This window comes from Sus scrofa, chromosome 14 (assembly GCF_000003025.6).
Source record: "Sus scrofa isolate TJ Tabasco breed Duroc chromosome 14, Sscrofa11.1, whole genome shotgun sequence".
NCBI lineage: Eukaryota > Metazoa > Chordata > Mammalia > Artiodactyla > Suidae > Sus > Sus scrofa.
In genome coordinates, this window is record NC_010456.5 from 122,071,794 (window position 1) to 122,360,151 (window position 288,358).

A 288,358-nucleotide genomic window follows, 5' to 3' on the forward strand; every position below is an offset into this window, starting at 1 on the left:
TTAAAATGTTAATTTCTAAATTATGAAATCTATAGTTATCATGGACATCCATAAACCCACATATGTTTTGTAAGCTGAAGAGGAGGCAAAATAACTACAGTTGTCCTGCTTTTACCACATGATATGTCACAGGGTTATGCAGAAAACCTTTCAGGCATCTCATGCAAAGAACAGAAAAGGACAGCAATAATTATATTTAGCGAAATGTGGGTGATACACATCTCCTTTTCTAGGGGCTTTGAACGTGCTAAACTATAAACTACACAAATTAGCCAATTTATAGGTAGAAAATACAAAACATGTTAATAGAATAGTTTTCCTTTGCATCAAAGGCCTACAGAAACACCTTGGAAACGTTCCCCTGAACATTAATAATAATCTAATAACTTAAAATTACACCGTATGCTTCCAAAACTAAAATCTGCTTTTTTCCCTTTCAAGTCAAGAAAACATCCTTGTCCAAGGAGAAGCTGGCCATTGGCCAATGGAAAAAAAGACTCCAGGAGTGCTGAGGATTAACTTGTCTCCTGATGTCTCAAGAACATAAATTGCTCAAGTACCACAAACCCTTATTTGAATGCCTGTACAGGCACAAACTGGATTAAAATGTCCATTCTCTCAGGAGGACATGAACCCCCTTCATGGCTTGTTACATCCCATCATGCAATAAATCCCACTAGGCCAGTTTTTACCCCAGGACCCATTATGATTTTTGCCTGACTTCTCCACCCAACTACAGGCTCCCAAAGACCAAAGTCTGAGACTTGGTTGCTTTGGAATCCCCAGCAGCAAATCTCATGTTTGGTACATAGTCACTTTTGACAAGACCCATTGGATGCAAAACTGCATCCTGGTTAAGAGGTCAGGTTCAAATCATGGCTTCACAACTTGTTGCCTATATATGACTTTGGCAAAGCTGCTTCACTGCACTGTGCCTCAGTTTTCTTATTTGTATGAGAGCATATAATAGTAACTACTTCACAAACTCATAATAAAAATTAAGTCATGTGATTCAAGGTGAGAACTCAATGGCTGTCAGTTATTTTTATTATTATTAAATTGTGTTTGAATGAATGTTCTTAGAGATTTCCTAGGCCCATGGTTTCTTGCCTCCAGGGCTGCTGGAACCCAAGAGGAGAAATTTTCAGCACCACAAATGGGAAATATGGAGGCTCTTGGTAGGCTTAGGGGATGCATGGAAAAATGAAAAGGGAAAATGCTGTCCATTAATCCTGGGTAAGCACTTGCCTTTGTTCTCCATCCTATAGGACACAAGAATTGTTCTGAGCACTGGTGTCACCAAGGGAGATGGGAACAGATAGATGGAAGGAGAAGAATATGGATGGACCTGGAATTTACCTTTTCCCACCAATGAGCCAATCTGTAACACTTGAGCACCACCTATGTGTTGGTCCTCTGACAGATGAATGAGACATCAGAGCTCCCTCCATTCTCATGGAGCTTATAATCTAGCAGGGAAAATGAATATTAAATATGGAACAAGTGGATACAATGAAATGAGAGCAAGTGCTCAGTGCTGTGGCAGAATTTAGCAGTGGGACCTGGCCTAGTTCAGGGCATCAGGAAGGTTTCTAGAAGAAAGTGATGTTTTAATCGATACCTAAAGAATAGAAAATTTAGTTAAAGACAAATGAGGAGACTGTTTCAGGCATGGGGAGAAGCAAATGCCAAGCCCCAGAGTGGGGAAAGATGATGTGTTAGAAGAACTGAAAGAAGGCCAGAATGGTGGCTGGAGAGCGGAGACGGAGGAGCAGCTTGGCTGGCCATCAAGTCATGACAATGATGGTTCTGTTCTTTCTGCGCCCACACTTTTCCCCTTTTTTCATTCCCTCTCCTGCATTCGGGGTCTTCCATGGAAATCTTCAACTTTCTCAACACCAAGAATCCCCCTTTTTTCTCTTTTTTGTTTCTGTCACTTTTTGGTTTTGAATATTGAGCTTTGACAATCTCATCAAATACACAGCATTTATCAAGACAAGAGCTAACTACCCCATTTAAATTAAAGTCATCTTTAATTGTTAGTCACAACTGATCAGAAAGAGATAAGCAGTGTTATCACACAAAGCCGATGGAATTAAAGTGAACAACACACAAATGTGAAGTCTGCTTAAACAGTACTAGTCATCACTGACTTGTGTTGAATACTTGCTATAAATTAGACACTAAACACCTTCTATGCATTTCACTTTTATTTAATCCTCCTGCACTCTAGGAAATATCCCACTTTTGGAAAGAGGCACTTGAGATTTAGAAAGGCTAAGTAGCTTGTCCAAGTTCCCAAATTCCTAGCAAATGTGGGATGCAAATTGGGTAGAGTGACTTCTGATTCTGCACTTTTAGTCACTCCATATGTAGTTTCTGGTCTTGCAGATGTTTTACAAGTAAGTCCATTTGATTTTTTTTTTTTTTTTTTGTCTTTTTGCCATTTCTTGGGCCACTCCCACGCATATGGAGATTCCCATGCTAGGGGTCGAATCGGAGCTGTAGCCGCCAGCCCACACACCAGAGCCACAGCAATGCGGGATCCGAGCTGCATCTGCAACCTACACCACAGCTGACGGCCACGCTGGATCCTTAACCCACTGAGAAAGGCCAGGGGATTGAACCTACAACCTCATGCTTCCTAGTCGGATTTGTTAAACATTGAGCCATGATGGCAACTCCATTTTATTTGTAAATAATATTAAAAAATAGCTCTGTCTTGATGTTTTTGAAGATGGGTCAAGACTTCATGAGGGTTTTCATACCCTTAGGTGACTGTTGTTGCTTCTAATCCTGGACTACTCAATACGGTCACGAGAGTCACAAAACAAGAACTAGATTGTGAAATTCTCCTCAATCCCAAGGGCATGTGTAGAAATGGTCCTTTTGAGTCCTTTGGCAAGAATTTTAACTTGAACTCTGGAGTGGTATTTATTCGTGTTACTCAGTTAATCTGAAAAGCTTTACCAGTATGTTGGGGATTCCCTGAGATTTTGTCAAGAACGAGCCCCTACTTTTTTGTTTGCACACATAATACTTAAAAATCGACCTTACATAGGGCAGTCATCTGATTACCATGAGATTCATGAGAAAGGAAATAAAACATAAATGCTCTATACAGAGCACTGGCTGCTTGCTAATGAATCAAGGCTAAAATTGCCACATATCTCTACAAATATTGATGGATGGATTATGTAGTGTCAAAATTATAATATTTAAAGTTGGTGGGAGAATTCTAGTCCTTTCATTTGACAAGCTTTCCATTCTCAAATGAAAAACAATACATCAAAAAGATTATTTGCACCATGCCCAGACAATTGTATTAATCTATTTGCTCCTATGGCAACAAGAGATGAAACAAGCTGAGCCTATGTGATTAAGTATAAAATAAACTTGCTAAAAGCAATTATTTTGAATTAAAACTGAATATTAGATTTACTTCCAAAACAGTGATTAATAATAATAATGGTGCGATAATGGCTTACGTGTTCCACAGCATTACGTTAGGTCTGTACCAAACTGGGAGGGATGTCACTACTTCTTTGATCTCAGATTCCTGTCCATACCTGGATCTGAAAGTTGCTGCCTAATGCATGTGTTGTCCACACAAACTCCAAATAATTAATTTGAATGGGAGTCGACTAAACTGAGTGAATCGACTACTTGTTTAGATAGATAGAATCAGCAAGGAGGTAAATTAGCCCAAAGGGAAAACAAAAACAAACAAACAAAAAACAGGCTTTCTCTGAAAAAACGTACCAGAACTGAACATTGAGCCAATCAAGTGATGTGGCAATACTGTCCAAGGGAAGAAAATACTAAAAGGGGATGAAAGAATTCCAAAAGGTAAACTCTACCAATCAATCACCAAGTGCTTCCAGGATTATGAAGATAAATCATGCCTTGTCCTTAACTTCAAGTGACTTTTAGTTTGTTTTCTCTTTTAAATTTTTTTATTATAGTGATTTACAATGTTCTGTCAATTTCTGCTGTACAGCAAAGTGACCCAGTTTTACATATATATATATATTTTTTTCTTTTTTTCACATTATCCTCCATCATGTTCCATCACAAGTGATCAGATATCATACCTTCTCACAAGGTGAGACACTCTGGGAGAAGACGGTCATGTGCAGCCGCTGCAGGGCCTGAAATACTTCCATCTGTGGAGAGGCACTAGATGAAGGCTGTCTGGGGCTTCATGAGCTAGGAAGCCATGAAAGGACATGGAGGAAGGTTGAGTGTGTATTACCAAGTGACAGCAGCCAATCTGAAAAAGCTACATATTGTATTCTTCCAACTATATGGCACTCTGGAAAAGGCAAACTATATACACAGTAAAAAGAACAGTGGTTGCCAGGGGCTTGCAGGGTGAGAGGAATGAATGTGTAGAATACGCGGTTTTTAGGGCTATGAAATTATTTCATAATAATGAGAATCTACAACACCAAGGGTGAACCCAAAGTAGACTCTGGGTGATTATGATATGTCAAGGTATGTTTATCAGTTGTAATAAATGCGCCACTCGGGTCTGGAGTGTTGATGGTGGGGGAAGCTTTGAGTGTGTTGGGGCAGAGGGTGTATGTAAACATCCTGTACCTTACATTCAATTTCTCTGTGAACCTAAACCTCTGAGAACTAACGATATAATTTAAAAAATCATTTTGGAACTGGTTTTCAGAGCAAGGATTTGCTATAAAACAATGAGACAAAATGAAAATTACTGTGAAAATGAGTCATAAGGAAGAAAAATATGGACTCATTTTAGAATTGTATAAGAGAACCTTTGACCCCAAATCCTAACTTGATTGAGCTTGGCTCACTTAAAAGTAGCTTTGCACATTCAGTGCAGTGTAACTGTGGGAATGCTGGGCTCAAGGTAGCAGGAAATAGAACATGTGGAAAAGATAAAGAAGGAGGCAGAGGAGAATGGCAATGACCATGAAAGTTTTATCCATGAGCTGAAGAAATGACTAAACTTAGATTCCCCATTGTTCTTTACTCATTCATTCAACAAAAGTTTTATGGGCCAGATGCAGGGATACAGAAACAAAAAGTCAATTCTTGTCCCCAAGGAATTCACATACCCTTTGACAATCATGATTATTATTTTCTTTCAGGACATTAGGAGGTTCTCCACCTGTCTTGTCCTGGTGATTCACCCCTACCTCTCTTCCCTAACCTCCACCCCTTCCCTAGCATGATGGTTTCCTGCTTTTAGGAAACATTGATCAAATTTCTTTTTACCTCTGGGCCTAGTCTGGCATCTCTCCCCTGATACTCCTTGTCTCCCTAATGGCATTTCAAAGTTCATCTATCAAATCCCCAGCTCACATTTCTCTTACTCTTAAAAGTCTTTCAGACTTGTGGCTGCCAAAAGGCAGGGGGAGGGAGTGGGATGTACTGGGAGTCTGAGGTTTATAGATGCAAACTACTGCATTTGGAGTGGATAAGCAATGCGATCATGCTGTATAGCACAGGGAACTATTATCTAGTCACTTGCAATGGAATATGATGGAGGATAATGCGAGAAAAAGAATATATACATATGTATGACTAAGTCACTTAGCTGTACAGTAGAAATTGACAGGACACTGTAAATCAACCATAATGGAAAAATAAAAATCATTAAAAAATCTTTCTTGAATATTCCAGACAACACTTGCATGACATTTCTTTCCTTGACTGAAATCAGTGTCCTGGATTCTCAGTTAATCATTTCACATATGTATTCTTTATCTCCGAACTTGGGCTGTGAGTGTTGGAATGGACCATACCTGATGTGTATTTCCCAAAGACCGTCAGAATGCAGGGCATATAAGGGGCCTTCACATGTTTGTTAATTGATTTGAATAAAATTTTATTTATGCTAATCAAGTTTACCACTTGAAAGTAGCATGTTGCTTTTCCAACTGAAACCTATGTACTATCTTAGAAACTCGTAAGTGATTTTAGCAATAACCTTGGAAATTCTTTTCTCCCTGATCAGATTCCAAACCATGACAGAGGAGGCAATCTTATGGTGTTAAAATTAAACACAAGAGCCATGTGTGTTGGTGGCTGTCAGGTGAGATATTTTAAACCTAATTAGTGCCTAAGAAGTGATTTAAACACATTTTTCACATTGATGATTGTCAGGAAGAATCTGTTGATAATTCCATTTGGTTTAGAAAAATCTAAACTAACAAGAAATTGCCTTATCACCTTGGCTAATCAAGAAAAATTTCAACATTTTAATAAAATGATTAATGTATTTCATGCCCTGGGAAGAGAAAGACATAAGAGTTTACACTTCTACTAGTGAAGCAGCAGATATATTTGACTAGAACCATTAAGAGATGGAGAAAACAAAACTGCCCAAAAGAAGATATAACATTACCTCTTTAATTCCTGGGATATCCGTATTTCCTTTTGGTTTACAAACTTCCTCCATTATTTATGTATTTTCACACTTTTACTTCTCAATAGTTCACAATTAGATGCTCAGAGAGGCCCCTCCTTACACCCTACACCAACAACTATTCATTGAAACATCATGCAAACATGGAAACATTTCTTCTCAAGCAAGTACAGTGTGGAAAAAAATGCACTAGAAAAAAAAAAATCTCAAGACTTAGTCTCCAACTTAGGAAATGGTGTATAAGACAGAATATTGAATATATACATATATTTTGATATATATATATATTGGCCAGGGAAGAGACTTTCTCTGCAGAGGGAACTAGCAGGGATTAGTGGGAGGCCCCAGTGACTCTAGACAAACCAAGCAAATAAGAACAGCACTACAAAATCTCTCTAAACTGTCATTGAAACTATAGCTCACAATTAGAAGGCTAGGACTTACATGTGCAATCTAAATAGGATGACAACTTGATAAAATAGATTTAAATAGAAGCCAGAATCTTCTAACATAACATCCAGAATGGAATAAACATAATGATGATGTTAGATTTCTCACTGGGAATAATTCAAAGGACAGTGGAATACCATCTTTGAAGTACTAGGGGAAAGAAAATCCATCAATCTAGAATTCTATATCAATCTTCCAAAAACAAAGTTAAAATAAAGGATTTTTTGGTGGATGCTAACTAACATTTGGAATGGATGGGCAATGGGCTCCTGCTGTACAGCACAGGGAACTGTGTGTGATTGGTTCACGTTGCTGTACAACAGAAATTGAAGGAACATTGTAAATCAACTATACTTTAATAAAAAAATCTTAAACGATTGAAAAATTTAACACCAGCAGATGTATAGTATAAGAATTATTAAAAGAATTTCTTTAGGCAGAAGGAAAATGATACCGTATGAAAATCTGGATAAAAACTAAGGACTGAAGAGCATTAGACACAGTAACTAGATAGGTAAATATAAGAGTTTTTCTTATTAAATTTTAAAAATAAAATCTATCTAAAAATATTAATACAGCATGGAATTTATAACATGTTAGAAATAAAATGTGTGGCAACAGTAACATAAAAGCAAGGAAAGCAGAAATGGAAGGAGACTACTTTAAAGGTCTTACAGGTAAAGTACAATATTACTTGAAAGTATGTGATAAATCGAAGACATACAGTACATGCTAAAGCAGCCACGAACATAAGAGGCTAGACTTACAGGAATAAGCCAATAAAGGAGGTAGGAGATGGTAGATTTAAAACTAAGTAAATCAATAATCATGTTAGGTTATTATAGGTAGGAGATGATTCAAGGCTGAATTTCTGTTCTTGTCATGAGCAAGTTAATGAATGGCAATATCTTTTAGTGAGTTGGTAAGACTTATAAGCCATGGCAAAGTAGCAGCATTGATGGGGAGACAACCAGAATTCTATTTGTAAATGTTAAATAGAGAAATTGAGTGGGCTTGCTGATGTGTCAAAAAACTAAACTCACAGAGGTCTGGATTGGAGAACAAGATTTTGAGAGTCAGTAGCGGATGGTATTTAAAGCTCTGGGAGACGCTGAGATCATCTAGGGAGTGGGTGTAAGTGGAGAAGACAACCACAGCAAGCCCCTGGGTATGACTATTTGGAAGCCTGGAAACTAGCAATGGCTTAGTGTAGCCAATAAACTAGACTGAGGGATGACAGGGAAAATATGAGAAAACACAGGTAAGAATGGTATCTAGAAAAGAACATACTTCAAGTAGGTAGGAGGGATTAGGCACGTGAAATACTGCTGAGGGGTTAAGTAAGATGAAATCAAAGATGACTATTAATTGTGGAAATATTACAGAAAACAGTTGGCCTTGATCTTGAGACATTTTCAGTGTTGTGTTAGGGATAAAAAGCACTTGGGAGTGGTTGCGAAGATAAAGGGAAGAGAAGAATGAAAGATTAAGGAATAAGTGGTTGTTCATTTTCTCTGGAATTTAAACTTTACCATGACATTTTTAAAAGTGGCCAGTTAAACCAATTGCAAGTGAAAATGTACATGATAGAAAAGACAGTTTTGACAATGAATCTCCAAACTCAAACAGAAAATACTTCAAGTACCCAGTTCAATTAGTTCCTGAATATATTAGAGGTTAATAAGAATACAGTTAGCTTAATAAATAAAGCATCATACATTTTCCATCTGGGACGTTTTTCTGAATCACAGGTACAAAGTCACATAAGCATATATCATACACAGAAATAAACCGTTTCTTTCATTTGAAAATCTTTGCTTTCCCCAACCACACAGTGTAACTATAATTCATTGTTCCTGTAAGTTCATTTTACCAACATTATCTGTTTACACAATTATTCATTGGAACTCTGTAAAACAAAGTATATCATTGCCCAAAACAGAGCAGAAAGCCTGAAATGCCACAGAATACCCCAATACAATATTGCTTTTATGACTCATGTCTAGTTCACACTTATATAACACAACAAAGGGTCTAGAAGGCATAGACAAGGCAGAATAATAGAGTACAGGGAACAATAAAATCTTGTTAGGATCTCAAATAAATAGCTAAAACGGTGGTCAGGAACAGAGCACTACACATCAAAGGCAGCAGCTCCCCACTATAAATCAACTATACTTCAGTAACTTAAAATAAATAAATAAATAAATAAAAGCCAAAGCTCCGCCTGAAGAGATATCTGCTCTCTAATAAATTAGAATATCAATGGGGCAAAAGAAAGACAAGTATTACTGATGCAAAATTTGCATGCTCTGGACATAGAAACCATAACTACAAAAATCCCCAATGTATATCCTACATCCTCAAGTTGCCCTGAAATAAGGAATGAAAGATAGTTAATTGTTATGCAGGTTAACTTCCTAGTCAGATGCAAAGAGTCTGGACCTTGGGTATATCACGAATACTTACCAGATGTTGTTATATGACTATGGATTTTTGTCAGGAAGAAATTAGAGGTTTAGAGAGGGACAGAACGTTTATGGGACTGGATCAAGATCATATGGTTAGAGATTATTGTAGTCCCTCTCTAAACCTCTAATTTCTTACTGACAAAAATCCATAGTTATTAGAATTTCTACATACGGCTAACCTGGCATAGTGGTCCAAAAATTAAAAGACTTAAATTCCATCTGCAAACTGCCACTAGCTCTTTGGAAAGCTATTTAATCTCACTGAGCCTCAGTTTCCTGAATAATAAAATGGGTATAATACTAACAGGCCATATTTTATGCAAACAAATAAGAAAATAACCTAAAGTATTATTTCAGCTACTATTTCACCTGTCTTCACCATCCCTAAAAGTTTTCATTAGATTTACACCCATAAAATACAGAGCCCAAAATGTTGAGAATACTCATCTCATCCCATTCCATTCTGGCAGAATATACAAAAAAAAAAAAAAACAACCAGTTTATTATTTCCTATTACTCTTTTGCAGGAAAATTTGGATACCTCTAAGAAAATCACAACAATATTTCTAATTTGTAGCCTAGAATTCCCTTCCTTCCTAAAATTCAATCTTAAGAAAATCATTTAAAGGAAGAAAAAAGGAATTATAACTTAAAAAGAAAAACCATAATACCAAAAACCTCCATGTGCAGCAAAGGGTTGAGGGTTAAGAAAATTATAGGTTCAAAATTCTAAAAGCAGAGTTCCCGTCGTGGCATTGCAGAAATGAATCTCACTAGGAGCCATGAGGTTGTGGGTTTGATCCCTGGCCTCGCTCAGTGGGTTAAGGATCTGGCATTGCCATGATCTGTGGTGTAAGTCACAGATGCAGCTCAGATCCTGTGTTGGTGTGGCTGTGGTGTAGGCTGGCAATTGCATCTCCAATTAGACCTCTAGCCTGGGAACTTCCATATGCTGCAGATGTGGCCGTAAAATAAATAAATAAATAAATAAATAAATAAATATAAACAGAAAAAGCTAAAATCCTGTGAAATTTATTAAATGAAAATTGGATTTTAAGATATTAAAGAACAAAATAACATTAAATAGGAAAAGTAGAATAGAAAATACCATGTACAGATAATGACTATTCATGTGAAAAAATTGGAAGACACAAAAAATAAAATCTATTGTAGTTTCAGGTACTTTTCCCTTTGTTTAAATACATTCCCTTAAAATGTTGTACTTTTATTTAAGATTATTCTAATTTTTTAAAAACATGAGCAACCAAAACAACACCCCTTTCATATCCTCCTCCCAAGAGAAAGAAACAAACCTCACTTCTAACTCTTTATTTCTAGTCTTTATGCCTCCCTTTCCTCATAAATCTGCCTGGGGTGGATAAAGTCAAACAGCTCAGTTAATCCTGAAGACACTCAAGTTTAATCAGTTTGCATTACCTGTCTCTGATTTGGTTCTGAAGCCCAATTCTGGCTTGACCTTGTGTTAGCATACAATTCTTCCAGAACACCTCAGAACAATGTCCATCTTTCAGTCATTTGAGAAATATTTATTCAGCCTTTACTATGTGCCAGGCACTGCAGATTCAATAATGAGCAAAACCTCAATCCCTGTGCTCACAAAAGTTACTGATATTGTCTTTTTGTTTTAACATAAAAAAATTAAATGAGAAGACATTAAACAACAGTTTAATAGGCTACCATCTCCTAACACAATGTTCTTTTTGGTATATTTCCCTCCTATCTTTGTCTTCAGGCATACATATTTTATAAACTCGTAATTATAGTTTGAGTGGAAAAGTATGATTTTGTGTTCTGATTTTTTTTCCCAGAATCATAAAGATATTTCCAGTTTCCTATAAAGTCTTCAGAATGATCATTTTTTAATACTTGCCTATGGTCAACCATATTTCCCATTTTTTACTTGTCCATCTACAATTTCTGGATATTTAGATTATTTTCAGATTTGTTTTTTTACTTTATAATGTGGATAATGAATCTGCTTTCTTGCAAACTGGCCCTTGCTTACCTCTCCAGCTTCTTCTCTTGCCTGGTCTGACCTGAAATTCTATGTTCAGGGGAAGTCAGTATATGCTTGGAGGATCCCAATTCCCTGTGTGTTGTCTATTCTCTTGCCCTTTATAGATGGTTTTAACCCAGCCCACTAGCATCTGATTTCCCAGTCTCCCACCTTTTTTTGCCAGGCAAACTCTTCTTCATCTTCTAAACCTCAAGTTCCTACAGGGAACTCATTTGGACCCTCAGATTGGAGGTTAGTGTCGGGATTGTCTGTTGTTACCCACCCACCAACTCGACAATCACAGTACTTAGTATGCAATATTCCAAATGCCTAGATGACTCACCTACATCTCTTGATAGACTATAAGAAGTTCTATGAGAGATAACATCTTTCCTTCCCTTCACTTTTCCTCCCTTTCTGCTCTTTTATCAAGTACTTGCATTTATTTTTATTATTAAATACAGTATACAAAGTGGTATATATAACAGATGTAAATGATAAAACATAATAATAAAGTGAATAACCCACTAAATAGTTGTCTCACATTTCTGCATTGATAAGGATCTACATAAATATTATATATTTTATATAGTTATAAATATTTTATGTACATATATATATATATACACATATTTTTTTTTTCTGCATCTATGGAATGCAGAACTTCCCAGGATAAGGATTGAACCTGTGCCACAGCAGCTACCAGAGTCCCTGCAGTGACAATGTCTGATCCTTAACCCACTGCACCACAGGAGAATTCCTATGGAAATATTTTAAATAGAAACAGTGAAAGCACATGTCCTTTTCTTGTTCCTAATTTTCTTTTTTTTTTTTTTTTTTTTTTGTCTTTTTGCTATTTCTTTGGGCCGCTCCCGCGGCACATGGAGGTTCCCAGGCTAGGGGTCAAATCGGAGCTGTAGCCACTGGCCTACACCAGAGCCACAGCAACGCGGGATCCGAGCTGCGTCTGCAACCTACACCACAGCTCATGGCAATGCCGGATCGTTAACCCACTGAGCAAGGGCAGGGATTGACCCGCAACCTCATGGTTCCTAGTCAGATTCGTTAACCACTGCACCAGGACAGGAACTCCTTGTTCCTAATTTTCAAAGGACAGCTTTTAAGGTTCCACCATTAAGTATGACGCTTCCAGCAGGCTTTGGGCAGTAATGGTTTAGATTAAGGAATTTTCCTTTTTACTTAGTTTTCCCTGAGAACTTTTATCACAAATTGATATTGAATTTATCAAATATTTTTGCTACATGTACTCAGATGAGTATATGGCTTTTTTTCCTTTAATCTGTTGATTTGATGATTTACATTTTAATAGACTACAGTATTAAAATAATCTTGCATTTCACAGGATTTGATCAATGTGTTTAACATTTGTTACTTTTTTAATACACCACTGGATTCTGGATGCTACTACTTTGTTTAAAATATTTCATGCATTTCATAAGTGAAATGAGACTATAATTTTCCTTTCCTCTCCTATCATCCATTTCTGGTTTGGGTATTGAGGTCATAGTCACCTCATAGGAAAAGAATGAATCCTCCCTTAATGCATTCTATTCTTTGAAAGAATTTATGCAAGATTGATATAACATTCCTTCAAATGTTTTGTAGAATTCATTTGCAAAAGCATTTGGGACTACTATTTTCTTTGAGAGAAGACTCAATTACCATTTCAAATGGTAAAGTATCTTTCTAGGATTTTGTTCATTCCATTTAAGTTTTCAAATTTATCAGCATAAAATTGTTCACAGTACTTTCATCATCTTTTCAAATCACAGCCTTATCTATAGTTATGTATTCATTTTCATTCCTAACAGTGTTTGTGTCTTTTTTCTTTTTACCTTGATTAGTCTTAGGAGATATCTGTTGATTTCATTAGTCTTTTTAACTAATCATTAGAAAAATGACTTTGGTTTATTAATTCTATTTATTTTCTGTTTTATAATTGTTTTTTTTTAATTTTGTAGTTTTATTTTATTGCTCTGATATTGTAAACTGGATCCTTTGCATGTTAATCATTAGCCGTTTATTTTCTAACATAAGCACTTCCTCCAGGAAGTCTTCCTTGTCTTAAATTGGGTTTTATATCATTCAAGTTCCTATTTTCGTGATTGTTGCTTTTACTCAAAAGCCTTTTTAGAGCTTTTTTTTTTTTTAACATTTCCAAGTGATGCTACTTTCTGGTTTTTTTGGTACTATTAATTTATAAATGAATTTTATTTTATTGAAAATACAAGGTCTATATGATATCGAATTTTTGGAGTTTGCTGTTCATTTCATGACCCTCTCCTGTGTACTATAAACAGTACTGCCTTCTTTGATTGTTGGAGATATATTTCAAATGCCCATCAAATCAAATTTAGTAAATGCATAGTACAAATTTCTCAAATGTTTCCTAGATTTTTTTTTTAACTTGATATGCCAATTATTGAGAGAGAGAGAAAGAGAGAGAGAGAGAAAGCTCATTATATACTTTGGAGCCATGTTGTTAGTTTGGATTACTACCTGGTAAATTGATATCTTCATTATTATATAGTGACTGTCTTTATTTGTAGGAATCATTTTTGCCTTGAGGTCTAATTTGTCTGTTAGAAACAGAGACCAGTCACTTTTCAATAGTATTTGCCTATTATCTCTCTTTACAATCTCTGGTGTTCGACCTTTGTGAGTCCTTATGTTTAACGTGTGTCTCTTGTGAACAACATGAAACTGATTTTTTTTTTATCCTCTCTGATAATTTCTGTGTTCTTACTGAAGAGTTCAATTTATATTCCCTTATTATAATCAGTCTTGCAGTTAGATGTTTTCTGCCATCTTATTTTGTGTTATTTGCCCTGCCCTTTTGCTGTCCTTTCTTCTTATTCTCTGCTGTGCTTGTGAAGTTGTAAGTTTGCTTACTCGATGAGAAATTTCGGTTTGTCCTGTGAATTTTTACAAGGTTAATGTCTTCATTTTACTGTTGAATGTTGAACAATAAAAGGATCTTCAAATACATAAATCCAAGCATGTGTCACACAAACCCTACTGCCATGCTCACGTTGCTTATATTTTGCTTTACTTAGCTCTCAATATCGAATGTTAGAATGATTTAATCATTAATGTTTTCTTTGGTTTTCCAAATGTTTATTCTCTAATGGAGTCAACATTCCTTATATCTTAGATTTTATATCTGGGATCATTTCCTTCTTTCTGAAGCACATATACTAGGTTCCTTTTGGCAAAGTTCTGTTGGTATTAAGCTCAGTTTTATTTTTTTCCATAAATTTTTAAATGTAATTCTTAACATTGAAAGTATAGGATTATGAATTTTTACTAATCTCCTCCTTAGTACTTTGAAGCTAGATGTCAACCTAATAGTCTTTTTCTTGAGCTACTTTTATATTTTTTAATAATGATAATGTAAAACTCTCAAAGACAAGGTGCTTACATGTAGACATGGTTTTAATTATTCTGCTTGGGATCCACTGGGATTCCTGAATCTGAGTATTTGTCTTTAAATAATTCTGGAGAATGCTTAGCCATGATCTCTTCACATTTTGACTTTTTATTCTTTCTAGAATCTCTTTCTAAAATCCTTGCTGAATGTGTTTAACCTAATCCCTTTATTCTCTTTATTTTTAAATCTTTTTAGTTTTTCTCTTTGTCTCTGTTCTAGTCTATATAATTTTTTCATAGTTAATTTTCCTTTCAGCTTTGTATAATCTGATGTTCAACCATTCCACTTTAGTTGTCATATATTTATTTTTAGAAGTTCTAACCAGATCTTATTTCCCAGTTTTCCTGGTCATTTAAAAATAATTTCCAGTTTCTAGTCATGTTTTTTAATGTGCACTTTTATTTTTACATAGGTTAAAAACAATAATGTGCCAAATAAATAAATTTCATGGGTCTACTTCTACTTCTTTTCTCTTCTGTTGCATTTCATTCATAGTGCTTTGTTTCCTTTTGTGCAGAACTTATTATTGTTGTTGTTGTTAATATTACTATTAGTTCATATTTTTGGACTTCTACCTATAGGAATTCTTTAAAAATCTCATGGATTCTTAGTTCCTCTTTGGAATATTTGCATTTATTTCCACCAGATGGCTGGGAACAGCACTATCTTTGCCTATTTTAATTCTCAGGTTATGGCTTTTCAGGCTCCAAATGCATGAAGTCATTCTCCATCTCCTTAAAAGGGCTCACCATGGATCATAGATACTCATAGGAATCTTTTTTTTTCATCTTAAGTCAAAACCAGTGCTGAAACTGAAGCTGTTATATCTTTCCTTTCTGTCTTGGGAGCGTGTTTTTTAAACTAGGCTTTTCCATGCATTCTTTGTGGTTTGATACTTTATCTGTGGAGGAGGGTATCCAATCTGACACCATTTCTTTTAATGAACCAATTTTTTCTCACCTGTTTCTTGCTAAGGAGCATGTTAAAACCAAAAATAAGAGCTAATCACAGGAAAGGGTACCATACCCCCAGGCAGCCTGCAGATTCACTGTTTTCTCTCTTCTAATGCGTGACAGTTTCATTCCTTCCTTCCTTCCCTTACCTTTCTGCCAAGATCACTCATTTATTTAAGTGGTTATTTTAAAATTTCATTTTTAGTTTCTTTACAAGAGGAGAGTTTCTGGCTCTCTATAACTGTCATCTTTCCAGAATGGAAGTCCCTAGCATTAGCTTTCTTATTCACTATGGAACCCAAACACCTAATACAGTGCCTGATATGAAGCAGACGGTACATAGATAAAAATTTGTAGAATCAATGAGTTAATAACAATGTATGACATTGTGTACGCAAGTTTTTGTCTCTGGATCATTTATTCAGGATAAACTGGATTGTCGGTTCAAGGTCTGAACAGTTTAATGTCTCATTATATGAACTGCTATATTACTTTCCAGAAAAGATGCACATAGTAGGTTAGTACACATATTAGGTATGCTGTAAGTTTTTGCTAAATGGATAATAATTGTTTCTTTTCCTCTATGAGGCACATATACATCAGCATTCAGTTTTGTCTGTAGAACGTGTGCTCCCTAATGACCTCTAAAGCACTGAACAGAATGCTCTGGAAACCAAAATTGCTTGCTTTGCTGCCAATCCTGAATATTACAGGATGCACGTCATTCATTTGGTTTTTACGTTGTGATCCAAGAGTTCCAAAGAGAGGTTAATTAGTATGAAAAAAGCATATTTTCTCCTAATGAGACATGACTTCATTGCCTAGCTAAAGTCGCCTCCTCTTCTCCATTTCTCTTCTCCCCAAGTCTACGCTTACAGAATTTAGATAGAGAAAAACATAATCCTCTAATGTTCCTTGTAACAACTTTGACCACAAAAGGTTAAGTACTTCCATGAGACTAGAATTTACACACAAAAAATCACTATTCTTATCTGCGTTAATGAGCTGATATTTTAAAGAAGAAATGCTCTCCAGTGTATTAATTAGCTTTGGTACTGGCTGATAGAGACAAGAATGTCTCCAGGGCTTGATGTGTCCTTTATTACACAACGCGAGTCAGATAATCAGTTTCAGGATAACCATACTCTGGGAATATCTTCCCTGGGGTTTCAGAAAGATTTAGCTGGAGCTCTGAGAATGAAAATGATTCTGGTGTGAGTGTGCATGTGAGTGCCCATGCCCACACACACACAGAGAGCGTAACACAAGAAGAGGTGCTCCGTGTATACTTGCCTAATGGAATGAAAATATATTAATATACAGAGAAAGGGTTCTTTTTTTCTGCTTGGCTTAGAGGAGTCTGATGGTTCTGAGACGATGACCTCTCCCTCAAAGTTTCAGATTTCATGGGAGAAGGAACTACGACAATAAAAATCATTCTCCTTTTCTCACTACCATGATGATCCACCAGACCAGACAGCTCAGAATGTCCTGTTTTTAGATGTCATCATGTTTAGTTTTCATCCAAGAGTCTGAACCCAAACTCAATATTCAGTTTGTGGCTCTTCCTCAGGTTTGGGTCATTAATCATGGACAGAACCTGAATCCCTTCATTTAGATGTTGATAAATTGCTTGTCAAAGGCTAGCATATTAGGACAATTATCACCAACTGCTGAAACAATCCCCAAACCTCAGTGTCTTAACAAGAAAAACTGTTATAATCCCACTTAGATCAGGCAATGCTCCTTGATGGCCCTCCTTTGAAAAATAAACAGAAATTAAGCTCCTACCCCTTGTGGTTCTGCCATCCTCTTAGGACTTTCTCAAAGTCCTTGGATAGATTTTCTGTATGCAGCCAACAAGCAAGAAAAAAAGAAAGTGAGGAGGTCTTGAAGGTGATTTCATAGCCAGGCCTGGAAATGGCCTGCATTAATAACATATGCTCACTTTCTATTGGCCAGAAGGAGTCACATGGCCTCAATCAAATTATAATATAGGTTAAGATATGTACATAGGAGGAGGAAATGATATTGGTAACTATCTAGTTCCTCTCTGGCATGGTTGATTTTTATGTCCAATGTACTCCACAAAATAGAGACGGGACTGATATGGAAAACTCCAAAGCATAAAGAAGGTAGAGATGGAGTTCCCGTCGTGGCACAGTGGTTAACGAATCCGACTAGGAACCATGAGGTTGTGGGTTCAATCCCTGCCCTTGCTCAGTGGGTTAACGATCTGGCGTTGCTGTGAGCTGTGGTGTAGGTTGCAGACGTGGCTCGGATCCCGCGTTGCTGTGGCTCTGGTGTAGGCCAGTGGCTACATCTCCGATTAGACCCCTAGCCTGGGAACCTCCATGTACCGCAGGAGCAGCCCAAAGAAATAGCAAAAACACACACACACACACACACAAAAAAAAAAAAAAGAAGGTAGAGAGTTTTTGTTTACTTATATTATTATGATTTGATATTATATTTCAATATTTAAGACAATGGAATTAATTGAAGTTATTAACATCCCACTAGACCAGGAATAACCAAATTTAATAATATGTAAGAGAAGAAAAGGTATATCATTCAAAACTACAAAATTACAAGAAATAAATCTAACGAAAATTAGAAATTTTATGGGAAAATTTACTCAACTTTATTGAAAGAGAGAAAAAGAAAACATTAATAAAATGAGAAATATATTCTGTTATTAAAGATGAAAACTACATGCTAAAGACGTCCTTTAATTTCAAATTAATACTTGAAGTCAGTGCAATGCAAAATATTTCAGGCACATTTTAAATTTCATACGAATAGAGGAATAAATTAGTTAAAACAATTTCATAAAAGAATAACAAGGAGAAAGATTTTGCCCTACCAGATTTCAAGTCTTGCTATAATGTCATAATTATTAAAAGTGTGTGAGGATGATGGAAAGTAGACAATAGATGAATAGAATAGGACAGAATTCAGGAACAAACATACATATGAGATCTAGGGTATAATAGAGGTGCTATCACAAATTAATGAGGACAATTAGGAGTGGAAAGACTACTCAATGGCTTTCTAGTAGGAAAAAAAAATAGTTCCACATTAGAGCAATCACAAAGAATAATTTACAGATATATTTAAAAATAACATGAAAAATAATTCTTTAAAACTTTTGTAAAGGACATGATAGACTTATAATTTCTGGTAGTTATAAACTTCTTGAAGCACACTAAGCATTTACCAGAGAATAAAACAGATAAAAGTGACAACAAAATGAAAATGCTCCATTTGAAAAAGTACACCTTTAACCAGGTTAAGTGCCAAGCAACAGAGTAGTAGAAAAATCTGCAAAATTTTATAAGAATACCTAGAACATGGAGAAGGATCAAGATGGTGGAGGAGTAAGACGTGCTCACCATCTCCCACAAACACATCAGAAAAACACATCTACATGTAGAACGATTCACACAACATCTACTGAATACTGGCAGAACAACTTAAACCTCCAAAAAGGGCAAGAAACCCTCCATATAACTGGGTAGAGCAAAAGAAAAAAAGAGGAAGATAGAGAGAAAAGGAATTAGGACAAGACTAGCACTCCTGAGAGGGAGAGGTGAAACAGAAAAGGAACCCACATCCTGGGAAGCCACCTAACCGATGGGGATATCAGCAGAGATGGAGGGACCTCAAAGTCACCAAGAAAACTGCAGCAGCTGGACTGAGGAAGGCAAAGCAGACTGAGAGCTGCACAGATCATCTGCACCACCACCCTGGACACCAAAGCCTGAGATGCTCGGGCGAGGACTGGGCCCTGAGACTAAGGCTCTGGAGGTCAGTTCTGGGGAGAAGACTAGGGTTGGCTGTGAGGAGATAGCCTCTTGGCCTAGGAGCAGTGTGCCACTGGCTTGGGAGCAGAATCCCACAGCTGAGGGATCCTGGGAGGAGGTCTGGGCTTGCAGGAGAAGCAAAGTGCCATTGCTGGGGAGGGCAAGAGGAAGAGGGGCAGACCGCCATAGGAATCTCTTTTCCTGCACACATGTGGGTTCTCAGAGGGCAGAACACCTCTGGAGCAGGATACAGGTGACGAGAGGCCACTTGCTCAGGCTATGGGAGACTGGGCACCTCTTGTGCAGAATATGAGCACCTCCTATATGTGAGCTAAGGAAAATGGGGGGCTAAGCACAACATGCTACTTCTTGCATGATCTAGAGGTGGCAGAAACAAACCACAGCAGTCATCTCAGGAATCAGAGGGGGTTGTGGCCACTACCACTAGAGGTCTATGAACAGGCTCCACCTGCAGCCCCAGTCACCTCAGAGGCTTGCAAAAAAAGAGAGCATGGCAACCGAGCACCACCCACTGATGCTTTCACTCCCCTGGGAACACACCCATCCTGCTGCTGCCACTGCCAAACTTTCTGGTCAGTGCCCACACATGCTTGATCACTGTCATTTCTCAGGACCCTGCAACTAGGAGCAGCCTCTGCAGCAACTCCTGCATGGGCTAAGTGGGATGGGATGCTTCCTGCATGGTCTATAGGTGGCAGGGGCAAACCACTGCAGTTATCTGACTCCTGATGTGGTCATGACCCACCACCACTAGGGGTTCATGAACAGGCACCATTTGTAGCCCCAATAACCTCAGAGGGCACCACAGAGGAGGTCATTGAAACTGAACCACCTGTTGTTGCTCTTACTCACCTGGGAACTCACACACCCTGCCAACGCCACTGTGAAATGCTCTGGTCATGGCATAAATCTGCCTGAGGCTTATTACCACTTCCCAGGGCCCTGCAACTAGGAATATCCTGCACCACCTTCCTTCAGGTCCTTGCTACAGTCAAGAGCCCAGGAATCAGGAACTGACTACTAGCCCTGCCCATTTCCTCCTTCTCCTTGGAAACACACATAGTTTCAAATGATGCAATTGACAAGGGCTTAATCTCTAAAATATACAAAACTGACAGAACACTGTAAATCAAGTATAATAGAAAAAATAAAAATCTTAAAATAGGAATACCTAGAATAGCTAAGGAAATTTTAGAAATTAATAAGAATATAATGAAATAATCAACATAAATATGAGCAAGGAATTGAATAACCAATTCAAAGTAAAGAGTATCAATAAGCATATGAAAAGTTGCTAAATTTCACCAATAACCAGGGAATTGCAAATTAAAAAATAATGATGTATTATATTTCAATCATCAGAATATCAATATCAAGTCTAACAATAGCGAATATTGATGTGGATATGAGTAATGGTCCTCTAATATCCTGCTAATCCAAAGTCAAATTGGGAAAGAGCTGCACTGAAGATCAGTTTGGTACTATGAAATTGAAAGTGCAGGACCCTATGGTCCAATCATCACTTTCAGATATATATCCTTAAAAAAATAAATATGACTGATTATGAGGAAAATAAAAATGGGCATGCATTGCAATGATGTTCATAATTATAAATAAATAGAAAACACCTTAAATATTTACATAAATGTGTATTTACATAAAAGGAAATAATAAATAAGACAATGTATTATCCATAAAATAGAAAAGTATATAGCTGTCAAGATTATCTAGATCTGGAAGTTCCCATTATGGTGCAAACCTGAGTAATATCCATGAAGATGCAGGTTTGATCCCTGGCCTTGCTCAGTGGGTCAGGGATCTGGCATTGCTGTGAGCTGTATGTAGGGTGCAGATTTGACTCAGATCCTGCATTGTTGTGGTGTAGGCTGGTGGCTGCAGCTCCAGTTCGACACCTAGCCTGGGAACTTCTATATGCCTTGGATGAGGTCCTAAAAATAAAACACCATTATCTAGATCTATATAAATTTCTATGGATAGACTTAAAAAATATGATAATGAATAACCCAAGAACTAGGATAAGCTTTACAGAGTGACACTATGTATGCAAATTTAACAAGTACTAAAAAAAAAAAAAAAAACATATAGTTTATAGATTTATATATAAATGTATGCCTTATTTTACTTTTTTTATTTTTAGGGCCACACCTGCAGCATATGGAAGTTCTTGGGTTAGGGGTCAATTTGGGGCTGTAGATGCCAACCTATGCCATGCCACAACAGCACCAGATCCAGCTGCATCTGTGACCTACACTGCAGCTTGTGGCAATGTGGGATCCTTAACCCACTGAGCCAGGCCAGAGATCAAACACACATCCTCATGGATACTGTGTAGGTTTTGTAACCTGCTGAGCCTCTCTGTGGAAAGGTTCATTTGTGCTGGATATTAGATACCAGATATGAGTGATTTTTTGGAGCTACAGAGCATGTGCTCACTCATGTCAAGTCAGACTTTCACCATGACAGACCATGCATGTCCTGGGCCAAGAAATAAACTTCAATAATTTCAAAGTATTAGTATATTCTCTGACCAAAACAGAAATAAATTATAAACCAGTAAGTAACAGTGAGCTATCTGTAAAATCCTCAAATGTTTAAAAATTAAGTAACATACTTCTATGTAACACATACAACAAAAAAGAAATAATGAGAAATTATAAAATATTTCAAACAAAATTATAATAAAAATCATGGATGAACAATACTGTACAATGCTTAGAGGAAATTTATAGCTTTAAATGTCTATATGAGAAGAGAAGGAAGGCTTAAAAATCGATTATCTAAATTTCTACTTCAGGAAGCTATAAAAACTAGAGCAAACCCACAGTAAGTAGAAGGAAAGAAAAAATAACAAGAGCAAAAATCAATACAATATAAAATAGACAAAAATAAAGAAAATTAGCAAAGTCAATTTTTTATAAAAATACTTTAAAAATTGGAAATTTCTAGCAAAACATTTTAATAAGTGGAGAACAAAAACTGCCAATGTCAGAAATTAAAACGGGGACAGCACTACAGATCCTACAGATATCAAAAGATAGTAATGGAAAATTAGGAAAACTATATGCTAAGAACTTAAATGAAATGGAAAAATTTTTTAAAACAAACAACTTACAAAACCTGACTCAATAAAAAAAAAAATCTGAATAGCCCTTGTCTGTTAAAGAATGTGGATCTGTCTTCAAATGACTTCCCACAATAAAGAAGCCTTCCAAACACTTGGAAGTACTGGATAAAATAGGATGAAATAAGTTGGATATGTAGCTAAGCTTGAAATCAATAGGAAGAGATTCTTAAGGTGCTCAAAATGAAGAGGAATTTCAGAGTATCAGTGGGCAATGAAGCCAGAGGTTATGGGAGCCAGATCTAGGTCTTAATATTGCTGATTAAGTACTGAACTTGGAAGAGGAATATGAGAGACAGATTTCATGTTCTGTTTGACATGGAATAACTGACAATAAATTTCTTCCCTACGGCTTAGAGTCTTGAAGAGCTATCCTATTCCTATTCCTGAAATAAGGATGAGAAATTGTTTACTCACTGGCCCAGGAAGGAATAAAAAGCATTGCAGAGACCCAGGAGCCACAATATTAGTATGTTTTTTCAATATATAAAAAATGGTTGACCTTGATCTTGAGAGATTTCAGTAGAGTGGGCCAAACAGCAGTTTCCCAATGGAATGTGAATGTGGAATGCCTTTGGAGGATGGACTTTAAATACTAAGTCTTGCAAGCAATACCAAGAGACAGATTCTCTGTGTTAAGCACTTTACAACAGGCATATAGAGATGATGGGGTCACCTGACCATATGCCATTGATGTCCACTGTAAAGTAAGGCCCAGGCCCATCATCCCTTTTCTGGGCACTATGAAGGCCCCTCAGAATAGCCATGGCCCAAGAAAATGAACTTTCCAAAACACAAACACAACTTGGCCAAACACAGCAGAAACCCAAAACACAGCAGACAGAAACTCTTGAATGTGCTAGTGGATGGGCCCTCAGGCTAGGTTTTATTAAGAAAAATAAGGTAATGATATGGTACTTTAATTAACTACATGTACAAATGATGCATCTAACCCACGTGGAAAGGCAGAAGTCACCAATATCCTCCCCTCTCTTTGTGTTATTTCTCCTTTATTAAAGGAAACACAGAAACATCAATGATCTTGAGCATACAAATCCCTACAGAGTGATTGACATCTTCTGAAAAGACAGCACTCACATTAGCAAGGCACTTTCCCTCGCTGTGATTCATTGGGTTCCTGTTGACTTTTGCTTCCTACCTACCAAAGGAAATAATTCCCAAATTCTCCAAAGGTGGAAGAAAAAAAAATGAGGCTGAATCTCAATCTGAACAGATATCTGGCCTTATGTTCCTCTCCTGAGAATGATGTGTAGTCAGGGAAACTGAAATGGGTCCATCTTGGGAAAGAAGCTCCTAACAAATTCTCGGAGGGGGGCTTCCTAAGGCCCGAGAACTTATACAGGAGGGTTGTGACTACAGAAACCAGGAAAGGTGGAAAAATGAAGCAATTATCTCAATGACTCAAGTGAACAACCTCAAATCAAACCACACTAAGGGGTGGAAAACCACACACACACATCATTTTTCATTAACATTTGGGATTTATCAAGTGAATGTGAGCCTTAGTCAAGATTTTTTGGATAACTGCCACAATTCTTCCCTCTGCATGCATATGCACAACCTGAGGAGCCTCAGCTATGCAACACCTTCCCACACATGGTTTCTCTAAAGGTGGTGAAGTCATTTACATGGCTGCCCCCGCATCAACAAACATCAAGAAAGTACAGGAAATTGGGACTTTATTCCTCCTAAGAGCAGTGTTTGGGGAACGTGGGTGTAAGCAGACTGATCCTCAGAAAATGCAGTTTTGATCACCCATTCCTTTGCCCAGAAACCTTCTACCATGCCATGTTCTATTAAATCCTGTCTCTGCTCTTTCACCAGCCATTCATGTCTCACCTTTGGTACCTATTTTGCAAACTGCTTTCCAAAATGTTCTCTGGCCTCCAACAAAGCAGCCCACACCAATCACCATGCTCTGCTTACCCACGCCTTCGCTTCTGCTCTTCTGGCTCCTAAATCCCATTTCCCACTGTAGCTTTTACCCTGTTCATGTCTAGTGAAAATAATTTTCCCCCCTTTTGAACCCGTAAAGTGTTTTGCTTTTATCCTTTTGATATTTGTCAATTTTTACTTGCATTAGTTGATAAAAAGTATTTGAGCAAGCTTTTAACTCCTCTATTAGATGTTTAAACCCTCTTGAGGCTCTCCTAATCATCTTAAATAAAATGACCTAAAAGGATAGCTAAATTGCTTGCTATTCTTTCTGGGTTGTACATCTTCAGGGGAGATGCCTGTTCATAAAAATCCCCATTTCTCTATGATGGGTCTCCATCAGCCATGCAAAGTGATTCATGATATCTGGCCATAACTGGTTATTTAATTGTTTTTTTTTGGTTGACCTATAAACCATGTATTTGATCTTGTGTACTTAGAATTTTTCACCAAGAAACACAAGAATTGGAGGCTGATGGTGACAACTAAGTCATATTAACTGTGGTTTCTCTAAAGAAAAAGTTCATAAACTTTTGCACCCAAATTGCCAAGTACATTCTGGTTTTTGTCCGTTCTGATAACCCATTATTTGACTCTCCTCTGAATGCTATAAGAAATTCTCATATCCTTCTACCGGTTTTCCATGTTGCATAAGCTAGCTCAAATTAATTAATTTTACTTTTTTCAACAGTAAATCACTAGTCTATTTAGCTATTAGATGGTCAAAATCCATTAAATAATTAAAGGATTTAGTACAGCAGTGGTTGGTGGTAGTGATGAAATAATGTGTCAAGAGTTTTGAAAATATTTAAATTATGGAGTCCAGGGAGGTAAAGGCATTTTGGTCTCTGAACATGTTATTGGGGTCTCCCAATAGTCCAAAGGTGGACCACAATACATTTGAATTCATTATAGCACTTTGGTCTTTTAAAATCTGATTCTTCACATATTTCTTCAATATCAATGATCACTTCGGTATAGTAAGAGATTAAATTGCCTTTAGCAGAAAGCCATTCTCTAGAGAAGATATAGCTGAAAATATTAAGGAACACTACAGGTGGGTGCAGTGACAGTTAAAGGGAATAAAGAGAACCTGTGCTGGGGAGCAGCAGTATCTATCACCACTCACTTAGCATTCACTCAGCACTTTCCGAATAAGGTTCAAAATCTCCTACAAAGCATCTACAGCACAAAAGCTTGTAAGCATGAGCAAAGCATTTTGGATCATAACACCTTTTTTTTTTTTTTTCTCCCTGACTGTGGATTGTATCAGTATGGGAAACTCCTGTAAACTCTTGAAATCCATGAGTACTTGGCATGAAACTTGATAAGGCATGTCCTGCTGAAAACACAAAGAGGCTGAAAGTTGAGTTCGCTAAGCATTGTGGTCACTTGGTGGTAGTGGCAAAGAGTTTTTCTTGGACCCCACTAGCTGGATTGTCTCATGCCTTATAGCCTAAAAACACACATTTTCTACTTTGATCAAAAGCCTTCCATGTCTTACCTTACATTTTATTTAATTTTATCTATTTTATTTATTTTTTGGCTGCCCCTTAGCATATGGAGTTCCCAAGCCAGGAATCAGATCTGAGCCACAGTTGTGCCCTACAAACACCAAATCCTTTAACCCACTGTGTTAGGTCAGGATTGAACCTGCACCCTAGAGCTCTAGAGATGGCAGGAACTCCCTACCTTATCTATCTTAATCTATACCTCCCTTATCTTTTCAGAAGCAGGCTGGATACAATTTTCAAATCAAATAAAATCAACAGGGTTTAAATGTGCCTCCTTTATCACTTTGCTTCCTGATATTTTTTCCTATTCTGTTCCCTTTCCACTCTTTAATCTAGATCTTTATTGTAGATCTTCCCCTCCAGTGATTACCCTTAAAAAGAGCCCTGATATACACAAACGTTTCTTAGTTTTCTTTTTCAAAGTAATATTCAGCTTTCCCAGCTCCCACAGCCTCTCAAGGTTGACGTTACCTGCCCCTTATCCCCACAGTGGTCTCCATCTCCCCATCCAATGTAAACCAGAGGTCAAAACATTTTGCTGGTTTTTCCATTTGGCAATTGCTATACATTCCCCACTGCTTTATTAAGCACTTCCATGGCCTCAAGAAACTCTCCTTATTCATCTGCAATAAGCCGGTTACTGAACGACACCAAAGAAAGAATGCTTTATAGACAATACCAATCATAATAACATCTGCTTTATAAATTATGAGGTCCATCACTTAATGCCTTTGGCTTGACTTGGCTATTTCTTGGTGAACTTTGCTTGCCCCTGACCCAGCATGAGTAGCTGGATAGCAAAATAAAGACAGCTTTTGGAAAATTCCACCTGTTTAAAATAAACTAGATTTGAAATTAACAAGTATTTTCAGAGATGAGGCAGGTGGACTGGTGATGGCAGAGAGGTGGACATCTGCATTTAACTTCCCCAAGCTAGTTGCTAATGATCTTTTTCTTAAGAATTATTTTTCTAGAACTCTGTTTGCCAATCTAAAAACATATAACTCATTATACTTAGATATTTATTTTATAGAAGTTGCTTCCTTTGGTAGGGGAAAAGTGTACAAAACTAAGCATTCTCATACATGGTGGTGGGATTGTAAATTAATACAATTTGGAAAGAAATTTGGCCAACCCTAAAATTTCTCATGCTCTTTGACCCAAAGCTTGAGCACATCCAAGAGTTTAACTTGAAAAAGTAATCAGAAATATAGTTAAAAATTTATTTTGAAAGCTATTCACAGCAGACTTAGTGGAAAAACAAACAACAAAAAGAAAATGTCCAACAATAAAAGACTGGTTTAAAAAAATATGACCCATAGGTAGAATAATCTATAGCCATTAAATCAAAAGATTATCAAGAAATTTTAGTGGGATGAGGAAATGCTTATGGTATAATGCTAAGAAAAATAAAAGGACCCAAAATTTTGAAGCTAAAACATTTTCAAATACCTGTGTCAAAAGAAGCAATGAAATCTTTAAACATGTTAAATGTTGACTCCAATCACAGTTACTAACTGGGGTATGGATTATGGATGATTTTTTTTTTCTCCTTTACCCTTTTCAGTGATTTTGATATGTATACTTTCGTTAAAAAAAAATCCCTGTAAGAATAGAAGAAATTTATAAAGACCAAAGAGATATCAAAATTGTATCTCTTCAGAGCTCATAGAAATTTCCAAAGTTTCCTTAAAGGAACAGAAGGAGGAGGCATGACCCTATGGGATAGACACAGAAGATAGAACAAATAGAAATAAGGGCAAAACCCTTAACTGGACCTGACCCAGGGTAAGGTACCAACCCAGTTATTTATGCATCCTCTAGAACTGCTGTCTAAACCACTTGCCTTCAACTAGAAAAGATACATTCTTCCTTAAGGTATGGTGTTGTTAGGTTCATAATTTAACTTTTAGGAGTAAAACTATCTCAAATGTTTCCTAGAAAGTTTCCTCCTAAAAATGTGTCCTGGCAGCCTGCAGGTACATGGTTATTAATACACTGCATTTACTTTATTTTATTTTTTATTTTGTTTTATTTTTTTGCTTTTTTAGGGCTGTACCCACAGCATATGGACGTTCTCAGGTTAGGGGTCAAATCGGAGCTATAGCTGCCAGCCTAGGCCACAGCCACAGCAACATACCATCTGAGCAATGCGGATCCTTAACCCACTGAGTAAGGCCAGGGATCAAACCTGCATCCTCAAGGATACTAGCCCAGTTTGTTCACCACTGCGCCATGACGGGCACTCCCTCTGCATTTTTTTAAATGATAGTAAGAGGAACCGGTGACATAGAGGCAAGTTTAATTTAATGACACATAACTAAGATTATTTTTGATTCATTTTATGATAGTAATATCAGAGCAGCATTAGAAATGATCTGATTTGACTCCTACAATTTATAGGTATGAAACTGAGGTCCACAAATGTGAGACAACATTAGATTCAACTTGGCAATTAAAATCCCAGCTAATGTCTACAAGTTCAAAATCTTTTTCCATAAAACCATGGCAATGCTACCATTCTCCCATCTGTTGAAACGATCTAGAGGACTGATTCACAAGTCACCTAGGAAGGTTAAGCTTATCCACCACTTTATATTGTAAAGTATCTGTTTCCTTCTTTTATACCCTCCCCCCCATATACTTCATTCAATCAAGTTGTCACTGTTAAGGACTGAATTGTGTCCCCCACCTCACTTCATCTTCTGAAGTCTTAACTCACAATGTGAGAGCATTAGGGATAGGGCCTTGGAGAGGTGATTAGATTTAGATGAGATCATGAGGATAGGGTCTCATGACTGGATTGGAGCCCTTAGAAGGAGAAACTGTTCTTTCTCTCATCTCCATAGGATGACAGAGCAAGAATAAAGCCATCTGCAAACCAGGAAGAGGACTCTCATCAGGTGCTGACCATGCCAACCCCTGATCTCAGACTTCCCAGCCTCCAGAACTGAAACCGAGCAATGTTGATTAAGCCACCCAGTTCATGGTGTTTTGTTATAGCAGCCCACATTGACTGGTATACTGATGTAGCCAGATTTTGACATGTAGGAGGCTCTTGCTTGGTAACCTACATTCCTTCTGGTCTTTACTTACACAACAAATCTATTACTAGGAAGTAAGTTTTGAGTTCCAGCTGTGGCACAGTGGGTTAAGAATCTGACTGCAGTGGCTCAGGTTGCTGCAGAGGTACGGGTTCCATCCCTGGCCAGTGCAGTGGGTTAAAGGGTCTGATGTGGCAGCTGTGGCTAAGATTTAATCCCTGGCCCAGGGAACTTCCATATGCCTTGCGCGTGTTCATTAAAATGAAAAAAAAAAACAAAAAAACAAAAAAAACAAACAACAACAACTTTCCTCTTTGCCAAACACAGTTCAGTATCAGTTATCCAAAGATAAGTTTGTATCTATACATTAAAGCCATTCACTTGTTTGAATGGAACACATCTTAAAATACAGTGCCCACTGATGGCCACTAATAATTACAAAAAGAAATATAAAGTAGAAAATAATTCCTAGAGTCTATTATAAATGCTTTCTATGGATTATCTCATTTAGTTATGTTGACAGCCCTACTGGATAGATACTGCTTCACATGCTCATGGTATTTGTGACGACTATTGCACTAGAAAGTTCTAGTTGCCTTCCTAGAATCCATTTTCCAGTTTCAGAAAGCACCAGCTCCTTCCTAACCTCTGCCCTATCTCTGAATTTTTTCAGTTATTTGAGCTAGTATAGCCACTTTAGTGTTTAAGCATGTCTGGGTTGAGTTTTCTGTTGCTGCAGGCCAAAGCTTTCTATCTACTATAATTCTGACTCAGATCTCACCCCCAGCACCAAGTTTTATATCTGTTCCATAGTCGGTGCCCAATATATACTTCATAAATGACCAGATTCATAGTTAACTATATATCAATATTAAGTTGTTTATATCTCAGTTGGTCTTAGCTTTTTGATTACTGTATTAGGCTCCTGTTATTGCTGCCACAAATTACCACAAACCTGGTGACTAAAAGTAGCACACATTTATTCTCCTATAGTCTGGAGGCCAGATGCCTGAAATCAGTTTCGCTGGGTTAAAGTTAAGGTGTCAACAGAACTGGTTCCTTCTAGAGGCGCTTGGGGAGCATCTGTTTCCTTGCCTTTTCTAGCTTCTGGAAGCTGCCTGCATTCTTTCATTTATGACTCCTGTAACCTCTTGCTTCTTTTGTCACATTTCCTACTTCTTCTTTTTTAAAATTATTTTTATTTTTATTTTTTTCCCAGGCTAGGGGTCAAATTGGAGCTGTAGATGCTGGCCTACACCACAACCACAGCAACATTGGATCTGAGCCACATCTGTGACCTCTGATGCAGCTTAAGGCAATGCTAGATCCTTAACTCATTGAGCAAGGCCAGGGATCAAATCTGCATCCTCACAGAGAAATATAGGGTCCTTAGCCCCCTGAACCACAGCAGGAACTCCACATTTCCTACTTCTTCTCTCATCAAATATCCTCTTACAAGGATGCCTATGATTCCATTTAGGTCCCACCTAGATAATCCAAAATAATCATCCTTTCTCGAGACCCTAACTTTGTCACATCCTGGAAACCCTTATGTCCAAATAAGGTAACATCCGTTGTTTCAAAGAATTAGGACCTGGATATCTTAGGAGGCCACTGTTTGGCCTATCATAATTGCCTGACTTTAAATTTAAAAATTAGTGAAAATAATGCATTTAAAAAATGTTTCAAACACTTTTGTTTTACTTTATTTTTATTCTGCATATGAGTGAAATAGCATCTTCTTTCTCCATCTGACTTACTTCACTTAGCATAATATCTTCAAAGTCCATCCATGTTGTCAGAAATAGCAGCATTTCATTACTTTTTATGTCCAAGTAGTATTCCATTGCATGTATGTGTGTGTATCTCTCACATCTTCTTTATCCATTCATTTATCAATGGATAGTTAGGTTGTTTCCATTTCTTGGCTATTGTAAATAATGCTGCAATGAACATGGAGGTGAATATATTCTTTTAAACTAGTCTCTTCATGGTCTCTGGATAAATACTCAGAAGTGCAATAGCTGGGTTATGTGTTAGTTCTACCCTTAATTTTTTGAGGAATCTCAAAATACTGTTTTCCATAGTGGCTGTGTCAATGTCCCACCCAACACCAGGGTTCCCTTTCCTCTACATTCTCTCCAGAATTTATTTTCTTGTCTTTTCAAAAATAGCCAGTGTGAGGTGATATCTCATTGTGGTTTTGATTTGCATTTCCCTAATAATTAGTGAAGTTGAACGTTTTTTCATGTGCCTGTTGGCCATCTGTGTGTCTTTGGAAAAACGTCTATTCTAATCCTTCGCCTATTTTTTTCTTTGCCTATTTTTTAATTGGATGGTTTGGGTTTTTGTTGTTGAGATATATGAATTCTACATGTATTTTGGATAAAATAACTTATTGGATAAATGAAAAATCAGTCATTTTTCAATTCTTAAAAATATCTGATAGATAACCACCAATACTCTCATTTTGAAGAGGCAGAGATAGAGACCTGATGAGGTGCCTTATTCAAGGTCACAGCACCATAAATAGAAATAAGGCCTTCTGGACCCAGGCATGTACCTTTGTTAATCCACCATGTTCCTGTTGGAAATTAAAGTGGAATCTAAAATGTAAGTTACCATAAATTTTTAGTTTTGTAACATAAGAAAGTTATAAAAATTTGCCGAACTTAGACAAATAAATCCTAAATCAATTTTAAAAAAAGTTTAAATCATTTCTAACCTCTCTGGAATTCTTCCCCTCCCCCCCGCCCAGTTAACTTCTGGATTGCTTTGTATTTTTATACTGATAATCTCCTCCAGTCATGCTGTACACATTTTCTGGCTTTCACCAACTCAGTCAACAATAGCTTGAGAATCCCATTATACAATGTATTGAGAAGGGCCAAAGTAATTTCATTGTTCTATATTCTTCCTGTTTCATTTATCTCATCTTGAATGTACATTGGGCATAATGATGTCTTCTACTCAGCAAATCTGGTTTCAGTGAACTGAACCACTCTGGATCCTTCGGCTACTTCAAAGTACATCATAGTTTCAAATATACTGATCTACCACAGCACTTCTTTAGAAAATTTTTGCTTAGAATGACCAGTAAACAGGGAAGTGATTTTTTCCATAATTACACCATTAGACTTCATTTTCTACAAATATATATTTGTAGCAAATCATTTGTGCCATATTTTGGCTTGAGTCAGTTTAAGGTATGTTAGAGGTGATGCTTTTTGTCTCAAAAATGAATAATCTCTTTCTCCCAATTATGTTCTGAGTTTATTATATGCCTTTTTAAACTAGTATCATTATAGACTCTCTCCCCTGTAGTTACTGTCTAGTCAAAATGCATACTCCATTGAATTATTTGAAAACGAACAAACATTAGCCAGGCAAATATTATTGTTCTGACAAAAGTCGGTTTTTTTTTTTTATCATATTAGACAAGTTCTAAAAGTATCCTATGAGAAGGAAAGCTTTTCACAGCTTCATTAGTCATCCCTGAGGTACCTATAAAACAATTTTCATGGAAAATTCATTTTCATGACAAAAACCAAATTCACTTTCCCCCCTCTACAGATGTGGGGCTAGGAAAAATAGTACTAAAACTATGTAACTTATAAAAGCTTAGTGTCTACTATGGGCCAGGCTCAGGATCAGGAATAATCAAATTCATCATTATATTCAATTTTCATAATATCCTTATAGTGTGAATGCCATTATTCCTATTTTACAGAAGAGGAAGCTCAGGCTTCTAGGACTTATCGAATTAGCCCAAAGTCAAGGTACCATCTACCATGCAAACAACAATTTCAAAAAGTAGTGGTTTAAAACAACAATTTACATATTCTCATAGTTCTGTGGCTTGGCTAGCTGGTTTTTCTATTGGTGTCCCTGGGTTCATAATGTGACTGAATGAACTGGAGAGTTAGCTGGGAGCAGGACTCAGCTAGGATAGTGAGGTTGGCTGCAAGTCTCTCTATGTTTTCTGTTTTATTTTAACTGAACTATAGTTGATTTACAATATTTGTATTAGTTTCAAGTGTACAGCTTCAGATTCTTCTCCCATTTATCTGATTTCCTTTTATCTGATACCTCATGTTCATATTTCCATAAAAAAATTAAAAGACACACTAAAACACAGGAAAGTACAGTCTGAAGATACAGAGCAAGCATGAGGACCAGATTCAGATAAAACACTAATTTTGGAATATTCAGAAAGGAAATTTTAAATAACTATGATTAATATACTAAATACTTTGCAAAAAAAAGTAGAGACCACACAAGGATAGATGAGTAATGTAAATTAAAAGATGGAAACTTTAAGAAACAATCAAAAGAAACATTAGAAATCAAATATGCTGTAATGGAAATAAAGAATGCTCAACAATTAAATTGGACATGGCCAAGGAAAGAAGCAGTGACCACGAAAATATGTCAGTAGAAAGATTTCATACTGGAATACAAAGAGAAAAATTAACGGGAGAGGAATAAAACAGAATCTATGAGAACAGGGAAGCAATTTCAAAAGTTGTAACATATGCATAATTAAAATACTAAAAGCAAAAGAAAGTAAATATTGAAAAATAATAGCCAAAAATTTTCCAAAATTAAAGACTGGAAGCTACAGATCCAGGAAGCTCAGATGACACCAAGTAGGATAAAGACCAAAATATCTACATTTAGGCATATTACATCTGAACTGCCAAAAACAAAAACAAAAGATATAGAGAAAATCATGAAATAAACTAGAGAAAAAAGATACCTTATCTATAGAAGAACAAGAGTAAGAATTACACCAAACCTCTCATCAGAAAACACAAAAGCAGGAAAAGAATGGAATAAAGTACTTAAAATATTAAAAGAAAAAAATCCACCAACATAGAAGTATGAATCAAGTGAAATTAACCTTCAAAAGTGAAAAATAAAGACTTTCTCAGAACAAAAATTGAGAGTGTTCATCACCAGCAGTCTTCCCCTATAAGAAACCTTAAAAGAAGTTTTTTGGGGAGAGTAGGAGAGTGGTATAGGTTAGATACTTGAATCTACAGAAAAAAGGGAAAACTTTGGAGAAAGAATAAATGAATAATAAGTTATTTTATTTTTTTTATTCTTAATCTATATAAAACATAATCATTATTTAAAGTAATAATGGTAATCATGTATTGGATGATCAATAGCATATGGATAAGTAAAATGAATGACAGCAATTTCATAGCAAATGGGAAGGAGATAATGGGAATATTTTGTGATGTATTAACTGCACTGAAAATGAAATGATACAGTGTTATTCAAAAGTGGACTTAGACTGGTTAAAAATGTATATTGCAAACTCTAAGACAGTCCCTAAAAATATAATTTTAAAGGAAGATAATAATTATGCAAAGCAAGGAGATGTATTGGAAGTATTCAACATTCTCAATTAAACCCTGAAAGGCAGAAAAAAGGGAGAAAAAAGAAAAAGAACAAATGCAGCAAATAAAAAACAGTTACACACAGTAAATATTAATCTAACTATAACTAATCACTTTAACTTGTGAATGGTCTAACTATAGCAACTAAAAGACAAATTTTCAAAGTGTGTTAAAAAAGACAACTATATGTTACACATAAGAAAATCACTTTTGAAATGAAGATAGGTTAGGGAGTTCTTGCTGTGGCACAATGAGTTAAAGATCCAACTGCAGTGGCTTGGGTCAATGCAGAGGCTCAGGTTCAATCCCCAGCCCTGTGCAGTGGATTAAGGAGCTAGTGTAAATCACAGCTGTAGCTCAGATTCAGTCTCTCACCTGGGAACTTCCATAGGCTGCAGGTGTGGCCTAAATAAGTAAGTAAATAGAAGATAGATCAAAGGTAAAGAGGAGGATGATATACCATGCTTACATTACAATCAAAAGAAAACTGGAATACCTATATTAATTTCAGACAAAGCCAGGCTTTAGAACAAGCAAACTTACCAGGAATAGAGACAAGTATTACATAATGATAAGAATCAGTTCTCCCAGAAGACAGAACAATCTTACACATGTATGCACTTAACAACAGACCATCAAAATAAACAAGGCAAAAACTGATAAAGCTGCAAGGACAAAAAGATAAATGCACCAGTATATTGGTTAATGGGTACAAACTTCCAGCTATAAGATGATTAAATGCTGGCCACCTAATGTACAGCATATTGACTATAATTAATGGTACTATATTGAATACTTGAAAGTTGTTAAAAGAGCAAATCTTAACTGTTATTACCACACACTCACACAAATGATCATCATATAAGGAGATGGAGGTTTCATCTAATCTTATGGTAATCATTTTGCAATATATACCTGAAATTAAATCATTTCATTGTTCACTACAAACTTACATATAACCTATGTCAAGATTATCTCAGTTAAACTAGGAAAAAAGCAGAGGGCTCAGACTCATCACACCACTCAGGCTCCCTTGTGCCCATAGTATTTTACAATCTTATGTGTTTTCTTAATGTCTGCATCCATATAACCAAAGTCCCTAGTCATATAAATTTTATATACTAGAATGAAAGAACCATAGCCCCCATCAAGAGGGATATTAAAAAGGGAAAATGGTAATCTAAGGCACTCTAAGACAACAATTTGGTGCCATAAAGGGAACAAAAGGAAAGCTATTATGTAAATACAAAGAGATTTAAGTTTGAAATAAAGGCTGTTAGATACACAATTTGGACATTAAAAAAAGGAGAGGGAACTGATTTTTAAGTATTCTGCTCCTTAAGATAGTCCCTTAATTCTGTCTGAATATTAGTCTTCCCCAGAGCTAGGGGCTTATGGTGTGATAACTGATCTCATTCCTATCTTTAACCTGAGTTTGGTTGAGTTTAATATCAACATTGAAAAACCCAGAGGTCAGACAGATGGAGATCCTTGTACTACCCTTATTAGCAACAAAGCTGATTGCCAGATGTGGGTCGGCTGTGTGAACACTGTTGGGCTTCCTAATATTTGTCTTTCCAGTCAAGACTCCAGAAAGGTCTCACTTGAGTGAGAGTGTGACTATAAAAGATGACATAGTTCATTTGATGCTCCTCATTTCCACAGTAGAGAAGGAGGGACTGAATATACAAATGAGGAATGGCCAGAGTGTATATTACAAATAGAATTCTGACCCAGAACCTGCAGCAGCAACCAGCCCAGGAAACTAGCCCATTATGAACAGTACTAGCCCAGGAAGCTAGCTTGCTATCTATAGGTCATACTTCAGGGAGTCAGACTGCTCTGAGTCACTGGTCCAGGAAGCCAAACAATAATCTCTCTAATGATCAGCCCAAAGTGGCCAGAACTTGATTAGCAGTTGACAACTTCCCTGATTTCTGTTCCCACTTGAAACATAGGACCAATCAGAGAAAGGCAAACATGAGTGTTTATCAATCCCATAGGGTGCCCCACTCCTTGCTGGCCTGCACACAGCTTCCCCAAGCCAACAGCCTCCAGTCAGGGCACATCTGAAGCCTTCTCTTTTTCTACTATAAAGCTTTCCCACTCCTTTGTCTTCAAGTCTCTGCCAAAATACAAACTGATAGGAGTGGACTTCTTTACCATGGCAAGTTCTGAATAAATAGCCTATGTTCACATTTGGCTGGTCTTCATTTATTGCCACAGGAAGGAGGGAAAGAGAAAGGTCAAGGATCTTTCTCTCAAAGGCTAGCCCAGGTATGGACTTGGTCTTGGTGTGCAGAGAAGTCAGGAGCAAACACAGATGCAAAGGTCCTCCAGTAGCTCGCTCTGAAAGAAGAGGATGGTTTCTGCTGGGCTTCTTAATTCTTGCCTCTCAATTTTACTAATTGGATACATCCCTCCCAATACTTTGGAAAGGAGTTAGGCATGGAGAGGAGGGAATGGAAGTGGCATCTCTTCCCCTGCAGAAAATGTGAAGAGTGGGGAATAAGGATAATCCCGATATATAGAATTTGGTCCCTGTAACTTTAATTCTTTCACATATTTCAACACTATTTGTGGTGTTATCATCATCATTGGCATCACTATAATCAAAGAGAATACACTGAAATGGAATAAAACCCAAGAAACTAATGGCCTTTCTGCCGGGCTGTTCTTTGTTATCCTGGAATTATTCTGCCCAGAACCCTTCACCTGCCTAAAATCTGCATAATCAGGAAATGATTATTGAATTCAATAGGACTTCAGACTCCTCTAGCAATCAGTACTGGGGCCCACACTAAGGGTTTCTTTGTCCTAATGCTCCCTGATTTGTGGAGAGAGGAAACAACAGGCCAAGTACCCATCCCCCATGGGTTAACTAACTGGGATTCACAGCCCAGGAGTAAGACGGGGGAGGGAAGGATCTCCCTAGTATCTCTCCATCTCTTTTGCAATAATATAGGTGAGAAAAGGATGATTCATTACATAACAAGAGTACTATCTGCCAATGGCTCCCCTGGGTGGCCAATAGAGGGACAGCTGTGTGCTCCCTTTTCCATCTGGGATTAGCTCAAAATACAGGCAAGGAATTCACATGCAATCCTGGCTGTCCAAAACTAGGAATCTTTTCAAAGGCTCGAGAAAGCCATCATGAGACCAAGGAGGACTCCTTTTGACACCCTCAGTTCAGAATTTTGAACAAATTTGTACTTGTAGTCATGCCCTGACTGGATAAATAATAGCATCTCCTGGTTGTCAAAATTATTTGTATTAAAACTCAGTATGGGCAATGCAATAAAGCACCCTTCTTAGCACATTGTGTCCTGATCATAATGAATAGTGTGATTAAACCTTGTCTGTCTTCTCCTAACATGATTAAAAAGGATCAGTTATTAGGTAAAGGTACAGAGCAAAGATAAATGCTTCTTTGTCAGCAGCAGAAAATCATGGCCTAAAGAGATACACCCAAGTTGTAGGTACCAGTGACACCACAGCACATTCCTGGGGTAACCACAGAGCTCAAAGCACAGTTTGGGTCTTTGTATAAACAAGAGAGCTACACTGGTCTGAGAGAAAGTAAATGAGTGGGGAAGTGTTAGAATGAACTTGTGCAGAATAAGAGGCGGCTGTCACTGAGAATCAACCCCAAAATGTAAAAGCATTTTTACATGGGATCCAAAGCTTTTCATCTCTAGTCATCTCATAATAGGGAGTTCCACTGTGTGTGGAGTTCGTATTGGGAGATCAAGTTTTCCCTAAGGAATTCAATTGTGCTCTTTTATGAATGGATCAACCGAAAATATCAGTCTCCATAAATAATAAAGGCCTGTGCTAATATAATGAGCAATGTGTATAGTTATATGTCTCAGCCTCTGGCTTTAAAAGGCTCTTACTTTAAGTGGGAGAAAATCCTCACATCTTGGTTTTCCCACTTATTAAATAAGATAGAAAGAAACTTCCACTTACTGAATGTCAAGCATTGTGAGAAGCAAATTCTGCATATGCCATCTCATTTCATCCTTACTCCAGACCTCCACAGAACCCAGTTTTATTCTCATTTTTCAGATTAGGGAATTGAGGAGAATGGATCTGGTGCCCAGTCTTGCAGCATGGCAGAGTCACCCAGCAGTAAGACTGTAGGCTTGGATTGAGATCAACTCAACTGAAACATGTCCTGGCCAGGGCTTCTTTAAACAAGCCGCTCAGAACCCCTCAATCTCAAGGTTCTCATTTATAAAATGGGGATAACAGCACATACCCTCTGGGCTTGTCAGTACTAAAGTAAAATACTGTCCGTTAAGTTTCCAGATTAGTTCCTGACACTTAGTTGATGTGCATTAAAGGGTACCTATGAGGACACAGACCACAATCTGATGTTAAATGGGTCAGATGACAAGGGTGCACTGCAAACATATGGATCTAGACACAGTTTTAGGGAAATAATATTGGCTTTGATGAGCTTCTTTGAAAGTTCTGACATCATCTCTTGCTCCTCTGCCTCTAACTCTTAGAGCAGATAAATTGCATGGTTGCTTCTGAGAGAAGACGAGAGCCTTGAACTCAGTTCTCCTGCCTTCCTGTTTAATGACTGGTGTTGATGGAACTCACATCAACCTCTTCTTGCAGGTGTATATAGAAAAAAATGTATCTACATAATACAAGGCCTCTAAGTTTGCCTCAGGGCCGGAATATTCATTACAAAGCATTTTGTGGGAACACCTAGTTACTATGTGCCAGGTACGCTTCTAATTGTGAGGTCACATCAGTAAATAAGACAAAGATCCCTGCACTCATTGAGCTTACTAACCAGCAGAGAGAAAGATGAGAAATAAATAAGTAAATTATACAATATATGAGAAAAAGATCAAAGTGCCTCAGAAAAGAAGAAAAGAGATGAGAATAAGAGATTGGGCACATGGGGATGGGACAGATTGGGACAGCTCTTCAGTTGGGTTTCAGAGAGTCTCACCCAACTGGCGTCATAATTAATATCCCCTCAGAGATAATAGCTCTGAGCTTAATCTGCAGGTGTTTAATGCTGCTTTGTGTGAAAAGTGGATTGAGATGATAACGTATGAATAATTATTTTAATTGATGTTTGAGTATCAGAGAGTCATTGAGCACACTGGTGGGATTATGGCAAGGCGTGTTTGTGCCCAGGGATCCTTCATCTCTTTAAATGGATTTTTCCATTCACGCCTCTTTTCTGAATGCACAGTAACTCTTCCAGGTGATCAGAAGCTGTTATCTTAACCTAGAAATATCCTCTCATTTATTCTCCCCTCGTTAGCAGAATGGGTTGAAAGCAGCTGTGAGAAACCTCAAAATTAGCAGCCAGAGATTAGAGAAGGAGAGTGTTTAGTCAGGTGGCTAAAATAGCACCACAGTGCCTGTTACTCTACCTGTCCATATCCAGGTGGCAGAAACTCATGGGAAATTTTCTGCCATTTGGTACTTAATAGAGACACATCTTTCCAGTGAAAAAGATGACACTATGCATAATGCTTGTAATCAATGCTTGCCCTATTGTTGCCAAACAACCACTAGAAGGAGTGTTACAGAGGAATACATAATCTCCTAGAAGAAAATGATCCAAACGTGTGGTCTGATACTAGTGTTGATATTCTCATTTGCATGTAAAGAAAAGAAAGCAAAATATTGACAGAGGTTGTCTTTGGGTATTGGTGGACTTATGGGTCATTCTTATTTTTCTTCTTTTTATACTTACGGTCATTTTTTGCAACAAAAAAAAGACATAAATAAAATTTGTATTTAATATACAATAAAAAATAAATCCAATCTTGTTCTCACCAAAAAATCTGAACTCCTTGACTATTGGGCTGAACCCATATGGTGTGTATGCAGTGTTAGTAGAAGGTTACACAGGTGATGTGCTAATAAATATTTTAAAAATGGCTCTCTTGGAGTTCCAATCGTGGCGCAGTGGTTAACGAATCTGACTAGGAACCATGAGGTTGCAGGTTTGATCCCTGGCCTTGCTTAGTGGGTTAAGGATCTGGCATTGCCATGAGCTGTGGTGTAGGTTGCAGACGTGGCTCCGATCCTGTGTTGCTGTGGCTCTGGCATGGGCTGGTGGCTACAGCTCCGATTCGACCCCTAGCCTGGGAAACTCCATATGCCGTGGGAGCAGCCCTAGAAAAGGCAAATAGACCAAAAAAAAAAAAAAAAAAAAAAAAAAAAGGCTCTCTAGCCTGCTTCTTTATCCCTCAAAAAGCCCTAATTTTTAGTTTGCCAATTTTGATGTAAGTACTCCCTCCATGTCAATTTCAAGCTACTGATGTCATGTCACTGAATGTGTTACCTCATGCACTGAAAAAATCCAGAATTTGGAATCTCTCATTTTATTTCACGAGGAAATAAACCTTACAAGAACAATTACTTAAGACATGGAAGAGCAAATGACATTCTACCAAAAGACCCTCCATTGTGTCACTGAACAAGAATTTGGGAAGATATGCTCACATTTGGTACTGTGGAGCCTTCATGTGTACTCTCATATCAACTGGAGTTGTGTTCATATCTGCCTGAACAGGGTTATGCATGGAGCAAATCTGATCTTGCACACTGTTGGCTCACTGAGGCTTTTTTTTTTTCTCTGGGAGAGGAAGAGGCAGATACAACTACTTCTTGTCTTCTTCCATGTTAAGCTCTCCGGAGAGCCACAGAATCTTTTGCTAGCAGAAATCTGCTGCTCTATTTCCTTAACTGCCTTTACAAGGTTTTGTGTTTTCATTTAAGTATGGAGATTCAGATTCATAATTTTTCAACATAGGAACTTTCTGATCCAGCATTTCAGGAATATTGCAAAGATGCCCTCTGCAAAACCAAGGCCAGGGATTGAACCCACAATCTCATGGTTCCGAGTCAGATTCGTTAACCACTGAGCCATGATGGGAACTCCTAGAGTTATAGTTTTTGAGAAAGGCAGTAGACATTCACCCTGAAGCCTGATTATTACATAAAAATCACAGGGTAATGGTATTTGATGCAGATGGGGATAGGTTATGGCAAGGAATACATACTGTGAAATAATGTTTACTACTTATTAAACACACACTACATGACAGGAACAATCTTCAATTAAATCTTTGTGGCCACCTTATGACCTAGGCACTGTTATTAATCCCTACATTATGGATGAGAAAACTACTTGGATTTATAAAGATGGTAAACAGTGATTCAAAACTAAATCAGCTTTATCTGAATCTACTTAAGGGGATTCTCAAAAGCACAACACCATGTTGCCTCCCCAGCATGTGACTCAATCCCTGGAAAACCTGAGAGTGAGAACATACTCTGTCAGAGACACTACTGTATGGTTGCAAAACCCATGTCATGTCCACTTGGTTACATGGCTAAACTTTATTTTTTAGGCTCCTTAAGATGTGTTGGAGCCATGTGACTGAGTTTAGATCAAATGGAATGAGGTCAGAAGTAACGTTAGTCACTCTTGGCCAATAATAACCTCCCATGCCCAATGCTTCACTCTCTTTTCTCCTTCCGTGATGACCATGGAAGACGCATTTTGAATATGGAGGTGACACAAAGTGTAAGGAAGCTGTTTCTGAAGGGTTGTTGTTAAGCCACAGAGACTTGGGTATATTTGCTAATGTAGTGTGACAGAGACTACCCTAACTTATTCATAAACTCACTGAAACTTTTTGGTTAAAAGAAAAAACAAACAACCTAATCAGAAACTGGTCAGAAGATCTAAACAGACATTTATCCAAAGAAGACAGACAGATGGCCCAAAAGCACATGAAAAGACTCTCAATATCACTAATTATTAGAGATAATAGGTACAAACTACAATGAGGTATCACCTCACACCAGTCAGAAAGAATGGCCATCATCAAAAAGTCTACAAACAATAAATGCTGGAGAGGCTCTGGAAAAAAGGGAACCCTCTTACACTGCTGGTGGGAATGAAATTGGTGCAACTACAATGGAGAAAAGTATGAAGGTTCCTTAAAAAATGAAGTATAGAAATACCATATGATCCAGCTATTCCACTCCTGGGCATTTATGCAGATAAACTCTAATTTAAAAAGATACATGCACCCTAATGTTCAACGCAGCATTATTTACAATAGACAAGACATGGAAGCAACCTAAATGTCCATCAACAGAGAAATGGATTAAAAAGATGTGGTACATACATACAATGGAATATTATTTGACCATAAAAAGAACAAAATACCATTCACAGCAGCATGGATGAACACAGAGATTATCAGAGAAAGTCAGAGAAACGCAAATATCATACGAGATCACTAATATGTAGAATCTAATAAAAAGTGATACAAAAGTATTTATTCACAAAAACAGAAACAGACTCAAAGATTTCCAAACCAAATGTATGGTTACACTGGGGGAGGGATAAATTGGGAGGTGGGGTTTGGCATATACACACAACTATATATAAAATAGATAAGTAACAAGGACCTACTGTAAAGCACAGGGAAATCTACTCAATACTCTGTGATAGGCTATATGGAAAAACAATCTGAAAAAGAATGGATATATGTACATGTATAACTGACTCCTTTGTTGTGCACATGAATTTAACACATCATTTAACACATCTATTACTCTAATAAGATAAAGGCAATGTTAACCCTCCAGAAAATGTGCATAGAGAGAACATATTTCAAGATAATAAAGGCCATACATATATCACAAACACATAGTGAACATCATATTCAGTGATGAAAAGCTGAAAGCTTTTCCTCTTAAGATCAGGAACAACACAAGGATTCCCACTGTCACCACTTTTATTCAACATAGTTTTGGAAGTCCTAGCCATAGCAATCTGAGAAGAAAAATAAAAGAAATCAGAATTGCAAAGGAAGAAGTAAAAATGTCACTGTTTGCAGATGATATGATGCTACACATAGAAAATCCTAAAAAGGCTACCATAAAACTACTAGAGTTCATCAATGAATTCAGTAAAGTCACAGGATATAAAAATATACAGAAATATTTTGCATTTATAACACAGTAAGATATCAGAAAGAGGAATTAAAGAAACAATCCCACTTATCACTGCATCAAAAAGAATAAAACATCTAGGAATAAACCTACCTAAAGAGGCAAAAAAACCTGTACTCCAAAAACTATCAGACACTGATGAAAGAAACTAAAGATAACACAGATGTGAGATATATTGTGCTTTTGGATCGGAAGAATCAATATTTTTAAAATCACCATACCACTCAAGGCAATCTACAGATTTAATGTAATCCCTATCAAATTACCAATGATATTTTTCATAGAAATGGAACAAAAAATTTTAATTTGTATGAAACCACAAAAGACCCTCAATAGCCAAACCAATCCTGAAAAAGAAGAATGAAATTGGAGGAATCAGGCTTCCTGACTTCAAAATATACCACAAAACTACAGTAATCAAAGCAGTATGGTACTGGCACAAAAAATAGGCACATAAATCAGTCAGACAGGAGAGATAGCCCAGAGATAACCTCATGCAGTTATGGTCAATTAATCTACAACAAAGGAGGTGAGAATATACAATGTAGAAAAGACAGTCTTTTCAATAAGTGGTGCTGGGAAGATTGGAAACTACTTGTAAAAGAATGAAATTAGACATTCTGTAATACCATTTAAAAAATAAACTCAAAATGGATTAAACACCTAAATATCAGACCAGATACTATACAACTCCTAGAGGAAAACACAGACAGAACACTCTTTGACGTAAACGACAGCAATATTTTTTGGATCTATCTCCTAGAGTAACAGAAATGAAAGCTAAAATAAACAAATTAGACCTAATTAAAAGCTTTTGAATGGCAAAGAAAACCATAAACAAAGCAAAAAGACAAGCTACAGAATGGGAGAAAATATTTGTAAGTGATGTGGCTGACAAAGGATTAATATACAAAATATACAAACAACTTATACAGCTCAATATCAAAAACAAAAGCAAAAATAAAAAAAACAATAACCCCAAACACAACAATCCAATCAAAAAAATGGGCAGAAGACCTAAACAGACATTTCTCCAAAGAAGATATACAGATTGCCAAGAGGCACATGAAAAAATAATCAACATTACTAATTATTAGAGAAATGTAAGTCAAAACTACAATGAGGTACCACCCTACACTGGTCAGAATGACCATCACCAAAAGTCTACAAATAATAAATGTTGGAGAGGGTGGGGGAAAAGAGAACCCTCCCATACCACTGGTGGCAAAGTAAATTGGTGCAGCCACTGTGGGAAACAGTATGGAAGTTTCTTAAAAAAAATCTAAAAATAGAGTTACCATATGATCCAGCAATCCCAGTCCTGGGCATATATCTGAAGAAAACTCTAATTTGAAAAGATACATGTACCCCAGTGTTCATCACAGCACTACTTACAATAGCCAAGACATGAAAGCAACCTAAATGCCCATTGACAAATTAATGGATAAAGATGATGTGGTATTTACATACAAGAGAAAATTACTCAGTCATAAAACAGAATAAAATAATGCTATTTATAGCAACATGGATGGACATAGCGATTATCATAGTAAGTAAAGTGAGGCGGACAGAAAAATAATTATCATACAATATCACTTTAGAATCCACAGAATTTTAAAAAGGATACAAATGAACTCATTTACAAAACAGAAATAGACTCACAGACATAGAAAACAAACTTTTAGTTACCAATGGGAAAGGTGGGGATTGAGAAATTAGAGATCTGGAATTAACATATATATATTAATATATATAAAATGCATAACCAACAAGGACCTACTGTATACACAGGGAACTATATTCATATCTTGGAACTATAATGGAAATAATCTGAAAAAGAATATACATATATACTCACACATAATTAAATCACTTTCCTGTAAACTTGAAACATTGTAAATGAACTATACTTCAATAAAAAAAATTTTTTAAAAAAGAAGACAATGTGGCCAGAACCTTGCTGTGTTCAAATGTCTGTCTCAGAGCTGTCTTCCAGACTTGTAAAACATAGTCCTTATACCTCTATTTTAACTCTAACTCTAACAAATTGCAATTTACTGCTTGCATGTTTTTCTGTAAGTTCTGTCAAGGCAGGACTGGCCTTTATCATATGTTACACCCATGTATTTCCATGATTATGTGATATGCGTTTATCTCCTGACAGACTGTATGCTAAGGACAGGGATTATATGTTTTTCTCACACTACAAGCCCAGTGTCGGGCTTTGTGTTATGTTACGGGGGCTGAATGTCTAAGACTGTCCTGATGCCCAGACTTGGGCTATGGGGGATGAAGAGGCGACTGGATTAATACCTGTGGGCACTGTGCTGGAGAGCTGGTCTCTGAGATACTTGGTGTTTCCTAATTTCACAGAATAGAAAACTGTTCTCTGCCAGCATGTGATGAAACTGGGATGTGGCCAGAGTCAGACAGAACCTGGGCTTCAACTCTTGCCACCTAACTCCTCTCCTTCTACTGCTGAGTATCTCTTCCCATACCTCCTCCAAATTGTTCTCAGTCAGGCATGGTCAGAATAGAGTCAGGAATAAGGGGTTCAGCATCTTTCTGAGATATTGGCCCATGAGCCTTCAGGAGGCCCCTGATCCCTACATCTACAGATACCCTGGATGGATCTCCATATGGCACTGGAAAAATTCATGCATTCTCAATAGCACCTTTTCAGTTCTGGTTGTTGAAAGCAAGCACTAAGTGAGTGAAAAGGCAAGGTGAAAACAGAAACTCTTCTGAGTGGACCAAGTGAATGAGGTACCATGAGACCGATGAGAAATTTATCATGGCATTTTATGTATCATAAAGATCTTTTTGGCCTTGCCTCTTTCTCTCTTTTCATGTCTTTTGTATATTACTAACCTTCTGCTATGTGTGTTAGGAAAGACCTACCCTATTTGAATGGACCAAGGCTTTGTACACGGGGCACTTCTGGAGACCACTGAGCCTAGCGCACCACAGACTACACATCTCCTTAGTTTGAACTGCAAATAGCTACTTTGCAAAATGCAGAGCTGTCTTATTTCTCAGCTGGTGAGGACCTATTCCTTTGAGGTGTAGAGAATTGGCATCAGGCTCATCTGCTTTTTTGCAACTTAGCCTGGCTATCAGAATAACAGGGGATACCTTAAAAATCTTTAGGGCAAATTCGGAAGTCTACGCTTTGTAGATTCAAAATATAATCAGGAGTTCCTGTTGTGGCTCAGCAGGTTAAGAACCCAACATAGTGTCCATGAGGATGTGTGTTCGATCCTTGAACTTGCTCACTGGGTTAAGGATCAGACATTGCTGCAAGGTGCGGCATAGATTTCAGATGTGACTCAGATCTGGTGTTCCTGTGGCTGTGGTGTAGGCTGGCAGCTGCAGCTCTGATTTGATCCCTAGCCTGGGACCTTCCATATGCCACAGGTATGGCCATAAAAAAGAGAAACAAAAACAAAAAAAACCCAAAATATAACTTTAAAAATCTTGGAGTTGTATAAATAAATCACTCTTTAGTATCCCTCCTCTCAAAATATACCAGAAACAATGGAATCATGCTCACTTTGAAGACAAATTTTTTGCCTTTGATCACATTTAATGCTACTACTTTTATTTATTTGATTTGGTTTCCTGAGGGAATTGGGAAGGTGACATTTTATTTTCTGTGGTCCCATTGCTTTGAGTTGTTGGCTTCGAGGGTCCCTATGCTTCTATGTTGAATTAAATGGTGTACAATTAAGGGTCTGCAAGCAAATCTTCACTCAAGATAAGAGTCCCATTTCATCCTGTATCATTCAGAAGAAATCAAAGACTCTGTGAGTTAATAACATACAAATGTCATGGACTTAACTTGCATTCTCTCAGGGGAATCTAAAAAACAAACTTGGCCCTCTTCCCAGCTCATTTAAAAGTGAGAAGTCAAAGGAATGAAGCTGTTTGCACCAAGCAGAAATAGTGATAAATAATGCATGGGCATTTATTATTTCCGCAGTTCCTCACTTTCCTCTTGATCAAGGTCCTGAGAAAACTTTCTCTACCTTATGCTCGTTCTCAGCCAGCAGAGGAGCCCAATAAGAAACACCAGGTAGTTCACGCCTCACCTCATTTGTGACAGAACCTGGGAGTCATGAGTACTCTGCAGGCCACACAGAAGAATGATGCCCCCTGCCAGGCTCTGCCCCATATCTCCACTTCACCAAGAAAATTCTCTTAATAGCATCTTACAGCAGGCTTATGTTTCAGGGAATTGGCCTGATGGGGGTGGGGGTGGATCAAGTTTACACAAAATTATGTAGCCATTGGAAAAGAGGGGAAAGGAATGTTCTGTGCAGAAGAAAGGGCAGCCAGACTATGAACTGTCACCTAACTTGTAGCTCATGGGTCCACTGTGGGCCTCATGGGCAGTTGGACACTGTGCAGCTCATGGGGCCTTTTTGGAAGAGCAAACTCCAGGTTCTTTCTTTATGGCACTGGGAGGAACTGGTTGACTTGAAAAATATGATCCAGATGTTCCCAGCCAGAGATCCAAGGAACTAGTCCCCTCACATGCCAGAAGACAAGACAAAGTTTTCCACGGGGAAAATATGTCTAGGGGAGAAATAGCAAATGATGGCTCTCAAACATAATTGATCATCATGTTAACTTTTTTTTATGAGAGTCATTCATGCTAATAGTGTAACGTTAGGCAAGTTACCTAACTGTATCCTTTGTTTTCAATCTGGGAAAATTAAACTGACTACATGAGTTAATATCCATAAAGAAATAAGAATAATGCCACAATATAGTGAGTATCATATAAGTAATAAGTGATTATTTATTATTACATAATAAAGTGATCTTTGTTGCAGAAACCGGCATTGCCATGGACTAAGAGTTTAAGAGTTTATGACACATAGTTTAAGCATAGTGGGGGAAAAAAAAAAAAACATGAACTTGAAGGTCAGACATCCATGGTTTCTAGTACTAGCCCTCACTAGTATTTCTAGCTCTGTGCTCTTGAGAAAGTTTACTTCTGTACCTCAGTTTCACCTCTGCAAAATTTGGATTCTCTTAGTACCTTGCTGAAATATTTTGAGAACTGAATGAGGTGAGGTTACATATGTAAGGTTCTTAGCCCTGTGTCTGCCTGCATATTTTAAGCCCCATCAAGTTATCACTTGCTATCATAATCACCTTTATCACCACAACCCTCATCTCAATTAATATTCACAACAAACCTACAAATTGAGAATTAGTATAGAGGGAAAGTTAAGGCTCAGAGGAGTTAGTCAGTTTGTCTGAGACCACACAGCTAGTAAGAGACAAAATGCAGATTTGAACTCAATTCTGTCTGGCTTGAAGATCTCCATGTGGCTGAGACATTAAGTGCTTAAAAAAAAAAAAAAAATCGATGTGGTCCCTATAGTCCCCAAACTTGCGTGCTATCAGGTTGGGCCAAATGAAGGAATCTAGCAAATGGAAAATGATGAGTCATTTCTGGACTGAAACACTTTCACTTTGCTGACACTCTTTCATCCCCCTCTTCCCTGCTGTGGCAGAACTGGAAAGTATCTATGCTGATATGATGTGTCATAGACTGAGGGAGGCTGAATCCCAGGCTTCTAATACTTCTGTCACAGCTGCCAGTGCCGGAACCATGGCTGATACTGTCATTGCCACCAACACACCTCCTGCAACCACTGGGGTTCCCGATGCTGCTTTAAGACACTTCCAAATGCCACCTGTCAACATCCCACTAGGGGCCCCACTGGCAGAATTTAGTTGTTTTCAAGGGAGTCTGGAATACGTTGCCTACTTTTCGCAGAAGTGCAGCATAGAGGGTTGGAGGAAAGCTGAGGGCACATGATTGGCATGGATTCAAATAGAGCAGTAAAGACAACACTTGCCAAGGGAGCTTAGAGCAGCAGTTAGGATAGGCTATCTGGTCAAGGAGAGATGTATTAGTTTCCTGTTACTGCTATAACAAATTATTATAAACTTAGTGGCTTAAAACAAGACAAAGTTATTCTCATAGTTCTGGAGATCAGTAGTATAAAATGAATCCATTTTACTATGTAAGCTAACATAGTCACAGATTTCAGGAATCAGGGTACATACATATTAGGGGTCCATTATTCTGCCTACCATAAGAGATTTGGGCCAGCCTCTCTGAGGCTGCATAGAATTGAGATGAGTAGAGAAGGGTAAGGAAAACAGTGAATTCTAGGCAGGGGAATTTACAAGTGCAAAGGCAGAGGGGCAGCAAAGCACACAGTCTGGTGGAAGGCAGTGTTTAGATAGTTATGAGTAACAAATGGCTCATGTGGGGCCATGATGAAATATCAATCTAGAAAGGAAGGTATGGGCCAGATGCTAGAAAGCACTGATTTCAGAGTTTATGTTGCAGTTAGTAAGGAAGGTTTATGAATAAGGGAATTATGTTTAAAAAATAATAATAAAAAAAACTCAAAAGAAAGTTAAAAAAAAAAAAAAAAGCTCCTATCTAATAATGTAAAGAATGACAATAGCTAAGATTTACCAAGACTTTTAACTCCCAGGCACTGGGTTTTTCATATTTAATAGCTCATTAACCTACATGATAATCCTGTGAAATGGATACCCTTAAGATCTCCATTTTGCAGATGAGGAAACTGAGCCCAAGAGAGGCTTAGAAACTTTCCCAAGGCCATTTGTTTGGTAAGGCAGGGAGTCACAATGGAAACCAATTAATCTGAACGTGGGGTCTAAATTCTTAATCCTGTCTTAGTCTTCTTGGGCTCTCATAACCATATGACACAGATATGAGAAAGATACAAGAGACTGGGTGACTTAAACAACTGAAATGTATTTTCTCACAATTCTAGGGGCTGGAAAGTCCAGGATCAACATTCTGGCTGACTTGGAGTCTCTGGTATCTCTTCCTATAAGGGCACTAATCCTATCATGAGGGTCCCATCCTCAGAGGCTCATCTAAACCTAATTGTCTTCCAGAGTCCTTATCTCCAAATACTGTTAGATGAGAGATTAGGGCCTCAACACATGAATCTGTGGGACAACACTCTTCAGTCCATAGCGCCCCCCTGAGTGAGTGCCCAACACAGAGAAGACCTAGATTAGATCAGAAGTGGACTTCTCAAATGCTTTCATTTACTAAAATCCCCATAGGCCAACTCTGGAAAAGTTCATTTGAATTTTCATCAACAGAAAAAGAAAGGAAATTAATACAACAAAGTATCACTGCAATCCCATCACACGACTTTACATTTAAAACTAACACCAAGTGTAGGGCACAGATATGGTATATGGGAACTCCTGTCTGGTGACAGGAAAGGCATTGCTCCATTTGGGGAGAGCAAATGCAACACTTCACAAAATTGGAGATGCTTATACCCCATAAGCTGGCAGTTCCACTCCTTAATATATTAATAGAGGAACTCAGTTACAATTATAGGGGAAGACACTTACCAATATGTTTACTGTATGTATAATTTTCTGTGTGTGACAGCAAAATAGAGAAAACAAGCAAGCTGCCTATTAGTAGGGAGAAAGATAAATAATTGATGGTTTAGTCCAATATTAGAATAGCATTCAGCAGCTAAAATGAATCAACTGGGACTCTTCTGTCAACATGGATACATTTCAAAACTGAAATGTTGAAAAAAAAAAAGTAGAACAAGGCATACGATATTGGCTAAAATGCATGTAAATTTTTAAAACAAAATCTAGCATGTATTTTTTATGGATATATACACACATAGTAAAATGATAAACACATCCACAGGAGGAATGAACATGAAGCGCAGGGACGTGAAAAAGGTGAGGAGAAGTGAGCGTAGGGCTTTGGCTTTACCTATAACATTTCTTGGGGAAAAAAAGAGATATCTGGAGGATATTTGCAAAATGTTAACATTCGAAAATTTCAGTGTGAAAGATGCTTTTGTTGTATTGTTTTCTGAATTAGTGTGTTTTCATGCTCTAAAATATTCAGATTATTTCATAATTTAAAATAATGGGGGGAAAAACCTAGGAGGATCTAATAATAGCAATGCTCAGCTCCCCCTGACCTGATGTGGGGATTAAATGAGATATACCTAAACCCTTTTTCATGGTGTCTAGCTCCAGGGGCTAGATTCAGGTCTCAAAGGAGCTCCAGCTTTCAGATTTGCTGTCTCATCTTGATATTTGTGGAATGATTATGGTTGAAAAAATACTTTTATATTCATTATTTACTTTCATCATCATAATAAGCCAGTAGATCTTTTTTCCCCAATTTAAGACACGAAGGTCTAAGAGATGAATATAGATTGTTTGGGGCAGGCTCTCAGGGAAACCAGGTCTCCTGCTATCTAGCCCTTGATGTTTCCTGCTCTCTCTCTCCAAAATGGAGCAGTGGTGGCTTATCAAGGGACCAAGAAAGCTCTTCCTACAGTGGTAAAGCCTTACTGGAGGCTGCAAGGGAGAGAGCACGGGATTGGAGGGAACAGCCCCACCTCCTCAGCAATTCCTTCTCTCATGGCCAGCAACCCCCACACCCTCCCAGACTTTCTGCCTGAAGACTTCAATTCATAAAATGGATATAAAAATGCCAGTTTCTCCCTATCTAACAGTCTTGTTCCCTATAAATGCTTTAGAATGTTTTGCAGTTCTAATGAAGTCACACACATAGTCATGCTTTAGAAATAATGATGTGATAATAAATATAAAATGCTAGTGTTTTTGCATAAGTGGGCTGCTGGACTGAAAATTTTGATATTTTAGCAATTCCATATGGTTCAGCTCCTTCTTAAAAGCCTAAGAAAAATAGAAGGGTGGGAGGAAAGCTTCATCCTTTTAGAGACTAATCTAATGAAAAGAGGATTTCTAATTGCAAAGAGCCAATTCAACTGAGTTTAGAAAACACAAAGCTGGGTTTAAATGTGTGTGACATGTAGGCACCACAATATCTTCTTCAATAAGTGGCTTCAATTTATGCACATCATCCCCATGCTGTAAAAGTAGTTTCTAATTTACAATATCTGATATGATTCATTAATCTAGAAAATTAGATTTCTGACAGAACATGGTCTGTGTGTCCAAAAGTTGAAACCAAACTCTTTGTGCTCTTCTGTTTTCCTTCAAAGAAACTTTTAGGTTTGCAAAAGCAAAACAAATTACCTTAGCAAAACAACTGCTCCCGTATTGATAGAATTCCATGTTTAACTTGGTTGTCATAGAACTATAGGGAGTGCTGGACACTAAGGACAAGGGGGCAGATTAAAATGGAAGAGATTTTCGTGGCAATCAGAGGCATCTTAACAACGGAGATGGCATTCTAGATACAGGTAAAACAACCTGCTGAAGGGCTTAAAAGCTAACATCTGGGATGAGTAACTTCTGGTAGCACTACAGGGCTTGTCACTGAGATTTTTCAAACTAATACTTTATTGGGGAATCAAGAAGAAGCAGGAGGGAGATATCCAGCCAATTAGGAGCATGAGGTAGTTGGTTATAGTACCACTAGTTAGAGTAGAACTATTAACAAGGGGACAGGAGCATGGGTGCTGACCAAGTTTCCTGGTCTAAACTTTCTCATATGTACAAAGGGAAAGATACCTATCTTCCGAGGACAATGATGAGGTTTCAAAAGATGACACACTGTGAGTGCTTTGTAATGCCTAACATATACATTCATCTAGAGTGGCATTTTCCCTGAGAACTATTCGGGGAAAGAATGTGACTCAACATCTACCATGGGTTAGGTAGGCACTGTTCTTTCAACTGAAGTTCTCATTTTTCTCAGTCTACCTGAAGCACTTAATCAAGTCTTGTTGAAGTGATCCTTTGGGAACAAGACAAAGGGTTGGCCGGAGAATCAAATTATTTCTCATTGATGACAGTAATAGAAAACAAACCTCAGGAGAAATTCATAATAATAATTCCTGTTTTTCTAGGCAACAAATTTTATTTGGATTGATCTTTACTGACCATAATTCCCCAGCTCCTTACTATTTTTCTCATTTCTAAAGTAATTCTTTCCAAGCTATACATCATGTGCACTAGTTCAAACTAATTGGGTATTGCTTGGATTTTTTACAAAAATGATTCAGTTCTCTGAGTCTGTTTTTGTATCTAGTGTACCATGTGTCTTTAGAACTACTTTAATTTAATATTAGAGAAATTAGATATGCTTATAATCAAACTGCATTATTCATACTATTTAAGCAGCCACACTTTTCAATGCTTTCAATTCATACTTCAGTTTGTTTTCTTTTAAGGGTTGAATCAACTTGATTAGGTATTCTTATTGTTCCATGTAAGCTTTGCCTTTCTTTTCAAGCCCCTTTCCTGGTATACCACATCTCTATTCATATGCATTTCTATACATTTACGGCTGATTATAAAATTCACATAAGCTTCCTGCTCTGAAGAATGGATGTTCAAAAGATTCTAAAGTTTTATGACATTTTGGTCTCATAGTTTTTTAGTCATGTAGCAGTTTAAGGTGTATAATAAACCATTGCAAAGTTTATCACTTTAAGTAACAGCCATTTTACCAGCTCAAAATGTAATGGGTAGGCATTTTAGACGGGGCCCATCTGGATGGTTCTGATGATCTCAGCTGGGCTCACTCAGGCATCTTCCATCAGCTAGTGGTTGATGATCTCATTCAGGTGTGGGCAGTTAGCTGGCTGGCTGTTAGGATAACTGGGCCAAATGTCACTCATCATCCAGTAGGCTAGACCAAGCTTGTTCACATTGTATCACATTGTGATAGTCTCGAAGTTCCCAAGGGCAGCAAGAGAAAGCAAGCTCAAATGTGCAAGCATTTTTCAAGTCTCTCCTTGCTTGACCAAAGCAAGCCACATGACCAAGCCCAGAGCCAGTGTGGGAGGGGACCGCCCAAGGGAGATGCAAATAAATTGCAGGCCATAACCGCAACCACTTGGCACAAGCAGCAAGGTCAATTATTATTCTAACATTCCTCCATTGTTCTCTCCTCCTGAATGAAACCCTCTGCCCCACCTTCCTAGGGTAGTTTTCAGAAGGAAGTTCTTACATACATTCTTCCATTCTGCTCTAAACCTAAAAAGGTCTTTTTCTTTCATCATTTCAGCCTAAACCCAGAGGTCTAAATACCCCGAGATCAAACCAAACATGGATGTTCTTGCTAAGTTATCCTCACCTGAGCACCGAGTCCCAGAGACATTTCAGGTTTGACATTTCAAAGTCAAACCAGGGTAGCACTGACAAGCTGCAGGTCTTTCTCAATGATGAAAGGAAACTCGCCACAGAAATAGATGTTATTATTTTTGATTCTTCAAGAATATTATAGATTGCCAAGTTCACTTTGTTTTCCTGATGGATTGAACTACTTATAGTGAGATGTGGTTTGCTTGTTTCTTTGTGATTGCTGGGTCAAATGGTGTGTATTTTTAAATAGATTGTTCCAGATTGCTTTCTCCAAAATATATAACAATTCAGGTTTCTACTAGCAATGTATGAATGCATACTTAAATTCTCCATCAGAAATAAGTAATAGAGGCTTTTATAATTTTTGTCAGTTTGATAAGTATGTGATATTTCACTGTTACTTTAATTTGTATTTCCCGGACCACTAGGTGAGTTGGAGAAGTTTTAAATATATGTATGCTAGCCATTTGGATTTCTTTTAATTGCTTATTCATGTTTTTTGGCTCATGTTTCTGTTTGGATATTTGTTTTTCTCATCAGTTTGTAAGACCTCTTTGCATATAATTAAAGTTCTTGATTTTTTTGTTGGTGGCACTGTAATTTCTACCCAATACGGTTTATTGATTTGGTTTTACTATGCAGAAAGCATTTAACAAATTAGCTTTAAATAAGTACGCTTATTTCTTTTTTAAAATGGTCTCTGGTATCCCTGTCTTGGAAAATAAGATTGTATATGTAATCTCCTTGATTTTTACCAAGTTTTTTTTTTTTTTTTTACATTTTTGTTATTTACATTTAAGTGTTTCATCCATCTGGAATTTATTTTTGTAGGTGATACAATATAAAAGTCCAATGTTATTTTCTTCATTAGATAAGCATTACAGTACCATCACCATTTGTTTAATAATTCATCCTTTTCTCACTGACTTGAAATAGCATTTCTAACATCTTTTAAAATTTAATATATACTGGGATATTTTTGGATGCTCTATTTTTCTGATATTTTCATTTTAATTTGACTGTAGTATATTCTAATATCCAGTAGGGCAATCCCCTCATGTTGTGTTTTTGCAGACTAATATTGGGCAGTTTTTTATTTAATATCAATGCCTAACTAATTTTAAAAAATGAACTCTTGGGGGTTACTAGTTCTGGGAGAATCAACACTTTTATGCTAGTAAGTTTTTTCTAAGAATGTACATATTCATATGAATACACACACACATATATGCATATATGTATGTTAGTTTTGTGTGTATATTAGTTATTATAAATATAATTATCTTATATCCAGGTTCTACCAAATACTCTAAGTTTAATTTGAATTTTTTCCTACAGTCGCTGAAATTTTCTGGATATGCAATCACATTATCAGCAAAAAAATAGATTGCCGTATCTCCTCCAATATTTATACCAATTATCTTACTTTCTTAACTTACTACATTAGTGTAAATTGCCAAGACAATGTTGATTAATAATCTTGATAGCAGGTGTTCTATTCATTTTCTGTTTTTATTATAAATGGTCTATTATTTTACCCTTTAGACTTTATGCTAAATAAAAACTGAATTGGATTTGGGGAAATATTATATTTAAGTAACATTATTGAGTAATTTTTTGTATAATGATTTTTTTTTTCCATTATAGCTGGTTTACAGTGTTCTGTCAATTTTCTACTCTACAGTATGGTGACCCAGTTACACTTACATGTATACATTCTTTTTTCTCACATTATCATGCTCCATCATAAGTGACCAGACATAGTTCCCAGTACTACACAACAGGATCCCATTGCTAATCCATTCCAAAGGCAATAGTCTACATCTATTAACCCCCAAGCACCTATCCATCCCACTCCCTCCCCCTCCCCCTTGACAACCACATGTATATTCTCCAAGTCCATGATTTTCTTTTCCATGGAAAGGTTCATTTGTGCCATATATTAGATTCCAGATATAAGTGATATCATACGGTATTTTTCTTTCTCTTTCTGACTTACTTCATTCAGTCTGAGAGTCTAGTTCCATCCATGTTGCTGCAAATGACATTATTTCATCCTTTTTATGGCTGAGCAGTATTCCATTGTGTATATATACTACATTTTCCTAATTCAATCATCTATTGATGGACATTTGGGTTGTTTCCACATCTTGGTTATTGTGAATAGGGCTGCAATGAGCCTGGACAGCTGCATGCAAGTCAATGAAACTAGAACATACCCTCACACCATGGGCAAAAATAAACTCAAAATGGCTGAAAGACTTAAATATAAGATGAGACACTATCAAATCCTAGAAAAGAACATAGGCAAAACATTCTCTGACATCAGCCTTACAAATGTTTTCTCAGGTCAGTCTCCCAAAGCAACAGAAATAAAGGCAAAAATAAACCAATTGGACCTAATCAAACTGAAAAGTTTTTGCACAGCAAAAAGAAAACAAAAAGGCAACTTATAGAATGGGATAAAACAGTTTCAAATGATCCAACTGACAAGGGCTTAATCTCTAAAACATACAAACAACTTACACAACTCAACAGCAAAAAGCCAACAGCCAATTGCAAAATGGGCAAAGACCTCCAAGGAAGATATTGAGTAATTTCTATTATACTTGATAATTTTTCAAAATGACTATATATTTTATCAAATACCTTGTCCTCACATGATACTGGTAAATTCATATGTAGTTTCTCCTTTATTTATTTATGTACTAGAATATATTGAGGGACTTTCCTGGCTTGAACTATCCAAGCACTCCTCCAAATAAACCATTTTAGACATAGCATAGTATTCTTTTGATATGTTATTTAATTATATTTGTAAATAGCTTATTTGGAATTATATTTTAAATCATGATTGAGATTGTTCTGTAGCTTCCTTTTATACTACATCTATCAGGTATAACATTGGTTTTACGAAATAAAGTGGGAAAATTTACACATTTTAATAAAAAGATAGTTTTTAAACACATCTGGTCTTGATTGCTTTTCAATGGTAGATCTTTGTATACCTTATAAATCTAAGCAAATTTATCTATTTATCTATCTATCTGGCACTTTATCTAAGCAAATTTTCTGCTTCTTTGGTCACACTTGGTAATTTAGTTCATATTTTGGAATTTTTAGTTTAATAATCAAGAATCTTGCGCCCGAAGTTCCTTGAACACTTTAATTTTGTTTTTATTCTTCTCCTTTCCCAGTAGTTGTATTCCTGGATATCTCTTCTATTTGATCTTCCTTTCTCTGGCTCCTGAGTTCCCATAGGCGAGTTATTGTTTTATTGTTAGCTTACAAGGTCAAAGGTTGTGGTAGTAATCTAGAAATAGATGGGAATTAAAACATTTTGTGCTCTGTGGGCTCTTGTGTCCTCAGTTTCCTTGAACTCTCCCAGCCTTGGGAGTAGAGATGCCTCACTTCCCTTTAGCTTCTTGATGACTAAGGACACTGAAGATACTTATGTGTTTCCCCCAGATTCATATTTTGTTGGGCCAAAGTTTGCCCAGAATCCACAGCATTTTGATTCTCTGGGGATCTCTGAAGCTGCTATGCAGACTCTCAGGTGGATTCATCTTGCTGAGACTAGAACCCAGAGTCCAGAACTTCATAACAGCTTGGGCCAGAGGAGAACTGTACATTAAAGACAGGAATGGAGGGAAGATGTGGTACATATATACAATGGAATACTATTCAGCCATAAAAAAGAACAAAATAAGGCCATTTGCACCAACATGGATGCAACTAGAGATTTGCATACTAAGCGAAGTAAGTCAGAAAGAGAATGACAAATACCATATGATATCACTTATATGTGGAATCTAAAAGAGAACAGATTTGTAGTTGCCAAGAGGAAGGACTGGGATGGATGGGGAGTTTGGGGTTGGTAGATGCAAAGTATTACATTTAGAATGGATAAGCAGTGAGGTCCTAGTGTACAGCACAGGAAACTACATCCAGTCTTTTGGGGTAGAATATGGTGGGAAATAGTGTGAGAAGAGAATGTGAATATATATATATATATATATATATATATATATATATATATATATATATGAGAATGGGTCACTATGCTGTAGGCAAAAACTGAACAACACAGTACAGCAACCATACTCTAATAAAAATATTTTTTTTTTTAAAAATGAGTGTTTCTCTTAAACAAAAGTAGACTTTAGAGGTCTGAAATCCAACCTAATGATGTTTACTTTTGCAAAGGTTCCTTTTCCCCTTCTTGTTTCATGATTTCTTTCCAGGTTGGCTTCTATGATCCATCATCTTAATAACTCATGTACACTGAAAAGCAGTTTGAGATTCATTAGCAACAGAGTTCTGATTTCTCTCACAATTCCAGTAAGAACATCCAGCAAATCTTATGTGGAGACCCACAGTTGTCTTTCCCAATTTGTGGAGATTTCACATATGATATTATTTTCATAAAGTACTCCATAAGTTCAAAAAAGAGCCCTGCAAACCATTTTCTAAATATAGAGAATTCATATAATTTTTGCATCTGTCTGATTTTTTGATAATGGATATTGGAGAGATCTAAACAACACCTTGATACCATGAAGGAAGTTTTATCAAGTCACACCTTCTTTGCTGGCTTTTGGAGGCTTTGATAGACTGTTTAGGGCTATATGACCACAGCATGAAAACTAGAGACCCAAGAAAAAGGTGAAGGCAAAAGAATTGAACCTGTTTAATAGATGAGAAAACTGGGAACTGAAATCATTAAAAGGGGAATATTATTCAAACCCATCTGGTTTCAGACTACTGTACTTAAGCAAGGTAGTTGGGGATCAGCCTGATTCAGATTCAACTTCTCTCTTTACCTTAAGTATCTGTTGTACTCAAGACACTAGGGAACATGAAATCAGATTTAGCTTTGCCTTCAAGGAGCCAGGAGATTTGGGAAAAAAAAAAAAGAAGTGGGATAGTATGAAAATACAGAGGAGAAGGATGAATCCCAGGAGCACTTTAGGGAGGAGAAGGACTTTCTCAAGGAGAAAACATAAACAAAATTATGAGCAAGTGATTGAATACTACTCAGCCATAAAAAATAACAAAATAAAGCCTTTTCAGCAACATGGATGCAACAAGAGATTTTTATACTAAGTGAAGTAAATAAGAGAAAGACAAATACCATATGATATCACTTATATGTAGAATCTAAAATATAGCACAAAGGAGCCTATCTCCAAAACAGAAACAGACTCATAGACATAAAGAACAGACTTGTAATTGCAAAGGAGGAAAGGGAAGGGAGTGGGATGGATGGGGCGTTTGGGCTTGGTAGATGCAAATTATTACAGTTAGAATGGATAAGCAATGAGGTCCTACTGTATAGCACAGGGAACTATATCCAATCTCTTGGGATAGACCATTATGGAAGATGATATAAAAAGAAGAATGTGTGTGTGTATATATATATATGCATGCATGCCTGGGTCAATTTGCTATACAGAAGAAATTGGCACAACATTGTAAATCAACTACACTTTAATACATTTTTTTTTACATATGGGCAAGTATATGTGGCCTGCATGCATGACTTCACTATAACATGCTTAGGTGGTGAATGTGAAGAAATCAGTCATAAAACAAGAAAGGTAGCTTGGAATTAGATCGTAAAGGATCTGAATGCCATGAAAAATTTGGTACAATAGGAGGATAAGAAGAAGATAAGGTCAAGAGGTCTACTCAGAACTGGTTGATTCCCGTTGGTCCTTAGGAAATGCCTGTGTGCTTTCTGAGGGCACTCCTTCATCATGGTCCCACCTTTCAACAAAGGTGATTCTAATAAAGAAGGCTACGTTATTCATAGCCTTAATCATAAGACCCTTCTGACTGTAACCAGTCTAAGCCAAAACTTGCATCTTTTTCTGTGTTTATCACTATCTCATTCCCACTCAGGTCTGGGGCTGTACATCTGGTCTGTACCCTCCTACCTCTGACTCTGCCCATTGAGAATGACTTAAAGTGATAACCTTCGCCCCCTGCTCTACCTTGATCTCAGAATTCAGTAGCAAAAGCTCAACCTAAATAAACAAACACAAAAACCACTGCAAGGGGAGGGAAGGCCTTGAACAATCCTATCCAGAAACTACACTGGACTTTTGATTCCAATCTTTTTCTAGCCAAAGTATATTTTGAAGAAGGAAATTTTTTAAATGTTTCAAAAGATAGAAAAACAAATTTTAGTTTATGTATGTTGCAAGGAAAGAAAGAAGAACAGATTGCAGACAAGTGGCAAGATTCCTTTACTAGGTTTGTCTTGTTTTTTCTTTTTTTTTTTTTTCTTTTTTCTTTTTTTCTGGTTATATCACTCCTCAGGGCAGTGCCATTCAAAGCTTTTTTTCTGTTCTACACATCCCTGTGGGCAGCTGGTCTACAAAAATACCCACAATTGCTCCCTATAGGTGGCTACAGTTGGAAAGTGCTCCTTTTATATGGCAACATCTGGATATACTAAAGTTACATTTTCATTTTCTAACAAGATGACTTATTTTGAAAGATTGGGAACGTGTGCTTTGAAAACACGTTTTTGCTCAACAGAAAAGATAGTGTGAGTAATAACACCCCACAGAAACTGATTATTTCAGCTGTAAAATACAAGCTCCATGGAGAGTGATGTTTTTGAGAATAAGATGGTGTTTTCAAAAATAAAAAGTCTATATTTTCAACCCAACTTTTTCCACTGTTCAGCAAAGGACCCCATTACCTGAATCACATTCTTAGCAACTTGCATTTCCTGGTGGCAGACAGGACAGTTCATTTGGAAGTCTCTTAAATCAACTAACACTATAACTACCAAATAAAATAACAACCACAGGCATACCTTGGAGATATTGTGGGTTTGGTTAAAGACCACCATGATAAAGCAAATATTTCAAGAAAGTAAGTCACACAAGTTTTTTGATTTCTCAGTACATAGAAAAGTTACGTTTACAAAACATACTATAGTCTATTAAGTGTGCAATAGCATTATATCTAAAAAAAGGCCAATGCACATACCTTAATTTAAAAATACTTCATTGCTAAAAAATGTTAGCCTTTACCTGATAACACAGGGTTACCATAAACCTTCAATATGTAAAAAAATGCAGTATCTGTGAAGTGCCGTAAAGCAAAGTGTGATAAAATAAGCTATGTTTATACTGTTTTTCATTAATCAACTCATTAAATGTATTTATTGATTTGATGGATGTACAAAAATTTGATGCTATGGCAAAAGCAAAATAATAATGAGATGTAATTTCTGCTTTCTAGAAGCTTATAGTGCAATTATAGACAGAAGATTTGTAGACTAATAACTGACAAAAAAGAGTATATGATAAGGGCCTTGTGAGTGACTTAGTATGGCATAGATCAGGCGATACAAACACAAATGGCTAGAGGATCCAGCAGGAAATTAAGGATAGTAAAGCTGGCCTGTGAAAGAGGTAATAGGGATTGGTGGGGATTATGACAAACTGGAGAATTTACACTACTTAAAGAGAGTAGCTTCTACTCAATTGAGCTGTAATGTTGTAAGGCAAGAATATGGGCCAACTTCTGCCAATCATCTTATTTTTCAAAAGAATTCAATGATCTGGATTATCAAAATATCTGCAAAAAATCTTTAAAAAAAATCTGAACTCTAAAATCCTAAATACCAAAAAAAAAACAAACACCAAAATCCCAAAGCAAAAACAAAAACCCCAAATGAACAAAAAAACAACCCTAACTAAGTCCACAGTGTGGAGGCCAAATGGAACATGTCTACATGTCATATTGATCTCAGAGGCCACCAGTTTTTAAACTCCTTTTATAGTTATTCAGAGAAGGAGGCAATTACACTGTACCAGATAAGAGCACAGGCTTTGGAATTGAGCAGTTGGGATGTAAAGCAAGTCACTTAACTTTCAAAGCACCATCTATAAAATAATTCACAGATCTTGTTTTTGTATCCATTCACCCAGTGTATGTCTTTTGGTTGGGGCATTTAGTCCATTAACATTTAAGGTACTTATTGATATGTATGTTTTATTGCCATTATATTAATTGCTTTGGATTTGCTTTTGTTGTTCTTTTTTCTTCCCTTCTCTTGTTCTCTCCTCTTCTGGTTTGATGACTATATTTAGTGTTGAATTTGAGTTATTTTTCTTATTTGTTTGTGTATCAGTTGTACATTTTTGGTCTGCAGTCATTCTGAAGTTTTGATATGTGTCTCTCTCTATATATATGAGATTGTTTTAAGTTGCTGGTCTCTTAATTGCAAGTGCATCTCCAGTGTCCTGCATTTGTACCCTCCTCTTATGATTTGTGATTTTGGTGGCATAATTATGTGTGGATGATTTCGTATCTTTACTGAATGTATACCTTTACTGGTGAGCCTTGTCATTTGCGGTATTTTTGTTTCTGGTTGCAGCCTTTTCTTTTCTGCCTAGAGAAGTTCCTTTAGTATTTGCTCTAAGGCTGGTTTAGTGGTGCTGAATTCGCTTAGCTTTTCTTATCTGTGAAGCTTTTGATTTCTCCTTCAAATCTGAATGAGAGCCTTGCTGGGTAAATTAATCTTGGTTGGAAGTTTTTTCCCTTTCATCACACCACTACAATTCAACATCGTTTTGGAAGTCCTAGCCACAGCAATCAGAGAAGTAAAAGAGATAGAAAGAGATAAAAGGAATCCAAATTGGAAAGGAAGAACTATCACTATTTTCAGATGACATGATACTATACCTAGAAAATCCTAAAGACTCTACCAGGAAACTGTTAGAGCTCATCATGAATTTGGCAAAGTTGCAGGATACAAAATTAATACACAGAAATTGATGGCATTTCTATATACTAACAAAGATCAGAAAGAGAAATTATGGAAGCAATCCCATTTACCATCGCATCCAAAAGAATAAAATACCTAGGAGTAAACCTACCTACAGAGACGAAAGACCTGTACTCTGAAAACTGTAAGATACTGATAAAAGAAATAAAAGATGACACAAATAGATGGAAAGACATACCATGCTCTTGGATTGGAAGAGTTAATATTATCAAAATGGCTATACTACCCAAGGCAATCTACAGATTCAATGAAATCCCTATCAAATTACCAAGGACATTTTTCACAGAACTTGAAAAAAATATTTTAAAGTTTTTTTTGGAAGCACAAAAGACCCAGAATAGCCAAAGACATCTTGAAAAAGAAAAATGGAGCTGGAGGAATCAGGCTCCCTGACTTAAGACTATACTACAAAGCTATCATCATCAAAACTTTATGCTACTGGCACAGACGGAAATATAGATCAGTGGAACAGGATAGAAAGCCCAGAATTAAGTCCACACACCTACAGAAAACAAATCTATGACAAAGGAGGCAAAACATACAATGGAGAAAACTGGACAGCCACATGTAAAAGAATGAAATTAGAACACTCCCTAACACCATACACAAAAATAAACTTAAAGTGGTTAAAGACCTAGATATAAGACCAGACACTATAAAACTCTTAGAGGAAAACATAGGCCAAACACTCTCTGACACAAATAACAGCAACATCTTCTCAAATCCACCTCTTAGATCCATGACAGTAAAAAAAAAAATAAATAAACAAATGGTTCCTAATTAAACTTAAAAGTTTCTGCACAGCAAAGGAAACCCTAAAAAAAATGAAAAGACAACCCACAGAATGGGAGACAATCTTTGCAAACGAATCTACTGTCAAGGGATTAATCTCCCAAACTTATAAACACCTTCTGCAGCTCCATACCAAAGAAACACACAACCCCATCAAAAAATGGGCAGAAGATCTAAACAGACAATTCTCCAAAGAAGACATCCAGATGGCCAAAAAACACATGAAAAGATGTTCAACATCACTTGTTATTAGAGAAATGCAAATAAAAACCACAATGAGGTACCACCTTACACCAGCCAGAATGGCCATCATCAAAAAATCTACAAACAATAAGTACTGGAGAAGGTGTGAAGAAAAAGGAACCCTAGTACACTGTTGGTGGGATTGTAAATTGGTGCAACCACTGTGGAAAACAGTATGGAGTTTCCTCAGAAAACTAAAAATAGAACTACTATTGATCCAGCAATCCCACTCCTGGGCATCTATCCAGAGAAAACCATGACTCACAAAGACGCATGTACTCCAATGTTCATTGCAGCACTATTTACAATAGCCAAGACATGGAAATGACCTAAATGTCAATCGACAGAGGAGTGGATCAAGAAGAGTTGTACATATACACAATGAAATATTACTCAGCCATTAAAAGGAACAAAATACTGGCATTTTTAGCAACATGGATGGACCGAGAAATTATCATGCTAAATGATGTCGGCCATACAATGAGACACCAACATCCAATGCTTTCACTGACATGTACAATCTAAAAAAAGGACAGACTGAACTTTGCGGAACAGATACTGACTCACAGACTTTGAAAAACTTATGGTTTTCAAAGGAGACAGTTTGGGGGGTGGGGGGATGTGCTGTGGTTGTGGGATGGAAATCCTATAAAATTGGATTATATTGATCATTGTACAACTATAAATGTAATAAATTCATTGAGTAATTAAAAAAATAAAATAATTCACAGAGTTGTTACAGTGATTAAATAATAGAAAATACACAAAGTATTTATTAGAGTACCTGGAAAATTACAAATACTTATCCAAAGATAGTATTCTCTGGCATGAGCACACGCATGCTCTCTCTTTCTCTCTCTCTCTCACACACACACACACACACACACACATAAATACACACACGTTTTGGAGATCTTTAAGGCAAGAAGATCTATGGCTTCTATATTTATCTTCAATTACATGGTAATGCCGCATTCAGACTAGGGTTTGAATTAAACTGACCACTAAACTTAGTGAAATAGTTCTATTATAGTTTTATCCCTCTATTAATTGGTAGTTTAGATCTAGAAATTTGATCAGATACAGGTTTGATTTTGTCATTTTTGAGGCTGTCAGTCTACTTTATAAGTGAACTTCCACCAGTTAATATATAATGTAAGTTATCTCTCTTTTTATGATAGCAGCGGTGATTGATGATCCATGCCTGAAACCATTAATTCATTAGCGGTTGCAAAATGGTGAGATTATAATTCTGTTATTCCCTTTTCATTTGTTAGTTGAAAACTTCAAAGAAGGAAAATTTTCTCATTAACCATTTTTTATCCTAAGGTATAACTCTTATGGGAAAATATTCTTTAATTACCCGTTTTCAAAGTAAAGGATAGTTCTCTACCATCCTGAAATGGTCAATAACTAGTTTATCAGTTTTATCATTGTCATTATCATAAATATCACCATTATAAACTCATGGATTCAAAGATATTTAATATAATTTAGCCTACTGCAGTTATTATTCTTGGGAAGGACAAATTTTCCTTCTTTGGTCAGTAGAAGGTTATTCAGCTTGGCCTTGAAGTCCTTTTGCCACGACTCTACTCGACTTCAAAGCCTTCTCTACTTTCTTAATGACAAAATAGTCCAAGACCATCTTGAACACTTTCTGGTGTGAACCTCAAAAGAGCTAATTCTTCAAGAACTCTTGGTCCTTTTAATGGGAAATGAAAAAATCACAATCTGGAAGTTTGAGGTGCTTATTCCAACTGACCTGGTCATGATTCATAGTAATTCCATTTGACAGAACCAAAAATAAATAAATAAATAAATAAAGTGCATGATTTTTAAGATACCAATTCTTGAAATTCAAATTCAAAACTACTTAACTTAATGTTTTTACTTAATAGCAAAATCACATCTGTATTCTCTTTTAGCCATACTGAAAGTCTTGGTCCTCAAAGATATCGACATACTTTTTTTTCTTTTCTTTTTTTGTTGGCCACTCTCAGCATATGGAGTTCCCATGCCAGGGATCATATCTGAGCAGTAGCTGGGACCTAGATCTTAGCAGCAGCAACACCAGATCCCTAACCCACTAGGCCCCAGGCAGGGATTGATCCTGTGTCCCAGTGGTCCAGAGACACCACTGATCCCATTGTGCTACAGCAAAATCTCCTCAAGATAAATAGTCTTCATTTATTCTCTCAGACACAAACCACCTATCTTAGAAGAGCATCACCCATGCTATTGCTGACATTATATTAAATTGTTGTTGTTTTTGATCATTCATTTTGTCCTTATACCCTCCAGGGATATACAGTCAAATAACCATGTTTTCAAATCACTTTGAATACTTTCCAAGTGATTATGGCACCAGCTTTAAACAGAGTCATGTTAAAATTTTGTTTTAAAGTTAAGTAAAACATACATAAAAAAAATATTTCAAAGTCTAGCTTCTACCCATGCCAATTATGTTCTCTCTAGGTCAAAATATTTTAAGTTTGTATGAGTTATCTTTCCATTTCTTCCTTTTTTTTTTTTTTTTTTTTTTTTTTTTGTCTTTTTGCCATTTCTTGGGCTGCTTCCACGGCATATGGAGATTCTCAGGCTAGGGGTCAAATCGGAACTATAACCACCGGCCTACACCAGAGCCACAACAATGCAGGATTCGAGACACATCTGCAACCTACACCACAGCTCACGGCAATGCCGGATCCTTAACCCACTGAGCAAGGCTAGGGATCGAACCCGCAAACTCATGGTTCCTAGTCGGATTCCTTAACCACTGAGCCACGACGGGAACTCCTCCACTTCATTTATATAAGTGTGTGTTTATCTCCCCATCTTAGATAATCCATAGCATACTATTTTTTTGTTATTGTACCCTTGGTACAACAAAAATGGGAATGGTTACAGTGGTCAGGCTTGATTTTTTTATAATGTTAGGGGGAAAGTATTCAGTCTTTCACCATTAACTACAGGTTTCTGATGATGACCTTCATCATTTTTAAAAAGTACCCTTCTATTCCCATGTTGAGAGTATTGCTTCTGAGTTTCCTTTTTTTAAAACGCCTCTTCTGCATCTATTGAGATGATGATGTTTTTTAAAAATTTAATTTGCTGGTATATAAATTATATTGATTGACTTTTGAATGCTAAACTAACACTGCATTCTCAGGTAAACCATACTTGGCATGATGTGTTATTTTACAGAGTATTATATTTTATTTGAGAATATTTTATTGAGTGTTTCTGCATCAATATTCATGAAATATATTGCCCTGCAGCTTTTTCTTCTAATTTCTCTGTTTTGGTATAAGGGTAATTGTGATCTCATAAAATGAATTTGGAGGTGCTCCCTCCTCTTTTATCTTCTTTTCTCTGTGAGAGTTTGTGTAGAATTTGAATTATTTCTTCCCTTAAATATCTTCCTTTATTTGGTAGAATTTCCAGTGAAGCCATCTGGGCCTAAAGTTTTCTTTTTAGAGAAGATTTTATCTACAAATTAATTTCTTTATTGGATATAAACCAACTCAGGTTATCTAATTCTTTCTGAATTATTTTTTTTGTTCATTTGTACCTGTCAAGAAATCTGTTTGTTTCATTTAAATTGTTGAACTTATGGACATACAGTGGCTCTAGTATCCCACACTTAGTCCATAGAAACTGCAGCGCTGTCTTTTTTCATTCCTGTTATTAGTAAGTTGGGTCTTCTTTTATGAATGTTGTTGACCCTTTCAAAGATTCAAAATTCGAATTCATTGATTTTTTTATTGTTTTTCTGTTCTCTATTTATCTCTGAACTAATTTTTATTATTTCTTACTCTCTGTTAGATTTGGGTTTAGCATGCTCTTAACTTTTCTAGCTTCTTAAGGACAAATTTAGGTTATTGATTTGGAATCTTTCTTGCTTTTGATGTGGGTGCTTATAGTTATGAATTTTTGTTAATTCTCCATTTGTATTTAGGGCTCATAGAGATAACCAAATCACCCAATTTTGCTGTATAGACCCATAGGTCTTCAGTTCATTTCTTCTAGCTATTCTGCTAATTTAATGCAGAGGTTCTGGGAAAGCTGAAAAATTACACAACTACTGCTATTTTTACAGGAACTAGAGCTACTTCTTATTACTACTTAGTCCCAATAAAATGGCTACTATTTTCCAAATGCCCAGTCTAGATCAAATACTTTACCTAGGTTATTCCTAATACTTTTTTTAAAATCAAACCTAAAAGCAATATTAACCTTGTTTTAGAGATGAAGTAACTAAGTAGACTTACCTACCTAAGATCCCATATCTAGTTAGTGGTAGAGTTTGAATTAGGTCTGTCAGACACCAATACCTGGTTTTTTTGACGATATCATATTGTTACTTCACCTAAGAATATCAGCACAAGCCAAGGCAATGTCAAAGAATCCCAAAGTTAACTTCTCAACTATGACTTGCCCATACAAGCTTTCACTGACCCTAATAGGTTTATAGTCACTCATTCAATCAACATTTACTGAGTTATTTCATGTGCCAAGAACTGATATAATGACAAGTATCACGAGTATTATCAATCAGAATCTCTGCCTTCATGTTATGTAACTTAGCACATATGATCTAAGAGTAATATATCCTAAAAATAGCAATGACATAGTAAGGATGCTGACTTCAAAGGCAAGAGAGGGGAGCTTAGGCTCAGGTTAGTAAGAGAGATATCCTAAAGAGGGTAAAAATTAGCTGATGCAAAGGGCATAAGAATGTCCAAGTATTGGACTTGAGCATTCAATGGGGACTGGAGGTAGGGAAAAATTAATAATGTTATCTGTTAAGATACTATGGGAATCTGATTAATAAACACTAAATTTAAATTTGAAATATTAAAATATCATGTATATAAAGAGTTATATAAAAAGGATAGTGGTAAGTCTGATTCATAAACACTAAATTTAAAATTATTTGAAATGTTAAAATATCATACTTATAAATAGATTATATAAATAAAATGGAAAGTGGTAAGCATTCTGGTCATAAAGAATAATTGCAAAAGCGTAGATGTGGGAATGCTGTGGCCAATTCAGGGGACAATGAGGAAGTGAGCCTGCCCTAGAAGAGTGTATGGGATGGAAAGGTTGAGGCTAGTACCATATGAACTTTGAGTTCCAGTCTAATTACTAACTTCATGACCTTGGACAAGCGACAATCTCCCTAAGCCTGTTTTGTCACCTCTAATATAAGGATAATAATAACTCTTTCTCATAGAGTTGTAGTAGAGCTAAAACAAGATGAGGCACATAAAGTGTGCTTGCATGTTTCTCACAATGGTGCTAATGTTAGAGATAATGAGTGTAAAGAGACTCTTTCCCAGGCATCAATGCCCAGCTAGAGACCAAGATGTTGGAATCCTTTACCACAGCAGATGGGAACTGCTGAAGAGGAAACTGTAAATGACTGAATTGACTCTTTTTTTTTTTAGTCTTTTTAGGGCTGTACTTGCAGCACATGGAAGTTCCCAGGCTAGGGGTTGAATCAGAACTGTAGCCGCTGGCCTATGCCACAGCCCCGCCAGATCCGAGCTGCATCTGTGACCTACACCACAGCTCACGGCAACGCAGATCCTTAACCCACTGAGCAAGGCCAGGGATCGAACCTGTGTCCTCATGGGTACCAGTGAGATTCATTTCCACTGAGCCACAATGGGAACTCCTGAATTGACTCTTTATGAAGATTAATTTGGCTACAGCATCAGAATGAATTAGTAAGTATAAATCAGAAAGGCAGGGAATCAAGCTAAAAGTTTCTGTCTGGCAAAAGTTCGGATATAAAAAGTAAAGAGCATGGAGGAAATACAATCATGTACATTTTTCTCTCCAGGGAGGATGCTTTGGTTTTTACCTGGGGTTTTGTTCTGACTGAGCATATACACTGCTATCTCAAAGATATTTTCCCACTCGCTCAGAATCAATATCAAATTACTTTTTTTCTGCCAGTTTTGGAGTTCTTATCCTATAAAGGATTCAACTCCAGGCAGTAAAACTGAAATCAAATAGAGATTTAGAACTGATTATCAGATGCTTAGTGTTCTTTTTCAAACCAGTACTCCTGGGACTGAAGAGAGGAGTGTAAAACAGAAGTGCACTTTGCCTAAAGAAAACATTTCCCATGGCTTCCTAGAACAGTGTCTGTGTAGGAAATATAGCCTTGTTAACCACCCTGAAAAGGAGGTAAAAAAGAGGTCACTGTCTGGTGAGATGAAATAATGAGGACGAACTGGCAAAGGCTCTGGAGAGTTCATGACTTTAGGTGAACAGGAAGCATTAAACATATTCACCTTAAGAAGAGTGAGTCAACAACTTCCTTTTTGCTACATAGTTCAATAACACAGAGGTGGCTGTTTTAAGGAATTTTACTATCACCACGATATTTCTTTGATATGTTCTCCAGTAGTAAGCATGCATTTTCACTAAACCACCAACAAATCATCTCCTTGGTAGCACAAATTGTTTACCTTTTGACCAAAAGCATAGATTTTTTCAGCTGTAAAATTGAAAAAAAGAATCATCTGTGTATAGAGCTGGTCTCAGAAACTGAACAGAAAACAAATGGCTCATGTCACTACTCTACTGTGACACTGCCCTCAAAAATGGGATCTGATCGGGTTTTCTTGGGACTTGGACTGGATCCATGAGATTTTTTTTAAACATGATTTTTATTTTTTCCATTATAGTTGATTTACAGTGTTCTGTCAATTTATACTGTACAGCACAGTCAAGCCTGGGAGTTTGGGGAGACTGTGAGAGATTGTTCACGCTTCAGTGTCTGTGCTGATACAAACCTTGACCATGGTCAAAATAAAAAATCACAGAAGACAGTTTTCCATCCTGAACCTGAGTCAGCTTTTATCCCACCCTCTCTTCTAGTGCCAAACTAAACCTTATTCATTTAATCTACATGTATTTCTCAAGTGTTGAATCTGAGCCAAGGATCCTGCTTAGAGCCGGAGAAATCTAGTTAGCAAGAGATGGATTCCACTTTCTCAGGACTGGTGTGTAGTTCCGCACATACATATGCCACAGCCTGTTCTTCATTCATTTATGTTTCCAGTCTCAAGAAGGGAATCCTATATTTTCCTCTCCTGTGATAGTAGGAACTTATCTTATTTTCCTAATATTCTCATATCTAATCCCCTAAAGCAGCCACTATTATTACCCTGAATTTCTTATTCTTATTTATGAGTACAAACACTCTTGTAGCTCAACAAAATGTAAGGATATCTTATTTACTTAGCAACAAATAGTACTTTAATTTGGAGAGTATCCTGTTAGAATAGTTATTCTTTTAGCTATTTTTCTATTGTCAGGCGGAAAAACTCTAAGAACACTAGTTATTATTGCTCAGTAAAAAGGACTTATTTGAGACACTTTTGAATCATCAGTTATACAAACCTATTCCCTGAGTTCATTCTGTTTTATTATGAATAAAACAATAACAACATTTTAAAATTAATATTATTGTCAATAAATGGAATAATAATAAACTATGGTGCAATACTTTAAATAGGCAGGCAGAATAGCCCACTCCGGGAAGGAAAGGACCTTGCCCTTGTGTCTGAGAGTCAGGAACAGTAATGCTGGGAAAGAATACAATATATACCTCTACCCTAGCAGAGTCCAGCCTTGCAGGAGACCTGGTACAACCTGGAATAAAGACAGCCTGTGTTCACATTACACGCTCTTGCTTGTCCCTGCTTCTGTAGGAGCTGATCTGTATCCCAGAAACTTCTGCTAGAAGACCAAAGCCTAAGACATAGCAAGCAGACAGGATTAGTAAAGACAGTGAGCAAAGTATGGTATCATAAAAGGAAGCTCTCCATCCTGCACATCTTTGGGTTGCTGCACTCAAGGGGACTACCCAAGAATTCCCATCCAGTAATTCCTGCTGCAAAACCTTTGCTGCAAAAACAGCATTTCATAACAGAGAAAAACAAACATGATTCCACCATACTGGATCTCTAACCTTTGCGTTTTCTATTGTCTGTGCTTAGTCATGATGGTTCTGTGCCCTTCCAAAAGAATGTTGCCTGTACCCTGAAATATACATGATAGCCCATTTTCAAGATTCTGCCTACCAGGCCTGACCTTTATAGATATAATACTTTTCCTCTACATAGAGATGTAAAGCTTTAGAACAGAGGATAACATTTGTCTTGTCCCAGGCTTATAGAAACATTGTGACCAGACCTACATGTATAGCAGCAAGAACAAAGAATTCCTGCATCAAGATATTGGCAACAACTAGCTACATTCCTTTTCCTTTTAGTATAAAAAGAAGCCTGAATTCCAACTTGGGTAAGATGGTTCTTTGGGAAATGAGTCCACCATCTCCTTGGTCTGCTGGCTTTCCAAATAAAGTAGTCACTCCCTGCCCCAACACTTCATTCTAGATTTATTGGCCTATTATGTGGTGAGCAGTATGAGCTTGGACTTGGTGACAATTCTACCATACTTTGTACACTCAGAAAGGATCTCTCCCTTCCTTGCTGTCTTTTACATCAGTAGTCTATAGCAGTCTCTATAATTTTTCTGGATAAGATTTGGTCAGCTTTGAGGCTAAGAGAAGAATAGTGCTATGAGGGATGGTTATGTGGAAAAGGCAAAAGGGTTTGTGTTTCCTCTGAAGACAGGGAGCTCCTGTTCTTCAGATCAAGGAGAATATCCATGATGACTCAGCCAACATTCCTAGCGATGGATGCCCTGGTTCTAGAATCCAGAGCCTCTTTTCAAGTATCCCTTCACTATTTCCTTACCAAATGAAAACATTTACTGTGATATAATCTACTAGGGGAAGAGTACTTCCCTTTGTATCTGGTGTACACACTAGCAGTGGTCACCTACCATCCAGTCCATCAGTGAAGGCTGTCAGCTCCAACTTTGAAATGCATCTGGTATCTGAATACTTCTCACCCTCACCACCTCCTCTGCTGGGACCTGGACTGAGCCACCACATCTCTTGCCTCAATTATTCCTTTATTTCCTTACTGATCTGTCTTCACACTTGCCCCATAGAGTAAATTGTCCCTTTCAAAGCCAGAATGATGTCATCACAGTGTAATTTTGATTGTTTCCTTCCTTCTGCTCAGCACACTCCAATGGCACCCTCCCTTCTCAGAATTAAACTAGCAGATTATTTCATGACCTCAGATGTCTTATATGACCCAGCCGTCTTTTCCCTCTGATCTCATCTCTTACTAGTTATACCTTTGTGGATCCACCCCAGCCACACTTGTCTTCTTGTTCCTCCTCAAACATGGTAGCACATTCCCACCCAGACCCTTCACACCCACTGTTTCCTCTGCCCAGAGGTGTCTTTCTTAGATAGCCAGTGCTAACTGACTGACTAGGCAAGAACAACTCCTCTCTCTCTTGCTTCCTTTTTCACTCCAGCCACTCCTTGTTGGAACTGCTGCAGCCACTGGCCTTCTTGCTGATTCTTAAACATGCTAAGCCTTTCCCTACCTCGGGGCTTTCACCTTTGCGGTTTATTTTTCCATGCCCTTCCCCAGACATTTGGTTGGGTCACTGCCTTACTTCATTCATGTCTCTGCCCAAATCTCACATTCTGAGAGGCTTACCTGACTATACCTTCTAAAAATGACCATTCCTTTTCCTTGTAACTTTCTCTTTTTTAAAAAATTTTTCACTTAGCTTTTTTTCTCCTTAGCATTTATTACCACCTAATACATATTTGTTTCTTTGTCTCTATCATCCCACTAGACTATAGCTTCCATGGAAACATGGACTCTCTTTTTTTCCTCTATCATGTCATTTATGAAATGAAAGATTAATAAATATTGTTAATGAGAGAGTTGACAGGTGAATGAAGAGCCCTACAAATCAGGTATAATCCACATGTTACAAATGAGAAACTAAGAATGGATAGCCAACCTAACTCAGCTGGTAATCAGTGCAGAGGAGATTCAAATCTAGATGGAAAAGCGACAGAACGGGAGGGAAGCCTGTTGAATTTCTTAGATTCTACCGAATGGAACAATAAAGCTATTCAGCTGTGAATGTGCACTATTCTTCAAAGGAAGAATGATTTGAAGGTGATTCCGAATCACCCCCTAATTCCCATTTCAAAGGGTGGGACCACCTTCCTGGTTTTAAAAGGCCAGCCTATTCCTGAAAACTGAAAGGCATGGCCTGTAGGGCCTCCAGCGCAGTAATTATGCCAAAGAGGATTATTGAGCCAAAAAGGGTTATTTTCAAGGTGTAATGTATAACAGAATTAGCCGTGCTAAGTTTGAGACTTACTTGGAATCTGCTGCCCATTTTATGTTTCTCCCTTTTGAAGTGGGAATGTCCTCCTTTTGGATTGGGAATGTCTCTTATGCTTGTTCCACCAGTTTGTGTTTTAAGCACAGAACTTCTCAGGTTTCACAGGCTCACAACTGGAGAGGAATTTTGCCTCAGGTTAAATCATACCTCAGGTCTCAGTCAAACCTGATTGAGATGTTATTTAAATGAGACTCTGGACTTTAGAGTTGAAGATGGAATGAATTAAGACTTTTAGGTCTGTTGAGAATGACAGGAATGCATTTTTCATATGAGAAGGATCAGGGGTGGTATGTTATAGACTGAATATTTGCATCCCTTGAATCCCCAATGTGGCTGTATTTGGAGATGAGGCCTCAATGAAATAATTAAGGTCAGGTGAGGTCATAAGGGTAGGACCCTGATCCAACAGGATTAATGTTCTCTCAAGAAGGGACATCAGAGAAATCGCTTCACTTCCCCCACCCACCTGTCTCTCAGCACACACACCAAGGAAAGGCCATGTGGGCACATAGTGAGGAGGTAGCAATCTCTAATCCAGGTGGAGAGATTTTACCACAAACCAAACTTATTGGCACCTTGATAAAGGAATTCTAACTTTCAGAACTGCGAGAAATTAAATTTCTCTTTAATACACCCAGTCTTGTATTCTGTTTTGGCAGCCCAAGCACACTCAGACAACATGTCAACCATAACTATTACTGGGAGTATCACACAGAATTACATCTCTGAGAAGAGACCTTTGCTTTCAGTACCATCCATAATACTGGCTTCAACCGTTCTCATACTGTGGTGGCTTTTCATGTACATTCATGTGTTTGCGCAAGAATGAATAAAGGTATCGACTTAGACAAAGAAAGCCCTGTTGAAAGAGCATTTCTTTTGTCATACAAAATATAAAAGTGGCTAAAACATTCAACAAATACTAAGCTTTGCACCTGGCTGCAATACCTTCTCAGAAATCTCTCTTTCCATTTGGACTCTGCCCTATCAATCCTTCTTCTTAAAGCACCTTCCAACTCATCCCCACCCTTCATTTCCAAGGTCCACACTACCTGAGATGAATTTCTCATTAGCTCTCACCTGGAGACTTGCTATGGTTTACTAATTAGCCTCCTGGACTCTCCTTGCCTCCAACCTCAGTCCAACTAATCCATCGACCATCCTCACTGAATAGTCTTCCTGACTATTTCTCTCCTTTGCACAAAATCCTCCAATGGCTTCACATTACCAAACAGTGGGTGCCACACTTAGTATACTAGTTATTTAGAGTGTTTGTAAAAATACCTGGTATGAGGTCCTACCTCTGGAAATTTTGGATTCTGTCAAGCAAGACTATCAAGGAAATCCTGAGGTCCATACTTTGAGAAAATAATCCTAGAAGATAAAGTTTAAATTCCTTAGCATGGATATTTATGATCTTACTCCTTCTGTCCCAAAAATCATTTCTAGCCCTTTTCTCTCCTCTACCCCATTATCATGTCTTCCAGTTATGCTGAACTACTTCAGTTCCCAGAATGTGTCTTGTATTTCAGAATTTATGGCTTTGCTCCATTAGCCTAGAAAGCTACCCTTCTCCAACTTGTCTGCCCAATGAACACCTTTACATCTTTCACTATGTGAAAATATTTATGGCGACTGCCATGCTCCCCAGGGAGAATTGATTGCTCTCTCCTGGCTTCGTGTTATCCCTGTGACCTCTTTCATAGCTCCTCGAACACCTAATGGCACATGTGTGTTTTCTTAAGAGATTAGAAGTTCCTCGAATTCAGAGACCATGTCTTATTTTTCTCCACAGCCAGACAGCCAGTATTGTTGCTGGCACACAGAAAGTGCTCAATAAATGTATGTGTTAAAGAATGAATGAAAAAAAAGTGATACAATTTAAGAAACTGGTGAATTCTTCCAAATCAGATTACAACTGGGAGTCCATTTCCTCCAGCCAATGACTAATGAAGAAAAAAAAAAAAGCTTTAGTTCATGACACAGAAGGTCATGAGCACTGAGTCTTCAGTAACTTGGGGTCCTTCAGTGACCCTCAAACTTTAGATTTTGGGGGGTTGTCAAATGCAGGTTCTTAGGCCAGCCCCTGAGAGAGTCTAATTCTGAATGTTTATCCTGGGGGACCAGAAAGCCACATTTTATATAAGTGCTTCATGTGGTTTTCATACAGATGATTCTAAGAGCCTAACACCATGACTGTCCTAAATGTTTGTTCCTACATAGAAAAAAAGCATCCAAAGCCTGATGCAAACCTTAAATCCTACAACCCAACACCCTGGGGTCCACTAGCATTAATATAAATATGCTCATCTATAACTTTGAAACTGAACAGGGCCCTGTGGCTCCTGGGCACAAGCCTTCTGTGTCCCCCATTTCTTGTTTTTAGGGAATAAGCTTTAGCCTCTTTGACCTTCCCTGAGTTCCAAATGTTCAAACAATTGCTAATCAGGGAAGGGAAGGTTGCAGAGACCAGAGAGGAGAGTCAAAAAGCAAGAGTGCTATCTTGGGGCAGTGTCCTGGCTCCTCCTCAAGGAATATATGCATAACAATATCTTTGAGTTTTTCTGCAGAATTAAAACTCCAACAAGTGAAAACCAGAGAGGAGAACCACCAGAACCAGTCCTGGGGACACTAAACCCTAATTAAAGGAGAATGAAAACTTGCATCTACCCTGATCCTTATCTGTGGCCCTATTTTCTACTCCTAAACTATAAAACCACTTTCTATTCTCTCCCAAAGGAGGGCACAGTCTTTAGGAAATTAGTCTGCCATGACCCCTTTGCCTGGCAAAGCAATAAAGCTATTTTTTTCTCCTTCGCCCAAAACTCTGTCCTCACATTTCTATTCGGAACCTGTGGACAGAGGCTGAGTTGGGGCAACAACTTGAACATGTTCTCTTTAATCACTGATGAGAGGTTGTAAGTACAGTTCAGAATTGTCAAGCTCTGGTTGGTAAGAAAGCACTGTTGTTAAGATACGACTGTCAACCTGTTAACCATGGCAGGGGAAGTTGTAAACTTCTTGAATAGTTAATTGCCTGAGCCAGTGCTCTGCTCAAGCAGCCTCTAGTCTGCACACACTCAGGTGTGTGGGGTCTCCCAGTTTCCCTCTGTCCTGCAGGAGAGAGGGACTCCAGGAAGCTTGGGGTCAAGCCTGAGACACTGTGTCTTCTGCAAAGGTTGGAACTTTGTCATCACCTCTTCCCTACTCCTGGAACTATTCCTCATTGACTTTGGGACTGAGAAATCTCAGCAAACAGAATTGCTGGGAAGATTTCTCTGTTCTACTGCTAGTCATAATAGGAAACTGCATGAGGGTTGGCCCCTCCTAACATTACCCCAGCCCTTCCGCTACTAGGCTTAGCATAAAAACTAATCTTATCAAAACAGGCAGACCTTCTGGAGGTAACCCTTGTAGGAAGGGAGGTGAGGTGAAGTGAGGTGAATGTCTGTGAGTTCCCCAACTCTGCTGCAATACCTGGTTAGCTTCCTACGCACATTGGTCCTTGCCTGGGTGAATAGTACAGAATAAGAAGGCAGCACCAGGGAAAGGGTAAAAAATGTATATTAATGAAGGATTCATGATATTTTTTGGGTCCTTCACATCAAAATGAATAATACTAGGAGTTTCCATTGTGGCTCAGTGGTTAAGAACGCGACTAGTATCCATGAGGATGTGGGTTCCATCTCTGGTCTCGCTCAGTGGGTTAAAGGATCCGGCATTGCCATGACTGTGGTGTAGGTGGCATATGCAGCTCAATTTGATCCCTAGCCTGGGATCTTTCCTTTTGCTGTAGGTGTGGCCCTAAAGAGAAAAAACAAAGAAAACACACAACACATACCCTGAGTAGTACTAATTTAGAAAAACATGATAGGTAAGCAACTAGGTTCCACCAGAGACAAGAAGGAGAATTCAGGGCTGGTTTTATAAAAGGAAAAACACCAACCATCATTACTTGGTATTTTTAGAACATGCTCTGTCCATCTTCATACAGATTTAGCCAACAAATAATATCTAACAACAGTAGCTACTCCATTTTATGTGCAAAGTATTCAATGGAGCAAACACATTACATTTATTGTTGCAATTTTCACAGAAATCCAGAAATGCAGATGCCTCTATTTCCATTTTATAGTTGAGGAAATGGACATTCGCAGAGGAATAGCTTGCTTAATCATTCTACTAGAGCTAAAGCTAGCACGTGCCTATCCAAGAGAGAGTAAGTGATATTTGTTTGAAAATCAATAATACAAGCAGCTTGGGGAATTTGTTCATAGGAATGTTCTCAAATAAAGAAAAAGCCATAGGAGTGTCATAGGTCAAAATGTCAAATCCAAAAGAAGAAAAAGAACAGCAGTCAGGATGGTCAGAGAATGTTTCATTGGGCTGAGACTTGCAGAGTGGGCAGAAAATAGTCTGAGAAAAAGAGTAAGATCCTTGAAATGGATGATGAGGGCAAAGCAGAGGCAGGATTTTGGGGTACATGGAGTTGTTCAGTCTGGTAGATAGAGTTTGTATTAGGCATCGTGGAGAGTTAGCCAACAGAATCTGTGTTTTTCCTTCCAGACAACTGCAAGTCTTTAAAGGTGGTGGTCGACTTCATACAACTGGATACAGAATGAATTAAGCGAAGGCATCTATTTAAAGATAATTTTAGTGGTGGAGGATGAATTTCATGGGCAGCAGAAGGAGAGAAAATGATGGCGGGGCAGGAGCAAAACTAAGAAAGAACTGCCTGGATTTGCTCTCGGAATTAACAAAGACCTGTTTTTGAATCCTGTTTCTACTATCCACATGGACAGGAATAAAAAGAATAGCCAACATTTAGTGAATATCTATAATATGTCAGGCACTATGCTAGTCATTCATTTTATTACACAGGTATGTTAGTGAATACCTATTATATGCCAGGCACTGTGCTAGTCATTTATTCATTACACAGGTATGTTCTGAGTATTTTCTACATGTCATGCATCATTTTAGGGTCTGTGGATATTACTACACAAGACAGAAAACAGCCTGTGCTGTCTCTAATTCTATGAGACAAAAACTACCACTGTCATTGTTTTGCAATGAAAAGATCAAAGTTTTGAGAGGCTAAGTAACTACCAATGGTCGCATAAAAGATAAATGGCAGATCCATGAGCCTCTGGATTCTAAAATCTATGCATGACACCACCAGACTGCTAGAGCTGGGTGCACTTAACCTTTCCTGAGCTGCAGTGGTTTCTTCTGTAAAATGGGGATATAGAAACTTCTCTTAACATACGGTACTTTTATTAGTTGATTTATTTATTCATTCATTATTGGTGTCTAGTTAGTTTAGAGAACCTCAAAGAGATTCCCAACCCTCCCTTAAATAAGGCTGGCACAACTCTAGGGATATTAGAGAGTGACAGGGCCCTCCTCACATTAAGGATGAGCCCACTCCCTGTATTTTGGCAAAGGCCACTTTTGTAAGAAGCAAAAACGAACAAAGCAGGTATATGCTTTCTCTTCAACCCAAGTTCTGAAGCCTTCCTGATTTTCCCAGGAGTCCAAGGTGAAGAATTATCAGTGCCTACATTTGTTTTATCCTGCAATTCTAAAAATAAGGCCATGGACACAGGGACATCATTATTATAATTATAGTTTTGGAGAGTTTGGCAAGAAGCCACTTTTCTTAGCCTAGACTCAAAGAAGACAGGCAAGGGCTCCACAATTTGGTTAAGTATGTTGAAGTCAGCATCCTGTGGGGGTAATACCACTTCCTTACTTTATATTTGTGAGAAGGTGGCCTTCTCACAGGGAGGGGCCAGGAAGTGGCACACAATCCCTGCAGTTGAGTCTTGCCACTAGGCTACTTCCCAGAAGAAGAGAAATGCATAGAAAAGAAAGTCAAGTTAATTGTGTCACCTTGCAGGGAATACTATTCATAGGTTAGGTATGGAGAGAGCTGTTCACATTGAAGCCATTTCCCTTATTTTCACACACAAGAGACGGAGGAGGTCTCGGATGTGAAAGTGGCCTCTGTCTGAGCAACGTCCATCACTCAACAAGATGGCTGAAGATACCTGTCCCAAGTAAGGTCAAGTGTAGAGCACAAGGACATGGGGATTAGACATCACTTCATGTAATTTAAACAATTATTTAATTCACATTGATTAAGCAATTTTTTAAATTGTATTGGCTAAGTTCTTGAGATTCAAGGACAGATTCACATATGGCAAAAGTGAATGTGTTGCCTATTTCCTGATACTAGTAGAGAGGAGGCCTTGGCTTCTTACTTAATAACTGTGACCCCTACTGTATCATCTATAAAATGTGGGCAATAATACTTCACAGCATTAAGGTTAAGGGATTAAATTAGATAATCTATATATGTCAACAAACCTAGTGACTTGCAGACAGTAAATATTTGGTAAATGTTACCTGCTATTAGCAGTCATTGCGAGATGCTACGATAGAAGGATGGGTAATAGTGACATGCATGCCACCCTCTAGGGGTTTAAAGTCTGTCTCATGTGCTAATTTTCCAGAGAAACTGTGACAGAGGAAACCATGGGTTATAGTCATCACCCAAGGGAACAGTGCTCAACCTATGCGGGAAAGCCCAAAAAACTTTCATTAAGTAGACAGATTTGGCAGTGACAGTGCTATGCAAAAAAGGGGACTTTGGGAGGCAGGTCATTGTGCTAAATGGTAGTATGCAACAGCCAGGACTGTCTAGACATGTACTGAGAGGTAGGCATGCCCAGGATGAAAAGAAAGCTGGAGGTCAAATTTCATGCCATGTGTACTTCAATAAATATTAAGTGACTGCCACGTGCCAGGCACTGTGTAAAGTACTGTAAGAGAACAAAGAAGAAAAGGTCTTTGCTTCAAAAGCTGCCTACAAATAACCCCTGCCCATGGCAGTGGGGCATTAGTACCGTGGTGAGGAATAAACAGTGCAGTGGCCATGTTCCTGCCCCAGACTGAACCCCAGCAAGTTAATCTTCTTTGGGGCTCAGCTTCCTTATCTGTGAGCCAAGGATGTTCATTCTTCCTGCCTAGCTCACCTGAGAATGGAATGAGAGCTGAGGATATTGGGAGGAGGCAAGGCTAGGAAGACAACCCGGGGAACTGGTGAAGCACCAGTGAAATAAAAGATTCAGAGAAAACGATGATGGTAGTGACATCAACGGTGCTAAAGATGACGTTTGTGTTGACCATAATGCTGCAGGAGATGGTGGTAAAGATGATGAAAACAGTAAGGATCACCACGACGGTTCATCATGATTCATTCGATCATTCAACAAATATATGCTAAAAGCCAACTCTATTAGGCACTGTTCTACCACTATGTGTATATTAATAGACAAAACAAAGTACTTGCCTTATTTTTTTTATTGGGAGGAATACTAGAAGCATATGAGTAGTCATTTAATTATTAGAGTTTAGGATAGTAAGAAAAAAAATAGTGATGGAATAGAAAATGAGAAAATGATGAGAGGACATGATGTTCATGGTGAGGATGGGACTGGTAATGCTTGAAATCTAGCAAAACTAAAAAAAAAAACCTGTGGAAGATTTTCAATTAGTCAGGCAGGCTCCCATGGACCCTTCTTCATTTTTATGCTCGTGTTCAATCATTGTCACTCTAGAAGGTACACGGTGGCATACATGTGGTGCCCTGTCATTTGTGTGGGCTCTGAGTTGGGTGTCCAGAGGCTGACATGCAGAAGAAAAGACCTTATGGAGGAGATTTCCCTAAGCCTATCCTGAGCCCAAATGGCTAAACAGTCTAGGCAAACAAAGACCTTGTTTCTTTCACATAAAACATGTTTCTGAAGCTGGACTTCCCTGCCTCCAAGAGTGGTTTCTGTGTAAGTTTCAGGAGTCTGGCACTTACTGCAGGTTGGCAACATCAATCTTCCCCTTAAGAAATAATAACATTGTCATAATTATCTTTGGCTTTAAGCTTAAGTTATTGTCCTGAGGGAAATAAGTTGAAGGTGGGTGGAGAAAGGCTATTAAAACCCTGGGTTCTTTCTGCACAAAGAGCATACAATGACTCTACTCGCCCTGACTTTGGCACCAAGGATCTGAATAAGCTTGGGCAAACCCTGAAGTAAATACCTGAACATCATGAAAGAGAACAGAGAAGCAGAGGGTCTACAGGGATGCCTGGATGCAATGAGCACATTCTGTAACATTGTAACAGTTGGTACATTTCCAAGAAAAGGCCCCATTGAACTCTGGAACTTCCCCAAAAGCAGGAGCCATATTTTATTCACAGTTATATTCCTTGCCGCTTTGTCCTATACCTGGCAAAATAAATCTCCAAACACTCAGTTCTTTGAATGTGGGACAAAATGAAAGACAGAATGGATAAGCAAGTGAAAGAATAACAGAAACTGGTATGGAGCAGAAGGGCAAGTGACAGACAAATGTGGAATCCAATCCAGGAATCCTCTTTACCAACTGGAAGACCTTGAGCTACATTTTCCTCATCAGGAAAATGAGGATAATTATCATATCTACCTAAGAGCACTATTGTGAGGATTATGAAATAACAAATGGCATATAAGTTTCCTAAAGCAGTGACTGGAATGTGCTCAACTAATTGTCAGTATTAGTTATGCTTACGGATCATTGTTAGGAAAGCAGTATTTTTCAGAACTAGAAGAAGAATGAATGATGTAGACATGTTTTAGTAAAATGACTAATCATGTCATCAACACATAAAGGCTTTTATCTATTCATACTGTGTATCAGTCTCACCCTCTCTGAAATATAAGGTACATAAAGTTATTGATCACTTAATATATTTAAGGTGTTAGGCGATATGGGAGGACAGAAAGAATTACAAAATGTGGGCTCTTTCCTTAAGTAGTTTATTATTTAGAGAGGTAGAGACATATAAAAAAACAAAACAGAACTATGACACTAAGCAGTCTAAATTAAATATAATTAGGGGATCCAAAAATGTAAGGACTACCAGGGGTAAAGTAGTTGGAGACACTAGAGAAAGTACAGCTAGGAAATCCCACCTTCAAAGAGGCTGAGGTTCTTAAACTGGATGATGGGTACACAAAGCAATGAAAATGAATAAGAAACATTTCAACCTAAAAAAAAAAAAAACCTTATATATTCTAAACTATCATTCTAAATAAGATTTAGATCACAGAGGAAATGAACACTGCAGTTATAGACTTCCAAAACAGTTACCATAAAAACATTACATATCAAATTTATGAAATGTGGTCAAAGCTGCATTCAAAGGAAATTACACTGTCATAAATGCTTTCATTTTTTAGATGCCAAAAAATAAATATAAAGGAAATAATCATTAAAATCAAGAAGTTAGGAAATTAAAATATACTTAAGTAGGAGAAGAATGAAAAAATAAAAGCAGAAATGAATGAATTATAAAGCAAAGAAACATTATTAATAAACCAGAAGTGTTTCTATAAAACACTCACATGTCTGGAAATGTGTATGTCTTGAGGAAAAAAGAATAAGAGATCATGTGTGTGTGTTGGGAGGGGGCTGTTTGGGGGTGTGTGTGAGGAGGCTATCTTCTGTTAGAAATGAATGAGTTCGTAACATGAGAAAAGGGAAAATTTTAGATTATTTTTATTTTTAATTTTTTTTCCTTTTTATAGCGGTACCTGCAGCATATGGAAGTTCCTGGGGTAGGTGTTGAATTAGAGCTATAGCTGCAGACCGATATCAAAACATGGGACCTGAGCCAAATCTGTGACCTATGCCACAGCCTATGGCAATGCTGGATCCTTAACCCACAGAGTGAGGCCAAGGATCAAAGTCACATCCTCCTAGAGACTATGTTGGGTTCTTAACCTGCTAAGCCATAATGAAAACTCCTTAAATTATTTTTAAATGGCCTTAAAATATTTGAATAAAATTGATAAGATTTGTAGAAGATACAAATGATCAAAATTTACTTAAGAATTACAAAAACTTGGATGCCTAATAAAGGATGCCTTCTTCTCCCTCTTCTCAATGTCAAAAAAACAATTTTTATCTTGTGTAATGGACCTACGTGAATTTTATATGAATCCTTCAAGGAATAGTTTATACCCATGTTGTTTTAACTCTTCCACAAAAAGAGAAAGATTCCCATTTTTTTAAAGCTAGTATAACCCTGATAACCAGTCTGATAAATATAACACAAAAAAGGAAACAAACTATTTCTGTTGCAGTTTTATCCAGTAACAGAGGTGTTCTTATCCACTGTCCTGGATTCTGATCAATCAGATTAGCCCACAGTAGCTTCTGGGAAGAGTAAGGTAATGGATGGATATAAAAGCAAAAAGAAAGAAGATTTTTGTTGTGGGAAGGAGGGTTTAGACTCACTTCCTTTTACCCATCTTTATCTAATTGGAAAACTCTGAAAATCTATTGGAATTAGCAAAAAGAATTTAATAAACTGACTAGTAACAAACAAAACAATTATCTTTCTATATAACAAGTGAAACAACGCCATTCGTAGCAACATGCATGAAACTAGAGTTTATCATACTAAGTGAAGTAAGTCAGACAGAGAAAAAAAGTATCTGACACCTATGAGTAGAATCTTAAAAAAATGACACAAATGAACTTATTTACAAAATAAAATCAGACTCACGGACATAGAAAAAAACCTATGGTTACCAAAGGGAAAAGTGGGGGGGAGGTATAAATTAGGAGCTTGGGATTAAGTGATACACAGTATTATACATAAAATAGATAAACAACAAGGTCCTACTGTATAGCATATAGCACAGGGTATGCAATGTAACAACCTAGAATGGAAAAGAACTAGAAAAATATGTGTGTGTATATAATGTATATATGTATACATTGTATATATATTAACGTGTTTTATACATATCACTTTGCTGTATACCAGAAACTAACACAACACTATAAGTCAACTGTACATCAATTTAAAAAATACATGTGTATATATGTGTGTGTTTAATATAATGAAAAATTTGCCCAATAAAAATACAAAACATCTTAGAATAAATTTAATAAGAATACTTGGAACCTATATGAAGCAGACTATAAATCTTTTCTTAGGGTCATAAAAGGAGGTTTTAATACATTGAAAATTATACCCTGGTTCCTTGGTAAGAAGACTGAATATTACTATGTCAAATACACCTAAATTAATTTATAGATTTTAATGCATATCAAATAAAATCCCAACATAGTTATTCTGAACTATAAAAATGATTATGAAGTTCATTTAAAAAAAGACAAATAGATTAAAATAGCCAAGAAAAATTTGGTAAAGAAAGATGACAAGTTGGTACTTACATATTTATTTATTTTAATATACCAGTGTTAAATTTTACAATGTTAGTATTTAAATATATTTTAATGCTAGAATGAGTTTTTAATGCTTAAAAAGATATTAATTAAGGTGATAATTATGGTTGCCTCTAGGTAGGGGTCACTGTTTGCTTTTTTTTTTTTTTAGGGCAATACCTGTAGCATATGAAGGTTCCCAGGCTATGGGTTGAATCAGGGCTGCAGCTGCAGGCCTACACCACAGCAAGGCAGGATCCAAGCTACATCTGGGAACTACACCCCAGCTAACCACAACAGTGGATCTTTAATCCACTGAGCAAAGCCAGGGATGGAACCTGCATCCTCTTGGGTACTAGTCAGATTCGTTCCTGCTGAGCCACGATGGGAACTCTTCCTTTTATTTTCTTCTCTGTAATTTCTCCATATTTTCTAAATTTTCACTTGTGGGTGTGTATTACTCTTATTACGAGAATAAAAAGTGTTTTATTTTTAAAGGATCTATAGAATTCAGATAGAGAAAGGAAACACATCTGGCTTGTGGCAACTCTATGAAGAAACAGGATATATCAGCTCCATGAGATTACATGACATTTACACTCTTAATTTGAAAGTGTTTTATGTTTTTCCTTTTTTAATGTTTCTTGTATTTTTAAAATTCCTCCTTTCAAAGCTACATGAGGGATGGGGATTTTTTTTTTTTCCTGTTTCAATTCACTGCTCTATTTCTAGCATCTATAACAGTGTTGGGCCCATATTATATACTCAATAAATGTTTGATGAATATTAAATGAATATACATTAGGTGTGGTTTGTTTCTTAGTTTGGATTCCCCCCACCCCCAAACCAGAGTCTGAGACAAGGATTTGGATAAGGCAGTTTAAATGGGAGCTAAGCTCCAAAAGTAAGAGTGAGGAAGTAGGTAAAGTAAAAGAGAAAAGCAAGGTCAATCTAAGTACACCTGCATTATCTGAAGTACACCTGGCAGTAACAAAAGCCCAATTCCTCTGGTATCCACTAGGAAACATACAGAAATTGACACGTGAAGGATGAGAGGCCAAGGCATTTGTTTACTGGCTTCCATCCCCATTGACTGAGGTTTGCCCTGAGGGTATTGATTTCTCTTCACTATAAACAGGTAAGGTTGAAATATCTCAGGGAAAAAAAAGAAAAAAAAAAAAGGACACAGTCACCAAGAAGACAGACTTTATTCCTAGGAACTGTTCATCACAGCAGAGGCTAGCATCAGAGGTGATCAAGGCAGGGGTGTGCTTGAGGTACCAGAGGTATCTGCCATATCTGATGAAGGATATAATGATGCCATATTGAAAAGACCTTGAGTCTCAGGTGAGGCAAGTTGGCCTTTACTCTGAAACATACTCATGCTAGTACCACTCAGAGAACCACAAGGAGAGAAAAGCCAGAGTAGCCAGGAGCAGTAATGCTTTCCTTTACCACCAAATGGTTAAGTACCACTGTGGGTGGAGAGATGATAAGCTCTAATCTTTTTTTTTTTTTTTTTTGTCTTTTTGTCTTTTAAGGGCTACACCCGAGGCACATAGAGGTTCTCAGGCTAGGAGTCCAATTGGAGCTGTAGCCGCTGACTTACACCAGAGCCACAGCAACGCTAGGCCTGAGCTGCATCTGCGACCTACACCACAGCTCACTACAAAGCCAGATCCTTAACCCACTGAGTAAGGCCAGGGATCGAACCCCTGTCCTAATGGATGCTAGTCGGGTTTGTTTATTGTTGAGCCATGATGGGAACTCCTATGCTCTAATCTTGAATTGTGGGGTTAAACAGCCACATTACAAGATTCATATCCTGAATTAGAAGGTGGCTGCATTTGCCGTGGTTAGACTCTGAAGGACAGAGAATTGCCCCTGAGTTCCTTGTTCCTTATGGCTGTTTCCTCCACTCCTTCTACTCATTGACCTTAGACCCTAACACTGACATCCCATTCTCTTGATAAACCTGAAGTGCCCAACCAAAGGCTACAAATCTGTATTTCTTTCTCTTCTTTTAAACATTTTTTGTCCAACTATCCCCAAAGCAGACTAAACTTATTGATTCCTCTTGTTAAAGCTCTTAAAACTCTTATGTACCTTTCTCTGTTTAAATGATAATGTTCTCCTAGAGCCTTTTTGTGCCATTTTTTTTTTTTTTTTTGTCTTTTGTCTTTTTTGTTGTTGTTGTTGTTGTTGTTGCTATTTCTTGGGCCGCTCCCGCGGCATATGGAGGTTCCCAGGCTAGGGGTTGAATCGGAGCTGTAGCCACTGGCCTACGCCAGAGCCACAGCAACGCAGGATCCGAGCCGCGTCTGCAACCTACACCACAGCTCACGGCAACGCCAGATCCTTAACCCACTGAGCAAGGGCAGGGACCGAACCCGCAACCTCATGGTTCCTAGTCGGATTCGTTAACCACTGTGCCACGACGGGAACTCCATTCTTGTGCCATTCTGAATAAAAGCTTAAGCTAACCATGCTCAGGTTGATTTTGCTGCAAAATTTTTAATACAATCAATTGGATCAGGATTGAATTTCTGCTGAGCAGCCTTGGGTACTTGGATGAGAATAAAGACTTTCAAAGACCCTTTGATGGTTCACATTGCTGAAGGCCCATGGCTGGTCCGCTGAGTGAGTCTTGCTGTCTCTTGCCTGCTCTCATCAAAGAAACCCTTTATAATCTGGCTTCTCCATTCTATCCTGATCTTACTAAAGACAATTATCTTCAGTGATGCCTCTGGAGAATTTATAACATGCATGAGAAAATCCATTCTTGGAACCTGAAAATCAGGAAGAATTCAAAGGTTCCAAATAATCAATGATGAGTAATTTTTTATTGGTATAAAGAGGCATCTGAAAGACAGGGAAATTCTAAAATTACTCCTCTTAAGAACTCCTTAGATAAGGCTAAAACATGTATTATGTAAAATTCTAGGAGTTACCATCATGGATCAGTGGAAATGAATCTGACTAGTATCTATGAGGATGCAGGTTCAATCCCTGACCTTGCTCAGTGGGTTAAGGATCTGGCATTGCTGTGAGCTGTAGTGTAGTTTTCAGACACAGCTTGGATCTGGTGTTGCTGTGGTTGTGGCATAGGCCAGTAGCTACAACGCAGATTTGACCCCTAGACTGGGAACCTTCATATGCCACTGGTGTGGCTCTAAAAAAAAACAAAAAATAATCTAAGCATAAATTCCCCTCTTCCCTGTGCCCAACTCTAAACTGGCCTCCTTCCTGTTGCCATGAACATCAACCACCTCCACCCTCTTGATCTGTTAACAATTCTTCCTCCTGAACCTTCACCAGACCCTTTCCACTTTCTTTCATACCCTTCTCACTGGATGATATGTGTTCATAATGTCTTACAGTGTAGGTGGAGATGGAGATTAGCATTTTTGCTCTTATAGCTTTTAACTTGATCTAATCAAGATCAGATTTGAATAGTCTAGTAAAGAGTTGCCCAAACTCTAGACAGAAAACTTTGCAATGGAGAATTTGGAATTGTCCTATGATCTTAAAATCCTGGACTCCCTGATAACTATCAATTGGCTATCTTGTGAGACCTAAAAATATTGAAACCTGGTTAGAAATTGCAAAATGTATTCATCATAGAATAATTAGCTATTCCTGAGGTCCTTCCTGCTAAAACTGACTAGTTAGCAATACAGCCTTATAACAGAAAATGAATACATTAATTCCTAATTTCCAATATTGCTTCAAGATTATCTGCAAGGAATACTATATTTTTTATAGGGACAAAGATACTCCAACTGCTTTATCTACCTTCTTTGTTGATGTTTTTAAAGAAGTGGCATGTCTAGGTATAAAACGGAGACAGAAAGTCTGCCCGCCTCCTGAATTCACAGGGCTTACTGGGTACTTTGATGATATTTTGACTCAGAAAAAAAAAGAAAAATTACAGACCAAAATAATAGCTCCTCATATGAAGCAATTAGGTAAATCCAAGAATAATGCCTCCTCTGTGTCTGATAAAGACCAAGACATTGGCCAATACAGTAAGAAAAGGAGATACTGGAAGAATAATTCCCACCTTAGCTTGAAGGATGACATCTCAAAACTTTGACAGAATGACAGCTGTGTGAAAAAGTTGCCTTTCAACTCTTAACATGGAAGGGGAAATTTTCAATGCATTTTCAAATGTGGAAGTTTCTATTTCTGGCTGATTCTAAGCTACACACTTTACCCTAAACCTTTCCACCTTTCAATCATTTCTTACTCAGAATAACAAAAAATTTCCAATAGTTAGAATCTCAGACACCCCTTAGATTACCTTTGGGTCAGCCTCTCTTGTCCCTCTGGGTTCTTTTGCAAATTGGCCCACTTTACTAGTTAGTGATCCTGCTCCAGTGAATTAGTTGGAATAGATCTATTTTCTAAATGAGGTGCCACTATTAACTATGGACTGATGGCCTCTTTCTGGAACATCCAGAAGAAGGATTACCAGCCCATAATTTAATGATTACACACTAAAAACATCTCAGACCTGTCTTCCTCTGAAAGCTATGGGTCAAAGACAAATCAGATGTGGGACATGTTAAGAGGGCTGAATACTTAAATTCTAAACCCAGCAATGCTCTTACCAAAACTGCCCCAAGACCCACACAGAAGGGAGGATACTGAAGGACTTCAGGCCATCATATATGCATATGACTAATTATGCCCTGTACCTGCCCCTTTAATGTCTCTGCTTACCTGCCTAAATGACAGGTGCACATGGGCACGGCTCTGTTTAGGATTTCAGGATCATTAATAAGAATACGCCTCTTCACCTTCCTGCAACCCCAAACCCTAATACCACCATGTTCTCAATCCTCAAGATAGCTGCGTATTTTACGTTGGTATAACTATGCTCTGTATTCTTACCCTTGCACACAGACTCACAGTATCTATGTGCATTTACTTGGGGTAATCAATAATATATAATATAAACACTTTGCCCCAATGGTTTACAAAGTACCCTCTTACTTCTTAAAAGAATTTAACCATAGATTCAGAAGTATCTAAATCAGCCAGAACTCTGTTCTTTTTTTTTTTTTTTTTTTTTTTTTTTTGGTTTTTAGGGCCACACTTTCGGCATATGGGAGTTCCCAGGCTAGGGGTCAAATTGGAGGTGCAGCTGCTGGCCTATGCCACAACCACACTGTGGGGATCCAAGCTGTGGGATCCGAGCCACATCTGTGACCTACACCACAGCTCACAGTAATGCTGGATCCTTAACACATTGAGCAAGGTCATGGATCCAACCGACCTCCTCATGGATACTAGTGGGGTTTGTAACCTACTGAGCCACAATGGGAACGCCTAGGACTCTGTTCTTAAATAATATGTGTATGATCTGTTACACCTCCAAAGAAAAAGTTTTGTGGAATTGATTCCCTTCATCTGCAGGCAGTGTCAGCATTAGAGAGAAAGTCTCTAAGGATTATTTCCAATTTTATCATATCAAAGTACATTATCTAGGCTATGATATAACACAAAATGGAAAGGCTTTTTCCTCTCAAAGGCTGTAAGCTATCTATGACTTTCATGGGCCAATTATCAGCAGACAACTTCGCTGCCATGTACTAAATAGACATCCGATTTGTAACGTTCCCGAATTATCTTCTTTCTATGTGATCCAACAAAGCTGATGCACATGAGCCCTTGCTCTGAAAAAATCAGGAGAAACAGTCTTTTGTAACACAAAGGATTCCTTTGAAAGCCTGATAAGCTTTTTACTATTAACCCACTCCATTTGTATATTTGTATAGTAAAGATCAAGCCTTTTTTTGCATATTAAAGATCAAGACTAACTTTGGGGTATATACACCAGAATACAATAGACATCAATGATCTATATCACTTATTAGAGCCTCTCACTTTACCAGCTCTTCCACCCCCCTCTGTTATTTGTGTGCAGTGGCAGCAGCTACAAACATAACCAAGGCTTCTACTGACTTTGGAGCTGCGCTTAGCCTCATGATCCCTCATATTGTTCAGACCTAACTCTTAACTGAAAAAATACCCAGACTTTACTGCCTCTAGAATGACCTCCTATAAAAAAAAACATTTTCCCATCCACGCATATTTCTACCCATCATTGCAACACCCTAAACCCTATCACCCTTCTTCCACTCTCAAAGGAGAGAAAAATCTCATGACTGTTGTTCTTGTGTTCAGTTTTTCTTGCCTTTCCCTGACCTCCTTGAAACCCATTTAGAAAACCAAGATTCAGAAGTTTGTAAATGACCTTTTTTAAGAACTCAAGAAGGAAGCTAAAAAGATCGATATGCAATCACAACCCATTCAGTCTTGCTTGAATCTGTTCTTTTCCCAGAAACTGATTTTAAACAAGTTGATGAACTTACAGCCGTTACTAGGGCCTGCCAGTTAACTAAAGGCAAGAAAGTATCTGTCCTTACAGATAAAAGATATGTTTTCAGAAGTTCCCGACATGGGCTCAGTGGCAACAAACCTGCCTAGTATCCATGAGGATGAGAATTCAATCTCTGGCCTTGCTCAGTGAGTTAAGGATTTGGTGCTGCCATAGCAGAGGTGTAGGTAAGTTGCAGATGCGGCTCAGAACCTAGCTCTGATTTGACCCCTAGCCTGGGAACTTCAAAATGCCATACCACGGATGCAGCCCTTAAATAAAAAAAAAAAAAAAAAAAAAAGAGAGAGGTGCTTTCAGATAGAAGATATGTTTTGGGGATGATTAATAATTTAGGTTTAAGCAACATGGCTTAACTTCCCCTGTGTATGATTATGAATATCTTCATGCACATGTCTGTTTTCTGGTTGTTCAAGAGCCTGTCCTTACTGTAAAGCAACAGTTTCTCATTTAGTGAATATCCACATATTGATTTTGTGGTGAGGTACCTATTTCCATGAAACAGTAATTAAGGAATTTGCAAGGCTCTGCTCATCACACAGAAGTTTTATTGCCTCTATTTCCCCAGGAAAAATAGAAAGAATGAATAGTAAGTTAAACTGAATCTTGCAGTAACTTAAGTTCTTAGCATTACAGAAACTTAAAGACCTTGACTTGGGCTTTCATGGGTGTTAGATCTACTCTAAACAGGAATTCACAGACTATTCCTATATATGAGCTGGTCAATGGATAGATCATGTATCTCAGCAGATCAGGTCTTATCCTTGACTCTGTTCTTTCATGAAGTCAAAATGACCACATACTATAAAAGATTTAATGCAGTTTATCCAAGCCTATTAACAACAGGTCCAGGTAGCTTTTCTCAATTCTAAACCTTAAGAACCCTTGCCTGACTTTCAGCCTGGAGAGCATGTGTACTTAAAATGATACTAAAATAAAATTTCTCATGAACTTCTTTGGAAGAAAACTTATCAGGTACTGTTAATCACAGGCACTGCAATAAAATTCCAGAGAACTGACTTTCAGATTATTATCTCCCATTTTAAAAGGTATCCTGTATCTACTTCCTGGACTTTCAAACAATTGGCAGATTCTTCAGAAACAGGCTATTATGAAGGAAGCAGCCTTCCCAAGATGAAGAAGTAGGCTGCTATGGGTTTAACTGTTAGTTGGGTTCTCCAGCAAACAGAACCAATAGGCTATGCATAGGAGATTGACTGTAAGAATTGGCTCACATGATTATGGAGACTAAGTCCCATGATACACTGTCTGCAGTGAAAGATGGTGGAACTCTCACCATCAGTCTGAGTCCAAAGGCCTGAGAACAAGAAGAGCTGATGGTATAAGTTCTAATGCCAGTTTGAAAGCCTGAGAACCAGTAGGTCTGATGTCTGAGGGGAGGAGAAGATGATGTCCCAGTTCACGCAAAGAAAGTAAATCTGTTCCTTCACATTTTTATTCTGTTTAAGCCATCACCATATTCGATGATGCCTGCTTGCACTGGAGAGGATAGTCTTCTTAGTCTACCAATTCAAATGCTAATCTCTTCCAGAAACATAGACATATGTTTCATAGACATATCCAGAAATAATGATTTACTAGCTACCTGGGCATTCCCTTAGCCCAGTCAAGCTGGCATGAAAAATTAACCATAGCAATGTAGATGGTTCCCACCAAGGACCCTCAAATCGATATCTTGAGTAAGGCAGGAGTTACTTATTGCCAGATCTTTCTTTATATTTTTTCATCTATTTTTATCCTGTGTTTAACTTTGTTTTTTTTTTAACAATTTTACTCAGATATAATTTGAATACCATGAAATTCACTCAGTTAAAGTGAAAAATTCAGCTTTTTCAGCACATTTAAAGACTTAGCCAATCATTACCACGACTTAATTTTAGAAAATTTTCATCACCCTGAAAGAAACACTATACCCATCAAAGTCCGCTCCTCTTCCCCAACCCTCTGCAGTCCTAGGCAATCCTTCGCCCACTTTGAAAATTGTCTTTACTACTTAATTGTAAGAATTCTTTATGTATTCTGGAAATAAGTCTTTCATCAGATATATTTGTCCTATATCATGTGAGTTTTCTTTTCACTTTTTTGATGTCATTGTTTACTGTGTAAATGTTTTTAATTTTGATGAAGACTAGTTTACCTATAATTTTCTTCTGATGTTTCTGCTTTGAGCATAATATCTAAGAAACCATTGACTGACCCAAGGTCATGAAGATTTACTCTTGTATTTTCTTCTAAGAAATTTATACTATTAGCTCTTACATTTAGGTCTATGCCCCATTTTCCAGTACTTTTTGAGTGTCATATGAGATAAGGGTCCAATCTATTATTTTATATTGAATTATCTTGGTATTCTTGTCCAAAATCAATTGGCCATAAATATATGTGTTTATTTCTGGACTCTCAGTTTTACTCCATCAACCTACATGTCTATACTTAAGGCACTATCACATTATCTTGATTAATATATAGTGAGTTTTGAACTTGGGAAGTGAGAGTCCTTTTTTTTTTTTTTTTAAGAGTTTTTGGCTATTTTCAGTCCTTTGCGCAGTCATATAAAATTTAAGATCAGCTTATCAATTTATGCAGCCTCGGCAGCTTAGATTTCAATAGGAGTTGTAATAAACATGTAGATCAATTTATGGGATGTTGTTATATTAATATTACTGTTTTCCTACCCATGAACATCAGCTATCTTTTCATTTATTTAAATCTTTTTCAATTTATTTCAACAATATTTTAGAGTCCTAAGTGTACAAGTCTTGCCCCCCCCCTTTTTGTTAAATTTATTCCTAAGTATTTTATTCTTTTTGATTCTATGGAAAATGGAATTGTTTTCCTAATTTCACATTTTGGTTGTTCATTGCTAGTGTACCAAAATACAAGTGATTTTGTACATTGATTTTATATCTTACAAACTTAACCTACTAGTTATTATTGTTTTTTAGTGAATTCCATAGAATTTCCTATATATATAAGATCATGTCATCTGCAAAGAGAGATAACTCTACTTCATCCTTTCTAATATAGATGACTATTATTTCTTTTTCTTGCCTTATTTCTCTGGATAGAACCTCTACTACAATGTTGAACAGAAGTGTCTAGAGTGAACATTCCTGTTCTTGATCTTAGAGCAAAATCATTCATTTTTAATTACATTGTTCTAGAAAACATTACAGGTCTAGTAAAGTACCATTTGAAGAACACAAAAACTGTCTATGTGCTTGGCTAGGGAGAGCGGTGCAATTAATAAAATCAATCATGATATAAGCTTTAGTGTTCTCTCCAACCATGTACTTTGAATAATGTATAAACTCCTTCACCATCTTCAGTAGGAAGAAATAAATTTAGCTAAATAAGTACACAATTTAGGGGCAAAGTTAAGATCTGAGGCTGAGTATGGAAAAAAATGAGGAGTGATGTTTTATTTTTGATGGCAGACACAAACTTCCAAGAGTAGAAGGTTGATGCTTCAATGCCAAGGGTAAGATATTGTGCCTATGAATAATATCAGAGAGGCTTCCTTAGATGACCAAGGATTTTCATAGCCCATGGACCCCAATATAAACCACCGGCTCCCTTGACTCTGCTTACATCATACACTGAGAGAGCAAAAGAGGAGACTGTAATTACAGTTAAAACCATCCAATAACTGAGGTCTATCCTAAGAAAAAAAGAGTTAAGATTTATTCTAGAGCCTTTAGAAGGCAGATCAGAAATGGCTTACTGAAATTAACATAGAAAGGAATTTGGTCACTGTCGGGGGGGAAAAATGGGGGTGGGGGAGGTAATGCTGGTCAAAAAATGAAACTGAACACACCACAATGGCAAGAACAAACATTTCTGGAAATATTTCACCAGAAACTTGATGCTTACTTACCTCTAGAGAATGTTACAGAAGGGGATTCCTGCAACTAGTTAACATAGAATCAAATGTTCTACGTGGTCCCTACCAACTATAAGACTGTAGGATTCTAGAAAGAACTAAACTGGGGAGTCAACACAACTGTTTGAGTAGAAAATCTAGGTTCTTTGCTCAATTCTCCTAACAAAAAAGCTGTATGACCTTGAGCAAATTACATGTTCACTATGAACAGCAGCTCCTTTATCTATGAAGTGCAAAATGTACCTTCAAGGTTGCAAGAGCCAATCATTATTTAAATTGCCTTTTGGTTTAAGAAAATGCTAAGACAGGAGTTCCCATCGTGGCGCAGTGGTTAAGGAATCCGACTAGGAACCATGAGGTTGCAGGTTCGATCCCTGCCCTTGCTCAGTGTGTTGCCGTGAGCTGTGGTGTAGGTCACAGACGCAGCTTGAATCCTGCGTTGCTGTGGCTCTGGCGTAGGCTGGCAGCTACAGCTCCAATTCGACCCCTAGCCTAGGAACCTCCATATGCCATGGGAGCAGCCCAAGAAATGGCAAAAAGACAAAAAAAAAAAAAAAAAAAAAAAAAAGAAAATGCTAAGATTAAAATGGAGACGTAGAGTGGTCTAGCACAGCAGTATTCAAATTGGCATAAAGGAAGACCTTCTCAGCAGTACAGCACAGTGGTGTTCTAGAACCAGCTTCTACTGGCTCAGCAGAGCTGATTGTATATCTTTTTTCTAACTCTGTAGTTCAGTGATATCAGATTAGTATCACAGGAATATTTATGACATGGAACTCAGCAAATACTATAAATCTTAGCTAGTAAGTTCCAGAGAATAGGCTTATCAGAGCAACCTTGGTTACCATGCAGGTATAGTTTTATGGAAATCAATCTTCAGAGTAAAGACTGTCTGATAAAGTGGCTAAGGTGGTGGTAGTGTTTCTCTCCCAACTTTACAAAATGAAAGTGTATCTCCTAATTTTCACTAAGCAGCATTGCCTTGGGGAGAAGAAGCCTCCAGAGCACTAAACAAAGACACATTTTGAAGTGCTGTTACTGGTTTTGAGAAAGTAAACACCTATGATTTAGAAATCAATGCTTTTGTAAGACAAGTAGTTTCTACTTTTTTTCAGTAAAATTGAAGGACAATCAATCTGGCTGTTAATTAATGGATGATTAACAGTAATTTTCAATGGTAAATCCCTAAGATTTTTAGTATGCAATTCAGAGAGTGTTCAAATAATTGAGTGGCATTGTTACAATAAATCTTGAATATAGCTTGTCATTGTTTATATTTTAAAGACAAAAAGAGAGAGAGAAATAAAAACTGGTGGTGAATCCTCACTCATTCTAACATTAAATGATATTTGTTTAAATATATAGAATCTAATCTAAAAATCCTTTCATCTCATTAAGAAATACATTTACTGTGAAATGTTATTATTTATTTATTTATTTGTCTTTTTTCTAGAGCTGCACCTGCAGCATATGGAGGTTCCCAGGCTAGGGGTCTAATCGGAGCTGTGTCTGCGACCTACACCACAGCTCAAGGCAATGCCGGATCCTTAACCCACTGAGCAAGGCCAGGGATTGAACTCGTAACCTCATGGTTCCTAGTTGGATTTGTTAACCACTGAGCCATGACAGGAACTCCAAAATGTTATTTTTTAATTAATAAATATTTCAGAACTTACTGTATATTTGGTTTTTTGTTTAAATACAAAATAATAGTATGAATGATACCTTACACAGAAAAAAAGTTAATAATACCTAGTGTCTAAGGCTCACAAGCAATAAAGTTACATATCCATTTATGTATAATATTTTTTATGCAGAAAAGCATAATAGGGTTTTCTATAAAACAGTTTCAAGCTTAAAATACATTACATAAGGATAAAATTCTATGTGAGAAGTGGAATGGAAAATTGAGTTCAGAAAGCAAAGGAACTCATCTGAAATTTCCAACTGCTGAAGAACTTATCCCTGTGTGTTTATGTACGTGTGTGTGTTTATGTACGTATGTGTGCGTTTTAAACTAAAGATAGTGAATGTCACATTGCTAAAGTGTTTAGATCCCTCTAGAAACATTTAAAATAAGAGGTAACATTTACCTAAGATGTTAATAATTACCACACATTGGAAATGATATCCTGGACAGTTTAGCGAGTGAGATGGGGGGTGGGCACACCCCCTCTCATCCCATAATAAATCATACAGCACAGGGGAGCATGATACAAGCCTTCCCTACCAACATAGTGACACTCCTATGTGCTACTATATCACTTGGTACAGAGGAGCCTCTCACTGAATCCTGGAGTGATCGATTGGTCTAGCTGGGGACCTCAGAGAGATGAAGTCCTTTCAAAATGCAGCTGGAATACTCAATGGCTACAGCCAAAAATGCCAGCCAGCCAAGGAGTTCTTGTCTTTGCTCTCTGCTGAAACCTGGCAGGAGGAAGATGTGAGCAACATATGAAGCAATAATTCAGATGATGCAGTACAAGTAATACTCAAACTGTTTCTCAATCCCAAAATCAAGACAATGACATTCAGCCCAAGTCAGGTTTGGATATATTTTGGGAGCCAGGAATACTTATGTAGTGGTGATCTTTATTCTTGGGAATTTGGGGTGAGGAACCTGGCTGTCTCAATGCAAACCATAGAAAATACATAGTGGGTTCAAGGAATGGGGAAACCTCTTTTGCCGCCTCCTTTTAATTTTCCACACTCATTCTCACTCATCTCTCTAAAAATAGTAGTTTTCAGAAAAGAAGCAGGGAATTCTTGATTTAGTTTTTCTCTTCTTTCCCTTGGAAACTAGAATTTCAGTTTGTTCCTCTTAGCCTTAATGTTTCAAACAAATCCCCATGAGGAAAGGACTATGGTGGAGCAGCAAAGCCTGTGGCTAGATGGGGAGTCTAATTCTGGTGGGGTTGCTAAGCCCTTATTAAAATGGCCAGGACCAAGAAGGAAGAGTGTTAGATCAGAGGGTTTCTCTCCCTGGGGTCAATGGTGAGTGGAGGTTATGTGCTCTTTCCTCCCTCCCCCTTATTCTCTCTCTTTTTTTTTTTTTCTTTCCTTCTAGTAATCAGTAGTCATGTGTTGCTGTGTATCTAAGCCACATCCTCCAACATGATGAAGCTGAAAGTTGGCTCTCCAGCTAATTTTCCTTTGTTTCCTCTTGATGTGACAAAGAAAAGAGGTTCCTAAAAACCTCCAAATAAGCATCCATCTGTGGAATCAAATTAAGAGGTAAATGTGACTGGTCCAAAGATAAGTTTTATCAGGATTTGGAGGGGATGCAGGTATCATCAAAGCTGCAGTATAAAAGAGGTAATAAGATTAGACTGGGGGTGGGTGGGTGGAGGAGGGAAGGAAGGAAAGAAAGAGATGAAATGCCAAGTAGTAAAAGACTTTCCACCAACCTCTATCTGTTTACCTAAGTGCTTCCTATCTTTGTAGACAAGAGTGTGGCATACGTTTTAAAACCTGACATGAGCTAGCATGTGTCTTCCACTATAAAATGTAGAAGATGATGGATATCCTAGGCTTATTATAACATAGTGGGGATTCCTCTTATTTAAATTTCTATTCCATAGAGAAGTAAACAGATGGTTTTATGGGCATAAATACAGATTATGGCTGATTGCAAAAACCTGGCCTATTGGTAACTGATGTTTGAATTCTCTGTAGTTCATTTCCTAGATGGGTAGATTTGTACCTTTGGTGATGTGGTCCAAGGCTCACTTCTCTAGCTTCCTCTTTGAAGTGTATCTACCACTGAGGATACAGGAGTTTTACCAGTACACACCCTACAGAAAAAGCTCTGTTGTCTTTTAGCAGAACTTTAGACTGCTTTAGCTCATGAACTCTTTAAAGGCAGAAACCATAATCTGATAAACAAGATGTTTAGTATCAGAAACTAGAACTCATACGAAGGATCTGCGATTCTACTCGGTAGACCTGGATAATTGATTTTTCATGTACTCATTCATTTATCCACTCAATAAGTATTTGCTGAGTGACTGCCACACACCATGGGCTTGTTATAAATTACAGTGAGTCATAAATTCCTCCCCATCTTTGTATCTGCTTTCCCATCCTGTGGCCCCTTTGCAATGTGTCTTTGAAGCTTCTTCCATGAAAAGGGTGTATTTCTCTACTCCTTTAATCTGGGCTTGACCATGTGATCTGCTATGGCCAATGTGGATATTAGCAAGTATGATGCAATCAGGGCCTTTAAAAAGTGCTTGATCATTGGGTTTTACTCTTTCTTGTTGCTCTTGGGAATCCTGTGACTATTACCATATGAATCAGCCCAGGCTTGTCTGCCAGATAAGAGCAACACATGAGCACATGGTTATCTCCATCACCCTTGCTGACAACCAGCCAACCCCCAGATCTGTGAGTGGGCCATTGACCATTAGCTGATTGCAGATACATGAGTGAATCCAGTCCACACCACAATGAGTTGAAGAAAACTGTCTTGGCAGAGCCCCTACCAAATTGCTGACCCACAGAACCATAAGCAAATAAAGACTGGTTTGCTGATTTAGGCCACTAAGTTTCAGGGATGGTTTGTTACACAGCAAGGGCCAACTCACCTAGTGTTGGAGGGTCAATAGAAAATAAAGCTGAAAATGTCCTTGTTCTCCTGGAATCATCTTTCTTTGTGGGAAAAACATCATAAAAACATACATACATGCATGCATAATCATAAAAGAAAGTATCACATATGGCAAATGAGAGAATTGAAATGTGGCAGAGGGATAGCAAGTATCTAGAGAACTGCTTAAGACTGGGCAGGAATGGCTCCTCTGAACAAGTGATACTTAAGCTGAGATTGGAATGGCAACAGAGTAGCAAGCCAAGCCTAGGGGTAAGATTTTTCCAGGCTGGTCTCTTTGAACAATTTCTTTATTTTTTAAATGATTTTTATTTTTTCCATCATAACTGGTTGAACAATTACTTTAGACAGGGACCAAGTTTATGGCAAACACTGGGATGGTTTCTAGGTGAGCATAAGGCAATGGCTTTCAAGGCAACTTCCTGCCAAATTTTAGAATGTTCAAGTTTGGTAACATATAGGGTTCTCACTCTGTTAGGACAAAGGAGTCTGAGAAAAGTAGGGAGACACAATCCTCATGAATTAGAATGAGTATTTTATAAGAGGAGTTTCCAAGATCTTGGTGCAAAGTTTGTGTGTTTGCTGTTGGGACCTGGTAGTTTTCTATCTGACAAGTTTGTCCTTGCTATAAAATAAATTCCAAATGTGTATATGACAGGGACCAAAATACACCATGAAAAGATAGCAAGATGGATGATGCAGAGACTGCAAGGCTCTACTGGTCAGCATATGGTTTTTGAGAACATATGAAAACTAGATTGTTTTATGAAAACTGAATTGACAAAAGTTTAATTCTTCAAGTTACCACATGAAGGATTTCAACCAACTGTCCATTAATTCATTCTTTGTTCATTCACAGTGGCCCAAGATGCCAAGATGATATCTGGCCTGTGTCATAGATATAAGGGAAAAGATTAAAAGGAAGGGAAAAAAATGCAAGAAAAATGGGGGTGCAGTAGAAGCAGCATACCGGAGCCTACCATATAACTCCACACCAAGAAAACAGATCAAGAAGCTTGTTCTAAAGAAGGAGGATAATATTTATCAAAACCAATTATACTAACCTTAGGGTATAATCCCCAACTATAACCTGGTTTGTATATAAAACCTTTTATGTACTGTTGACATCAAGTTGTAGAATAGTGGTAGAATAGATTGGAAAATCAATATCAAATACATGTACACATGCAACCACACAATGAATATTTTTAGTCAAATCAACTGTTAGTCTTTTAAGATCTGCTATACAGGACTAAATTAGGATAAAATTGACCATAATATGAAGGAAGGAGGAAAAGAAGAAAGGATATGGAAACATAGAGAAGGAGGGGAAAAGGGAAGGTAAGAGTAAGAAAATTACCAAGTTAAATTTCAAGTATCACATGTGCATTAAAAATAAAGTGAAAAACACAGAAAACCATAAAGCACTATTGAACAGACTGAAGCACCTCCTGCTGACTGGAAGACTTTTTGTCTGACAACAGCCAAAGGTTTCATGGGCCAGCCAGTGCTTCTCCAGTAAGAGAACAGTGGGCTGGTGGGGTAGTTGCTCCTTAATGCTGACATGCCTTTATGACTCGTAATTTGTAAATGCCCAGAAAAGTCTGCCTAAAGAAAAAAAAAAATTAGTACTTTACCCCCCAACATTTGTTGTTAGGTTATTTTCACCTAAATTTATTTAAAGTTAAATTTGCATTAATTTTAAAGGTCTGGCACTGATATGAACTTTAACATTCTTTTTCCTTTTTTGTCTTTTTAGGGCCACACCCTCAGCACATGGAAGTTCCCAGGCTAGGGGCTGAATCGGAGCTGCACCTGCTGGCCTACACCACAGCCACAACAAGGCCAGATCTGAGCCATGTCTGCGACCTACACCACAGCTCACAGCAACACCGGATCCTTAACCCACTGAGCGAGGCCAGGAATTAAACCTGAGTCCTCATGAATACTTGTTGGGTTCATTACCCCTGAGCCATGAAGGGAACTCCAACTTGTAACATTCTTAATCATTAACTACAAAATTTTTCAAAGCAAGTTATGGCTGCCAGTATAAGAATACAGACACAAACTAAATACCTATTTTCATCTTATTTAAGAAATCTTAAAATTTCCTTAGGATATTGGCTGAGATGTACTGTCAGACAGAATTTGTGCAATTAAAAAACCTGAGAAAGAACATCAACAACAAAAAAAGCCCACACAACATATTTCCTCCTGCAGCTGGCTTTTAAGGATGTCAGCAAAGGCTCAGGAGGCACCATCCAGTTGTGAACAGAATCCATACGAAAAAATGAAGGACTCTGGTCAAGTCAGCAGTAGCTGACTGGTGGAGGAGACACCACATTCAGGCTTCCTGCCTAGAGTGTAAACTCCCTCCAGTAAGCCCCAACCCTTACCATGAAGAGAAAAGCTCTCCTTATCCAGGGCCTCAGGAAGGAAAGACTAACCTAGAAAAATCTAAGGACAAATGGATGTTTTGAAGGGTAGGGTTGCCTCTGGTCATGAGAATTCTTTCCCAGGTCCAGATAATGTCACACAGAAAATAGCCCACCATTTCATACCACTTGAAAGTCATGCTTGCTTAAGACTGATTTTTTAATGACCACATTTGCCCTTAGCTTCTATTAACAATGATCATCAGACTCAACCTGCCCACTTAGCGGAGGCTCTGGCCATCTGGACACCCTGAGTGGCTACCAAGGATCTCAGGCCTACGGTGCCACAAGTGGGCCATCCCTGTGCAGAGAGCAATAGCAAGAACTAATGACCCTCCCTGATGCATATCTGCTGCCACATCCTCCTTTCTTGACTTCTATGGTAGACTCAGAAGACATGCAAATAAAGATATGACCTACACTGAGGTGGGGTGAAATGAATAAAGACTCAGCTTCCCTAAAACAAGGACAGTTCTACCAAGCAGATGGAAGCTGCCCATCATGTCAGCTTCAAAAAGTACAGGGAATGTCATTTTTCTCTCAAATGACTGCTCAGTTATTACCTGTTGACTGAAGAGATGAAAGTAGCTGGCTGGGATGAGTAAGAGTTTGGAAACTAGGTCAGAAGGTGGTGGAAGGGGGCCACTAGGGTAGATTCCGCAGGCAGAAAAAGACAGCCCTGCATACAGGTGGGGGTTATGTCCAGAGAAATGTACCATGCATTTACCTCAATAAGAATAATTTTCTCAACTATAAAATGGGAATAACTACCTTACATGAGATTTGGGGGAGGTGGGGGGAGTGTAAGGATTTAATGAGATAATAGGTTTGAAAATTCCTTCCTTATCTTCTGCACTAAGTGGATAGTATTTCCAATTAACCAATGATCAACTGAAGCTCAGGAAGGTGAACTGAGTTCCCTAGGATCACACAGCTAACAAGAAGCAGCGCCAAAATGGAGTCCAGTTCTTCTGAATCCAGTACCCTTTCCACTAAACTTCATTCCCTCTATCTAGCTGAGAATAGGAAGGGTCAGAAAGCTCATGGATACTTGTTTTCTTTGGTGATTGGAGTGATGACCAGGGACACAGAGAGCTAGAAGGTGAGTGAAAATTACCACATACACATGCACACACATCTCTGGGCCAAAGAAGGCAAGGGATTGTCCAAAAACAATAAATCATGTGGTAATGTATTAATCTCCAAAATATACAAACATCTCATAGAGTTCCATTTTTTAAAAAATCAAAAATTGTCAGAAGATCTAAATAGACATTTCTCAAAAGAAGACATACAAATGGGCAAAACACACATAAATGGGTGCTCAATATCACTAATTATTAGAGAAAGGCAAATAAAAAACTACAATGAGACATCACTTCACACCAGCCAGAATGGCCATCATCAAAAAGGCTACAAACAATAAATACTGGAGGAGGTATGGAAAATTACTTGGTCATAAAAAAGAACTAAATAATGCTATTTGTAGCGACATAGATGGATCTAGAAATTATCATACTCAGTGAAGTAAGTTAGAGAAATACAAATATCATATGAGATCACTAGTATGTGGAATCTAGTAAAAAGTGATACAAAAAGGATTTATTCACAAAACAGATAAAGACTCAAAGGTTTTGCAACCAAACTTCTGGTTACCAAAGGGGAAATATTAGGAGGAGGGATGAATTGGGAGGTTGCGACTGGCATAAACACACTACTATATAAAAATTGTTTGGACAGTTCCCGTCGTGGCTCATCAGAAACAAATCTGACTAGCATCCACAAGGACACAGGTTTGATTCCTGGCCTCGCTCAATGGGTTAAGGATCCAGTATTGCCATGAGCTGTGGTGTAGGCCAGGGGCGGCTACAGCTCCAATTTGATCTTTAGCCTGGGAAGCGCCACATGCCACAAGTGTGGCCCTAAAAAGCCAAAAAAACAAAAAAACAACTTATCGGTATCAAGGGCCTACTATATACATCTGGAAAATCTATTCAATACCCTGTGATAGCCTATATGGAGAAAGAACCTGAAAAAGAATGGATATATATGTATATGTATGGCTTTGCTGTACACTTGAAACTAACACAACATTGTGGGTCACCTGTACCCCAATAAAGTTTATTCAAATATCAAAAAAGAAAAAGTGGGAGCTAAACCCAAAGCGGGAAAAAACACTCCCCATAGTTTTCTAGCTATTACCCTGTCTCCCGTCTGCCCTTCACAGCCATACTTTTCAAAATCATTATCTACATTTGCTGTCTTTATTTTCTAATTTCTCAAGCATTCCTCAATCTGGCAATGCATCCCCATTAGCTCACAGAGTGGTTTGTGATGAGGTCACCAATGAAGGTGCTGATATCACAATGGGCATTTTTTCAGTACCCATATGCAATGGTTTGAATGTTTATTTCATATGTTGAAATCCTCCTCCCCAAGGTGCAGTAGTAGGTGGGGCCTTTGTGATGTGATTAGGTCATGAGTGCAGAACCCTTATGATTGAGAAAAGGGATGATAAGGAGGGATGAGTCCCCAGAGAGCATGCTCATACCTTCTTTCTGCCATGTGAGGTTATGCTTTGTTCATCTAGTAAATAGCTCCTCACCAGATACCATATCTCCCTGCACCTTGAACTTGAACTTTCCAGCCTCTAAAACTATTAGAAAAAAAAAAAAATTCTGTTGTTTATGAGCCACCCAGTTTATGGCATTTTGTGACAGAAGCCCAAACAAGCAAATCCAGCATCTCACTGACCACTCAACAGTATTCGGATGACTACTCCCTTTTTAAAGAACTTCCTTCCTCTCTTTTCCTCTGATTTCCTGTTCACTTGTTTTTAGTCTCCTTTACACACCTTCCCATCTTCCTAACTAGTAAATATTTGAGTTCTAGTTCTTCTCTCACTTGACATTCTCTCCCTAGGTAATCCCTTCTTTATGGTTTTAATTATCTTCTCTATGCCAGTGACTTTCAAATTTATATTTCTGATTCCTAAACTGAAGCCCTGTATATCAGACTGCCTACTTGAACACCTTTATTTCAAACTCAAAGGTGCTGTAAATGAAAAAGTGGTCCAAAACAGTACATGATTTTTGTCCCCAAACCTGGCCCTCTTTTGGCGTGCCCTATATCACTGAATGACACTGCAATTCATCCAGGTGTGCAAACCAGAAAGTAAAAACCATCCTTTATGCCTCCATATCAATCTATCAGCAATTCCTATTGAATTTATATTCCTATATTATTCTTATCTAAACACTTATCTCTGGCTCCAATGTCAATGCTCTCGTCCGAGCCTTTTTGCCTGAACATCTTTAATAGTCTCATAATTGATTTCCCTAATCCCTTCTTGCCCTCCTCCTAATCCATTCTTTACACTGAGGCCAGAGTAATCTTTTCCAGACCAGAAACTCTGATTACACGAGATCCTCAGCCCTTCCCCCACTAACTAAACACTTCAGTGGCTTCCTATGCCCTTGGGATAAAATCATGCACAAGACCTAGAAGACTCTGCACTGTCTTATCCAACCCTGCAGCTGCTTATTGTGTCACCTTTCTCTGTGGTCTCTGCATTCTGGCCTCAAAGTTGTTCTTTGCTGTTCTCTTTACCTGGGATGTTCTGCCCTTCCTCTACCTTCACCAAGCTTATATCTGTCCATTCATGAGTTTTTGCAAAGGTCTTTTTTTTTCCTACTCTCTCTGGCAACATCAGGTGTGCCTTCTCAATGCTCTCATAGTAGGATCACATACTACATCCTTAGTGCACTTATCCAGTGTAAGTTTGCACGTATTTGTATTATTTATTCACTGAGTCCCCCTTTCCAGATATTGGGAGTATATATATCTGTTTACCATTTTATCTCCAGTTTCTAGACCAGGGTTTATACATAGTAGAGGTTTAATAAATATTGTTGAATGAAGGGAAAACAAGGTAGAATGATGAGGAACTCCATAATGCTGGAGAACCAGGTCTGAGAGAGCCAAAGCTCCCTTTCTGGGGTGCCTGTGGCATGGTGCCAGATATCTCCATGTTCAAGGGTATGGAGCTTGAGAAAATTATAATCATCTCTAGGAAGAAGAGGATCAAGGTGATAGTACTATCCTTGTTCCCAACAGATAGAATATCCTTTGATAACACAAACCAGGGAAAATTGCTGGGCATCTGAAGGGGTTAATGGAAGAATGGTTAGAAGAGAAGGCAGGCAGATAGACAATGCATATCACAAAAGCAAGGAAACAATAAAACATAACTTCTGGGGACACTTTTCAATCTTTGTAGAGTTTTCTCCCTGCAGGTTTTAATGAGACACACCCTGAGCTTCTCTCTGACCTCATTCTTGCTGGTTTAAGAATCTCCAAGGTTAGTTCCCTGCAGTATCTAAATCACTGCATTTTTGTTTTACCTTGATTTTTTTTTTTTTTTTTTTGATACAAATGTCCTCCTTTTCTTAAAAAAGACAGGAGATATCTGAACATGGACAATGGGTTCTTTTGTTCTCTCCTTGGCTAGAGGGATAGACAAGTAACAACAAATTGCCTATGATACACAAGTCATGGGATTTGCTTCTGGAACAATCATCCTTGGGGAGAGTGGCTCAGCAACCGGAGCAGCAACCATTTGCCAAGAACTAGAAGAAACTCATAGAGAGGAGGCAGAACATATGGTGGTTCTGAGTGCACTGCTTGAGTCTTCCCAAACCCCACCTCCACCCCCTTACTTGCTACATGACCTTGAGCAAATGACTTAACTCCTTTGTGGTTGTACTTCATCTTTGCAAGTGGAGCTGATGATATTCTTCTCACTTGAGAGAATTGTGAGGACTGAGAGAGATTATGCAGCAAACAATAAATGTTAGCTCTTAATATTTCAAGATATTATGCATAAAATACATATCAGAGAAGGTGTTATTCCTTAAGGGATAGAATGTAATTTTGATATTTGGGGGGCAATTATATATTGACAGTATTGAATATACAATTTTTAGTGATTTCATGTCTTTCAAGAACATAATGGGAAGATCTGACCATCATATCAGATTTACCTGATACTTAAAGCCATACTTCTTTAATCGAGAATGTTTATGACAATGCCCAAAAGGATAGGCGGCAGTATAGCTGGGACAGACGATGTCATAGGATAAAGTTGGCAGCCTTTCCTGCAGAATCCATTTTAGTTCATGAATGGTACAGAAGTTGAAACATTTAAAAACAAATAAAAAAATGCATCGGTTGGAGAGTAGAATGTGAAATTCCATTTTTTAAAAAAGACTAAAGCCTCCAAAGAAATTTCAGTGTAAATGGGGGAATCTAAGAGTTGTGTCTCTTGACCTCCAGAGGTACAAGTTTACTCTCCTTCATTATTAAGGATATTTGGTAGAAAAATTCAATTGTGTTAATTTAAGGAATAGAAAGACGATTAGAGATGAGAAAACCATCATTGAGAAAGAAAGTCAAGGTATTTTAGTCTTTAAAAAGCTGATTTTATCTTTGTTTTTTCATTCAGACTCTTCCAAAGGAATTGAGAAAGAACAAGAGGAAAAGTGAAGGGGAAAAAAATCAATTATTTTAAATGATCGAAATAATTAGGGTTCTGTGCAACTTTACAGTGAATATTAAAAAAGGGATTCTTGGCCCAGGAATGACAGAAATGCAAATAATGCAATGCAAATAAGGAGCCCAAGATCTTCTCTCCTGCTTTGTAGCACATTCAGGGAATGTGAAACTGCTCTAGGTGAGAAATACCCAGGACAGCAGGTTCTCATCTATGTGAGACACACTTAAGATGGAGGGTTCAGGAAAAGAATGGTGACCAGGGACAGAAAATCATCATTTACATCACAGCCCTGCAGCCAATGGAGTGTGGGCAGTCTGTTTAACTTCTGCTGTTTGCCTTATCTATATATTGAGGGGTTAGATTCATTACCTCTGAATCTCAGAGTTAGAAAAGACCTCAGGCACCAATGAGTCCAATCCTTCTTTGATACAATGGCTGTAAGTCTTTCGTTTGAATGTTTTCAGAGATGAGGTGACATTCCAATCTTTAAATGCCATCACTGGATGAAAACCTCAGAGCTGGGAGTCAAAAGACTTGAGTCCAGCCTCCATTAACCAACTGACTATATATCTAGGTATAGGAACTTTATCTTCTTGAGTTCCAGGTTCTTGATTTGTCAGGCTGGAAGGGATGGATTACATCTTAAAACAGAATTTGTGAAGTTTCAGTGACATTGCCTCCCTAATATTCAAAGAATATCCCTTTCTTTCTTCCCCCTTGCATCCTCTTTGCTTAGGACACTATGTCAGAATATAATCACTGTGTCACTCTGCCACTGATCTTAAATGTGAAAACAGCCAAGGGGTATTTTTCTAGGGATAAAGAGGTGAAGCTTAAGTCTTGAAAGAAAAAAGTAGAAGAGGGGGATCAAGCAGGAGGAGTGAAGACAGATTTGACCTGAACTAGCTGGAAGAAGAGTACCAAGCTGGGACAAGAGGGTAAAACCAACTCAGTGTCTAGATTGAGAAGAAATGGAAAGTAACTAAGAATATTGCACCTTGAGTGTGGCAAGGGGGAAGGTCCCTGTGTGGAGTGGGGGAGGGAAAGTGAGAGAGAAGTCAGAATATGTAGTCAAGTTTCTTCCTCAAAATTATGGACCAGACACCCTGCCCCAACTTTAATCCCATATATCATGCAGACTAAAACACAGCAACCTCTAAGAGGCTGAGAATCCATAACTTGAGATTCTCTGAATATATTATGGTGGCACTTGTCCTGGAGATCACAGAAGCTGGGGGTATGACCTCGAAGGTTTCTCCCTTCTCTGGGAATCTGTGCTTCAAACACACTGAGTCCCCAGAGGACTTCCAAGGTAGCCTTGTCCTCACTCTCCAATCTCCGCTTACTGCTGCAGTGATGGTTAATTTTATGTGTCAACATGATTGGGCTACAGGGTGCTCAGATATCTGGTTAAAGATTAGTTCTCAGTGTGACTGTGAGGGTGTTTCTGGATGAGATTAGCATTTGAATCAGCAGGCTGATGGCCCTCCCCAGAGGAAGTGAGCACCATCTAATCCATTGAAACCTGAACAGAACAAAATGATGGTAAAAGGGAGAATTTGCTCTGCCTGACTGACGAGCTGGGTCCTCTCCTATTCTCTGCCTAAGACTTATACCATCGGCTCCCCTGATTCTCAGGCTTTCTGATTCAGACGGAAAGGATCCCACCAGCCTTCCTGTGCCTCCAGCTGGCAGATGGCAGATGGTGGGACTTAGACTCCATAATCACATGAGAAAATTTCTTATAATAAATCAATAAATGATTTACTATAAAGATGTATATATCATCTTTCTCTGTGTGCATATACATTTATGCATGTGTATACACACATTCTCTTGGTTCTATTTCCCTGGAGAACTCTGACTAATAAAGTTTCCTTCATCCTCTGGGCTTCTCTGCACATTCAGCTTTTCCCTCCAACACTCTGGGAAAGGAAGCTAAAGTTGAACAGTGAGATAACGGGCTCTTGCTTTGGGCTCTGACCTGCAGGATGGCTGCCTTGCAGTCAGGGGCTGCTGTTAGGACAGAAAGTCAATTAGAGTCAGATTGGAAAGAAAAAGTGGGCAGCAACCAAGGCTCTCTTGGGAAACCCAGACTTATAATATTCAGTGCAGTAGAGACCAAATCATCCATGGGTGCAATTTGTTTGAAAGCCACCAATATCCTAAGACTGGTAAGGATTTGGCAGTACCAAGGCTGATCCAGCTGGATGTCCCTATGATAATGTAGAATGACTGCATTAATGGACCTGATTATTGGCCTCATGGTATCATGTCTTTGGAATTCCCCTTATGCATTTCATCTCTGTTTGGTCATGTGACTTGCTTTGACTGATAGGGCAGTAGCAAACTTAATGCATCAGAAATTTGTAGAAGCACTTGCACATTTTTTGCTTTCACTCTAGCTTCTCCACAATTGCTATGAGAACATGCCTATGTCAGCCTGCTGGAAGGATGGAGAGACACATGAGAGAGGCCCCAGTCACTCCAGACATCTCTATCCCATATCAAACATGGCCAGTCAAGCCCAGACCCATAAGGAGCCAGCTAAGACCCGGAGGACCATCCAAAAAGCAGAGGCTAAATTGCTATCCTATGAACTCACCTTGCCTTCCCATAGCTGATTTCTACTATATAAACAATAGGTGATTACGGTTTTAAGCTACTGAGTCTTAGAGTAGTTTGTTCTACAGTATTATTGTAACAATATATTGTCAATATAGGAATATTCCAGGAATATTCCATTTATCTTATTTTATTATGTGAGAAATGAAACATTCTTTAATTAGGCCAACTCTGAAATAAAAGATGTTTTGGAAAATACCACCAGCATTCAGCATTCAAAAAGCTACCCATTGCCTCCCTCATGCTATTTGGACTCAAACTCTGAATCTTGGCCCTGTACTTAATATTCATATGTTGAAACCCTAGTCCCTAATGTGATGATATTTGGAGGTGGGGTCTTTGAGAGGTAATTAGGTTTAGACGAGTTCATACAGGTGGAGACCCCCATAATGCAATTAGAGCCCTTATAAGCAGAGAAGAAAACCAGACCCCTTTCTCTCTCCATCATAGGAGAACACTCAAGAAAGCAGCCTTCTGCGAACCAGGAAGGGAGCCCTCCCCAGACACTGAATCTGCCTGCACCTTGATCTTGGATTTCCCCGCCTCCAGAACTGTGATAAATAAATATTTGTTGTTTAAACCAGTCAATGGTGTTTTTTTAAAAAGTAGCTCAAACTGACTAAGACATCCCTTCTGCATTTGTTCTATCCTTCATGAAATACAAAAAGCCACATTGAAAAGGTCAGTTGTGGAGAAGTGATTATGTTCCTTGCTAGCTTGGTGTTTTGTCTCAAGGTCCTCAGGAGGCCACTTTTAAGTTCAGACTGTCAGGTGCATTACATAAACCTCTGGAGCTTGTCAAAGTGAGCCATTTAGCTCTCAACATTAAACAAATAATAACAATATCCTCCCCAAACAGATGGTCTTTCCCATCAGCATGAAGCCTTCTAACCTCAGCTAGAAACAAGGAACACCAAAAAAAAAAAAAAAAAAAAAATGCATTTCTACAGAAACTGGGTTGTTCAAGGCTGATTTCAGATATTCTTTTCCTGGTCGTTTATCTACTCCTCTTACATGGTACGTCACTGGCATACTAAAGATTAGCCTCATCACTAGTCCTAGAAAAAGAGGCGATAACTAGAATAGACCTTGCAGTTCTTTGCCTAAAGGCAATCTCTGGGTCCTATGTCCTTCATAGTAGACTTCAAAGATATATTTCCTTTTGATAGTTGCCTAGCATGATCTGGGTGTCTTGGCCTTGGACAACCAAGGACATTTGGCATTATAATCTGTCTTCTGACTCCCTGCATGCGAATTCCTGGCTGCTCAGCTACTTGCCTCCTCCAGCTCCATCCACTTCGGCCATCTGCCTTGCAAGCTGTGGTTAGACTTGGCCAGGTGGGAAGGCACTCCCTGTTCTCAAGCCATAGAATTCCCTGTGGAGGGAAATCCTAAGTCAGGCAGAGCTCTGAATCAATAGGGAGTGGATGTTAGAACCCTTTAAAAAATTAGTTGCAACCCTCTCATTATTCTCCATCCATCAGTCAGAGACTTGGTCAACACGAATGTCATTAAAACTTGGCACAAGGTCATGGGGGGGTGGTCCTGGGCCTACCAGGAACTGAGTTGCTGAGCCCTTCCCAAATGTACCTCGTGAAGAACAGAATTAAGTTCAAGTTAGGTGGAAGACCTGATTTTCAGAGAAGAGAAATTAGAATGACGGCATCAGGAAGGCTAAGGGATCACTGCATAGAAAAAAATCCAAAAGGAGGGGCTTGATCAAAAGTCCCAAGTGCTGCACGCATGAGGAGGGTACCCAAATGAGGATAGGGAGGCACTCTGCAACAGCAAAGCTCCCAGGACTTATTCATTCTCTTGGCATTAGTATCACAAGTTTGGGGTGGATCCAACTTCAACAGAAGTTAGGGAGAATACATGTTATCTTTTTGGCTGAGTTGTCATTGGTAATTTCCTAGATAAAGGAACACTTGTTAATTGCTTAGGTGGAAGGACAAGGCATTCAGGTTTGCTCTCTCCCAAGCAGCCTTTCCTTTCTAACAGGTCCACTGCAGAAACTGTCACCCTAACCCAAAAAAAAGAACTCATGCAAAGGGTGTTGGAGAGAATCACATCTCTCAGAAGACCGCAGCATAGACCTTTTCTTTTGCCCTATTAGATTGATTGCATGACCTGGGACAAGGCAGATTCCCCTCTTAGACCAACTTTCCTCATCTCTTAGCAAGAGAAGTTTGCTCCTTCTTTACAGTCCTTTCCTCCTCTGATGTTCGGTGGTTCTTATTATTTCCTAATTGAAATCTAATTGTTGCTGTAGAACCATACACACAGTCAGCTGAATGCTGGTCACAGTCAGAGTTTTCTGCCCTCAAGAAGCACATTCCTACAAGGTCAATTCTATGAGGTTGGCTTGCTCCTGAGGAAAAAGGTTCTAACTTCAGAGTGATTCCAGCACCAATGACCAGGAAAAAATACCGGGGCTGGAGGTTACCCAATAAACTAACCTAGCTGCTTGCCAAGCAAACTAAGAGGTTTTATTTTATTTTTTTCTGGCAAGCATCAATAACTCAAAATGCTAAGTGGGGGCTCCAAATGAAAGTTGTCTCCTTCATTCATGTGAATTTATAACTGTCTATACAAATAGACAAGTAGCAAAGAAAACTACTGAATTGAACTATTTATGTGCTAACTTGTTAACGGCATGAGACACACAAGTCTTTAACCATTTACCCTGCAAAGCAAGCTAAGTCAAAAAGCAGCTATTTATCCAGGGGAAACATTGGCAATGATTCTTATTATTGGTAATGTGGTATGATCAAACTCTTATCATCTGGGGGTAGCTAGCAGGTAAGAAGCCATTCAGCAGAGTTACAAAACTAATTTTTACTGGATTTGTCCCAAACAAAGGATGACACATTTTTGCAAGAAGCCTCAGATCCATCCAGGGCTATAAGCCACTGTTCCCCTCCAAACCTGCTGAGGAAATTCAATATACCCAAACTAGTCAGAAAACAGTCCAGAGAATCTGAAATTGATTAAATCTAAGATGTGTTTATTATGCTTCTTGTGACTTGGCAGCCAGGGCCTCCTAGGGGAAGGAAAGAAAAAAGAATAAGCTAAACAAAATCAAACTATTTGGTATTCCAAGTGGATATGCAGGTTTCTTCTTTCTGGCCTCTATGGATTTCAATGAACCACCGGGGGCCAATGATTCTGCACCCAGGGGTCTGGGCTGAGTTAAGACTCAGGATTTCTCTGGGCTCAAGGATAAACCCAGCATAGATTGCATGAGACTTGGCTAAGAGTGAATGATCTTTGAGTCCAACTCCCCAGGGAGAAGTTGACAAACTGTGTGAAATCTTCTTTTTCTTTCTTTCTTAATTAAGACCCAAGCAATAGAACTGTATCTCTGTGGATTGTGTGAATTTAATATGGCCAAAGCAAACATAAACACACACACATATACACATACACAACATACACACACACGCAGACATGCCTACGTGGACATTTGCAATTGAATTTCATCAGTAGTTTCAACACATAGACTAAAAGAATTTAATTTAGGAAGTTCATTCCAAAAACATTCAAAGTGTTGTTGAGCAGGCATAGATTAGCCCTGTGGGTGATACTGTTGTATTAACTAGAAAATATCTCCAAAGAGAAAAGTTTTCTCTCTATAAGCTGATTTGAACCATAATTACTGCCTGATTTACCTACCTTCATCAATTTCCAGCATCCTCCATGTTCTAGCACTACCCTCTCAACTTCTCTCCCCTCTTCTTTGCCCAAGTGGTTCCCTTGATACTTTGCAACTGGGGAAAATTCTAATGGTAGCCCTTGCCTGTTCTTTCTCCCTTCACACATGCCCACACACCATAAACCAACCACATCTAATCCATGATGGCTTTTTAAATGCGATCTATCGTTCATGAAAACAGTGAAAATTGGTTTCTCTAGATAGTTTAATCTTATGTGGTTATTTTTATTTTCTTCTTTGTACTTTTTGGCATTATGTATACTTCTACAATAGAATATGATGTTTTCACAATGAGAATGGACTTTCATTTAAAAAGAGGAAACAAAGGCAATATGCACACAGTAGTGCGTAATGATTGTAATTTTTGTAAAAAAAAATATATATATCTGTTCAACAATGAAAATCAGGAGGGGGAACACCCCTGAAAATAACTGTTTTTTTTTCCTTTCTGATAATTGGCTCAATACAAGTAGGAAATAAAACTTCAAAACAAATGCTTTTAGAGGCCATCTGAGCAGAGCCTTAGACTGAAAGAATGAAGAGGGCCCCACTGCCACAGGCAGCGACTCAGCATGGCAACTCGTCAGGGAAAACGGGGCTCACCCTCTTTCAAGGCATTGCTTCTAAAGATTTTTCCAAGGCATGGAATAGAGCTTATGTCAAGATACAGCCCTGGCTACTAAATTGAGTAAATAGACTGCTCGTACTTCGAAAAGCATGCACACAATGCTGTGCTGCCCAGTCAACAGGTCGTGATTCAATCCAGGGTTATCATTCATCTTTGACATCTTACAATTTGACGCTAATTCTCAACTGGGGATAAAGATGTCCTATACAGAATCTGCACTGGAGATTTTAGAAGTGCTTAGCTTCTTCAGAAAAGCACAAGTTTTTCCTTCTCTTATTATTATTATTATTATTGCTTTTTTTAGAGTCACACCCACAGCATATGGAAGTTTCCAGATTAGGGGTCGAATCAGAGCTACAGCTTCTGGCCTTCGCCACAGCCACAGCAATGCCAGATCCGAGCTGCATCTGTGACCTACACCACAACTCATGGCAACACTGGATCCTTAACACGCTGAGAGAGGCCAGAGATTAAACTTGCGTCCTCATGGATGCTAGTCAGATTCATTTCTACTGAGTGATGATGGGAGCTCCTCCCCTTATTTTCTAATCTTTCTCTAAAGCATCAAAGAGCAAGCATATGCCCAAGGATTAATCGTCCTAAATCCCCATCATGCTGAAAGGAGAAATCCTAACATTTGACCAGCAATTGAAAAGACATTAACAGTTACTTCTCAAAATGCTTTTTAGGTTAGGGTAGAATTTATTTTTAACATATTCATAAAGATGGAGTGAAAGAAAGTGAGAAGGGATGGAAGGAGGAAAAAAAAGGAGGTGGAAAGATAATGTATATATAGGGTTGCTCTAAAATCACAACTGACACTCCCTCAGTGAGTTTGCTAAAGCTACCTTATCCTTTGCATATCTTCCTTTCTTATTAGGATTATATATGCCATTCAATAGTTGCAATGTAAAAATTAATCTGAGAGGGAGACATTAATTTGAAATGCAACCGAGGGGATACTTGAGTACTGAGATCCTGTTCCCAGCTATGGCACAGATCCCCAAGTGAGCTGGAAGACACTAGAAGGGCAGAATGTGGGTGGCAGAGAAAAAAAAAAAAAAAAAAGCCCTGTGGACTGTTTACTTGGAATGAGAACATGTGGGTTCTTGTATTTGTAGCTTGATCATGTTGGATATAAAACTTAGAAGTAAGAATGATAAAAGAATGCTACAGATGGAAAAAAGGAGTTTAAAAAATGTTGGCATGCTAGAGATGGTACTGCAATTTGATGATTCGGCTCCATGGGGCAGTAAATTTCAGGTTGAAACTGGGAAGTTACTTTTTCAGGAAAAAAGACAGAGCCACATAGGCATTTACTCCAACACTGCAGCAAGCACTGAAGTGAGAAGGTAAACCTACCCACAGAGGACTCAGCGAGCTCTCAGCAGAGCAGAGAGAGGCAGAGTCCTCAGAGCCTTGTAAACAGCAGGAGAGGAGATTCACGGGGGTGGGGAGGGACAAGTGGAGCACTTTGTTGAGCATGTTGTAGGGAATATAAACCTTCTTAGCAATAGTACTGAAAAAGGCCATACTCAAACTCAGGTAAGTTTATATGTATAAACAAGTTAATAAAATTTATCAAAGAGCAACAATAGCTTTCTTCCCTCAAATTAAGAAGCTCTGCCTCTTGTATCACCAAGGTTGATAAATAACACCATAGTCCAGAATACGGAATAATTTTGATGTCCACCACCATACAAAACAGTTCCAATCAACACCCTCATGGTCTTCATTTGGAGTCACACCCCTGCCCACCTTCAAACCCTGGCAACCAATAACTGACTCTCCATCACTATGATTTTTTTCCTTTTGGAGGATGTCATATAAAAGGATATAGCATCTAACCTTTAGACACTGGACTCACTTATCACAGTGACTTTGAGATTCATCAAAGTTGTTGCCTATCTCAACAGTTCATTCCATTTTATTGCTAAATAGTATTCCATTACATGGATGTCCCACAACGTGTTTATCAAATTACCCATTAAAGGACATTTAAATTGTTGATACTTTTTGCCTATTGTGACCAGAGCTGAAATTTGTGTACAAGTTTTTGTGTGAACATAACTTGTCATAACTTTTTAAAAATTTTTTAAAGATTTTTATTTTTTCCATTATAGTTGATTTACAGTGTTCTGCCAATTTGTTTTGTATAGCAAAGTGACCCTTTCATTCATATATATATATATATATATATATATATTCTTTTTCTCACATTATCCTCCATCATGTTCCACAAGTGACTAGATATAGCTCCCTTGTACTATACAAGCAGGATGTCATTGCTCATCCACACTTTTCATATCTTAAAGGTAAATATCTAGAGGTGGGAACACTGGGTCATAGGCTAAGTTTACATTTAACTTGTAAAAAATCCCCAAACTGTTTTCCCAAGTAGCTGCCCAATTTTGCATCCTAAGCTATAGTCTGTGAGAGTTCCAGTTGCTTGTGAGTACTTAGTATTGTATATATATATATATATATATATATATATATATATACACACAGCCATTCTAAAAGGAGTATATTGGCATCACACCATGATTTTAATTTGCATCTTCTTAATGATGTTTATCATGTTTTCATGTGTTTATTTGCTTTCCATATATCCTCTTTGGTGACATAACCAAAGATTTTACTTATTTTTAATTGAGTTTTTTTTTTTACTGTTAATAATAGCCTTAAAATATATTTTTTCTGGGAGTTCTCATCGTGGCTCAGTGGTTAACGAATCCTACTAGGAACCATGAGGTTGTAGGTTTGATCCCTGGCCTTGCTCAGTGGGTTAAGGATCCAGCTTTGCCGTGAGCTGTGGTGTAGGTTGCAGATGCAGCTTGGATCCCGTGTTGCTGTGGCTGTGATATAGGCCAGCAGCTATGGCTCCGATTCAACCCTAGCCTGGGAACCTCCATATGACATGAGTGTGGCCATAAAAAGAAATATTCTGGATATAAATCTTTTTTTATACATAGGATACTGCTAATATTGTCTCTCAGTCTGTACTTTCTTTTTTAATTCTTTTCACATGGTTGTTCAGAGCCTGAGTTTAAAATTTTAATGAAGTCCAATTTATCAATTTTTTTTTCTTTTGAGTATCTTGCTATTGGTGTCATGCTGCAAAAACTCTGTCTAACCACTGATCATAAATATTTCCCTTATGTTTAATATTTTATATTTTACATCTAGATCTATTATTTATTTTGAGTTAAATTTTGCAAAGTGGTCAAAATTTAAGTGAAGATTAATTTGCTTTTTTCAAAACTATGCATGACTCACTATTCAGTGCTTTGTGGAAAAGATTATCCTTTCTCCCATTAAATTACTTAGTTTTGGTTAAAAATCAATTGATCATCTTTGTGTGAGTTTATTTGTGGAGGCTTTATTCCATTTCACCAGTTTATGTGTCTATCCCTATATTTGATTGTTACAGATTTATAGTTAAGTCTTTAAAATAGGTAGTGATGTTTTTCCCACTTTATTCTTCCTTTTCAACATTGCTTTATCTATTCTACTCAATTTTCCTTTGTCCGTAAAATGGCAGTATAGGAGGTCTCAGTCTCCTGAGAGAATCACCAATTTAACAACCATTCAGGAATGAACATACCTTTACAAGAGTCTAGCTGAGAGGTTCCAGTACCCCAACAGAGCACAATATCTGAGAGTGGTTGCATTGAAAAGTGTAAAAAGTATAGTTTCACTTTATCTATATCACCTGCCTTCAAGCCAGTCCACTCATCACCAAGAGAGACCTCCTCAGGCTGTGATTTCTCCTGCCAGATAAAGAGAGAGAGGACTGAGTGTGTATGCAGCTTCCCCAGCATTTCCAGGCATGTCTGGTAAGCTAATTCATATCTCCCCTCACCCATAACACTGAGGGAACTGGCATAACTAGATTGCTTGGGGGAGCAAAAAACAAAGGAAAGGGTCAAGGCTCATAGCAAATGGCACAGGGATCTCAACAACCATCCCACAGGCCTAGCCAGCTGGACTGTGGACACTGCCAACCAGCCCACTCATAGATCTCACAAGTCAGCCAGCCCACACACAAATCCTACTACCCAGCAAGCCTGTCTGTGCATGGACCCCACCAGATGGGCTGACTGTAAGCCCCACCAACTGTCCTGTGTTCACCTACACACCTGGCATGCCATATGCCACAAATATGTCCCCACAGATGACATGCAGATCTTGAGAGTTCACAAGGATTTCAACAAACAGACTGACTCTTTAGGATTGGCAAAAGGCACACAACCCTGAGATGGCTGCTTCAGAAGGCAGGGAGAGTAGTGGAGCTTACTTTCAGTGTACAATCATTTTGATGCAGTGCCTCAGGGAAAAGGGGTGGGAAACTCTCAGTACTTAGCATGACTCTGTAGGGTAGAGTGAAAATGTACAATCCCAATATGTCTCCTTTAGGAGGGAAGAGGAGAAGTAGAGGCCACATGCACTGCACCAGCATTTCATGGCACTGCCCTCAGGAGATGAAATAAGAGGTTCTCAATAATCAACACAGATCTACAGCAATGAAGGAAGTCATACTATCTTAAGAAGTCACACTACTCTTCAGGACGGAGTAGTAAGGGGTAGAGTGAGTAAATCCATAGAAAAGGTTTAAGATACCCTTAGATTCTCTAGCGAAGCTGACTGGTGAAAGTCTTTTCCTCCAGAAGCCATTCCATAAAGAATGGAATGCATGCTTCTTGAAACATGCAGACACTAATACAAGAATCTAAGAAGAAAGAAGAACCAGGGAAACATTACGCCACCAGGAAAATTAAATAATTCTCCAGTAACTAACTCCAAAGAAATGGAGGTCTATGAATTCTCTAATAAAAAGTTCAAAATAACTGTCTTATGGAAACTAAGTGAGCTACAAGAAAACACAGGTAGATTCTTAACAAAATTGGGAAAACACTACATGAACAAAATAAAAAGTTTAAAAGGACATAGAAATCATAAAAAAGAACCAATCAAACTCTGGAGCTGAAGAATTCAATGATTAAACTGAAAAATTTAGTAGAAATCTTCAACAACAAACTTGATCAAGTAGAAGAAGGAATCCGCAAACATGAAGACATATCATTTGAAATTATCCAAAGAAACCAAAAGAAAAAGGAATAGAAAAGAATGAAGAAAGCCTATAGGACTTACAGGATATAGCAACAGGAAAAAACATATGTGTTACAAGAATACTGGAAGTTGCAGAGAGAAAAAATAATCAGAAAGCATATTTAAAGAAATAATGGGAGTTCCCATCGTGGTGCAGTGGTTAACGAATCCGACTAGGAACCATAAGGTTGTGGGTTTGATCCCAGGCCTTGCTCAGTGGGTTAAGGATCTGGCGTTGCCATGAACTGTGGTGTAGGTTGCAGATGTGGCCTGGATCCCACATTGCTGTGGCTCTGGCTCTGGCCGGCAGCTACAGCTCTGATTAGACCCCTAGCCTTGGAACCTCCATATGTGGTGGAGGCAGCCCTGGAAAAGGCAAAAAAAGACAAAAAAAAAAAAAAAAAAAAGAAGAAGAAAAACAAAGAATGGCTGAAAACATCACAAATCTGGAGAGGGAAAGGGACATCCAGATTCATGAAACCCAAAGAATTCCAAACAGGTTGAATTTAAGGAGTTCTACACAGAGACACATTATAATTGAAATTTTTAAGTCACTGTAAACCAGCTATAATGGAAAAAATAAAAATCATTATATAAAAAAATTTTAAATCAAAGATAAAGAGATAATTTTGATAGCAGTGGAGAAAAGTAGTTCATAACATAAACAGGAACATCTCTTCCCATAAGACTATTGGCAAATTTCTCACTAGAAATCTTGAAGTCCAGGACAGAATGAGAAGATACATTAAAGATGTTGAAAAAAACCCACCCTGGTAACCAAGAATAAAATGTCCAGCAAAACTGTCCTTCAGAAGTGGAGAGATAAAAACTTTCTCAAATAAACAAAAACTAAGCAAGTTTGTCTCCAATAGTCTTGCTTTACAAGAAGTAATAAAGGAAGATCCTCAAGCTGAAATGAAAAAGTGTTAAATAGCAACACAAAAACATGAAAATATAAATGTCACTGGTAAAGGTCAGCACATAGACAAGTATAGAAAAATGTAATATGATAATAGTGATGCATAAGTCACTCTTTAATACAGAGTTTAAAAAAGTATTAAACATAACTAATACTGCAAAAAACTATTAATGGATATATGAGATATAAACTATGACATCAATAACATAAAATAAAGGAATAGTAAAGATGTAATTTTGTATGTAATTGACGTTAAGTTGTTATTGGCTTAAAACAGACTATCGTAACTAAATTTTTTTTTTTTTTTTAATTTTATTTTTTTATTTTCCCACTGTACAGCAAGGGGGTCAGGTTATCCTTACATGTATACATTACAATTACAGTTTTTCCCCCACCATTTCTTCTGTTGCAACATGAGTATCTAGACATAGTTCTCAATGCTATTCAGCGGGATCTCCTTGTAAATCTATTCTAGGTTGTGACTGATAAGCCCAAGCTCCCGATCCCTCCCACTCCCTCCCCCTCCCATCAGGCAGCCACAAGTCTCTTCTCCAAGTCCATGATTTTCTTTTCTGAGGAGATGTTCATTTGTGCTGGATATTAGATTCCAGTTATAAGTGATATCATATGGTATTTGTCTTTGTCTTTCTGGCTCATTTCACTCAGTATGAGATTCTCTAGTTCCATCCATGTTGCTGCAAATGGCATGATGTCATCCTTTTTTTATGGCTGAGTAGTATTCCATCGTGTATATATACCACATCTTCCGAATCCAATCCTCTGTCGATGGACATTTGGATTGTTTCCATGTCCTGGCTATTGTGAATAGTGCTGCAATGAACATGCGGGTGCATGTGTCTCTTTTAAGTAGAGCTTTGTCCGGATAGATGCCCAGGAGTGGGATTGCGGGGTCATATGGAAGGTCTATGTATAGATTTCTAAGGTATCTCCAAACTGTTCTCCATAGTGGCTGTACCAGTTTACATTCCCACCAACAGTGCAGGAGGGTTCCCTTTTCTCCACAGCCCCTCCAGCACTTGTTATTTGTGGATTTATTAATGATAGCCATTCTGACTGGTGTGAGGTGGTATCTCATGGTAGTTTTGATTTGCATTTCTCTTATAATCAGCGATGTGGAGCATTTTTTCATGTGTTTGTTGGCCATCTGTATATCTTCCTTGGAGAAATGTCTATTCAGGTCTTTTGCCCATTTTTCCATTGATTGATTGGTTTTTTTGCTGTTGAGTTGTATAAGTTGCTTATATATTCTAGAGATTAAGCCCTTGTCAGTTGCATCATTTGAAACTATTTTCTCCCATTCTGTAAGTTGTCTTTTTGTTTTCTTTTGGGTTTCCTTTGCTGTGCAAAAGCTTTTCAGTTTGATGAGGTCCCATGGGTTTATTTTTGCTCTAATTTCTATTGCTTTGGGAGACTGACCTGAGAAAATATTCATGATGTTGATGTCAGAGAGTGTTTTGCCTATGTTTTCTTCTAGGAGTTTGATGGTGTCCTGTCGTATATTTAAGTCTTTCAGCCATTTGGAGTTTATTTTTGTGCATGGTGTGAGGGTGTGTTCTAGTTTCATTGCTTTGCATGCAGCTGTCCAGGTTTCCCAGCAATGCTTGCTGAATAGACTTTCTTTTTCCCATTTTATGTTCTTGCCTCCCTTGTCAAAGATTAATTGACCATAGGTGTCAGGGTTAATTTCCGGATTCTCTATTCTGTTCCATTGGTCTGTCTGTCTGTTTTGATACCAGTACCACACTGTTTTGATGACTGTGGCTTTGTAGTATTTCTTGAAGTCTGGGAGAGTTATGCCTCCTGCTTGGTTTTTGTTTCTCAGGATTGCTTTGGCGATTCTGGGTCTTTTGTTGTTCCATATAAATGTTTGGATTGTTTGTTCTAGTTCTGTGAACAATGTCATGGGTAATTTGATAGGGATTGCATTGAATCTGTAGATTGCTTTGGGTAGGATGGCCATTTTCACAATATTGATTTTTCCAATCCAGGAACATGGAATATCTTTCCATTTCTTTACATCTTCTTTGGTTTCTTTGATTAAGGTTTTATAGTTCTCGGCATATAGGTCCTTTACCTCTTTGGTCAGGTGTATTCCGAGGTATTTGATTTTGTGTGGTACAATTTTAAAAGGTATCGTATTTTTGTATTCCTTTTCTAATGTTTCATTGCTGGTATACAGAAATGCAACTGACTTCTGAATGTTAATCTTATATCCTGCCACTTTGCTGAATTTATTAATCAGTTCAAGGAGTTTTGGGGTTGAGTCCTTAGGGTTTTCTAGGTATAGAATCATGTCATCTGCATACAGTGACAGTTTGATCTCTTCTCTTCCTATATGGATGCCTTTTATTTCTTTTGTTTGTCGAATTGCTGTGGCTAAGACTTCCAAAACGATGTTGAAGAGCAGTGGTGAGAGTGGGCATCCCTGTCTTGTTCCAGATTTGAGTGAGAAGGCTTTCAGTTTTTCCCCATTGAGGATTATATTTGCTGTGGGTTTATCATAAATGGCTTTGATTATATTCAGGAATGTTCCCTCTATACCCACTTTGGCGAGGGTCTTGATCATGAATGGATGTTGAACTTTGTCAAATGCTTTTTCTGCATCTATTGAGATGATCATATGATTTTTGACTTTTTTTTTGTTAATGTGGTGTATGATGTTGATTGATTTGCGTATGTTGAACCATCCTTGTGAACCTGGGATGAACCCAACCTGGTCATGGTGTATAATTTTTTTGATATGTTGTTGGATTCGGTTGGCTAAGATTTTGTTGAGAATTTTTGCATCTATATTCATCAATGATATTGGGCGATAGTTTTCTTTTTTGGTGGTATCTCTGCCTGGTTTTGGAATGAGGGTGATGGTGGCCTCATAGAATGTCTTTGGGAGTATTCCTTCTTCTTCAACCTTTTGAAAGAGTTTAAGGAGGATGGGCACCAATTCCTCTTTATATGTTTGATAGAATTCACCTGTGAAGCCATCTGGTCCTGGACTTTTATTTGTAGGGAGTGATTTTATGACCTCTTCAATTTCATTTCTAGTGATCGGTCTGTTCAGTTGGTCTGTTTCTGCTTGATTCAGTTTTGGCAGGCTGTAAGATTCTAGAAAATTGTCCATTTCTTCCAGATTGTCAAACTTATTGCCATATAGTTGTTCATAGTATTCTCTTATGGTTTTTTGTATTTCTGCTGTATCCGTTGTGATTTCTCCTTTTTCATTTATAATTTTGGTGATTTGGGTTCTTTCTCTCCTCTTTTTAGTGAGTCTGGCCAGGGGTTTATCAATTTTGTTCACCTTTTCAAAGAACCAGCTCTTGGTTTTATTAATTTTCTCTATTGTTTTTTGGGTCTCTATTTTATTGATTTCTTCTTTGATCTTTATAATTTCCTTCCTTCTGCTGACTTTAGGACTTTTTTGTTCTTCTTTTTCTAATTCATTTAGGTGGAGGGTTAAGTTGTCAATTTGGGATCTTTCTTCTTTTTTGAAAAAGGCCTGGATTGCTATAAATTTCCCTCTGAGCACTGTTTTCGCAGCATCCCATAGATTTTGAGAGGTTGTGTCTTCATTATCATTTGTTTCAAGGTAGTTTTTAATTTCCTTCTTGATTTCCTCATTGACCCATTGGTTTTTTAGTAGCATGTTGTTTAGTCTCCATAGAGTAGGTTTTTTCTCTTTGCTTTTCCCATGGTTGATTTCTAATTTCATGGCATTGTGGTCAGAGAAGATACTTGAGATAATTTCTATGCTCCTAAATTTATTGAGATTCGCTTTGTGTCCCAATATGTGGTCGATTCTTGAGAATGTTCCATGAGCATTTGAGAAGAATGTGTATTCTGCTTTTTTTGGATGTAGTGTCCTGAAGATATCAATTAAGTCTAACTTTTCTATTGTTTCCTTTAGGATCTCTGTTGCTTTATTGGTTTTCTGTCTGGAGGATCTGTCCATTGATGTGAGGGGGGTATTTAGGTCTCCTACTATGATTGTATTCTCATCAATATCTCCCTTTATGTCTGTTAATATTTGTTGTATGTATCTGGGTGCTCCTATGTTTGGGGCATATATGTTGATGATAGTAACATCCTCTCCTTGGATGGATCCCTTAATCATTAAATAGTGTCCTTCTTTGTCTTTCTTTATGTCTTTTGTTTTAAAGTCTATTTTGTCTGATATGAGCGTTGCAACTCCTGCTTTTCTGTCATGTCTATTGGCATGAAATACTTTTCCCCAGCCTTTCACTTTCAATCTATATGTATCTTTTGTCCTAAGGTGAGTTTCTTGTAGGCAGCATATTGAAGGTTTTTGCCTTTTTATCCACTCAGCCACTCTGTGTCTTTTGATTAGGGCATTCAGTCCATTGACATTTAAGGTGATAATTGATAGATGATTATTTATTGCCATTTGATCCTCGTGTTCCAGTTGATTCTATGGTTCTCCATTCTTCTTTTTTTTTTTTTTTTTTTTTTTGGTTGGATGGTCTCCTGTTATTATCTGCTTGAGTGTATTATTTTTTTTTTTCATTTTTTGCAAATGCATTATTTGGTTTTGGCTTGTGGTTGCCCTGTTTTTTAAGTATGCTAACCCCTTCCCATAATTGTGTGTTTTAGCCTGATGGTCCTGTAAGTTCAAACACTTCATTATTATATTAAAATTAAGAAGAGAGACATACATACAAACAAAAAGGATTATTTACCTCCTAACATCCCTTGCCCACATTTTATGGTTTTGATGACTCTTTTATTTTTTTCTTTTTAATTTTATTTTGTTTGAAGCATGTTCATGATTAAATCTGTATGCTGGCTTATTTGAGTGACTGCTCTCTGATTACGGTTTCCTCAGTCCTAGTTCTTCCTCTTCTTCTTCTTCTTTTTTTTTTTTTTTTCTTTTCTTTTTTCTTCCCTTTCCTTCCTTTCTTTTTGGTTTAGAGAAGCCCTTTCAATATTTCCTTTAACCTGGGTTTTGTGTTGCTGTATTCTTTAAGTTTTTGTTTGTTGGGAAAAATTTTTATTTCCCCTTCTATTTTAAATGATATTCTTGCTGGATAAAGTATTCTAGGTTGCATATTTTTTCCTTTTAGCACTGTAAATATCTCTTGCCATTCCCTCCTGGCCTGTAGTGTTTCTGTAGAGAAATCAGCTGATATTCTTATGGGGGTTCCCTTGTAGGTAACATTCTGTTTTTCTCTTGCTGCCTTTAGGATCCTCTCTTTATCACTAACTTTTGCCATTTTTATTATGATGTGTCTTGGTGTGGGTCTGTTTGGGTTCAGTTTGTTTGGGGCCCTCTGTGCTTCTTGTATCTTGAACCCAGTATCCTTTAGATTTGGGAAGTTTCCAGCGATAATTTCTTCAAATATATTTTCCATTCCCTTATCTTTTTCTACTCCTTCTGGAATTCCTATTATGCGTAGATTGGCCTGCTTTATATTATCCCATAGGTCTCTTATATTGCTTTCCAGTTTTTTGATTCGGTTTTCTGTCTGTTGACCAGATTGAGTGATTTCCATTATTCTATCTTCCACATCACTGATTCGTTCTTCTGAATTATTCATTCTGGTTTTTACTGCCCCTAGTTCAGTTTGCATCTCTGCAAATGAATGTTCTAGTTTTTCTTGGCTCCTCCTTATATTTTCTAGCTCCTTTCTGAGGGTATCTGCATTACTGTTCATATCTTCTCTTAATTCCTTCAGTATTTTCAGTATTTCTCTTTTGAATTCTAGGTCTGTCAGACTGCCGAGATCTGTTTCATTGTTGACTGTTTTAGGTGAGTTCTCCTGTTGGTTTGACTGGGGGTGGTTTCTCAGCTTCTTCATCTTGCTTGTTGTCTTCTTTCTCCTGAGGGAGTTGTACTCTCCGTTATCGGGTAGTGTTTGCCTTGTCACTGCCGTGGAATATTTCCTGAGGGCTGTCGTTGTTGGTCAATCTTTTTTGAGGCAGTGTGGCTTTTCTGGAGTGTTGATGGAACTAACAGTGTTTCTTTGAAGCAAAGGAGGACTTCCTGAGGGCAGACAGGACTGGGAGGTCCACCCCACGATGGTAGCAGATTTCACTTGGTTCTCAGCACCCCCTGGGGTCTTGGGCAGGTAGCAGGGCCCTTGGAGACTCAAGAGGCTCCTCCCCAGGGCAGCCCGACTCAGAAAGACCGTCTGAGATCTTTTCCCAACTCGGCCAGGCTTGTTGCAGCTTTTCTGGGCTGCAGGGGGTCCTGCCTGGAGCTGGCAGTCCTATGCAGCTGGTTCACTAGGTCTCAGCACCCCTTGGGGTCTTGGGCGGGTAGCAGGGCCCTTGGAGACTCAAGAGGCTCCTCCCCAGGGCAGCCCGACTCAGAAAGACCGTCTGAGATCTTTTCCCAAGTCAGCCAGGCTTGTTGCAGCTTTTCTGGGCTGCAGGGGGTCCTGTCTGGAGCTGGCAGTCCTATGTGGCTGGTCCACTAGGTCTCAGCATTCCCTGGGGGCTTGGGCAGGTAGCAGGGCCCTTGGAGACTCAAGAGGCTCCTCCCCAGGGCAGCCCGACTCAGAAAGACCGTCTGAGATCTTTTCCCGACTCGGCCAGGCTTGTTGCAGCTTTTCTGGGCTGCAGGGGGTCCTGCCTGGAGCTGGCAGTCCTATGCGGCTGGTCCACTAGGTCTCAGCACCCCTTGGGGTCTTGGGCGGGTAGCAGGGCCCTTGGAGACTCAAGAGGCTCCTCCCCAGGGCAGCCCGACTCAGAAAGACCGTCGGAGATCTTTTCCCGACTCGGCCAGGCTTGTTGCAGCTTTTCTGGGCTGCAGGGGGTCCTGCCTGGAGCTGGCAGTCCTATGCAGCTGGTCCACTAGGTCTCAGCACCCCTTGGGGTCTTGGGCGGGTAGCAGGGCCCTTGGAGACTCAAGAGGCTCCTCCCCAGGGCAGCCCGACTCAGAAAGACCGTCGGAGATCTTTTCCTAAGTCGGCCAGGCTTGTTGCAGCTTTTCTGGGCTGCAGGGGGTCCTGCCTGGAGCTGGCAATCCTATGCAGCTGGTCCACTAGGTCTTAGCACCCCCTGGGGTCTTGGGCGGGTAGCAAGGCCCTTGGAGACCCAAGAGGCTCCTCCCCGGGGGAGCCCGTCTCAGAAAAACCGTTGGAGAATTAGGTCGATCTATTCACGGCCTGGCTAGGCTTGTTCTAGCTTTTCTGGGCTGCAGGCCTTTTCTAGGGGGCTGGTGGTGTTTGGTGCTGCTCTGTGGAAGTGTAGCCCCTCCAAAGGGCAAGCAGGCCTGTGCAGGGAGAGCCCCTGCGGTGGTAGGCTTCAGGCAATTGTTGAGGCCAGCCCTCCTGGATGGCAGGCAGCCCCAGGTTCCACGAGAGCGTAGGGGGTGGCGGGGGTGGGGGGAGGGAATGCACTGGGAAGCACAGCTTTCTGCTAGCTAGCGGGCCTGTAAGCTTGCTGTGGCGTGGGGGGTATTCTATGGGAACCCACCCCTTCTTTTCTCCGCTCCCCAGCACGGGCGCAGACCAGGCTCTTCTCCCAGGTTCCCTCTGAGGCGGCTTTCCACTTCCCTGCCCCTAGAGTATTGCTCCCTTCCTCTGCGACAGCTTTGTTTTCTAGTCTCCCAGGCAGTCTCTGCCCCGTCAAATGGTTTAGAGACCTCCCAAGCAGTTTCCGCTCTTCCCCGCCCCCCTAGCCCGGGGACTAATCTCTGGAGCCGAGGTCTCGGTGCCCAGCCCCCACCCAGGCGTCCCCCGGCCCTTTCTTGGGGACTAACCTTCGGAGGCGAGGTCTCGGTGCCCAGCCCCCACCCAGGCGTCCCCCGGCCCTTTCCCGGGGACTAACCTCTGGAGCCGAGGATTCGGTGCCCAGCCCCCACCCAGGCGTCTCAATTTTTGGTGACTGTGCCCGTAGTTCAGATGGTCCGTTGGGGTCTGATCCGTTTTTCCGTACTCCGACTTACTGCTACACTCTTCTCTGCATCTGGGGATTCCTCCGGTTCATTTGATCTTTCCCCCGGTAGGAGACTTTCCAGGGTGCAGGATCTCTTTCTCCTCCGCAGTTCCCTTTCGGGAGCGCCCGTCCCGCTCGGATTCACCTTCTCTCACTCTCCTCTTTTCTCCCGTTCTGCCCAATAATGTCACGAACTTCTTGCCATTATTGGAGTTTAGGTTCCTCTGCCAGCGATTGGTTGCTGTTCTGTGCGAGTCATTTCTTCTGTAGATGTGCTTTTTTTGTTGTGTTTGTGGGAGAGGGCGAGCGTGTCCCCCTACTCCTCCGCCATCTTGTCCTCTCTCTCCCTAAAATATTTTTAATAAACTCTTCAGGGTTGTCACAAAGAAAATACCCAAAGAAGATACATGAAAGAAAAAGAGAAAGAAATCAAAGCATATCAGTAACAAAATAATCACCAAATCAAAAAGGAGAAGAGCAAAAGATAAAAAGATGACTAAAAAACCTTACAAAAAACAATAATAAACTTGGAGTTCTAGTTGTGGTTCAGTGGAAATGAATCCAACTAAGAACCACGAGGTTGTGGGTTCAATCCCTGGCCTTGTTCAGTAGGTTAAGGATCGGCATTGCCATGAGCTGTGGTGTATGTAGCAGACGCAGCTCAGATCTGACTTTGCTGTAGCCCTGGCGTAGGCCAGCAGCTGTAGCTCCAATTAGACCCCTAGCCTGGGAACCTCCATATGTTGCAGGTGTGGCTCAAAAAGACTAAATAAATAAATAAATAAATAAATAAAATAAACTTATTGACAAAATTATGATATTATGTCCATAACTATCAATAATTACTTTACATATAAGTAGATTAAACCCCTTAACCAAGAGACATAGAGTGGCTAAATGGATAAAACAAGACACAACTATAAGAGACTCACTTTGTATCTGATACACATAAGCTAAAATTGAAGGGATGGAAAAAGATATTCTATGCAAATGGTAATCAAAAGAGAACAGGGGTTACTACAATTATATCAGGCAAATTTGACATTAAATTAAAAACTGTCACAAGAGAAAAAAAAATGTCATTACACAAGATATAAAAGGGTCAATTGAATAGGAAGACATAATTAAAATATGTATATGTCAAACATCAAAGCACCTAAACAGATAATGCAAAGATTGAGAGATCTGAAGGAAGAAATTGACTGCAACACAGTGAGAGTAGGAGACTTCAATACTCCACTTTCAATAATGGACAAAGTATCCAGACAGAATATTAATAAGGAAACAGCAGACCTCAGACACATATAATAAAAAATTCACCCTTCTTTAGAATATACATTCTTCTCAAGTAGACATGGACTTTTCATCAGGAGAGAACACATACTAGGTCATAAAATACATCTTAACATATTTAATAAAATTGAAATCTTCCTAAATATCTTTTTCTGACTACAATGGAATAAAACTAGAAATCAATATAAGGGAAACAGAAAAATTCACCAACACATGGAAATTAACACACTTTCCATCACTGGTTAGGTCAAAGAAGAAATAAAAAGGAAAATATATTGAGACAAACAAAAACGAAACCACAACACACCAAAACTTATGGGATGTAGCAAAAGCAGTACTAAGGAAAGTTTATATAGACAAACACCTACATTAAAAAAGAAGAAAGACTCTTAAATAAGAAATCTGACTTTACACCTCAAAGAACTAGAAAAAGAATAAAAACAAAGCCCAAATTTACCAGAAGGAAGAAAATAAAAAAGATCAGAGCAAAAATAAATAAAATAGAAAACATTAAAAAATAGACTAACCTTAGCTAGATTAACCAGGAAAAAAGGAAAGAAGACTCAGACAAATAAAAAACAGAAACGGGAGTTCCCGTCGTGGCGCAGTGGTTAACGAATCCGACTAGGAACCATGAGGTTGCGGGTTCGGTCCCTGCCCTTGCTCAGTGGGTTAATGATCCGGTGTTGCCGTGAGCTGTGGTGTAGGTTGCAGACGCGGCTCGGATCCTGCGTTGCTGTGCCTCTGGCGTAGGCTGGTGGCTACAGCTCCGATTCGACCCCTAGCCTGGGAACCTCCATATGCCGCGAGAGCGGCCCAAGAAATAGCAACAACAAGAACAACAACAACTAAAGACAAAAAGACAAAAAAAAAAAAAAAAAAAAAAAAAAAACAGAAACGAATAGACATTATAACTGGTGCCACAAAAGTTAAAAAATAAATATAAGGAAGTGTTATGAATAATTATATACCAACCAACTGGACAATACAGAATAAAGGCATAAATTTCTAGAAAGATATAACCTACCAAGACTAAATCGAGACAAAATAGAAAGCTTGAACACAGCATTTACAAATAAGGAAATGAGTCAGTAACCCAAAAAACAAAGAAAAGCCCAGGATCAGATGGCTTTACAGGTGAATTATACCAAACTTTCAAAGAAGAATTAATACCAATAATTCTTACACTCTTCCAAAAAATAAGAGGAAATACTTTCAAGCTTATTTAACGAGGCCATTATCATCCTATACCAAAGCCAGACAAAGACACCTCAAGAAAAGCAAAGTATAGGCTAATATCCTTAATTAACATAGAGGCAAAAATCCTCCATAAAACTAAATTCAACAGAATATTAAAAGGATCATATACTGTAACCAAGTGGAATTTATCACTGGGATACAAGGATAGATCAATTTATGTAAATCAATCAAAGTAACAAAACAATGAAGGATAAAAATTCTATGATCATCTCAGTAGATGCAGATAAAGCATCTGACAAAGTTCAACATACATTCACAGTAAAAACAAAAGAGACATGGAAGAAAACTCCCTCTATACACACACACAAAAATCATATATGAAAACCCCACAGCTAATATTGTACTCAGAATGGTGAAAAACTGAAAGTTTTCTTCGGTGATCCAAAACAAGAGAAGGATGGAGTTCCCGTCGTGGCCCAGTGGAAAGGAATCTGACTAGGAACCATGAGATCATGGGTTCAATTCCTGGCCTCGCTCAGTGGGTTAAGGATCCAGTGTTGCTGTGAGCTGTGGTGCAGGTTGCAGACCCGGCTCAGATACAGTGTTGCTGTGGCTGTGGTGTAGGCTGGCAGCTGTAGCTCCGATGAGACCCCTAGCCTGGGAAACTCCATACGCTGTAGGCATGGCCCTAAAAAAAAAAAAAAAAAGAAAGAAAAAAAAGATAAAAAGACAAAAGAAAAAAAAATAGGAGAAGGATTCCCACTTCCACCAATTCTATCTAACATAGTGTTTGAAGTCCTAGGGAGAGAATTAGTCAAGAAGAAGGAATAAATGGCATGTAAGACAGACAGACAGAAAGAAAGAAGGAAAGAAAGAAAGAAGGTTGCCTCTGTTTGTATGTAAAAAGTCCCCAAATTAGCCAGAATGAATTCAATAAAGTTGCAGGTTACAAATCAATCTACAAAAATCAGTTGTATTTCTATACACTAACAGTAAACTATCAGAAAAGGAACACCAAGAAAATAACCTATTACCATAGCACCAAAAAGAATAAAATGCTTGGGAATAAACTTAACCAAGATAGTGGAAGGCTTCTACACTGAAAACTATAAAACGGTAATGTCAGAAATTTTAAAAGACACAAATAAATGGAAAGGTAACCTGTGTTCATGGATAAGAATAATTAATATTATTAACACATTTATACTACCCAAAGTAGTCTACAGATTCAATGCAGTCCATATAAAATCTCAATGGCATTTTTGCAGAAATTGAAAAAACAATCTGAAAAGTCATATGGAAACACAGAAGACCCTGAATAAAGGAATTTTGAACTAGAAGGGCAAATCTGGAAATATCGTACTTTCTGATTTCTAAATATATTACTAAGCTCTGTTAAAACAGTTTGGTACTGGCAAAAAAAAAAAAATCAGAGAAAAATTGAACAGAATAGAGACCCCAGAAATAAACTCACATGTATGAAGTCAATTGATGTTTGACCAGGATGTCAAGAATGTGCAATAAGAAAAGGACTGGCTCTTTAGCAAAAAGAGTGGAGAAAATTGGACATACTCGAAAGAACAGGATTTGGCCCTTGTCACACCATATATAAATATCGACCCAAATAGATTAAAGATTTAGATATGAGACAGAAACTATACAACTTCTAGACGAAAAGAGAGGAAAACCTTCTGGATATTGGTCTTGTCAATAATTGCTTGGATATGACAAGCAACAAAAGCAAAAACAGACTAGTGGGACTACATCAAACTAAAAAATCTCTGCACAGTTAAAGAAAAATCAACAAAGTGGAAAAGCAACTTACACAATGGGAGAAAATACTTGCAAACTATGTATCTGCTAAAGGCTTAACAACTAGTATCTATAAGAAACTCCTGACGTTCAATAGCAAAAATCCAAAATAACCCAATTGAAGAAATGGACAAAGGATCTGAATACACATTTCTCTAAAGAAGACATAGAAATGGCCAACAGATATATGAAAAAGTGCTCAACAATTCTAATCATCAGGAAAATGTAAATTAAAACCACAATGAGATATCGCCTCATACATGTTAGTATTACTATCATGAAAAAAAAAAAGATAACACTCATTGGAGAGGATGTGGAGAAAAAGGGACTCTTGTATACAGTTAGTGAGATTATAAATTGGTATAGCCACTATGGAAAATAGTATGAAGATTTATCAAAAAATTAAAACTTGAATTACTATATGTTCTAGCAATCCCTTTTATGGATATATAGCCTAAGGAACTGAAATCAGAATCTGGAAGAGACATCTGCATTTCCATGTCCATTGAGGCATTATTCTCAATAGTCAAGACCTGAAAGCACCTAAATGTCTATCAACATATAAATGGATTAAGAAAATGTAGTATTTACATACAATGAAAAATTATTCAGCTTCAAAAAAGAAGGAAATCGGAGTTCCCGTTGTGGCGCAGTGGTTAACGAATCCGACTAGGAACCATGAGGTTGCGGGTTCGATCCCTGCCCTTGCTCAGTGGGTTAACGATCTGGCGTTGCCGTGAGCTGTGGTGTAGGTTGCAGACGCGGCTCGGATCCCGCGTTGCTGTGGCTCTGGCGTAGGCCGGTGGCTATAGCTCCAATTCGACCCCTAGCCTGGGAACCTCCATATGCCGTGGGAGCGGCCCAAGAAATAGCAACAACAACAACAACAACAACAAAAAAAAAAAAAAAAAAAAAAAGAAGGAAATCTTGCTATTTGTGGCAACATGGATGAACCTGGAGGATATTTTGCTCAATTAAATAAGCCAGACATAAAAAGTCAAATACTACCTAATACTACTGACATGAAGAATCTAAAAGAGTCAAAAATATAGAAGCAGAGAAGAGAATGGTTGTTGCCAAAGGATGAGGGGAGGGGGCAATGAGGAGGTATTCCACGAAGGATACCAAGTTTCAGTTACACGAGTTGAATAAAAGTCTTAGAGATATTATATAGCCTAATGCCTATAGTGAACAATATGTATTATATACTTAACTTTTTTTTGAAAGAGCAGATTTTATGCTGTATTCTTACTATAAAAACAACAAATAGACTGGGAGAAAACTTTAAGAAGTGATGGATATGTTTATGACATTAATTGTTGTGATGGTTTTACAGATGTATACTTATTTCAAACACTTCAAGCTATACAAATTAAATGTGCACTTTTAAATGTTAAACAGTTAAAGAGTAAAATCAGCTGTATATATCAACAAAGAATCCTATTGATATTTTCCTACATTGAGTCTTCTAATTCGCAAAAACAATGTCTATGCATTTAGGTCTTTTTCTTTCATCAACATTTTATAGTTTTCAGATTAAAACTCCAAAGCATGCTTTTCTAGAGATATAGTAAATAGCAATTTTTTAAAAAATTGTATCTTGTTAGTATATAGAAATATGATTGATTCTTCTATGTTGACACTATCCTACAGCCTTGCTAAATTCGCATCTTAGTCCCAGAATTTTCATTTTTATTTTGTAGATTCCTTGGATTTTTCTGCATAGACAACCATGTCATCTATCAACATTAAAATATTTTGTTCTTCCTGTCCAATCTGCATGCCTTTTTTTCTTTCCTTATTGCCTTGATTAGGACTTCCAGGATAACGTTTGAAGAGGTGGCAAGAGTGGACATCCTTCCGTACCTTATCCCTGAATTTAGAGGGAAAACGTTGGTTGCTCGCTATTAAGTATGATATTAGCTGTAAGTTTCATAAGATGTTCCTTATCATATTGAGGAAGTTCCCTTCTATTTCTAGTACACTGAGAGGTGTTTTTTTTTTTTTCCCTAACCATGAAAAGCTATTCAAATTTTTCAAATACTTTTTTTTCCTGCCTTTTAGGGCCAAACCCACAGCATATGGAATTCTCAGACTAGGAATCGAATAAGAGCTGTAGGGGGTGCTGGCCTACACCACAGCCACAGCAATGCGGGATCCAAGCTGCATCTGCAACCTACACCACAGTTCATGGCAACATGGTTCCTTAACCCACTGAACAAGGCCAGGGATCGAACCTGCATCCTCATGGATACTAGTCAGATTAGTTTCTGCTGAGCCATGACAGGAACTCCCCCAAATGATTTCTCTTCATCAATTGAAAAGATCATGTGACTTCTCTTTTGTTAATATGTTGAGTTACATTGGTTTATTTTCAAATATTGAACCACTTTTGCCTTCCCTTATGATTTTTTTTTGCTTTTATATATTGGAGGATTTGATTTGCTAAAATGTGCTAAGGATTTCTGTATTTATGTTTATGAGGGATATTGAAATGTACCTTATTTTTCTTGTGCTCTCTTTGTCTGGTTTTAATAATTTGGCTTCATGAAATAAACTGGAAAATGTTTCCTCTTCTACTATTTTTGGAAGAGATTATAATAATTTGTGTTATTTTATCTTTAAAACTTTGGTAAAACTTGGGGGTCCCATAGTGGCTCAGCAGTTAATGAACATGACTTAGTATCCATAAGGACATGGGTTCAATCCCTGGCATTGCTCAGTGGGTTAAGGATCCAGCATTGACGTGAGCTGTGGTGTAGGTTACAGACACGGCCCAGATCCTGAGTTGCTGTGGAGTAGGCCTGAAGCTGTAGCTCCAATTAGACCCCTAGTCTGGGAACTTCCATATGCCATGGGTGTGGCCCTAAAAAAAGACAAAAAAACAAAAAAAATAAAATAAAATAAAACTTGGGAAAAATTTCAGTGAAATCATGTGGCCCTACATATTTCCTTTGAAGAATGTCTTTAACTTGAAATTCAAATTCATTAATAGCTATATGACAAGATAAATTCTGTAATTCATCTCTAAAGTTTTTTGAATTTAAATTTAAAATTTTGTAGCTGATGATTTTCAAGGAATTGTTCTACTTCATTGAAGTTGTCAAATTTATGTGTGTAGAGGTATTTGTGATAGGCCCTTGTTACTTTTTTAATGTCTGCAAAATCTCTAACGATACCTCCTTTTTACTGATATTGCTAATCTATGTCTTCTTTAGTCAGCCTTGCAACAGATTCATTACTTATTTTAAATCTTTTCAAAGAAATAGCTTTTGGTTTTAGTGATTTTTTTTCTATTTCTTTTCTGTTTTCAGCTTTATGGAATTCTGCTTTTTATCATTTCATTTCTTCTGCTTGCTTCAGGTTTTTTGCTGGTTTTGTTTCTTAAAGAATAGCTTTAAGAGTTTCTGCTGTGGCACAGTGGGTTAAGAATCTGGTGTTGTCACAACCGCAGCATGGGTTGCAAGTGAAGCTTGGATTCACTTCCTGATATGGGAACGTCCATATGCCGCAGGTGTGGCCATAAAATTAAAAGGAAAAAAGAAAACAATAGCTTTAGAGTATTGTTTTGATATCTTTTTTCTTTTATAGAATAAGCATTTAATGCTATAAATTTTCCCCTAACTACTGCTCTAGTTGCATTCCCTAGTATTTGATATGTTATCTTGGACATTTTTTATATCATCTTATGAGTTATTGGGTCTTATTTAAGTCCTTTTAAGAATGTTGAGGAATTCCCTGGTGGTGCAGCACATTGAGGATCTAGCATTGTCACCGCTGTGGCTTGGAGTGCTGCTGTGGTGCGGGTTTTATCCCTGGCCCAGGAACTTTCACATGCCACAGGTGTGGCCAAAAAGGAAAAAAAAAAAAAAAGAATGTTGATATTTTTGTTTTACCAGGCAACCAACTCAGTTGACTTCAGGCTGCAAATTCTAACTAGCCTTCTGCAGGTTGTGCTTTCTATGCAGTCTCATTTTCATAGATTTTGCAGTGCTATTCACATCTACTCCTTACGTGTACCATGCAACAGCCATTCTAGGACCCAGCTGGTGGTCTTTCCACTCATTTAGTTCTCAATGTTTTTGATATACAGTTTAAGATCAGATTATCCATCTGGGTGAGTTCATTAACAACATCTATAGCATTGCATTTTCCTCTATATTTCTAAAATCTCCAGGTACTTTTCAGTTTCCTGGGGCTCACCTTTTCAGTCCTCTAGCCAGATGCTGTTTTTTTTTTTTTTTTAACTTCAATCTGTTATGTACTTTCTGTGACTGCACCTGCATCTAAGATCAAGTGGCAAAAAGACAGAGAAAATAAAAACCAAGATGCCAATGTGATCCTGCTGCATAGCACTAGGAACTATATCTGGTTGCTTATGATGGAGCATGATGGAGGATAATGTGAGAAAAGGAATGTATATCTGTATGTGTAACTGGGTCACTTTGCTGTACAGTAGAAAATGACAGAGCAGTGTAAACCAGCTATTATGGAAAAAAATGAAAATCATTTAAAAAAAAAAAAAACAAAGATGGTTGTCCTGCCTTTTTGGGAACACAGCTCCGCTGAATAGAGAAGAAAATTACCCTCCTTGAAGATCTGATGTATTTTGGCAGCTCTTATGATACTGCTGGTACTGCCTTGTCACAGGATTATCTATAGATTGGCACACAAGAGAACAAAGGAATGCAAAAGGGAGGGAGGAAGGGACACAGACAGACAGACAGACAGGAGGGAGAGAAATGTACATCTCCCTACTCTCAGAGTGATGGAAGACTCAAGCCAGAGTTAGAGATCTCTCTGTTTTTTTACTAATATCCACTTCTGGGTCTCAGGTTATTTTAAGTCCAGGCTGGGAAATTCCAGAGGGAAAAAAAAAATGGTAAACTCACAATCAGTTCATTGGTACCTCTAATATTCATTTCTTCCCAAATCCACATGCTACTCTTTACTTTTTAGAATCCTCAAACAGATTTTCCATGCATTTGGCCCAAGTCTTATAGATACATTCAGTGGGAGAGAGAAGATACAATGTATTTTATCTTACCTGGAACTGGAACCTGATTTTTATATTTTTAAAAATTATTTCAGAATGTGAAAGAACCACAGATATGGAATAGGGGTTTCTGGTACCAGTAACTTTATATCTTGTTCATTTCTGCAAGCAAGGCTCCTAGCACATGTCTAGCATATCGTATAAAAGTTTGAAAAATAACACAAGTGGATGGAAATAAAAATGAGTGACTAAACTGAGATGAAAATAGTATAGGTCGCATAGAAGAGAGGCTACTGAATGCAGACGATGAAACATCATATGTGCCAAAGAGCAATCCCTATTCTATCTGTTGTGACCCCAAAGGGAAAACAAACTAGAAGTTTATATCAAAACTACTTTTCATGCTGCATGTGCAACTCTTTTTTTTTTTTTTTTTTTTTTGTCTTTTTGCCATTTCTAGGGCCACTTCCATGGCATATGGAGGTTCCCAGGCTAGGGGTCAAATTGGAGCTGTAGCCGCTGACCTACACCACAGCTCACAGCAATGCCAAATCCTTAACCCACTGAGCAAGGCCAGGGATTGACCCGAGTTCACATGGATACTAGCCAGGATGGTTTCTCCTGAGCCATGATGGGAACTCCTGCATGTGTAGCTCTGGAAAATGGAGTGAAGATATGTTACAAATACATTTCTTTGACTTCCTCCTCATCCACAATTATGTGAACTTCCAGACACCAGATAAATCCTTTTAATTCATTCCGAATGTCCCTACAGTGGTGAAGTGCTACCATGTAGTGGCCACTATTTTCTCTTCTCTCCTGAGAACATGCCTGTCGATGCTTCCAATACTATGAGGATAGACTAGATATACAAGTTGGACTGGTTTACTTTTTTTTTTCTTTATTTCTCCAATAGATTCTTTTTTTCCTACTGTATAGCATGGTGACCCAGTTACACATACAAGTATACATTCTTTTTTCTCACACTATCATGCTCCATCATAAGTGATTAGACATAGTTCCCAGTGCTACACAGCAGGAAGACTCTGGCCATTCCTGAATCCTATATGTCCAAAGATCTTCTTGAGAGCTCTATGAGCTTCCAAATGAAACAGAGTAGTTGACACAGTTCCTGAGCTAGGTGCTGGGATCCAATCATCAGCATCTCTGCCTAAGAAGATAAATAGCACTTGTGACTAAGGAAGCTCCATCTCCGAAGCTTCTTTTGTTGCAGTCAATTGCTTTTGCTTCCTTGTCATCCTCCAACAGAAAACTAAATAGAAAAGTCATTATCCCCAAAGGACTCGCTCAAATCTTCCCAACTAAAGCAGTAATGAATTGTCTTCACTATGATTCAAAAACAAAGGGAAAAAACTTCCTTGTAGGGAGATACAAAGAGAAATGGTAGAGACATGACTAAAATCTGAAATGTTGAAAGCTAAACAAAACTGCTAGAGGACATGAAATTAAATTTAAAAAGCATCTGAAATTACTGCACTCCTTTGGCTGTATTTTTATATTGTTGAGAGAATGACCTGCACCTGATTTGAAGGTATAATTGCCATGGTTTCTGTGCATTTCTCTATATGTTTTCAGGGGCCTACATCTGAATTAGCTTGAATTTTGCAATTAATTCTGGGTTGGGTCTTGATAGCTGGGGAGATCTGCTCTTAATGAGAAAGAAAAATTTTAAACCTGAGCTGGAAAATATATTGAATAAGCCTGGGAGTGTCTACCTGGCTCCTGGCGATCCCTCCTTTTCTGAAAACTGCTTGAATACACAGGGAAAGGCACCATGGCCGTTACCTGTATTGGAATGGCTCTCCGAGAGCATAGTGATTAAGAGCACAGATGGCCAATGAGCTCTTGAAAAAATGTTCAATATCGCTAATATTAGAGAAGTGCAAATCAAAACTATAATGAACTGTCACCTCACCATCATCAAAATGGCCATTATTGAAAAGTCTACGAATCACATGCTGGAAAGGGTATGGAGAAAAGGTAACCCTCCTACCTTGTTGGTGGGAATAAGAACTGGTGCAGCCCCTATGGAGAACAGGATGGAGATTCCTTAAAAAACTAAACATAGAGTTACCACATGATCCTGCAATCCTACTTCTGGACATATATCTGCAGAAAACTCTAACTTGAAAAGATACACACATGCCAATATTCTTTACAGCACTATTTACCATAGCCAAGACACGGAATCAACCTAAATGTCCATCAAGATGAATGGATAAAGAAGATGTGGGGTGTTTGTGTCTGTGTATATACACACACATTCATATATATACACACATATATCTATATACAATGAAATGCATGTATACTCAGCCATATAAAAGAATGAAATAATGCCATTTGCAGCAACATAGAAGACCTAAAGATTGTCATTCTAAGTGAAGTGGGCCAAAGACAAATATCATGATACCACCTATATGTGGAATCTAAAAAAAAAAAGATACAAATGAACTTAATTTTAAAACTGAAACATATCCACAGACATAGAAAACAAACTTATGATTACCAAAGAGGAGTGGAAGAGGTAGGGATAAATCAGCAGGTTGGTATTAACATGTGCAAATTACTGTATATAAATAGATAACCAACAAGGATCTAATATATAGCAAGGAAAACTATATTCAGTATTGTATAATAGCTTATAAGGGAAAAGAATCTGAAAAAGAATATATTTATCTAAGTCATTGTGTTGTACAACTGAAGCTAATACAATACTGTAAACCAACTATACTTCAATTTTAAAAAAAGAACACAGTGTCTGTAATCAGCCTCTTTGAGTTCAAAACCTGGCTCTTCTTACTAGCTGTGACCTTGGCAAGTATCTCACCCATGTCTATGTTTACTTCCTCCTTTGTGAAATGGGGGTTATAATAGTATGTACTTTGGAGTTACTTGGAGGATTAAATGAGATACATGCCCAAAGCACTCAGCGCACAACCTGGCCTATGGTGGAGATCCCCCTATGTGCATTATTATCCTCTGCCATGGATCCCGGAACAGATAGCTCACCCAAGGCAGTCCACTCAAGGTATTCATACTTAAAACTGTAAATCAGAATTATTAGTTGGAGTCATGGACTCAGAGTTACATTCATTATGTCTCTTCTGCTCCTGAGTTCCTGGTCTTTCTAATCTTGCCTTTCAGCCACTATGTTCTGTGAAATGATTTAGTATGTATCCAATAAAAGAAGCAAAACTGAAAGAGTGTAGGGCTTCTCAAAAATGGTGGTTACTCCTCTCATAGCTGGTGACCTGAGAAAAGATCATAGAACAAGGGCAGAAAATGAGTCCAGATACAGAAAGATTAGGACACCTTCCTGTATATGAAGGTGTCTTTCAGTTCCTCTAAAGAACTCTGCTCTGCCATTCCTCAGGGCCTTGGTATATGCTTTATTTCTTCTCCTCATCCCACTCTGTCATGCCTATATACATCCTTCAGATCTCAGCCTGGGAGCTATTCCTAAGGAAGGCCTTGGAACCAGTATGCCAGGTCAGTTTCCATCCCTGGACTACCACACTAAGTCAGATGCTACAAAAGTACCCTGCATTCCTTCAATGCACTTACCACAGCTTATAATTCTATAGTTGCAAGATGTTAGTTAATATTTGACTGTCCCACTATCCTGTAAGATAATAACAGAAAACACCTGACCTGAGAAGACTTAAATATATATTTCTCCGAAGACATACAGATGGTACATGAAAAAATGCTCAACATCACTAATTATTAGAGAAATACAAACCAAAACTATAGTGAGGTACCACCTCACACCAGTCAGAATGGCCATAATTAATAAGTCTACAAATAACAAATGCTAGAGAGGGTGTGGAGAAAAGGGAACCCTCCTATGCTATTGACGGGAATGTAAATTGGTATAACCACTATGGAAAACAGTAAAGAGGTTCCTCAGAAAACTAAGTGTAGAACTACCATATGATCCAGCAATCCCACTCCTAGGCATATATCTGGACGAAACTACAATTCAAAAAATACATGCACCCATATGATCATTGCAGCACTATGTACTCTAATAGCCAAGACATAGCAACAACCTAATTGTCCATTTATAGATGAATGAATTTGAAGATGTGGTGCATATACACAATGGAATACTACTCAGCCATAAAAAGGAACGAAATAATGCTATTTGCAGCAACATGGATGCAACTAGAGAGTCTTATACTAAATGAAGTAATTCAGAAAGAGAAAGACAAATACCATACAATGTCACTTACATACGGCATCTAAAATATGGCACAAATAAACCTATCTACAGAATGGAAACAGACTCCACAGACATAGAGAACACATACTTGTGGTTGCCAAAGGAGGCAGGGAGAGAGTGGGATGGATTGGGAGTTCAGGGTTAGTAGATGCAAACTAATATATTTAGAAAGGATAAGCAATGAGACCATAGTATATAGCACAGGAAACTGTCCACTCTCTTGGGATAAAACATGATAGGGGGTGATATGAAAAAAAGAAGGTATATAACATATATGACTGAACAACTGTTGTTCAGCAGAAATTGACACAACATTGTAAATCAACTGTAAGAAAAAATTAATAACCTAGGAGAAAATTTTTTTAAAATAAATTTAAAAAGAAAACACCTGACCTACTTATTACTGTATTACTAGCACTGAATATAGTAGCTGAAACAAAGCCAAGACTCAAGAGATTTGTTGAATGAACAGATGAATTTCCGGTGCAAAACTTTCCCACAATCATTTTGGTTCGCAGGTAGAATACATTGTTCCCTTATCCATGTTCCCAGAATGCTTTGCAGACACATTAATTTTTCTTGTCATATTCTGTTTCAGATAATTGATCTCAAACTAAGTTGTGAGCTCGTAGATGGCATGGTTTATGGCTTATGAACCATTTCTCATTTTATTTCTGCTAACACTCTGCCTGACACATCACAGGTACTCGATTTAGATTTGTTAGAATGAAAGAAAATTGAATTCTCTCCCACAAGGCCAAAACAACATGCAAAGTCAAATCTATGATTTGTTCTGTAGAACAAAATAATTAGTTGGCTGTTTTCCTGAATGGTACAATTGAGTTAGTCCAAGTGACCCATTGGCTGTAATCTTATAGTGGACTTATGTCAGCTTTTTAATACTTCAAAGAGACTTTAAGTCTATCACTTCCTTGAGAACCAGCCAAAGTCTAGTGAGTTAGCTGGGCAGATATTATTATGCCCATTTCACATGAGAGCTGAGCATCATGGTGGTAAATTTTGCCTGCAATCAACACCTAGGAGTCAGTGAGCTAGGGCATCATCCAGCTGTTCAGACTCCTTCTGAGTCAAGGAATCTTACTCCAAAATTAGGGATCTCCAACAGTGTGGCTGTTAATTTTTAGGGAAGAGCATCTCCTAATTTCTTTGAACACTCAAAATTCCTGAGTGGGTGAATGCAAAAGGGGAAAGGCACAGGAAAAGATGATGAGATGTCCCTGGAAGGAGACACAGGAATGAGGGAAGCTGAGGTTGGAGGTTTGGAGAGAAACCTCTAAGGATGGGGTGTGGACCGAGAGGGCAGAAATGGGGATTCTCCATTGCCTGATACAATCTTGCCAGCCTTAGGAGGAGGAAGTATGGGCCCATGATGAGCATGGGCGGGGGGGCCCTCAGCCATGGTTTGTCACTCAGAAACCACCCGTGTAGCTAAGATGTTGAAATTGCACTTGGTCAACTTTTTCCCAGTTTATTTCATGAAGGGCATGCTTTATGTTACAATGCATTGCTGATGGGATACCAATGGGCCTCACAAAGTATAATGTAGGCTTAGATTAAAAGAGATAGCAAAAAAATGATCTCGCAAGTGAATTGCTGCAAGGAATTATGCAAATTGTCTTTGATTTATGTGCAAATTAAAATTTTAAAATTAAATAAAATAATGACCAGTTGAAGAAATCAAATGCTTTTTACCTTATTAAAAACACAAAGAATGGCATCTCACAAATGCATTCCGAAATTATAAATTAAAGAGACATGATGAGGAGCATTGCTCACCCAACAGATGACACAGATCATCTCAGAGATCTTGAACTGGCCTGAGCATCATGAGGTGATAGAACCATGGCCCTCCTGCTGCCAGGGGACTGCACTCAACTCCTTGGTTTGCTTTACTTTTCCCTCAAAGCAGATAAGGCAGATTATTACAGAAAAGGTACAGGTTTCTGCTTTTTTAAAGATTCTTTTTCTTAGAAATTCACTCTAAGAAAATTTTTCTTAGATGTGAACGTTAAAAATAAAATTAGAACATATATTGTTCATGCCTGTATGTGAACATATATGTGTGTGTGTGTGTGTATGTATGTATATGTATACAGGAATGCATGTAAATGTACAAATACACACAAACACATCCAAACACTAGCATCTCATGTTTCCAGGACCCAATCTGATATCTGGCCTAGAAAACCCCTTTGGGAGATCATGTCCACTTATATTCTAATTCCAGATCTCACTAGTAACTCACCACTGAACCCACTCATTCGACCTAGTGCCACAAAGAATGACATGGTGGGAAGCTCTCAGCTAGGTGTACCTTGTGCTCACAATGGCCTGTACAGGAGTGGCCCTTGTGTCAGACAGGAAGCAGATGGCTTAATCCAAAGGATTTTATTGAACTGAAATTTATGAAGGACAATTTCCTAAGGGCCTATTTCAAAGGAGGGAGGGTGAGGCTCTCAGAGACTGGAAACAGTGGGAAGTGTAAAGGGAAGGGAACCAAGTTTCTAGAGCCCAGTGCAAACTCAAGCCACAGAAGGGTGACCTCCATAGAAGCTGTTGTCAAAAGAACGCAGTCATTATCAAAACCTCAGCCAGGATGCAGCAGGAATAGGAATAAACACCCTGGTCTCTCTAGGACTGCCAGATAAAATAGAAGATGTGCATAGTTTGATATGAATTTCAGATTAAACAACAAATAATTTTGTAGTATAAGTATGTCCCAAATACTTCATATACTTCATAGGACATACTTACATTACAAAAGTTTTTGTGGTTACCTACAATTTAAATCTCACTGAGATCTTGTATCCCTCCCCACCCCACCCCGGCGCTTTACTGAAATAGAGTTGTCAAATAAAATTATGTATATTTCAAGTGTACAATGTGGTGATTTGATATATGCATACATTGTGAAATGATTATTACAATCAGGTTAATGAACACACCCATTGCCTCATAGAGTTACCTTTTCTTTGTGTGTAGGATGAGTATGATTAAGATCTATTCTCTTAGAAGTTCTCCTTGTGGCTCAACAGTAATGAGCCCAACTAGTATCCATGAGGACACAGGTTCAATCCCTGGCCCTGTTCAATGGGTTAACAATCCGGTGTTGCCATGAGCTGTGGTGTAGGTTGCAGACGTGGCTTGGATCTGGCATTGCTGTGGCTCTGGCACAATTCGACTCCTAGCCTAGGAACTTCCATGTGCCACAAGCATGGCCTTAAATAGGAAAAAAAAAAATTCTACTCTCTTAGTAAATTTGGAGTATATAATGCATTATTATAATATTATATATATAATATCCATATATATTATAATGGAATATTATTCAACCATAAGAAGGAAGGAAATTCTGCCATTTGCTACAATAGGAATGAACTTGAAGGAAATTAAGCGGAATAAGCCAAAGACAAATAGTGTTTGATTTCACTGTTATGTGAAATCTAGACCAAAAAAAGTTGAATTTACAGAAATAGTAGAATGTGATTACCAGGGGCTGAGAAGTTGGGGAATGGGAGATACTTGGATCCTATATTTTTATTTGCAAAATCTAGCTACTCTAAACCCCCCTCTTCTCACTGTGTCTCCCCGCCCCAATCTCTGGCCAGTGTCTTCTATTGTCCAGACTCAGCTAGAAGCCAAAGGGCAAGGGAATCCTTGTGGTGCAGTCATCAGAGGTCAGCCTCGCCTGGACCCCAAGGTGAGGAGGAGAAGGAAGACAAGATCAGGGCGGTGTGGTAAAGGGAAAATAGGCAGAAATAACCAACAGCCAGCTTCTGCCAGTCCAAAGTCATCCTTTATGGCCCAGTGGGGTTTCCTCTGGACAAAGCAAGTGATGTGCTCCTTATTTCCTGGCTTTATATACTTAACAAATCATTCTTTCTCCAAGCTATACCAGTGGTTTTCTATCTTATTCTAAACAAAGTATTGCATAGAAACTCATTACACAAAACACATGGCATGTGGGCAGCTAAGGTAGCAGCAGAGGTGGTAAGCCTAAAGCCCTGGCCACCTCCCCTCTTCACCATCTACCCACCCAGCCCCCACACAGGTACCTGAGGCACACATCTGGAGCCCTGATCCTACCTGAAGCTGGTCTGCTTCCCAGAAATAAAGCTGCAAAAAGCAAATATGGAGTGCTAATTATTTGGCCATGCCCACATCATGTGGAAGTTCCCAGGCTAGGGATCAAACCCACGCGATAGCAGGGACTTGACAATGCCAGATCCTTAACCAGCTGCACCACAGGGAACTCCCAAATGTGCTTTTTGTGTGTGTGTAAGAACAAAAAAATAAGAGAAGCATGTATCTTATTTTTGCAAAAGAAAGCATTGGGAAAATAAATTAGAAACTATTAAAAGCTATTACCAAAAGAACGAGGTGAGGATGGGAGGAGGAAGATCGAAACGGGAGTGGAATTCTCCATGTAGAGCCTTTGTGTAATTTTTATTTTGAAATGAATGAGCTCAAAAGGGATGGTAAAAAGCAAACCCTAAAACTGAGGACAAACAGGAACAGATAAAACTCTAGGAAAGCAATGGCATGGCACGTAGAAAAAGAGTTAATCCAACTAACTCGTAAACACAGATCTCCGATTATAAAAATTTAGAGGGATATATTTCAAGACAAAAAGAACTGAAAGTGGAGTTCCCACCATGGCACGGCAGCAACAAACATGACTAGGAACCATGAGGTTGCAGGTTGGATCCCTGGCCTTGCTCAGTGGGTTAAGTATCCAGCATTGCCGTGAGCAGTGGTGTAGGTCATAGACGTGGCTCGGATCTGGCATTGCTGTGGCTGTGGTGTAGGCTGGAAGCTGTAGCTCTGATCCAACCCCTAACCTGGGAACCTCCATATACTGCAGGTTCAGCCTGAAAAAGCAAAAAAAAAAAAAAAAAAAAAAACTTCAAGTGAGGGGGCCTTGAGGTGATGGGAAAGTTCTGTCTCTTGATTGTGGTGGTGGTTACAGGAATCTATGCATGTGATAAAAGTGCATGGAGTCAGACATATGAATGCATGTAAAATCTGAATAAGTAAAGCCAGTAAAATCTGAATAAGTCCTGTGTATCATACTGATGTTAACTTCCTGATCTTGATATTGTACTATAGTAAAACAAAATATAACCAGTGGGGTAAATTATGGGGAAGAATACACAGGACCTCTCTATACATTTTTGAACTTCCTGCAAATCCACAGTAATTTTTTTTTTCAAAACTTAAAAAGACTGCAAGTAATGCTGGAACTTTACATACGCTGATAGTATTAAAATGAGCATAGTCATCTTGAAACTCTTTTATATAGAAAGTAGGATAAAGTCAGCATAGTCATGTTCTTAGGACTAAAATGTTTACTTAAAAGAAATTTATATACAAGACAAAAGAAAATGAGGAAAAGCCTTCTAATATCAATTATCAAATATCAATTAAGATTAAGGAGTTCCCAATATGGCTCAGTGGAAACGAATCTGAATAGCATCCATGAGGATGCAGGTTCGATCCCTGGCCTTGTTTAGTGGGTTAAGGATCTCACGTTGCTGTGAGCTGTGGTATAGTTTGCATAAATGGCTCAGTTCTAGCATTGCTGTGGCTGTGGTGTTGGCCAGTATCTACAGCTCTGATTTGACCCCTAGCCTGGTAACCTCCATATGCTGTGGGTATAACCCTAAAAAGATAAAAGACAAAAAAAAATATTAAATAGAAAATTCCACTATAAACTCCCAAGTATAGCTGATTTACAATGTCATGCCATTTTCTGCCAGTCATATATATATATATATATGTATATATATATATGTATATATATATATATATATATATATATACACACACACACACACACATAATTTTCCTCATAACATCTTCCATCATGTTATATCCCAAGAGACTGGACATAGTTCCCTGTGCTATATAGTAGGACCTCATTTCTTATCTATTTTAAATGTACTGTGCTGTACAGTAGGACCTCATTTCTTATCCATGTTAAATGTATTGTAAAAATGGCCATACTACCCAAAGAAATCTGCAGATTTAATGCAATCCCTATCAAATTACCCATGACATTTTTCACAGAAATAGAACAAACAATCCAAAATTTTATATGGAAACACAAAAGACCCACAATTGCCAAAGCAAACCTGAGAAACAAAAACCAAGAAGGAGGCATAACTCTTCTAGACTGCAAGCAGTATTACAAAGCCACAGTCATCAAGACAGTGTGGTACTGGTACTAAAACAGACAGACAGACCAATGGAACAGAATAGAGAACCCAGAAATAAACCCAGACACCTACGGTCAATTAATCTTTGACAAAGGAGGCAAGAACATAAAATTGGAAAAAGAAAACCTCTTCAGCAAGAATTTCCAGGAAAACTGGACAGCTGCGTGCAAATCAATGAAACTAGAACACACCCTCATGCCATGCACAAAAATAAACTCAAAATGGCTGAAAGACTTAAATATAAGACGAGACACCATCAAACTCCTGGAAGAGAACATAGGCAAAACATTCTCTGACATCAACCTCATGAATATTTTCTCAGGTCATTCTCCCAAGGCAACAGAAATAAGAGCAAAAATAAACAAATGGGACCTAATCAAACTGACAAGATTTTGCACAGCAAAGGAAACCGAAAAGAAAACAAAAAGACAACTTACAGAATGGGAGAAGATAGTTTCAAATGATGCAAAGGACGAGTGCTTAATCTCTAGAATATACAAGCAACTTATACAACTCAACAGCAGAAAAGCCAACAACCTAATTTAAAAAGTGGCAAAAGACCTGAATAGACTGTTCTCCAAGGAAGATATACAGATGGCCAACAAGCACATGAAAAAATGCTCAACATCCCTGATTATTAGAGAAATGCAAATCAAAACTACCATGAGGTACCACCTCTCACCATTCAGAATGGCCATCATTAATAAGTCCACAAATAACAAGTGCTGAAGGGGGTGTGGAGAAAAGGGAACCCTCTGCACTGCTGGTGGGAATGGAAGCTGGTACAGCCACTATGGAGAACAGTATGTAGGTACCTTAGAAATCTATACATAGAACTACCATATTACCCAGCAGTCCCATTCTTAGGCATATATCCAGACAAAACTCTCTTTAAAAAAGACACTTGCACCCACATGTTCACCGCAGCACTATATAATATTCACAATAGCAAAGACATGGAAACAACCCAAATGTCCATTGACAGACGATTGGATTAGGAAGATGGGGTATATATACATAATGGAATATTACTCAGCCATAAAAAAGAACGACATAATGCCATTTGCAGCAACATGGATGGAACTAGAGACTCTCATCCTGAGTGAAGTAAGTCAGAAAGACAAAGACAACTACCATATGATATCACTTATATCTGGAATCTAATATACAGCACAAACGAACATTTCCACAGATATGAAAATCATGGACTTGGAGAAAAGACCTATGGCTGCCCAGGGGGAGAGGGAGGGAGAGGGAGGGAGTGTGAGGGATTGGGAGCTTGAGGTTAATGGATGCAAACTATTATTGCTCTTGGAATGGATTTATAATGAGATCCTGCTGTGTAGTATTAAGAACTATGTCTAGATACTTACATTGCAACAGGACAATGGGAGGAAAAATTATGTATACATGTATGTGTAACCTGGTCCCCTTGCTGTACAGTGTAAAAAAATAAAAAATAAAAAAGTAAAAAAAAATAAATGTAATAGCTTGCATCTACTAACCCCAAACTCCCAGTCCATCCCATTCCCTCCCCTCTCTCCCCTGGCAAACATGTGTTTATTCTCCATGTCTGTGAGTTCTTAAACTTATCTTTTAGAAACATATTTCCTGGTTCCCTCTAATAAAAGGGCCTGGAAGCAATGATACCTAGTACATAGTATCTTGGATTCTAAATACCATTCTACATTGAAAAACCAGAGTTCCTTGGGTAAATGCCTGGGTCTGAGTCTGGAGCAGAGACAGTATAAGGGGAACCCGGCATATTTTTGTGCCAGAGCATGCTCAAGTAAAAGGAAGCACATTAGAATGGCAGAAAAGCTGACTTGAAGAGTTCTCGCTGGCTGAATTTTTAACAATTTAAACATCGGGAAGAAATAATAATAGTAAAGGACTACAATACATTGAAGACTTTTTTAAAATATTCGGTTATTTGGAGAGAGAGAGAGACAAAGAGGAAAAGCCATTCTTTTTACAGAAATACTAGACAAGTTAGAAAAGATAGAAATGGAAAAATTGCCGTGTTTCAGTGCCTTGTGTAATAACAGGTTCTGGCTAAGATTAGAAGAATATGTTAATTACTGGATAAACTATTGGTGGAGAGAGGTACATAAAGTCACAAAACGTTTCCCCATATAGATCTCTCACTAATTACAAGGGGTTGAAGCAGACAATGGTGAGACCCAGAAGGCCTCAACTAAAGTATCAAACGTATTCTCCCTGATTAACACATACACACTACTGTTTGTAAAATAGATAACTAGCAAGGACCTACAGTATAGCATGGGAAGGTCAACTCAGTGATCTATATGTGATAAAAGAATGGATATATGTATATGTATAACTGACTCACTTTGCTGTAAACCTGAAGCTAATACAACCATTGTACATCAACTATACCCCAATAAAATTGTTTTAAAAGATGTGTTATGCTCAAACATCACAAAGAGAAGGGTCCTGTAGCAACAGCATGCTGTGAATGGAGTCTGAACAGAATAGAGACTTAAAGGAGAGGGGATGGGGAGGGAAAGTCTTCCCAGAGGAGCTGCGTGGAGGTATTCCAGACACAGTGCACAGCAGAAGCAAAGGCAGAGTGGACTGCAAGAGCCTCCTGACTTTAGAGAACCACAGTTAGTTGAGATGGCTCAGAAGGAAACAGTGTGGAGAAGGGGTTAATAAAAGATGAGGTTGGAGAATTAGAAAAGATGGTTAAAGATCTCAATTACCTGATTATGGAGCTTGAAACCTATTCAGAAGGTGGTGGGGAGATTCTGGAGGGTCTTTAAGGAAGACAGAAATAAAGTGCAGATGAAAGACGATATAGAATGTAGGATCCATTGCACTCAGTGATCCATCAAAGATGTAAATAAAGTGCAGATGAAAGGCTATATAGAAGGTAGGATCCATTGCACTCAGTGACCAGGCAAAGATGTGGATGAAGAGAGAAGCTATTAGGATGAACTGTTTTCATCCTATGGAAAATGTTTTCACAGAGGACCAATTCTGTACACGGGCAATGCTGGGCTACAGTTCTGGATGAAAATCATCTAAGGCCAGCAGGAAATAGGTAAAGGATGGTTAGTGAAGTCTGCTTCAGTTAGGAAGGGAAAAGGAGAACTATCAAAGTGGATGGTGGTACCATTAACCGATATTTAAAGCAGAAGAAGAGGAACGGGTATAAGGTAGGAAAGATCAGTGTGTTATTTCAATTATGCTGCATTAGAAAGGGTTATCAGTTACTTTGGAATTCCTAGTACCTAGTGTGGATTCAGTACATATGCTAGAGGAGTCTACTTGAATTCTAATGACAACTTAGGTTTTTTATTTCATATATATATATATACACATTTTTTTTTATCCAATAGACCTCATGAGGCTCCCTCAGAATATGTACTGAAGAGCAACTTTCAGGATTTAGGATGCAGAGCTTTAATCAGAGGCGTCCCATTAGGTTTAATAGGATTTGCATATCTAGAAGGCCCAGAGATGCTAGAATGAAAAAGGCTCTCAACCTGCTTTTGCATTTAAATAATAATTTATAATGAATATGCTCTTCCTCATGGGAGTTGAGCATAGACATAAATATTCGCTGCAAAGCCAAGCCCCACGCTTGGATCACAGTCCCATGCCAACGCCGGCACCCCAGTTCATCAGTGCCTGAGAGCCTGTCTAGCTCAGGACCCGCACTGGGTGACTTATAATTAAAACAAGTGCAATTCTTTTTTTAAATTTAATTTCAAATATAATTTCTCATTTGCTTCACAAGGGTATGGCATGCACAGCAGCTATCTGTGGGGAAATTAAAGGGAAGCAGGGGGATAGGCGCCACACGGCACTTATATTAAAACAATCATTCATATGTTTCTGGCAACACTTTTTAATAAGTGTCAAATCTTTATTATTTTCTTTGGCATCTGTGTCCACATTAATCATGTCAAATTCATATGGTATTTATTTCTGGAGGTTGTAAAAATCAACACAGGGCCTTCCCCAGGCTAATCAATTAGTCTAAATCCACTCCTGAGTTTCTGACTTGGGACGTTGTGCTGGCTCAGAAAGCATGCAAGCAAGCAGATTCTCTAACTAGTGATGGTCTCGGGGGTGAGGAATAGATACAGTCCCTTCCTGAGCCACTCTCCATAGAGTTTCCTACTGCCTCAGCCACCAGGGTCCGGCCTCTCCTGGGAAGCCCACACATCACCACTTCTCCAAAGTCAGAAAGGGCATGAGGCGGGTGGGCTGGAGCTCTCTGAACCCTCTTTTCACAGACAAGGGATGGTCTAACAAAATGGGAGTGATGGAGACACATGCTGGGTCTTCCAGGGTCACCCTAGAAATGATGGATGAAGAGTAAAGAGTATTCTTAATCAGGAAAAGCTAGGAGGACAAAAGCTGCTGGTGTGGTGCAAAACAGGCCTGTGAGTGAAGAGACATGATGTCTAGCCTCAGCTTGACCAGAAATGACTGTGAACTTTCCCTTCCTTGGTCTGAGTCCTCGGGCCTTTAAGACAGACTTGCTGGCGTGGTGTCTGAGGTCTCGGTTCTCAAGTTGGGGAGAGACATCATCAACTATCTCCACCCAGGAAGAGACTTGGATAACATTTGGAGGACATGACGACCTCAGCATTAAGCGCGACCAAAAGAGGAACAACTTTATCCGCGTCCATCCCCACATTTAGGGTTGAAACTTAAAATGTTGACATTGTTGATAGAGACAGAATAAGGCATCTGGGGTGTCTGGGGGTTTCACTCATCAGAAGAAAAACACAGGAAAACTATAATGGTGGGACTGAGCCAATCTGCATCCTAATTTACCAGTCTGGGGTGTCTGGCATCCAGAATGAAAATTTTATTCACTCTTAGTGGAAAAGATGAGACTGATTTAATTGACATGTTACTATTGCACCCACATTTATACTCAAAAATCACAGAACAGAAAGAATTTAAGGAATAAAACTTATTGAGATTACAGAACTGTGAAACTGACAGATTTTGACTTTTCTTCCCCTAGCCTCATTTTATGTATCATTTTCCCCAGAGGAATTCTCCCACCTTTCTCCCTCAGTTGTTGTTCTTCTTTTTGTCCTCCTCTATCCTCTATTTGTGGGATCTCCCCTCAAACAGGATCCCTTGCCATCCATTTTCTTAGTGTGAATTTGCACAACCACTTCCTTCTCTGAATGGGGAGAAGAGGCAATCTGGATTTTGAGGTAATAGGTATGCAGGTGGAGACTTCTAGTTGTCACCCAAATCCATTATCTCCTGAGTCCCCTCCATGGCAACAGCACTAGGAGCCCAATTATCAGCAGAGGGCTTGGCTACTGAAAATAAAGATTATACCTGCCAGCCTCCCTTGCTCTTAGATGTGTTCAGGTAACTACATCATGGACAGTTGAATGTGGTGGGAAGCCATGTGTGTAACTTATGGCACATGTCCTTAAGGAGATCAGGTATGTCCTTTCTGCCTACCCTCTTTTGTCCTTCTGCTTCTTGGAACAGGGTCATGGAAGGAAGCCATTATGGAACAGGAGGCAAGGGCAATGCCCTGGGGAGGGGAGAACCATAGGACCAAGGAGCCTGGGGCTCTGGATCATCACGGAGAACAAAACCATCAACCTACTGGAGTGCCTGTTTGGAAACTGTGATGTCATGGAGAAATATCGTTTAAGCCTCTGGTTTTTTCAACCTATACTACACAAACCTATACTGTAACTACAACAAAGGGGAAAAGATTAGCTATGGTAAAAATGACAATATCCTTCCTCTTAGAGCACCTAGGTTTGAATTCCAAATCCATTTACCATCTGTGCGACCTTGCACAATTTACTTCCCCTCCCTGAACCCTATTTTTCCCAGGTCCCTTTCTGCAAAATAAAAATAAGAATTTCTACCTAATACACTTGTAAGAAATAAAATGAATTCTAATGAAAATGATTTTGTCTATTGTAAGGCACTTCTAGCCCTAAAATATCAATCAGTGGTAGTCTAGCTGCTTTGGATTACAAGAATGGGAACTCACTCACATAAACTCCATGAGGGATTTATTTTAAGGATACAATAGGTGAGAACATAGACATGCAATAAAGGCGGCTGAGCTTTCAGGAGGATTGAAACTCAAAAGTAAAAAATAGACACCATACTCAAACCCCCTGGGAACCATACAACCTCCCCCATTCAGTTTCCTCAACACCTCAACATACTGAAACCCTTCAACATTGGCACCCACTGCCACCTGATTGTCATCAGATGGGTCCCTGGGTCTTAACTCAGATTCTTCATAAAGGATCTGATCAGTTGATGCCATTGGCTGGCTTTAGGTCATGTGTATATTTGATCAAATCACTGTGGCTAGGGTACAAGGTCACATGGTATGACCTTTCCAGAGCTGTGGTCCATTAACCTCTCTAGAGGAACTTTGGGTGCAGCAGACAGTATTCCTTCTGGCACACACTGGAGATAATGACAAAAATTATGTTCACTCTTCCTGGTGAGAGGAATGCCTAAAAGTTTAAGTTTTGTTGGGGAAAAAAAAAATGAGTTCTCTAGATATTTTACTTGTTCATCAATGCAGTGGATTTCATAACATCCATTTCTCATGGACCAGCCCAGCTGAAAACTCATCTTCTCCTTAGCAGTCAACATCCCCTTGCTTAACCACATCATGGACTGTCTGGACAGTTGCAGTATGATCATGGGCGGCTATCTTGTCCTTTATCTTTTAAGACTAAAACTGAAGGTTTCTTTCAAATGGGACACTGCTGAGTGGAAAAGGGCATGGTGTCTTTCTGCCACAATCTGGTATCCGGAGCCATGCTGAATTTCTGTTCTCAGAGAGCCTTAAGCTTCCTTATAATTTCTAGCTCTTCAGTGTGAACTGCCTTCTAAGTAATTGACCTACACCTTTCCTTCTGAAAAAGGCAAGAGCAAAGAAAAGTCTGACCCAAAGACCTTGAAGAAAAGGAGGGAAGACAGTCTTCCCTGATTCACAGTCCTGCCCTCTTGGTGGAGAAAATAGCATCTTATACCCAGCCAAGAATCTCTGCTTTCATTCTGTCTCTGAGCTTTGTAAAGAAAAAACTTTTTGGAAAGTAAATGTGAAAAGTGAGTTAAATCCTATTTCTGACCATGCCAATGGGGAAGAAGAACAGAATAGAAAACTCTCTAAGCTGTAGTTTCCTTAATTTCACTTCTATTCCTTCTAATGAGGCAAACATCTTCCAGAGGACTCAAGTTCACCTAAGCCAATTTGTGTCCAACTTCCCATCACTTAGAACAGAAAAAAAAAAATCTTAACCATAAAAATCACGGACCTAATTTTATGAGGGTGTTCAGTTTTTCTTTTTAAACAATTTCTAGAAGTTGCACATATTTAAAGTATAAGATTCAATAAGATTTGATTATGTATACACCCACGAAGTCACCTCTACAAATTACAATTAAAATTATGAGTATATCACCCTTAGAAGTTTACTCCTCTCTCTTCGTAATTCCACTCTCCCATTCCTTCTCACCCTTCTCCCTGATGACCATAGATCTTCCTGTCACAGACTGCATTTTCTAGAATTTTTTATGAATACCATCAATACAGCACGGCCTTTTCTCACCTAACATAATTATGTTGAAATCCATCCATATTGCTGCATGTTCCCATAGTTTATTTTTTTAGTACCAAGTAGTACCACACTGTGCATATATCATCACTTGCTGGTGAATATTTGGATTGTTTCCAATGTGAGGCCATTACAAATAAAGCTGCTATTCAATTATAAGTCTTTATATTGATGTATACTTTTATTACTCTTGGGTAAATACCTACAGGTAGAATTGTTAATTGTACAGGCTAACCCTTTAAAAATTTGCTAAGCTGCTTGCCAAAGTGCTTGTTCCATTTTTTTATCATTTATTTATATATGTATTTTTTTCTACCGTACAGCATGGTGACCCAGTTACACTTACATGTATACATTCTTTTTTCTCACATTACTTGTTCCATCATAAATGACTAGACAGAGTTCCCAGTGCTACACAGCAGGATCCCATTGCTAATCCATCCTGAAGGCAACATTCTGCATCTATTTACCCCAAGCTCCCGGTCCCTCCCACTCCCTCCCCTTCCCCCTTGGCAACCACAAGTCTATTCTCCAAGTCCATGAGTTTCTTTTCTGTGGAAAGGTTCCTTTGAGCTGTATATTATATTCCAGATATGTGATATCATATGGTAGTTGTCTTTCTCTTTCTGACTTACTTCACTCAGGGTGAGAGTCTCTAGTTCCATCCATGTTGCTGCAAATGGCATTATTTTGTTCTTTTATATAGCTGAGTAGTATTTCCATTGTGTATATATACTACATCTTCCTAATCCACTCATCTATCAGTGGACATTTGGGTTAATTCCATGTCTTGGCTGCTGTGAATAGTACTACAATGAACATGTGGGGGCATGTGTCTTTTTTAAGGAGGGTTTTGTCTGGATATAGGCCCAAGAGTGGGATTGCAGCACTAAGGTACCTCCATACTGTTCTCCATAGTGGTTGTACCAGCTTCCATTCCCATCAGCAGTGCAGGAAGGTTCCCTTTTCTCCACACCCCCTCCAGCATTTTTTATTTGTGGACTCATTAATGATGGCCATTCTGACTGTACCATTTTAAATTTTAATTCTTGTATGAAGAGTTCCAGTTCCTCCACATCTTCACAAACATCTGATGTGGTCAGTCTTTAATTCTGGATAATCTAATACATATGTAGTGGTATCACAATGTGGTTTTAATTTGCTTTTCCCTAATGAGTAAAAATATTGAGATTATTCTTTTTACATGCTTATTTTCCATCTTGTGATAAGGTGAAGTGTCTATTCAACTCTTTTGCATAGTTTTAAAATTAGGTTGTTTCCTTCTTGATATTTGAGAATTCTGGAATTCTTTGTACTTGCCAGACACAGGTTCTTTATCAAATATGGGATTTGTAAATAGTTTCTTCGTGTCAATAACTTTCAAAGAGCATAGGTTTCTAACTGTGATAAAGTCCAAATTATCATTTTTTTCTTGTATAGATTATATTTTATAGATTTACTTAGGATATCTTTACATGACACAATGTTACAAGAATTTCTCATGTTTTTCCATTTCTCTTTCTTTTTTAGGCCTTGAAAGGGACTATTAAATGAATATTCTTATCAGGACATTCAGCCACATCCAGAATGGCCAGGTGGAGCAAACTGGAATCAGAGTTGGATAAAACCTGAGTGGCCTCTCCTCTGATGAGATTCCATTTGCACCATTTTATCACAGGAGTGACAGCATTTTGGCAAATTCAAAGGGCACCAAACAGGCCAAGAAGGAGAGAATTAGTTCTGGCCAAGAAGTGTTCCTTGCACTTAAATTTCAAAGATCAACAGCTCATCACTCAGAGACTAGCTCTTCACTGAAGTCAGGTGAGAAGAAAAAGGTAGGGTTCTTTTAAAATGCGCAAGGGGGAAAAAAATCTATTGGAAGGAAAGGAGCACTCTGAGCAAGTATCCCACTCAAAGTGCAGGCTCTCAACAACTTGTATCAAAATCTCCAAGAGAGAAAAAAAAAAAAAAAAAGCAAACCCTGGCCCTACACCACCTACTTAACCAGAATCTCTTGAGGGGGTAGCATCTCAAGGTCACATTCATAAATTTGATTCTTAAAGTAGTTACAGATGAGCATTCAGGCACATGAGAACTTAATGGGATCCTCCCTTGAATCAGCTTCAGGAAAGGTTCTTAGGGTGAACCTGTGGTTCTTAACCCTCTATTGGCATAGAATCACCTGGAGAGCATAAAAATGCAGGTCTGTAGGCCCCAACCAGGAGGCTCTTTAGCGCCTGGGGTAAGCCCAGTCTTTCATTTTTGCTTCTGCTCCTTACTTTCTCCCTCCTCTCCTTCTTCACCTTTTTCTTCTTCCCTCTTCCCTCATCCTCTGATTTCTCTTCCTTTTTTTTTTCTTTTATTTTTTATAATTTTTTTTAATTTTCTCACTGTACAGCAAGGGGGTCAGGTTATCCTTACATGTATACATTACAATTTTTTTTTCTTTTTAAAATTAAAGCCTCCAAGTTAATTCTAACATGTAGCAAAGGTTAAGAATTCCCAGGTTACAGAACAGGAGCAGCAACATCCCAGCCATGGGCCTTTGCAGGAGATGGAAATGAAGGAAGCAGGCTGGCTGGGGACCAGAGTAAGTAAAAAACTAAGCTGAGAAGTTAGAAATAACTGTTTGAATATAAAGTGTCCTGATTTTTAAATGTTTGAAAATGACACAAATTGTGTAACTCACTGTGTGCAGAACACAACTGTGGGGGGCGGTGGGCCAGGGACTGCCAGTTTGTGACTTCAGCCTGCAAAGTTTCTCAGCCCTGAGGATAATCCTAGGATGCCATTTCATGGTGGCCACCCCTCAGAAGAAGCTCATGGGTTTCTGTTTAGGCCACACCTGCCTTCAGAGAACTTCCAGGCAGGGGTGAACTCTACTGTGTTCCTTGATTTGAGTCTGTCAGATTTCCTGACTGTTTGAGGCCAACCAGAGAATTAATATGTAAGATAATGTATTTTACATGGTTTTCTCCCTATAGAATCCTTCTATCTTAGACAAGGGATATTTAAAAGAATATGATTTTTATAAAGACATCTGAGAGTCTTTTTTCTATCAGATTCACTATGAGTGACAATTTCATCCCATCTAATCGCTCTACTGCACTTAGAATGATGGACCTAAAACTTTAATACACATAAGAATTACCTGAGGCACCTGCTACAATGTAGAGACTCAGGCCCAAAGCACCCATGGAGTTCATTATCAAAATCAGAACACTTGTGTATAAAAGAAACTCCAAGCTAATAGGTGTAGGCTGGTTCATACAGTCAGTGACCCCACCCAGGCATTACTTGTAAAGACTTTCTGATTCAGTGGTCTGTGCTGGAGCCAGGAATTCCCCAATTTTAATAAAGCCCCCCCACCAAGCCAACCAGATGCAGGGGGTCTGGGTCACACTTTGAACAATGCTGACTTCATAGCAAGAAAGAAAGACAGCAGAAAGTACCCATTTGGGAGGTGGAGACCCAGAATCTAGAGCAAAGACGACTCACTGAAACCCAGCTGCATGATGCTCGAATCATTACAAGGTAAGCAACCAGCCATCAAGGAAAGTCACAGACAAATACTAATTACTCATCTTACACTTTCCTTTTTCCAGAATCCTCACAAAAGTAATTTGTTAGCTCTACTTGATTACATAGTACTTGACTGTCTTCAAGTAAATGCCTAAAAGCAACTGGTAATTAATGAGGTGCGTAGAAGCATTGCAATGAGCAATGAACATGTGTCGTAGACATGCATTTTTATGAAGATATGCTAATGAATGTTAGCGCCCCGACTGCAAGCGTAACTCCAGAGGGTTTTCTTTTTAGTTATTTATTTTAGCCAACAACAAGTGATAGGTAATGAGCTCACTCGGGTCTGACTCTCTGTGCTCTGGGCACTGAGGGGTCTCTGATGGCTCCGTCTGACTCGCTTCGGAACCTCAAAGAGCAGGGCTGTGTTTTCCAATAGCCAGGAATCAGTGAAGAGGATTTGCAATTGATTTCTGTTAGCTACCAGCACATTTCTGTACAACATGAACTTGTCAAGATGTGGCTTTCTGGTTTGACTGTGCTTTTAATTGACTCTCATCTGGTGCACCGAAGTCAGAAAAATTCCAGGATATGGAAGGCCATTGAGGCTCTAAGGTTCACAAGCATCATCTACTCCTTTTCTGGATGAGGCAGCAGAGGTTAGTTCATATGTGGAGCATGGGCTGTGGGGCCTGCTGCCTGGGTTTGAATCCTAGCTCTGCCGCTTACTATGTCCGAGTCCTGGAAGTCAACTTCTCCGGGCTTTGGTTTCCCCGTTTCTACAATGGTGATGATAAAAGTACCTATTTCCTAGGGCCTGTTTATGACTAATAAATGAGCTAATATCTATGAAGCACTTAGTGGAGTGCCTGGCATGTAGTAAAAGTTACCAAGGTGAATGCTGAGGCTTGGAGGCCCTTGCCGTGGAGCCCTTACATGGGAAAGTTGGATTAAAGGACCTGTTGGTTGACCTTGGCCCCAAAGTTTCATCTGTGAATCAGTTGCTTTGTCTCTACATGCCATCCAAACTGCATCTTGGTTTTTTTTCATCCCCCCTCCAAGTTTCCTTAGGACAATATTAACTTTTGGTACCATCCCCACACACAGGACTGTTCTATTGGCTGTTCTATTAGCCAGCAGCTAAGAAGAAAGCAGCTCTGCCAGGAAGTTGGAAGCCAGCTACAGTGGACCCTTCCTTCACAGGGCCTTTTTTTCCTGCAAACACATAGTAGGCAGCTGAATATGAACCCATGACCATGGCCTGGGCTTCCTGGGGTCCATGTCTTCTCAAGTGAACTTTGACATTTTTCCCTCCCCTACACCAGACTCCAACCACACAACCTTGACCTCTCTACCCCTGTCTTTAGGAGAGATTAGATCTCTGCTCAAGGTTCTTTTTTCTCCCCTCCAGACATTCCACATTTAGAAGCATAGCCACCTTTATTTTCAGCTGCAAGCAGATGTTCCTGGCAGAAAACGCCTGCCAAGTGTTTCGGATCACATTCAGGAGGTTTGGGCTCACGCTTTGCCGAACAAGAATATGTGCTGCCCTTCTAGAAAACAGTAACACTATGGGGTGGTGAATATCCCTCTTCTTTGTGAAAAGGGTAATCCAGAGAGAGGTTTCAAATTCTAATACCTTTATATTTGACAGGACGTTACGGTTTACTGAGTTCTTACCCATAATTTCATCCACATCTTATAACATCCCCAAGAAGTACTCCTGACAAGGATTAGAATGGTTAACTTTACTGATGGCAGGGCCAAAGGCAAGAGGGATGCAAGGACTTGACGTGCTTATTAGAGCATCCTCTCTTACTTTCCAAATTTAGGCACTTTCCACAAATAACATGGTAAGTTCACATATTGCTTTTCCATTCACTTTGTAAAGTACTAATTTGAGATAACCTCTTTTTTTTTTCTTTTTTCTTTTTTTTTGGCTACGCCCACATTATACAGAAGTGCCAGGCCCAGGGATCAAACCCTCGCCACAGCAGTGACAACATTGGATCCTTAACCCACTGTGACAACTGGAAACTCATATAAAGTACTAACATGAGACAGTATCATTTTATCTCCAGAACATGCCCATGAATTAGCTAGGGAAATGTGTTAGTCATCATAGAATAAGCTATGCTTCCGTAACAAATAAGCCCTGATAGCTTTGAAACTTAATCCAACAAAAATTGATTTCATGTGCATATCATTTTCTGATGCAGGTCCAGGTGGTTCTCTGAGGTGCTTTGCCTTCAAGTGATAACCAGTACCTTTCCATATGGTCATTCTCTATTTTTAAAAAATGCAGCCTAGAAGTCACCAGGGAATCAGAATGCAATGTTATCAATTTCCAGAAAAGTTTTTTGGCTAGACCATCACTTCTACCCACCTCCTATTTGCCTGAACTCAGCCATGATCTCAACCTACCTGCAAAGAAAAGGTAATTTTCATGTAAGCCAGGAAGAATAAATGTGGGAATTTTCCTGAATACAAAGTATTATCTCTGCTATTTCAAATCACACCAGCTCTTATTCTAGGCGGTCTATGAGGGGCTGGCAAATAAAACATCCTGGTCACAAACTTTGATACTGTGCCAACTACGGAGCAGCAACAAAATATATGCAGGACAAATTGAATTATTTCACGGGTAAAGCTCTCCACCAGCTGAAGAATGTTGCTACATATCACAACAGGTTACCAGACCAGAGAAAAGCAGGACAAAATGATTTGTTCATCAATGGGGCTGAAATGGAGATGCAGGCAGACCTCATTTTATTTTCCTTTGCTTTGTTGTGCTTCATAGATATTATGATTATTATTTACAAATTCAAGCTTTGAAAGGAAAAAAAAACCTGGACTCTACATCGATCAAGTCTATCAGTGCCATTTTTCTAACACTTGCTCACTTCTTATCTCTGTCACATTTTGGTAATTTTCACAATATTTCAAACATCTTCATAATTATTACTTTTGTTTTGGTGCTCTCTGATTAGTGATCTTTGAGACTTCTATTGTAATTGTTTGGGGAGGTGCCACTCATTGTGCCCAAAGAAGAACTTAAAAGATAAATGTTCTGTGTGTTCTGACTGCTCCACAGACCAGGCATCCCCCCATCTCTCTCTCTCTCCAAGGAGCCCCCCATCCCCTGAGCCACCACAATAGAGAAATAAGACCAATAAATAACCCTACATGGCTCCCTAAGTGTTCAAGTGAAAGGAAGAGTCTCGTGCCTCTCACTTTAAGTCAAAAGCTAGAAACGAGTAAGCTTAGTGAGGAAGGCCTGTTAAAAGTCAAGTCAGGCTGAAGGCTAGGCTTCTTGCACTAAACCAAGTTGTGAATGCAAAGGAAAATTCTTGAAGTAAATTAAAAATGCTATTCCAGTGAATGCATGTATGCTAAAAAAAAAAAAAAAAAAAGCAAAACAGCCTTATTGATGATATGGAGAAAGTTTTAGTGGTCTGGACAGAAGATCAAACCAGTCATAGCATTCTTTTAAGCCAAAGCCAAATACGAACAAGACCCCAATTCTCCTCAATTCCATCAAAGCTGAGCAAGGTGAGGAAGCTCGCAGAGGTTGGTTCATGAGGTTTAAGGAAAGACACCATCTCCACAACATCTGAGTGCAAGATGAAGCAGCAAGTGCTGATGTGGAAGCTGTAGCAGTTTACCCAGAAGATGTAGCTAAGATAACTTATGAAGGTGTCACACTAAACAACATATTTTCAATGTAGATGGAACAGCCTTCTATGGTAGAAGATGCCATTCAGGACTTTTATAACTAGAGAAGAGAAATCAATGCCTGGCTTCAAAGGATAGGCTGACACTTTTATTAGGAGCTAATGCAGCTGGTGACTTTGAGCTGAAGCCAATGCTCATTTACTATTCTGAAAATCATAGGGCCCTCAAGAATCATGTTAGATCTACTCTGCCTATGCTCTATAAATGAAACAACAAATCCTGGCTGACAGCACATCTGTTTACTACATAGTTTACTGAATATTTTAAGCCAACTGTTGAGACATACTGCTCAGAAAAAAAAAAAAAAGATTCCTTTCAAAATACTACTACTCATTGACAATGCACCTGGTCACCCAAGAGCTCTGATGGAGATGAGATGAACAATAAAAGTTGTTTTCATGCCTGCCAACACAACATCCATTCTGCAGCCCATGGATCAAGGACTAATTTTGACTTTCGAGTCTTCTTATTTAAGAAATATATTTTGCAAGGCTATAGCTGCTGGAGATAGTGATCCCTCTGAGGGATCTGGGAAAAGTCAATTGAAAACATTATGGAAGAGAGTCACCATTTTAGATACCATTAACAGCATTCTTGATTCAAGGGACAGGTCAAAATATCAACATTAATAAGCATTTGGAAGAAATTTATTCAAATCCTCAAGGATGACAAGGTCAAAATATCAACATTAATAAGCATTTGGGAGAAACTGATTCTAATCCTCATGGATGACTTTGAGGGGCTTGAGTCTTCAATGGAAGATAGGGTGAAAGGGAACTAGAATTATAAATGGTACCTGAAGATGTGATTGAATTGCTGAAATCTTATAAAACTTTTCAGATGAGGAGTTGCTTCTTATGGATGAACAAAGAAAGTGGTTCTTTTTCTTTTTTCTTGGCTGTGCCCCGAGCATATGGAAGTTCCTGGGCTAGGGATCGAAACACAAGCCACAGCAGCAATCCAGGCTGCTGCAGTGACAGCGAAAGATCCTTAACCCACTGTGCCACAGGGGAACTCTCAAGAAAGTGGTTCTTGAGATAGAAACTATACCTGGTGAAGAAGATGTGCAGGTTGTTGAAATGATAACCAAGGACTTAGACTATGACATAAACCTAAGTGATAAAACCGTGGCAGGGGTTGAGAGGATTGACTCCACTTTTGAAAGAAGCTCTACTGTGATTAAAATGCTATCAAATAGCAGTGCATGCTACAGAGAAGGGAAGTCAATTTATGTGGTAAACTTCACTGTCATCTGTTTTAAGAAATTGCCACAGCCACATCAACCTTCAGCAACCACCACCCTGATCAGTCAGCAGCCATCCACATTGAGGCAAGACCCTCCACCAGGAGAAAAAAAAAAAAAAAAAAAAAAAAAAAATATATATATATATATATATATATATATATATAACCTGCTCAAGCCTCAGATGATGGCTAGAATTTTTTAGCATTAAAAATTTTGTTTCTCTTTAGGACTGCACCCATGGCATATGGAGGTTCCTGGGCTAGGGGTGGAATTGGAGCTGCAGCTGCTGGCCTATGCCATAGCCACAGCAACACGGGATCTGAGTCACATCTGCAACCTACACCACAGCGGATGGTAACCCCAGATACTTAACCCATTGAGTGAGGCCAGAGATCAAACCTGAGTCCTCATGAATACTAGTTCAGTTTGTTTCTGCTGATCTGCAACAGGAACTCCTAAAATATTTTTTAACTATGGTAAATACATTGCTTTTTTAGACATAATGCTACTTCATACTTGCTAGACTATGGTATAGTATAAACATAACTTTTATATGCCCTGGGAAATCAAAAAAATTCATGTAACTCACTTTATTCCATTTTTGGCTTTACTGAGGTGGTCTGAAACTGAACCCACCATATCTCCAAGGTATGTCTGTACAATTTATTCATTCATCCTTTTTGTACGCCCATCTACAATAACTGAAGAGTTTTCTTTATTCTTTTTTTTGTCTTTTTGGGGCCATACCAGCGGCATATGAAGGTTCCCAGGCTAGGGGTCAAATCTCAGCTACAGCTGCCGGCCTATACCACAGCTACAGCAACACTAGATCTGAGCCATGTCTGTGACCTACACCACAGCCCACGGCAACCTCGGATCCCACTGAGCGAGGCCAGGGATCGAACCTGCAACCTCATGGTTCCTGGTCAGATTCGTTTCTGCTGCACCATGACGGGAACTCCTAAAGAGTTTTCTAATATTAAAGCACATCCAAAAGGAAGCAATTAAGAACAAAACCACTCCACCCCCCAAAAAAAGTAGTTATATAAAGCAGAAAGCTAGTTATACCAAATATTTAGGACTGAATAATTGCTGTAACTGAACAACAGGGATTTGTCTCTAAATTTATTAGAAGCTAAAAGAGAAAGGAGAATAGAGAGGTTACTAAAATAGCCTTTTCAAGCACATTTAATGTCCCCATTACTATGTGAAATGCTTTACATACATCCGCTTATTTGACCCACCCATCAGCTTATGATCATCCGTTAATGATAGCAGCCACCACACACTGAATTTGTTCTCAGTGAGATGACATAAATTGTCTCAAGTACACTTTGTACAAGGCTAGGTTCCAACTCAGCCCTGTCTGATTCCAAAATCTGTGCTCTTTCCATAACCTAATAGTTCTCTTTGTTGCATAAAAGCATATAATTAACTAGACACAAGAAAAAAATAGAAAACACATATACTCTCTCTTCTACTAAAAGAAAGAGAGAGGTGTCTTAATGAGCTCCAAGTGAGCAAATCCAAAATTGTCCTTACTACTTCAAACCCCTGGAGGTTAAGGTAGAATTCACCTCCAAGGGTATCAAGGGGCCTGCAACATACCTGTGGTGCAAGGATGATTTGTAGACCAAAGGAGGAACACAGTGCAGATAAACAAAGGTTCAGATTTCTGTGTAAGTGTGCACAGCAGGGCAAAGCCAGGGTTTTCCAATCCTTCTCCTAGCATTCCATTTATTAGATTGAATTGGATTAGCTTGGGAAGGCTAAACCACTAAAAGAGAGTGAATTTCCACTTCTACCAAAGGACCAGAAACAAAGGAGAGAGAAGAGAGGAAAACCTGTAGAGTACCTATTTATTCCCTTTACCATCTTTGATTGACACATGGGCAGTCATTTGGCTTATTAAACCTGCTAATGGCATCCTAGCACCTCAGCAGCACTGCACTTCATCTCACCTCCCTAATTAACAAATGTTTCCAGTCCATGCCAACTGCACAGACTCAAGGCTAAAAGTAGACCCTTCCTAAAGCCAGAGACCAAGTACATCATCCAGGGATGGGCATTTGATGAAACTGTTCTTTGCCTATTTCATAGCCACCCTGAAGTAAGGGGCTGGCCTGGGATGTCTCAGAAATATAGAGCTGAAAGAAAAGCTGACAGTGAGTGGCCCGTGAATGGATATGTCCTGACTTATAATAGAGGCAGTGTAACTGCACACAGTTATGAAATCTGGTACACAAATTTCAGTTACCATGGTTTAGTGAAATAACACCAGTCCCCCAACAACATGGTTCCATTTTCAGTGACCATGGTATATTAACTGAGTAACTGAATAAAGTAGAAACTTTGCCACCAGCTCTCATGTCCACAGATCACTACGTCAACGTCAGTAACAGATATGCCCCATGGTCAAGTGGCCAGTCAATTCAGATCTTCCAAAGGTTGGCAGTGATGGGTCATTGCACATGTAATTCAGTTCATGCACAGCCAGCGAATGTTGGAGTGGTGCTGCCTCCTTGCCTCTCGGTGATAAACCCATGGGGCGTTGACAAAAACGGATAATCAAAAGAGGCAGTTGGCCAACAAAGAGGAAGATGCAGCAAAGAACTAAAAAGTGCAAACACCAGAAGCACAATTCAAATTGATTGTAAATTGTGCTGTAATAACTGACAATCAGATGCTGACTGCTGCTGCTAGAGATCCTTTAAATGGGCAGCCAGATGAACTCATTGAAGTGACTTATCCACATAAATGAGGAAAAGGAGGGAAATTTCCTAAATAAATTGGAACCTTCAAAAGCTTCTCATGAAACGAACTCTTGGAGTTATTTCGCAGCACTGAGAGTGCAGAGGATAAAATGTTGGAAGCTGCTCCAGACTTAGAAAGAGGTGAGACAATTTACCAAAGCATAGAAAAGATGTCACATGGTACCATGAGTTATATGATGAGAATAAGGCAGGCACTATTCAGACTACTTGTAATTTTTTTTCACAAGAAACAAAACATTTTGATTATGTTCCTGATATTGTAAGTAACACTGTATTAAGTGAACATTAATTTTACTAGCTTTTCCATATCCCTATACTTTGGCAAGTAACAGTAAGAGAGATTTGAATGCTTGGATGCAATTTTTTTTCTTTCTTTTCGCAGCATATGGAGTTTCCCAGGCTAGGGGTCGAATTGAAGCTGTAGCCACCGGCCTACACCACGGCTCACAGCAATGCCAGATCCTTAACCCACTGATCAAGGCCAGGGATTGAACCCACATCCTCATGGATCCTAGTTGGGTTTGTTAACCACTGAGCCACGATGGGAACTCCTGCTTTGATGGAAAATTTTTAAAGATCACAGAACAGTAATAAAGTTTCTTATTGATTATCAAGACCATTTCATGCAAATTCAGTTTACATGGTCACTTTTATAGGCCCATGCTACTTTTCAAAGTGGATGATTTCCTGTATTTTCCTGATCTTTCACTGAGGTATTCTGCTCACATAAGGCCTAATACAAAATGATGCCTCATAAAAGGTGCCCATGCACTGGAGAATGAGATTCACTAGCATGACCTTTGTTTATCTCACTAAACTCTGCTTAGAGTTCTGGCCTGGTACAGTCCTAAAAATGAAAGAGGCAAATTGAAAAATCATGCAATAGTTTCCAGGAAAGAGCTTGTGAGATCTAAGCTGTATATGCCTGGAGGTTTATAGATTATCCAAAAGGAAGATCTATATATGTAAATGGAATAATAGTTGGGCAGATATTTAGAGTTCTCCCTCTGACTCTCAGAAGAAACTTAGGCTAAAGATAACTAACCAGAAATCATTGCCCTGCCAGTTATGGACAAGATCATTAGCCATACCTAGTCTATCCAAGAGAGTGAGACAGACTCTGAATCCCACTTCTTTTAGTGAAAAACACCCCAATTTTGTTTTGTTTGACTCCTCACCCCGTATGGTTAGGTGTTCGGGGGTGGGGCCCACTTCCTCGCCACAGAACATAAATCCTACTTCATTGAAGGCTGTGAAGATCACTCCGTGCCCCCACAAGGTCCAGGTGTGGGCCTGGGATGCAACTCTGCCCACTGAAGTGAGAACTGGGTCTTCTGGGTGAGCATCCTTCAGTGATGGAAAGTGCGTGCAACACAAATGTGTCTATTTCTGTTAGACAGACTGTATCATATAACACCTGGGACTCAAAGTCAATTGCAACAACAAGAGGACAAGCCTGAGAACCAAGCGACCTGCTGAGGGGAACAGAATAAAACAGGAAAGTGACCTGAGCTGGATTAAGCCACCTGGAACTGACTGATGTGGGTGAGACAAGTGTGCTCAAAATGTAAGCTGTAACTTGCAGCTAAAACATCCTAATACATCAGATAAGAACCTGAGAAGTGACGGAGACTAGCGGATCCAGGGCAAAAGACCAGAAGGACAAGAGGAAGAGAGAAGAGAACCATGGAGTCCCAAAGAAGGGACCCAGAATGGGGATTCCTGGTTCCCATGGACTTTCTCTACTGAAACGTCCTTGACAAATCAAATGGTAAGATATTTAAAGTCCACATCTGATCCAAGATTTTTAAGTAGACAGTCTGCTTTCTCTTACAAGTGTTAATACTATTTCCAAATATAGATGCAGGTCAGCAAGGACTTAAGAGTCAAGTATTGCTGTATAGTGGGAAAATAAAAAAAATAAATAAATAAAAAAAAAGTAAAAAAAAAAGAGTCAAGTAAATAGAGAAAGGAAAAAAATCATGTCACTGCCTTAACTAGACAGAATTTAGTACTTATTTTTTTCTTTAAAAATCTTGGTTACATCTTTCAAGGCTCTCAAGCTACTGACATACACAAAACGAAGATGAACATCTTGGCAGGTGGTAGAAATGAACAAGCACGGGCAACCAGCAACAAGAGAAATGAGATAACGTGTAGCTTCAGTAAAGCTGAAATTATCCATCACACAGGAGGAGATGATTATTAACAAAAAGGCACTGATAACGGACCAAACGGAACTTCTGAAAACTAGCCCAATCGTGTTTCTGCCTTTCAAATTAAATAGGATGTGGCATCTGTATTGAAGAAAGAAACGGCCGGGAGGAGGATTTTGTTGGATGTTATTGGATTGGGATGTCAAAACAGCATCTTCTACTCAACAGACTTCAAAATTAAATAAATAAAGGCTGCTTGGATTATGAATGCTCTGTAATTATGATGAGACACAGTGCCTAAAGGCTGGGGTGATACAAATTACTGCTCTGGACCCAGCACTGGAGTTAGGTCAAGAAAGACAATTTTGTCCACTCACCTCCCAGCTACCAGAGATCAAATTCATTACACAGAGATCAAGAGCTTTGGCTCTGGAGTCAGACAAACCTGGATAATTATCAGCCCACCAGTTATTAATGGTGTGATCTTATGATCACAAAGCCTTGGAGCTTCAGTTTCCTCATGTGAGGCTGGGAACAATAACATAAGGTTATTGTATATATGATATAAAGAGATTGTTTTTGTAATAACCTAAATCAAAATAACAGAAGTAAGGAGTTCCCATTGTGGTTCAGCAGCAATGAACCCAACTAGTAGCCATGAGGACACAGTTTCAGTCCCTGGCCTCACTCGGTGTGTTAAGGATCCAGTGTTGCCATGAGCCGTGGTGTAAGTCACAGATGTGGCTCAGATCCCACGTTGCTGTGGCGTAGGACGGCAGCTGCAGCTCTAATTCGACTCTTAGCTGGGAACTTCCATATGCTATACCTGAGGCCCTAAAAAAAAAAATAAATTTAAAAAAAGTGACTAATATGCAGTTAACATTTATTACACAGCAGACATATTATTAAGAGACATGAGAGAGAGCAATGAGAGTTGGGATCGTCAACAGGCCATGTTAGTGATGGGAAAATGCTTGCTTGTGTTGAAAATGTGGGAAATACGGCTTTTCTCTTAGATCAAGATCACTTAAACAGTGGTTTTCATCAGTAAGACAAGTCAGTTCCTTAGACAGACAAGATGTTCAGCTTGTATTGAGCAATTTGAGCCACCTTAATAAGACCTGTCCCCCTAAACTTGCTCCCTCCGTTTTGCTTGAAGTTTTAGTATGTCTTTCTGTTAAGCTTTGCCCTGCCCCAGGCTGTAACACAAGTGCTTCTGTAAATCAACCTGATATTTCTTCCTCCTTCATTTCTAACAATCTTTTCCCTCCTTTGAGGACGCGAAGGTCCCCTGGCTCCAAGCAGTTCTGGTGGTGCAATGCCCCTGCATCCTGGCTGTAAGGGGAGGGGGAGAGTGGCAGGGGTGTCACGTGACCCAACCCTAGCTGATTACTCTAATTCACTTCTCAGGGGTTCCCGTCGTGGCTCAGCGGAAATGAATCTGACTAGCATCCATGAGGTCACAGGTTCGATCCCTGGCCTTGCTCAGTGGGTTAAGAATCTGACATTGCCATGAGCTGTGGTGTAGGTCACAGATGTGGCTTGGATCTGGTGTTGCTGTGGCTATGGCATAGTCTGGTGACTACAGCTCCGATTAGACCCCTAGCCTGGGAACCTCCATATGCTGCGGGTGCGGCGCTAAAAAGACAAATAAATAAACAAATAAATAATTCAATCCCCAGATCCTGGATGGGCAGGTGACACTGGGATTTTATAAGTGGGTGTTCAGACACAGAGGCCTTTAGTCCTCTGGATTACAGGACTTGAGGATGGCAATCCAGAACTGCTGACGTTCAGGTTATATGTACTGGGAGGAAATACATCTGCAGGAGGAGAAAAGGAAATCAACAGAGAGAGGAGCAGAAGGAAAACCAGAGCTGAGAGACAGGAAGCCCTGGGGATGTTTATTGTTTAGGTCCCCAGATTCAGTCACACCTCAGGTTAGCCTCTCCTCCATCCCTCCTGATGACAGAAACCAACACATCCTCTTTTTTGGCTCAAGCTACTTGAAGTTGAGATCTGTCACCTTTAATCAAGAGTCTGGATTAATACAGACCTAATCTAAAGCAAGTGCATGATTATTTAACTAAAAGAAAAAAAGAAAAAAAAAAAAAACACCTGACATTTTGTAGCAGAAAAGCATGATGGAAAGTGATTAGAATGAAAATGCTTGAAAGTTGCTGGTTTCAAACATGGTCCTACCTCCATGGATTCCTCTCAGATTTCTTGGGGAAATCTTACCCTATGTATGTGTATACTTCTCTCTGCCACCAGAGACTTGTGATTTCCTGAAAAGAACTTTTTTCTGCTCCAGATCAGTTGGTCCTGAAAGAATCATTTGCTGGGGCCAGAGTGCCAAAAGCCCTCTTGGATGTTCAGAGTGCCTGCAGGTAATATAAAGATTTCTTGCTGTCAGATTTTTAAAAATGACTTAACAGGGGAGGAGGGGAGCTGCAGCCTTGTGGAGGGGACACTGAAGAGATAATAACTCATTCTCAAGACAGGCCAGAGGACAGAAGTAGGAGAAATAAGATACCAGGGACAGTCTTGAGTCTATTGAAGCCAGGACAGCTGGTTCCAAGGTAAAATCCACCTTCAGGCTTTCCATACATTTATTAAACACAGGGTTTGATGGCTTTGGAGAACTAAAACTAAAATAGCTCTGGTCCCAAAGATTCAGAAACACAATGTACATCTAGGATGAATTCCTCCTGTTACCAAGGGCTTGATCAGATTTCTAACCTTATTTACCATGGATTCCTTTGTTTCCTGAACACATGTTTTTGTTTTTGTTGTTGTTTCAGGTAAGAGTATTAACATCTTAATATCGTCTGACAGTTTTAGGACTATCTTATCTGATAATAGGTATTAGGACTACTCTACCTGGTCTAGAAATAGATCTCATTTATTGAGTACTTGATATATGACAGACAGCCTTCTAAGCACTTGAGATGCCATATCTCAGTCCATTCTCACAGCAGCCCTATTATTTGGTAGGAATCATTTTTCCTATTTTCCAGATGAGGTAACTGAGCCTCAGAATGGTTAAGTGGCTTCTCCTGGGTTCCTGCTACTCAAAATGTTACTCTGTGAGCTCTTCACTGTCTGTCAGCAAGGGAGTAAGAAACTTACTCTTCTCCTGGATGTAAATCAGCATCCTATTTCCTTCACTGAGAAAGCCATGCTTGGGTCAGGGGTTGGTGTGGGGGAACCTCAGCAGAACTAAAGGTGTTTTTAGTGATGTAGCTGATTGACATTCTGGCACAAGCTCCTGATCTCCTCTTTCTTGACTGGTAACAATTTATGGACTGATGGTGACTCTACCTTGTATAGCACTGCTTCAGATCACAGAACTTTGAGAGGAGAGGAGCTGAGATTGAAATGCGAGCATGCCCGGCATCAAAGACGCTTCTCTTAGAGGCACCCTACAACCCAGTAAATCAACTATACTTCAGTTTAAAAAACACCCTGACCTACCGCATCCTGTAACACAAACCTACCACCCAGTTTTCAGGCCGTGCCAGTTGGATTTCCCAAGCTACTAGTGAAATGGACCCTCCCATAAAGGTATATATTCCCTTTCAAAGGTGGACAAACCCATAGTCCAAGCAGAACCTGTACAATCTGTAAGACAAACATGTTATGACATGGCCACAGACCTGGCAGCTGAGCCAATGCATTCAAAAAGCACGAGGCATCTGAGCTGTACGCTGACTTGTGACCCTCTTCTCAGGCAGAGGGAGAGCTTGCCACAGAGTCCCTTTCTGTATTGATTCACTGTAGCTTATAATTAGGCATTGTCATTTTGATGACTGAATGAATTAGAATGATGGGGACCTAGCAAGGGCTGAGATGGGGAGACTTTACCAAATAAACAGCCAGAAAAAAAAAAACAAAAACAAAATTGTTCTAAAACAGTAAGGAAGATTCGTGTCAGGAATTACATGTGGCATCCTGTGATGATTTAAATGACAATGTGCCAACGGTGTCTGTTCTTCTCTCCCATCCTTGAGTTTTGTTTGTATGTGTCTTTCCCTTTGAAATAGTCAATTCCCTTCTCTGACTCTTAGAGACAACCAATAGTGTCTAAGAGAAACAGTACAACTCATCTATTTATTCTTTTATTTAAACATTTCTTGAGTTCTAGTGTGTCAGGTATTGAGTACTAAAATGAAATCCAACAAATCAAAAACACAGATGAAAAAATACCCTGACCCATCACAGAATTTCAAAGAAAGCAACACTGTCTTAGACCCCATCCAAGGAAACTGAGAAATAAAGATCTTATGACCACACCAGCTAGTTTCACAGGCCTACAGCTGAACTCTGAGGAAGGTTAGAACAAGTCTTCAGGAAAATAATAATAGTAACAGGTAACTTTTATTGATGAGCTAAATATTATGTTAAGTGCTTCACATGTGTTATTGTATTTAATTCTTATAACAACTCTGGAGTTCCCGTCATGGTGCAGTGGTTAATGAATCCGACTAGGAACCATGAGGTTGCGGGTTCGGTCCCTGCCCTTGCTCAGTGGGTTAGCAATCCGGTGTTGCTGTGAGCTGTGGTGTAGGTTGCAGACGCGGCTCGGGTCCCGCGTTGCTGTGGCTCTGGCATAGGCTGGCAGCTACAGCTCTGATTCGACCCCTAGCCTGGGAACCTCCATATGCTGCAGGAGCGGCCCAAGAAATAGCAAAAAGACAAAAAAATAAATAAATAAGTTCTTATAACAACTCTAAGAAGTAGGTCTTATGATTAGCTCCCTTTCATGTGGGGAAATCAAAGCACAGAGAGGTTAATTAACTTATCCAAGGTCACACAATTAGCCAGTGTTCTATCTTAGCCCAAACCAATGTATCCTGGCTTCAAAGCCCTTTATCTGAACTTTCGACCTCTTTGAAATGGTCAGGTTTCCCTTCTACCAACTGAAGCCTATTTTCTATTTCAATCAATTTATCAAGGATAAGCACCTGCTGAATTCAAGCCATGTATCTTTTTAGCCTGGGGGTAGGGAGGACAAGGAGGACTGGGCCCCAGTCAGCTCTCAGCTGGACTGACAGGGCACATGAGCAAAACACCACTTACAGGCAAGATGCCCTTTGATACAATAGCACTGGATCACACTGCAGGGCTAAACTCCATGGCTCACTGGAAAGCCAACCTAGAGTACTGGTCCCAAACTTGGCAGCACTGGTGGATTAAAAAAATACTGATATCCACACACAGAGATTCTAATTTAATTAGTCTGGTGTATAGCACGAGCCTCAGAGTCTTGAAAGCTACCCAGGTGATTTTAGTGTGCCACAAAAGTGTGAGCATAACTGATCTGTTGTTTATCATGTGATGAAACAACACTATTCATTTATACACAGTTGTCATGTTTCTACCTGCCTTATAGGTGCTTTCACATGGTTCACTTAAACCTCACAGCCAATGCGACAGCTTTTATTTTGCCCTCCTTGCAGGTGAGGGAACTCAGAAGTAGAGAGAAGAGTAACTTCCCTGGGGTAGAAATCACAGAGTCAAGACTTCAACCTGGGGCTGTCTACCTCTTAAGACTGTTCTCTTAGCCATGAGCCTATGCTTTTCCACAGAAAGTGAGAAAGGAGGTGAAACAGGGCTGTATTCTGAAGGTCAGACAGAAGGTCAAGGAGAGGGAGGTGGATATATAAGATCAATGGACAGTCAGCAAAGCCTGGATGCCTCTGGGCATAAATGTGTATATACATATATATATTTATGGGCAAATGCATGTACTTCCGAGGTGTTGAGAATTTTAGTCAATAGTGTAACAAGCCATGTTCACCATGGACCCCAAGCCATTTTGGCTCTAACATTTTTGTTACTCTTCTGACTAAGTCTGAAGAGAATTAGGATTTGTGAAAAGCCAGGTAGGGTGAAGGTAAGGAGTTCCTAGAATGAGCTAAAAGGAAAATAGATAAATGGGGAACCATGAGAGCACAGAATCCAGGCACTGCGATATCTGATTCTGGTAGTGGGTTTATCCAGATGTCACCACTGCTACATTTATGAGACCTGCTATGTGTTAGGGAGTGTTCTGTTCTGTCAACAAGATATTGATTCATTTAAGCCTCACAGAGGCCCTACGAGGCCAATTCTATTACTATTCCCATTTATAGATAAGAAACTGATACAGAAGGAAGTTAAGCAACTTGCCCAAGACCACGTAGTTCTTAAATAGCTGAGCTGGAACATGAACCCAGTGATCTGGTTCCAGCACTTCTTGATGATAGTGACAATAGCTAACTCTCACCATACTTACTCTGTGGTAGGTCTGATATTTCACACATATTATCTCATGTAGTCCTGAAAACTGCTATAAAACAGCTCTACTGTTACAGCACTCATTCTACAGTAAAGAAAATGTATTATTAAATACCTCAGTCTAGCCTTACCTGTGCTGGACTGGTAGAAGAATTAAAGCAGGGGCTGGGCCCATCGTTTAGGATAAGTGATGAGGGGAGAACACAGTGGATGGGAAGAGCAATTTTGAGGCATTACTTTGAAATCCATCAAGAAACCTAAAGCAGCATCTTAAGTGAAGGAGGTTCAATTAAGAGTGGGCTTGTGGGAATCAGCAGCATTCACTGGGGCTCTTTGAGAGGGCGTACAGAGGTCATTATTCTTGGAAATCATAGTGGACTGAGATTGGGCTATGTTCAATGGGTATTACAGGTAAGGTGCCTCCTTAGGGTCTGGGGAACTGAGATTCATTCATTCATTAAGCAGATATTTTTTTTTTGAATCTATTCTATTGCCTAGGCACTGTGATAGGAACTTGGAGTTTGTTAGTGAACTAAAGAGATAAAGGGCAGGCATCTTAGAGAGTAACATGTTTTAATGAGCAGCTTCTTGGCAGCAAAGCACAGAAGGCAGATCCCTATCCCCAGGGATGCCAAATGAAGGGTTAAGAGACCTGAATTCTAACATGCCCTACACCAAAGCTCTCCATCATTCCCTCTCTAGGCCTCCGTTTTCCCTTCTGTAAACTGGAGAGTATTCCTACTTTACCTATCCAGTGGATATAGGGGAAGATAACAAGCAGATGATTAAAAAGAAAGCATTCTGTAGCCACAAACAACAAACCTTCCCTCTGCTTTAAACCCTCTTTCCTGAAAACTTGTACATAATTGCCAATAACACATTGTTCAAGAGCGGGTGAGGACATGCTGTCTGCTATTCTTCATTTGAGCTCCAGGACTCCCGCTCTCTTGAGGGGCTCAGCAGATGATTAACAAGTCGACTGATGAATATGCAACACAATTCTGTCTTAATAAGTTTCGCAGCTGTTGGGAACTTGACAAGGAAAACAAAGCCATAGCAATGTGTGATGTGGTTAAAACAGTCTGCCCACCTCGCCAAAGCACCCTTAGACGGGATCTCCCGGCCACAAAGGGGCCTGGGTTTTTCCAGAGATGCAACACGTGCTGCTGGAGGGATGTACCCCCCATTTGGGGTGACCAAGAAGAAAACAACCTCTTCTCCCTTAGGATTGCCTCCTTAGACAGCTGTCAGTTCTTAATATAGACAGATATACACACATGCACACATGCAACAATTTTTCCCCTATCAAATCAGAAATTAGAATGATGCTTACTTAGGAACAGGTGCAACAGACAGTCAGAATCCTAAGATAAACAGACCAGAGTTAAAACTCTGACTTCCCCACTTACTAGTTACACAGTCTTTTTTTAACTTTTATTAAAATATAGTTGATTTACAAGGCCATGATAATTTCTGCTGTACAACAAAGTGATCCAGTTATACATATAGACACATTCACTATCTTTCAGATTCTTTTCCCACATAGATTATCATAGAATATCAGTAGAGTTCTCTGTGCTATACAGCAGGTCCCTGTTGGCCAATCATTCATATACTTCACCGTGCATATGCCAATCCCAAACTAGCTCTGCAGTCTTGGCAATTCTTTTACCTTTATGAGTTTCAGTGTCATTGTTAGTACTAATGAATATTAACACCTATCTTATGGTGTTGTGATAAGGATTCATAGAAGCTTGGAATACAGCAGGTGGTTAATAATGTTGATCATTATCATCATTGCATCACCATTTCATATAAGAGATCAAAACCTCTGAGTTTGTGTGGACATTTGTTGACTTTCTTGTCTAGCCCCCATTCCTTCTTTTTCTACTAGTCCTCCAATGATCCTGTTCACTTGTGCACAGAGTGAGGAAAGAACCGTCTCTACAAAACCCTGGCCACAGCAATTGGGTTTTGGAAAGGCATGTTACCCAATTCAGGCCAAAGAGCTGCAATCCTGGGACTTTAGTTAGAACTGTTAGAAAAAGGAGTTCTCAGGAGTTCCCACTGCAGCTCAGTGGTAATGACCCCAAATAGTATCCACGAGGATGAGGGTTTGATTCCTGGCCTTGCTCAGTGGGTTAAGGATCTGGCATTGCCATGAGCTGTGGTGTAGGTTGCAGATGCAGCTCAGATCTGGTGTTGCTGTGGCTGTGGTGTAGGCAGCTGCAGCTCTGATTGGACCCCTAGCCTGGGAACTTCCATATGCAGCAGGTGCAATCCTTTAAAAAAAAAAAAATAGAGTTCTAATTTTGCCTGGACTTCAACTCAGGAAGAGACAAACCTGGAATGTCTAGAGGCACAAGGAGAGAAGATGGCTGAGACTGATGATTTCAAAAATAAGTATAACCTAAAAGTTAAGAGTTAGGTTTTCTTTGGGGCAAAATTAAGACTATAGTCCAGGAAGCAGCATTTCAGATAGCTCTGAAAGCCACTCCAAAAAGGCAGGGGTAAATGTCAGCATTTATGTGATTCTGATGAAGAGGGAGGTGCATGCAGCCGTGCACACATTTTGCAGAAGTTTGCTGCTGGTCTTGGGAAGGTGACTACTAGTCACAAGGAGCAGATGTCACCATGAAGGATTTTAGTGCTTTTCAAGATACAAGGAGAAGCAAGAATTGGGCTCATAAAATCTTCTGAACATATCTGAAGACCTGTTCTGCCAGTTTTCCCAGAGCACAGCGTGCCTCCCTCCTGATCTCCACCCTGAGCTCCTTTCAGGGGTTGCTGAAGATCAGCAGCTGCAGTGGCTCGTGATTCAACACATGTAGAGGCAGATGGCAAGTGCCAATCTCCAGTTCACAAGACCAACAAAGGAGCAAGCAGAGCTGAGAAACAGAAAGAGATGGTTCTGAAGACACTGCCTGAGCCCCTACATCCAGCTGTACCTGAAACCCTAGAACTAACTTTCTGTTGCACGAGGCAACACACCCATGGTGATTTCACTTGACTTAAGGTTTTGGCAGTTTTGGTCACATGTAAACTAAACAGTTACTGTATTTAAATTCTAACACTAAAAATATATTTTTAAGTCAACATTTTTTTTCCTGAGTTCTGTGCAATTTAACATATCTTCCCAGGAATAATTCCCATTGCCATTTCTACCAAGACATTTCTATGTAACTCATTTTTGGCCCAGAAACGTGGCACAAGTGCTAAAAACAGCAGGTTCACAATGCCTCCTACACAGTATCTGTGATGTGACACAGTCTTGCATATTCAATAGAGTTGTTAATTGATGCATTTTCTTCTAAGCTAGGTGGTTTTTAACGTCTTAAGATACATAGATTACAATTCACAGCATTTGTAGGCACTGATGTTTGATTTCAGTTTTCCAGATTGCTATTTTAAAATGTGGGGATCTTCCAGGAAGCGTTAAGGTCTTGTTTACATGCAAACTACAGTTTAATTCTACAAATCCTAAGAGTTTCATGGAACTCTTTGAGGGGCATACTCATGATAATAACCACAGTCAGCCTCCTCCCTTTAAGCTTGTTGACATATGGCCAAATCCGCTTCATCATTATTCTGCAGTAAAGTGCTATTTGTACTCGGCATTTCTCATTAGCAATTGGTTTTCTTTCAGCTCATTAAAGCCTGGGCAAAGCAGTAAAGCAGTGGAAAGCATCCACGTCCAAGCAGTACGTGGAGATGTTGCAGGTGAGTGAAAACAGAGGAACCAAAGGTTCTTGGGTGGGTGGGGGGTCGCCCTACTTCTGCAGTCCTAAACATGGAACAATGGAGTAGCATCTGCTTGCTACTAACTCAGTTTGGGGGTTCTGAGAGCAACCCACATTATTCATGGCACATGGTAACTATTCTCCATTATAGCTAATTAATGCCCTTATGTCCTATTGTATATTATAGCTATTTATAATAAGCATGCCCTTGAGTTGGACAAGCTTGAATGCAAACCCTGGTCACGTGACTTTGGCTTGGATCATTTCCTTCCCATCTCAGTTCAAGCCTGCTATCTTTAAAGTGGGGGCAATAATGTCAACCTTCCAGGGCCATGACGAGGCTTCAACATCCTAACACCTGTGAAGCACCCACCATAGGGCCTGGTCCCTGGATGATCCTGTACAGATTATTTGCCTCCTGGCTCTTCTGCTCCCCGACAAGCTCTGCAAGGCCAGAGTCCATGAGTGTTTCACCTCTGTGTGCCCCTAACTCTTAGGAAAACAGCACATGCTAAATTTTCCGGAATGATTGCATGAATAGCAATGACTTCATTCATTAGTACAATTATCTGGTTATTGGTCTCTCCTGCCAGACAGGACTAAACTCCAGTAATAAACTCCAGGAGCTGGAGGAGTGGATTTACCTATGTTCATTGTCCTCTTCTCAGTACCATGGCATAAATGAGGTATTAAGTAAACATTTACTGAATGAATGAATGAATGATCAAAAGACACTACTGTCATTATTGGAGGCAACGCTAAGAAATAGAGCTATATGGGCACCAGCAGTGTGTGTGTGTGTGTGTGTGTGTGTGTGTGTGTGTGTGTGTGTGTGTGTGTGTGTGTGTGTGTGTGTTTTGCCATGCCCATGGTATGGGGAAGTTCTCTAGGCCAGAGACTGAACCTGCAACCATACCACTGACCTGAGCCACAGCAGTGACAAAGCTGGATCCTTAACCTGCTGAGCCACCAGGGAATTCCTCACTCTATTAGTATTCTGAGAGAGGTAGAGGAAGAGGCCATATTGAGCAAAGGGATGGAGGTAGGGAGAAAATATTTTTGGAAAAATTTACAGAAGGAATGAAAGGGGGAATCAAGGGTTGGCTTATAGCTGACCCCATAAAAGCCATCTTTTGGGTTTGGGGGGAAGACTATCACCATTTACAAATAAGAGTAATTGTGAATCCTCTTTATAATATGTTAAGTTTTCAGTTCTTTTTTCATCACATGAGCAGAAACTTCAAGGATCACTTTTGGTTTTTTGCTATTAACAGGCTTTATTTTTGAAAAGAAGTTTTGGATTCATAGCAAAACTTAATAGAAAGTACACAGTTCCCAAACAGCCCACTCTCTCTGCATCCCTGCCCCCCCCCAACATCCAAAAGAGCCTCATACAATATCAACATCTGGAATCAGTAGTACATTTGTAACAATGAGTGAACCAATGCAGAAATATCACTATCAGTCCATAGATTACATTAGGATTCACTCTTTGTGCTTATATTGTATTGGTTTTGGCAAATGAATAATGCCATGTAACCACCATCAGAGTATCATACAGAATAGTTCCCTTGCCCTAAAATTCCCTTGTGCTTCTCCTATTCTTTTCATCACTCCTTCCTCTGAACCTCTGATGTACCCTGATCTTTTTACTGTCTCTATAGTTTTCAAGAATGTCATAGAGTTGGAATCCTGCAACATGTAATTTTTTAGATTGGTTTCCTTCACGTAGTTATATGCCTTTCCGTTTCCTCTATGTCTTTTTGTGACTTGATAGCCCATTGCTTTCTAGACTGAATACTATTCCATTGTCTGGATGCACCACAGATATTTATTTATTCAGCTCTTGAAGGATATCTTGGCTGATTCCAAGTTTGGACAATTATGAACAAAACTGCTATAAATATTTGTGGGCAGGTTGTGTGTGGACATAAGTTTTCAGCTCCTATGAGCAAATACCAAGAATTACAATTGCTGGATTTTATAGTAATAGCATGTTTAGTTTTCTAAGAAACTGACAAACTGTCTTCTGAGACCATTTTGCCTTCCCATCAGCAATGAATGAGGGTTCCTGTTGTGCTACATCCTCATAGGCATTTGGTGTTGTGTTTTGCATTTTAGACATTTTAATAGGTATGTAGTAATATCTCATTGTTGTTTTAATTTACAGTTCCCTAATGATGTCTGATGGTTAGCACCTTTTTCATATGTTTGTTTATCATCTGTATATTTTCTTTGGTGAAGTACTTGTTCAGATCTTTAGCCAAATTTTCAACTGGATAGCTCATTCTTTTATGGTTGAATTTTAAAAGTTTTTGCATGTTTTGGATATGTCCTTTCAGTGATGTCTTTTATAAATATTTTATCCCTAGATGACTTTCTAGACAGATGTGATAGGGCATATCCCATCTTACTGGTGACTTCAAAGGGGATATCACTATCATTCCAACATTAATATAATGTGAGTTATGTTTATGAATAATTCTTCCACTTTAGAGGAAATGTAATTTAAATTCCCAAGTTCTAAACATGTAACTTGCAACTTAATATATGTAACTTAATTCATATGGATATTGAATTACATACCAAATTATGTTTCTCCTTTGACTTATTAATGTGGATGACTTTTATTAATAGATTTTTATTATTAAATCATTTTATGCTTCTGGAATAAATCATAATAGTATAATTTTAATAAACATAATTATTTTAATATAAAAATATACACTAATGTGCTATTTAGATTGATCTATTCTCAGGTTTTAATATCAGATCAAACACATAAACATAACTGGTCAAATTTCTTTATCTATATTCTGTAGTAGTTCTTACAGTATAAAATATATCATTTCCTTTGAGTTTGAAAACTCTTACTTTTAAAAACAAAATAACTTTCTTTTATCTACCTTAATTTCTTCCTCCTGTTTTCTATCACTTACTGTCTTTCTTATCCAATTTCTTGTACTTAGTATTTAGCTTGTTTTTATTCAGTATTATTTAAGAATAAAAGCTTTTAAGGATAAGAATTTGCCTTTGAGTTTAGCTTTGGCTATGCATTCCCATACTTAATATTCTTATTGTTAATTTCTAAATTTTATATTATTTATTTTGTTTTTCTCTATGACCAAGATTTATTGATATTTGCATTTTCCAAATAATTAGATTTGTAAAATATGTTTATTAATTTTTAATATTATTTCCTTTAAGATAGTAAAGTGGAAGTAGAACACATGATCTATTTGATTTCTGATATTTTTGGAATCATTTGGAATTTTTTATGGCCTAATATATATATATGCTTTTTTTTGGGTATGTGCTTTACTGGAACTTGAATAGAAAAAGAATATTCTTTGTAGAGTATAAAGCTTGGCATATGTTTATTAAATTAACCTTAACATTTTATTTTTCAAAATTTATACTTATTTATCTCTTGGCCTATCAAATCCAAATACCTGCATGCAAGCTGCCTACTGCACTTTTTATCCTTTTGCCATTTTCTCTGGGTTTTTATTAGCCTTTCAGTATTTTGAGGTCATAATATTTAACAGTCATCATCCTTTTGCATTTTTAACATGTATTTTAAAAGAAATTCTCTTCTGTACTAAGGATTAGATGTTTCCCAAGTATCAAATTTGAGTATGGATTCACATTCAGCCATTGCAATTTTAATTTCAATTTTATTTCTATTTAAATTCACTCAGCTTCATTTTATTTCTTTCTATACCTTAGTCTGAATGAAAAAATACATGTAAATGTTTTGAATAGTGCTTGGCACAAATAAGTGTTCAATAAATGTTAAGTTGTTATTAACACATTTTTTTTTTTTTGCAGAGCATACAAATAACATATTTTAAACTATCAAGGACCTGCTTATCTAAAATTGATATATTTCCTGGGTGTTTCATGAATGCTCTTTTTCTAGGCCACTTGAGAGCAATACTTTCCTTTTTGTTGTAGGCTCTGTGGAGCTCTACAGCATTCCATTTTCCCATTTTAAATTGCTAGTCCAGGTTTGATGTTTACCCATAAATAAGAGGGATGTATTCTCTTTGGTCCTATTCATTGGACCACTCTTTGCTTTTAGAAGCCCCCACCCAAATATTAATTTGGAGAACTAGATAATATAAATTGCATTATCAGTTCGGCAATCCAAAAACCTGGATGGGAAGGGATGGGAAGAGGCTGGAGTCCTTGATTGGCTACTGTTGAGAAAACTCTAAGCCATTTATTCTATATTGTTTAGTGAATTTTTTGTGATGGGGAAAAATTTTCAACCATCTTTCTATTTGGTCCAGTCTTTTTGCCAGGGGCAAGCTGCAGCCCTACCCAGACGCTTACCTAACTCTATTACCCACTACCATCCTCTCATCTGACTGCTATGGGAACCCTGGGATCTCCAGGAGCAATTACTTTGAAGGTTACTACTCTGTATGGTCAAAAGGCAGTTTAAGACCCACATTGTATCCCACACAACCTCCCTTTTCCCTTAAAAATTAGGGGTTCCTATCAGAGGTTTTCTACTTGATTCTTATTGAGGAAAGATATCAATGTGGCCCATTGTGGCATTATCCCAGTTTACCCAGGAAAATTCCAGTTTATATTTGCCAAAGATCAGTTAATACCTACTGATTCTTTTAGTGGGCTCCTTTCATTCTCAAAAAATAGTCCCTCTTTGGGATATAAGCAGTCTAATTTTCATACGCATGACCTGTCTAGATCTGCTTGCATAGGAAGGCGGCTCTGAAGAGAGTCAACTTTCTCTGAAAGGGACACAGGTCTGGCACCAGAAAGTAGTAAACCTTTCAATAGAGGGGTGAGATGAGGTTGTCTGTGTGAGAGTAAATGCCAAGCACTGTATTTGTGTGAGATCATTCTCTCTGTTCCATTTGTTCGGAACTTTTACTGAGAATCAACACACCCCCTCGGGAAACTGCATCATAGTTTGCCCTTGGAAAGCAACAGCTCTAACACATCAAACCTCATAATCAGAGGTCATCTCTCTCTGCTCAGCCTCGCTCATCTCCTGCTCATTACTAATCCCATAAGCTCTCAGACTGATGCTACAGCCAACACACGTCTTTAGGTGATAGAAAAGGGATGATGCAACCATAGTAAGTTGTCAGCCAGTTCAACCCTGAGCAGTGGGAGGCAACAACAATAATTAGGTTCAGAATAAGTGTAAAAACTGAAAGGAAATGAAGTACTCTACATTGTGTTTGGTTACCAGGCAGTCTGGGGTCCTGTAGCTGCTTCAGCCTGCCAGGTAGACTGACAAATTAGATGTGGGCATCATTTTGCTCCTCACCGAAATAATGAGCAGGCACATTTGGCAACAGGATGGTTCTGCTACTCCCCAGGTAGGTTTCCTGCTTCCATTAATCCCTACAACTCCAGCAGAATCAGGCTAGAGCCTTTAAGGAAAGCAGCCCCACTTTCTTCCCATCTGAAGACCCAACCTAACAAGGAAGGCAAGGTGGCAGATGGGAACAAGGTTTAGGCTTTGTAAAATGCTAGCAGGGAGAAGAGAGTCAGGGCACAGGGTTCCCTTGTTCTACCAGCTCCTCTGCCTTTAAATTGATCACTAGGCACAGTAGCTACAAGCCATATTTTGCTTTCCATCAACAAGACAAGGAAAGGAGGTGACTACTGGCTTCAGCCTTACACTTCACCATCAGGAGATCTTGCCTCCACCATTCCTTGTAAGAGCAATGCTCGAGAACATGAGGTTTGAATCCAGACAGACATGGGCGCAAATCCTGCTGCTTAATTACTGTATGGCCTTAGAAAATGTGTATGTTTTCTCTGTGCCTCAGTTCTCCCTTCTGTAAAATGAGGATAATAATACTTTCCTTACAGTGTTAGCATGAGGCATTAAGGAGATGGCATTTGCAAAGTGCTGAGCACTGACTGCACACATTAGGGTTTTAACTCGTGGTAGTTTTTTTTAGCATGGTTATGTTTGTTGAATAAGGGAGTCACTGAAGTAATGAATGAATGAATGAATGAATGGGACTAGAGTTGTGACTCGAAGGAATGAATGAGTAATAACTGAGGGACTACTCTGAGCTAGCTAGGCACTGTGCTAGGCATTGAGGAAAAAAAAATGGTGAGCAAAATCTAGATGCCATTCCTGCTGTCACAGACCACAGAGAGTACTGGAGCCAGAAATTAGCTTTAAAAGGAAATACAGCACTGACAAATGGAGTTTTAAAATGGAGTTACATACTCCATGAGAACATAAAACAAGAGAAAATGATCTCAGGGGAAGCTTTTCTGAGGATGAGCCATTTCTTGAGACTTGATCTCAGATCTGAGAGATGAAGAGTTAATGAAGGGTAGTGGTGAGCATTCTAGGAGAGGAAACAGCATGCATAGAAGCCCTATGGTAGAAGGAAATATGGTGTGGTCAAGGAACTAAAGAAGGCAATAGAGCATCTTTGAGATACTCAACTGGGCAACTAGACCCATGGGACTGGAAGTCAGAGGAAAGCACCAGTATCTAAGACCATCCCTATGCTGTCAGCACATGAGCCTAGATGAGCTGACATAGGAGACTAAAAGGGGATCGAGGTTTAGTAGGCAACCCAGGAGAATTTATCATGTAAGCCAAGGTATTTCAGTTACTTGCTACATAACAAATAGCCCCAAAATGTAGCAGCTTAAAAAAACAAACAAACAAACAAACATTATTTTGCTTATGATTTTATGTGCTAGGGATCTGCAAAGGGCTTGGCTCAGCAGTTCTCCCTTGGGATCTCTCATGCAGATACAATCAGATGTCATCTAGGGCTGCAGTCATCTGAAGGCTTAACTGGGCTGGATGTTCAGATGACTTACTGGCACGTGCGTCAGTGGACACTGGTTTCAGCTGGGGACTCGGCTGGGGATGCTGACTACAGTGTCTACAAAGGGCCTCTCCAATGTGAACTTCATAAATTACAGATGGTTTTGCCCAGAGCAAGTGTCCCCAGAGAAGCAGGAAAAGCTGTATGGCCTATTATTACCTAGCCTCATAAGTCACGCAATCTAACCTAAGTTGCACCCCATTGATTGAAACAATCACAAAGCCAGTCAGATTCAACGAGGGGAGACATAGACTCTACCTCTCCTTGGAAGGAGGGTAAACAAATGTTGAAGTCAAGTTTTAAAACCACCACACAAGAGAAAAAATGATGATAACCCTCATCAATTGTTGATAAAACTCAAGCAGGAGTTCCTGCTGTGGAGCAGTGGAAATGAATCTAACTAGTATCCATGAGGATGTGGTTTTGATCCCTGGCCTCACTCAGTGGGTTGGGGATTTTGTGTTGCTGTAAGCTGTGGTGCAGGTCGCAGATGTGGCCTGGATCTGGCATTGCTGTGGCTGTGGTGTAGGGCCGGCAGCTGTACCTCTGATTCAACCCCTAGCCTGGGAACTTCCCTATGCCACAGGTGTGGTCCTAAAAGATAGGATTTAGCAAAGTGGACATCACCACTGACTTTGATCCAGACACTGCACAAGACACATTAGAGTTAAATTGGCCCACACTGCCCATGTATGTTTTGAAACTTCAGTAAACTATAAGGACTTGCTTTCTGCTGTGCTTTTCTTAGTGCCTCACACAGAAGAACTGAGCTCAGATTTGCAACAGATATGTTACGGGGTCACAGCCTTGGAAACCCTCAAGGACAGAGGCTGGGTCATCCTGGTCTACGTCTTCCAATGCCTGGAACAGCACCTGAACTATATGGGTGCTCAACACCTACTTAACAAACCAAACCAAATCAAGAGTCAAAACTACTCCAGTGGGATGCCCTTTGAGAAAATGAACAGTGACCACACCTACCTCAAAAGTTCTCATTTTGAGGATTGTTCCAGATTTATCTGCTAAATGTTGGAGCAACTCTACCACTGGCTAATAGTGAGAGTCTTCTCCAAAGATAATCATCAGATCCAGATTTCATTCAATATTTATTGAGGACCTACTATATGCCAGATACCTACCACATGCTTAGTCTGGGGAAAATCTATTCCTCAGACTTGACCCACTCCTGATGCAGTGGCTTCTATATTATACATTCTAAATGCCACATTTCTAGGGGCATCAGAGCAGGCTGCTTTATTTGGACAGCAAACAACCCTTCTAGTTAGAGATTTTGAAAATAATGCAATCTATTTTCCTTCCTCCTAGCTCTTTTCCATTCTTATGTAATGTGTTTCTATAAAGCCAAGCCAGGAAGCAGAAAGCAGCAGCCAGCACACATCTAATGTACTCAGGACCGGGGGTGGGACCAAGGCTCTGTGCCAGGGGCCTCTGGACTTGCTGGATACTTTGGCTCAAGAAGTTTGCAGCAAAATAGGGGGCTCAGGTGAGTTTAAAACCCATCAGAGTAATGAATAGACAGCATAGATGGAGGCCTGAGACATGGACAGCACTGATTATTTGGAGAATGGACTTCACTGGCTCATGTTTCCCAGAAGAAGAAAAAATTGAGCAAAGGAATCTACTCTCAAGTGAAAATGCTTCATTCTGGTGTTTCTATCTGGTGCTCTTCTTTAGCAAGTGATTGTCTTCTTGGAGCAAGTGGCTATAGTTGGCTTTCTAACTGAGTGGATGACTGACTTCTGAAAATTCACTGACTAGAGAAGTATTAGAAGTACAGAGGGCTTCTTAGTTGACAGGAAGTGTTTTTACCTACCATGGGATAGGGAGATCGAAAAACTCAGAAGTTTTCCACTGCCTTTTGTTAGTATAAGGTGGTGGGAGGGGGTTCTTCTACCCTCTTAGGGTCCCTGTCTGGGTCTGAAAATTAAACTAACAAAGGTAGAATAATAGGAGAAGGGCATATAAGTTTATTTAATATAAATTTTATGTGACATGGCAACCATCATAAGGAAATGAAGACACCCCCACCTCAAAGGCAGCAGGAAGAACAGACCTCCGTATTTTTATGTTCGGTTTGACAGAGTCAAAGCCATGGAATATGATAAATTAAGGAGGATAAGTGAAACTGAGCAGGGCCCTGTGGGGCTCCTAGGCACTAAAGCCTTTCTGTGTCCCCCCACTTCTTGTCTGTAGGAAATAGGCCTCATGTGGCCTTCCATGACCTTCCCTGAATTCCAAAGGTCAGGTTGAAACTTGCTAATCAGGGAAGGGAAGGGGTGCACAGACAGAGAGAAACAGTCAAGAAATAACAGCACAGCCTTAGGGCAGGGTCCTGGTTCCTCTTCAAGGAATATACATAACAACGTCTTTAAGCCTTTCTATGGAACTAAAACTCCTACCAAATGGAAGAATTGCTTGAAGCATTCTTTATTCCAGAAAAAAGGTGGACCTCCAGAACCAGTCCTGGGACCACTGAACACTAACTTTGAAGAAGAATATAAGGTTGCACCAATCCTGATCTTTATCTGTTTTCCAATCCCAAAATTATAAAACCATCTCCTATTCTCTTCCAAAAGAGGGGGCACAGTCTTCAAGGGATTAGTGCTATGACCTCTTTTGCTTGGCCAAACAACAATGCTGTTGTTTTTTTCTCCTTCCCACAAAATTCTGTCTCTGCATTTTGGCAACACAAGGCCATTGAAGTAAATCCAGGGAAACAAGGTCTGTTTCTTAGGAGTCTTCTTGGAGTCTCTTTGTCTTTAGAGATAAAGATGTTCCTTTCCTCTGAATATAGGGAGGACACCACTCACATGAGGATTTACAATCTATTTCAGGGAAGGGGGAGGGAGGGAGGGAGGAGGAGGTCAAAGTGACTTTTCTGCTTCTGCAGTTTTCTCAAACTCTTTCAACCTAAAATATTCCGGATGCAAGGTGCCATATTTGGGGTAGCGTGTCCTAAGCCCTGTCATTAGCCTTTCTCTACTTCTTATTCTCTTGCCCAACTTCACAAAAAATATAATATGCTGCAACTGTCAGATTTAATGGACCCGTTCTAACTGGGAGCACTTTCACTTAGACTCCCCTCTTTCGGAGATGGATATAGATTTCCATGTTTAATTGAATAATACATTTTAATAATTGTTCTTTTCTGAGCAGAAGCCTTGAAACACCCAGTCCAATAGTTTTTAATTCAGTATAAAATGTCTCCTGATACTTTTATGAATCTTTCAATACAAATGAGAGGCTACAATTAGCATAAATGGCTGGAGAATACACAGTAAGCTTAAGCTTTTATATAGCACCCGCTTGAATATTAATCACTTCAGCTGGAAGGAGAAGGGATAAATGGTAGCCTTCGGTAAAGAAGTGCATTTTGAAATAAAATGACTCTCTTTCCTTGGTTCATTTGAGAAGAGTTTGACAATTTCTGGTCTAAACTCGTCTTCTAAGAAGAAAAAGAGAAGTAGATATTCTCCAGTTCTGGTCTTCAAGAAGCACTAGAACTTTAAGAGTCACTTCCTGTAAACTAGCAGTGAAATCTATTCCTTTCACTTAATATGCATCCATACCACAGACATCAGAACGGAGGGAATGAAAGACGTACAGCATTTGCTTAACCGGGGGTCAATCAAAGACGATGACTAAGCATCACTGTTCTGTGCTGCCTCTCCCTTAGAGACAGTTGCCTTGGTACCCACCTGCTTAAGGACCAACAGCCTTTGGAAACACTTGTTGCCTAAAAGGACTTATCACAATTCTGGAGGCCACAGTAGAAAAGACAGTTTTTCGTAAAATAGGCTGCAATATCTTATCATGGTTATTGATCCCTCTTCTTTTCTTTCTCCATCACCCATCAGTCCTCAGGGAGCAGCAGTGTTTCTCTGTACTTGCACTTCTCTCCATTCTAGTCCATCTCAACACTCACCATGTCAATGCAACCTCTCAGCACCCTTGCCTACCCCTCTGCAACAGCTTCTCTTCTGGTCCCCCAGCCTCACTTGTCATGGCCTAACTCACCACTTTGTATGTGAGAGCTTGGGAATCATGGAGACCTAGGTTTGCATCTGAAGCACTTCACTTTGTAGCTACGTGAACAAGTCATTCCACTTCCCTGAGCCCCTGCTCACCTACAACATAGGAATAGCAATGCCCACATCCTAAAGTTGCCGTGAAAATTATGTATGGAAAACACATGTGAAACCCAAGTCAAACACCCTTACTCTCAGCTGCTCATGCAGGCTAGTGCAGTCCAGAAGAATGCCCTAAATTGTCTTTTACCTGAGGTTAGAGTTTTATCTTCCAAGCTTATTGGAGTCTAAATAAAAGTAGGATCTCAGAAGCAATTCCTTCTCTTCCAACCCATCACTAGCTCCTTACCAGGCTTGGGCCTCTAATCTCAACTTGTGCAGCCATTATATGGGGCTACTCCCTCAAAGTTACTGAAGAACAAGGCAGGGGAGGAAGAAAAATCTTCTTCTACCCTTCTAGGCTCAGTGCATGAGACCTATGAATCAACTGATAAAAGATTCACAGGAGTGAATAACAGCAAAAAATTTATTACTTGTGTAAGTATGGATGTTCACAAAGAAATGTAATTCCAAGAGGTGATTAGAGGGTGGGATATAACGCACCATTTTGAAGGGTGCTAAGGTGTGGAGAAGAGGCTAGACAAAGGAGAAAGGGGTTGGGGGCTGGAGGGTGAGTAGGGAATATAAGGTAAATAGAGACTGTTTAATAAGGTGTGCTATGCAGGTAAGAGTCCTTTCTTTGCTAAGTTGTCTCCAGGTTACTTTTCTTCCAGGTAGGAGAGGTGGTGGGAGACACTTTTGCAAAGGCAACTTTATATCCTGTTTTTTAAATAGAAAGGAGGAAGGCAGAAAGCTAACTGCCTCCGGTTCAAAACAATCCTTATGCCCAGTGGTGCACCCTGGGGTGGCATATCGCAGTACCCTTCAGCAACAATCATCTCCAAATGTCACTCAAGCCAATGAAATTCTGTGAGAAGCCACCCTCTGTCCTAGCCATGGTGCTACAGGCAGATAAAGTGTATTGAGTCCATCCTCCTCAAGGATCCGATATTTGAGTGGAGCATTTTTCCATCTGCCATGCCACATTTCACTACTGGACCCTTGTATCTTCTCAAGTTATTTCCCTCTCCCAGTGCACTGATCAGTCAACCTCTTCTGTGAAGCCTGCCTGTCAAGAACGCACCCCTTTCCAACCTAAAGGCAACTCTCCCCCTGGAGGAGTCAGAGTCTATATAAAGCCATACTCCTCATTTGAAGCAGTTTTTTAACACTGGTCTCCTGAGTCACTGCATAATTATCTAATTTTTCCCAACAAAAGTGTAGGTCCCTCTAGGGAAGGAACTGTATTTTAGTTTTTTAGTATTTCCCACAAATCAAGGAGTGGGTGCTGACTTGGCGGGGGGTGCTTTGTTTTTAAGAAGTAGGAATTGCAGAATAGCATTGAAAAAAAGCAGTGAAAATATTTTTCTGGTCACCAAAATGCCTAGTTCCTCTCCTTTTGGGCATCTGAGAAACTGCACTCCCCACCTCCTTGAAGATAGATATAGTCATACAATTTGCTTTTCCCAATGAAATCTGAGCAGAAACAACAGTCACTTCCAGAATTCTCTGAAGGGTTGTTCATGATGTTCCCATATCGACTCATCTTCCATGCTGACTATAGTCTTGAAATTGAGGCTCAAGAGCCAGCACTCTTGAATGAGGCAGGATGGACTAACCTCTGCCTAGACCAAGATGGACATGTAGCATAAATAAGAGTTAAACCCTTTGTTGTTTCAAGACATTAAGATTGGGGGTTTCTTTTAATAAACTTATTTTTAGAATAGTCTCAGACTTAGAAGAGAGTGTAGAAAAACTGATAGTACAGAGTTCTCACATAATTCATGTATCCAGTTTCCCCTGCATTAACATTTTACATCAGTGTCGTGTATTTGTTACAATCAATGAACCAACACTGATACAATACTATCAACTAAAATCCATACTATATTCATATTCCTGAGTTTTTACCTAACATCCTTTTTCTGTTCCAGGATCCTGCTTTCTGATCCAGAATCCATTTAGGTGATCATGTCTCCTATAGGCTCTTGGTTAGGATAGCTTCTCAGACTTCCCTTGTTTTTGATGACTTTGATAGTTTTGAGGAGTACTGATCAAGTATATTGCAGGATGGCTCTCTATTGATTTTTTTTTCCTTATGATAATGGGTTCAGGGAGGAAGTTAACAGTTATAAAATGCCATTTTCATCATATCATATCAAGGGTATGTATATACCATCAACATAATGAAACCAAGCAGGACCCTGCAGGGCTCCTGGGGACAAGCCTTTCTATGTCCCCCATTTCTTGTCTGTAGGAGAAAGACCTCATTCAGCTTCATGACTTTCCCTGAGTTCCAAAGTCTAGGTTCAAGCAGTTGCTAATCAGGGTAGAAAGGGGATGCAGAGACAAAGGAGGAGCAGTCAAGAAAAAAACAGTACACTTAGCGCAGGGTCCTGGTTTCTCCTCAAGGAATATACATAACAATATCTTTGAGCTCTTCTGCAGAACGACAACCCCAACAAATGAAAGATGTTAACTCCTTGATGAAGCATTCTTCATTCCAGAAAGAAGGAGGACATTCAGAATCAGTGTGGGGGGCCACTAAACACCAACTTTAAAGAAGAACACAAGCTTGCATCTACCCTGACCCTTATCTGTTTTCCAATCCCCAAACTATAAAACCACTTCCTATTCTCTCCCAAAGGAGGGCACTGTCTTTAGGACATTAGCTTGCTGGGGCTTTCCTTGCCTGGCAAAGCAATAAAGCTAATTTTTTTCTCCTTTGCCCCACACTCTGTCTCTGTATTTCTTTTCAGCACCAGTGGGACAGAGGCTGAGTTTCAGCAACAATAACATCACTACTGATATTGACCTTGATCACCAGGGTCAGGTCGTCTTTGTCAGGTTTCTCCACTTGAAAGCTACTCTTTACTTAGCCTCTCTTCCATAGTGTTCTCTTTGGAAGGAGATCACTATGCATGGCACACATTTGAGTGGGGAGTTAATGCTTCCCCTCTTTAGGGTGGAGTATCTACATAAATTATTTGGAATATTTCTACACAGGAGCCTTAACTCCCCTTCTCCATTTACTGATTTATCCACTCATTTATTAATTATCCAATCATTTATTTAAATCAGCATAGACTCATGAATATCTGTGGCATACTTTGGGTTATAATTCAATACTACTTTCTTTGTTTCTCAAATTTTTCAAGAAATTCAGTGTTCTTTTTTGGTTTTTGAACACTTCCTTACTTCCTAAGGCATTATAAGATGTTTCAGGATCATCTTGTGTATTTCCTGCCCCAGTCCTAGTAACAGATATTTCTCCAGGAAACCCTGGTTCCCTTTTTTTTTTTTTTTTTTGAAAAAATGGTTTTAGAAACCATGATTCGAATGCTGAATATGTTCATTGCTACTGAGGTATCATTTCTTTTAAGCCTTTTCAAATGAGGAAACAAATATATGAGCATATACTAACCTATAGATATACATGTATCTAAGAATATTTCCATGTGCAACCATCTATATCTATATCAGGCTAAACATGAGTTAGGACTGATGTCGCCAACTCTAAACCACCATCACGGGATCAGTCTAGTTTCTTCTCTTATCTGTAAATTATCACTCTAAACAGTGAGAAATGTGGTTTTCACTATCCACCACCCGTTTACTTAATTGTTCATATGTACATAGAGCAGTATCAGAATTTATAACCCATGCTTTGATGGGAAATAATTTTATCTGCTAGAGTAAATTCTTGTCTACAATTTCTTTAGTCATTAGCCTCACAAATGCCACTCATTTCCAAAGTTACTTAGGTCAGTACCGTCTTCCCCTACCTCCTTCAGTAAAACAATTTTATACATTTGTAACTTACTTAGATTCTACTGTCATAGTCTGCACTTCTTCCTTGAATCTGGGAACTTTTTAAAACTCTATTGATCCAATATTCGAGTCCTGCTTTTTACACGTATTAACCCACGAAAGCGCTTGAATCAAACCGAATGGTGTGCACGCAGGGAAACTTCTGACCTGCCTGTTAAAGGGTGGTATAGGATTATGTTTCTAAGTAGCAGCAAATCCCTCATAAAAAAGATTGTTTCAAAACCTGAGGGAGTTGTTGGCACTGAATTAATAAGAAATTGCTTGCGGAGTAATAGGAATGTGCTAACACTAAGATGGCCCGACCTGACAAAGCTGGCAGATGTACCCACGTGCACTCAAGGATTCATACACGCTACAAAGAAGGAAGGACTCTATCATGGCAACCTATCTCAGGCTGCACATTTAGAAACATTTTTAAATTATTAGAAGCCGTTTTCTACACTATATTCCGTGCTCATAAGGAGTCACATTTAGGGAGCTCCAGTAAAAATAAACACAAGCAGGTTCTAAAATGGATGGCTTGGATAACTTGTTTTTTTGCTTATTTTTCAAACTATGATAATTCAAAAGTAATCACATGCTTGCATCTTTAAGAGAACTATTATCCAGAGTCCCAACCTATGAGATAAACCTGTGCTCCCCCCAACAAAGCATCGGAGCACCTTCCAGCTTTACAGCCAGAACACAGCATACATTTGCCAACACACTGAGCTACATGGCAAGCAGGAGACAATAAGTCAAATACAATTTTGAAAATTTAATGTGTCAATTTAAAACTGCCAGTCTCAGAGTGGTTAGGAAACCAATTTTCGGAGGAGCGGGTCAGAAGTGGTAAACAAATTCCCAGTTCTTAGCAGTTGCTGATGTAAATTGTCTGAAATGAAAGATATTTATTCATGACCACAGTGGGCTCAAAAAATTAATTTAGAGAATTTTTTTTCACCTTCCCTGGAGTATGCAATTCTTAAATAAATGATCAATAGCTGACTTGAGCCAAACAGAGGGACTTGTCCAGGATCAGGCAGGTAATTACTTACAGTGATGAGCTGAGGAAGTGAGACATCCGGGATCACAGAGGCATTAATCATGGCTTTAAACCACCTCTTCTTCTCTAGTTGCATTATTTGAAAAATCACTGAACAAGTCTGTCCACTAAAAAATTCATAGATCAAGGTGTGTGTTTCAGAGGCCTTCACTTTCAGGCCCACCCCCAGAGTGGGTAGAGAGAATTATTAATGGGAAATAATATCATTTTGTGGAGTTCCCGTCGTGGCGCAGTGGTTAATGACTCCAACTAGGAACCATGAGGTTGCGGGTTCGATCCCTGCCCTTGCTCAGTGGGTTGACGATCCGGCATTACCGTGAGCTGTGGTGTAGATTGCAGACATGGCTCGGATCCCGCATTGCTGTGGCTCTGGCGTGGGCCAGTGGCTACAGCTCTGATTAGACCCCTAGCCTGGAAACTTCCATATGCCGTGGGAGTGGAGAATGCAAAAACAAAATATTATTTTTTTTTTTTTTTTTTTTTTTTTTAAATGATTACTGTCAGACAGGCTGAAGTGGAGGTGGTAGTGAGTGAACCATGGGCCATTTGAGCCTGTAAATAACTGTTTAGTTGTTCAGTGGGAATTAGGTTAGAACATTCACTCTATTTAGCTCTCAGAACAAAATGCCCACAGCTGGTTCTGAAACTTGCAGACTCTACAAGCAGGACCAAGATGAAAAGGCTAATGTTGGTGAAGTGAGTCTGGTACTTTGGCCTGGAAGTTCCTATATTTTTTTTCCAAGGGTGATTAACTCACAGGCCCATGGAAGAAAACTGCAGTGCAGCACGGCAAAGCTGAAGCAACACTGGATGTGCAGATGCCATCCCCCAACAAATTCTACTTCTAGGAATCTAGAAATAGTCCCTCAACTATGTAAGCATTGCCACAGCTAAAACGATAAGCCTTCTAAAGTCCATCACCAAGGAGACAGGCTTACTTTAAAAAAAGTGAATAATTTATAGCCAGGAGAAAAAATAAGGTAGATCTGTATATATTGTGTGCAATGATTTGCAAGATAAATATTTTAAGTGCAAAAAAACTAGAAACAGGATAGTACATACAATTTGTTTCATTTGGATAAAAGGATATATATATATATATTTATATTTTATATATTATTATATAAACAGAAAATTTCTGAAAAACATCTAAGAAACTATGTACAATGGTGCCTTTTAGAAGCAGGGATGGGAGCAATAAAAATGGAGAAAGGGGTTCTACATTTTCCTTTTGTATTTAACTATTTGTTACTATAAGTATGTACTGATGTGTATTAAGAGTCAGTTAATTTTTTTTTTAAAAAAGCCCCATTTTGTTAAAAAGAATATGTGATGACCAATGAGAACTTACTAAAATCAGTAGTCTGGGCTCTACCACTGACTAGTTGCATGACTTTGGGTATTTTTCTCAAATAAGTAGGTTGGTCTAGACATAGTATATTCAAAGAAGATGTCATCTGCTGCCTTAGCTAAAGATGTGGAAGGCTAAGGAAGAAGCCCAGGTGTTCCAGATACTGTACAGACATCTCTACTTGAAAAATGGACCCAACTTTATGCAGTCAAGATAAATGGATCACCTATGTAAGTTAAAGGAAGGGTCCTGAGACTAAAATTTACTGGAAAATCTAATGTCCCACAGATTTAATGGATGCACAACCATATTGGTTACTGCTTATTGAATGCCTGGGATGTGCCAAGCACTGTGCTAACCACCTTACATGCACCATTTTTATTCATCCTTATAGTAACTCTATGAAGTAGGGACTATTATCATCTCCATTTTATAGCTGAAGAGACATAAATAACCTCTGTTGCCTTGGCTTATATCCAATAGCAAGAAAACACTAACGTAGAAGTGGAGAACAAACCCAAGAACTTGTACATCCCAAGTCACTGTCCTTGATGACATGAGATACCTGTCAGGTGTCTGAAGTGGAGGGAGCGTGTTCTCATTCGTCCGCTCTAGCTCATTCACTAGGATCTCACTGGCTGACAAGCATTGCAAGAAGGATGCTGGGCCAGCACTACTTACAGAATGGTCTGGGGATGAGCAGCATTGCCTGTGAGCTTGTCAGAAGTACAAAATCATAGGTGCTGCTCAAACTCTACTGAATTAGAATCTCTGGGGTAAGGTATGCCACCTGTATTTTAATAAGACCCTCAGGGGATTCACAGGTACTTTCAGGTAAGAGAAGCCATCTAGAGAGCACTACTCAAGCTCATTGTAGATCAGAGGTTCTCACCTCTGCTGAACATTAGAATTACCTAGAAATTTCTTTAAAGTTATTGATGCTTAATTCCCTACCCGCCCCCACCGACCAACCAATTAAATCATAGGTGGAGCATGGGAATATGCATTTTAATAGCTGCCTAGATTATTCTACTGTGCAGCCAAAGCTGAAAACCTTTTTCCTACACCTCCAACTTCAAAGACATTGTGTCTCAATCACTGGTTGTAAACTGGAATCACCTGGGAGCACTAAAACAGGCTAATGCACAGGTGCCCCCCCAGAAATTTTGTTTTACTCTGCTGGAGTCTGGTTTTGCTTTTAAAAACAAAACAAAACAAACAAACAAAAAACACTTCCCAAGCAACTTGAACATAGAGCCAGTCAAGAAGTGAGTACTATAAGAGGTGTGAGGGGCAGGACTGGACACCAACCTAGTTTCTGATTCTACGTGGCTCAAGCTCTGACAGAAAAGCAACCGAAACGCATGCCTGATGGGAAAATTGTTCCAGTGGATAATCCATGAGTACCTGGGCGCTGTGAGCAAACTCCTAGTCGTGGCACTCTAAGACACTTTTTGCCAACTTGACTCTAGTGTAAAAGTTCTGCTGTACATTTTTCACTCCTGTTGTCTCCTCTGAATGCTCAGGTAGAAATGCGTACAGATATTGCAGTATATATGCTAGACAGCTATTTAGCTGAAATCTTGGAAAAATCTGAATCATCATTCCCAGGGAACACCTAAAATTGCAGCCTGTTGAGAAGCCTGAAGGAAATAAACTCAGACTTGAAGTACTCCTGAGAAAATCATGCCTTTTGAGGAAGAACAAGGCATCATACCTTTTAATGAATAGAATATATTCACTTGGGTCTCATGTTAATTTAGAGCTCATGCAAATCCCAACTGAGGAGTTAAATTTGCATTTATATAAAGGCTGAATACGCCACCAAAAGGCATCTGTCCTAAAAATTTATTTTTCTATATGAACCAGTGAAGTAAAAATGACACCATTAAATCATTAGGTGAAAGTACTGAACAAACCCTGGGGCTTCTCTGTCAGAAAGATCCAAGTTCAAGTATGGCCTCTACTTTTCACTAGTTAGCTAAGAGTCCACCTGTCTAAGTTACAACTTCCTCTTCTGAAGAGTGTGGATAATGTGGATTTCACAGGGTGACTGGTAGTAATCAAATAGGATGATGTGCATAAAGTTCCTACCACGGTGATTTGAATGCTACAAGCACCAAATAAAAAATGTTTTTTTCATCCCTGTCCTTACCCTTTTTTTTTTTTTTCAAAGACAGGAGAGGAAATGGATTTATTACTATTAATGAAAATCCATTCTAGCACCTCAAAGGGCAGCTATTGGAAGTCACATAGACCAAGTAAAGCCAACATCCCACTTCTTGAGGCCCTTAACAATTTTCTAGGCTCTTCATTAAGCAAAAGGACTATTATGACTGACTTACACCAGGAAGAAACAGTCAGCATCACAAGTTAAAGAACAATGAGAAACTGAAAGCCATCCTAGAAGGAAGGAAGTCTAAGAAATCAGAAATTTTTAAATGGCATAGAACTTGAACTATGAGCTTGACCAACCCAGACCTTATAAAGTCTCAAGAACTTCCTCCCTTGGCTTCTCTGACACTACTCATTGCTGGGCCTCCTCCTGAATATCTAGTATCTCCTTCTCAGTCTTTATCTCATATTCTTCCTCCAGCCAACACTTGGAAACAGTGTTTGCTTAGGAAGAAGAGAATGTGGCCAAAGGCAGAAACTTAGAATCTTATCCTCACTCATGATCTCAAGGAAGGCATTTGAGAGATTGCTCTCAAAGCCACCACTCCAAGCTCCTCTTCTGACCTCCAAACCTGAATATCCAACTGCCTGCTGGATGGAGATCCTTTGATTTCCAGCTGAAACCTGAATCCAACATGTCTAAAACTTAACCACGATTTCCCCCAACTTTGTTCTGTGTCCTATAATCTGTATTTCAAGGAAAGATGCCTCCAGTAATACAATCTCAAGTCAGAAACCATTCTTGACACTTGTCTTCCATATCTAAAGGCTACTACAGCCTGATGATTCAATTTTTCATTAATTCAATGGATAACTCCAAAATCCATCCACTTCCTATTGTAGAGGCCAGATATCCACATAAGAAAAATGAATAACGGTAAAATCTAATTTTCATTCCTTTTTAGTAACTATGTATTGATTTTTTTTTCCTTTGGTAGATGTTGCTCTAGGTTCTCCAATAAAGAAAAAAACAAAATGGCAACTCTGCCCTGGAGGGGCTCAGAGTCTAAAATAGGCGTGAAAGAAGAACTTCTGTATCAATGACAAAAATCCAAAGTTATGATAACTGTAATGTAGTATAATACTTGCCAAAATAAAGTCTCTCAACACTGAATATTTTGAGAAGGGCTCATGGGGAGACAGAATTTGAGCAGGAACTATTAGAATAAAAAATTGTATCAAGTAGATTCTCCTGCCATCCCTCCTACTGTTACAGGCTAATATTTATTCAGTACCATACTGTGCACCAGGCCTGGGGTTCAATGCTAAATATACATTATCTTATTTATTCCTCCCAACAGCCCAGTGTGTTAGAGGCTGCAGTAAAAATATTTCCATTTTACTGATGAAGAAACTGATGCTTACAGAGGTTGAATATTGCCCAAGGTCATACAATTAGTAAACGGCAGAGGTTCTAACTCAGGGTGATTCTTTTCCTCCCTGTGCTGCGTTAAGAATGGCATACCTAGCAGAACATAAAATCAGTGCCATGGGAAGACCAAAGAAGACAGGGCTCAAGCATGTAGCCCCCAAGCACTTTGTGGTTGGGCCACATTGAGATGTGTGCTGGAAATGTAAAATACAGGTCAGATTTTGAGGACTTCATATAAGCCAAAGAATGCAAAGTATCTTAATAAGGGATTTTATATTGATTACATATTAAAAGGATAATATTTAGGGTATATTAGGTTAGGTGAAATAAAGTATTAAAATTAACATTACCTGTTTCTTTTTACTTTTTACGTGGCTCTTAGAAAATTTTCAACTCCATATGTGACTTGCATCTGCGGCTTGTGTTACATTTCTATGGGCTATTGCTGAGCTACAGGCGTTGAGGGGGCGGTGAGATGACTATGAGCAGAAGTGTCTGAGAAAGTGTCACGGAAGCATCAAGGCCTGATCTGAGGGTTCAGAAGGATGAGTCAACATTGACAGAGTAGACAGAGGAGGCAGATTTTTTTAAGTGGAAAGAACAGCTAGGGAGGAGAGACAACCTTATTTCTATTGGGGAACAGAGGTCAGCAGAAGCTGAACTATGGGATCTGTGCATGGTATCTGTACATACATTCAAACTCTCATTTAGACTGATGCCTGTAAACAAGAAATAGCTTTTATTTGAATTCTTCGTTAGATAAAATATAAGACCTATTGTAATTCTATTGTAAAGGGAAGTAAACTGTCAGTTTAAATAACAGGGCCATTTGGAGAACTGTTTTTCTGTGAAAATATTAGGGAAGACAGGTCCTTGGAAATGCAAGACGGCAATTTGCTCATCCTTGAAATTTTCAAGTACATTATCTCTAACTGGAAGGTAGGACTCTAATAAATGAAAGATTTTATTTCAGATGAAAGACTGTATGTACTTTGGCCTATAGGTTCTAGTCCTAAATTTGCATTAAGCTTTCTTTTTTTTTTTTATAAATGCCCATCTAAATGTGTCTCCAGTGGAGATATTATGCTTGTGTATAGATGGGGAGTTGAAGGGACACTGTCATGGGAAAGTTCATGGGCTTTGAACTCAAACAGGTCTGGGTGGCCATGCTGATTCTCCTACTCACCAGGTAGCTATGTAACCTCTCTGAACCTAGCCTCACCTGTAAAATGGGGCCAAAGATACCTACCTACTCACAGAGAGGTGGTAAGGACTGAAAAAAGGCATGCAATGCCAGGTGCATGGTGGAAGCTTAGTGAATGGTAGACACATCTAGTCAAACCTATGTACAAATGTATGCACCTAGTGTGAGAAACACAGGCTGGCTTTTTGAATGTATTTTGAATGCTGAATGGTCACCAGTAAGAGCATGCACACCTGTCCAAAGGACTTCCTAAAGTATCAAGGCAGTAAAACCACTCAGCCTCTCGCTCTCTCAATGAGTCTTTGGAATGCTCCATCAATGCCAAGTCAACTGAGAATACATCATTGATACAAATAGCAGCAATTTTCTTTTTAAACTTTCTCAAACAAGATAGGGAAAGAGTCTTCCAGAATAGGACATATCTCTCTCAAGAGACTGGGTAAAGTTGATGAGATCCCTGGCTGAGACTCACCGAACAATCCAGCAAGGTCAGAGAGAAAGAGACTCTGTTCATTCTATCAACCATAATGACTAATTCATTTCCAGCCCTTCGCACAGACAGAAATAACCAAGCCGGTTCTGAATTAATCATGTATCCATATCTGGAAAGGTAGGCTGGAAACTCCTTTTATCGTATGATACTTATTCTCAAGATATACAACAGGGCTTTGGGGGAGTAGGGATTAGTTTACCCACACATGAATCCCCTACAATGATCAGCCCAGTGCCAACCAAAAAATTAAGCGAATGAATGAACAAATGAATGAATGCTTTGGGTGGAAAACTAATGCATTTTTACATGCTTTTGTGGAGAATGAGTTTACTCTGGTAGAGGGGAGAGGTGCTGGACTGTGCAAAGATCACTGGAACAGTGATATTCAAACCTGCTTATAACGGAAAACCCAAAGGGAGCAATTTGAAATGCCACGTACCCCTGCTCCTGACCCTAATTTTGTATTTCTGAGGTGGGGAACAAAAAAATATTCCTCCCAGACAGTTCAGATTATCAAACAGATTTGGGACTCATTGTCTCAGGGAAAAAGCAGTGGGGGAATACAGAACCTAAGGCCACATGAAAGTCACTGAGTTCTCAATCGGAATCCTGAAAATCTTCCATCATGGAAAGAGAAAAGCTAAAGAGCAACTGAAACAACAAAAAGCAGTAGATTTCAAATATTTAGAAGCAGTGATAAATAACTAGTCCCAACCCTGAGAGAATGGGTATGCATTCTCTGGATTCATTAGGCACCACAGGCTTATCAGGTGAATGTGTTTAGAGCAATAAAACGATGATGAATGACGTCAGCTGTCATTAACAGGCAGACTTTGGCGACTTCTGCTGCCAAGTTTATAAATGGAAAGAGAGACTCATTGACGTAATTAGAAGCCAGACTGGCAATTGCCATGATTCTTTCCCAAATCTGCTTAACCAGGAAGAAAGGAATGGTACCAGCTATGGAAAGACACTAAAAAGTCAGGGGCTGAAATTCCCGTCGTGGTGCAGTGGTTAACGAATCCGACTAGGAACCGTGAGGTTGCGGGTTCGGTCCCTGGCCTTGTTCAGTGGGTGAGGATCTGGAGTTGGCGTGATCTGTGGTGCAGGTTGCAGACGTGCCTCGGATCCCGCATTGCTGTGGCTCTGGTGTAGGCCAGTGGCTACAGCTCCGATTCGACCCCTAGCCTGGGAAACTCCATATGCTGCGGGAGTGGCCCCAGAAATGGCAAAAAGACAAAAAAAAAAAAAGTCAGGGGCCTCAGATACAATGTCCCTACTGAGTAACAGAGTAGGGGGTGTGAAAAGCTGAGTGGAGCTGTGTGATTGCGTTATTTTACACATTAAGAAGCAAACTTGTGCAGTGAGTCTTCTCCTGAACATCTCAAGCTCAGAGGCTAGCATGGGGGTGGACACCTGGCGGCACCTTCCTTACCTTTACCCCAGGTGGCTTCCCCAACATCAGGATGCCATGCCGTCATGGTTTATCAGAAACCCAGCCAATTTGAAAGAATTTAAATTTAAGAGGAAAGAGATTCAACATCCACTAGGGAAGTGCCTGATCAGTTGATGAGGTCTGGTTCAGAAGTACAGATGGAGCCTACTAGCTCTCATTTCTAAAGGCCTCTTGGAATATGACAGCTTAAAAATACAGCCAGGGAGAGCTGTCTGACAGTAACAAAGATGCCTATGGGATATCCAATCCAAGCAGAGTCAGGAGGCAGGGTGGCAAGCATCCTCTGTGGGACTCCGAGGATGGGATTCTAGTTGGACTTCCTGGATTTCAGGTCCTGTTCTGCCCTTTGCTGGCAGCATGAGAAAGGGCAAGTTAGTTAACTTTTTGAATCTGTTTCATCTGACAAAGGGAATAAAAAGAGTATCTCAGTGGGTTGCTGTGGAGGTTCTGATCATTATTGTGAAGTGAGTAGCCGAGTACTTCCTTAGCTCAGATATAGGATCAGAGATAGCCAGCATTTGCTGGGAGCACACCTCAATTCCCAGGTCTCTGTTTTGGGTAAGTAAAGAAATGACACTTCTTCCAAAAGCCGAGGTACCACTTTGACATGGTAACAAAGATGAAGAGTTCCCTGTTCTTCACTTGATCTTTAAGACTGAAATGAAGAGCAGCCCTAAAGAAGCTGGCTTCATTCAGATCAGCTGATCCACCTTTCTTAGGTCTGAGTTTGGTCATTCACTCTGCAGGACCTGTGCCAGGTAGCTTTAGGAAGTCAGTCATCTGTGGTCCTATAAATCGATGGCTCATTTGCGTCAAACATGTCAACAAGTTAACAGAAAGACAGCGAGGCTGGTTCTTCTGGCACTTGTAGACTCTCTGGCAGCTAATTTACAAGCTAAATTGAATCATCAGCACCCAATTAAATTCCTCCTGCATCATGGCACAAAATGCTCATTTTTATTTTCTTGATGAAGGAGGAGAAGTGGCAGGGGAGGGGAAAGCCATCACATTCTCATCCACGTATTCCCCTGAATTAGAACGTTTCACTATTGAATTCCTCTAGTTTCCCAAGACTAGTGAAGTAAGGAAATGTTATAATTATATTTCCTGGTTGCCTACATATTTATCTCCTTTGCTATAATCTCTGTTACTCATTAAACTCCCACTGACTCCATCAAGGTTAAAAAATTTATCTGCATAGATCCCAATATCCGCTGCAGTCCCTAAGCTCCCATGAGCCAGCAGCTTTTGCACTGAATCCCATCCAGAGAGGGGGGGTTTGTCATTTCTGGATGGGACCTGCCAATGAAATATTAAAGTCTCTGCAGTCCCAGTGCCACCAACAAAAACCAACTGTTCTGTTGAACAGGGACAAAATAGACAGCTCTTCCTCCAGGAAGGAGGTGGAAGAGGCCATGCTACCCAACTACGATTTCCAATATCCAGCTTCTGCCACCACCGGTTCCCTGTCTCAGATCTACCCGATACCCTGCATCCAAGTTAGGGCATAAAGCCAAGTTGAAAACACATCAGCCTACATCAGATTTGATCTCAATCCTGTCTTTCTTCTGATTATGGACCATGGATCCCTTAGACTTGATATTCAGAGAAGAGTGCTCCAGACCTAAGTAAAGCCCATCTCTCAGGATTATACCAAGCTGTCTCAGTCCACCTTAGGGATGGTTTCAGTTTGGATTTCCCCAATTTGGACTGACACAGGATTTGGGTACAAGACAATCTCAAAAAGCACCGTGACGGACAATAGGAAATCCAACAAGAAAAGGTGTATTGATGAATAGGTTACTATGTGGACAACTTGTACTCAACCCCACTAGGTATCACCCAAGGGAAGCTTGGAGACACCTTAGAGTTGTCCCTTGGATGAGTGAAGAAGCTAGAAAACTTAGCAGCCAAAAAGTTCCATCTCTGCTCCCTGATTGAGGGTCTCTCCTAAAGCATGACCTCTAGGGAGGGGTCCAGCTTGCCCTCCAGGCAGACTATATTCTGCGCCCAAAGAAGCTCTTCAGACAAGGAAGCTCAGGATGCCAGAGTATCTGTTGACTTTCCGGTAGGCTGAGGGGACAGAGCAAGGCACCAACAATCTATGCTGGGGACACGCTCTCGGTTCAAGAGGTCAAGTGCCAATTTGAGACAATGTTATGATGGTTTCCATTCCCTTCCAAGAACCTCTCAGACAAGAGTAACCTAGATAAACATACCGAAATAAAGAAATGGGCCACAAAATGACAGCTGTGGATTGGAATCTCTCTATTGTGGGGACAGAATATCATGGTTTGAGAAACTCTGGTTAATTGTTGAACAGTGCACAGAACTGGTCCATGCTGTTTATTCTGCATATGTTTATAATAGCATAGGCTATTGTATGACATTCTCACCATGACATTGTGAAATGGACATCTGCATTCCCATTTGACAGATGAAACTGCTGAAGTTAGGAGAAATTAATTTACCAGAAGTCACACTGTAAATCATAAAACTGAGCTCAGAACCTCCAAAACTCCCTCCCCCACTTTTTTTTTTTTTTTTTTTTTTGGCTGGGCCACAGACGTCTTGTTCCCTTAAGGCAAGACTGGCAAGATGAACAGATAGTCTGCTCTCTGCAGGGATTTTGGAGACTCTTAGCACTACCAGCCATCACCACTCTTGCTAAATATTTCCATTCCTGGACTGTTACTGATGCCTAGAATTCCACGGTCATCAAATCATTCTTTGGGGCTAAGCACACAAAGACCACATACTTCTCTTGGGAAGAATAGTGAGTAAATTCATTAGACTCCAAGCTAATCTAGGGCGAGGGCTTTATGAATCCTCATTTTCTCTCCAGCTCCCAGCACAGAGCTTGGTGTGTTAAAAGGTCCTTTGCATTTATCTGTTGAATAAATGAGTAAACCTCAGTGTGAATAACTTTAGGAAATAAATATATGAAGACTACAAGGGCTAAATATAAAAATAGAAAAGAGTAAACGATGCAAGCAGAGAATTTCCCCCATTTCTCATTAATCCTATTAACCCAGAAATCTGTATAGCGGCTTTCCTTTTGCTTCCTTGATCACTAGAAATAATATTTATAAGCTGCCTGCTACTTTCCCAAAGTTTTTCTACATATAAGGTCTTAATAGGGTTCTATATTCCCCTCTAGACTTGATACTCAGAAGGAATCAACTGTTTTGTATTTCACTGTATAATTATTCCCAGCTTAGCATTGGCTTTGGCACAGAAAAGGAGGAGATATACACGTGGGATCTTACAAAGTGAGTTGCTGACCTTCTCTCTAAAGAACATCTGAGATGGTCAGAAGATGTTCTAATTTGCCATCTGCTCTAAAGGTCATAAAGAATATATGATACTCAAGAAATACAGACATCAAATCCTACTCTTTGACTCCACGTAGTAGAAAAAGGGTTTCTGTGGTCTCTCTAAACCTGGGTTAAAATATCCTCCTGCAATATGAAATTGAAGGTTATATTGCTCTTTTCCATGGAGACTTTAGAGGATATTATGGGGAGAGTGTGGGGCAATAAATTGTCCCAAGTTCCTGTTAAAGAAAACACTATTCATGAAACTGGTTATAAGAGCAAGGCAGACATTATTCAAGAGCAAGACCATAGTGGTCTTAAGTCAAGAGGTATAGGAACTACTGCAATGGGGTTTTGTAATAGGGCAGAGAGGTTGGGCTTAACTCTAAACAACCCAACGTGAAAAAATGTATGAATTTATAGCCCAGAAGCAGGGTTCTGTGAGAGAGGGTCAGTGGGTAGAAAATTACTAAGAGAAAATATCAAGGGTAAGAGGGGAATTCTGGCTAAACCCGACCTACCAGGATTGCTTCTGAAGGGAGGCCAGGGTGCCACGGTGCTTGGACATCACAGGGAGTATGGTCGGATATGTGAAATATGGTCAGATATCAAGGGTGACCAAACAAGGAGATGGGGGAGTGGGGTGTGGTTCTAGCTAAGCTAATTTAGCAGTATGCTTGCTGAAATTGGGCTCTTAAGGCCATACTGACAGATGGGGCATAATTCAAAGTGAGCTCAGAGGAGCCACACTCACTTGGTTCAGGAGAGAACCTTTCTCATTCCTACCCACCAGATTTCCCTTTTATCTCTTTATCCTAAAAGCTTCAGGAACCCCCAACTGCTAAGGGCCAAATTCCAAGCTATGACAAATGTATCCGATTATTTAATTCCAGCTCCAAAAGTTCTATAAGTCCTTATAATTCTCAGCCACAGCATCACAAACCATAAAATAATTTTACACATTAAGAAACTGAACCAGCAAATGGAAAGTAGGGACTTAAACCTGGCAACTGAGATTGTGAATTTAGTGCTTTCCTACTACAACAACCAATAGGGTATAAGAGTCTTAAAGGATATATATTTTTTCCAATGGTAAAGTCATTACTCACACACATATGAAAGCACACATGACAAAGGTCTTCTTTTTAGTCTAGTTAATGATGAGAGAACCAGTAAGATGTGATAGCTGGCTCCAAGGAGAAGCTGAAGGATACATAGATATTCGGGGATGTGCAAGAAGAATGTCTAATAGATTCAACAGGGGCCTCTTCCACAGGAAGGAAATCAAATGCATCTTCATGGGACAAAAACCATTTGCATTTCTATCACTGAGAATCATCTGCATCTTCATCAGGTCTCCACAGGTTAACTCCTATCTCTAGAGAACTGCAAAATAGCGAAAGACAATGGGAGGCTCAGGCCCCTGTAAAATCAGCTAATGCTGGAAGGATGCTCAGTCAAGCCATAGGATCCATCAACAGGATTTCCAGTAATCTTTAGCCCATTGCAAAGTCTTTCACAGTTGTTCCTGTTAGTGGTGAGGCATGGATGAGATGTCCCTGAAGGGCTCAGCTAAAAGGACAATCTCTCTACAAGCCCTTCTGGTCTCTTTCTAACCTGTTCTATTTCTTTGCCTGCCTTAAAATGAGAATCAGGATCCCGTCCCAGGGTCCAGTTCAGGGAATTCCGCCAATGTGGGAAAATGATCCTGTGGAGACATCTAGAAACCACAGGAACCTCAAGCTGCAGCGATTCTTAACAGAGCAAAATCACAGTGCCCAGCCTCCCCACTCTCAAAGCGCTTTTGCCAAGGGCTAATCGCTCTGAGAGAAGAATAAACCACCTCACCAGGCAGCCTGGCTTGCTGGTGACCCTCCAAGAACAAAAATTAACTTAGAGCGGTTTGGACATGTGAGACAAGGATTCTGTACTTGTGTCTTCCCCTACACATTTAGATGTGTACATCAAAACCAAGCGCTTCAAAAACACTCAAGGTATTCCTCGGTGGAGGAGGCATAATCAGGCGTCTGCGAGGAAGGGCAGCGGATGTTTGGGATCTGGCTACGTATATTTCGACATAGAGCAAAAGAGCACATTGCTCATCTTGAGGATAAGCTTGTAAAAGCACATTTTAGGGGACGTTTAAAAGAGTACAAGAGAAAGGAAGCCTGAGATGACACCAGACTTGGAGGGTGGGGACAGGGGCCTGGACACCAGAGTTGGGTATTTAAGGACAGGCAAGAGTTAACCAGGTCAAGGAAGGTGGGGAAACAGTGCTCCTTGCCTGGGGAGATGCTGCTGCAGCTGCAAATAATTTCTGTTATGGAAAGTCTAGCTCCAATTAATCTCCCTGAGTTCTGATGTCCTGCCTCAGAAAGACCAGCCTAATTCTGCTTTCTCCCCCATTCTTCATGCAGACAATCAACTGAATTGTGTCCACTGCAGAGCCTGCAGCAACTAAATGTTATCAAGCTGCTTCGTGGGAGGATTCATGAGGTGTATGATGGACAGAAGAGGATCCTAAAAAACAATCTGTCCTAAATCAGAAGGAGTCAGAGAACCTCCCAGGTCAATGGAGCCGAGTTAGAGAGCAAGGCTACTGTGCATATGAGAGCAGATGATATGTAAAATCCTTAATCCAGGCTCTGGCACTTACTAAGCCTTCGGTAATGGCTAGCTGTGAGGCTCCCTCCCTTGCTGCCTCTCTGAGTACATCCTGGGAACAGAGCCTATTTTATTCAGTATCTGTTGGGGTATTTGATGCCCCAGTGATGCTTGGTATCAATCATTTACTTGGTAGTTCTTTTCATCTGCAATATATTATCAAAAATAAAAAATAGAAACCTTCTCATTAGTTAGAAGTCTTTCACTTAAAAACTTGTTTTCACCCATCTAGAAGGTTGCCAGTTAATGGTGTTCATGTCTGTATTGTAAAACCACTGCAGATGCCTTCACTTAATGAGATGCTTTTAAAATCTCCAGCTCTATAAATCTCCCAGTGCCACATAAAGGACTTTTATGAGACAAATGGCTTTCTGCAAATAATCACGCTAGTGATACATCCTAAACACAATTGTGAACACTCGGCGGTGCCATTTAACCTCAATGACACGCCGGTAGGGAAAAGCAGAAAAAAGAACAGGGTCCCTCCAAGAGAAACCTGAAGTTATGAAAATGGGAAAGGCTCTGCCTACTAATTAAACAGGCTCTATGGAAGGGTTTACATGGAAGCCAGGTAGCCTAGTGGATGAAAAGACAGACTTTGGAATCCAGCTCAGACCTCAGATCTTAACCTCTGTGAGGCCGTTTCCTTCTCAATGATGTGAGGGTCATGTTACACACTGCTCAAAATGATGTGAGAATGCACTTAAATGAAGGCATACATGGAAGGTGCTTGGCACACAGATGATCAGTCAATTGTAACTATTTTCACCACAATCAGTATATACACATAGTACTTGCCAGACTCAGAGTCGCTTGGCTATGACCCTTCACAGACATTAAGAGTCACTTTGTATGGGAGAATCAGAGCAGTCAGGGATCTTCCAGTGAAAGTTTTATCCTCCAGCACATAATCAAGGTCCCTAAGTGCAAACTCGAAGATTTTTCTGAGGACTTGCATACAGCTATTTGAGTTTAGGTCTGCTCACAGGAGGATTTTGTAAGAAGATCGGCAGCTAAAGGGCTCAAGTATGAGCAAGATAGCAGAGAGTTCCCTCCCAAAGTGTGTTCCCATACTATTTCTCAGCACTCTATCAGGAGTACAGTTTGGAAATTTCCATTATGCCACCTGGAATCTGTTTTGCCATGGGGGGGGGGATATAACTTATTTGTGATGATGGTATACAATCTATTTTTTTAATCAGACAGGGTCCAGAGGTGAGGATAACAGAAGGCCAGCTTCAAAAACAAAGTTCAGACACTTCCTTCCAGGATCTGTGCTGACATGTTTAGACACCCACCTCCACACACACCTGCAAAGGATGGCCTCAGTGCCTGACGTTACACCCAGGAAAAAGAATGTTGGAATTTGTGGGTGTGCATCTCGCTTTTTAAAAATGATGATGCGGATAAGCTAGTGAAGGGGTGTTGGGGGGGGAAAATAGAAAAGATGAGATGATTCTCACCCCATCTATATTTCAAAGTAAATCTCCAGGCAAAATGAATCAGCTCTTCAAAGACATTTCCCATCAAAGAGTATTTTGAGATTCCATGACAGGTTTCACTGTGGAATCCCAAATTGATCAATTAACTCCTTCACTAGAACTCTGTAGTCAGTTCTCTTCCAATAATTGAGGGTTTACGCCCCTGCTAATAAACCTTGAAAATCAGCTTTAGAATACAAGACATCCTCCAGCCGGCAATGCCCTTGGACTCACCAGTCCAATCTTATTTTAGAGATGAGAAACACACTCTTATCAGTCAGGATATAGATGACAGGAAACCCCAGCTCAGATGGGCCTAAAGCAAAAATAAATTTTTATTCAAGTAATGAGAAAGTCCAAGAGTAAGGCAAGCTTCCAATACGGGCAGATCAAAGTGCTTAGGCAGTAGCATCTGGCATGATCTGTCTCAATCCCTCATTCTATTTGTCTCTGTATTGCCTTAGTTTTAGATGAGCATCTCTTTATGATGAAACAAAGATGGCTGACATGACATCTAGTCTTGGATTCCAACAGGAAGAGAGCTCTCTTCCCTAGAAGTCCAGCAAAAGCCCCAGGGCTCACACTCTTCAGCCAATAGGACTCATAGATCCATACTGTCATGTACTTAGAGTAGATGGAACGTACTGGCCACCAGACCTGGACCTGGTCTATGCCAAGACCATGAGCTAGAGGGAAGAGGAAGTAACTGAAGGAAAATAAGGCTACTCTCCAGCTAGAACACAGATGTGTATGTACTAGAGAAATTCAATAGATGTTTATTGCAGGCATCAAGAAGGGCTGTGGCTTACTCCAAATCACCCACAGTTAATGGAACACAGATCTTTGCTTCATTCTCTATTGAGGTTTGACCTACTAGGGTCAGAGGAACCAGGAAAAGCCTTTGAGTCAGCAGATGCCTATCAGGTTACCTGAACAGTATATATGTACACACTGTCAGCTAACACACAGTGACAAAAGGAAACTATGAATTCAGCAACACCTTTACATAATGAGCAGTCACAAAGATATCTTTACACATTTGAAAAATAACCTTTCAATATATGCCAGACATTCTACTAACTCAGTCTACAGACCATGTGTGATACCCACGTGGATTCAAAGACCCTTTGTAATAAATGGTAAATGCTTCACTAGGTTCTAATCCTAGCCTTGCCAGAAGAGAAAGCACTGTTTTTGGCAAAAGTCAAGTAACAGTCTCAGAGGCAACTCCATGGAGGGCTACAGGAAGAGAATGATCACTGAGTTGAGAAGAGGTAAGGCTTCCTTCTATTTGGTGGGAATAGCAGGAATAGAGAACATCAGACCAGCCTGCATGTAAGAGAGGTGGAGGCTGAGAGGCAGTGGTAGGCCAGATTTTGGAGACCCAGGAAAATAGCTTCTGTTTCTATATATCTACTAAATGCGTAGATTTTGATTCAGTAGCTGTGGAATTATAATAAATTACTTTCAGGGTATCAGGCCTTACACTGAAGGTACGTCACTTTGGGTTCCTGAATCTCCAGTGGGATGAGGGGAGAACCGGCCCCCTTTACATGGAAAGGGAATGGAGAGCCAGAGTGAGTAATGCTGCCCGGAGAAGCAGAGGCTCGTAGTCCTGATCTAACTCTGCCCAGGAGACCTTCCTGGTACTATAATCAAGTCTTAATACTTGATTGTTTGTTACAGTCTTTAAATTGTCAAAATTACTCACCGATCTCAAAGTGCCAATAAGATGTTAGTACCGTGACTCCTAATAAGACGTATGACTCACATCGCCTCTGTTCCTCTTTATCGTGGTTGTTGGAATGGTCCACCCCTGAGCCCTGTGCTAGACTGTTGGAAAGGCCCAAGTGCTCCATCATGAGGAAAGCGAGGGAAAATAGAGTGAAGTAAACCCTGATCTTTTGGAGCCAGGGACCACGTTAGATTCATTCTCATTCATGTTCTTTTTTTTTTTTTTTTTTTTTTTTTTGTCTTTTTGCTATTTCTTGGGCCACTCCAGCGACATATGGAGGTTCCCAGGCTAGGGGTCGAATCGAATCGGAGCTGCAGCCACCGGCCTACGCCAGACCCACAGCAACAAGGGATTCGAACCACATCTGCAACCTACATCACAGCTCAGGGCAACGCCGGATCGTTAACCCACTGAGCAAGGGCAGGGACCGAACCCGCAACCTCATGGTTCCTAGTCGGGTTCGTTAACCACTGCGCCACGATGGGAACTCCCCATGTTCTTTTTTAACCCTTCCCAATAGACTGCATGCTACATATTATTGCCTTCATGTGAACCCATGCGAGGTTCAGAGAGGCTGACTGACTTAATGACGCACAGCTTGGAGTGGCCTCGTTAAGAGGTCTGGGTCTAAAGTCCATAACTTTCCCATACAGTTTATAGCTTAGACAAATCAGGGAGGGGTAGGGAGAGGTAAAATGGCTTTGTCTATTATTATTCCATTGTCATTGAAGTCAGAAAGTCCTGGGACTTGAATTATTAGAGAAAATTCCTCTTACTTCCTAGACTTATTCCCCCAATTGTAGATGATCAATCAGCAACCCATTTCCATCCAATTTTCTTTTGAGCACACTGAGACCCCATAATGTGCTGGCCGGCAATGTGCACAATCTCATTTCATTCTCACAAAAACTAAACAAAGTGTGTACTTTTTGTCCTCATTGGACCTATGGGAAATCTAAGGGACAAAGAAGTAAAGTAACTCACCCAAGGTCATACAACAAGCAAAGGACAGAGGCAGAATTCCTGCTCAAGTCTGGATTCCAAACCCAAGCTCTCCCCTGAGTGGCAGGCACTCAGCCAAACCTAGCGTTTGAGGGCACCTGAGTCACCAGCCATTTTTGTTCAAAAATCACTTGCCACAGAGATTTTCAATTAAACTGTGAAGGGCCACTGCCAGTCGAGCATTCAGAAGTCTCTTCATTCAATTATCAACTTTCCCAAAGGAACAGAGACTCCAACAGGGTTCCTTCCTGCTTTAGGTACGAGCTGCCAAGTAGCAATTGGGTGTTCTCTACAAGGCTGAGTGGCACTGAAGTTACCAGTTGTCATTAAACTGTCAAATCCTTTCCTGGAGCCCCAGCCATCTGACAAGCTAATTGTCAGGTGTTGAAATCAACAAGTTTCAAAAGGTTTCACAATTAGCCCCCCTCTGCCTCCTGCAGCCTTGTTGCTCTTTCAGCTGAGGTTACCTTCACTCTCCTTCCACTGCACACAGTCGCCCTGTGCTGCTGACCTTCAGGTCCAGGAAACACACTCATTTCAGCGAGGCCAGTGCATAAGCATGATCAGAAACGTAAATCAGCTGCAACAAACACCTGCGAGTGTGTCCCCAAGACAAAGGGCATTTTTCATGATCCACTAGGTTATTTGCCGTGGAACTATGAACCCCCATGACTGTTAGAGCATAAATAGAAAACAAAAAATGAAACCTTAACACAGACTCCCAAATATCTCAGTTCCTTTATTTGAGGCTGAAAGGCTGTTGGAAATACTCTTCCTCAACTAATCAAAACAAAAACAAAAACCCTAACATTCATAGATAAATTTATAATATAGAAAACTGCACTTATTGGAGTTATCCAAATTATAAATCAACCCCATGAGAAAAACAAGGTGGTATTTTTAGTCAAGGTAACCTAGTGATTATCAGAATATGAAATGGAAAATGGTTTTCTTGGTCCCCCTTTCAATGCTCTTTTCTTTGGGCAACACTGTCTTCAATATTCTCCAGAGACAGTGGAAGGAGACCAATTGCTGATTCAATGAGTTGGAGTTCAGAAATTGAAGAAAAGAAGAAATAAACTTCCAGAAAGAATTCTGACTTCTTACAGACCTAGTCCAGAATCCCTGGTCAATCTCGCAATTTGAACAAATACGTACAGATTTTCTATTACATGCCAGGACAGTCCCAGATGCTAGAAATACAGTGTTTAATGAAACAATTTTTGCATCCCCACAAACCAGCTGTTCAACCAAGATCTACAGAAATAGCTGCGATTAGAGAAGAATACACAAGACATTTGAAAACTTAAAGGAGGGATGAGGGGGAAGGCAGGGAAGAAAGGCACCCCAGATAAAGGAAATGTACAAAAAGCAGGTACATTTGGGGAACTTATTTGGTGTAGCTAGAATGAAATGTAGGTAGGAACAAAACCCTGAAAGGTCTTAAACATCATGATCAAGGATTTGAACATTATTCTGAAGGCATGAGCAACCAATGAAGAAATTTAAACCACTGAAGAAATCTGAAATTATTTAACATGCATTTTAGAAAAATGCCTTAGATGGGAGTGGGCAAAATGGACTGGGCAAGAATAGAGGTAGGAAAAGCAATTAGGAAGTATTAAAATAATTCAAATTGGGTGTTTTGTTTGTTTTTTAATTTTTAAATCAAATTTATTTTTATTAGGGTATAGTTAATTTACAGTGTTGAGTCAATTTCTGCTGTTCAGCCTAGTGACCCAGTCATATATGTATATATATATACACACACACATTCATATATATACATAGACATATATATACACACACACACACACACACACACACATTCTTTTTCTCATATTATCTTCCATCATGATCTATCTCAAGAGACTGGATATAGTTACCTGTCTATACAGTAGGACTTCAATGCTTATCCATTCTAAATGTAATAGTTTGCTTCCACCAACCCCAACCTCCCCATCCATCCCACCTCTCCCCCTCCCCTCATTGGATAGAGAGCAGATTGTTTTTAATGGTGTGAAACTACTGTATCCACAGGGGGAGCTGGAAGGACAAAGACTGAGTTGAGAGGTGTTAAGGAGATTGAATTATGAGGAATTGGTGATAGATTAAAAAGTAAGAGTCAAAAAGACAAAAGGTCAATGATGACTCCCAAGTTTCTGTTTTAAGAATTGGAAAGAGTCATCCATTCACTCAGGAAAGAACAAAAGAGAGGAAGATGAAGAATAGGCTTTTAAACACGTCAAGTTTGTGAATTATCAGATGGAGATCAGAAGTCCATAAACATGGAGGTCTGGGCTTCCAGAGGGAGGTCAGGGATGAGGCAAGGGTTGAAAAGTCCTCAGTATGCAGTCAACAGTTGAAGCCAAAGGCAAAGATGTCACTATTACTGGGAGGGGGTAAGAGTGAACAGATGAAACACTGGGACAGGCAGAGGTCCTAGAAATCAAGGACAGAAAGAGGTCAGGAAGGAAGAAATGTCAACAGTGAGCTGAAAGGTGATCATTTCACTTAGCCCTGGAAATTTGCTGCTAAATTTTAACAATTTCCTCTGCAACTGGGTCTAGTTAAGTGGGAGGGGAACTAGTACGGATGGCATTTTTTTTTTCTTGGAAGCAGGTTATTTCTTTTTACAAAGGCAAAGGCTTTCAATTGTTTGTATACAAAACATCCATTCACATCTCACTGTGTAAGTCAAGGAACTGGAGGTAAGGAATAGGACTCCTAGGTCTAACATATATCATTCTTTCATCTAAGCTTCAAGTTTTCCATAATTAACAATTTCTTTCCTAGACTCCCAATTAGGAATGCCACGTTAAAAAATACCCAGATATAAGCTGAAGCCTCATATGGTCCAATCTAGAGAGGATGTTGCAGTCAAAGAAACACAGTCCAATGATCATGAATACTTGAGTAATTCTAATTATTAAAGAACATGAAAGGGAACTGAGTTCATAATATGCCCCCAACCTCCTTAATGCTTTTTCAACCTCCTTCCTTTCTTGCACATCAGTTGCTTCTTCAAAGCCTCACTCTTAAACCCACAATTTCCTCTTATACCTCCAAAACTTCCCAAGCCCCAGAATCTGTGTTATTTTTTTCCCTTGTCCCTTTAGCCTTGGAACTAGCTGCAGAAGCAGAACTCCCATCAAAAAAAAGAGAGAGGGAGAGAGAGGGGAGCTTAACAAGTGAAGATTAGGTCCCTGCAAAGCCAGCATTGTGAAGTTCAGCAAAGGCTGAGAAATGCTCATTTTAATAAAGGTTGTCCCAGCTTCATCTAGCACTTTAAGCTTTTCAAATCACACTAATGTTTGTACTCCCAGATGCTCCTCATCCCACTATTCATATGAGATTAGTGGGACTAATTTCAACACCTCCATTTCTAGATGAGAGAACAGGCACTGAGATACCAAAACTCCTGTCTGAATTCACCTATTCAGTCACTTCAGCAAGGTTTCCTGACACCTGCCCAGAAGTGTCATCCCAGCCACCTCTCCCCTCCTAAAGCAGCACATGGCTCAGCCCCAGCAGTCATTCCCTGTGCTGTGGCTGATGAAAATGAATAGGGGAGTGTGGTTCCACCTGTGAAACCCAGGGTCTTCAGTGCACTCCACTGCAGGGGGAAAAAAAAACAATTTTTCTTCTATCTTTCTGAGTTCTTAGCTATGATCTTTACAATAAAAAATAGATTAACAAGAGAAAAACAAACCAAAGTTTATCAACATGCATACCTCCTATGTACCTGGGAGACACCCAAGGGAAAATGTTTAACTCAAAGGGATGGCTCAGAATTCAGGCTAAATGCCATACTGTTCGGGGGAGGGTTGGGGCAATGCAGATCTCACAGGGGAGAGAAAATGATCTTTGAGAAAGATGAGTGAGAAGCATAGATGTATGATAGAATGTGACAAAGTTTACCTGGGTAGGATGTCCTCTCCTCTGACAAGAGTCAGTCTTCCCTGGTTGATGAGAAATCTCAGGGAAGGGATTTATAAAAATGGAGTTCCTCTTGGAGAATCTGTCTTTAGGCAGATAAGGGGAGTTTCAAGAAAGCTTCTCTGCATTTGCTGTATTTCAAGTGACTAGAGCTCAAAATAACCAGTATGCCAAAGTGGGTATATACCCCTCCCTTACCACACATAAGCAAACTAAATCCCCAGAAGAGGACAATGGGGAGAAATGAACTCCATTTCCTCACATTTGTACTAAGATGTAGTCTAGGCTCCTCCGTGGGCCAAACCAGCGACCTTAAACATCATACTACTTCTTTTAGGCTTGAATTTTGCACGCCTACAGCTTTTGTTGAAATAATGCCATTTCATGCCTTCTGTTAGACAGTTCCCACCCAAATGTATCAGTGGCCAGATGCAGAAAATTAGGAAGGAAATGCTAGAAACTCAGATCCCCCTTTGAAGATAATTATAGATATGGATTATTCATAAATTCAATATTATTGGACAGCATTTTGGTGGCAATTTTGTCCACCCTCCACCTATTCTCACGGCAGCAAACAAAATTCAGTCTCCTACAGAATATTTTATTCCAACTCTTTCTAACTTTCAAACTAGTTGGAGAGATAGACAAGTCAAAAAAAGACATTTTTTTTTTTCCTGGAAGAAGAGAGTATATCAAAGAGATAGTAGCTTCTAAGCTGTTGTGCTCAGATGAAAGGAGACAACAGATAGTAATGATAGTACCAGTAGTTCTTCTCGGAATGCTTGGGCAGCAACCTGGTCTGCTCTGCCAGCAAAGTCAGAGACTGATTTGAAAAATCAGTGTGTATGCCCTGTTTACGCTGCACATCTTGGGGAAATATCACCGTAAAATTAAAAATAATATTGGCACCAGGTGCATGCTAAGGATGTAAGAAGTGCTATTAATTTACCCTAATTAACACCCTGATCTACAGGGAATTTCCCTAGAAAGAGAAATAGAATAGTGAAAGGCAGCTCTAATGCTGCTTCATCACTGACACTGAAGGCAATTCACCCCAAAAGCACAGCTCCCAGAATCTGGGGCTGGGGAGGAGTCTGAAAGAAATTCCCCAGAAGGATCCACAGACAAGTGTTTCTCAGCAAGCATCAGAACACCTGGAGAGGGCTTGTTAGGACATACACACACTGCTGGACCCCACACCCTCCCTGCTCTGAGTTACCGACTTGCTTCTAATAAGCATACAGGTGATGCTGCTGTTACTGGTCCAGGCACCACACTTCAGTGCTATGATCCGAGACCAACTGACCCACAGAGGAGGAGGCAGAGTGAGCTCTGCCATCAGCCAGGTCTGAATGTAACTCACAGTTCAGCTAACCAACTGCAACACTCCATGGAAGTACTTTAACCACTCAAAGAGATACACTCATCTGTGGATGGGTGACAGTAATCACCCCCAGGGCTACTGTGAAGAAATGGGCCATTCGGCCTAACAGTGTGTGATGTGGCAGGTTCCAGAGATGGGAACTGACCACAGAAGCAGCAGTGGCAAAGGCAGGTCCTTTCTATGCCCTCAGCCAAGGGTTCATCAGTGCAAAACCAGGAAAGGATGCAAGCTTACCCTGGCAGTGTTCCCTCTGCCCCTCTGGGTCCATCTTCTGAAAGCCCTTCTAAGGAAAGACCAGGATAAACTGCAACATATAATAATAATGACAGTAACTGACAGCTAATGAGCACTTTAAGATGCTGGGCGCCATGCCCGGAGAGGAACCACATTCACATGTAAACCCCCTAAAAAACAACTGAAGTAGGAAGGATCATCCCTGAAACAAGGTAACTGAGAGGAAGTGGAGTCTCAAATAGGACCAGGAACTCGCCTAGAGTTAGAGTTCGAACCCAGACCAGTCTGCCTCCTGAGCACAGATGCTGGCCACCATGCTGTGGGCTTGCTTCTGACAGTGAGTGACTGGCTCTGAACTTTCCAGCTTACACAACACTTTCGCCATGATGGAGGCTGTCCTCCCACTGCCCTAGGAGATATGCAAGGTAAGCATCACCCTGTCCATTTTACAGACTCAGAAGATAATAGGTAGCACAGCCAGGGCTCAGAGCTTCACATTCTGACACTCCCCGTGCTGTCTTTTCATTACACACAGACAAGCCCTGTTGCAATTATTTATGACGAATCCACCTTCTTGCGAAGGAAAAGCCAGCTGGTCACGTGTAGGTGGCAAATCCTGGTCCCTGTCTCCATGCAGAGAAAGACTGTCTGGGGACCCAGCTTTAGCAGCAAGGGCCATGGGGAAAGTGGGACTGGGAATAAGAGACACTGGCTTTGATCTGTGCCTTTGCTACTGACTTTCTGTGTGCCAATGAAGAAATCATTTAGCATCTCTGAAGAACTTCATAAAAGCCTCCCTTATGGAAATAAGAAGAAAGATGTTAAGAGGGAACGAAAAGTCAGAAAAGAGAGAATGAGATGGAACCCCACTACCATGCACTTCTCCTACCAGTTTAAGGAGCTCCTCACATATGTGACCCAAAGGGTGGGGCTTTCTAGTCCCTCAAACCACGGGTGGACTAAACAGTGTTCCAGCTTAGAAGTTATTAAGAAAACAACAGTTATTAAGAGATAGAAATAACATTGATGAGCATCTCTTGTGTACTGGACCCTCTGATAATAAACTTGCAGATTTAGGGAGTTCCTGTTGTGGCACAGTGGAAATGAATCTGACTAGTTCCATGAGGATTTGGGCTCAATCCCTGGCTCCTCAGTGGGTTAAGAATCTGGTGTTGCCGTAAGCTGTGGTGTAGGTCACAGACACAGCTCAGATCCTGAATTGCTGTGGCTGTGCTGTAGGCTGGCAGCTGCAGCTCTGATTCAACCCCTAGCCTGTGAACTTCCATATGCTGCAGATGCAGCCCTAAAAATCAAAAAATAAAATAATAATAAACCCCGTATATTTAGCTTTTCCTTTTAAAGCACTGGGGGAGTGGTATAAATGTTCTGGTCTTCCTGTTGAGTGTAGAGAAGTCAAGTTACCCAGCTAGACATAAACACAGAGCTGTCTTCTTCCAATGATGTCTCTTCCCATGGGAAACCCCATAGGGGTGTGGAGATAAAGGAGCCTGTCATTCATCTACCCATGATGTGCAGTAGCAGCCTCCGCCTGTTCTCGAGAGCCCAGTGTACACATCTCTCCCCATTTCTACTGTCAGTCATTTCATTCTGACAGCTTGAAACCAGTCAGGGTGGGAGTATTTACCAAGGAAATCAGCCAGTGCTGCAAAGCAGGGCTCCCCCTCCCCACCAAGAGAGTTCACCAGCAGGTGAAGCCAAAGCCTATGTTTCTTTGAAGTCAAGGTTGGTCTCCCAGCAGGCAATAGAGAAGTTACAAGGTACTAAACCACAATTTAATATTTCTGGAAAGAAAACCAAAGTTGCTTTGATCAAAAATTGTCTGGACTTCAAAAGAGACCTCGTTCCCTATCCATCCTTACTCGATGGATGGTGTTCATTATTCCCAGAGCCCAGCAAAGAACTAAGTGTTCCAGGGACATTGCTCTATAGGTTCTGTTTGGCCTCTTCAGACTTCACATTGAGCGCAGAATCTCAGCCCCAGAACATAAAAACGTCGGCAGTGTCCTCTTCTCCATCCCAGACTTAGGACTCAATGAAGACAGGTCACGCAAATGTCAGGCATCAATGACAGAAAGACACATTTTCACTTAATCTCCAGGATTAGGGATTATAAAGAGGGCCCTCTCTCCTGGCTCCTGAAAATAAAGCAGTCTTTGCAGTGTTGATACTGAAAGACTCTATGTTTCCTTCTGTGGTTGGAAGCAGGAAAATTCCAAGGAGGTGGGTCCCTCTCCCTCTTAAGGCTCCATCTCCTTCTCAGTAGGGTGATTAAACTAATCAAAAGAGCCTTTGCTTTCTCTTGGCTTTAAATTGCCTTCACACTCTGCATGCTGCCTGGCGCTCATTATAAGCTTGTATACGACGCTTCTTTCTTAGACCTTCACAGCTATTAGGATAGAAGAAATTCTGCTAACAGCCATTTTTTTGGGGGGGTTTGTTTTTTTTGGTTTTTGTTTTTTTTTTTTTTTTTTTTTTGCCGTTCCACAAGAGCAAAACTGCTCATTCCACAAACTGCTTTTTGTTTCTTCATTTGCTAAAAATAAATACAATAAAAGTTTTAAAACAACAGCAACAAGAACTTGCCTCTGATTATCTGTCCTACCTTCAAATGCAAGGCACCTTATTCTGTTGGAGTTGGAGTCCCTTAGCCTCTCCTGTTACTCTTTCAAAGATCACTTGTTTTTTTCAGTTTGCTACTAAGCTCTGCACTTACTCCATAGTATAGAAACTCATTGTTTTGCAGAGAAAACAACTTCTCATAGCTCAGTGGTGCAGGTGCTGCATTTTCAAGAGAAGAAACTTGAGCATAAGTTGAGCCTGCTGACAAACACCAATCAGAAGCTCCTGAGAGGGGACAAGGGCTCTTCCACTGTGATGGGAACACACATATGGAGTTAAGAGTATTCCCTTTTTTAGCACAGAATAAATAAGAGATTATCTCAGGAAACAGGACCTGATTTTAATTCCCAAGTCTAATCTTTAAATGAAAGTTTTCTTTTCATTAAGCAAATATTTTCTGAGGGAAAAAGTTTTTTATCATGAACAGAGCATACTGCTAGAGGACAGAGAAGGTAAACAGTGAAAAAAGGAGAAAGAATCACCCCCTGAACAGACAAAAACAGGATTGCAGAGGGTAAAACCTGGGAATCTTGTAAATTTTTTTTTTTTTTTGTCTTTTTAGTGCTGCGCCAGCAGCATATGGAGATTCCCAGGCTAGGGGGTGGATCGCAACTGCGCCTACCAGCCTACACAACAGCCACAGCAATGCCAGATCTGAGCCATGTCTGTGACCTATACCACAGTTCAGGCAACACCGGATCCCTAACCCACTGAGTGAGGTTAGGGATTGAACTCAAGTCCTCATGGATACTAGTTGGGTTGGTTACTGCTGAGCCACGATGGGAACTCCAAGTAATTTTTTTTTTTTTTTTTTTTTTTTAGTTGGCCAAAAGAATGGATCAGTGTTCTACAGAAAACTAGAATAGGAGATTCCTATCTACTTATCTAGCTAGCTAGCTATTTAGAAGAGGTGGGGATGGGGGGAGGGAATGAGAGAGGGGGGTAGAGAGAGAGAGAGGGAAAGAGAGAGGAGGTGGGGGGAGAGGGAGGGAGAAGGAGCGGGGAAGGAGGAGGGAAGGGAGAGGAAAGGGAGGTGGGGAGAAAGAGAGACTGATTTATTTTAAAAATTGGCTCCTGTGATCACGGTGGATGGCAAGACTGAAATCTGCAGGGTAAGCTAGCAGGCTGAAAATTCAGGCAAGAGTTGCCCTTGCATTCTTGTGTGCAAAACCTGTAGCCCTGGAAAGTCAGGCAGGATGTCCTGTTATAGTCATGAGGCAGAATTTTTTCTTCTCTGGTAAACCTCAGCTTTTTCTCTTGAGGCCTTTCAGCCGATTGGATGAGACCCACCTACATTTTGGAAGATAATCTGCTTTACTTAGAGCTAGCCAATTGTAAACACTAATTGCACCTACAAAATACCTTTGCAGCAATATCTAGACTGGTGTTTGACCAAACCACCAGGCTCCATAGCCTAGCCAAGCTGGCATGTTAACTTAATCACCATACCAACTGATTCGACGGTGAAGCCAAAGTTGAGAACCACTGCCTTAAAGTTATTTTGGAGGTAATTAGTAGGGCTCTGTGGGTGCTTAAAGATAGCATAAGTTTCTAAGAAATTGGATAATTTGGACTATTAGTCAAAATACAACTTTGTTTCTCCATCTTCCTTCAATGAAAATGTACTTCCTGAGTACTCACTGGGTATCAGTCACTACTCTCAGCATCCTGCCGATCATGCAGGTGTAATCCTGCCTTTAAAGAGTTCACATCCTAGTAAGAGAGGACAAAATTTGGCCCCTGTGCCAATAGCTCTTAAGGCTATTAAACTTCTTGCCTCCCTTGATCTTCCTCACACTTATGGCTTCTAACCATTTCCACTCCCCTGAATTCTTCACCCCTTCTAACTTCTTTCACTTACATCAGATAAGCTTACCTCCTGTTTTTCTGAAAGATGGAGACAAACAAAGGTAAAACGCCTTTACTCCAAAAAATTTTGTTACCTATAGGTGGGAGCCCTTTACTGGGTTCTCCACAGTAAGATTAATTATGTGCAGAGAAGGAATCAGTTGGGTTACTGCCTCTGTGGGCTGTGATCACGGTGTTCCCAATTACACGAGTCAATTCAGACATCCCTTCATCGACAGATGTGTTGCCACATAAGGGTATGGATTGTCTCCACTTGGTTTAGCAATATGTGAATCACATGCAGTTGCTCCAAATGAGCGATTCCCCCAGTAAGTTTTTACATAAATCCAAATTTATAGGTCCTAGTGGATTGAGGATTATAATTCTAAATGGTCTCTCAACCTCATTCATTAATCATAATCTAGGAAAATGCTGCTGAATCTCCTGTTGGTAGCAGACAGGAAATGTTAAATTGTCTGCCAACACAATTATAGCAAAATAAGCAATGGGAAAAAAAAATCCAACCCAAAGCAATATGCATTAAAAACAACTTGATAAGGGAAAACTATAAACTACTCTACTTGCATAAATTTTATAACATAGACAAATGGATGAATTCCTTAAAAAAGAAACTATGACAACTCACTCGATATGAAATACATAATTGCCTATACCTATTAAGAAATTGAGTTGATAATTGTGAAACTCCCTGAAAAAGAAATATCCAAAAAAGGATAATTTAACTAGAGAATTCTATCCAACATTCAAATAATTGGTTATAATTCTACACAATCTCTTCCAAAAAATAGAAGAGGATGGAACACTTGGCAATATACCTTAAAAGTGTATGTATAATCAGAATCCCCAAAAGAGAAAAGAGGGATAGAAAAAATATTTAAAGAAATAGTGATGAAAACGTGTGCAAATTTGATGAAAACTATAAACACACATATCCAAGAATCAACAAACCCTAAGCACAAGAAGCAAAGAAAACTAGAGAGAGGTCCATTACAACCAAATTTTTTAATGCCAGTGATAATAAAAAATTATAAATGAGCCAGAAAAAAAAGGAGACATTATGTATAGAGAAGTAAAGATAAAGACTATAGCAGATTACTTATTAGAAAGATTGCAAGTCAAAAAAATGTGCAACAATACATTTCAAAATTCAGAAATAGGAGTTCCCATCATGGCTCCATGGTTAGCAAATCTGACTAGGATCCATGAGGACTCGGGCTTGATCCCTGGCCTCGCTCAGTGGGTTAAGGATCTGGCATTACAATGAGCTGTGGTGTAGGTTAAAAGATGTGGCTCAGATCTGGCGTTGCTGTGGCTATGGCAAAAGCTGGCAGCTGTAGCTCTGAGTGGACCCCTAGCCTGGGAACCTCCATATGCCATGGGTGCAGCCCTAAAAAGACAAAAAAGACAAAAAAATAAATAAATAAACAAAATTCAGAAATAACGTCAACCTAAAATTCAATGCCCAGTGAAAATATCTTTCACAAGCAAAGATGATGTAAAGACTTTTTCAGACATACAAAATCTGAAATGATTTACTTCTACCAAACATACACTACAAGAAATGTTAAAGCAAAGCATTACTCAGAGTCACATAATAAACAAACACATAATTGAATTTATTTTTGTATACAGTGTGACAGGATGTTCTAATCTCAGTGCTTTACCTGTGCTTGTCCAGTTTTCCCAGCACCACTTTTTAAAAAGCTTTTTTTCCCCTCCATTGTATATTCTTTCCTTCTTTGGCATAGATTAATTGACCATAGGCACATGGGTTTATTTTGGGGCTCTCTATTCCTTTCCATTGATCTACATGTCTGGTTTTGCACCAGTACTATGCTGAACTGATAGCTGTAGCTTTGTAGTATAGTCTGAGTCAGGGAGCATGATACCTCAGGTTTTGTTTTTTTTTTTTTTTTTTTCTCAAATTGCTTTGTAAATTCAGAGTATTGTGGTCCCATATAAATTTTAAGATGATTTGTTCTAGTTCTGTGAAAATGTCAAAGAATAGGGACTGCATTATACAAAAATAAACTCAAAATGGATTAAAGATCTAAATGTTCAACCTAAATCCATTAAAATCCTAGACGAGAACACATGCAGAATATTATTTGTCATAAATTTTAGCAAAATAAATAAAAGCAAAAATTTCAAAGTGAGACCTAATTAAACAACAAAGGAAACTATCAACAAAATGAAAAGATAACTTACAGAATGGGAGAAAAATGATATGATCAACAAGGGGTAGATATCCAAAATATATAAACAGCTCACACAACTCTATACCAATCCAAAAAATGGGCAGAAGATCTAAAGAGACATTTTTCCAAATAAGACATACAGATGGCTCATAGGCACATGAAATGATGCTCAGCATTGGTAGTTATTGGAGAAATTCAAACCAAAACCACAAGGAAATGCAATCAAAACCACAAGTAGATATCACCTAATAACTGTCAGAATGGCTAATATCAAAGAGTCTATAAATAACAAGTTTTGGAAAGGATGTGGAGAAAATAGAACACTTGCATACTGTTGATAGAAATGTAAATTAGTGCACCCCCTATGGAAAACTGTATGGAGGTTCCTCAAAACACTAAGAATAGAACTAGTACATGATCCAGCAATTCCGCTGCTGAGTATGTGTTCAAAGAAAATGAAAACACTAACTTGAAAAGATACATGTACCCCAACGTTCATAACAGCATTATTTATAATAGCCAAGGTATGGAAGCAACTCAAGTATCTACTGACAGATGAGTGGATAAAAAAGATGTATGCAGACATTCCCATCATGGCTCAGTGGTAGCAAACTCGACTAGTGTCCATGAGGATGAGGGTTTGATCCCTGGCCTCGCTCAGTGGGTTAAGGATCCTGCGTTGCTGTGACCTGTGTTGTAGGTCGCAGATGTGGCTAGGATCCAACATTACTATGGCTGTGGCATAGGCCTGCAGCTACAGCTTCAACTGGATCCCTAGCCTGGAAACCTTCAAATGCTGTGGGTGGCCCTTAAAAAAATCTATGTGCACATACACACACGAAATGCAATATGACTCATCCATAAAAAAAGAAATAATTCCATTTGCAACTGTGTGGATAAACCTAGAGTACCGTGCTTAATGAAATAGCTCAAACAGAAAGACAAATACTGCCAAATGCTTCATTTTATCACTTATCTGTGGAATGTAAAAAATAAAACAGATCGATGTATATAACAAAACAGAGACAGACTCAAGCTATGGAAAACAAACTAGTGGTTACTACCAGAGCGAGGGAAGGGGGGAGGGCAGAATAGAGGAATGTGATTAAGAGATATAAACTACTATGTATAAAATAGATAAGCAGTAAGGTAATATTGTATAGCACAGGTGAAATATAGTCATTATTTGGTAATTTTTTTTTTTGAGGATGTGGCTTGGACCCCTGGCCCCACTAAGTGGGTTAAGGATCTTGCATTGCCACAAGCTGCTCCCTTGTTTTTTTACATCAATAAATTTTATTATATTTATAGTTGTGCAACCATCTTCACAACCTTATTTTACAATATTTCCATACAAAACCCCCAGCCCATCCCTCTCCCACCACAACTTGTCTCCTTTGGTAACCACAAGTTTTCCAAAGTTTGTGAGTCAGTTTCTGTTCTAGCAAATAAGTTCATTGTATCCTTTTTTTTAGACTCTACATGTAAATATGTTTGTGTCTCACTGTCTGGCTAACTTCACTTAGCATGATAATTTCTAGGTCCATCCATGTTGCTGCAAATGCCATCATTTCATTGCTTTTTATAGTTGAGTAATATTCCATTGTGTATATGTACCACATCTTCTTTATCCACTCCACTCTACTGTTGATGGACATTTAGGCTGCTGCCATGTCTTGGCTGTTATATATATAGTGCTGCAATGAACACTGGAGTACATGTATCAAGTCATAGTTTTCTACAGATAGAGGCCCAGGAGTGGGATTGCTGGATCATATGGTAACCTCCACACTGTTTTCCATAGTGCTTGTACCAATTTACATTCCCACCAACAGTTTTCTCCTTTTCTCCACACCCTCTCTGGTATTTATTTTTTGTAGACATTTTTATGATGGCCATTCTTGCTGGTGTAAAGTGGTACCTCATAGTAGTTTTGATTTGTATTTCTCTAAAAGTTAGTGAGTTGAATATATTTTCATGTGTTTTTGGCCACCTGTATGTCTTCTTTGGACAACTGTTTAGATCTTCTGCACATTTTTTTATGGGGTTGTTTGTTTTTTTGGTATTGAGCTGCAGAAGGTGTTTATATGTTTTGGAGATTAATCCCTTGCCAGTCACTTCATTTGAAATATTCTCTCCCATTCTGTGGGTTGTTGTTTCATTTTGAATAGGGTTTCCTTTGCTGTACAAAAACTGTTAAGTTTAATTAGGTCCCATTTGTTTATTTTTATTTTTATTATCATTACTCTAGGAGATGGGTCTGTAGTTTAATGTCACAGAGTGTTAGGCCTATATTTTCCTCTAAGAGATTCATAGTATTCAGTCTTAAATTTAGGTATTTAATCCATTTTCAGCTTATTTTTGTGTATAGTGTTAGGAAGTGTTCTAATTTCCTTCTTTTACATGTTGCTGTCCCAGCACCACTTATTGAAGGGACTGTCTTTTCTCCATTGTGTTTTCTTGCCTCCTTTGTCATAGCTGCGTGGGTTTAATTCTAGGCTTTCTATCCTATTCCATTAATCTAATATTTTGGTTTTTGCAACAGAACCATACTGTTTTGATGACTGTAGCTTGACAGTATAATCTGAAGTCAAGAAGACTATTCTTCAGCTCCATCTTTCTTTTTCAGGATGGCTTTGGCTATTCTGTGTCTTTTGTGTGGCAGAACAAACTTTAAAATATTTTTAGTTCTGTGAAAATTATCATTGGTAACTTGATAGGGATTGCACTGAATCTGTAGGTTGCCTTGGGTAGTATAGTCATTGTGACAGTATTGACTCTTCCAGTCCAAGAGCATGGTATTATCTTTACATATGTTTGTGTCTTCTTTGATTTCTTTCATCAATGTCTTAGTTTTCAGAGTATAGGTCTTTTGTCACTCTAGGAAGGTTTATTCCTAGGTATTTTATTCTTTTTGATGTGATGGTAAATGGGATGGTTTCTGTAATTTCTCTTTCTGATCTTTCATTGTTAGTATAAAAAAATTAAAACACAGAAATCAACTATATTTCTAATCTTTTAACTTTACCAAATTCATTGATGAGCTTTAACAGTTTCCTGGTAGCATCTTCAGGACTTTATAGGTATAGTATCATGTCATCTGCAAACAATGATAGTTTCACTTCTTCCTTTCCCATTAGATTCATTTTTTTTTTCTTCTCTGATTGACATGTCTGGAACTTCCAAACCTATGCTGAATTATAGTGGTGAAAGTGGACATCCTTGTCCTGTTCCTGATCTTGGTGGGAATTTTTTCAGCTTTTTACCATTGAGAATAATGTTAGCTGTGGGTTTGTCATATACGGCCTTCATTATGTTGAAGTAGGTTCTCTCAATGCCCACGTTCTGGAGGGCTTTTTTCAGAAATAGGGGTTAGATTTTGTAAAAAGCTTTTTTCTGCATCTATTTAGAGGATCAGATAGTTTTTATTCTTTCGTTTGTTAATATGGTGTATCACAATGATTGATTTGCAGATATTGAAAAATCCTTGGATTCCCTGGGATAAATCCCACTTGATCATGTGTACAATCCTTTTAATGTATTGCTGGATTGGGCTTGCTAGTAGTTTTTTGAGGATTTTTGCATCTATATTCATCAATGATATTGACCTATGATTTTCTTTTTTGTGGTATCTTTGTCTAGTTTTGGTATCAGGGTGACAGTGGCCTCATAGAATGAGTTTGGGAGTATTTCTTCCTCTGCAATTTTTGGAATAGTTTCAGAAGGATAGGTTTTAACTCATCTCTAAATTTTTGATAGAATTTGCCTGTGAAGCCATCTCGTCCTGGACTTTTGTTTGTTGGAAATTTGTTAATCACAGTTTCAATTTCAGTACTTGTGATTGGTTCATTCATACTTGATGAATATTTCATGGAATCTACCATCAGTTTTGGGGGAATGAATATCTAAACAATGTTAAATCTTAGAACATTGTACTTTTCTAAAAATTTGTCAGTTTCTTCTAGATTTTCCATTTTACTGGCATGTAGCTGCTTATACTAGTCTCATGATCCTCTGAATTCCTGTGATGTCTGTTTTAACTTCTGTTTCATTTCTAATTTTATTGAGTCCTCTTTTCTTCTTGATGAGTATCACTAAGGGTTTATTGATTTTTTTGATCTTTTCAAAAAAATCTTTTAGTTTTTTACTTTTTCCTATGCTTTTCTTTATTTCTATTTTATTTATTTCTGCTCTGATCTTGATTTCTTTCCTTCTGCTAACTCTGGGTTTTGTCTATTCTTCTTTCTCTAGTTGCTTTAAGTGTAAAGTTAGGTTGTTTGAGATTTTTATTGTTTCCTGTGGTAGGCTTGTATTGCTATAAACTTCCCTCTTAGAACTGCTTTTGCTGCATCCCATAGGTTTTGGATTGTTGTATCTTTGCTGTCATTTGCTTCTAGGTATATTTTAATTTACTCTTTGATTTTTTTCAGTGATGCATTGGTTGCTTAGTAGCATATTGCTTAGTCTCTACATGGTTTTTTTTCCCAATTTTTTTTCTGTTGTTGTTGACTTCCAGTTGTATAGTGTTGTGGTCAGAAAAGATGCTTGATATGATTTTTTTTTAATTTTTTGTCTTTTTGCCTTTTCTACTAGGGCCGCTTCCTGTGGCATATGGAGGTTCCCAGGCTAGGGGTTGAATCAGAGCTGTAGCCTCTGGCCTATGCCAGAGGCCACAGCAATGCAGGATCCAAGCTACATCTGCAACTTACACCACAGCTCATGGCAACGCCAGATCCTTAACCCACTGAGCAAGGCCAGGAATCAAACCCGCAACCTCATGCTTCCTAGTTGGATTCATTAACCACTGAGCCACAGCAGGAACTCCGATATGATTTTAATTCTCTTAAATTTACCAAGGCTTGATTTGTGCCCCAGAATGTGATCTAGCCTATATTAATAATACTCAAGTTATATTTCTATTATATAGCCTTAAACAATCATAAATTTAAATTAAAAACCAATGCCATTTATAATAGCATCAAAATCATGTCGTACATAGTAATAAATCGAAGATATGTAAGGATTACACACTGGAAACTAAAAACAAAAAATTCTATGCAAAGTTAAAGAAGCCCTGAATAAATTAATATTATTTCAGAAGATTTAATATTTTTTAGACATTCATTCACCGAAAATTGATGGTAGATTCCATGCAACATTAATCCAAATGCCCACAGGCTTTTGATATAGACAGTGACAAGCTGCTTTTAAGATTCATGTGAAAATACAGTGGACCTAGAATTGACAAAACAACCATGATGAACAAGAATGTGGGGTACAATAAATTCCTGATTTGGAACTTAACGTAAATCTGCAATAATCAAGACAATAATCAAGATATAATGTGATATTGGAGTAAGGTGTGCATACACACATACAATCACTTGACTTTGGACAAAGGTGCAAAGGCAATTAAACAAAGAAATGGTAGTCTTTTCAGCAATTAGTGCTTAAAATTTGATATCAATAAGAAAAAGGTAAATCCAAACTCCATATCATATATAAGATCTACTCAAAATAGATCGCAGAACTACACCACATTTAGAAAACATAGAGAAAATATTTATGAAAATAGGTAAAGCAAAATGACACAATACCAAAAGTTCAATCCATAAAGGAAACACTTGATAAACTGAACTTTATCAAATTAAGATCTTCTTCTCTTTAAAAAACAAAAACAAAAACAAAAAACAGCTTTTAGAGACTAAAACTGGTGGCATGGGCTAGAAGAAAATCTTTTTAAGTCATAGATCTGACAAAGGCCATGTGTCTAGAATATATAAAGAACTCACAACTTAAGCAAACAAAACCCAATAAAAAATGGACAAATATTTGAACAGATGCTTTACCAAAGATGTGCAGATGGCAATTAAACACATGAAAAGATATTCAGCATCATTTGTCATTAGGAAAATATAAAGAATGAAAACCATAATCAGATGTTACTACATACTACATACCTACTAGAACATTCAAATTTCAAAAGACCAACAATATTAAATGTTTACGAAACTAGAGTAACTAGAAAGCTCATATACTACCGGTAAAAATGTAATATGATATAACCACTTCGTTTTGTTTAAATTTTATTGTTGACTTACAATTTTGTATTAATTTCAGGTGCACTTTGGAAAATAACTCGGTAGTGTTTTTAAAAGTTATACATGTGCCCATATATACATTCCCCTCATAGATATTTTCTAAGAGAAATATGGCCATATAAGGACATATTAATTTGTAATAATCTCAAACTGAAAACAACCCAAATGTCTACTGGATAAATAGTGGTATATCCAAACAATGTAATATTAAATGAAAAAGCAGGAGCTCAACATGGATGAATGTCAAAATAACTATGACGAATGAAAGAAGCCAGACAAAAAGAATATATTAAGATTCCACTTATAAAAAATTCTAGAAAAATCAAACTCATTTGTAGAGACAGGAAGAAAATCAGAGGTTGCATGTGAGTAATCAGAAGAGAGGAATCACAAGAGGAAAGAAAAAAAATGAGGATAGTAGATACATTCATTATTTTGATTGTGGTGGTGGTTTAATGAATGTAAATATATGAAACTTGTCAAATTTTACATTTTACCTATGGGCAGATGCCAATTATACCTCAATAAGCTACTAAAAATGGAAATCAAAATTTAAATTAAAATATATTTTAAGTAAATGGCAAAGTGAGCATTACATAGTAAATCCACTGAATGAGACTAAAGCCATATTTATAGGAAGATAAAGAGTCATAATTCCAGTCATTCAACTGGAAATGAAGTTTTCATTCAACACTGAAAGCTAAGAAAGAACTATAATACAAATTTAAATAGAAATAAATACTTAATAAGAATAAAAGCATATATAAATATAAAATGCCAAGCCAAAAAAGTCTCAATTGATTAAAAATTGCTTGTGTTTTTATTTTTTTATTTTTATTTTCCTTTGCTTTCTAGGGCCACACCCACGGCATATGGAAGTTCCCAGGCTAGGGGTAGAATCAGAGCAGCAGCTGCTGGCCTACACCATAGCCATAGCAATGCAGGACCTGAGCTATACCTGCAACCACAGCTCATGGCAGCCCACACCACAGATCATGGCAACGCCAGATCCCCAGGCCATTGAGATAGGCCAAGGATCGAACTCGCATCCTCATGGATACTAATTGGATTTGTTTCCACTGCTCCACAACAGGAACTCCTGCTTTTGTCTTGTTTTGTTTTGTTTGTTTGTTTGTTTGTTGGTCTTTTGACTTTTCTAGGGCTGTGGTTGCAGCATATGGAGGTTCCCAGGCTAGGGGTCTAATCGGAGATGTAGCTGCAGGCCTTCACCAAAGCCACAGCAACACATGATTCAAGCCGTGTCTGCAACCTACACCACAGTCACAGCAACGCCAGATCCTTAACCCACTGAGCGAGGCCAGGGATCGAACCCCCAACCTCGTGGTTCCTAGTCGGATTCGTTAGCCACTGAGCCACGAAGGGAATTCCCTGCTTTTGTTTCTAAAACCAAAGAATTGATCAAAATTTTAGGATAACTGCTTGAGGGAAAAAAAAAAAAATAAGGCACAAAATCTGGGAATGAGAAAGATAGTCATAACTAAAATACAGAAGATTTTCAAAAGTATATACTATATAATATTATAAAAATTATTTGAAAAGTATTGAGATAACTGAATTTATAGAAAAATATAAATTACAAATTTAACTCAAGAAACCAATAGCTATAGAGTTACTTTAAAAGTAGTAAGTTTTTGGAGTTCCCGTGGCAGCTCAGCAGAAACAAACCTGACTAGTATCCATGAAGACACAGGTTTGATCCCTGGCCTTGCTCAGTGGGTTAAGGATCTGGCTTGCCATGAGCTGTGGTATAGGTTGAAGATGGGGCTCAGATCCCGAGTTACTTGTGGCTGTGCTAGGCCAGCAGCTACAGCTCTGATTCGACTCCTGGCCTGTGAACATCCATATGCCGCTGGTGCGGCCATAAAAAGACCAAAAAAAAAAAAAAAAAAAAGTAGTAAGTTTTCTATTTTTACCACACCTAAATGGTCTCCTTGGTTAGTTCTTCAAAACTTTCTAGAAAATAGGTAATTCCTATTGTTATAAACTCTTCAAGAATAGAAAACTTAGAAACCTTGTCAACTCAATGTAAAAACCCAGTTCAACCCAGTACTTACCACACATATAGAAAAAACAAAAGTAGAAAAAGTAGGTCAATTACACTCAAGTTTATATCTTTCTCATCCTAAATAAATGTTAGTAAACCCAATCTAGTGGTGTACTAAAGGAAAATAAATTATAACTATTATGTCCCAATAATGAAAGGATGCTTAACATTAGGAAATCTACTATTATAAAATTACAACTAGGGAGTTCCTGTTGTGGCACAGCAGAAACGAACCCAACTAGTATCCATGAGGATGCAGGTTCAATCCCTGGCCTCACTCAGTGGGTTAAGGATCTAGCATCGCCATGAGCTGTGGTGTAGGTCGCAGTTTCAGCTCAGATCCCACATTGTGTTGCATTGCTGTGGCTCTGTAGTTCCAAATCAACCACTGCCTGGGAACTTCCATAAGCTGTGGGTATGACCCTAAAAAGCAAAAAAAAAAAAAAAAAAAATTACAACTAGCTGATTATAAGTACAAGAACAATATACTCACATTAATAAAAAGATTCTATAAAATATTAAATAAAATTTAATATTTTGTGTTTTCAAATCAATGAACCTCTCAATAAGCTAGTTTGATAAACTATCTACTTTCCTTAGATCTATAAATATTTCTAAAAAATCTAAGCAAACATTTTTTAAAGGTAAAACATTCCCAGAAGCATTTTCTCAAAAGGATTAAGGATTACACTTACTAACAAAAATTGAACTGGAGAATGAGTAAATAAATTACAAATAGAAACAAAGTATATAAACAGTGAAAAGAAGAGATAAAGCTATCAATGCTTTCATCTACATAAAAATCCAATAAAAAAACACTGGCCAACTATTGTTACTAATAGGAAAGATCGGGGAATTGACTGAATTGAATAATAACGACATACAAAAAGCCAGAAATAATCAAGTAGAAAATAACATCATGTGAAAAAAAATTATAAAATACAAGAAAAATAAGGAATTAAAAAAAAATCAACAAGTCATATGCAAGATGGGAAGGAAACATTTTTTTAATTGTACAAGCTCAAATAACACCCAATGCATGGAAAGAGAGGTTATTTGCCTGCGTGAAAAGATTTTAAAATGTCAGTTCTATTTAAATTAATCAAGAAATCACTCGTTTCTAATAAAAATCTCAAGAAGATTTATGATCCTGTATTATGCAGACTGTAAAATACAAAGAAGTGAGAAAGATCTTTTTCCAAACATGGAGTCATCAAATATAAAGACATTGAAAAATGGATCAATAGAACAGACTGTAGAGTACAGAAACAGATCCATTTGTACTCTCTTGATCCACAGTGTAGAGGGTATGCACATCCCTAAATTTCAGTCAGATACACCTGCTCCCCATGTCTGGACTTTTTGCTCAGTGGAGACCCTGGAGCCCCCAGCCATCACTTTTCTTCTAATACTGATGTATGTCTCATTTTTCTTGAGAGACTTACTGCTGGGTTCCAGCATAGCATCCTTGTGCCTGCTGCAGTGAGGTCCCAGTCACTGGCCCAAGATTGACTGTGTCTTATCCACAGCTGCTCTGACTTCCTTGGAAACCGAAAATGGGGGTGATAGTGTGAAAAAGTCAATAAGCAGAAACCTCAATTGAACAAAACTCAAAGACAAGGGAGAGTTCTCACACCGTAAGATAATGGCAGAGTCCAACAGGAAGAAGAAAGATTTTCTTTTCTTTCCTAGCAAGAGCTCAGCCAATGAAAGACTGTCACCTCCTAGCCAATGAAAAGCCATGGGCCCTGTTTACTACAGCCCTCCTAACTTCCTTTTTCTCTCTACAGAAGAGTGTTCCTCTTGCACAGGGTTCACCATGATTATAGACCCTGAACTACAATTCTTTGCTGAGTCTGAATAAACCCATTTCTGCTGAAGAAATAGTGGTCTATTTGTTTTAGATCACCAGTGGTTCAGAGAACAGGAAAGTGCTCCAAAGTTAACTATAGTGGGGCAAAATCTGACCAATGAGAGATAACGGACAAGATTCAGAAAGAAGCCTGTACATAAATTTCTCATCTTCTTGCCTCCAACAGACGATACCAAGACACAGCCATTATTTATGCTGTTGCCAGCCCCAAAAGACTGAGAAATAATCTTTTTTTTTTTTTTTTTTTGAGGCTGTGGCCAGTTCAGTAATTAACTGCTTTGTACTTACTTCCTCTCCTTTTTTTTCTCATGACCTTTCATTTCCCCACATTCTGAGGGCCAAGGCTTGCATCCACTACTAAATCATTTTCATATAATCTTTGACTCACGCTTTTGTGTTTTCTAGGGAATTCAAGCAAAGACTCAAACAAAAGAAAATGGAAATTTTGCATATAACAATCATGACATTTCAAATAGTTGGGATTGTACCAACCATTCAATAACTAAGTCATGACAAGTGGCTGTTAATTTTGGGGGAAAAAGGTTATTAGCTTCCATCATTACACAAACGTAAGTTTGATATGAATTGAAAATCTAGATATAAAAAAGACAACCATAAGACATAAGAATATAGAAAAATATGTCTTATACTACAAGATAGAGGGGTTTTTTTGTTTCGTTTTAGCAAAACATAAGATTCAGAAATAAAGAACAGGATTTAACCCCCGCCCACCCAATTATAAAACTTTTGCAAGAAAAAAGACAATGTAGGCTAAGCTAAAAGACAAGTGGATGACTGGGAGAATGTAGTTACAAAATTTAAAACAAAGTATTAAATCAGAAAAAGCTCTTGCAAACTAGTATGAGTAATACAGAAATCCTAACTAAAAAATCAGCCAGTAGTCAAAGGTCAGTGAGGAGACCAGAAAGAAACACATTAGATGTTTCAAACAGCAGACTTCATACAGCAAATTGGTTACCCAAGCGTTGGACTGCTGAAGGAAGAAAGAGGAGACACTGAGGGAACCTAGATAAAATAGGAAGTCAATATCACTGCTAGTCCTGGAGGCACAAGAAAATAAGAGGTAGGACGACCAGAACCTGAGGTGGTGGTGCAAATGTCAGGGGAAGAGTGATGTGTCTTGCTCTGGGGAGGCTGCAGGAAGCCAGTCGCTGGAGCCAACTACTGCTGGACGATAAAGGCTAATAGCAACATGAGGTCCCTTCTCCCTTTCTCCCACTTTCCAATCTCCCTGTAGTATAGACTTCCTCCTAATCATAGACCCAAGGAAGCAAAGATTACAGAGGAATCCAGTTTTCACAATTCCAGTTCCAGGAGAACAGAGCAGAATGCAAAGAATGGATTTGGAGTTGAGACACAACAGGTAAGTAACCAGCCGAGTTCCAAAAAGTGAATTCCTACGAAAAGAAAAATGGCCAAAAAGATTATTAAGATTTTATTTTTCTCGCTAGTGGCCAAGCAAATGCAAATTGAAACAACCCTGCCATCATTCTACCACCAAATTAGAAAAATACAGAGTGATAACACTCAGTATTGGCAAAGCAGGGGGCAAGGGGTCATCTCTTAGACTTTGATGCCTGGGTATGTTGCTCTAGTCCTTTGGCAGTATTGGCAGCATTTGTCAAAGTTTAAAACAGGCACTCTCTTCAGACTGGGAAATACTGGCCATGTGCACAAAATGCAGCATTGTTTGTAAAGGTAAAAACAGCAACAACAACAACAACCCCTAAATGTTCTCCTGTTGAAGAAAGAAAACCATAAATAGTGATTGCTTTGGGAAGGGAACAGAATTGGGAGGAGAGAGTAGGGGGGAAGGGAAGCTTTTACTTATCTCTGTACATAGCTAAAAAGTTTACAAACATATAGAATCATTCAGTGCAATTAGAGAGGAATCTTTAGCACTGAATTATTTTTAAACATTATTGTTAATGTATTGATTTAAAGTAACATTAGTGTCAATTTCTGTTGTAACTACTGACACAAAACTGTAAATCAACTATACTCTTAAAAAAAAAAAAGAACTCAGAATCTTGACTATAACAGAGAAGCAAAACATTCATTGTTGGCAGGATTTGCCCCCATAATACAGAAATGTTAAATCAACATTTTGGTTGTAGAGAAAACTCCAAATTGTGCGTGAATTTTACATTAAAATGTTATTGTGTGTGGTTTATTCCATTGACATGGAAATACTGAAACAGCCTTTAAGACATGTTGATTCTCAATCAGTAATATTGTCCTGTCTTCATACAGCATTTGGGTTTCCTGATTGATGAAGAGTAATTTTACATACACACTTTAAAAAAATAAAATAACGAGTGATAAATTGCTAAATTTGCAAACAATTACTTTTTAGTAGAATAGATCCTCTTGAATAAAACAGAGGGAAGTGACACGGCAATCAGTGTTAGGTAGGCCAACAGGCATCATGAAGCATTATCCATCCTGTGTCTCATGGGAGAACGTGGCCTAAGAACCACTGCATCGTACTCCACTTCCAAGAATCAGAATTTCCATGTGACTAAGTCCTTGTTTTCTTTTTATTTTACTTTCAAGGTTCAGAAAGCCATTTGTCATTTGTCCCAATCTCTTAAAATCATCTTCAGAGAATTGGACATATTGAAAACTACAAAAAAATTAGAGAAAGACTAAGTGACATACAGTTGAACTGTGTTAGTGACATAGTACAAATATTTATTGTACAGAAACTCTAAGGCAAGAAAAACTCTGAGGCCAGCTTTTCATCATTCATTCTACTTTCTTTCTAAAGGTCTCCAATGGGTTTTCTTCCCAGATATGGCAAGAAAACTTGTTCCTAGTTCTCTATTTAGATCATTAAGCTTTCTCTATTTAAAATACCTAAGGCTTAAGTAAACACCCCTATTGCCCCTGCTCCTTTAGTTCAAGAAGAAGAAAGAAATTTTAACTCAAGACCCTCCCTGACAAAAAACATGTGGTCCACAAATTGGATTTCTCACAAAGATATAAATGAGTAGAGAGAAGAGGTCACGACATAAGACATGTTGGGATGAAAATCTCATTCACTGCCATGGCTACCATAATGTGGTTAAGGAAAAAAGAGTAAGAACATGACAGAAATGGGAAACCAACAGACTTTTATTTCTATCCAAAGATACACCAAGGTAAGAGCCATAATACAAACCCCCAGATTCCCTCTCTAATTAACGACAATCCCCTCGCTCCTGCATCACACAGCAATGCAGAGCAGAGCAAAGAGCACTGGACTAGAAGGGGGATAAAGCCCATGGCCCTTGACTTAGTTTTTAGCCATGTGACTTTGGATACTTCACTTAACCTTTCTGAAAGCTCTAGTTACCTTATTTATTAAATGGGAATCATAGCAGTCTTTCTAGATTGCAAAGTGTTACATTTCTGATCAAAGCCACAAGGTTTACAATGTTTCTGTGTTGACCCTCGCTCTTACTTCTTTGCCAGGGTCTTAGTGACTGAGGTTATCCCACCATTTGAGTAACTGTCTGCTCACCAAAGCCATCATCCACAGTAGGACTGTCATCCACAGTAAGGCTGAAGCTATGACCTCACAATGGTTCAGAGTTTCTCACCCCTTGAAAACTATGGCAGGTTAGTCAAACTATTCATCACCAATAATTCCAAGATTAAAAATCCCTAGTCCTTTAATGCTAAGCATCTGGCTGCAAAACATTTCTTATAAGGAGGTTTTGTTGGTGTCGTAATATTCCCAAGTTTGTTCCTCACAAGCTAATCTACTAAAATGCTTGGCAGGGGGTAGGGGTGGGGGTGGGGTGGAGGTGGAATGGGAAGGGAGACAATCCTAATTAAATTTGGAGATAATCCACATTAATCCCCTCCCTTTGAGATTCACCATAAATATTAGCATATTAAAGAATCTTAGCAGGAGTCCCCCATCATGCCTCAGGGGAAATGAATCTGACAAGCATCCATGAGGATGCAGGTTCAATCCCTGGCCTTGCTCAGTTGGCTAAGATCCAGCGTTGCTGTGAGCTGTGGTGTAGGTCACAGACACAGCTCAGATCCTGAGTTGCTGTGGCTGTGGTATAGGCCGGCAGCTGCAGCTCCTATTTGACCCCTAGCCTGGGAACCTACTTATGCCACAGGTGCGGCCCTAAAAAAAAACAAAAAATAAAATAATAGTTGATTTACAATGTTGTGCCTATTTCTGCTATACAGCAAAGTGACTCAGTCATATATATATATACACACACATGAATGATAAATTCTGATGACATCATTTGGGGGATTTTTCTGTCAGGACAAAGTTAAGGAGAAGACAAATGATGAAAAGGAGGAACAGAGGGCACCAAATACGACTGAGAGAGCTTTGCTGCTCATCTAACCTCTGATGACACCTGGTCTCATTTCTATCATGACTTATTACAATGACTATGACCTTTGTCTCTTTTCCTCTCATTCAAACATGTGCCATGTTTTAGCTGGTTACTTGAACTCCAAAGAGCCATATACTATAACAGAGAAAGCAAAAGAGACAGAAGCCTTTTTCCTAGCAAAGGCTAAGAAATTAGAACTGTCAAGACCTCATGCCCAAGGGTACTGACTCATATTTTAAAGACGTGGATCTTCAAAGTAACAGCCAGCCTAGAAAATGATAGCACTCATTCATCCAGAGGAACCAGCACTCATCAAGTCAATACTACTGAGCCTGTGCAGGAATTTTAAAACATCCATGATATTTAAGGCTGCCGAAACAACTCAGAGGGAAGAAGGTGGGCAAGGTGGACAGAGAGAACCCTAAGATGAGAATGTTTGTACTAGGTTGAATGTCCAGCAGTAATTTTCCAAGAACTGATCAATAATAGTTAACTTTTTTTTTTTTTAAACATCATCTGAATCATGAAGTAACAATTGAATCATGGAAGTAAAATCTGGAGAGTTTTCCTTAGCAATGGATAATAACTAGCAGGTTTCCAGTTACCCTAAATCTCAATATATACATTCTTTTGACCCAGTTCAGTCCTGACGTCTGGCCAGGTTAAGAAGCATAGCTAAATTCAAACAAGCAAGCTTAGTAAGATATCACCACTTTGGGTCTACATAACTCAGTTCATTCATTCATTCACTCATTTGGGAAATATATAAGTGTCTCCTCCCCTTCAACACAAGGAACTTATGACTTCAAGGAACTTATGTTCTCTTGAAAGTAACAGAGGCAATTGTCATCAGAATGCTAAAGGCCATAATAAAGGATTATCTGGATGAGCTGGGAGAGAACAGAAGGCAGGCATCCACCACCTAGTCCTTAGGCATGAGTCAGGATTAGCAAGAGGAGCTATTAAGGTGACAAGGATTTTCAAAGCATGAGAAGAAAATAGTTGAAGTGGATAGAATGAAGGCTTTATCCAGCTGATGCACATCAGCTCCTTGGGACAGGAAGATGTGGAGTCAGAGCAGGTTTGGAGTTCAGTAAGGGTAAGAAATAGAGAAAGACGTGCATCTGCGCAGTGGTTGTCTTTAACGGGTAAAAAACTAGCTGGAACAGTGGGTGAGGTTCTAGTTTTCATGCCTCTTGCTCAAGGTGGACTACTGTTCTTATACAGTCAGAGTATTACTTTCAAAAACTGGTTTTGCCAGTCTTGCATTTTTTTTCAATTAGTTAAGGTTCAGGGGCAGGGAAGATAACCCCCAAAAAAGTGGAAAGAGATCCTCCAACATTGAGTTTCTGTTCTTTTACAAAAAAAAAAAAAAAAAAAAAAAAAATCTTGTTAATGTAATGCACTTCATTTCTTCCCATCTTTAGAGAAAAAACAGGAAGGGAACACCTATACATATGAAATGTTTAGTTAGGTTTCCCAAGGTTTCAGCAGGGGGAGGTTTCACAGAATCCCTCCATCCAATGAGGATTCGAGACTTCAATGACTGCAGGAAGTCTATGACATTACTATTCAAATACTGAAAGAACAACTTTGAAAACAGTTGGTGTTACCTTCTGATATTTGTATTTGATCTTCAGCAGCTAATGCTGCCCTCGTGACATTTTTTCCTTTGAACTCATTAACTGTTTTATCTGAGAGGAACAGAATTGGTAAATATGTTTACAATGAAATATGAATAAATACATAACACATATCAATATTTTATTAATAAGCCTTGGATCTGCCAGAATGAGCATGATATGTGTCAGGTTCTGCCAGCTGAGATAAAAGACCCAAACGTGGCTTGATATTCTCAGAAGAAAGACAGTCTGTACTCAAGCTGTTGTTTCTAATGCTGTGAATAATCACAAATATCACTACACATACTAATGATAACATTTCTGAGCAAAGAAGGTAGCAAAAAAGGCTTACAATTCAATTGTTTTGCCAATGGCAATTTTTATGTTGGAAAAGGTTAGAGACTCTTGTTTTCTGGAGCAAATCACTTTTCCTTTCTGCACAGGGGACCTCAATTTCTTCATCTGAGCCACACAGACGTCAAAAGGGACTCTGGGGGAGGGGCAATTCCTTCTTAAACATTTCAGCAATGTTTGCTTGGCTCCTGTGCCAGGGAGCTGCCTGGAAATGGTTTCAGCTCTGGACCTCCTGGGTTGATTTCACCAATTCCTTACTGCAAACTGGAGTTTTCCCCATGTCACAACATTCAAAGTCTCATCTGAGAGCCGAAAATTGTGATGGAGGGAGGAGAAAAACGGAGAGGTGGAAATTTAACCAATTTCTCCTGAATAAGTCCAGTGCTTCCAGGCCGAGCAATCTTGGGTATTAGAGCAAAGCTACCTCTATTTTTATTGTTTGTAGCAGAATCATGAAGAATAGGGATTGCAATAAAAAGAGTCTAGAAACAAAGGAAATTAACCTGGTAGGATCTCAAACAACTGGTTTTGCATTTTTAAAGTAAAGGACCCCCCAAAAAACAAGAAAACAGTAGATAACAAAGGTATCTGATAAACTGAAAACCTCACAATAGAATCTACCATTAACTCTTTCTAGACTTTTGCAACTAAACCTCACTATGATGCCCAGCCCAGTGATTCCAATGAACGTACAAAACCAAGAGTGGTTCTAGAGAACTCACTGGAAGGGGATCAACTGACCCACTGCATCTGGAATATACTGCAGTAGACCCGCTCCTATTCTTGGGCCCTTCTGACATTAAACTGCAAAATATAAGCCATAGGTAAGTATTACATCTACTAACAGATTTATAAGGATTAACTGTGACCTAGACACCAATCATTCGAAAACAATTTTGGAGTGACCAGTTAACCATCCATTGCTTCCAAAGGTTGCAAATGAAATATTCATTTGAAATGAACAGTGTTTTGGTTGTTCTTACTGCTGTAGCTGGGTTTTTTTTGCTTAGGTTTGTTTTGTTTTGCTATTCAATAATGTTTCAGCACATAGCCTTGTCCTGAAGATATCTAAGTTTTAAGTTTCTAAAGCTGTGGTTCATTTCCTTAGCGCCTAAGGAAAGTTGACATCCTAAACTCTCCAGTAGAAATAATTCTTAGGATTTCCACAGAAAGTTTCACACCCAAGAAGGAATGGTAAGTGGAGAGAGCATCCTTCGGCACCAGTCGCTCTGCTCATCTCGTTGGCTGCTCTCTGAATTGCCCACTCTCCAGACATCTGCACCCCTTCTGAAAACTGAAGCTGTTTACACTATGTAGTCTACTTTTCCTGCATTAACATAACTTTACAACCCATAGTTTCCATCAATTCAGCTTCACCATTCCAGGAGACTCTTGCCCAGGCAAATCATCTGTTCATTTATAGGAACCTCCCTGAACTCCTCAATAGGAAGCATTGACAGACAGTTTGAAAACTAAGACTCCTTGAAACCCTCATCTTAACATCCTCACCTGGCTTCTTCTACCAATCTGAAACTTAATTCTATCGTGATCCTCACATGAGTCTGATCAAACCCCACATGGAAGGACCGGCCCAGATAAAGAGCATCTTTCCCCTAACTCTGCATAACTATCTACTTACAGATTTCATTTAAATTACCTTCTTTGGGTCACTGGCATGAAGGGCTTTCCCCAACTCCTAACTTGGTAAAATGAGCACTAGACTAGGAATCAAAAGTGTTGAATCTTGGCTTTGGCTCTGCCATAAAAGACCATAAGAATTTGAACCAGTCTTGGTTTTATTTTTGTCATTTGAAAAAGGTGAGAGTTCGCTTATTCACACATGTTGAGTGTGTGTGTGTGTGTGTGTGTGTGTGTGTGTGTGTGTGTGTGTTTAATCTGCTCTACTAGGGTCCTCTGACACTGCTTTGTTGCATTGTAAAGTCCACTATCTCTCAATATGACAATTCTAAAAATCACACCCCTATTACACATAGATTCTCCAAATGAAATTAATTTGTGGCAAGCTGGTTATGTTTTGTGTACCATTTATAGAACATACAGAGCCAAAGAAAAAGAAAATTAAGACTGTCAGATTCCAGCCACCAGCAGGACATGTTTTATGCATTATTTTAATAATTTTCCTGTTAATTAATGCTTGTTCTTATACTTTTAATGAAACAAAGAAGTTCAAAAAGTTTTAATTCCTTGCAGAGGAAGTACATCATATCCTGGAGATTTGGCTGCTGTAATGTTCTTCCTCAACTTTTTCTTCATGCATAAAAAGCTTCCAGCATTAAGAATTTTTAACTGCTGAAGTCCTTGGGGATAGAAAAACTAGAGCATTCAGGCTTGGTCTAAGAGGCAAAAATCTAGTTAGAAATTGCCTAGGAGAATTAAGACAAATAAAATGCTCAAGTCCTCGTATAGAAATCTAAAAGTAAGTAAAATCAACAACCTAAAATTACCTCATTAGATACCTACTCTACCCAGAACTGCTCATTAGTGTGTGACTTTGTATCTAGTAACAGACATATAACTGGCTATACCAGAAGTGAAGAGAAATAGGTTTCAATCTCTGCTCCGATGCTAACTAGCAGTGTGGTATGACTTTGAAAAACATACATCTTCCCTGATCCTCTATTTCCTCATTTAAGCAGGAGCCATAAAATGTGTCCTGCCTAGTAGCTGGGAAATAAGACAACATATGTAAATGTGCTCCAATATTTTAAAATGTCATTGCATTATAAGGAAACACTATGAACTTCCAGCTAACACTTGTCTAAGCTAACAAGGGAATGAATCAGAATCAGGTTTGTACCTAGAAATGCTGGCATCTGCAGGAGACCTTGTGGCTAACCCTTCATCATCCACTGCATACCAAACAATTGACTAAACTAAGCCAGTCATGCTAACCCATCCCCTTCCCTGTGGTTCAGGGATGGGAGGCAGATTGGGCCCGTCTGAGTCCAAGACTCTTAAGGAGAGGCAGATTCAGGGATAAGAAAAAGAGACTAGTCCCTCTCCCCCGTCTCACATAAAGAAGTGCATCGTCTCAGCTGCTGCTGGTGGCCTCTTTCTTTTCATTCCGAAAGGTGGAGCAGAGACGGTAGATGAGATATCCACAAGGAACCTGCGCACATGAGACTACTGACTTACTAAATCAGCCAATCTTGAGATCTGCTCTGCCTCTCTAGGACCTGATATGGGGCTCCATAAATGAAGTGGCCAGGAGAACTGGCCAAGAAGCTAGTTTCTGAGTTCAAATCCTGGCTCTGTATAGAACGTGGGGCTTATCTAGTAAAACAGCTCATGTTCCCTCAATTAATAAAAATCAACCCCAAAAAAGGGCAGGATGCCCCTTAAAAGACATCATCAAGTACAGGAAGAAACTTAATGCTGCTCTACGTAATCTTGCTTTTAGTAAGGACTCTGGATAGTCAGGTGAATCACTGGATTTGCTTGACTGCTTTCACGTGACACACAGAATACAGGCGAAGAGCTCTGTGTTCCTCTGATGGGGCCCAATCACAGCACGCACAGTCACTCCAGCCCTTAATTGACTCCACAAGGGCCATAGGACATGGTTTACTTTTTCCTTTGAAAAGGAAATGTTTTTCAGAGAGTTATGTCAGGGACTTCAGGCAGCAGTCATAAAGAGAAAGTTATTGTTCTATTCCCAATATAATTGTTCATTGCAGTAGGTGATGTCACCTGTCAGAACCCCTGAAATGTGTCTCTGAACTCCTAACATGGACTCAACAGTCACTGTCACTCAATCCTATGTCCTCTTTCAAGGGACCGAGGCTGTGACTTAACTTTGATGGTTCACCTATTCCAGAGCTAAAGGCTTTTATTCCATTAAAAAGGCAAAGGAGATGTAAAGGCTCTATCACTATAGTGCAAAATCCTTCTAGAATATTCTAGAGTTGTTTCTCTAGTGATCTATTTAAATAAGACAACAAACACAATAGACGTTCACCTTTTACTCCCATCTCATACCTACCTCTCACTTTTTTTTTTTCCTTTTAGAGTCTTTTTTTCCTTTTCCTTAGGGCCGAACTAGCAGCATATGTAAGTTCCTGGGCTAGGGGCCAAATCAGAGCTGCAGCTGGAGCCATAGCCACAGCCACACCAGATCCAAGCCACATCTGTGACCTACGATGCCACAGCCTGCAGCAACACCAGATCTTTACCCACTGAATGAGGCTAGGGATCGAATCCACACACTTATGGAGACTGTCAGGTTCTTAACCCACTGTGCCACAACAGGAACTCTAAGAGTCATTTCTAAAGAAGTGTAAAAATAAATAAATAAGTGAATAAATAAAGTAAATGTATAAACTGTGACACAGCTTCATTTCCATACCACGTTTCAGACTCATTTTCATGAAGGATTGCTTCCAAATTCTTCACTATTCTCAGCATAACACCAAGGGGCTCAGGGAAAGATATGATTTGGAAGACTTAGACCAAGCTGTGCCTCTGTTAAGGACATTTGAACCTGAAGGTCTCTCCAGAGCCCGGGAAAGCATTCTCCAGGTGAGCTGAAAACAGCAGATGGCCCAAAGTAACAACAAGTCAAGAATTCAGATTTGGGAACCTCCATATGCTGCTGGTGTAGCCCTAAAAAGAAAAAAGACAAAAATAAAGGCAGAAATAAAAACAAACCAAAAAACACAACAACAAAAAAAGAATTCAGATCTTGCCTCCACTCCACCCTCAACACCTCACCATATTTTCTTTAGTGAGAAAAGAGAACCTACAGTGGTCCACGTATCTTGGTGGCTTCTTTTGTTTTTATTATTCATTCAACAGATACTGCCTAGCTTCTACTCTATGCCAGGTATCTGCAATGGTAAAAGAAACTACACTGAATACATCATTTTTTAGTTTTGTTCATTGCCAATATGTAATATTTCTCGTACATTAAAGTTTAAAAGGCTTTATCTTTAAAAACTTCCAGCTTTAAAAGATGGCCTGGGAATCTCATCATTATTCATCACATTATTCCACAGGAAAAATACATGGTGAGTTCCAAACAACTGCCTTTTATTTGCTCACAATTTCTTCTCCACCTCTTCTTCTCAAAAGGATTTTAGGTGGTTAGCTGAGGACAAATAGAACTGAAAAGCCATTAAAAAAAAAAAAAAGAAGGAAGAACACACACTGTAGCAGGGATATGCTATTAAAATTGAGCTCTAAATCAGTTGAATAATTAATCGAACAAGACTAGTTTTAAGTTCTTACTAAATGCCAGGCTTACAGTATGGAATAAGATGGAAAAGTCCCAGACTCTCACAAAACTAATATTTTAGTGTGCTAGAATAGGAAACATGGTGGAAGGATTCAAACAGTAAACAAGGAAGACCTTGTTAATAATAACTCCAGATCATGATGGGTGCTGCGAAGGAAATATGGACCATGATATGTACTGTGGGTTGCATCTCCCCAAAATGCATTTCTACTGGGACCTCAGAATGTGACCTCGTTTAGAAGGAAGGTCTTGGCAGATAGTGTTAGTGAAGTAAAGCTGAGATCATCTGGATTAGGGTGGGCCCTAAGTCCAGGGACTGGTATATTTATAAGAAGGTCATGTGAACACACAGAGGAAACAAGTACAGAGGGAAGATGGCCAGGTGAAGAGGGAGTCAGAAATTGGAGGAGGTTGCTCTAAGCCAAGGGAGGCCAAGGATCTCCGGGAACCCGTAGAAGCTCGGAAGAGCTACAGAAAGCTTCCTTCCAGAGCCTTCAGAGAGAACATAGCCCTGCTGACACTGTGATTTAAGGCTTCTAGCTTGCCAGAACTGTGAGCTAATCAGCGTCTCTTGTGCCAAGCCACACAATTTGTGGTGCCATATTTCAACAGTCCTAGGGAAATAGATACAGTAAATTAGAGTGAGCAGAACACCCAGCTAACGTAATTAGACCCAATTAATTAAGTTACCTTTCTCAAGAAGGGCCATGTAAGCTAAATCTGCATGACACCAACTTTCACACTGAGCTTCCTAGCAGGCAAGGTGGAGAATGAGGCAGTGTTTCTTTGCTGTTAAAAGCAACCATAGGAGTTCTCTTTGTGGCTCAGCGGTTAACGAACTGGACTAGGATCCATGAGGATGCAGGTTCAATCCCTGGCCTCAATTAGTAGGTTACGGATCCAGCATTGCTGTGAGCTGTGGTATAAGTCACAGACATGGCTCAAATCCCGTGTTGCTGTGGCTGTGGCATAGGCTGACAGCTGTAGCTCAGATTCGACCCCTAACCTGGGAACTTCCATGTTCCATGGGTGTGGCCCTAAAAAGCATTAAAAAAAACCAGCATATATTCATTTTGAGGAGACAAACATGTTGACAATCACCTTACAAATTAATTTTGGGGACTGGAACTGGTTTTTAGGTTAAGGATTCTTCTTTTGTGTGTGTCTTTTCCAGGGCCGCACCCACAACATATAGAGGTTCCCAGGCTAGGGGTCTAATTGGAGCTGTCACCGCCAGCCTATGCCAGAGCCACAGCAATCGGGATCTGAGCCACGTCTGCGACCTACACCACAGCTCAGGGCAACGCCAGATGCAGGTTAAGGATTCCTTGTCTTAAAGACCAAACTTGCTTGCTTTCTTCCCAAAAGCTGATTTTTTTTCAAAGCCACATCCACAACATAGGGAAGTCCCAGGCCAGGGATTAAAACCAAGCCACAGCTGTGACCTGTGCTGCAGGTGCGGCAACATGGATCCTTTAACCCACTGTGCAGGGCTAGGGATCAAACCTGCACCTCCACAGCGACCTAAGCTGCTATAGTTGGATTCTTAACCCACTGTGCCACAGCAGGAAATCCACTCAAAATTCCATTTTTAAAAACCTAAGCCATGCCTTTAGCAACAGGGTCTCCTTCTGTTCCTGCAATGGGGGAATATGTTTAAAGTCAGCAGGACTTAATAACAAGGTAGGGTTGAAATGGCCCCAGCATTCTTCCTTGGTCTCAACTGCTGCAAAATGAAAAAATGTGTGTTTTGGCCACAGTTTATTTTACATGGCCCTTATTGGGCAATGTGTGTCGTTTGCTACTCATAAAGTTAAGTAGTTTAGAAACCAATATATTATATAAATTATAGAGACAATGCAGAAATGACACGGTGCACTACGGAGAAAATTTACAGCATTTGGTCTTAAGGCCATTAGCAGATGAAAGGGAAATTAAGTCATGGCAGAGAAGACAAAGATGGGCTCTGATATATCAGATCCTACAAGAGTCAATGAGGTGCTGCAGAGAAATTCAGAACATCAAAATGATTATTCTTGAAGTCATAGCATTGACTAAACACCACTAATGGAAAAAAAGTCAGCTACAGAACTTTTCATGAACTTTTCAATGTTCAGCATTCAGTCTGAATTAAGCCAGCGTAGCTAGCTCCATCTCTGCATCTGCCAATATTAAAGACTGAGAATGGTAGAAGCTTTGAATAAAAACCTTACCTTCTCCCCACTCCAACCTTTTCAATAGATTAGACATGACTTTCAAACAGATGCCCACTGAGTCCTATTAGGCCAGTCCTATTAGGCCTTCAGCCTTGTTCTGAAGAGCAGCTTCTCTTATCTCTTTCATGTACAAATTATCTGCCTCTAAGTAAAATTTTTAAAGAGATCTACTATTTTGGGGGGGTGCTTCCCCCTTTTATTTTTATTTTTATTTATTTATTTTTTTGCCTCTTAGAGCCATACCAGTGGCATATGGAGGTTCCCAGGCTAGATGTCCAATCGGAGCTATGGCCGCCAGCCTATGCCACAGACGCAACAACGCAGGATCCTGGTCGAGTCTGTGACCTACACCACAGCTCACGGCAATGCCAGATCCTTAACCCAACTGAGTAAGGCCAGGGATCGAACCTGAAACCTCATGGTTCCTAGTCGGATTCATTTCTGCAGCACCACGACAGGAACTCCATAAATAATTATTTGGTGGGTTTTCGGGTTTTTTGTTTGTTTGTTTGTCTTTTTAGGGCTGTACCCATAGCATATGGAGGTTCCAAGGCTAGGGGTCGAATTGGAGCTATAGCTGCTGGCCTACACTACAGCCACAGCCACGTCAGATCTGAGCCACTTCTGTGACCTACACCACAGCTCACAGGAATGCCAGATCCTTAACCCACTGAGCAATGCCAGGGATTGAAGCTGCATCCTCCATGGATACCAGTCAGATTTGCCACTGCTGAGCCATGACGGGAACTCCTCTCCCTTTTAAAATAGAAAACCACTTATTTGTATCCAAAAGAGTAGCAATAAATCCATAAAGACTTGAACTTTATTGTCAGGAACAAAGCCTCCAGGAAGGGTCATTATTTCATTCTGTAGAAAAGGTCACCTTAAAATGAACTTTAAAATCTGTTACAACTTGAGCAGAACACTGTTCAGCAAGATCAAGGAGACCATGGGCCAGCTGCTCAGAGGACTCCAAAGAAATCATTTGCCTTGATGAATTCACCATGGCTCACCTCTAGCACCTGCCTTTGAAGTCTCAGGATCTGGCTTTTGTCAGCTCTGCAAGAGCGGACCCAATGATCTGGCGTTGACTCATGTTAACCCAAGCTAAGAGAGGCTGATGTTGAAGCCAGAAGGCCAAGCTCCATGTTAACATGATGAGAAATTGAAATGTCACAAGAATCAGAGCTGCCAGGAAGATATTCTCTGCCTGGAGGCAAATCCATGGCAAAGGCCAAAGGACACTCCAAAGAGGAAAGACTGAGGAATAAGCCTCTATCCTAAAAGATGCAGAAAAGAAGCAATCAAATATGTTCACTTTTCATTGCCAAATGTCCACTACCCCTGAATGCTAGCCGGCTGTGAGGTAGGCTTTTTAGCACGAGAGCAACACCAGATGATTTCCTACACCCAACCCCACCACTAGTAAGCGGGTAGAAAAAACGTGTGGCTTTTGGCCATCTCGGGCCCCCAGGGACCTCGCCCCATAAGCAAGAGCGCTTTGGACCCAATGCTGTGACTAACAGAAGCCTCTACTGAAGTGACCAAAACCTCCCATGTCAACCAAGCAAAAACACTTGTTAGTGGGGCTTGGGGACACCAGCGGATTCTACCCCTTGGGGATGAGGATGGAGACCATACCTGGGGCTACAGAGAAAGTCAATCACATTACCATTTTTAAATATGCCAATCATTCTCATTCCTTCAAACTTTAAATTCTTCTTGCTATTACATCCTTCAAGCAGCCAACCTGCCCTTAGCAGTTATTGCATCTTATTAAAAGGAGCACTCTCTGGTAATCAATTAGACTCATTACCTTGAATATTCCATTTCTGCCAAGCACAGCTTCAGTAAGCACTTCGGAGACTCTCTTCGTGAACAAGGGGCCTACAGTCAGCACTGAGAGCATGCACATGCTTTTCCAATGTCCTTTCTAGCTGATCTGCTCCCTTCTGCTCACACCACTCTCTTTACCAACATCCTACAATACGAGTAGTTTTCTTCTTTTCCCTTTTTTTTTTTTTTTTTTTTTTTTTTTTTCCTTTTTAAGGTTGCACTCTCATAGCATATGGAAATTTCCAGGCTAGGGGTTGAATCAGAGCTGCAGCTGCCAGCCTACACCACAGCCTCAGCAACACGGGATCTGACCTGTGTCTGCAACCTACACCACAGCTCATGGCAATGGCAGAACCTTAACCCACTGAGAAAGGCCAGGGATGGAACCTTCATCCTCATGGTTACTAGTCAGGTTCGTTGACCACTGAGCCACAACGGGAACTCCCGAATAGATTTCTTCTTGATGGCTTAGAATTACCTGGCCACCTTGTGTCTCTGAGAATAAAGTCAGATGACCTTATACAAAGTTCAGAAGATCCTCAAAGTCTGCAGGGACAGAGCTAGAGGTGGAAACACTGTTTAATCTTACACCTGGGTCATCAAAGCCATGGTGTCCAAAGGCTTTACCTGTTCACCTCTCAGAGAGCCATCTCACGTCTCTGGTAGCTGCACCGGACCTCTTTGCTAACTGCATGTCATGTCAACAGTCTAACATCCTTGGTGAGGTCTTGGCCATTATCCAGCTACTGTCTCTCAGCTTCAAACCCACTCTGCTCTGCTCTGCTGGGTCTGGGTTTCTGCAGAACTCCCTGCACCTTTGTCAGCCAGCTCTCAGTTAGCTTTTCCCAACACAGGTCTCTGAAGAGAGACCAGAAGTTAGGAGGGAAGGAGAAGGTATCTGCTCCTTCCTGTTTGTCTGCAGAGTCTGTCCCTTCATTTGAAGAGAAAGCTACTCCCAGGCACACACAACACATCTAGTTGAACACAGAAGTGCTTAATCACTTTTTTTCCAGTTGCGGTAAAGTTTTCTGGTTATTGCAGAAAGCACCAAAATTTGGGAGGTCCAGCAGGCCCAGGGGCCTTATGAAATCTAGGGTAGAGGCTGGCAAACTACAGCCTGAGGGCCAAATTGAGCCCACTGTCTGATTTTGTGAATAAAGTTTTATTGGAAGACAGTCATGCTCATTTGTATCTATACTGTCTATGGCTGTTTTCACACTATAAGAAGGTTGAATAGCTGCAGGAGAGACCAGATGGCCCAGAAAGCCTGAAATATTCACTATTTAGCTGTGGTTGAAGAATGTCACCTACCCTATCAGTAAACGAAGGCTGTTGTGGTCACCAAACCATTAGTCACTGTGCACCCTAAGGGAATCCAGGATGGAAAAAAAAACAGGATACTTGGCCCTAGATGGCCAAGGTGCATAGCAAAGGAATGATTTCAATGAACCTCAACTCTTGCATCTTCCCATACGTAGAAAAGTGCTAAATTCATTAACTAGAGATATATGGTTTTTCTTTAATTAACAGTGATCTGCTGTTCAGAAGACCTGGTTTTTGTTGCAAAAACTCCTGTATGGCCTGGCTCCCCCCTTACCTCTTCAGACAATCCCTCAGAGCTATCTCACAGGATGCCTCCTGAGCTTAAGTCCCAAACAAGTCTGCTGCTTAACATTCTCAGCTTTTATGTTGTGCTTTTTTTTTTTCCTCCAATCAACACAGCCCTTTGTCAGAGAAAAGCTTACCATCCTCTAATTCCTCACGGCTACCTTCACAGGGGTCTTCACATCCTACTGACCCCACTTCCCATCCACTCCCGCTCTCACAGAAGACCTGCAGTTAAGCCAAAACAAGACCCAGAGACCCAGCAGAGAGCTACAAGGTCAGGATGAAAGTGAGGTAAGAAAGCCCTCCGTTTCACCCAAGAAAAAGTCAGCAAGGGTTATTAACAGCCGTAATGACTCCAGGGGAAAGACCAACTCTTTGATCTTTCAAAGGCCATTGTTATCTCAATCAGAGATAGACTCTTAGGCCAAGTACAGTGCTTTCATCCAGCTCCCACATACACAGCTTGACTTTAAAGCAACAGACAGCTTTTAATCTTTTCAGAAGGGATGGCTAGAAAGTGGAAACCCTCCTTGCTAATGCTCTCCCATTTCCCAGAAGCAGATGAAAATCAATTTATCCTCAAGTTTTTCTTTTTCTTTTTTTTTAATTCTGACTGTATATTCAATTTGGGGCTCAGGGAAAGTAGAACATGTTGTACTCCCCCGTATAGGAGGCTGAAATCCAACAGCCAAACAAGATTTACATGCTTGAAAAAGGGGCAATTGCAACATGCATGGAAGTTAGGCTCATTCATTCATTTGACAAACATTCGTTGGCTTTGAAGAGAAAAAGAAGAAATATTGTATACATATATATATTTCACACATACACATCTAAATATATATCTACTCTATCCTCCAAGGAGTTACTAATCTAGGATGGAGGTGCTAAATCTGTGGGCCAAATCATTATAATATCATTTGATTTGTGCTATTAAAAACACAGGCTTTTTTGGACACATGGGAGTCAATAAATATCCTAGAAGGATTGGGAAGGATTTGCAGAAAATATATTGGCACCGTCTTCAAGATATCTAGGAGATTACAGAGAAAAGTACCGTCCAGGCAGAGGGAAAATTATCACTGTACTGGAGATTGGTCCATGGTCAAATTCCATTAGTTCTCTGAGTATTAGGATTTGTGGCTCAGTAAAAGACTAGTCATGACGTGGTCAATCCTGGCCAGTGGGGATCGGTATGCGGGGCGTGGGCGTAGCTCTGACTGGACCCCGCCTGGGAACATCCATATGCCACATGTGTGGCCCTAAAAAGGGGGAGGGGCAGGAATGAAGTATCTGGATAACATTTTCTGATGCACATTTCCTTAGCTGTTTTATGGTGGTGAACTCCCCGCCAAATGGAACTTATTAACTACTTGATGACGAGACGCATATATAGCCCACTGGCTTCCTAGAACCAAGGACTGATGTTAACCCCTTCAACATGGCCCTGTTACCTCACTATCAGCCAGTCAGAGAATTGGGCACAAGCTAATCACATATTCTGCTACTCCTTTCCTTTACCTCGCTTTTAAAAATCCTTCCTGAGGCGTTCCCTTCGTAGCTCAGCGGTTAACGAACCCAACTAGGATCCATGAGGATGAGGGTTCAATCCCTGGCCATGCTCAGTGGGTTAAGGATCTGGCATTGCCGTGAGCTGTGGTGTAGGTTGCAGATGCGGCTCTGATCCCCAGTTGCTGTGGCTGTGGTGTAGGCCAGCAGCTGTAGCTCTGGTTTGACCCCTAGCCTGAGAAATTCCATACGCCACGGGGGCGGCCATAACAAAAAAATTTTTAAATTAAAAGAAATAAAAAATAAAAATCCTTGCTGAAAGCCTTCAGGAGTTGGGGGTTTGGTGCATGAGCTACCTCTTGTCCCAAATCCATGTCTCCTTGCATGGGCTTGAAATAAATCTTTTCTGCTCCAAACTCCAGCATTTTGGTATTATTTGTCCTCACTGTGCATCAAGCATACAAACTTGCAGTGGCCAACATCACCATGGTCAGGATACCCAGACAATGGAAAGAAGGACCAAGAGCTGTGGGGCTCACTGACTCTTAAAGATGTTTACTGGCCTGAGGATTACCACTGGCACGGGAACAGAAGTGACACCCAGAGTCTAGCTCTATGGAGCTCACATTGACAAAAATCATACCGGTTGTTCCCTTGTTCACAGAGACAAGTTCGTTTCCAGAGATCCATTGGCACCATTCTGTAATAATCCACATCTCACCACAAGCCAAAGACAAAACCAATAGCCTGAAAATAACAGTTTAGTCCAGTCTGTCCCCAAGAGGTGTCTGTCTTCTCAGAATTCACCTCGCATCTTGTGTTCATGATAGGCAATGCCTAACGTGGTGGTTTTCAATGTGCAGTCTCTAGGTCAGCAACATCAGCGTTACCTGGGAACTTGTTAGAAATGCAGATTCCCAGGCTGCACCCCAGACCTCCCGAATCAGAAATTCTGGGGGTGGGGACCAACAAATCTGCATTTTAAGAAGATCCCCAGAGGATTCTGATGTTCACTGCAGTTTGAGAACCTGTAGGCTAAACATTTCTAGATACCAGAGAATGGTGCTTAGAATCCTAAAGGTTCTGCTTCAGTAAAAAGCAGAAGGAAAGGAATTCTGGCTCTACTCTAACTACAAATATGAAAGGGAATACAGACATCACTATATGGCCAAATCTACAGGTTGGACAAGACAGGTGTTAGAAGACTGGGGATAGTAACAGGTAAGACAATAATAGTAACTGCATATGCCACCCAGGCAATTAGATGAAAATGCCTGTCCATATTTTCAGGTTATTCCTGAAGCTTCTTAAGCTTTCTCAAGCAGGGAACATTGCAAAGGTCCAGAAACTTGGAAGAACAAGAAATTTGCTGTGATTCAATCCTAAAATGAAAGTGACAAAGGATAAAAAAATAGACCATAAATGTAGATTAGGGCAAGGTCGTGAAGGGCTGAGTCCTTCTTCTGCATCGGAGCATTTATCTCATAGAAAACAGGAATCCACTAAAAGTTGTTTTCAGTGGTGTGTAAGGAGACATACCTTGGCGTGGTGATGGAAGGAGACCTAACTTTCAGAATTTCATTCTGGAGGCAAGATTAGGGTGGAGGACATAGTATTGAGAGAAAGATGGAGGCATATCACTTAAAAACTATTATTCCAGGTGATGAGAACCAAAACCAAGGACCCCACACAAGGGGTGGAAAAGAGGTGTCAGAGTACAGAGAACTTTCAAGGAAAACATGGTGCCAACTGGATACTGAAGGTGTAGGAAGGAGTCAGTAGAGATGACTCAATTCCTAGATTGGCTGTGGGATAGGTAATGGGGCTACTCATCAAGGTAGGTGATACAGAGAAGGAAGAGGGTTTACAGGAGAAAAATGAGTTTTGAGCAGGTAATTCTCATGGAGCCTGTGTGAAATTTACATAGAAATATCTAATGCCATTTAATCTCTTTACCTATAAGAGCAGAATGCATGCAGCAAATTTTCATGGGGTTTAGTCTCTACTACTCACATCAGACCCTCATGTGTTACACAATGTCTACCCATCTCTACTACGAAATGGAGAAAATTAAATGATCAGTTGAGGAGCTGTTTCCATCCAGATTTGAATATGCAATCAGGTTTACAACATGATTCAAAATTGAGCTGTACTAGAAAGCATTTCACATTCCCTAGGACTTATCTGGGACATTATTTTCAACTCACCAACTTTTCAGATTTCAGGGGGCTTTGGCTAGAAATTAAGCCAATTTAGAGCAAATCCATCATGCTATCTGGCATCTCATGTTTTAAAGGATTGAATTAGGAGACACAGACAGTCATCTGATGGTATGTGATGTGAATGCCATGCAAATGAACAATGAACATGTTGCCAAGTTTTAATCAATAGCAGTGAATTGAAAAGAAGGTACCAGCCCTGATAATAATGCTGTTTCCTCAATCTCTCTATAAACAATTGACTCGGTCTGCTCAAGCTACTTTAAGAAAATAAAAACACCACCAAACTCTTCCTTTGCGGCATTCTCAATCCTTTCTCCTACATGTGATTTAAAGAGGCCAAAGGAAATGTGTTCAGTGGCCTAGCTCAATTTTGAGATGTGGGCCAGAGCCCAATTTCAGTGAGCTGCATCTATGGGAGGCTAGGAAATTTACCCAAGTTTCTTCTTTGTTGAACCAGTAAAGCAAGTTAATAAAAAAAGAGGCATATGTTAGCAGTAGCCTTTCAGGGTGGTTATTTGCTCTATTTTATGTTTGCATCCAGACTTGATTAGAGAGAGAATTTCCTCTATAATCATCCTGACCCCCTAGGATAATACCTGGTATGAGGAATAATTAGTGATCAGGATGTGAGCACGAGAGTGAGAGTGATATCATTTGCAGAGCAGTCATTTGCATTCAAACAGCCTCACAGCCATGGGTGGACTAGGACTGGATCACAGTCTTTTGATGTTGACCTCTCAATGAACCAAAAGCTTCTGAGGGAGGAAGCGAAAAAGTAGCCTGTGCCGTTTTCTGGGCAAAATTAGAAATACACGGTACTTTCTGTTTGAACACTCCAGATTGGGGAAAAAAAAAAAAAACTTGGCTGCAGAGATAATTACTTGGGTAAGAGGGTTAGAGCAAAGAATGGGGTGTCATATCCTTAATGACATGACCAAATACCATTAAGCATTGCCTCAGAGCAGCAGAGGGGTTATCTTTCCATGCCACTAAATAATAATAATAATAATAATAATATTAGAAAGAGCTCACTTTCCTGACCAGAGGGTGAGGGGGTCCTGGAGTTCAGGGAGAGAAGGACTAAGAGCCACTTCCTTCATTGTCCTGTCCGTTACCTTTAAATCCCCGTCCTGGGGAAGGTTGGGGTTGGGGAAGGTGAGGGTGAGGCAGAGTGTTTCTGTGTGTATATCTATGTGCAAAACAAATGCACTATAGCTTAAGTAAAGCTATATACTTACACAGAAAGGGGGGATATAGTGTGAAATGAATAGCTGACATTGGCAGAAAAACATCTCACCTTAACAACTAATATAATGATCATAGCAACACAAGAATGGGCTCTTAAGAAAGAGATAAGTGCCTGGAACACTGGCAATGATTTCTGCACACTCACCCCTGTAAGCCCAACTCAGGGCTGGGCAACAATGCTGTGCAGGGTGACCAGCGCAAGGCACATGCCCTGTAGATTAATGGGCAGGGAGCCTCCACATCACCAGCTACACCACTCCTGTCCTGGCCAATCTGAGGTCATCCTTCAGGGAGAAATGACAGACAGCTGACTCCTGGACAAGATAGACTCTGGCAGGCCAGCATGGCCATGATCACAGAGACAGAAAGACTCCAGGATCTATGTTCACCCTCAGACCTTTAAGTCAGGCATTGAAAGCCTAAACCTGAAGGAACCAATTGGGACATAAATGCATCCAGAGGGGCAAGTGGGGACTGTGGTGAAGGGAGTGGGCTGCCGCTCCTAGCTGCTAATCACGTGTTGTCAAAAAGGAAGGTGGCCGATGTCACAATGTGAGGCCACCCAACATCCCAAGAAAATCTTCCACTTTATACCTCATGAGGAGTTCCCTTCTTGACTCAGTGGTTAGCAAACCCAACTGAGGATCCATGAGGTTGCGGCTTCAATCCCTGGCCTCACTCAGTGGGTTAAGGATCCAGCATTGCTGTGAGCTATAGTGTAGGTCACAGATGTGGCTCGGATCTGGCATTGCTGTGGCTGTGGTATAGGCCAGCAGCTGTAGCTCTGATTCATCCACTTTCCTGTGAACTCTCATGAGGTTTAATATTTCATAAACATCACACAGGTCAAACAAAATGCTGCTTTCAGCAGGTCCACTAGGCTGTGATCTTTGTTTTACTCCTTAACCAGGCTTGAAATCCTTCACAGCAAAATCAGTGTTACACAGATCCAAGTCAAAGCCTGAGGCAACTGGGACCCACAGCTCTCCCCTGGGACTTGGGGAAAGTGGAATGAAGGCATAACATGGTAGGTTCCCAAAGAGGCACTGTGAGTACAAGATCAAAGGGAGCCAAAGGTAGAGTCTCTGAGCCTCTGTGCTCTGGGACTCATATTTCATTCTGAGTGGGAATCTTTTGTTGTTATGGCCACTATTGTAAGAGTAACCAGTGACCACAACAGCCAAAACCATTCTTGTCATCAAAGAAACGTGTGTGTGTGTGTGTGTGGTGCACACAAACAGGCACATTGATAGGAAAGGGAAATGAGTGAGCAAGAAAATGTCTTCTAGGACCCCAGCGGGTGCCGCCAAGACCATTCTTCAAATCAATTCTTTCCCTCCCCTTCACATCCTCTCCACCAATTCAAAGCACGGCCATTGCCACTGCCATTCTGAGCACAAGAAAAGAATCAAGCTTATTCATAGTTACAATATGCATGGACTTTTTTATTATTTAAAGGATGCTCTAAGCATCTCTGTTCATGCAACTTAGAAAGAATGGAAATTGTCAGGAACAGGATTTGGTGAATAGCATAAAGAAATGGAAGGATTCGGCCATGGGCTCTGGGGGTGCCCTCCTCGGGGACATTAGCAATCAGGGCAGCTTTCCTGAAATTCTGCTCTGAGGCTGGAGTTTCTCACTGTAAAGGGGTCTGTTTATTTTTTCATATAGAACAGCTTCAAAGGGCATTTTTTTTGCTTTGGATTTCCTTTGGGCAACATAAAAGGGGAGAACAAAGGGAATTCACAATCGCCTTTTTTTTTTTTTTTTTTTTTGCCATAGGCCACTCAGTAGACAATCTAAGTACAGAATGCCTGAGAAGCGCTGGTCTGCTCCTCTGCATGTTCACTTCCACCCTTGACACTGCAGGCAGTCCTGGCCCTGTTTCTCCAACCAGGACCAGGTGGAAGGAGGTCCCTTCTTGGAACAAGAACTTCGTTCTCAGCAAAGTGAAGACATGTGGCCAAGGTCCCACAGCAGGTGCCAGAGCAGAAGCTGTGTCAGGCTTCCTGGTTTCAAGTGTTGGCTCTGACACTTTATTAGCTCTGTGATCTTGGCAAGTTACTTAACCTCTCGGTAACTCTGTTTCCTCATCTGTAAAGATAATATTAATACATACTTTCTGGGGCTGCCATGAAGATTGGACAAGATAATGCATGTGCCTGGCACACAGTAAACACTGAATAAATGCTAACTTGTTTTGTTATTATCATCATTATCAGAGAAATCAGCACTTTAACTGTATACTTCCTGGTTCATAGGTAAACCATGTAATGGCAACAGAAATCACGCCATCTAAAGAACACCAATTTAGAAGTTAGAGGACCAAGAGATGAGAGTCCACATTTAAGCTGGGCAGCTGACCAGCTGGATGATGCTGGCCAAGTCATGGCACTTTCTTGAGTCTCAGTTCTATTATCTGTGAAATGGGATTAATCTTTGCCTTTAGGCCTTTATAGGATTGTTATTAAAATCCATGCTACAAAAAATTATTTGTCCTTAAGCCAAAACACATCCTATCAATCTTAGTTATTTCTATTCTCCCTTTCTATTTTAACTCACTTCTCTACTTCTGATACCTAAGGCAAACTGAGGGCACAACTGAGATTACTGCAAAGGGGAGAGAGGAAACACTGAATGATTATTAATGATTATTCACTTACTCAAACAGGGTTGCACTTTTTCATTTTACAATATTCTCCTTAATCTAGTGTCCTATGCTTTTCAGTAATTGATGTTAATTGGCCACCCTGAATATAAGCAAAGCATTTGCTGTATGAAAGACATGAGAGCAAAATTGGTGCAAATCTTCTGGAAAGTCCCATCAGTATGTTTCAGGCATTATTAAGAAGCTTACTCCCTATGATTCTGTCATCCCACTCCTGGGGATTTGTCCTGGAGAAGTATTTTAAAAGAAGAAAAATGATCATGAGGTGAAGCTGCTTATTGCAGTATTATGTATAACAGGTGAACACTGAAGACGACTGGGATGTCCAACCACCAGGGGATGAGCAAGTAAATAGAGGCCATTAACTTGATGGACTGTATTGCAGGCATTAAAGATGAAAGGGATCGCTCTCCATGGCAGGGTGAAAAGGCATACCACATTTCACAGGGATCAGGATTACTACTATCTAAAAATAAAGCAGTTGTCTGCATGTGGTGAAGTTATGGAGGATGGTTTCAAAAATTTTAAATGTATTTTAAAGATTAACATTGTGGTTTTTTTGCAATCAGGAAAATTAAAGAATTGAAGGTTTAAAACCATATAGACATCAGGGTTTTTTGTTTTGTTTTGTTTTGTTTTGGAATGAGGGTAAGAAGACTTAAGAAAGACAACTTATAGTCCAGAAATGATCAGGACCAGTCTGGCAAAATGGCCAAATACGGCTTCCCAAGGATATGTCTTAGTGGCTTTGGCTCACAAAAATCAAGTGTTAATTCATAATACTCAGTAACTCCAAGAAATATCTTCATTTTTAGAGGAATCTCAACGACCAAGCTTTTCAGCCCCAAAGGTAAGATATTGTTCCAAGGTCAAAACCTTGGTGGAGATAAAACAGGAGCTAAGAGAGACAGCTACATGTAAAAGAGTGAGATTAGTCACCTCACTCTACATACAAAACTAAACCCAAAATAGATTAAAGCCCTAAATGTAAAAGCCTAAAACCATAAAACTCCTAGAAGAGAATATTGGCAAAATCTCTTTGACATAAATTGTAGTAATATTTTTCTGGATCTGTCTCCTAAAGCAAAATAAATAAAACCAAAAACAAATAGGAGGGACCTAATTAAACTTAAAAGCTTTTGCACAGCAAAGGAATCCATTCGCAAAATGAAAAGACAACCTACGGAATGGGAGAACGGTATTTGCAAATGCTATGACTGACAAGGGGTTAATATTTAAATATATATAAATAGCTCACACAATGTCAAAAAAAATAAATAACTCGATCTAAAACACGGTCAGAAGACCTGAACAGACATTTTTCCAAATAAGACAAACAGAGGGCCCAACAGGTACATGAAAAGATGCTCAACAATGCTAATTATTAGACAAATGCAAATCAAAACAATGGAGTATCACCTCACACCTGTCAGAATGACTAACATCAAAAAGTCTAAAAATAACATTTTGGTAAGGATGTGGAGAAAAGTGAATGAACCCTTGTACACTGTTGGTGGGAATATAAATTGGTACAGCTGCTATAGAAAACAATACAGAGTTTCCTCAAAAAAAAAAAAACTAAAAACAGAACTACATATGATCCATCAATTCCCACTGCTGGGTATATATCTTGTAAAAAAAAAAAAAAAAAAAAAAAAAAGAGAGAAAAAAATAGGAGCTAACAGGCATTGACACTCCTTTTTCTGAGTCCTCTTCTAATGATTTGCCTATATGTCCTCCCATTGACTCCTCAAAAAAACCTCAATAGACAAGCAAAGCATCATAAACTTTTATCAGTTTAGCTCAGAAAGGCTATGTTAACAGGCTGACAGTCATGCAGCTGGAGACCCAAATTCTAATCCATCATAAAATTGATGGAGCCAGTAAAACAACATGAAAAACTGTATTTGGTGTAGTGTTAACTGGAAGGAACAAAATACAAAATCATATTCACACTGTAATTACCACAGAGTAAAAGCATTCAAGTGCTTTAGAAAGAATTAGGAAAAAATTAAAACAGTTTTGCAAGAGTGGTGAAATTAGGCAGGTTTTTTTTTTCCTTTATTATTATAATATTGTTTTTGCAATAAAGAGACTCATGCTATTTTGATTGCACTGCACTGCATGGTGTACCCTCACCTCTTGTAGGCCTGAGATGTCCTGGCTGAAGCCATAATTATATTAAAAATGAAACTGAATAGATGAATAATAATGATAACCATAAGAGCTGCTATGAATTAACCATAATTGTCTTAATGATTAGAACCAGCTATGAATTAAGAAGCCAGTTGTAATCATTATGGCCATTGCAATAATGAGCTAGAAAATGAGTGCATGCAAATGGATCCATGAAGAAAGAGGCCAGAATCTATGGCCAAAGACCAAGGGTCTGTGTGGGTAGAAGTAGAAAATTACAAGAGCACTGCGCCAGCCAAGGATTCCAACAGAAGTACCCACCAGAGGGATTTCTCATACAAAAGCACCTTGCATGGAACTGCACAGGACCAGACCCATCTAAGAGTTAGACCCATCTAACTGCACAGGACCGGACCCATCTAAGTGCACAGTGCCAGCTTATGTCTGGATGCTTCACAAATGAAGATGGGGGGAGTGGGCACCTCAAGTGGGGAGAAGGTCACAAAACTGCCCAACAAATTGGTGAGGCTATAGCTGAACATGTCACCCTCATGCAGGGTACGTGTGGGCTCTAAATCCTATGTAAAATGAACTCCAAAAGTGGAACTTTTCTAGAGCATTCCGCCGACAGAATTAACCCATGCACCTTGTATCTCTCCACCTGCAGAGGTGGCTGTTCAGAGCATAAACTTGCCAACCGATGGCTCTACAGACAATATGTGCTCTAAGGATGTATCATGTGGGTCCACACTGATGGTGGCAGCTATCATGAACCTGGGCTTTGGAAACAGAAGCATGGTTCGAGGAGAACTCTTACTAGCTGTACTTCTCAGACAAGCACTTGCCTACTTTGGTCTTAATTTTCTCCCCTATAGAACAGGCAGAGTAATAGAGCTTCTGTAACAGAGTCATAGTGAGAATTAAACGAGATGATACATGCCAAGTTCGTAGCACAGAGCTTGGTGCACTATGAAAGTTACTGTTAGTTGTGACAGTTAACATTATTAGAGTAAGATTAAATGATGTAGTAATTTGTAAGTCAAAATTTTACATTTAACCAGAATTGCACCCTATTGGTATATCATCTTCCAACTTTCTCTCCTGAGATTCTGCCTTTGAAAAATGATCTGTCTTTCTGTATTTGAAGCAGGTAACTGGAGTCCAGCCATAACTCTTAACTGAAACATCAACAGTGAGGTCCTATGTCCAGCATGGATATGATATGAGGAAACAGGTAAAAGCAAGAGATTTTTAGAGTAGACAAGAGATAGAGTAACAAATCTAGTTTCAAAGTGTGAAACAGAAGTAGGGCAGTACTACAATTGATTCTTCCCAATTCATTTATTCATTAGAATCACTTAGAGAACTTAAAACCTATATACTAATGCCCAAACCCATCTCACAGACTGATTTAACCAGAATACCTGTGGGTGAAACATTTGCATCAATATTCTAAAGCTCTACATTTCTTCTAAAGTGCAACCAAAATAGAGACCTTTACAAATTAGTAGAATTTCAACCTGGAACACATTTTTTTTTTTATCTTCTAAAATAATGTCTAGGCAAGATTGCTATTTAGAGACAATCACACATTGAATTACCTTTCAAGCAGAGTCCCTAAATTCTCAGCCCTGAGATAGTTCCATTCCAGTCAAGAAGCCTAAGTAACTGGGAATGGAGAAAGTGAATTCATTCGGGGTGCCAAGCAGCCCCTCTTGATGGAGAGACTTTACAGACTCTCAAACAGTGAATTATAAAATTCTGACATATCAAATAGTAGCAACAAAACAGAGGATGGGGAGTTCCTAGTTCCAAAGAGAGCCTAGCACTGACTTGAGTATTTTCATGTAAAACAAGTTTTTTTTTCAATGAAAAAAACAGCATTCTAGTCTAGGCTGGTGAGCCTACTGTTAGGGTTCTGGGGCCTAAAAGTTCTCTTTGCCTCCCCCCACATTCACTTCCAGGCAGCCTGGATGGGAATATGACCTTTAATGAGTAATTAATTTGAACAGAGCAGCTTCTGACCACCTATTCAGGCCATCAGGGCAGATGGTAAGGCCAGAGGATACTAGTCAAGGCCAGACTTCAGCATCATCTAGAAAGTTTTAAAAACATGTATCTTCAATTTCTAAGCCCTCTTATACCATTTCAGAATCTCCAGGAATAAAGACACTGACATTTGAAAAGCTCCCACAATTGATTCTTATGTGCCTGGTTTGGTAGAGGCCTTGAGCCAGAGTTTCACAAGAAATGCTTTAAGTCTTTAAGCCCCAAAAAGCTCTCCCAGCTTCTCACTCTCACACCTGAAGAGTCCCAAGTACAAGCCAATGCAATGAGGAGGTTCTACACAGGGACCCCAGACCACTCTGTAAGTAAGGCTGGTGTGGAGCACTTGCTGGAGAACTGAGCCAAGGGGCCTCACTGCACAGCAGGAAGATGTGACTTTGGAGTCAGGCTGGTTCAGATTCTGTTCCTGCCTTCGGCACTTCACCAGCTTTGAACAGGTGAACCGTTAACTTCATCTCTCAGCTTCAATATCTGCATCTATAAGCTGGGAAATATAAATGCCTTCCTAGACATCTAGGGCAATGGTATACCAGGCCTGATTTGAATGATTTTTCAAATCCATTCCTCATCTTTTCACTGGTCTGCATGGTAGGAGGGAATGGACACCCACAGGCTGGCTTTCAGCTTGGCCCATGGGAGACGGAAGGTGGAAAGGAAGGAGAAGCCATGGCATCCTCTCCTTTTCTCTCTCCCTTGGTGAGTCCCTCCAATGGCTTCTCTGTCACCATCCTACCTCCCATCAGCCCGGCCCCACCGTGGTTCTAGTGCCTACTGAGCAACCCCATCCCATAGCCTCCAGGTACCCTGAATTCTGTTATCCCTCCAGCCTACGGGTAGATGTAGACCTCACTCTGGCTAATCCCTGGGTTGCCTCATATCCCAGATGGCCTTGCCAGCTATTCCTCCACCTGTGTGACCAGTTCCCTCGTTTATATCCTCTCTTTTAAATGTGCCCTAGTCCCCAGTACATCCTTACATTATAATGTTCCATGTATAAGGCTTGGTGCTATTTATGCTCAGCAAATTGGAACTATTATAATCAATTATAACACCCCCTCCGCCTTCTGCCACTGTCTTCAGATTGTAGCCAAATCTGTTTGAGAAGCTCTCCCAACCTTGAAATAACAACCATCAACATTTATATAATGCTTCCTTTGTACCAGGCATGCTTCTAATTGCTGTGCTTAAATTAACTCATTTAATCTTTACCACAGCCCTATGAGGTAGACATTATTACTATTAAAAATGAGGCAAAGAAAAAAAAAAAGTTTAAGTGACTCACCCAAGGTCAGAGAGCTAATAGGTGGTAAAGCCCAGATTCAACCCCAGGTCTGATATCAGAAGCCATTCTCCAAAAGCCCAATTCTTTCTATACCCCCTTTCAAGATGACTCTCTCTCATTATCAGAGGCCACTGCCACTCAACTCTGAAGCCTGAAGAAACCTCTATGTCTTACAGTTTCAGACCTACACAAAAACTGTGATGTCTTGGTAAAGCATCAAGATCAGATCCCCGCCCATCTGGCCCAAAGGAAGGTCCAGCATCCAGCCTCGAGGCTGCCTGGCACCCACTGCCTTTTCTGCTTTAATAGACACCTCTAGTGGCGCCTGACCACACAGGAATCCACAAGTCATTAATTGCAGCTACATTAAGCCTAAAAAAATCAATGACTAACATTCCTTACGACCTTTTATAAATTATCAGATGGTTTTACCCATTCACTAATTAACTAAAGGTAGACAGGAACTAACTTTTATTAAGAGTATTTACTCTGTGTCCATCTATTCTTCAGGAGCTCTGCATAGGACACCTCTTCCTTTTCACCCTCCTAGCAACCCTGTGAAGGAATGTATGATTCTCACCCTACAGAAAACAAAACTGAGCTCAAAGAGATTGTGACTGATGCCATCATTTAAACTGCAGTCTGTCTGATTCCAATACACTGCAGTGTCTTCTAAGCTAAAAATGCTGTCTAAATGGGAATTTTAGAGTTCTTTTGTGGCACAGGGGTTTAAGGATCCGGCATTGTCACTGCAGTGGCTTGGGTTACTACTGTGACACGGGTTCAATTTTCGGTCTAGGAACTTCTATATGCTGGGGGCACAGCCAAAAAAAGGTGTCTGGAGTGGGAGTGTGTGGATTTTAAAACATGGCCACAGGGAAGGCATAATTACAAAGTTTAAGACCCTTCCATGGAGATTTCAGAATTGCTTTGGATAATTACTGCTCTATGGCTCACATTTTTTCCACTTTTGAACAGGATTGTCTGGCAGTTATCCTATGCCTATCTCGCCTCTGTATGTTGAGGGCACGGGGTGGGGGTGGCAAATAACTGTCCTTTTAGTTTCATAGATCCTCATATGGAGGGTAAATGTACTGAAGGGGCTCTACTTAACTACAGTCAAGGAGCCTCACCCTACCCGAACCTGATGCATATAGTGGTATCCAGGATTGAGCTAAGGCTGTGACGATATATTTATAGACCTCAAAAATAAATGAATACATTGTGTATGTGAAGAAGGTGTGAACTGTTGGGGGCCAGAGGGTAGACTGTTGTTGGCAGCCTTTAACATGGCCCACCATGATCCTCCCTCCTGATATTCAGGCTCTTGTGCAATGCCCTCCCCTTGAGTATAGGCTGGACTAGTGACTTGCTTCTAAGCAATAGAATACAATAAAAGAGAAGAGTTTGGGTTACAAATTAGGTTACAAAGGACTCTGGCTTGTGTCTTGCTCATTCTGTCACTTGCTTACTCTGGCAGGACCCAGTTTCCCATGTAGTGAGCTGCCCGTTGGAGAGGTTCATGTAGCAGGGAACTAAGAATGGTCCCAGACTAGCTTCCAGCAAGGACCTTGGGCCCTCAGTTCAACAGAAACTGAGTCCTGCCAAAACCATGGGAGTAAATTTGGAAGCAGATTCTTCCCCAGTCAAGCCCTCATGTGAGAACACAGCCCTAAAGGACATCTTAATTAAAAACATGTGAGAAACCCGGATGCAGGAGCATCCGTATTTCTGACCTACAGAAACTGTGAAACAATGCATGTTTGTCATTTAAAGCCACTACATTTTGGGGTAATCTTCTAACGCAGCAATAAACAGCTAACACACTTGGTATCTCGTCTCATCCATGGTCTTTTCCCAGTAGGGGCTTAAGAGAAGGGTATTATTTGGCTCCAAATTCAGTTTTCTAGGAGAGAAGGAAGAAAGGAAATGAAGATTGATCAGGTACTTACATTTAACCTTAAGCACTTTACTTCATAATTTATTATCACTTCTAATCCTCCCCAATAAAAACCCTATCTCCATCTTATAGTTGAGGCAGTCAAGACTAAAAGAGGGTATTTCACCACTCAAGTCACAAAGCTGATAAATATCAGAGCTGAGGTTTAAACATGAGTCCCTTATCCTGCAAAGCTAGTTCTTTTCTTACAAAACCACATTGTTGAGGGTCATGTTACTCCACAGTAGCTGCTTTGTTGTTGTTTCTTATTTAATTTGTCGAGTTTACTAAAGAAAGCAAGCAGATAGATGAACAGACACCAAGAGGATAGACAGTGTGGTCCATGAGACACAAAATAGAAAAGACAGAGAAGGAAGGTGTTTAAAAGAACCATCTCCCCAACCACCACCCTAGCCCTACTTTGTCTCAAACTACACATGTACACTACTTCCTCAACCTAATTTCTTTTGACCCTTTATTTGCAGATGAACAAGACCAATTCTATACTGGAGGAGAACTTCACAGCCTGTGTTTGACTGAAAATGAAGAAAATCTCTAAACATGCTAAGAAAAAAAAAGCAAGGTAGGGTAAGGGCGAAGACTAAGAGGCCAGGCCCAAAAGACTCAAAACCCTTTCCAGGGACACAGCCAAAGGGAGAAATCAATATGGTACATCTGCTCCAGTTTTAAAGATTTCCTCTGCCCAACCCAAGCCTCTACTTTCAGAACATCATTGCCTGTATCCCCTAAGGGAATGCCCTCAACCCGTCTCTACGTGCTATCTTCCTAGAGAAACATTTGTGCTGGAGTGAGGCTGTGGTCCTCCAATTTCTTTGCTATATATTCCTCAAAAATTTGGTGAAAAAATATTTACTTTTCAAAGATGATGACTAAAATTTAAAATTTTCTGTTTAAACAATGTAAAGAATGTAATTTCATGCATGTCATTATGTTCTCCAGCATATCAGATACACTATATATATATAATACATAATTTTTTTTTTTGTCTTTTTAGGGCCACACCTATAGCATATAGAGGTTCCCAGCCTAGGGGTCAAATCGGAGTTGTAGCTGCTGGCCTACACCACAGCGACAGCAACACCAAATCGGAGCCACATCTGCGACCTACACCACAGCTCACGGCAACGCCAGATCCTTAATCCACTGAGTGAGGCCAGGGATTGAACCTGCGTCCTCTTGGTTACTAGTCAGTTCGTTTCTGCTGAGCCACGACAGGAATGTCTTTAATATATTTTTAATTAAGATTTTTGAGTTGCAGATTCAGATAGAGTTAAAAGAAATAAACAGAGAGGCCATGTGCTCTTTATCCCGTCCCCCCCCAACAGTAACATACTACAGAACTGCAGTACAGAATCACAATTCAGACCTTTTCCACCACCAAGGGTATCTTTCCTGCTGCCCTCCTGTAGCCACACCCACTTTTCACCCACCACTTTTACCCTTTGCCTTTGTTTCCTAGGGCTGACATGTAACAAAGGTCCACACACTGCGTGCTTTAACAACAGGAATCTATTGCCTCATGATTCTGAGGGGCTATAAGTCCAAGATCAAGGTTGGTTCCTCCGGAGAGGTAGGAAAGACCCTGTCCCATCTTCTCCCAGCTTCTGGTGGTTTTCTGACAATCGTCGGCATTCCTCAACTTGTAGACTTCTATCTCCAAATCTCCACTTTTTATAGGTAATAAAGGGATAATATTGGATCAATGACCCACCCTATATCAGGTTTTCCCTCACCTTAACTAATTACAAGTGCAACAATTCTAGTTACAATTAAAATCACATTCTGAGGACCCGGGACTTAGGACGTGGACACACTAATTTAGGGGGTATGCAATCCAAGTCAAAACACAATCTTCCCCTCCCCTCAACCTCTGGTGGCCACTAATCTAACCTTCATTTCTATAATACTATCATTGCAAGAATGTTATTGTATACATCCACTGGGGATTCCCTTTTTTCATTAGATGTTTTTCTTTGAAGATTTATCCAAGTACTTTTCCTCAATCCCTATAGGGCTCTGGTTCCAGGACCCTCCCACCCAGATACCAAAATTGACAGATGCTCACGTCTTATATAAAATGGCATAGTATTTGCATATAACCTATGCACAACCTCCCATATACTTTAAATCACTTCTACATAATTTATACCTATGACAATCTAAATGCTATGTAAATAGCTACCAGCATGAGGCAAGCTTAGGTTTTGCTTTTTGGAGCTTCCTGGAATTTTTAAAAATAACTTTGAGCCTTGGTTAGTTGAATCTGTGGATGTGGAACCTAAAGATAGGGAGGTTCAACTGTAGCTAAATGTATCATTCATTCCTTTTTATGATTGATCGGTATGTTCAGAATACCAAGCATTGTGTGGATATCCCATATAACGGTTAAACAGTTTGTTTAACCTTTCACCTGCTCGAGGACACCTTATTCCAGCTTTTGGCTATAACAGTTACTGTGAACATTCTTGCACAGGTTTTTTGCATAAACATAAGTTTTTTATTTCTCTAGCATAAATGCCCAGCAGTGAAAATGCTAGGTCAAATGGTAATGGTATGTTTCGTTTTATAAGACACTGCCAAATTACTTTCCAAAATGGTGGTACCATTTTATATGCCCATCAAGATATGATGTGATCTGATTTCTCTGCAAACTTGTTAGCATTTATTTTTGACAGATTTTGTTACTGTTGTTGTTACCATTAAGCATTCTGACAGGCTTGTAGTGATATCTTATTATGGCTTTGTGTTTTCATATAAGAAATCGTCCATAATTTTAGTCAATGCTTCCCCATAGGTAATGAATCATTTTTCTTTGGCTGCTTTCAAGGTTTATTTATTTTTAGTTTTCAAACATGTAATTATAATGTGTCTCAGTGAGAATTTCTCTTGGGTTATTTAGCTTCTTGAATTGTAGTTTTATGTATTTTTACCAAATTTGGGAAGTCTTCACACATTATATCTTCAAGTGCCATCTCAGCTCTACTTTCTCCTATCCTCCTGAGACGGCAATCATACGAGTATCAATCATTTGTTTTATCTCCCAGATTTCTGAGACTATTCATTTCCATCTACATTCTCTCTGGTGTTCAGATTAGGTGATTTTTATTGTTCTGTCCTCAAGTTCCCAGATTCTGTGTTAACCTCCTTCAACTACTAAGCCCATTCAACAAGTTTTCTATTGTACATTTTAGTTCTATAAATTCCATTTGATTCTTTAACTTCCATTTCTTTGCTTAGATTTTGCATAGTTTAAAATGTGTTTCAAAGGGACTTATAATTGGTTATTGAATTATGTTTATAATGGCTGCTTTAAAATCCTTGTCAAATTATTCCAATATCTTATCCATCTCAGTGTTGGCATCAGTTATCATTCGAGTTGTAATTTGCCCTGTTCTTGGGTGGATGGGTGAATTTTTTTTTCTTGTATCCTATACGTTTCATTTATTATGTTAGGAGATTCTGGTCCCATTTAAATCTTTTGTCTTAGCAGGAAGTCACACTGTTTAGGTTTAGCTCAAGTGTCTTTTGTGGATGAATGGTAGTTTAATTTTCAGAGCTTCTGTGGTTTTCTTTTAGTTTATTTGTTAGATCTGGCACTTCTGGGGCTCCACTGGTTCCTACTGGTGCTACCTGAGAGGGTGGAAAAGCTTTCTCTAGCCTGGATCATCAAGGTTGGAAGAGAGGAGAATAACTTTAATAATAAAATTGCATAATCAGTACTGCATTTTAAACTGCTTTTCTCACTTATAATGTACCATTAAGTATAAGCATATAGCATTAAATTTTAAATTGTGAGTAACATCATCTTTAATGATTCTTATATTGTTTCAACTCTCAGGTCGTTCCAGAAAATAGATGGGGAGATTAAAAAATCAGGGAGCTAATATTGGTATTCCTGTCTCATTTTAATTTTTAAGATGTAACTGCTGAGTTAATCTTTTGTCTCTTTTGTCCCCTTGACATTCCAAAGAAGAGTTTAATGAAAATCATAGTTTCAAGGACAGCAGAGAATTCCCCTATTGAGGATATTATCCAAGTCTAGAATTTGAACATTGTGTACTATTTCTCCTTTTCAAAGTGCATAATGTGAGAGTTTATATTTTTAATTATGGTCAACATTTTCATGAGAACATATGAAAATGATGTGCAATGGGCATGAATTCCGTCCATGAACTCAGGTGAACAAAATAAATAGAAAATATGATATATTTTAATATATTTTTTTATTTGTACTTATATATTTATTGCTTTGTTAGCATGCAGCATACGGAGATTTCCAGGCCAGGGGTCAAATCAGAGCTGCAACTGCCACAAGAGCCATAGCCACATGGGATTCAAGCTATGTTTGCAATCTATACCACAGCTCATAGCATGCCAGATACTTAACCCACTGAATGAGGCCAGAGATTGAACCCACATCCTCATGGATACTAGTTGGGTTTGTTACCACTGAGCTACATCAGGAACTCCCTATTTCTTGAAGTTTATTTAATATTATCTCAAGGCCTTCCTCCGATAGGCTGTACATATAAGCCCCATCAGTCCTGGAGACCATCCCACAAACCTAAATCAAAGGACAAAGAGTCCTCACTTGACACCATGATTCTAAGGTCCCCCTCACATGGTTTAGTCCTAACAAATCCATCATCCTAGTTTGTAAGGTCCTTTCAGAGCCTGGACTTCTCCAATGAGACCATTCTTCTCCAAAGTAGCAGGTATCATTTCCTACAGCCTGCAAAAACCATAATGCCTCTCTCATTTTTCCAGATTTGGGAAATCCCTTTCTAGTTTTTGGTAAGATCCTTTTGTTTTTTCTCATGGACTCTGCTGTAGAGCAAATTTGGGCTCAAACTCTGGCTCTGCCACTTATGAGCTTGGATAAAAGCCTCAACCTCTCTGTGCTTCGAGTTTCCTCATTCATAAATTGGGAATAGAAACAGAACCTACCTAACAGGATGTTATGACTTTCAGTGCACTAATATATCCAAAAGCCCCCCAGATTTGGGCCTGGCATTTCATCCTTCTCTTTACCAACATTTTTTTGGGGGAGGGTGGTCACACCCATGGCATGCAGAGGTTTCCAGGACAGGGATCGAACTAAGCCACAGCAGTGACAACACCAAGTCCTTAACCACTAGGCCACCAGGGAACTCCTTTACCATTATCTTCAACACCATCTTCCTTCTCTCCAGGACACTCCCTTTCTTCCCCACTGGGATGCCTAGGATAAACTCCTCCATGGGATAAGATTTTGAAAACCAAAGTCAGGAAGTGATGAGCCTTGCAGCCACAAAATTACTCTAAGTCAGGAAGCTGGAGCCTCTGCCCATTTGGGAAGGCAAAGAGGGAAAATTATAAATCCTTATCTACAAAGATTATACTGCCAGCTGTGGTGATGGTTTTATCACTACGTATTTATCGAATCTCATCGAATGGTGCACTTTAAATTGGTAAAAATTGTATGCAAATTATATTCATGATAACTGACAAAAAAGTGTCCTGCTACATGAATAACACTGTATTCAAAGAAATTATATGGGCAGAAACACCATGGACATAGTTTTTTTTATATGGGGGAAATGACCATTCTAGGCTGTATTAACACTTCTGATGTCTCTACCATGAGATGAGATCAAAGCTTTTAACCAGAAATTACCTGATTTGGGCTTTGGTAGAGGTTGTGGAAGTGGTGGTTGCTTTTATAGGTATTCAACAAAGGATGGCAGAAAACAGTCTTCGCTTACTAAAAATTTGATTTTAGAGCCTGAGATCATGACAAAAATAATTACCACCACTTCTTTGTGCACAGCCCTAAATTAGAGCAAGAGACACACCTTCACACATGATCTAATTTGAGCAACTGCATGGCCCAATATGTCAGTAAGGCAGGCACTGACCCCACTTGACAGATAAGATGATCATGTCTAGAGAGAGGAGGTCATTTGTCCAAGGTCACACAGATGGAAAGTTCCTTAGCCAGGACTTGATTCCTGGTATTTTGTGGCCAAATACAATATTCTTTTTACTATGTAATTGGACACAGTGATCTTATTTTCGGGTTCTGGAATTGGCCACATTTGCCTCCAGGGTCTATTAGTACCAATTCCTATAATAAAAGAGGATGCTGCTGGTCCGAGTCTAGAGCCTTGGGTTGGCATCCCACAGCGAATGCCATATTGTTATCACACAGGCCTCACAGGAACAGATGGGGAGAAAATGCAGAATATTCTTCCTCCTGCTCCTGTGGTCCTGATCCACATGAATTGTGGTGCAGCAAAGGGAAAATGAAAAGGTAGCAGTTTGCCTCTAAAGCATCCAATTGCCATCTGGTCTTAAGGAAATTATTATTTAACCATTCCCATGTAGGATTTGAGGCAGCTCCAAAGTTTTGTTTTGCCTTGAGGAGTTGGACCGTTTCTGAAGCACATTTTACCACCTTCTTTGTTTCCTAAAAGCAAAGGGCTTGCTTCCTGAAATTCAACAACGAACTGATATGACCCTGAATGTCAGAGCCAGCAAGAAATCTCCCAAAACCTCAAGAAAGAGAAGGGGGAGAATTAAACGGTGATGGATGAGAATTCTATCTGCAGGAGTGATCCAACTGATGTCTGCAAATAGGAAACTGAGGAAAGCTGGGGACACAAGTTTAATCACTGAGTGTTAGAGTCAATCTCCAAGGGAGACAACAGAACAGAATGTATCTCAGAAGGCTGCCACCTCCTTGTATCCATTTGTTGGAGCTGTCATAACACAGTACCCCATACAAGGTGGTTTAAACACAAAAACGTATTTCCTCATGATTCTGGAAGCTAGAAGTCCAAGATCAAGGTGTGAGCAGGGCTAATTTCTTCTAAGGCCTTCCTCTTTGTTTTATAGATGACCTCTGTCTTCCTTCCTGATGGTCTTCCCTCTGGGCTTGTCTATGTCCAAATTCTCTCTTCTTAGAAGGATACCAGTCATATTGCATCGGGGTCACCATGGTGGCCTCATTTTAACTTTATTTACTGTTTATAAACACCATTTCCAGAGTTCCCATTGTGGCTCAGCAGTAATGAATCTGAGTAGTATCCACTGGGTTCAGGATCCAGCATTGCTGTGAGCCATGGTATAGGCCAGCAGTTGCAGCTCCAATTCTACCCCTAGCCTAGGAACCTCCATATGCCACAGGTGTGGCCCTAAAAAGAAAACAAAACAAAAACACTAAAAAAAACAGCATTTCCAAATACAGTCACAAATGAGGTAGTAGGGACTAGGTTGCAACAGATGAGTTTGGAGAGTGATACAGTGCAGCCTGTGACATTCCTTAATGTGTTGTCTTTTGTGTTAAGACTCGTTGCTCTCAGATATATTTCCAATCTTCGCTCTGTATTGTAGAAAACTACATTTCCCAGGCTCCCTTGCCAAATGGATATATAGAAGGCATTGGGGGAAGATTGAGCAGCAGAGGAGGGGAGGAGCCGGCACAGTTCTCCCTCTGCCTCAAGCAGCCTCTCTGACAGAGGATGACTCTCCTCCATGGTCCCAGCACCTGGCAGAAACTTCTCCTTCCTAGTCCCCATTTCTGCTGGGCAGTGCTCACCAGGGCCGAAGCTCCTCTCAGAAAGTCCTGGCTGCTGGCTCGGCTAACTCCATTTCCTTCCCTTATCCTTCCATCGCTAAGGGTGAAAGCCGAATTCTGCAGTTTCTAACCTCCATGGTTCTTCCACATCCTCTTATTTGGCTTCTTGGCTCATCCACCATCTGGCCAACCAGTCCCCTGCATCAACTCTTCTCTGTTCGAAAGACTGAGAATGTCTTTTGTTGCTCTACTAGACTGAATGCTACACCCCTCCATCTCAGAAAGAGAAGTCTGACAGAAGCAAAAGCACAGAGCTCAACCCAGAATCTTAGAACACAAAGCAGTGCCTAGTATGTGACAACAAAAAATGTAAACAAAAACCAGGTATTCTCTCTACTTATAGAATTTCTTTCTAGGTCAAGAGAGATACAATAATAAAAGACTCACAAACAACAAAATGACATGATCCCCAGAGACAAAGCCAATAGTCAGATGCCACTGAACAAGCTTCATCATCAGGGTCTTCCACCTTCATGGGCTCTTCAAAGGCCCTGGGAGAAACCCTAGCTATGTGTTTACAGGGTCATATTTTTTGGTAGAATTTCCAAAAGGAACATATTTTTGTACTGCTTTTATTTAAAGAGAGTTGCTAAATTTACATATACTTGAAACCCAGGAAAATCTCCATCTGCCTCTACTGCATTAGTTCTGAATAGGCAGGTAGGGGCTCAGCCCTTGCCGAAGCAGATATTGGCATTTGATTAAAGACCTTAATCTGTTCTCTAGATTCTTGAGTTCTGGATACTCTGATGATGGATTAGAATTAGACCCTGGCCATGGTCATCCTTATTCCTCAACATTATACTGAGGAAGCAGCACGCAGTTAAGTACACACTCTAGGGTCAGGTATCCTCAATTACACTCCCAGCTGCTCCTTTTCTTACTATATGACTTTGAGCCTCAGATTTCTCATCTGTTAATGGTCATCATATTAGAACTTAACTCATAGATTTGTTTTGAAGATTTAATGAGATGATACAGGCAATGTGTTCAAAGGGTACCTATAACTCTTTATGTGTTACATAAACGTTAGTCATTGTTTGGCTTATTATTATAGACTTGATCTCAGACTTCCTGTGTCTTAGTTCCTATCTCCATGTTTCTTGGTCTGGACTCACTCAGCTCCCCACTTTGAATACTGTCCCCTAGTAGTAAACTGACTCCTTCAACTCTACAGGCTCTGCCCTAGCCCTAGCCTTTTGCTTGGAACTTAAGCTTACATAGGAAATTCCCTAGGAATGAACATGGATTTCTTTCCAACCCCCTGGTGCAGAGGCTCCACAATGGTCTCAAGAATTCTGTTGGACCTCCCTAACCATGCGCAGCACTGCCCCCATGAGGTAACTGGTGGACTTTTTGTATCTGGAAGCAGCAAAACAGATAAAGTCAAAACTAGCCACGCAGGCAGAGTTATTACCAAAATTCCCCCCACTTTCTTATGAACTGTCTTCATCCATTCCTTACCAGACCTCCACAGCTCCTGCGACACCTGATAATTGGGTCTCCCATTAGAGACACCTTTTCTGAAGTTCCAGTTTATATTCTCCAGTACTACACTAACTCCTGCCAAAATTCCCAGTTGTTCCTGGTCCATCTTTATTGTTGTTACTATGAAGAAAGAGAATTGATATAAATAAGACAGAAACAAATGACAGCGCCCTTTGCATTTTCATGAAGTTTTTTTTTCCTTTAAATAAGTACTTATGTAATAGTTAAGATCTATAGAAAGGAAAAAGGAATAACACATTGAAGACCTAGTTATCAGCACCCAGCTTAAGATGTAAAATATTACCAGTTCAAGCTCCTAGTGTACTCCTTCTTTATCATGTCACCTTCCCTCTTTCCAGAGGTAACCAGCACTCTGAATTTGCTATTCATCACTCCCTTGTACTTCTTTTCCCAATATAACAGGCAAATACGTATTCTTAGAGCAAGTTAAAGAACATATATAGTATTTCCATAAAGGGTAGAACACATCTAGGTTTATTCTAACCAAATGGATCGTGGTTTGCTCAATGAGGAAAACATAGAAGGAAAGCCAAATATTCACTGAGTGTTCCATTTAGGATACTGTAATTTTCTTTTTCTTTTCTTTTTTTGTCTTCTTTAGGGCCACACCCACAGCCTAAGGAGGTTCCTAGGCTAGGGGTCAAATCCAGAGCTGTAGCCACTGGCCTACGCCACAGCCACAGCAACACCAGATTCAAGCCATGTCTGTGACCTACAACACAGCTTATGGCAACACCAGATCCTAACCCCTGAGTAAGACCCCGGATGGGACCTGCCTCCTCATGGACACTAGTCAGATTCATTTCCACTGAGTCAGAATGGGAACTCCAGATACTATAATTTTCAATTCTAAAATTTCATTTGGTTATATTTTTATAGTTTCATTTTTATATCATTTTTCTATCTGTTTAATAATATGACTACACTTTCTTTTAGATTTTTGAATATATTTACAATAACTTCTTTAAAGGCTTGGCTGTTAATTTCAAAATAAGGATCATCTTATGTCTTTTTCTATTGATTGCTTTTTCTCTTGAATATGGATCACATTCTCCTATTTCTTTCTTTACATTTCCTGCACGCTCAGTAGTTTTTTTTTAGCACACTGGGATGGTACATGATATGTAGTAGACTGGATTCTGTCATATATTTCTGACAAGTGTTTTTCTAGAAGACTATCAGATTGATATTTTTATATTGTGGAAACCTGAATATACCCTTTATTTTGGTGGACATGTTTGGATTTTGCCCTTCATTCTAAGACAGATCCCTTAGACCAGAGATATGGCAGAATTTTGATGGAAAGCTCAAGGTGTTTACCAAGACCCACTAACTGGGAAGGACTAAAACTCTTAATTCTGACTCCTCTTTACTAGGTACAAGTTGAAATCACTGCTTAACTCTTCCAACTTCCACTGCTTAAATCTTTCAGCTATTGCTTTCTGCTGAGCCTCTTGGAGTCTCCCTTGGGCATATGAAGTTGTAGGGTCATCCAATGATTTAAGCAGAGTTTATATGCATATTTGGGTCTCCCCTCTCCACTGTGGAAAAACTGACTTTCTAGCTTCTTTGACAGCTTTGAATTCCACCCTGTATCATGTCAAATCAGTAATACTGTGTCTTTGTGGCTAAGTTCTAGTCATCTCATGATGCTCAGACTAGGTGACCCAAATGGGAAAACCATATAAATGTATATTTCATCCAGTGCACTTCCCTTCATTCAAGTATTAAATACTCTCTAGCTTATGCCTGCTTTGGGTCACTTTCCAGTGACTTCAGATGTCTTTTGTTCTATATATTCCAGAGTTTATAATTAGTTCCAGTGAAAGCATTAGCTGATACAAGATATCCAGCTGATACAAGATACTCTGCCATTATGGAACTGTATCAGAAGTGACATTTTTACCCATTAAAAATATGTTCTAGAGGGTCAAATAATTACTTTTTTTTTTTCCTCACCAAGGACATTAAGGACATGTCAACCCAGCTATTCAAGGAAGGATAGTTGTTTCAGTGACATGGAAACAGTGTCAAAAAATACAGTTTGTATTTTCCTGGTAAGTAGGTACTGCCTTGCAGGTGGTAAAAAGCCTCAGGCACTTCTTGCATCCTCAGTCAAAATGCTCCACAACCAAAATACCTGTTCTTTTTTTTTTTTTAATGATTTTCATTTTTTCCATTATAGTTGGTTTACAGTGTTCTGTCAACTTCTACTGTACAGCAACATGACCCAGTCACGCATATACATATACATTCCTTTTATCACTTTATCCCCCATCATGTTCCATCATAAGTGACTAGACATAGTTCCTTCAAAATATCTGTTCTGATAAGAGAGGTTATTTTATAGACCAATCTTCCACCCAAACTTTATGGTCATCAGAGGACATCTGCCCTAAGTAAACTATCCTACACAATTCTACTCGTGAAAGCTTCTAACTTCTCAAATATAATTTTACAGTAGACAGGAGAATTTTAAGTACCAAATGCTCAAATTTACTTTTCACAGACACCTGGATTTTCCTGCTGGGGTCAGCAGTTAGACAAACATTTATAGAACTCTCCAGGAATCCAACCTAATGTCCCCCAGTCCATCCATCACCCTGACCTAACACAGATTCAAACTGCGAAAACTCAATATATAATAAAGATGAAAGCAGAACTGCTCTGTTTGAAGTAAATTGGGCCCCAAGAACCTTGTCAACTGACACTCACGCTCCAGTCAAAGAGGCTTTTGAGTTCCATTTCAGTGAACTAATAAGTCTCTGGAGAACATGGTTTGCAAACTGTTCCTTTAGGCCATGGGTCAGCAAACCTTTTCTGCAAAGTGCCAGATAGTAAATGTTAGACTCTGCAAACCAGACAGTCTCCATGATAAACACTCCAACAACTCCAATTTGCCATCCTAACACAAAAGGAGCCACCATAGACAATAGGTGACAAATGGATATGACTGTGTTTCAATACATCTTTATAAAAACAGGTGGTAGACTGAATTTGGCCCACAGATCCCTACAGATCCCTGCTTTAACTGAAAGGGGGAAGGGATCCTTAGAAATCCAGGGAAGTTTCTAGAAGCCAGCACCCACTCCTGTTGAAGGTCTGACGGGTTAGGCCTTTCCTTATTTTATCATTGTTGTTGTTACTAGTTACTTTGCCTCCACCATCTATTAAGTAAATAGCAACTGGAATTCTCAGCATCTTTAAAGTGTCCTTGCTTACCTGTAGAAAATGTTTATTAGAGAGAGAGAGCCACGATGATTGAAAAGTACCATCCTTACTAGCTGTGTAAACTTGGGCAATTTTCTTCCTCTCTCGGAGGCCTCTTTCATCATCTATAAAATGGGAATCATAATAGCTACTTTATAGGGTTGTCCTGAGGATTAAAGAACTTCAGAGTAAGTGCTAAATAAGTGGCAAGTCCCTTTCCTTTTTTTATTAAACACAGAGGACAAGGGTGGATTTCTTCTGCAAAGAGGAATCAAAGGAACAAAGTCAAAAACATCCAACTTGCCTAGACAATTCTACTCGTGAAAGCTTCTAGTCATCTCATGATGCTCAGACTAGGTGACCCAAATGGGAAAACCTCAGTAATTCCTCCATAAACGTCAGTAATATTTTAAAGAACTCCAAGTCTTTCTCTTCCAGTGCTCATAGGTCTAGCCTGATAGAGGGGGAGAAACCTCAAAATTGGAAAAGGGTCCAAGTGACCCAGGTTCTTTTTCTAGCTCTACCATGTAACAAGGAAATCACTTCTATTTCCTTAATTTCCTCAATTGTCAAAATAACAGTGGCTGAACTCGATAGGGGGTTTTTCCAAACTGTCAGAACATCATCATGAGAGGTTCTTGAATCCACACAAGCCTCAGATTTTATCTGAATAAAATGCTCACATACGGAGGCGGGGGGAGAAACTTCACGTTAAAGCCACACTGGCTGAGGTGTTTCCCCAGGTGCCTGCCAGTTCTAACTACCCAGGTTTCGGTGACACTTGCAGTTCTACTCTTTCCACGCACATCACATAAATCTAAATGTCAATATGACACTGATATTCAGGAGGCATTTTATTAGTCCCAGTGAGTTCACACTATGAATGCAGACTGGGGATGTGGATTGTCTCTTTGGCTGTTTGAAAATCAGTGCAAGCCCAGCTCCACTGTAGGGCAGCATGATAGCCATGTACACAATCTTCCCTCTTTGAAGAAGTCACAATGCCCGGGGACAAGGAAACGTTTACTATGATGGAGAAACGGATGAGAGACAGGATCTCAGGGTGGCTGAAGTTAGGCAATCTCACTTGGCAAAGGCACAGCTGTTGCTCTAGAACTAGAATGTAAATCATGGGAGACCGAATTTGGTTTTGTTTGCTCAGCATCCTTTCCCTTCCTTGCTGTAGCCCTTCAGTTTTCCCAGGAAGGGAAGGGACATGATTTCAAGCCTCACTAGAAAACTCTAAGCAAGATGGTGTTGTATTAGCATCAAGCTGACAAATTCGTCAGTGGAACCAAACAGTGCATAAGCAAACCCAAACATATATGGACAACTGAGGTTTTGACAAAGATGCAAAAGCAATTCAATGGAGAAAGTACAATATCTGCAACAAATATTATGGAAACAACTGGAAATCTATACCTCCACAACATATACAAAAATTCAACATACATGTGGTACCTAAAACTATAAACTTTATAAACTATATGACTTCTAGAAGAAAACAGAGGAGAAAGCCTTAGTGACTTCAGGTTAAGAAAAAAGTTTTTAGATAAAACACCAAAAGCACAATCCATAAAAGGAAAAAATTGGTAAATCAATTGCTTTTCTTTTTTTTCTTTTGGCTTTTTAGGGCCACACCAGCAGCATATGGAGGTTCCCAGGCTAGGGGTTGAATCGGAGCTACAGCTGCTGACCTACACCACAGCAACGCAGGATAAAAGCCACGTCTGCAACCTACACCACAGCTCATGGCAATGCTGCATCCTTAACCCACTGATCAAGGCCAGGGATGAAACCCACAACCTCATGGTTACTAGTCAGATTCATTTCTGCTGAGCCACTATGGGAATTCCAACTTTTGCTCTTTAAAAGACACAGTTAAGAGAACGAAAAGCCACAAAATGAGAGACAATAGTTGCAAATTATATCTCTGGAATGAGACTTAAATCCAGAATAAATGACTCTTCAAAGTCAATACTATGAAAACAAACCATTTTTAAAAACAAGGAAAAGATTTGAACAGATATTTCACTGGAGAAGAGACACCAGTGGAAAATCAGCACATGAGAAGATGCTCAGCATAAGTAATCATTAGGGAACTTCAAATTGAAACCTCAGTGAGGTACCTATGTACACCTGTCAAAGTAGCTAAAATTTAAAAGGCTACCAGTTCTAAGGGATAGTTATAACTTAGAGAATTAGAATCCTCACACACTGCTGGTGGAAACATGAAATGGGGCAGCCACTTTGGAAAACAGTGTGGCAGTCTCTTTAAAAACTTAACCAGAAAACTACTTTATGATCTATTCATTCCACTCCTAGGAATTTGCCCAAGAAAAATGAAGGTGTGTCTCCATGCAGAGACTGACGCATGAATATTCAGAGCAGCTTTATGTGTAGTAGCCGAAACCTAGAACGACCCCAATCCATCCACAGGTGATAAACTGGCTCAACTTAGATATACACAAATGAACACTTGCAAGTAAAAAGGAATACCCTATGGATAAATGATTCAATATGGATAAATAAGTATGCTAAGGGAAAAAGGCAAGCAAATAAAAGTATGACATAAAATTCTACAAAATGCAAGCTCATCGGAAGCATATCAGGGTTGTGTCTATGTAAAATTCTAGAAAATGAAAACCAATCGAAAGCCAATCAGTGGTCATCTGGATGGGGGAAGGGGCAGGAGGAAGAATTACAAAGAGGCATAGGAAACTTTTCAGGGGACAGTTATGTCCATAATCTTGATTATGGCGATGGTTTCCAGGCGTGTGGAAATGTTGAAACATATCAAATTGTGTATTTTAAATATGGGCTGTTTGTGGGTATGTTAATTACACTTTAATAAAGCTGCTTTTAAAAACAATAATCACAATTATTTTCCTTTGTATATCCACGTCCCTTTGCAAAGTAATTTTGCAGCTACTCCCATCAAGAGGAAATGTCTTCCTCCATCCTTTGAATCTGGGACAGCTAATAGAACCTGCTGGAACTGATGTAGTAGCCTGTTCTGAGCCTAGCTCTTAGGAGACTGGCACATTCCCCACTGTCTTGGTCCATCCAGGTTGCTATAATCCTACCATTGACTGGCTGGCTCAACCAACCAACATTTCTTTCTCACAGTTCTGGAGGTTGGGGATTCTGAGATCAAGGGGTCGGCAGATTCAGTGTCTGGTGAGAGCTCACTTCCTGGTAGGTGATTAGGTCAGGAGGGCAGAGTCCTCATGAATGGAATCAGTGCCCTTACCATCTGTGATCATCTCTTTTATAAGGCACTGATTCCATTCATGAGGACTCTGCCTTCCTGACCTAATCACCTACCCCAGGCCCCCACCTCCTAATACCATCACATCTGGGGGATTAAAATTTCAGCTTATGAATTCTTCAGGAGGACACTAGCATTCAAACTATAGCACCTGCTCACGCTCAGAACCCTGCTACCACCCTATGAACAAGCAGGTGTGACCCAGTCATACTTCCCCTTTTTCTTTTTCCTTCTCTTTCCTGGCCACCCTGTAGCATATGGAGTTCCTGGACCAGGGATCAGATCCAAGCCACAGTTGCAACCTATGTCATAGCTGCAGCAACGCCAGAGCCTTAATCCACTGCACCAGGCTGGGAATTGAACCTACATCCTGGCACTTCAGAGACACCACTGATCCCTCTGCACCATGGCAACCAAGAAAACTGAGCACATGAGGGGGCTCAGCCAGGACCATATGACCTGCCCAGCTAAGACTAACTTGAACTTTTTTTCTTTTTTTTTTTTTTTTTCTTTTTTGTCTATTTAGGGATGTACCTGTAGCTGATGGAGGTCCTAGGCTAGGGATCGAATTGGAGATGTAGCTAGTGGCCAACACCACAGCCACAGCAATACCAGATCTGAGCCGCCTCTGCCACCTACATCACAGCTCACAGCAATGCTGGATACTTAAGCCACTGATGGAGCGAGGCCAGGGATCGAACCTGCGCCCACATGGATGCAGTCAGATTCGCTTCTGCTGAGCCACGACGGGACTCCTGAACTTTCAACCCTCTGATTTATTAACTAAACAACTTGTGTGAAGGCACTAAGTTTGGAGTAGTCTCACCTGTAGTTAACATGTAGTAATATACTTCCCTGCCGGGACCACATTCCTCACTCACTCAGCCTTGCTTGGTCTTTGTGGGGCAGCTAGAGATTGAGGAGCTGTTCGCTATCACAGGTCAGCTACCTTCACTGCACTGCAAACTCTCATTTGTTTACATACCAAATTGGAGTGTTTGTCGTGTTCTAGGAACTGTGCTAGACCCCAGGTGCTGATGTACAGAAGAGGTGGTCCCACCACGGGAGACCCGAGAATATAAACCAGAGAGGTGTGCGGGTCGCACAGTGCCTTTCAAACCCAGTCTTTCCCTTTTTTAGGTTGGCTCTGGTGTCCTAGGTGTTTCCATATCAGTTAATTTCTCTCTAAACTCGATACCAAATCCCACCCTAATCCAAGAAGGGTTAAAGGAAAAGGGAGTAACCCCCACTGAAGCAAGACAAAACTCAGGCAGTGCTAGAGAAAGATGCCAATTGAAGAGTGAAATGATCCTAAGTGAGGAAGTACGGAGCTTAGGCAACAATTGCTGAAGGGCAGAGTTGCACGCGGTTTAGGAGCAGATGAGAAGCCATAGGATTGAGCTGAGGGGGGAAAAAAAAAAAAATCAGTGAATTCATCAAGTGCAAGTATCAAGCATTTGCCCTTCACATTTTAAAAAGTTTAAAGAGCCCAGCTTCCAAACGTTCTTTCTACTTCGGAGATGTTGAACTGGTGACAGCCTGATCGTCTCAGTCAACTGCCATTTAAATGTTCTTCCCTCAACCAAAGAAAACAAGTATTTTATAAACCAATCTCTGGGAGAGCATGGTTTCTCAAGGCTGGTGCCGTTCTACTCCCAGAAATGGTTTATGTACATAATAACAAGGGCCAGGAACACAAGTATGAGGTGTTCTTTGCTCTTCATATCTTTCCAGATCAAGAGAATACTCATGATTGCCCTCAGAAATATTTCCATTAGACAATCAAAAAATCCACCTCCTTGGTGCCTCAAATGTCATCCTGGTTGTTTATCTCCTATAAAAGAGAGTAGTCTGTCAGCTCAAAGGGAAGGAACAGAGGCCAGGTCATGTCCACAGAGATTGATTTTGGATGAATCTATTTTTGTCATCCTTCCTAAGATAGGATGGGTCACTGGTTCTGCTCAGATACCAGAAGTAAGGTCTAGTAGTTAACCACTTAGCAGCCAAGGGCTGAAAAAACAGTACAAGTAATAGCTAGTTGTTATTTAATGGCATTTTGAGTAAAAACAAAAGCTGGTTTAAAAACACTCCTGTTACTGGAGTTCTTGCTGTGGCTCAGCTTCTTCTTGTGGCTCAGTAGGTTAAGAACCCACCTAGTGTCCATGAGAATGTAGGTTTGATCTCTGGCCTCACTCAATTACAAATAAATAAATAAATAAGTAAATAAATAAATAAATAAATAAATAGAGTTCCCATTGTGGCTCAGTGGTTAACAAATCCGACTAGGAACCATGAGGTTGCGGGTTCGATCCCTGGCCTTGCTCAGTGGGTTAAGGAAACAACATTGCACAGGTCACAGATGCAGCTTGGATCCAGTGTTGCCATGGTTGTGGTGTAAACAACTGAAGCAGCTTGGACCTGGCATTGCTGTGGCTATGGCTTTGGCCTCCAACTATAGCTCTGATTTGACCCCCAGCCCAGAACTTCCATATGTGGCAGATGCAGCCCTAAAAAGAAAATAAAGAGAGAGAGAAAGCAAGGAAGCAAGCAAGCCCTCCTGTTACTGAATAAGAAACTTTGGTAACATCATGGCTTCTATCTTTCTAAACACCCTTTATTTTGTTTGTTTGTTTGTTTGCCACACCTGAGGCATATGGAGGTTCCCAGGCTAGGGATCTAATTGGAGCTGTAACCACCAGCCTACACCAGAGCCACAGCAACAGGGGATCCGAACCGGGTCTGCAACCTACACCACAGCTCACGGCAACTCCAGATCCTTAACCCACTGAGCAAGGCCAGGGATCGAACCTGCAACCTCATGGTTCCTAGTCGGATTTGTTAACCACTGAGCCACAACAGGAACTCCTTTTTTATTTATTTATTTATTGTCTATTTCTTTGTAATTGAATTACATTTTTAAATCTTTTTCTTTTTTCCTTATCTGGAATTTTTAATTTTTCTATAATGAACATGTCTTACTTTTTAAACAAAAATAAAGCCACAGAAGTATAAAAGAGTTTTTAAAAAATAAAAGCCCTCCTGACCTCTGGTCTCTCAGTTGTGAACCTTT